This window comes from Hippocampus zosterae, chromosome 4 (assembly GCF_025434085.1).
Source record: "Hippocampus zosterae strain Florida chromosome 4, ASM2543408v3, whole genome shotgun sequence".
Lineage (NCBI taxonomy): Eukaryota > Metazoa > Chordata > Actinopteri > Syngnathiformes > Syngnathidae > Hippocampus > Hippocampus zosterae.
In genome coordinates, this window is record NC_067454.1 from 17,374,149 (window position 1) to 17,613,191 (window position 239,043).

The 239,043-nt window shown below is 41.4% G+C and overlaps 1 protein-coding gene across 6 annotated transcripts; it reads right to left on the reverse strand.

Annotated features, from left to right (window-relative positions):
• Window positions 1-81,410: 81,410 nt before the first annotated feature.
• Window positions 81,411-233,473, reverse strand: sox6 (SRY-box transcription factor 6). Of its 6 annotated transcripts, XM_052063629.1 has the most exons (18): window positions 231,868-232,302; window positions 219,026-219,150; window positions 209,165-209,236; window positions 199,965-200,015; window positions 184,110-184,350; window positions 181,314-181,524; window positions 163,342-163,431; window positions 152,065-152,237; window positions 150,553-150,621; window positions 136,112-136,235; window positions 132,243-132,322; window positions 122,171-122,320; window positions 120,350-120,530; window positions 119,312-119,499; window positions 105,213-105,318; window positions 90,013-90,186; window positions 88,037-88,253; window positions 81,411-86,752 (listed from the first exon to the last, which is right to left on the reverse strand). In XM_052063629.1, the coding sequence occupies exons 4-18, from the start codon at window positions 199,997-199,999 to the stop codon at window positions 86,446-86,448; spliced, it is 2,346 nt and encodes a 781-aa protein (XP_051919589.1). In that variant the 5' UTR covers window positions 200,000-200,015; window positions 209,165-209,236; window positions 219,026-219,150; window positions 231,868-232,302; the 3' UTR covers window positions 81,411-86,445. The 6 variants fall into 6 exon arrangements, with proteins under 6 accessions (XP_051919589.1, XP_051919590.1, XP_051919588.1 ...); XM_052063630.1 differs by lacking the exons at window positions 219,026-219,150; window positions 231,868-232,302 and adding an exon at window positions 233,371-233,473; XM_052063628.1 differs by lacking the exon at window positions 219,026-219,150.
• Window positions 233,474-239,043: the final 5,570 nt, after the last annotated feature.

Consider the following 239,043-nt stretch of genomic DNA (forward strand, 5'->3'; position numbering starts at 1 on the left):
GACCCTACTGACTTCAGAGTGAAGCCATATGTCCCTGGCGCATTGACATCTTTCAAAGGCTCCTAAAGATGTAATTAAGATGTCAGTACGCGGGGGTCAGCTTCAGTCAAGAAGATACACAGCGAATCTACAGAGAGCCCAGCTGGAAAAGTGAAGATGTACACGGAGAGGGATGTCCCGAGCCCTGATTTACACACACGTAAAAGATATGGCATTTTAAATACTAGTTAATTTCCACACAGTAAGCAGAACTCTAATTTGTGTTGGAATGAAGGAGCGGAGGGAAACCCTTGTCGCCACTTGTCACCTGGTGATTGGGGTCTGAATAGGCATAGTCTCTGAAAATTAAAAGGCAAAGTCAAATGGTTTGCCATTTTACTTGATTTGTGCTGTATGTCAGAATTAGAGGTCGGGCCAAACAAAATGAGGAACAGGAGAACGTCTCTGAGACAGAGTGTAGGTTTTTTTTGTGTTTTTTTTTTTTGGGAGTCAGGACAGAGAAGTAATTGGATAATTGTGTCCTGTTTTTTAAAAGCCATAAAATGACATATCTGCCTTGCCTCATATCTGGAGATTATGGAGACTTACTCTGACTCTTTAAATTAAATTTTAAAAACGACATTTGCTTCACAGAAGGGTGGATGACTGGACCAAATTATTTTATGTATACTGAGGCTCATTTTAATTATTTTCCAATTATAACTCTATTTAATTATATTCCAATTGTCAACCAGAATTAGGATACCCAATCAATTAATACCTGAATGTAAGGATATAAAACAGTTTCATACTACGGCCTTTCTTTCAGTATTGTATTTATTCTTATTATTCTTATTATTTTTTATTTTTTGAGAGATAGCCATTTTCAATCAATAACTAAATGCCACACATCTGCAGAGCGAGTTGTGGGCAGTGGAATGAGGTGGATGTAAGATGACTGACACATTTTATTGGTTCATTCTCCGGAGGGGTGGATGTAGATCTTATGTCTCGCTATCCTTTCTGTCGATCTGTATCCCCATTGAATGGAGAGAGATACAGAGCTGATTTTAGAATGCCCACCACCGTGTAAACTCCAAAGAGATGTCGAGAACATAGCTGTGTCAAACAAGTGGCTATGGGGTTAGAAACAGTGTCAAGGGCAAATCTCAGACTGTCACTGATGGAAGGCTGTTTTGTTGACGATTGACGAATGAAGGGAAAAAAAAAAAGACTGAACACTGACAGAAGTGGGTTTTCGTCCGTCGTCTCAGTCCGTCACTGATGGGCCCATTTTCCTGCTTACAGTGTGTGTGTGTGTGTGTGTGTGTGTGTGTGTGTTTCAAGGCACTGCTTGTTTGCACTGTGGTTGAGAGGAAAGACATTTCATGTGTGCTGTATGTTGCACATAGAGCATATTTGAAAATAAAGCTGACCTGACTTGGCTTGGCTTTCTTTGAGTCTTATACTGTATATCAGACATATCAACCTTTATGGTTGTGGTCTTGGGGAACTGATTTATATTCAAGACTGTCTTGAGTGTTTGTTCTCGGGGCTGAATAAGCTGGTTTGCTTCCATCAACTATATTTGGAAATGCTTGCCGCCTCCTGTACAGTGATTGGCGGAATGTACCAAAGAGGTGTCTTCCGCCAATGAACCAAGAAGAGAAAGGAAGAGGAAAAAATGAAGGAGAAGAAGAAGAGCACGACGAAGAGCATTTTAGATAGGAGTGCGCTACTTGGATTGGGGCGCAACTGCTGTTTCAAAAGATCACAAGAATGTTAGAACAGGCCAGAACGCCCACTGATATCAAAAATGCTATTAGCTTTCGCAAAGTACACACTTCATGTAGCACTTACAGTATAATGCTCTTATTCTGAAAAAACATATGCAGTACTTCCGGCGGCGGATTTCTACTGACTCAGTGTTCGGTAAAGGGTAACTTTCCCAAATTGACATCTCGTAAAACATTCAAATAGCGCGTTCTGTTGACACAAATAATGGCTATTTTGCCTAATGCTAATAAAGCACTTGCCGTATACTGGTGTGCCGCTAGTCATTTTGTCGTAGATGCGCACGGCCGTACGAAACATATAATCCGTTGTAAATGCTAACTGCGAAAATTGAGTCGGATCCAGATTGCTGCTACTGTCGCTTTGGCGACACTACCCCTTTGCAAGCTACGTGAACTAGTCTGCTTAAATAACAAATATACAAATGAAATCCCAAATCATAGAGATGAACATAATTTCCTTGATAATGAATGACTGGAGGACCTTTTCAAAAGGCTATCTGTTTGTCCTTGGCGTGGAGAAAAGTTCCCGTTATAACTCGTGCTGACTCAACCGAAGCACATAGTGGAGGACAGTTCAGGGGGCCACTTTGGAGATGTTGTGTCAAATTTAGGAAGATGTTGAGTTTCAAACTTTAAATATGTTCTCGATTCTGTTTTTAACCATAGCAGTCTTTGTCATGACTCACACCTCACTGTGCTCAAGACTCGAGCAATGGTTGAATAATGGAGCTTTAAGGAGGATTTCTGGGTCAGAAGGACCTCATGTCCTTAGCACTACTTCACATGAGGCCATCCGAGTGAAATACCAGTGGCTTTGTGAAATATTCATCCCGTCAATAATTAAATGCTCATTATTTGAACCTGAATAGTGCTGTTATTCCAAATTTAATGTTCTTCTAATGCATGGGGCGATTGGCATGCGCAATAACTAGCCAGCATGATGAAAGGTAGATAAGTACAGCCGTAGCCATTATTTTGAGGTAGAAAAATAATCCATGTTCCGAATGAAAAATTTACAACCGTTGTCCAGAGTTTTTTGAAGAACATCTGAGGTTTTGTATTCCGTGGCAGCGCAGCATTTGTAGCAAATGTCAGTGAAATGAAGCTTGTTATCTTGGCCCCCCCCCCTTTTTTTTTTAGATCGATCCTTTCATGAAAACCAGGAACTGCCAAAACATAATCAACCGCTCACGCGGGAGAACATGACGCACCAGCCAATTTAGGTGATCGGATACAAGCGGGGCATGAATGTACCATATACAATAAATATGCAAGCAACAAGATCTGATAGCCAAAGGCAGGGGCCTTTATGATAATATGAGCATTGTCCTGCAGCCATCCAGCAAACTCAACTAGCAGTGCTCTATCAATTAAATCTTGGAGGAAGTCAGTGCATCAAAAGTCTTTTGCTTCTTTTCTTAAAATGCATCATTTCTTTCTTTGATGTCAGGCACTTTTCATTGTTTGTTGTTATTATGATCTGCATACGAACAACTGAGAATTACCCCAGCTGTTTTCTCAACCGTCTCTCACTTGGTGTGTACGTGCGTGAGCGTGTGCGCTCGCATGGCTCAAGGACCTGTCTATGATGTAAACACAGAGAGGGTAAACACACGGGCGCTTGGCGGTCTCCATTGTTATTACCCTCTTTGTATAATTAGCCTTATAAATTGCTCACATCAAAGGCACTGTCCCCTGAAATACCTCCGTGTCTGTGTTCCACTGGAAAAGTGCACTGGGGGAGTTGGCGCATCTGTGGCTCTTGCCCCTGGGAGACATGTTGAACTTCTCTGGGTCGCTCACTCGCTATAGTGGGGATAGAGATCTAGCTATTGATAGATAGCTAGATATTTTAGTGATGTGAATTATATGTACAGTACATGTAATCCTGATTTCTGGAAAATCCAAGAATGATCCGGTCTGACAAAATATGTCCCATAACAGTCATGTCATGAAAGTAGAAACTCAAGTGGCACTCAGTATACTACATTTAGTACTTCGCGTAAATAATAAATAATGAGCAACATTTTTGCAGATTTTCTGATGAACGTTATAAATCAAATCCAGAACTCCATCATAATTAATTTGCATTTGTGTATATTCTGCACTAAAAAGAAAGTTCTGTTTTGGAATAAATAAATGGAAATGAAAACATGCTTTTTAAAAAAATTGATTCATCAAATAATAGACAAGCGAATCAACACCTTAAAAGGATGATTTCAACAATTGTTAGTCGTAGCCCGAGACCGAATGCTTACTTAAGACTTACAGGTAAGTACTCAGTGAAAAAAGTCCTGAAGTACCATGTAGCTGGTTACTTACCTCTGATGTTTCTTTTTAAGTGCATGGACAAAAAAAAAAGTAAAACGGGAATGTTCCATTTGAAATACTGACGAACAATATCACTTCAACGATACAGATAACAACCCAAATCAGTTTCAAATAACATACATGATGGTAAATTCAGCCACAATGAATTGTCTTAAATGGACTTTCGGCACAAGAGGCACACAAGGCAGAGATTGCTGGAGATCTGCAGGCTGAAATGTGGACGTTTTTAGGCAGACACGGATAACAAACTATGACGTAGCTGTTGGTCCTAAACATGAATGTGTGTTGTCTTTCTTTTCTTGTGACACTTTACGTAAAGCAGTGACTGCTTCGGTCGTGTGTCTATCTGCTCTATTTAGTCTGATTAGAGAAATGCGGGCAAACTTCGCCAGCTCTTACGTTAGGTTGGTGAAACAGATTCATGTTACAACGCCCGAGCCACAAGTCTGTCTGACAAACCACCCCCCAAAAAAAGAGCTGCCGCAAGCAATAATAGACACAAATAAAGAAGGTGCGCACATTTTCACTTAATGTTACAGAAAAAGTAAAAGAAGCGTTTCTTTTTAACAAAAAATGGACGTGAAAATAGAAATTCAACAATTCTCCATCCAAGCATTCACGCTCACACTCACACCTAGGGACAATTTAGTGTTCAATCAGCCTGCCACACACGTCTTTGGAATGCGGGAGGAAACCGGAGTACCCGGATAAAACCCACGCAGGCACGGGGAGAACATGCAAACTCCACACAGGAAGGTCAAACCCACGACCTCTGCACTGTGAGTTTGACACGATAACCACCGGACCACCGTGCCGCTCTTTAAACTATTCTTACAAGTACAATTCATTCAAAAGGTGACTCAAGTGAACATACATAATGTCTTACAACCCGCCTCTGATGATCAGAATTTGATTACCGTACAGTTAAGCACGTTTCACCATGCAGGATGACTTATTTGCTGCGATGTTTATCAAACCACTTTTCCTCTTTGCCTTATGGTATGAACTGCACTTTAGAGGCAATATTTACCACTGCCAAAAATGAGCTGAATTCCAAATTGTACCACTTTTGGGGCATTCGACTCTGGCACAGAAGCACAGATTATTTTTGGGCCCGACAGTGGCTTCAGATCAACTCATTTTTTGGCGCAGAAACATCTGCTGTGGAATTTAACGACCCTTCTGACCTTTAGTTAAGTGTAAAAATGGGAAAAGTGAAAGCGGGGAGAGCGGCGTACAGTATGTGCTGATTCGGCTTCACTCTGAGATGCAGGCGTGAACAATGATGGCCTGGCAGCTGGAAGTGATGAGAGACGGAAAGTGTCGGAGTGGGTTTGCGCGCCTTTGATTGACAGGACCAAAGCTGCTTCTGCCATCAATTTCATGCTCATTATTATTTAATGAATGTTACTTAAAAGCATATGCAAAATTAAGATTTAGTCACAAAAACACATTTTATATGGTATTTAAAGAATGATATGCATAATAGATTGCTTGTGCATATTTATGGCAAGGAATTTCAAGCATTTCTTGTCTTGGGATGGTCCTCGCCTCAAAGTGTTGACTCTCATGATCTCAATTAATAACTCAGAAAGTAAAAAAAGGAAGAAAACTGGAAGCTTTTTACACAGAGGAGAAAAAGCTGTCAAGGGGAATTTACCTCACAGTCAAACTCACTAATGTGTAAGGAAAAAGTGATGAGCCTACTTAGGAGCACAACTGGTTGAGGATGAAGTCTCAATTCTTTCTAAATTGAAAATAAACAAACTATTTTCTCTGTCAAACACATGTAACCATGCTAAGATTTCAAATTTGATTTGTATTTGATCGTATTTTTGTGTGTAACTGCTTCAATGTTCTTTTGCTTCTCTTTTTTTTTCCTACTGTGTAAGTTGAGTTATTCTATTTACACGACTCACTGTTACAATAAGCGTTAATGCTGTCATTTAAGTGTATCACGGTGATCGTTGAGGACAATTTAAATATTCTTTTAGTTGCAGATGTAGCTGTGTGTACAATTCTAGTTGTATAAATATGTCAGTCAAAAGTAAAATACCGGTAAATAGAATATTCGAAATAGCTTTCAATGGGGTACAGTTCATCATCAATGGAATAGTTATGCATAATATCAAGTAATACCTCTCTGAGAGATTCTATTTCATGGCAGAGTACTTAATAAACTACTTGCATGGGATATCGTTGTTTTTTGAGGTCACAATATTGTGGCTGGTCCAAGGATTCCAAACGCAGGGTCCATCATGCTGTGGGGATAATGTAAAAACAAAAATTTGACATCAGACTGCCAAATGCTTCTCAAAGCCTTTCCTGTCCAGTTGGCAAAATAAAACGGCCTGAAGGCGTATTCGTCACAAATACTGTATGTTGGCAAGACAATAAAAATATACGTTTTCTCGCACTTGAATCACTCTTTAGTGCTCCCTTTTATGGTCTATTACTGTACCGAGTGAACTGCGGGGGAGTTGATTGACATCTAGATAAGTATTTGATGGCCTGTCATCACTCACACTCGACACCCTGTGTTAATTTAATTCAATTATTAATGACTGCATGAATATTATATCAGCATGGGAGAGCTTATCAGGGAATTCAGTGTTGCTTTCTAGCAACAACAATTCCAACGTTTTAGCCACCACGGTCGATGCTGTTTCACTGGTTCAACACAATGCAGTAGAAGAGCAGGATTTTTTTTATTTTCTTTTCTTTTCTTGTGAATGAGTCAATTCTCAGTGCTCATGTACATTAATGGCATGCTTTACACGTTTAATTCGTTCCGTGAATATCCTTCTAGCTCAAAACACTTGTATTGCACACCATCTTCATATCGAGATGAATGCAGATGCCTTTTATCTGTTGCAGCCCTGCAAACCCCCACGCCCCACACCCTCTCCAAAAAAAGAAGAAACACCACCAAAATGTTTTAGTAGTCGGAGAAATAGCTTTTCACTGTACAGTATTGCACGAAAAACAGGCGGTAAAAACAGAATTAGATAGAAAAGGATTAAAATGGTTCTACATACATTGATATTGTGCTTCTGGTCTATGGGCCATCAAGTTGCAGTACAATATGTACATAGTGCACACACATAACATTGTTTCACAATTAAGTCACTCAGTGACCTAAAGTAATGCTAGTCATTTTTTGCAGAGGATTATGTTGCTGGAACTATTGTTATATTGTTTCTCTACATGTGCTGCTGCATCAGTTTTGTTAAAATAGGCATCAAAACGGTTATGCAAAGGTGGCCCTGATGCTATTCGTTAGCCCATCTGTGGCGGTTTTGCATTGTGTGTTTGCATTAAGCTAGCGAAGCGGTTGTTTGTTTATTTATTGATGTATTTATTTATTTCAATTACCAATTTCCCCATTGTGGAAATTATAAAGTGTTTTTCATCACAAAGGTTAACAATGTGTAAATCTGTTTCAACTTCAACTGGAAATGGCACTAAAAAGATTTGAATTGATATTTTTTAAATCAGCAGAACTAAACATTATATCTTCAAAATTTGTAAGTCGGGTCATTGATAAGTGGAGGTACCGCTGTACAGTATATCTTTCAGTGGTAGCCTCTGTAAGGTCCTTAAAGAGTACAGAAGGTTTTCAGATTCAATACAAGTCCCAAATGTATTTTCTGGCAAACACTCCAGGGAGTGAAATCATGAATTGACAGGCCCTGTGTAATTCTTGACAGAGGAAAACTTTGTGTACAGATACTCCCGCCGACGCGTTATTAAAAAGATGAGCGCGGTGGAAAATAAATAAAGAAAAAAAATACTGATTAAATTTTAAGCAGCCGGCGGGCCGATAGTTTGCCTGAGGCATATTTGTCAGTTTCAAAGGGTGTTTTTATTAATTTTGTATTTTGCATTTTGTTAGTGGAAAGAGCTTAATCCACCGGGAGCGCCACAAGCTATAGCCAGCAAAGCCTATAGCGGCGAGAAGCGAGACGTCGAGCATGCCAAGCAGATCCTGCACATTTAGAGAAATATCATCTAGATCACCAGCACAGCCCGGAGACCCCCCACCCTCCGCCAAACCACACAAGCGTGAGCACGTTGCTCACAGGAATTTTACACACAATGCACAAAAGACACATTTAGTCACATTATTGAAAACGTATAACAATGTTCTTCTTGCAGAATAAAGAACGTCTTTTCATTGTTTACATTAAATCTTTTTTTTTGCTCTCTGGCCCAGCGTTATGTTTTTTGCCACTCTCAATGAATTATTCAATTCACCTTGAAATTGTATGTGATCACCGGTGATTTTGTCTCGAAGCTGAAATAACAAAGAAAGGTATCGGGTGATGCTTTCTGATCATTCCGTGATGTTATGCTGCTTAATCACAGTATGTCGTAGCACTCCCACAATGACATCACAACAGTCGAGCTTGTTTGAGGTATGCGCCATGGCGTCATTGCCACGCGTTTTTCTGATGATGAGGTTGCGTTTAATTTTCTTGCCAAAAATCATCAAAATTTTCTGAACCAATTGTTGTGGTCTTTAAAAAATGTCCTACTCATCCAACAAAGACCATACGTTTTCTTTGACTGAATTAAAGCGAGAAAAGCTACTGTGGAAGACACACACACAGAATAGCATTAAGTCCCTTCTAATGTTGGAAATTGAGTTCTGTTGTTTTGAGGTGGTGATTATGCATAGGCCAGTTACCAGTATCCCCCCAAAAAATAAAATCAGTAATTAAAAATCGCAAAAATGTTCCATATGTGGTATCGTCTTTTTTTTTTTTAATCTCGTAAGTGGTCAGTTGCAGGCCAAGTGACACCATTCCTCCACTACCTGTTGTTGGTGTGAGCAGTCCGTGAGCCCTACGTTTTCCCCTGTCGAAGAACCCATCTCCAAAGTTGAGGGATATTATGGATTATAAAAAGGATATGGAAATGTGCTCATAACGAGTGGCTTTTGCGGGGGGCAATACTCAATACGATACACACATTTAAAATCTTGCTTGTGTTGAATATAAAAAATGTTATTTACCGATGGTGATGGTAAATAACTTTTTTTTCTTAATTCTATTGACCGTGTAATCCCTCAATTGCAGCAAATTTGACCGAAAAATAATTCAAATAAGACGACTGATGAGGACTTTGAACAGAATGGATTTTTTGAAACGACATGGAATTTGCAGTAATTTTCATTTGACCCTTTATTACAATTCTACCAACACCTGTCAAAGCCAAGTGTATCGGTAGAATAAAGAGAAAAAGAAAAATCAAACTTCAAGAGAAAGTTGGATTCTTTCATTTCCAATTCAAGACGGACCGTATCAAAGAGCATCGAACACTGGCTGACACAGACTGCCCTTAGGCTTTCATTTGCCCAAGTTTCAGCTCCTGGCGAAAACTGAACGCTGTTCAGTGAAAAGACAAAGCTGAGTGAGTGTGCGCGCATGTTTGTGTGAGGCAGTGAGCGCGTCACTGCGCGCTGCACTTTCATAGGAAATTACCAGCAGTTGAGCCAGGCAAGTTTTCCAAAGCTGCGCTTACTTTAATCATCTTAAAAAGAAGTAGCCGATGAGGCATTTGATGGCTATTAGCGACGCGTGCACATCTTCAAAATCACCTTTCATTTGAAAATACTCATAAAGTATTTGTGTCAAATCAGTCAGACAGAGCGGCTTGAAGTGTGCTACTTTGTTGTGTAAAGGTGAAGGAGTTAATTAGGTGATGGCAAGGTGACTGATGCTATGTATATACAGCACATACGACAGGCAGAGAAGCCAAGTGGGCTGCTAATCATGCCCTCCGCCCCCGTGCTCCGGCATTCATCTCCAAGTGAACGCTTTTGAAGTCAAGACTGTCAGCGGCTCTGTGTCATGCACTCGCTATTTATTGGATTTCATCATGAAATCATACTTTGTTTATCAAGATTGATTTGGAATCAATCTCGGACAGAGTACTGCTTTACGTTTAAGTGGGGTGTTTTCTTTTTTTGGGGGCAGGGCTTTTCTCCTCTTTTAATTGATGTAGCTGATACACTGTGCTAATATGAGCCATTATTTAGGGGAATACATTGGGTGAGGTGTTGGGACATAGACATAGTTAACCCCTGCTGCATCCCGGGTTCTGAGTTTCACAGATTTTTTTTTTTTTGTGCAGTTATATTCTTCTTTATTTTGGAGTATAATTTCACTTTTTGCTCTTTCTGAATTTATTGAATGTTTTGCCGTTTGTTTGAGTAATTTTAACGGTAAATAGTACTCAATAATGGCGGCCCGGTAGTCCAGTGGTTAGCACGTCGGCTTCACAGTGCAGAGGTACCGGGTTCGATTCCAGCTCCGGCCTCCCTGTGTGGAGTTTGCATATTCTCCCCGGGCCTGCGTGGGTTTTCTCTGGGTGCTCCGGTTTCCTCCCACATTCCAAAAACATGCGTGGCAGGCTGATTGAACACTCTAATTTGTCCCTAGGTGTGAGTGTGAGTGTGAATGGTTGTTTGTTTCTGTGTGCCCTGCGATTGGCTGGCAACCGATTCAGGGTGTCCCCCGCCTACTGCCCGAAGACAGCTGGGATAGGCTCCAGCACCCCCCGCGACCCTAGTGAGGATCAAGCGGCTCGGAAGATGAATGAATGAATGAATAGTACTCAATAATTTAACAAATATAAAACATGTAAGATGCGTGCATGGTTGTTCGTCTCTGTGTGCCATGCAATTGCCTGGCAACCAATTCAGGGTGTCCCCTGCTTACTGCCCGAAGACATCTGGGATAGGCTCCAGCACCCCTGCGACCCTAGTAAGGATGAAGTGGTTCGGAAGATGAATGAATGAATGAAAACATGTAAGATTTGCACTTTCACTAAATTGATATTGTGCTGCTCCATTTGGTGTGTGTGCTTTGACTACCTGGGAATAGCATAATACTGACATGCGCATATTTAGAGATGGTTACAGCTACACAGGAAGCCACAGTAATATTAGGCCGTTTTAGCAGAGGAAAAAGATTATATGCCTGTAAGTACTGTTATATAATCGATCTACATGAGTTGCGCCACTGCTTGTGTTCAAATATCAATTGCTTGATTAGTTATAAACAGAATGCTATTTATTAGCTAGCATTGCATTCCCCATTATGAGTTACCATTACACCAGCACACTTCAAAGCACGTGGTTGTTTTAAGTACACAATTCATTGGATTGGATACAACTTTATTGTCAAATGTGCTGTATGTGCAACATACAGAACAGATGAAATTTCTTTCCTCTCGACATAAAACAAGAAACAAGAGGAGCCGCTGTGTCCCCGCCGCCATCAAAAGTAAAGTATAATTCTTCCGTTTAATTTTACAGCAAACCAAAACAGGTAGTGGAAATAAACAACTTGAAATGCTCTATTTGAAAAATTCTTCACCATTTGCCAAACTGCTGCTTTTTGTGAAGTGAGTCGTGTTGAGTTCATTGCCACCATTCAATGCTTAAATGTCAAATTGCCGCTCGCAAGTCAAAGCAAAAATCACCCCAGTGGCGTTTTCTATGGGGCAAGAGTCATACTGTATGTTGGGCCAGTTGTACCTCAAAGCACCACCGAATTTGCTCATGCATAATAGCCTTGACAAAAATAAAAAAATGCAGTAAAACTGTTTGGTATTTCACGAGTACCTCATTGATGCTCAATGACTACAAAAATATGTGATGCTTCAGGTGCAACCGGAATGTGGTCAGATGTCCTCACATGACGTTCTTATAGCCTAAATTAAACCACTCCATGAATAAACACTCCACCGTGACTCTTGTACAACAGAATCATTTAAATCTTGACCTTTCATTCACCTTGACCCAAAGTCATCATCTAAATCATTCAATGAAAACCACTGAGAGCATATAATTTGTACGGATGCTCCGGGAAGAGGAGTGTGGCCCTTCCAAATGGGGTTGAGGATGAGACATGGTGGAGTTTGTCTCAAAGGCAGTTTTCTAAACTCTGTCATCAGCGTGCCTGCTCACCATAAATGCTCAGCACAATGACGCGCTATATTGACTTACGACCGTGCCTCAGTTGAATATTACAGCTGGCTCTGTGAAGTCTTTTGGAATCACAAATTTAATGTCACATCCCGCTAAAATTCGTCAAATTTTGAAGAGCGGATTGTGTCCGGCTCAAGCCCTTTTCAAAGGCCCCACATTTCTGTACGAGTTGATCTAAAATGCTATATTAAGGCGTTGTTGTCGGTTATATTATGTGTGATGACATTTCCTTTCAAGTTAGATCTATTATGTTCCTCTTCCTCATTCAGTCTGTCCTGAAGGAGGCAGGCATGCCTGTTGTGCTTGGAGCGACAATTATTTCCACTGGCTGCTTGTAAAAATCGATTAATTGATCACAGGCCTCTTTCCAAATCAAAAGCCAAGAGAGCTATTAAGAACACGCCTCAGATATGATTGTGAATTAATTAGTGTGGCATGAATGAATTCTTAATGACAAAAGAATGGCAGCGCTCCTTTGTGACTCCAATAGAATGCTGTGCACCCCAAAGATTTGAGGACGAGTCATTTTCATCATTGATGACGTTTTTTTTTCAGCACAGTTTTGCGGTCCCCTGCATTTTTGTTTTTTGTTTTTGCCATGGATTAGACAGAGAGTATTTGGACAGAAGGGGATAGAAACACATTTCTGCGCTTATTTCTCTTCAACACGTTGACTTCAAAGAGACTACACAATCGTACATGGGAAAAAAGAATCCTTTTTCAGTGACAACCTTTGTTACAATTGTAGTTTGAGTTTTATAATAAAATAATTCCTGGTTTAGTTATTCAGATCCGAATGTAACTCACCCACTTCACCAAGTTAGATGGCAAACTAAACTGCAATTTAAATTATATCCCAGCCAAACAAAATCATAGATGATTTAACATTTTTGTAGTCTTAATCAGAACGAGCCCTAAAAACAGAGCCATTTATATCCAGTAAAGACATCATGTTTAGTCATACAATCCTGCAAAAACCCCACGGCATACTTCCACTTACATTGCGAAAAGTTACACACCAGGCGCGGTGGAAATTAGAACATCGTGACTTCCATTTGGTAGTTGCTTTTGCTTGTATCATCTCCTGTTAAAACATTGTCCTATTTGGGCATGTTCCACAAAAGTTCAAAACCTTGTTTGTTCCTTGCGCTTGGTCCCTTTTGGTGGAACTCCCCTGCCTCCAGCAAAACAATCCACCCATGAAGGAGAGCACAACAACAAGAAGCCCAGTTGATAGCTCACTACAAAGTTGTTGAAAAGCATATCTTGCAAACTATAGATGATTCCAAAAATTACATACTGTACGTCTTCATCTCGCCACATTGTATATCTTAAATAACCTTTTTGTGTTGTATTAATTCATCTCATTTTATTACCTCCGTATTGCTGTTTGATCTTCGGGACTCTCAGCGTCTGTGTTGTGGTTGGTTTGTCTTTTACGGGTTCTGCTTCAGTGCTCTTGGATGGAACATGACACTTACATTAATGTCTTCCTGTAATTTGCTGTCCACATGTGGAAAACAAGCAAAATGGGGGGAAAAACATCGAACATTCACTGTGTGGCAGGAGTATATACTCTACCTTTATTGTGAGGAGCCCCAAATGGCCAAGTCCGATATATACAGGTACTGGCCATATTCGCTATAGAACTACATATTCAACAAATGGCAACATGCAACGTTGAACCACATGCACAGTATGCATACAAAGGCACCAGAGATACCGAAAGGTGTTCAGATGCGAGCGGTCCAGTCCATGCATGTACCTGAGCATTTATAGCTAAATCAAGAAAATACAAAATCACATTCCTAAACAACATGACTGACGGTATAAGAGAGATTGCTGGGCTCCACCAAGGCTTTGCCCATTTGACAACTAAATATGGGCACCTGTGAAATCAATTTGGGTGTATACTTACTCAAATTTTATTTATTTATTTATTTATTCATTCATTCATTCATTTATTCATTCATTCTTACCTAGCTGACAGTTTTGGCTGTCCCTTCGTCGGAGCTGTCTTCCTGCCTATCTTGTGACGTGTCTCAAAAACAGCTGACCGGATCGGGAAACCTCATTGAAGTGTTATTATCTTCTTGTTATTTAATAAGGCTGCAAATGTCCTCACTCACACTCGATTACAAATCCTAAAGGGCCACAGATAATTATTCGAATATGTCAAAACTGACAATTGTCTGATCACTGGTGATATTGTTTTCTTCAAAAACCAAAAATTACTTTTCATTCAAAACAACAACAGAAATCTAAATTTGAATGAAATGTCATTTCCACTTGGACAAAAATGAAAACAAAGTCTAATAATTCCCTTTTCAAATTGGAAATTCAAAGCAGAGATGTAGTCTCCTCTCCTGGCATGTAAATCACGTCAGACTAGTGCCGGTTCAAGAGAAAGAATGCAAAATGCAATGGGTTTTCCCTCTCCCTACCCAGCGTTTTTCTTTCTGAATTCTGACTGTAATTTCCCAATTGCGGGACAAATAAAGGGATATCTTATCTTGTGCTAAATGTTGTGCGAGAATAACTTTGCATTTCCATGGCCAGAAATAGGTGCCTGGTGGGCCTGTTCAAGGTCTAGATTTTACATGTGAACCGTCCTTGAGCATTATACACATTTTCATAGTGTGAGCGGTGTGAACCTAAAGAGAAATCCTTCGATCTAGGATTTATGTTGCACTTCACACTTATTTAGTTTTGAATTGAACAAATCAATTTGACCTGATGAGATTTGACATAGAGAGACTAACAAAGTCAAAGTCTACATGCTGTCTACTACACAAGACCAAAAGATCTTTGAACCGAATCCCAACAAGGACGGGTATTCATTTGATGAACAAGATGTAGAAGGACAAAGTACGAGAACACAGCGTGAGCTACTTGGCTACAAAGGCCGACGCTGGTGGAGACCATGGGCTTTTCTGAAATGAGGTACACTTGAAAGTACATCTAACAAAAAAGTTGGCTTGCACTCAAGATGATCACCGCCATGTCCCAAAGACATGTTGAAAGATGACTCAGGCAGTGTGCCTCTGTTGTACTAACAACTGTTCAGGCCTATCTGACTTCACAGTCAAGGACCCTCACTCAGTTTGTGTGCTGCTCACCTTCTGCACAATTAGGCCGAGAGAGAAACAAGACAAGGTTGAGCTTGGTCCCTTGCTCAAATTCACCTTGGCAGTGCTATACAGGAAAATGTTTTTTTTTATTTTTTAGGATACACGTTTGCTTTCTACTTGTCTCAAATCCACATTTTTAGGATCCTCAAGGCAAGTTTGTTCCACTGAGCTGTCGGAGCTCCTTACGGCTTACATTAGGACGGGGATATCAAACTTGTTTGCGTTCAGGGCCGCATCACAGTTCGTCTCTTGAAGTACATCCATTACAGTTGACCAACAATCTTAGTACTACATCTTTTTTAGTGAGCGCATTATTACCGTAGCACATATATTGTTTGAGTTGCCTGATTATGTTTTCACTGTGAGGCTGAGGGTAAGAGCTGACTAACACTGGAGCTATAGCATGTCAAAGCCAGGGAACTGGCTTTAATTCCACACCACGTTTCCATCCAGAGGCATTTAATTGTGTTAGTATGCACAATGAAATCTTATTGTAAGAGTTACACTGAGGCAACTCTGTAAACAAAGTTAAGCCACACTTTCATTGGGCGTGAGGCCACACATATGGAGTGCACGCGTGCCATCACATCATATTCGTTGGCTTGGCAGCTTCTTCCGGTCGGCATGCAGTCAGTGGACTAGACTTTCAAGAATGGTTTTTGTGCACTCAAAACACACTTTGCTCAAAATATCCTCTTAATTGCTTGTAATTGTGGCACAAATCGAATGCTATGCTGTAGTCTCTGCCTACAGCAAACAGAATTCTGGGGTCGTGGTTTGTGTGTGTGTTTGTGTGTTTGCACGCGCAGTTGTAAGTCCACCTCTTCTAAGCGTATTGGAGAAGAGCAAGTGTACTAAATTTGAGCATCCTTCAGAATGCTGGCCAAATGTACAGCATACTAGGGGCTATTAATACTCCAGTTTTGATGCTCAGCGTAGTCTAGCACAAAGTGCGTAACTGTGAGCATGGGTGAAGTTTCCTTTCTTTTGGTATTTTCATAGACAAGCGCAGTTAAAAAAAGCGCATTTGTGCCGTTGTGGGAGTGAACACAGCTCACTTGCTTCCAGGCCAGCGGAAGGCTACATCAACTGCGCCACAACTTAGACCGTCTGTGAGCTGCTTTAAAATCTAGTCTGTTTCAGTCACCAAATTTTCAGGACATAGAAAACTTCCTCCGGCCACTGGAACGCCCAGCATGGTACAGTGTGGTCTGCCAAATTCCAAAATACAATAAACGCGACTTGCCCAAAAATCAACAATCAACAGATATAGGGCTCAGTGTGTCAAGCACGGTAGTTTGCTTAATTTGATTGTGTCACAACCTTTGAACAAAGCAGGAATTTATAAAATTGTCTTCATGTTTGGTAAATTCATTTCGTGTCTTCCATTTCTCGTGCTGTCACACAGTTTTGGTCTTTAGTTGTTTTATTCTCCTGGTATGTTGCATAACACTTTCAATGTAGTATTTGGGATGAGTGACAAGACTAATAATTGTTACTGTAGCGCAACGGCAAAAGGGATCCTCACAATATTCTTTTCAGGTTGTGCTATTTATCAAGTTAACAAATGGCAGTAACTCATCCCCTGGCATAAATCTGGCAGACCCCATTGTGACACAGTGTTTAATTACAACGTGTGTTTAATTGAAACACCCCGGAACATAGTGGGATGTCATCCTGGTTGAAGCAGGGTTCAAAAAAAAAAAAAAAGAAAGAAAAACTTAATTAATTATGAGGCACCTCCTTCCCTCTTTATTCTCAGTCACTGGTGTTCCTGCCTCAGTGGGCTGATGACATTTTCAGCCTCCCTTTCATCCTTCAGAGAAATGAATGGCGTGGCCAGGAGCGTTATCAAATGAGCTGTAGAGCCAGCCAGTGAATATGTCATTGAGTGTGACTGCTCCCTGAGTGAATTGTGATTTATCTGCGTGGCTCCCTCGTCAGGTTAACTGACTTTGCCTCGTAGTACCCCCTCAACTCCCACCTTGTTGTTGACAGGCTCCGTACATCATTTGAGGGGGTTCCCTCCCATTGAACAAAGGGCATACCTGTGTTTGACCCTCACCACTCCAGGGCCCTTTTCTCACAATTTGACACAAACCGATTGTATGTTGCAGGTCGCCTGAGTTTGCCCGGTGTCTTTTTCTTAGTAACAGACTGCCATGTCCTTATTTATAGCCAATTCCTCACGTGTTAAACCTCGTTGCTGCACAGTGGACACAAGTGTTTTAGAGGGTTTTCAAGATATAATCTGTTGTCCAGACAATTTTTTTTCTTGTTTTGTTTTGACTTGCTAGCAAAAGTGTGAGATACAAGCGCTTGTACGGTTGGAGTGACCTCAACTTAACTCATCAGTTTGGCAGATAATGAACACTTGTACATAAAAAAAGAGGTTTTCAAGCTACTTATTGTCACTGCATTTATTTTACTGCCAAACTAAACAAACCAAAGAGAGTTACATGTTCTGCATTTAACCAAACCCCAAACAGTAACTTTGCCTAATGTTGCAAAATGCCAGAAATAGGCCAGCACTTTAAACTCATTTGAAGACAAACAGTCGAGTAAATCAAGTACACCGAGAGTATAACAATATACACAGGAATATTTTCGTTATCCTCTGTGAAAAATGACGAACATTACGACAACTTACGCAGGAGCTTTGGTACAAAATATCCATTTGCACTATACTGCATAAGTATTTATCAAAGTACAGTATCACCAATGTCAGATGCCAATCCGAGATTAAAATCTGACTTTAACATAAAACATAAATCTGCTAATTTGTGAACATAATGAGTACAATGGAAACAGCTGTAGTATCGATTGTTAAAGCCTGAGAGAAACATCTTTCATTTTTACCACAATAGCATATTTTTTGCTCCCAATATATCATTTTATTGTTGGCACAATATCTGAATATCATTTCGTGACTCACAATGTCAATTCAACCCCTCGCTTTTATCCCCCAAGTGTTCTTGATTATGAAAAGTGTGAGTTCATTCCACAGCTGACATGAGGCCCATGCCTGAGCAGCATCTCAAAAATTTATTTCAAAGTAAACTCTCCAGAAACTTCTGTGAAACTTGCGGCACGGACAGCTCGAAGTTGTTGACAAGGTACTTTCTGTAACCTCCTGCACAAAAAGAGCCTCTTGATAGGTAAGTTATGCATTCACCGACCTACAAGAACACTTGAGTGTCGATTTTTGACACTCAGGGATTCAAGACAAGGGTGTGTAAAGAGCCCATGAAATCTAGCTGACTGGAAAAAGGTGATGCACCTTCCCAAGTAATCTCACTGGTGCCCTGCCCTGTCTGAACGTGATTAGCGCACGGCTGAACCTGAAGTACAGTGTTGAAGCGCTGCCAGCAGACTCTCAGCACCAAATCAAAAGACTCACTGTAGAATCAAAAGACTTCAGTCTTTCGCTGCATAAACATGAGCGTAATGGAGGTGGTGGTGGTGGGTTTGCGGAATGTGCGCCATTTCTGACAGAACCTCAGCGGTTTATGAACACTACTGTCATATACAGTATACTGTATGTCCTTCCACCTTTGCTGCTCCCCCTTCCCCCCAAAATACAATTAATGACTTTACATAGATTGTTACACTATTCCTCTCAAGAGTATGCAAAAGTGTTTTCCGTCTACTCATCGGTACACTTCGTCATCATGAAAATGTAGCAGAATAATCACACAGGTCTTAATGTAAGCAGACAAACATTTGTACCCATTTTATATGCCTTTTTTTTATTGGATGCACTTGATTTTGTTTTGTCTCACACACTACTTTGCAAACTGCAATGTGTGTAATGAGTGGTTAAATGATGATTTTTACATGGTTTTATTGTACAAAGCAAGTTTTTTCATAAAACAAGCCATTTGGCCATGTATAGTCTATTTTGATAAGACAGATTGAACATTGCGCCTGTTTCCCTGAAATTACTGTCGACCCTGTCATTCCGGGGTAACTACTCTTTTAAGAACCCATCCATCCATTCATTTTCTGATCCGCTTTGTCTTCACAAGGGTTGCGGGGGCGGGGGGCTGGAGCCTATTCCAGCTGTTTTCGGGCAGTAGGCGAGGGGGAACACCCTGAGTCGATTGCCACCCAATCGCAGGGCACACTCTCACCTAGAAACGATTCAGAGTGTTCAATCCGCCTGCCATGCATGTTTTTGGAATGTGGGAGGACACCGGAGTACCCAGAGAAAACCCACTCACGCAGGCACGGGGAGAACATGCAAACTCCACACAGGAAGGCAGGAGCCGGAATCCAACCTCTGCGCTGTGAGGTTGACGCGCGAACCACTGGTCCTCCGCGGTGGCCCCCTTTAAAGAAACCTTCATTTTTTTTCATTGACATTACAAACAGTATTTTATCTTTCGACATTGGAGCCTGAAATGGTGGCCAGTTGAAGAATAAATATCTCAGCATTTGTTTTGTATTTTTTTTCATCATAGTAGTCGGATGTTGTTGAGCTTGCATGTCCTCTGTGATTGTGGCATAATTGATTATATTTAAAAAAAAAATCAAAAATGTGTTAAACAGTACACAGTCAGCTTGCAAATTGAATCATGTTTGTAAGTGAAAGTCTAACATGTTTTCATAAAATGCTGATATTATTGAATGTCCACCCTGCCAACAAGATCAGATATTTTGCTAAAAATATATTGATATAAAAAAGTAGTATTAGCACATATATTACTTTTTATTACAATGGATGTGGGGAATATCAAACATTTTGGGGTGAAATGGGCAAGTGTCATTTATCCATTTAATATTCAACCTGTAACCTGTTTCGGCAAACCTATATAAATAAAACAGTCTACTTCAAGCTTTCGTTGCCTTATCAATGATCAGATACTGAAGCCTGTAGCACTTGTCCAACAGTTCCCTTTGCTTGTCAAGCTTTTCTTTAAACACACTGGGTGTAGTAGATACACGAGGAAAGAGAACATGAGCATCTCCTGAGAATAATGGCCATCAAGAGAGCGCATTCCCCGGGTTTCTGTTCACACTCATGTACAGATTTTCCTATTTTCTTTGGCGCTGTCATTGGTAAATGTCATGCAAAGAGACAGGTCATTTACATTTGTGATAAAATGATCCTGCATTTTTTATTTGTCTCTGAAATTAAAGACTTCTTTAATCATTGTGGATGGAGGGGGACTTAGCCGACGTACTCATGTGTTTCTGATTGCATTAGAACTGATGTGGCGTGGCAAGATGGATATTTAATAGTTGTGCTGTCCCTCTGTATCATGTCAAGATTCTGACACACACACACACACACACACACACACACACACATGCTCTGGAGCTCTCCATCCCGCACCGAATAGCTTTAATGATTAGGCCCATCATCTTGGCTTGGAGATGGATGATAGATGAGAGAAGAGCTGGCAAAGAGTACGGCTGTGTAAAACAATGCACAATGTTGTCAACAGACCTAAAAAGAGACATTTTTGCAAAGAGTGATCTGACATGTTTCCTCCATCGTCTTTTTGCAGCGGCAAAGGCCCCGAAGCGCCCACGGCAGCCCTGTAGTGCCCCAGGCGCTGGGGTGATCAGACCTCTCCCTTGTCCCTCTCGCCTTGTTTAACTGTCGTCCTCTGCGGCTTCAGCATGTGATTTGTACTCTGTGGCATTAAACTGACTCGACTTGATTTAAACCATCAAATGTTGTCATGCCAATAGGAGCGACTCCAAAGACACGGCAACCACAGTTGCGTCACTGGTACCACGGAAACATTCATCAGTGCGCTGGCAAGTCTATTCTTGATAATCTCGAGCCATAATGAAGGAACATAAAACAGCCATAGAAATTTGCCGAGAATACTTTTTATAGGAATAAAGAGGATAGATGGGAGCAGAGGCCAGAGAGTGATTATGTGGGACAGAACAGCCACTCTTAAGCTGGCACCTCCAGCGTACGGGCCATCTGCATAGAGGGCCTGGAAATTGATGACAATGCTAATCACTGCCATGGAGGCCCGACTGGTGTGGATGAATGGCCATCGCATTCTCGAAACACACTGAGTAGTGCTCATCACACAAGCTTTTTGTCTGGGCATGCCAGGTCCGCAAGCCTTCACTGGCCCCGCCCCTTTCCTGTACACACGCCATCACTCAGTGGCAACATTTGTTTGGCTTCCTCTCAATTCAGGAAGTCTTGGTTCATGTCCCAGCCGCATTAACGGAATAGGCAGAGGATACTCAGCCATTTCCTATTTCCCTATTGAAGCGATTGTTGTTGGTTATTCTCATTCATCGTTCCATCCCACCCCCATATTTCATCATTATCGGTTTCTTGTTTCGCTTTTTTTTTTTTTTCTCTCCCAGTCCTTCGTCCAAGGATCTTTTATATTGTGTGACCTTTTGGTCAGTGATGTTCAGTCACGGAGGCTTAACAAAAAATGTGCAGGGGGTTGTACTGTGGCCTGAAGTTCTAGCAACAAAATCAATAAATACATAAGTCAAAGCAAGGGAAATTATCTGGAGCTTATAATCAATGGAGGTGTACAAGATATTTAGTTGCCGAAATTTTGTTTTAAAAATTGAGAATGCACTGTAAATGAACGACGTGACATTTCATCTCGGTGTTTGGTACTGATCGTTTCCAGCTGTCATGTGTTATATTCTAACCTTCTGGTGCGTGCTCCTCCCCGCGATGAATCTGAAGGGGACCAGCTGCCTGGCAGTCAAGTTCTGTTTGCCCCTCCCATTGCATTACATTTTCAAGCATGCGTTGTAAAATGAGGTGTAACTTTTTCAAATATTCATCAATAAAGTTTGCAAGAGTGCTTTTTGTATGTCAAAGTGCGAATGTGTTTCATTGGTTCCTTCTCGTACGGGGGTTTGTCGGGACAACAGTCCACTGGAATGCGCTGTGTCTTTTCAAAACCCGGTCCAATCCAAGTGAGAGATAAAAGCCCAGACAACTGCGTTACTGGCCATCTTGTCAGCTTTGTTACATTTAAACTCCATCTTGCCTGCCAGTCTAAGAGCTGGCAGAGCGCGGGACCTGATGCGACAAAAGCAAGAGAGCTGCAGCTGTGATTTGAGGAGCAGAGAATGGACTCTAAATGCATTTTTACACATTACCAAGACGTCCATTCTGTTCCCTATGAATCAATAATAGGCAACATGCGGCAGACCCCAGATACAATTATCCACTCTGAAGTTTCCTCCCTTGTTGCCACAATGAACATTAAAGTTAGCGTGCTGTCAGGTGCAATGGCATTCATGCTTCCTTTTAGCTCCCGTCTCTTGGGAGCGACACATTTCTCATAAATATTCCGTGTAAAACTGGAAAAGGACATCTTCATGCTGCCTTCAAAGCAAGCCGCCAAAACAAAACAAACGTCAACATTGTTTTATCCCTCCATTCCCTCAGATCAATTTATTAATAATTGTATTTACAAATTTATTTTATTTTCTAAATCCATGTAGATGCTGTCTAACAAAAGCAGCTGCTTCTTTTATTGGTTTTCACCATTGCCTGCATTCCACATTTGGAAGACTCCCCAGTCCCTCAGCGTTGCTTCAGATATTGAACCATTTCATGCAATTATGAAAACCTCATTGCTCACATAAAACAACCTGAAATTCAATTAGAGATTGCGTCGCACCACATCAATGCTGTGAGACTTTTTTGTTGTTGTTGTTTCCAACTCAATGAGTTTTGAATGAATAAACAGTCAACAACGACAGCTCAACAGAAACCTCCACAGGAGATGCATAAATAAATGCGTAAATTGGCGCCAACTGTATAATTTGGTTCCAATGATATTTCCGTAAACAACAAATCCTCTATTGAATTAAATAAAACAATATGAACTGAAAATTATATACACAGGCATTTAAATCAACGTGTGATTTTAACTGCATTTTTTCCCCCTTTGAAGAGCTTAACCTGCTTACCTTGAGCTACCTCAGATAGCTACATGTTCATCACAAAGAAATGCCACTTCACCGAGTGACTCGCCTTTCCTTGATTACAGAAGTCGATATTTACACCAACCATATGAATAAACACTCATTGAATGTATACTAAATGTGGCTGAAAAGATTAAGATTAAGATATCCTTAATCTAAAAGGCGTGAACCAATTTATTTATGTTTGAAATACTAATGAAATTATTTTTGCAAATGTGAGTAAAGGCCATCTATTGCACCATTCTAAAGACTCCTGCTAATTTCATCTCAGTCTACAACATTCTACTAAATTTTACATTTGGATCATGTAATATGCCTGCATTGAGACCGTATGAAACATTTCCAATATATTTGTTCATGTCTTGCAGTTTTTGTGCCGCATTGTTGTATCCTCTTAAAGATACAAATTCACTTTTATAAAAAAAAAACAAACAAACCAAAAAACAAAGAACATCCAGGATATGAATAATTGTGCTTGAAGTATTTTTAAGCAAAAGAAAATCAGCCTAGTTATTGTTTGATTTTAAACATAAATTTTGATCATAAGGAAGAATAAACCCAAGTTTGTTACAAGTGGTTTTGGTTGAGAATGGTTTATCTGAATTCTATCATTCAATATTGATAAATAAGAAATTGTTATATTTTGGAGTCTGAAAATAAATAAATACCTTCTTTTTTAATATTGTAATTTTTGTCTTGACATAAAAGTACGTCTGCTTTATAGTTGGCACGTATAACACTGAGTGTAAATGTAGTCAAATAGGCAAATGTTAATTTCTATTTATTTATTTATTTATTTATTTTTTTACTGTGGTAGTGTTAAAGTAATGCAGCGTGGTGGCACCAGGAGGAAAATGTAATGGCCCAGATACAATATGCTTGAGGGATGACAAACTCTCCTTCCCATCCATTTGCTGCAAACCTTCACGACAAAGTGCACCGGCAGGAATAAGGTGAGCATATTTGCTTTTACAGTGTCACGCATCCATTTGAACACTGACACTTAGAGCAGCCAGCAGAAATATTCATCTCAGCCTAAATTTTGTTGATGTATTATGAAACAACTACTGTACGACATACTGTTGTTTCACTGACTGCCGTCATCATGAGTGTGCTTTGTACATTCTGTAGATAAACATATTTATTCACGTCAATGCCAGAAGATTATGCTCTGACAAATGTATGAATACATTCTTACAGTATCTAGGGGGTATTACTACATATGAAAAAGAAAATAGCCTAGGCGTTAAAAAAAAAAGGCAGTAACAGACAGCGTTTGACAGACACCATTTGGTTAGAACAAATGTGAGACATGAAAAATAGTGTGACGCTCTTCCATAAAAGCAAGTAGCCACAACCCATCCTTTAGCATGTGGTAATGGCCTCTCGTTGTTAGATTCAATGGAAAAGGCAATTCATACTGTTATGTGATTGAAAAGAAAATTGAACCCTTTTGATATTATAAATGTGTCTATTACCGCATTTGCACACAAAATTTCTATGGAAATTACAGAGAAAGAAGTGATTCTCCGCAGGAAATGTTTGGGTATGACATATGCCTCTCTATTCCAGCCTGAATATCGATATAGGGTACACATACTAGAACAAGTCTAAAACATTGGTTTTTCACCATGTTGAAAGGCTACAATTACGAAACTATATGTATGAAAAAGGTTACCCACTGGATGGATATTTCTCCATGTACTGCTGTCATCATGAGAAACTTCCTCATTTTGACATGTGAGTGTGTTGGTGTTGAGACAAAATTGAGTTCATAAAAAGTTCACCGGTGGGGCGGTCAACTTCGTGTTATATTGTGTGACACTTGAAAAACTGTTTGTAAATAGATATTAAGGGTATCGCAAATTCATTTTTATCATGGATTTCCAAAGTCAAGCACGCTGTGTGGAATACGAATGTTCTTTTCAAATGTCGCGCGACTTTTCTCATCAAATTTCAGCTTACTGAGTATCTTATGCAAAGGTGTCAACCTCAAGGAGCCAGCCTGATACGTCATTTTGTGTGGCCCGTGGACACTTGGCGCACAATTGCTACAAGTCATAAAAATGACTTTCAAAAAAACCTAAAAAAAAAAGCAAAACAAAAAACAAATGTAGGTGTAATTATGGAATATGGATAATTATCTCTCAGAAGTGCCCTTGGCAATGAAACTCTGAGGTCTTGTTAAAAGTGGCCAATACTTTCAGTCAATAAATCAAACTTTATTTGTTGAGCGCTTTGCAGCATTAATACATGACTATGTGCTTCACATTTCACATTGTTGGTTAATATTGGTGCTAAGCGCATGCATCTCTGTGTTGGCCAGCAAGAGAAAGGGGCGGACGCTGGCTGTAATTCTTCAAGTGGTCAAACATTTTTGAAACATTTTTAATGCTAAAAGCATCTTTCTGTTCCTCGAGACCGATGACTAAAATTTTAGTTTTGTCCTGGTTAAGCTGGAGAAAGTTGTCTCAATGCAGTTAAAAAGAGCTTCCAATGGACTTGTGTCATCAGGAGAGACAGAGATGCTGCATATAGCTGCTTATCATTCAATCCGTGTCTCCTGAAAGCACAACCAGGAACATATATAAATGGAACAATTAGGGGCCTAAAATTGATCCTTGAGACACACCACATGTAACATGTAACGACTTGTGGGGAACAAGTTACCAAACACCAAATTTTTCATGACGTGATGGCAAGATTAGAATGATGAGATGGAAGTTATCTTCTCTTCCGGTTGACAATACAATCACCGCATATGAAAGCCAGTTTTAAGATTTGTGTTTGGCAAATATGAAATCCACCTTTTTGTGATTTTACAATTTAAGGGTGCAGCAAATGATTAGTTTGTGGTGCATTTTCCCCTGGCAGTACCTGGAAATTGGAGAAATATTTGGATTTAATCACTTTTTCATTCATTTTTTTAAATCACTTAACATTGACTGAATATTAAGTTTGAAGTTATATGAATGGGTAATTAATTTATTCAAAAGTAAATCAAAGGGATCATTTGTGAGCATTTTTCAGGAGAGAAGTGAAATGTGTTACAAAAAAACATTGACAAACACATAAAAGCAACAAAAAAAAAGTATTCAAGGTAGTTCACCTCCTAATTTAATCCATCATTGAACACAACCTGCTTTCTGATCACCACACCACAACATTATTCAAGTGCCTTAATGAGTGCATTTAAGCACTATTCAGCGATGCTCGCATTTGATATCTCGGTCCTGTTGTAAAACATTTTGAAATCTCAGCACATGGTTGTAAAAGCTTCCTTTCAAAGTGCTGGTAACGACATTGGCTGCATTCAAATGAAATTCAAACTCAAAGACTGTACTGCAAGTCATTGCGACTACCTCAAACGCATCAGTCATGCACAACACAATTCACACCGAGATACATTTGATGTCAGACACAAATGAATAATAATTACTTTCATTCCAAATTTACAGTTTCAATCAGATCTCTGTGGATGAGGCAAAAGGATGCTGGCATTATGCTCAGGACCAATTCAATGCCTGAGTTTTAGGCCTGATTTTCACAGAATGTTTGCTAAATTGAAAAGCAGATGTTAATGTTTTTTTTTTTTTAACCACTTGACACACGAAAAAGAAATTTTTACCTCAAGAGACTTAAAACCAACACGTGGTGATTAAAATGAGTGTTTCAGAGGCAGGGAATATCATTTGGAATAGTTCAGATCTAAGGGGGGAAAAAATGCTCTAATTTTGGTCATTTGCTGAAGTGTTTGGTGAAAAGTGAGACATTTCCAAGGCCGGCCTGGGAGAAAAAGTTGCTCCATTCGGTGTTTCCGTTGGGAAAATCTTCCTACTTCATCTCAGGAAGTTGGATTTATTTCCAACGTGATGAGGATGTAACCTGAGGACAACAGCAGAGGCATTTGCATGTGATTAACAAGGCTGTGATTGAGGAGATGCACAAGTGGCATGCTGTGGCGTGCTGCTGCCGTGTCATGAGGTTGTCATCCGGTGCGCACCAGCGTATGTGCGCGTGTGTGGGTGTGGTTGAGTGTAAAACATGCTCATTGGCTGCAGGTGTGAAAGTAGCCCAGGCTGTGAACTCCACACACTTCCCGTCGCCCTAATTTATTTCTATTTTTCTCTGATTTAGTTCTATGCTGCCACTCGTTACTGATTTGCATGTGCCCCCTGACTCCCTTGTAACAGTTGTTCGCGAACTCTTCAACGCACACTTTCTCTCTCCTCACAACATTGTCCACATCAAACATCAGCCTGTCTTTGGAAAGTGAAGAGAGAGTGACCCAACTCACGATTGTTTTTCTAGATTCGTAGGGTTTTTTTGGGGGCGTGGGGGGGTTATATTTTTGTCTTGATTACAAGCGCTAGATGGCAACAGTGGATTTCAAAAGCAGCAGCAGGCTCTCCTAGTTGGTAGTTTTTTTGCCAAGCGGAACATAAAACAAAGAAAACTCGTAGGGCCCGGTGAGCCAATATGAGCTATTTAAAAAAGACAATCCATAATTAAGGCCTGTGGTATATTTATTTAATAAGCCTTCATCAGGTCAGGTGTTTTGTTTTTTTAATTTAATTCTAAACACATTAACACGTTATAAGACTAAGAGAATGATGATTTTCCACCGAATACTCAGCAACAAAATCCAATTTTTGGTCAAGTTTTCTCTCTGTTGTAAAGTTCAACAAATACAAAACAGTCAAAATTTCCATGTGTAATTGATACCTTTGTTGTTATAAGCGTTAAAGGACCCAAAAATCATGAATTTTATGAATTATAATGTATTTAATTAATTAGATCATTATAAACAATGTGCCAATATTCACTGTCATATATTTTTGATATATATTTCATATTTTTATATTTATATACATATACTGTATATATTGGTGTTTTTTTGTGTGGGGCTGGATGGGGTTGAAAAGCATTTTTGTTCATTTCAATGGGCAAAATGACTTAAGAGTGTGTTTATGGAAAGTGTCAAAATCGTAAGTCAAGGCATCACTGTACATGGAGTGAATCAAATGAGATGCATTATCTCCGAATAGACGTTATGGAGGCCTCAGACTACTTCTTCTGTTCTTGTTATCTGTCATTGGGTTCGCTTTATGACGCGTGCGAGGGGGTTACAGGCCGTCAGCAACATATGTTTGTGCTCACATCGAGTGTGTTTACGACAGGGATTTCAGGCATGGCTGCAGAAAGGAACTGATAATCAAATCTTTAATCCAATTAATTCATCCAAGCGGCAGAATGAGCCAAATGCATCAAGCTGATCTGGTCATGGAGCCGTGGTGTGATGGAACTTAAATCAAGGCTCCAACATTAAGACGCAACATAATAATGACACTCTAACATTAAGACACCGGGCATGGTTAAATTCTCTATGCGTCATTATTCCATAAGCCTTTTTTAAATTGCTGTCGGATATATAGTATGTATATTCAACCACAATTCTACTCATTTTATATATATATATATACAGTGCACTCCGCTTAATAGAACACCGGTTAATAGAGTAATCCGCTCAATAGAGCAAAAGGCTCTGGAACGGATTTGCCTAATGCAATTTCCTATAAAGATACTCCGCTTAGTAGAACAGATCTCCGCTTAATAGAACAGGCCGTAAGCAATGAACATTGTAAACTAGTGGTTTTCGAAGTGTAGCTATCGCGATACTGTACCACTATCGCGAGAAAACGCGGTAGTTCTAGCCATATACAGTAACAGGTAGCACGCGTCACTCCACACATAGACACACGCACGTCACAATGGCTTCAACTTCATTCAAGAGACGAGGGCTATCACCTGCGGATAAGAAGGACATACTCAGACGATACGATGCATTGCCGGATTCTCAGAAGGTACGCCCGCGGTTTCCAGGACTTCCCTCTTATCCAGCGCATTGAGAGGGAAGTCAACCGCAAAATTACGGACTCCTGTTTCCAGACAAAAGTAACGAAATTTTTCTCGTGATTTGAGATGTTTGACTGAAGTTGATTAAAGTTGTTGTTTTGTTGTTTGATTAAAGATATGGACGTCCACAGTCGAAATATCTCTTCTAACTCGTCAGCAGGGGTTTTTCTGCGTGCATAACTTGGTCGTCGACGTGTCTGAAGGTGTACCTAATAAAGTGTCTCCGGTTAATAGAAACTCCGCTTAGTAGAACAGAAGCGCTTCGGCCCAATGGTGTTCTATTAAGCGGAGTGCACTATATATATATATATATATATATATATATATATATATATATATATATATATATATATATATATATATACAGAGAGAGAGAGAGAGAGAGAGAGAGAGAGAGAGAGAGAGAGAGAGAGAGAGAGTTGAAAGTTGAAAGATAGAGAGAAAATTTGCCATGAGTTTTGCCTTTTGTTCAGCTCCTTATTCACTGTCATAGACCGATCCAATCTGCAAGACTACAGACGTTGCACCAGTCTCCCGCTCCATCCTTTTTCACTTGGGAACAAATTGCTTCAATTCCACCGGCTGGGGAAGGATCTCAACCCCAACCTGCAGAGGGGACGCTACCCTTTTCCAACTGAAGACCGTGGCCTCACATTTAAGGGGATGATTCGGATCCCAATCGCTTCACTGCTGCCAACTGCTCGAGTGAGAGTTTAAGATCGTGGTTTGACCACGTACAATAACGACAAAGATCAGAGGGAGTTCAAAGTTGTGACACAAGTCCTCCGGGGTCGAAACAGCCCATATGAGGGGGTCCGCTATCTTACGCCTCTGAAAACTTCCCACAAGACTCACGAACGCGGTTGAATGCCTGACCCAAGTCTACAGAGCACATGCTAACTCCCATGTACCCCCGAGGACCCTGCCAATTGTGTAGATTTGGATTAAATGCAAGATCAGGCTATTTGTGTGTTTTTGCATGTGACCCCGGCCAATTCGTACAATCCGGCTTTGATTTTCTAAAGAGGCGGTGTTAAATACATTTGGCCAGTGGAGAAGCAGGACCAGGTGGTCAATCATTGTCTCTTTCTCAAAGCCCTTGATGAGCATTGAGAGAGATCACTGATGGAATAGAGCATTGTTCTAATTACAGCATGTCACAGACAAGAGTGTATTTGCATTTTAAACAAGTGCTTGAACTGATTGAGGAAGCATTGTTGTATATTTCATGACATGAACCACACGGAGTGCAGCAAATGCCATCCAAAAATGCGTCACAGGCTTTAGGAGATGCGCCCCGCGTACAGTATCCGGTCGCTCTCCAACATTTGCGAGATATTCTTTGATATATGTTTGTTTGTTTTCATTTCTTTTACACTTATGCATACTTCATGGATGTTTCCTCCAAGCAACCATTAATTTAATATTGCAGCCTTCTTCAATGTCTTTTTTTATTTTTTTTACTATCCCCCACTCCCAGTTCAAGCAGAATTGATAGAGGGTCTGAGGAGAAGGGGAGCGGAAGAAGAAGAAGTGGGTGGGGGTTGGGGGGTAGAGAAAAGATGCTAGAATCAAATACAATTTAAGGCTTTTTGACTGCCGTTGCACTATTTTCTTAGAGTGGATTGGAAGCGGGGCTGGGCTGCTTCCGGAATATTTTACAGCCGACTCAGTGTCTTTATCTACAATTTCACTTATTTACTGATCAATGAAGGAACATCTGCTCCAACACTTGCCCCAAATCTAAGAAGTGATGTTTTGCAATATACCATTTAATTTTTAATGCTCAAATTCGGTTCTCCTTCAAAACAGAAGAACTTTCACAGATCATCTTCGTTTGATGGCATCTAATAGCCTGGAAATATAGTGGAATTCAAGGGGTAAACAAAACTGTGGCAAACAAACCACCACAGTAATGGTAAACACTGCAAGTTGACAATAACATGGCAACTTATAAGTTGGAGGCTATTTAACTTTCTCAGCCGTAAACAAGTCTGGATGCAGCTCCTTGAGAACGCTGACTTACTTTGTCAGTGTACATATCGTCACTGTTTGGTACAAAGTCTGTACTGTATGTCCAAATTGAGTCATTTTCATTTCGTTCACAAATCAATACGATTGTTTTTTCACCACATTGTCTTATATTGAATGAATTGTTGAAAATAACTCTCAACTTTGATGGACACGTGAAGTGGTATAGCACCAATTTGAACAAAGCACTGTTTAGTAACTTATCAAGATTTGTGTGTAGTAGTGATTATGGAGATGCAAGGATTCTGCCCGACAGAGACCGTAGTACAGTGAACCTCGACATATTTAAGGTGTGTTTTTCGTAAATGTATCCTCTGTTATAGCTAATGTTTAAAAGATTGCTGCAGTGCCATCTGGTAGCATCTCTAGACTATTACACAAAGTGGGCGCTGATTACCATACAGATTTTAGTGATTCACAGCAAGTATAGTACTCTTTATCAAATCCAAAAACTCGCATGAGAAAGAAAAATTGGAAAAAGATCCAAAGTGAAGAGGCGAAACAATCTGCAAATGTTACTGTGAGAATATCTGCTTTTAAAAGGAGGCATCATTAATTGTCTCCAGTTGGGGCTCATTGCTACGGGTCGAAGTTGTGACGCACCTGCCTCTGTTTATCTGAACCGTAATTCAAGCTGGCCGAATGCCAGTTCTATGCGCTTCCGCCAAATACTGCACATTTTGATTTACAATAGACTATAATAGGCCATCAGCTTAATTATTGCAGCTCATTCATCATGCTCAATGCTTTCTGTGGATACTTTCAGGAGCCACAAAGAATGCTTCGTAATCCATTAGCTCTAGCATGAGATCATAACATTATATATATATATATATATATATATATATATATATATATATATATATATATATATATATATATATATATATATATATATATATATATATATATATATATATATATATATATATATATATATATATATCTCGGGTATCGGCCTTTTCATCACACCTCTCTGGGCCTCCGTGAATTGACTCACATCTTTCCGGGCTGCCTTGATCTTAGCCTCCAACCGTCTTTTCCATGGTGGGTAACGTATCTCATGGCTTCCATGGTTGCTCTTATAGCCCAGAGTCTCCAGGATCACTGATGCTGAAGCGTATATCGGTTCATTGGTTTCTGTGATCGTTACGGTAGGGATCGCCCTCAGTGCTTCATTCACACTTTCTATGAGACTTTCAGATGGTACTTCACATAGCCGTTGTAATCGGTTTCTAGGTTGCCCAGCTTTCATTCTCGCCATGATCTTAGCTTTCAGGTCAGTTGCTGCCTCGCTCAGCATTTCATTCATTGGGGCTGGTCACCCAATCTCATCATCTGCATTCATTGGGGCTTGCCTCCCAATCTCTTGTATGACCTCCTCCTCTGATCTGGCAGCCTGGGGCCCTTCACCATGGAACCTGCGTTGTACCTCATCAATCTCAAGTTGTGACAGCAGTTGTCGTTTGTGGATGTTGGAACACTGAGCTACTAGTTGTTTCGTGGTCAACCGTGACTGTGGGTTTCGAAGTAACCATTTAGCCCACATTCTCTGCATGTAACCCCTCTGACTAGGGTTGCTTGAGTAGTAGCATTCCAACAGAGCCATGTTATCGCATCTCGAGATCCTTCACGCTAATGCCTACCTCATACAATGATGAGAGACAATAAAATGAATGACATACCGGCTCAGACATCGCCCGGCCAAACAAGGTCTGCGTCAGGTGCTGGGGAACCAGAGCACCTTGATGAAAAACAAAAGCTACTTGAAATCCTACTTGATCTACACAACTAGGATCTACAGCAGCGACATCGGGATGTCATTCGGGCTTGAGAAATGTAGTTGGATGGTGACTAAGAGAGGAAAGGTAGTCCGCACTGAAGGGTTCTCACTCCCTGAAGGAACAATAGCAGACATTGAGGACAGCTACAAGTACCTCTGTATACCACAAGCCAATGGCAACCTCGAACTGGCAACAAGAAAAGCGGTAACGGCCAAATACCTCCAGTGAGTGAGGCAAGTCCTAAGAAGCCAGCTCAATGGCAAGAATAAGACCCGGGCAATAAACAGCTATGCCGTGCCAGTTACCGGCCAAAGGAAGAGATTCAGACCACGGACGTTAAGACCCGAAAGCTCCTAACCATGCATGGAGGGTTACATCCCAAATCCAGCACCCTGAGACTGTACGGAAGCCGAAAGGAAGGAGGCCGGGGACTAGTGAGTGTGAGAGCCACTGTCCAGGATGAAACATCCAAGCTCCATGAATACATCAAGGAGAAGGCTCCAACAGATAACGTACTCAGAGAATGTCTCAGACAATGGGGAACAGAGGATGAGGCGCTGGAAGAGAGACCATCATGGGAGGACAAGGCTCTACACGGGATGTACCACCTGACCATAACTGAAGTGGCCGATCTCAAGAAGTCCTATCAGTGGCTAGAGAGGGCTGGCCTGAAGGACAGCACAGAGGCACTCATCCTGGCTGCTCAGGAGCAGGCCCTGAGCACCAGAGCCATTGAGACCCAGATATACCACACCAGACAAGACCCAAGGTGTAGGTTGTGCAAAGAGGCACCTGAGACGATCCAACACATAACTGCAGGGTGTAAGATGCTGGCAGGGAAAGCCTACATGGAACGCCATAACCAGGTGGCTGGCATAGTCTACCGAAACATCTGTGCGGAGTATGGACTGGAAACCCCAAGGTCAAAATGGGAAACACCTCCGAAGCTTGTGGAGAATGCCAGAGCAAAGATACTGTGGGACCTCCAGATCCAGACTGTCAATATGGTAATGGCGAACCAACCAGATATCGTGATCATAGATAAAGGGCAGAGGAAAGCTGTTGTAGTGGATGTAGCGGTCCCAAGTGATGGAAACATCAGAAAGAAGGAACACAGGAAACTCGAGAAATAACAAGGGCTCAGAGAGGAGCTGGAGAGAGCCTGGAAGGTAAAGTTGACAGTCGTGCCTGTGGTGGTCTGAGCACTCGGGGCAGTGACCCCCAAACTCGATGAGTGGTTGCAACAGATCCCGGGAACAATATCGGACATCTCAGTCCAGAAATGTGCAGTGCTGGGAACAGCAAGGATACTGCGCAGAACCCTCAAGCTTCCTGCCCTCTGGTAGAGGACCCGAGCTGAGTGAGGGACGGACACCACCTGAGGTATATATATATTTTTTTCCGATCCACTATATTTTCACAAGGGTCGTGGGGGGGGGGGGGGGGGCTGGAGCCTATCCTAGCCATCCTCGGGCAGTAGGCGGGGGACACCCTGAACCGGTAGCCAGCCAATCGCAGGGCACACAGAGACGAACAACCACTCATGCTCACACTCACGCCTCAGGACAATTTAGAGCGTTTAGAGCCTGCCATGCATGTTTTTGGAATGTGGGAGGAAACCGGCATACCCGTAGAAAACCCACACAGGTACAGGGAGAACATGCAAACTCCACACAGGAAGGCCAGAGCTGGGATCGGACCCACAACCTCTGCACTGTGAAGTGGATGCGCTGACCGTCGGGCATATATATATTAAGGGTGTGGAAAATAATCGATATTAATCGATACATCGATACATCGATGCGCACATGCGCGATCCGAGTGCATCGGCTCATTCACTGGGTACGACGCGATTGATGGGTGAAATCGCGATTCATCACGATGCATTGAAGGGTATCGGTAAAATCCGATTCAAGCGCCGTTTTATTCATGTTAAACGTCACCTATCTGCCCTTTCCTAGGCGCAATGAATGCACCATCATTGCTTTGCGTTTTGTGTTGAATACGGACGGTAGCCGTGCGTCACATACAGTCCAGTACCAGTACACAACAAGCGAAACATTATGGAAGTTAGCACATGGGGAGGCGAGGAAACTACTATATTTAATGCAGCCGCAACATTCAAATCTTATGTTTGGAAATACTACGGCTTCGAAAAGAAAGACGGAAAGCTTGATAAAACCTCCGTAATTTCCAAGGAATGTCGCACTAAGAAGCCATACAACGGCAGAACCACAAATATGCAGACCCACTTAAAACGATGGCACCAGATCACCGACAAGTTTCCCTCCCGCTCCCCCGCTTCCACGCCCAGTTCCTCGTCGGACACCGGAGAAACTCTTGGTAAACCAGGTCAGGATCAGAAAAAAATTGCCTCTTATTTTGGGAGTCCCCTTGCAACTCACTGTGACCGCGCAATGGCTATAACTAAGGTCACTGCTTATTTCATATGCAAATACCTCCAGCCTTAGCGTGGTGGACAAGGAGGGTTTCAGACAGCTCGTGCACGTTTTGGAACCCACGTATAAAATACCAGACAGGTCTGTGTTCACTTACATATTCCCTATGTGTACAACAAAGTAAGAAGTGAGATTACTGTGTCGCTGAACAGTGCACAAAGAGTTGCATTTACAGTGGATGGGTGGACATCTTGCGCTATAGATTCATATATATATATATAATTATAAATAATTATATTTCATATAAGACACTCAGTGAGAATAGTCTGTTTGTGTTTACACTATAGCAACAGCAGTCAGTCTCAGGTGCCAAATTGTTTACATTTTCATTGCACAAAACCCAATTGTGAAAGGGCTTAAATAAATTGTTTTACAAGTTCTACTGTTTATAAGGAATAAAGTGGTATCCTTTTTGTAATACCATACTGAATTCCATCTTTTTAAAAGCTTTTTTTCTTTGCTTATTTGCATCATGTTTAATTGCACAATATCGCAACAAATTGCATTGTATCGTATCGGATCGCATTGATTTGAACTTAATGTGTATCGCATCGTATCGCATCGTGACGACGGTGAAACGTATCGCATCGTATCGCCAGAAAATTCCATGTATCGTTTAAGTATCGCATCGCTGGCAGTGCATCGCGATGTGTATCGAATCGTCCTCAGTGCTGAGATTCACATCCCTAATATATATATATATAATCACTTTGAGCAAATTAAAGGAGTCTTTCGCTCACACAGCCTCATAATCAGAGCAAAGCGTGCTTTCCCCCCAGCTGGTTACCAGAAATAAATGAACTTTGCTCCGTCACAGGAAAGAGCCTGGCTGCTCAAATAATGCAATTATTTCAATAACTACACACAGAAATTAATTTTACAGAGCACATGCAAACAGATATGCATTTATTCCCTGCCAAAATACCTGCCTTACAGTAACCCTCTGTTTCTGTACCTGTAAATAGTATGTCATATTACTTTATCTGTGTTCTCTATAGTTTTAATACACAGTGATGAACACTTTATACTTGTATTACAGTTAAGAATGTTGACATTTTTCTTCCAACATTGCCTCAAGGTTTTTTTATGATAGTATTAGTTGGAGCCTGGAACTAACGAATTCACTTCACATAATTTCCTTTGGGAATTTTATTTCTTGATTTATTTTTAAATCAGAACAACCTGGAAATGGGCCAGAATCACAGAAAGTATAATGCTGTATATTTATGTTTTCATTTTGGATATTACAACAAATTGAAACCTTTCGGACTAATTTTATTGTATGATGTGAGTTAGGAGTCATGCGCTAACTGAATTGAAATGTAAATAACATTCTTACGTTGACTGTTTATATTGGATCCAGGGCATGGAACAAATTTATGGCAGCATTCGCTATATATGCTGCACAGTGCACTGTTTCTTCTACTGCAAGCACAATATTCAAAATGTGCTTGTTAGGCAGTTTTTATTTGTCGTCCGCGATATGTGCAGTTAATGTTTGGACTCCAGAGTGGCAGTTGCCGCTGTGATGAAAAAAAGAAAACACAAGTGGACAACAGGTAAAAATTTGTGGATCAGCGTTGTAAAAAAGAGCAAAAGAGCATTTACTGTAAATTACATAAGATTGAATCCTTTGTGAGCTCCTTGGTGTGGTTAAAAACAAAGAAGCAACACAGAATTGTCAAGATGATAAAATATGTAATTAGATTTTATAAATGATAAGTAAAGAAATATTCAATTGTTGCTGTTATTAGAAAACGCTTTTGACTTAAAAAAATAATTTTGACATCTGGAGGTTTATATTCGTGAAAGAAAGCGAATTTAACTTTTATCTTTCTGCCGTTTCATCTTTTGTTTTGTTTTGTTCATGCACGATTGCATTTTTATGGAACATCTTAAATTTTAACCCCACAGTGCCTCATACCACAGTGAGCAGAAGCGATCATGAACCACACACCACGCACTGCAAGTTTCTTAAGAAGTTGTTGACAATTATAAGAAATAGGTACGTTGATCAGAAAAACAAGTATGCATTCTTCCAAATAGACGATAGAAATTTGCATGCCAGTCCCAATGCATAATTGCAGTAAATATTTATATGCCAAAAACTTGTAGGCCATAAATATAAAACAATCAAATGAAAACAGCGCTTTTTAAAAAAAAATTACATCACAGAAAAACAGCGCTTGATTGTAGAAAAAGACAATAAAACATAGTGTCCAATGAAAAGAAAGACATCGCTTACACACACAACAATGTGCTGAATGTGTGCCTTTTAAGAAGCGAGTGACGGCATGGCTGATTATTCTTTGTGTGAGTACCTGGCTGTAAATTGGGCCGACTTGCGAGCGTTTTAATGTTGTATTTGTGCGTCTGACTGCGTATCATCCGTGTTGATGTGGCGGAGTCAGTGACATCAGGAGCTCTGATTGGCTGTTTACCACGCCGTTAGTTCCATTTTAGTGTCTGCCCCATGTTCTTTCATTTGGTATTTGACTTTGTCTGGTTTTCCTTTCAAAAATCAGCCAAACCTTTTTTTTCTCTCACCTGACTTGAGCGGCGGCGTATCTGAATCTTGCCTCGCACCATCAAAATAATTCTCAGCGTGTTTACACAGAACACCAACAAGTACGCGCTTGTACTTTGCCTCTTGGTTTCACTTTGAATAGAGTCACAGGTTAGGCGGCTGTCTTGCCAAGAATGCTGTCATTGTCAGCGGCCCGGAGTGGCTTTGACACCTTGTAATCACACCTCTCGTGTCGCCATTCAACATGCCAACAACGCCGCTATTTTTCTGACTGTTAGTCACTGTCACTAGGTGATATTTTGTGCGGGCTATGTGTGACCATCTGGACACCGGGTCACCGTTTTCACATGTGTCACATCATTCTTTTTGGATTGATGATATTTAAATGTGACTGACCTATTTCCTCATGTCAGTCTAGCCGGCAAAGGCTGCTGACTCTCTTGACAATTCAAAAAACATGATTCACAATGAAAATACAAGGCTTCCTCCCTCTGCTTCTTCTTGCTCCCACGAAAGCAAGAATATGAAAACTTTTGTCTTACACCCTCTGTCTTTGGCAAAAGAAAAAAAAAACTTCAAGTGGAAGATACATCAAACAGAGAACCACAACGCTTTGATCTAACTTTGAATGCAATGAAGTTATGTCGCATTAAAATTTAAGAACTGGACTTGGAAATAGAATACCGGTGAGCAACCTGGAATGGAATCAGAGTTTCACACCGAAGGTAATATTTTCCTGTACTTTCATAGACGCTGTAATCAAACGCGTGGAATGTGAGCTGAAGATGGAAACCAACTTATCAAAACCTTTAGGAGTGCTGGTTAAAATCCTTCGTATCAGAACTTAACAGAGGTGGACTTTTGAATCGGTGTAGTACTCGGAGGCCAATAATTTCACAAATCAAAGGAAATGATCCACAAACATTCACGTAGCCTTTCAAAGCAACAATGTACTCTGCCGTTGTCAGCAGGCGTCAACATATACGCTGACAAATGACTACGGCGGGCCGGGCAGTATAATTTAGCACTGATTAAACAGCAGGCCTCTTAAACAGAGAGCCAAGGTTCATACGATTAACACAAGTCATTTTTATGCAAGCATATATCATGACAAGAGTGGCATGCTCCAGCTGCAAACACAAGCAAACACTGCATCATGATCTGTCAAAGGTGCACAGCTCCTCATCGCAATCGTCATTGAAAAGCCCAATAAGGAAAGGCGGCCAGTGGAAATATCTACAGTAACAGTAGGATCTTCCGTTGCTTTTTTTATTTTTTTGTTAGGTGCAATTTGCCGTTTTGCCCGAAAATGATTTGGATTGGAGCTCTTGACATTTGATCAAGTTGAACAGGAATGAGAAATTTCAAAATGAATTTTGAACTGAAATGTCTCTCTATAAACAATCTGGTTTTTCGAGAAGTTAGAAGTTAATATTACTTCATGTCACAACCAGCAGTAATTTGGCAAATAGAGAGACCTTTTTTTCAAAATTCTAGGCGTCCTATAGTTCACTGTCAACCTAAACGCGAAACAAAAAGAATGACACTTTGTGTATTTAAAAACAAGCACATAACTTATCCCTCAGAAGGTTTGCTAGCTTAATGCGTACACGTAATGTTCAAGCGAAGGCTGTAACAACCAAAACTGTCAGTAAAGTAGGATGTTTTCTGTTGAGTGCGGGCGGGAGGAATTCTGTCTCACCAAGGAGTAGACCAATGTCCAAAGCATGTGGAAAAAAATAACCTGTCCATTCTTATGATGTTGTGCAGATGAAGGAGATGGAGGGAAGTCATGTGTCTTACTCTCCACAACAAAATAATTGTTTACAGCACAAGCAGCAAGCCATACAATTATGACAAGTCTTAATAATAAATATACATGTGCTTGACTGTTTTTTCCCACCATTCACCTTTTAAAAATTGTATATTTGATAACTCATTGATAGAAATCACATTTTGTCATGCCATCAGCTGACCATGATAGAAAATGAAAAGTGATGTTGGTCGTAACAATGCTGTTAATTTTAGGGACGTGTGTGTCAAACGGTTGCGCTATCTACAAATAGGGTAACTGTAGCAGTGCTTGCGTTTGACATAGTTGAAAGGTAGAACATGCAGACCAACTGAAGTTTACAGCTGTTAACATATTTGAGAATGATTAAGTTGGGTGGTCTATATTTGGGGTGGGGATCTTTTCCATTAGGGGGTGATTAAATAATGATGAGGTAGTGAATATTTACTGTGATATTGCGGTGAATGTGGCGTGTGACCCACTTTTGCTTTCATATCTGAAAGGGATAAACCCTTTGATAGTTCTTTGATTGCACACTCTATTTGACAATCACTTTTTGGATATTAAAGCTTTCTTCTGCCCTCATCTTCCTTGTCTCAGCTCCTCCACTGGAGGTGGATTTCTATTGGCTCACTAGATGTGCAATCTGAGGGAAATGTGACTGAGTGATGTGTCGTATAATCTCGTGGACATTTCTTGCAGGGCCGTTATTCTAGGAGAGGATATGGGCTGCCGCCTTGTAAAACATTTATCTGTGAAGAGTAGCACAGCGACGGTGTGAGATGGAGTGACAGGATGCAGTGAGAAAAAAAACAAGTAGTGTAATGTGTTTGTCATATCGTCTCGAAAAATATCTTGTCCCCAATCTTAATTTTACAAACAGGTTTGAATAAACACAATCGAAGAGAGGCTGAATGTTCTTGAACCAGAGGCTTTTTGCATTTAGTTGCACGTCAGACGAAAAATCCACTGTTATTGTTTTTCTAACTTGGAAACAGAGCACAGTGTTTCTTGTCCACTCTTCACAAGCGTTGCACACATGCTACACTGACACGCTTGAAGTTACCAAGGAGTTGACCTCATCTTACAGTTAGTTAACCTTTTGAGTTTTCCAACTGATTTCCCAGTCAAAATCCATTTTATTGTATCTTCACCTCTTGAGATTTTTTGCCGTACAGTATATGACGGCGCAACACCAAACAAGCATTCCGAATAAATCAATTATGTATGTATTTATTTCATTGGGACAATGCACATTAATCCACGCAAGAATAAACAGTGTAAATTCGCCGGACTTAGCACAAATGCTAGTTTTCATCCGTCGTCCCAAGGCAGGTTTCTTAACATAAACGTAACATAAACAGTTACGGGTAAAATAAAATAAAAATATTATAACACAACACATAACATAAAACACAAACACATAACACATAACATAGACAGTCGTGCAGTCTTAGCCACTTTACCTGCATACGCTTTGTTGTTTGAAGCAATTCTAGATTAAATAAATATGAGTAGACTGAGAAAAAAGTAAATCATGTGCAACAGGCATCAAGGTGAGGCCCTCCTTTTCGGTTTTGATATGTTTTTTTTAAAGTGATATTTCTCCAGTAAAAAAATTAAAAACCCTCATTTATTAATTCAAGCTAGCAAAGTATGTGCATTCTCATCAAATACTGACTTTGAGATTTTGATCAATTCTTATGTAAAACATTCCGCAATAGTCAAAACACAGACCCCTGAAAGGACGTCATTTTGTACTTGGAACAATGTTGAATGATTTAACCTGATAAAGATTTCATACGCCCCAAAATTTTTATCTCGACTAGTTCATGCATTATTTATGCCTGTACAAAGCTGGGACTGAACAATTGTGATTGCTCGTGGACTGGCGTAGCCCAGGCATAAACGACCGCGGCAAACGGACCATGAGAAAGTTTGCTCATCCTGCGAGCGAGGCGCCATCCTCTCTGCTCCGAGCGACTCTTAGCCGTGCTTGGCTAGCCTGCTGTGGCGCTTCAGCAGCGCGGCCTCAGACGCTGATAGATACCAGAGACTAGTGGGAGCCTGCGAGAGTGGCCTTTCTCAGAAGGGGGGGCGTCTGCTCCCGGCCACACAAGGTCACGCTGGCCTCTCGTCACTGTTCTCTCAACAGACAGAGGAATAACATTCTCATCTAGGGACGATTAGTGCCAGGCAGAGACCAATTACCGCCAGCCAAAGGGCAAACAGTAAGCGCGCATGAATGAAGCCACACAGGTGAAAGTGGTCATGCGAAGCAAAAGGTCAGCGTTGTGCCAATTTGAGTCAAGTTTACGATGTAAATACTGTTGCTCCTCATATTTATGTGGACAGGACAGAAACCGTTAGATTAAGTGCATCTTTCCCCCGAGTCAAGTAAATGCTGTCCATTAGGGATCATTACTGAAGGGCATTCTTGTCATTACCTGAATTGTCTAGCTCTTATCTTTTAAGCAACGTCATTTGCATGAGTCATTTATCAGATGCTAATGAGCTGTCGATCAATAAGGGACCATATTGTTCACATGAGCTTGATAATGTCCTTGAAATCATAACGAAGCCTTCGGTCATTTCAAGAGAAAACCTGAGGCTACTTCTTATATCGGCCAACTTTTCATGGCTTAGTTTTCGTGCCATTCGTTTATTTATTTATTTTTGTCTGGCTACAGTTTTTTCCTGAATTTTGTACAGCCACCTGTGTTTCGTACAGGACACCAAATATTTGCCTGCTCATGTGCAACTTTTGAGCGTTTTCTTGTGACAATAGGTGAGTGACATGATCTTTTCGATCATCTTCGCGATATTTCATCATAATACGCAGCTTGATTTTAGCTGCATGTCTCCATGTCCTCAACCCATTTGACCTCTTTGTAAAGATAATAGATTACACGAGTAACATTGTCTTCAAGTATTTGTTTCAGGCATCCGAATCTGTATTTTTTTTCCACAAAAGTGCAAAAATGGCAAATTCATCTATCCATTTCCTTTCCGCGTCCTATTTTTAAATCCCTCTTCTTAACTATTATGAAGGGAAAGAAAAATCTCAAACACATCCACATTCACAGAGAATAGTGCTGCTAAGTTTTTTTTTTCCTTCACAACTCTGAAACTGTGAACATCTGCAGTGGTGTTATCGACAGGTTACCGGGACTGTGGAATATTCCTCAGGTCTTTGTTACAGCTTGTCATAGTAAGACGTGTTAGTTGTGTGTGTCACATGTGTTAGATGTCATGTCCACCTGCTGCGACTGAACAGGATTTACTGCCTATGTGCCATTACTTGGACAAAACACAAATGGCCAGAATTAAGGCTTTATGATTATACATACTAATCTTAACAGCAGTGGTAAATACAAGCACACATTATTTTTGTGTCCTCAGCTTTCTCTTTGTTAGTGAATTTTCCCCAGTGAAATGAATCGAAATGACAGTCTGTTGTGACCCAGGTTCATTTTTGGGGTATGTTCTCACAAAAGAAAAACATCATATTGTAAATTACAAAAATACATTTAAAGTGGAATTTAGCCAAAAGTCACACACAGTGCAATACATTCATCTGTTGGTGCGTCTCGAATGTAATGTGGCCTATTGAGTCAGAAGCTCTGACTGCAGCTCTGATTCAACTCCTTTCCATAAATGATCCCATGCTCCTTGCAAGTGTTATCATTTTTTTTGTGTTGTTTGGTTGGTTGCCATATTCAGTAAATGTCTGAAATTGTATCAGTGAATGTGACTTTACTTTTTGTTTCATTCCATGTTGCGTATTTGAAGCAACATATCTTACCTCAACGGAAAACACTGTTTATATGCTAACTGCATGCAACATGCAACTGCATGTTGAACATAAATGGAGGAGCAACACAACACATGGAATGACTATTAGGCCATCTTACAAAGTGAATTATAGCAGTAGGAGAAAAAGTTTTCTTCTTCAATTGTGTCTGCATTGCTGTAGTATATTCCCTCCTGGTAGCCAAGATGGGCACAGCGGTGAAAAACAGCATAATGGATTAATTGTTTATTTTATTTTATGACATTACACTCTGTTTTTACAGAGTACGATACTGTAGAGATTTTCAAAAATTCCATTTTTTTGTGGGCTAGAATGGATTAATGGTATCTCCATTCATTTCAATGATGAAAGATGATTCAAGGTTTATCTGAATGCACCACTACAATTGATTTTGACAGTGGAAGCATGTCAATAAGCAAGTGCACCTGTGATGAGTCGAGTAAATTCCGTGTGACTTTTTCTCCACACCACCTCACAAGTTTCACTTTATTGCCACACCGGGTGTTCTGCTACAGGAAATGGAGGTTCCTCCTAATTTCTCTCCTAACTGATTAAGACAAACTTCTTTTCAGGCAATAGACCCCCATGCTGACACACACGCGCACACAGCGGCTGAGCCTTTGGTCATTGAGGGTTGAATAAACTTAGGTTGCTGATAGTAATGATCAAGCTGAATCAAAACCACAGGATGTTGAAAACCTTCCTTGTTGGGATTTGTGTTTTCTCAACAGCAAGGTTTGAGTTATCTGTTTCATTTCATACCCAGCCCAGTGTGTTGTTTATGCTCCCTTGCCAGAGAGTCTGCCCTCGGATGTTAAATATTGAATAAAATCATCAGCCAGGACTCTCCAATTGGCTGTGGCGACTATTTGAAAAAAGTGCCAGTCGAATTCAAACACGGTACTGTGTTCCAGCATGTCCTCTCGTGGAAACAAGTCCTCATAGGGGTCTGAAAGACACTTTTTGGCCAACCCTGGCCTCTTCACTGGTTGGCTTTGGGTCCAAGAGGTGAGGAGGCTGCCTGTGCTTCAGGGATCTCGAAAAGCCACACAAGGCTCTCTCTCTGAATCCCACTCTTCTTTGCCATTCCTCCATGAAAAACACTTCAGTTATTTGGCGCTCCTCGTACACTAGAGATAAAATTCTCTTGGCCTCATAGAGTCATAAAAAAAGCAAAACAGTTTCTGCTGTTTACTAGACTTGAGTTTATACACCGTGCCTTACTTACAGGGGGTCTTTGTTTTGTTATTTTATTTTCATGTTAAGTGATTCTGAGTGTCATTTGTGATGTTCCTCTGCTGTCTGGCTTGGCGAGGCCCTCATTTGTGAAGAGAGAAAAGACATCAGAAGAATCTGCTCCTCTTTTAAGATTTGTTATGCCCTGTCGTTTTGAGTTGACCACTTACACTTGAGCTTACCCCTGCAATTCACCTATGATAACAGGATATGCCAAGTGTGTTATCTTTCACTTCATTGATTCACAGTCGATGCCGGACTTTTTATTTATGAGGAGTAATTGCATCAGCTCGCAATATTTCAATACGTTTTGTGGTTTATGAAATTAATACAAAATGGAGGTCAAACTTGAATATTTTACAATGGTGATTCGAAGAATCGTTTGTGTAGCTGAATAGACAACAGCTTGCTGGCTTGGGGAGAAGACATTCCGTTTTGTGTCTTTTTTTTGGTCCAATGGATTCTCCAATACAATAAATTCTGTACATTCATACATAGTCAATTTTGTATTCAGAAATCTAGGTGGCTGCTGGGGGAATTGTGATTGAAGAAGCGTGTGTGTAAGCACACACAAGAGCGTTCTATTGCCTGCCGCAGAGGAGACTTTGCGTTTTATGTGGATTTTCTTCAGGGTTTTTACAGCCAACAGTAATTTGAAGTCATTCTGAGGTTTAATTCAGAGAAAAAAACACCAACTTTGCCACGAGTTATGCACAAATTTTATATCTTGAAAAGGTTGTGAAAAGGGTCGATTGTAACTGCAGGGTTCCAATTTCAAAATGACTGCTGTGAAAAAGGGTCTTAAAAACAACAAAGCTCAGTAGTCTGAAAACACGATTGTATTGCAACATATCCATGCTGTACAGGTTGTTTTTAATATAGTAAAATTAAAAACATGTACAGCATTTTGATTTTCAACAAAAGCAACATGGCTGGTTGGTGTCGCTGCAAAAACACTGGAAACAGGGTGGACATGTTGAGGTAAAAATACTCATACACACTATTTGGCAATCAACGGAGATATGTGGTTTATTTTTGTATCCGATTGGGATGTACTTGATCAATAATTCTCAAAGTGTGTTACAGGTAGTGTGTATGTATGCGGGCTCTTTCCAGTTAAAATATAATAATAATAATAATTTACCATGTTTTCTGCACTAAAAGGCACACCTAAAGCCTTCCATTTTCTTAAAAGCTCACAGCGCGCCTTAAAATCCAATGCACCTTGTGTATGGTCATTATGGTAATTGTCAACCCCAAAATGGCTCCTTGCTCGAGACATGCTGACATTGAAGAATTCAAACTTAAGGCGATCGGTTCCGCAGTTGGACGCGGATATAGAGCAGCGGCAAGAGAGTTCAACATTAACGAGTCAATGTTATAACTTGCTGTAGGTTGATTGTGTTGCTGCTTTATTAAATAAGCTTTACTGACATCTGATCGTTCTGTTGTAGTTTCTTTGAGCATAGCTCCATCTAGAGGAGGCATTGTAGATTGTGTCTTATAATGTGGTGCACCCAAAGAATGAAAAAAATTACAAAATAGGCCATTCATTGAAGGTGCACCTCATAATCCAGTGCACCTTTTAGTAATAATAATAATAATAATAATAATAATAATAATAATAATACATTAGTGTGGAAAATGCGGTAATTAAACGTTTCAATTGCATAATGTTCCAGTGGCTTAAACGTTTTTTTTTTAATCCGAATAATACATTTATCAAGTACAAGGCACATAACTTTGAAGTACAATGAGCATACACATAATCTTTTAAAACTTGCTATGTGTTATTGGCTCGATTCTGGTCATATATGGAGATTAATTTTCTATTCATTATAAACATCTTGAATGCAATCTCTTTTGTACAAATCGTAGTGCTGTTATTGTTTGTCGGATAGTCCAGCAAGCCGTGAGAACAAGCAACAGCAGCGATACGATAGGCGCATGCACTGTAATCGGCGCACGTGCCTATGCCTGCTGCTGTTCATTATCTAACAGCCACATAACATAATTTAACATTTCCTTTGTGTTCAGGGACACTGCGGCAATTAGCTAACAAGTGGGTCATCCATTAGCCAGGCCCATGGCCCTGGGAGAGATATGAGCCTCCAGGGCAACACTCAACAATTCTCTGTAATAGAATGGCTAAGAGAGAGAGTCCATTAGTAAACATTTAGGAAAACACTGAGAAGGCAGGTCTCTGCGGGTAATTATATTACTGATTATTTACAACAACAGCACTCTGCACTTCATTGTGCTTTGTACTTTAGCCCTATTTATCTCATCCATGAGGCTGCTGTCACTTGTGTTTTCTTGACATTTTCCAATAGAGCCTTCACACTGTCCTCTGAAGTGCTTGAATTACAAATCCCTTACAGGGGCAATTCATATTAAGGCCGCAACGAACAATTATTTCAGTAATTGACCAATATGTTGATTATTTTATCCCCTCCCCCCAACCCCCCAAAAATGTTTCAATTTCCAATCCCTTTGTGAAAAAAAAACAACAGGACATTATTTAAAAAAATAGAAGTGCAGAAAATGAATCTGCATTGTTTATGAGTCAGTTACAGGTTTGGAAAGTCTGCAAAAACGTTGATAAAAAAATCACAAAGATGGAAGGATGACATAAGAGGGACAATATTTACTTTTAAAAGGCTGGAATTAGAGGATTTGGACACCTTTGAGTTAAACAAGATCAAGAAGTGATCAAACAAAAAATATTTTCCTCTTACTATCACAATCCTCTTTGTTGGATGTTTAGTTTGACAGTAAACTTCAACTGGGAGTGGTATTAAACAGCTTGAAGCTTTTTCTTCTGAAAAACTATTCACTACTTGCCAAACTGCTGCTTGTTGTGAATGGAACTGAGTTCACTGCCATATCCAGCGGAAAGCATGAAAAAATTGTCTGAAAAACATGTAAATCGTGTCACTCTTATTCCCATGCACCACTGTACTGCAGATAATACCTGATTATTTTTGCCACTTCCCACCTAGTGGGAGTTTCCCCGACATTAACGTCCTTCTTAACTGTAAGTAACACCATTCTCGTAATAGTTATAAGCAAAGAAGAGCGCACATTGTGGGATGCAGAGCTCAACAGGGATGACTTAGTATGGACACCCCTTTGAAATTGTTGACTTCAAAATAAATACTTAATGCAGCATGTGTGGCTCTGATGAAATGATGCATTGAACACACTAACATTTGTAATAGCAAACCAGCCCCTCACAACGGCGTTAGAGTAAGACTCAAGGTTGATCAATAGAGGCCTTGGAGGGTTTATTTTCTGTTCCTTGATCAAGGCTGTCAGATTAGTATAGGTACAGTGTAAATAGGACTGCTCCTTGAGTAGATAGCGGCTCGGCAGCAAAGGTTGGAGCGTGGCTGCCTCATTAATATGATTAGGAAAGCAGCCTTCGGGCAGTGAGGATGCAGAGCACCCCTCGCAGATTCTCCCTGGACAGCTACAACACTACAGCAGCACAATGGCACTTGTTAGGCCCCAAAAAGGCACAATATGGTGAATTACACTGTGATTGATGAGAATTTCTTCATTTCTCATTTGCTGACACTGAAAGATATTTGCTGTTTCTACTTCATCCACATGAATGAAACAAGTAATCAGTTACTGTAAACGGCAGCTCAAATGTTTGGGAGACCATGTTTCTTAAGGGATCATTTAAACATTTGCAATGTGTTTTGTTATTGTAGAACACATATAAATAAGACGAAATGAAATTGTCACGTTGGTAATAGTTCATATTATTTTACATGCTTTGAAAAAAAGCATTGATGAAATCAATACAAAAACAGACTGTGAGGCCTCCAAATGTTTAAGTCGTGTATTTATTTGAACAAACGGAAAAAAATAAATTGTGATCCTGTTTTTTGCCATTGTTCTGCATTTTACCCTCCTCATCAAGTGTCAGCCATGTGGTAAAGGCTCATATTTAAAACAGTATTGATCCTTGAACCATACCGAAATGAAATATAAATGCAAAGCTATTTACTTATTTTGAAATGGGAAAGGGTTAACAATAATTTGGAGCGTACACAAACCTTAACATCCATTCGTACGAATATATGTATGTGTTTATGTATATACGCACATAGTTAGTCTAAAAGCATAATTACCAAAGTCATTAACTGCACAGTATCACCTCCAATAAAAATACATTTTCAAAAATCTATGAGCTTGCTCGGAACTGCATCTTTTTTGTTTATGTCTGTGTAGATTGTTGATCAGCCAGGTGAAGGTAATGCCTAAAGGTTTAACTGAGGCTACTGGACTCTTCTTGTTTGTTGAATTTCTTGTGTAAGTAAAACTGAAACAAACAAACCAAAAAAAATGGTGATTGTTTTCCACTTTTATCTCTGGCCACTTGCATTGCAAAGGGAGGAGATCTGTGAGTTGCATATTCCAATACCACAGTCAGCCAGGAGGTGGTACTCTACTATGGCACCCAGCACTCTTTATGTGTGCACTCTGGGTGAATAAAAAGGAGGCAGATTTTGAATCCTTAAAAGCCATTGGAAAATTGTCATCCCAATGTTTATTTATTTATTGCTTTTAAGCAGTAACCCATGCAATTATTTTTATTTGTTGAGAATCTGTATTTATGTTTGAATATTGGAAATCAGTGAAAGAGCTTTGAATTTCAGATCAGTTCATACTTAGGCTTGTCAAGTCAGCAAAAACATGAAGTTGGGAATTCTTTGGATTGCTGATGGAAAAGTCTGATTTCGTCACGGCACACAACAGGCACCAATGCGTCCGTGTATTTTGTTTGGCGTCCCTCAAAGGCCATTTGTTCTTTGATAAGCTGCTGGAAACAGTAAGTAACAAGGTGGGGTTGGTGGCATCTATGGAAAAGAATACACTTTCTGTCAATTGTGCTTACCTTATCCCCTGGTGGCGTTTGGGCGTGGGAATAGGCAGCATTCTGGTCACTGCTGCACTGAGATAGCATTCAGACCACAGCTGAAGAGTGGACGGCATTCAGCACAGGCAACGGGGTAGGGGGGTGGGGGGGTCAGGTGGCAGAATTGGACACAGGAATGGACAATGTACACTATCTTTGCACTAAACACAAAGAGAAAATATCTTTTTTTGTTAGCTTTGGCAGGTTCTCGTTCGCAGGTGCACTCTTGTTCAACCTGTCTGCATTTATTCTGAATTACTTTTGCACAAAATAGGACCAAAAAAATCACAGAGGCAAATGCAGTGTCACAATTATTACTCTGATGCTCTGAAATACAGTTTAAGATTTGAAGACAGAAAACATATTTTTCATTGTTGATATAATTATGTGGTCATAGCTCATGAGATGATGTGAGGGCTAAACGTTTTTTTTTTTTAATAGAGGTCGCAGCCGATGCTGCCACCCACAGAGAAAGCACATCACATTGGGGAAATTAGCATTATGATTTTAAGGGATAAATAGCCGTTACTCCTAATTAATCCAGCAGATCACAGGGGGGAAGTGACAGCATGAGCCCAAGAGATCAAGGACCACACATCAAAGGCAGCACCGCTCTCAGAACCCTACATAGGCAAGGAGGACTTTTATTTCTTGTTTACTTCTAAGCGCGGATGGCCTGTGAATGAAAGAATACCGCAATAGGATCTAATTCGCTCATTGCCTATTGATGAATCCTCTTGCAATAGGGCATCACCAATAGACCCGACTGGTGACGTTAGTCCAAATTCCAGAATGCAAATTGAAGGAAAATGAAGCTCATTTTGAAAATATAATATATTGCACATCAAAGTTAAAGAACAATTTAACCTAAATAATTGTTTCAAAACATGTTGTTCTGAAAGATTGAATGTAAATGCACTGTATTGTCTTAAAAGGTAAACACATAAAACAGCTGAATTTTTACAAAAACGTGTACTAAATGATTGAGAGGCAAACAGTGTACCATCACTAGAAAAAAAAGTTGGAACATTAGCACTGCACCCAAATGTAGGAAGTTATGATCTTAATGACTCACTTAGAATGTATTGCACTAGTGAGACACATTTGAACAAAAAACGTCCAGCAACACACGTAGACAGACATAACAATACTCCCAGGCATATACTTTATATCCTCTGCAAAAACTGACAAATATTACTGCAATTTACAGTTACTTCGTCGCTAAACTAGATAATAATGCTTCTTTACATTCAACTTAATTATGTTATTACTCTGTATTTTAAATTACTTTATGATTACGCGCGGGCACCCGCAGCGGCTCCTCTTTTTGTCTGTTGCCTGTTTAAGAGGGAGGAAATTTCATCCGTATGCACATACAGCACATTTGACAATAAAGTTGTACTAGATACTTGATTTCAACAGATTTTTGGGGGGTTGGGGTGTTATTTGTTGAGCTGGAATGGATTAATGCTGTTTCCATTCATTTCAATGGGGAAAGATGATTTGACATAAGCATACTTTGAGTGACGAGCATGGTCATGGAACAAATTAAACTCAAATGTCTGAGTCTGTAAAGGAGCTAAACTGTTTTGTGAACTTGCTTTTATATTTTGTTAGCGGCCATATTAGTAGCAGCGGTAGCAGAGAGGAGTAGTAAACTCTTGCCTCTCTTTATTTAACACGCTGGACAGGCTCCAAAAAATGCCAGTGTTCTGCCAAGTCTACCACATATTCACTGTTTGCTGATGGCTGGTACACATGTGGTTTTTGCATATGCTCTCTTCTCCCACTTAAATCATCTGCGGTCCCTGGGCTTTCTTTTGACATCTGAATCGTTGGTGCTGCCACTGCAGTTTAAATTTTTCAACCAAAGAAAAGGCATTTGTATGAAATAATAATGACCATTTCATTTTTATTCCCCGTCTCTACACTGTCATCTTTCTTTCGCCCCATGTCCACAACAATATCCCCCCGTATCTTCATCAGGCTGTTGTCCCCAAAAGGTTTTGTAGTTGTCAGAGTTGTCGGCGTATTTTTAGTTTTCGGATTAGAATGTGACAACACGTTCAGAGTGATGTATATTTGAATACAATATAGAATACCTTTGTTTGCTACATCCTTTGATACATGATGGCTCGCTAACCCAAAACCTACAGCCTCAAACAAAGCTGGGCTCTGGACCACCTCTCGTGGGAGTCACCCCCCTGATGTCAGAAATCCAATGCGATTGGGCTTGGATGGATTTGGGAGCTCAGTTTTGCATTTAATAATTCATACAGCAGTATCAAGTGCTTCATTAATATACCATAACAGGCCCTGTTTTTAAAAACATGTGGCCTACTACACAAAAACAACATTGCTCCACTATACTTAATGATATTTTAATGCCACTAATTGAAACTATTTCCCTGAAGCTATGCATTGCATCACATGCTCTATTTTTAGAATGTGACATTGGTAAATGAATTGACTCTTCCGTTGTCACGCACCTTTGTCAGACTTTGTAGAGAAGATGACACATGTATTCGAGACACAACCTTTGCCTTGACTTGCAAGTGAAGACTTGTGACGCAAGCACTGGATGTTACCAATGAACCTTCCGGTAACTTAACACACTTGAAAGTAAGCAGCAAATAGTGAACAATTAATTGACAAAATAAGATTGGCGCTGTTGAATGTCCCTCCAAGTTGAACTTTACTGTCAAACTAAACCTAACGTGAACAGAAATACTCCCTGTGTCTTTAAAATAACCAATTACTAGCATAAGGCTGATTCTAATTGGCATTATAATAAAAGCATACATGTTGCAGTACCGTACTTTAAATCATAGGTGTAAAACTGCGGTCCTCAAGGGCAAATTTTTGGAATGTTTTCCATCTCTCCCTGCTGCAACACACATGATTCAAATGATCAGGATCGTTATCGTCTCCTGCAGACTTTATTGATTCGTTGATTATTTGAATCGGACGTGTTGCAGCAGGCAGAGATTGAGAACATGCGTGGGTAGCAGGTCTCAAGGAAAGACATTGAAGACCCCTGATGTAAACGGACAATATAACAGGAGTCGAAGTCATCTATTCTTCACCCTCTGCCTAGAATGACTAATTTTTGTCCAGTACAGGTCAGCTGAGAGAAGAGTGAGTCATGAGTGTGAATCCCACTCAAGTCTTATTCAGGACACGGGCCTACTACAATATGAGTGGCTGCCGCAATCCAGGCAGGACTACCAATAATTTAAGAGGGTTTAATAACTGTCAGTCTGTGGGCATACCAAGTATCTGTAGCGCAGCATTTATTTGATATAGTCTGATCAAAACTATTGTTTTTATTCTATTGAGTTGCATCAGTGCTGTATTTTGTTATAAAGTACAATATTATGGAATGCTGTATTTCCTCATTAAATTAAAAATGATTAGAGTTTTATTTATTCAGGGGCAAGGATGAAATGGATTAATGGCATTTCCATTCCTTTCCATGGAAACAAGTGTTTTAGTAGTGAGTGTGGTTGAGGCATGGTTTAAACTTGTATCTCAAGGCGAGACTGTATTTGTTTTGCCGCTGCTCCTTTGTGTAGCGACGCCTACAGTCTTGGGCAGAGTGCGGTTGTCACAAGTCATTAGGAAGTATGAGATTCCCAATGTTCCATTTAATCTCCTTGACTTCCCCCTGTTAGCAGAGGAGCCAAGCAGCAGCGCAGGGAGCCCCAGCATCCTGTAGAACAAAGCTGGCTGACATGTTTGCCTGAGGGGCCTGCACTCACTCTCGCGCTGGCATACTGCGGGAGCATGTAAAACAATAAGGGAGCAGTCAGCTGACACATACTCTAAACTGCAGTCACTTTGAATGACAACAGCGCGTGAGAGCAGTCAGTGGCAGCACTGGTCTGGGACTCAGTACAAACAGCTTTGCTACGAGACAGAAAGAGGGAATATTAGAGCTATCAAGTGCGCTTTGCTTATGCGTCATTCCATCTTTGTCAAAATCAGGTCTGTGGTCACAGCACATTGTGGTGGAAAAAAACGGTAGGTGAATGATCACTGTCATCCCTCCTTCCTAAAAGCACTGACAAAGTGTTAAGGTGGATGGTCGTTGCTGCGATTTTTTATTTTTAAAGTTATGATAAGAAAGTGTCCGAAAGAATGTGCCTAGTTAGGAGATTTCCACGTCATTTGCCTTACAAATAATCTAGGTACCAGGACTTGTACAAAAGCAGATTGAGTCAGCAGGAAAAAAAAAAGTTCACGTGCATCGCTGATTAAAAAAAATAAAATAAAATAGGAAAGACATTGTTGACCAGTGTTATCAATTTTCGAAATGTTACCTTGGTTTGAATTGCGCTGCTGGTTAGTGACGAGCTTGCTCACGAAACATAATACACAAGAAATCAGGAAGAGCTGTTCGATTTAGAAATTAAAACAATGAAGTAACACTATACCATCTGAATATGTTATGTAGCTACAACACAAACTAGAAGGTCAAAAATGTTGCGTTCCCCCAGCTGGCAAATTTCCTACCTCAATTTGACTGTGAGACTTCAGTTTTAATATGTATGTAATGTAACATTGGTCTCTGGACTGCTTCCACGTGCTGACATGTATGTATTTTTTGTACCAACTCATGTTCGTACTTACTGCAGGCCTCTGAAGGTGTAGTTTCAAACCCCCTCTGCCTTTCCAGTCAGTCATTCCATTTTTTTTTTAATAAGGCATCTTTTGAAAGAAAATTATTGGAATATTGTCTTTGTGACATTAAAAACACACACACACACACATTCACACTTTCAAATATTGTCTGCCCTCTAAAATTAATTGCACAAAAGTCATCAAGGACATTGCTTTGAATAGAATTAATTAATAAATGATTACCCTTTGAATCACTCGTAAATGCAAATGAACAAAATGGTGCTGACTATCGTTGGCCAAATGAATTGATCTGTCACTGGCATAGTGCTGACATATGATTTTGCCTTGCCCTGTTGTGCCCTGATGTGTCCTGAGGCTAAATGAGAGCAGATGCCTCTTTAAACACAAGGGTGACTCTTTTCAACAGTAATTCCTCCATCCTCCCGGATTGTGTAATATTAATCCGAGGCGAGAGGACACTTTTGACCCCCGTGAACCTGGCTGGCATAGGCCTTCTAATCAAAGACGTTGACCACGTTGACCTGATTTGGCACCCACTACTCTTTCCTACTCTTTCCTGTTTACCTTCAGCATCAGAATCACATTACTCTCAAAGGAAGAGGAAATGACATCCAGCATTGAACAATGTGAATGATGTTTTTTTTTGTTTTTGTTTTTTAAACATGTGCTGACTAAGCGGTAGAGGAAAATAAGTTGAATTTATTTCGCGCCAATTCACAAAACAAAGCATCTCGATGCACTTTAAACATTGAGTAAATCAAGAAGCAAATTCCTCGTTGTGTACAGGTCAGTGTTGTGTCCAAGGACCGGCAACCCGAGGCCAAGGCCAAGGCCAAGGACTTGGAAAATTTTCCGGGGCAAGGCCAAGGACTTGAGAAATTTTCCGGGGCCAAAGCCAAGGACCAAGGACTTGACTACGAGGCCAAGGCCAAGGACCAAGGACCGCCCCTCGGTCCTAGAGCCGGTCCTGGAGGCCAAGGACCGGCTCGAGGAACACATCTCTGGTACAGGGTGACGACACTTCATTTTTCTATTTTGTTTCAGGTATCATTCAACTAAACACGGGACCGTAATTTGACAGTTTAATCTTTGCAGTTTTGTAAGCCCACGGTTTACAAATTGACAATGGAGGAGGGTTGAGCAGATGTTCCATCCCCGACGGCAGCTCAGCTGCAGTTTGTGATATTTCATGTCCGTCAAATTGGATCAGGGTCCAATTTACACTATCCTAGACAAGTTTCTCAAAACGGGATCTGTTCTTGATAAACCTCGTTAGCGGACGCCCACCACTGATGAAAACACAAAAAAGCCAAGGATCATTTATCTTGAGTTAAGTACTGGATCTCAGTATCAACAAAAGCTCAATCTAGTGAAGGCTTTGGACAGTGATAACGCATTTCCTTTACCAACATCAGATTGTTCAAAGGGTACAAACGAAAGATTATCATGCTCAACAATATGACGTTTGGTGAGCCAGAGACAAAGGAACATAGGTAGCCAGATTATGCTGCCAAATGAAAAGGCTGAAAAGGCTTTTGACAGTTTTGGTTGTATTGTGTGTGGGCTGCGCCAATAATCTTCACATAGAGCTCTACACACATTAGGATTCTGTCCTACCATCGATCAGAAAAAGAACTCCTCTGAAACAGAAATCCCGTGTGATCACCTGTGATCTCGCCCCCCCAGCCCCGAAAAAAGGAAGGATTGTGTCAGCATACCTGTCAACTCATACGGTTTAGCCATAGTTCATACGGATTTTGTGGTGTATCTTACGTATATGGCCGTATCGCACAAATCATACGGATTCTAAAATATATATATATATATATATATATATTAGAGCTGTCAAACGATTAAAATATTTAATCTAATTAAAAATGCAACTGTCATAATTAAGTCAAATGAACTAAAAAAATTAATCGTGATTACTCACACATTTTTTTATCGTTTCTGAATTTCCTTTTACATTTTTTGTCCTATTGTTCCCCATTTTAATGCTCTCATTAACTTGGAATCATGAATCAGTTTTCTATGTGCCAAATGCAAATATATACTGAAATAACATTTTTAATTTTCAATTTTACATGAACATTTTCACTTGGAGCAGTTGTTCACACATATTACAATATTACTGTCCATCAACAGTGAAAACAGTGAAAAAAAAATATGTTGTCACACAACAGTCACTTTAGCAGCTTTTTTAATGAAATCAAAACAGAGCAATATAACACTATAAAGTGCACATCTAAGGTAAAGTAGTACTCAGCCTATAGTGGATTTAAATCATGGTTGCATACTTCGTTTTTCTCAAGTTTGCTTTGAACACAGCAGTCTGTTTCTGTATGTTTGTTGGAGAATAACGAGACCCCAGACACCAGTGTTATTTATGTGCCGCTGTATTCAAAATTGCCGGCCGTACAAACAAGCGCAAGCACTTTCTCCGTGCTGCTGGGGCAAACCATTCTGAAATAGGGGGGTTTCACTCACCCTAACACAGTCAGGCTATGTTGATTGATGTTGGTCCTTCTTGCGCGGAAGTCTCTCTACGGTTTTTGTGCCTACCTCATTTCGGATGACTACATTTGGTTCGATGACAACACTGGAGACGTTTAATTTTCGCTAGGTCGCTACAACAGCAGCATACTGTCACCGTCAGACGAACACAGAGAAGCTCCACCCGCTCTATTTATATGGACACGGAATGCTGTAAACTTGCACACAAAATAGTTCCAAACAAGTATCAAACATCGCGTCAGTGGCATACATCGTATACCTGTATGATACACAGAGAGAGAAGAACAGGTAACTTTGGTCTTGTCAGTGGAGCAATCTGGCAACTTTTTAAAAGTAAACTCTCCATTCATAAACTCTTTAAGTATCCGTTTTCTGTGTCTCGCGCTGCCATGGCTGGCAAAACAGACATGGGCGTGAACTTCTGCAGCGCGCCTGTTGTTTTGGTTCTGGTGTATTTATAGAGCAACGTAACATCCGCTTGTGACTGTGCCTCGTTAATCTCGCGAGAAAAAAAATTAATCCCGTTAAAATTCATTTAAATTAATGCCAATAAAAACGCGCTAAACTTACAGCTCTATTATATATATTAAAAAAAACATTCGGTTAGGCTATATCTGTTTTATACACTTTTGATTGGCTGCATTCCATTTACTGTACATCACAGGCTACAGAGTCAAATGCCTCGAGACGAATCGGCTTTCCCCTCCCACATGGACATTTTTGGTCGTAAATATTGAACATATTCGCAGTTATTGACCCCAACTCATTTTGGAACCTATTAAGGGGACAAATGCACTTTTGATATAACTTGCACATAAGGATAATCTTATAAAACAATATTATGCTTTAAGACATAAGATAGTCAGGCATTTGGCGTCCTTAGTTGGAAAGAAGGAAAATCGGCTCAAACACAGTCCAAATATCTATTTGTGTGTGCCCGGCCTAAGGAAAAAGCCTTGAACAGAACCCAAGCTGTGTTGGGCCGACTGTCTGCCTCTGTGGGTTGGCTTGAGATGGCGAGTTAGAGTAGAAAAACAGAGCGTAGATGGAGAGAGAAAACAGGATAGACAGGTTGAGCAACCAGGGAAGGAACGAGAGAACAATGGGTACAACAACAGCTGTATCAACAACAGTAGTAGCCCCATGATGACAGCAAATGGTCCGGTCCCAGCACTACATCCAAAAGCAAGCAGCACCAGCCACAGGGGGAAGAGAGAGAAAGACAAGACCATACAACAGCACACCTAACAATAGCTACATCCATAGTAATTGCCATGCCACTATCACAAAGAAAGTTGACTCGAGGAGGTGAAAAGGATGGAGACAAGAAAAGAGTAAGAGAAGCTGTAATGAACAGAAGAACAATAGTCGAGGCCACAACTATCACATAGCGCGATGCGTGCCGTGCACTCAAGTGGCACTCCAACGGGTTGTGTAGCTCGCCTGGACCCTTCCACACTTCCGGCATCTCTCTCATCAGCACATGGCAGGCTGCTGGTCGCTGTGGCAAGAACCACAGCATGTCAGGAGCCATGTCTTGGAGCCACTTGAACATGATAACATGAGAATGAGGGCCAGGGCCTGGCATATGTTGCTGATTAGTTGTCACTTTTTACGAGGGGGACGGGTCTCCATCCACAACATACGTAATCATAACACGATTGCTGTCGTTAGATTTTTGGACCCCATTTGAGAAAGCCCATTTTAGGGCCATTTTACTATTTGGAACGATAGTTTGTTTAAAAATGTAAAGCTTTTTTTTTCCTTTCCTTTCTTGGCTTAGGTGATCCAAATATGTTTGGATGATGTTCTTGTAAACAGGTCTTTTGGAATTAATGAAAATGGAAAGCAAGTTCTTTGGCTTTCACCCCTCAGGGTGTTGTCAAATGTTGATGGATTTCTGTGTGCACTGACAAGTAAAAACTAATATGTTGAAAAATAAGAAATCACAAAACTATTCTACATATTAATGGAGGAATGCAAGCAGTCCGCTCACGTCGGATTCACGTCCCTGCCCGCCGGGCTCAGAGCACAGCTCGCCTGAAACAAAACTTTCCAAATCACAGTCGAAACTGAAACATCTGGCTTGTCGTGTAGGCACTTATTAGAATCAAATTAAGTAGAAATGAATGGGATGATACATGACAGGGTGCAGATGTTCAAAGCCGCGGTGTGAAAATCTGAGGGCAGAGAACGGCTTAATGAATTCTGTGTCTTACAGCAGGGGCGAGGCTTTGGGTTCACAGGTTCGAAAAAAAGCCAGCTAATTAAATTCTGAAGCCCACACGCAAGAAAATAAATGTTGCTTGTCGCCTCTCTAATTGAACCGTGGCGTGCTTGGGGACAATGTTATGATTTGTAACTAATCAAGCTCTGCTGGGATATGTGTGCTGTTTTATCATTTGGAATCTGCGTGGCCAAACTGTATCATCTTGAACACTCACAAATGCCAGGGTGGCGTTGGCAAGATTTGGACGAGGACAAAGTCACTGCAGAATAATCTACCGGTTTGTCCTTCCTTAAAAAAAAATTAACAATGGTATCCTTTGATGCTTCCACTTACTAAGTAGTTGACAATTGCAACTGTTGATTTGATTTTGATTACTTTCAAACATTACTCACTCCTGGTAGGTCATTTTTTTCCCTCTGTGTTTATTTATTTTTGTTCATTGAAAATGGTCAGCTTCACTTTTTGACAACACACATTGTGCGTTCACTGTAACAATGTTGATATTATCTTCTTTTTTGGGGGGGGGAGTCATTAATGCTCCACACATGTTTCCTGAGTTTGTGTACCGTATTTAAAGCAGACGCTACAAATCTGTGAAGTTAATATTTTTACACCGTATAACGAGTCTTCATTAGCTGCTTGTGAAATTTGGTGCTCGTGCGCTGGATTCATTCAAATCCTGTAACATCTCCTGGGGGCTGTCAAAATCTTTCCGACAGGAATCTGACTGTATCCCTTGACACGACATATGGAGCAAGCATTTCTGACACCCAACAATACTACAACCTAATTATGCTGTTCAAACAAAGCTGCTAACACCCATTTAGTGCGATGGTATACAGTAGAAAGAATAACATGACTTATTTTTCATTTGGACAATGCTCGTTTCGAAGGGATAAGATAATACCAGTTGTAAAAGTCAGAGATTAAGATTCTTTCCTAAAGCTCCTCTTGCTTTGAGTCCCAGGATTCTCCATAAAGAGGTTTAGGTATACTAAGTATTTCTCTGTGCCAAGATGGGTGGCGTTTTAAGACTGTGCTTTCTGGTTGTGAACTTGGATTCATCAGACAAGTCCACAAATGTTTCTTTATTTGTTTCCTTACATATGACAGAGAAATGGGAAACCCAGAGATGGAAATTCTTGTAGACAGTTTTTAATGATTTTGTCAGACCAAAGCAACATACTGTAGTTACTTTTAATTTCTTTATTGCCATCACCACTGCTTTACAGTTTGACTTGCTTGCCCCAGATGTTTTGCTCATAGTTCCGTATATGAATACAGTTAACGTCCACTGTAGCTTCCATGGAGCTGTGTTGCTCTTGGTCCTGATTTGGGGGATTTGAGACTTGTCATGGCTTCTTTGGGGTTTCAACTACACAGCGGGAAGAAGATTTTAAAAAGGGAGGCTTTGCGGCAATGGGAGGGGGGAAAAATCGCAGCACATTAAAAAGCAAATCTACTGGGTGGGATCCACCAGCGGCTTAAGAGATCCAAGATGATTAAAGGGTCAGTGGTCAGAGTCTGCATTTTGAATGGATCTGATGATACTCACCTTGGTCCATAAGAGACATCGCCAACAACAAATTCGCAAAATCAAATATACACTACAGACACTTGACGAAGGATAAACCCAAGGTTGCAGTAGATAATGGCAAATAGCACGTACCAGAATGAGACTTTTTTTTGGGGTAGAGTTAATAAAAGACATTTATTGCCAACATTGAGGTATCTAACAATTAAAAAGTAAGTTAGCCACTTTGGTGCAGAAAGTAAGAAGTAGAAGGCAGACAAGCAACACGGGCGGCGTCAAATGTTATTTTAGTCTGTTCTCCGGGGTGCTGAAAAAATTAATTAACTTCGGTCAGATGCCACGAAAAGAGTCAAAATCAAGAATATGTTTGTTCATGGAATAGGAATCGGAATCGTTCAAATTCAAATGATTCCCATCCCGATGCAATGTTTTGTTCGCGGTCTTTTGTACCACTGGCAGTGTCAAATCCACTTCCTAATGTTACGAAATGACGCTTAATATGTCCATTAAATGTACTTTAGAAATAAAATCTTGACCTTTTTTTTATTAAATATGGACATGAAATTTTGGGTGTTCTAAAGTTCTACTGGAACAGCAAAGTAGTAAGGGTGTGGAAAATAATCGATATAAATCGATACATCGATGCGCACGTGCGCGATGCGAGTGCATCGGCTCATTCACTGGGTACGACGCGATTGACGGGTGAAATCGAGATTCATCACGATGCATTGGTGGGTATCGGTAAAATCCGATTCAAGCGCCGTTTTAGTCATGTTAAACGTCATCTATCTGCCCTTTCCTAGGTGCAATGAATGCACCATCATTGTTTTGCGTTGTGTGTTGAGTACGGACGGTAGCCGCGCGTCACATACAGTCCAGTACATAACTAGCGAAACACTATGGAAGTTCGCGCAAGCAGCAGCGAGGAAACTACTTGTTTAATGCTTCCGCAACATTCAGATCTTATGTTTGGAAATACTACGGCTTCGAAAAGAAAGATGGAAAGATTGATAAAAGCTCCGTAATTTGCAAAGAATGTCGCACGACGAAGCCATACAACGGCAGCACCAAAAATATGCAGACCACTTAAAACGATGGCACCACATCACCGACAAGTTTCCCGCCCCCTCCCCGCCCCTCCCCGTCCAGTTCCTCGTTGGACACCGGAGAAACTCTTGGCAAACCAGGTCAGGATCAGAAAAAAATCGCCTCTTATTTTGGGGGTCCCCTTGCAGCTCACTGTGACCGCGCAAGGAAAAACTATATATGGATGACTCTTTTGGACATTTCATTTTGACACTCAGTGAGAGTGGTCTGTCTGTGTACGCTACATTACACACAGCAGCTTTGAGGCTGTTGACTGCCACATTGTTTGAATTGTATTTTTTTCTGTCCTATGGAGATGGATATTTCATATAAGACACTCAGTGAGTAGTCTGTTTGTGTTTACACTACAGCAACAGCTGTGAGTCTCAGGTAACAAATTGTTTACATTTTATTTGCACAAAACCCAATTGTGAAAGGGCTTAAATAGGTTTTACACGTTCTACTGTTTATAAGGAATAAAGTGGTCTACTTTTTGCAATACCATACTGAATTCCATCTTTTTTAAAACTTTTTTTCTTTGCGTATTTGCATCATGTTTAATTGCACAATATCACAACAAATTGCACTGTATCGTATCGGATCGCATTGATTTGAACTAAATGTGTATCGCGTCGTATCACATCGTGAAGACGGTGAAACGTATCGCATCGTGTCGCCAGAAAATTCCATGTATCGTTTAAGTATCGCATCGCTGGTAGTGCATCGAGATGTGTATCGAATCGTCCTCAGTGCTGAGATTCACATCCCTACAAAGTAGCTAAAGTAGAGTGAAATTCAACCCCAATATTATTTACATGACAAATGTTACTGCGGCTTACTGAGTCTCTGAAAGGATTTGCAAAACGTTTTGCTTGTGTCTGCTGACTGGATTGAACTGTCACGCACACTTGAAGGAGCCACAATGAATTCATCATGATGCACAACCTGTTCAATTCTTTACATTACATTTATGCTGCGGAGGATATGTTTTTATAAAGTACAATGCTACCGAGTGCTGCTTTCAAAAAACACGACAATTTTTGTTGGGTGTTGGGAAGACTGGAACAGATGACAGTCATGGCGTTTCCGTTAATATCAATGGCGAAAGATGATTTCTCAAGGCACCACCGTAACATTATGAATTGCTAGCATTACCTATGCGGCATAACGTAGGGAGGATGAACTATGTACAGAAATAATCAAATTATATTTCACACATTAAAGAAAAATAAATAACAGCAATTTCTCTGTTGTCATCTGTACTTTTTATTTAAATGCATTTTTTTTTTCAGGGAAAAATATTTTGAACTACAATGATTTTGCTAGACTGACGATTATACATCCCTCTATTTATTTTTGTGACTTCTCCATACAGTGGGTTGTCGGCTGAGGGTGGACTCGAGTGACTCAACATTTTGTGTCATCAATAAAGGGCTCTCTCTTTGCCCTGTCTGGTGTCACGAGTGGAGACTTAGAGTGGCTCTCCAGGCAAAAACCTGCTTTATCAAGCAGCCAATATAACAAGACAGCTCCTTTCATGCTTGTTGCTTCCCCTACTGGTAATGGATTCCCTCAATGACTGTTTCTCTTTCTCCAGGTACTGCTGCGGCCCTTTTTGCGATCCACTTTCATTCGGTAAGTGAGCCGGAATTCTGGCCTCAACACACATTGCCTGAAAATCCAGCCTCGCGACGTTGGCTCACACCGCCAGGTATTGCGCGTTCTAATGCAAAGTGAAGGAGCACACCTTAATAGCTTGTCACTCTGTTATCACACGCACACACACACACACACACACACACACACACACACACACACACACACACACACACACACACACACACACACACACACACACACACACACACACACACACACACACACACACACACAAACAAACCTGCTATGTCCAGCCCACTTATTTGAGTTCCAAGTTCTCCTGCTGGGAATTGTGTCCGGTGTATCCGGGGGATATAATAATTGGTGTCATTTTGGTCACACAAATAAAGACAGACTTGTGGCTTGAGACTGGCGGAGGGTGAATGAACACATTGAACTGATAACTTCTACATTTGCGCTAAGTGGCAGTTTCTGAGATAGGCCAAAAGTATGTCAGAGGACGCATATGTATTGCGCATCCGGTATGTGAGTTTGTTTTCTATTGGCATCGTGAAATGTAAACAATTGCCATTTGTACGGGGAGTTTGTGCCAGCTTGTGGAGACGTACGGGGGTTTTGAGGAGTTTTCTGATAAACGTTGTTGACAGAATTATCGATGTCAAGGAAGTCTTGTTATTCAAAGATCTCTGTATTTGGGGGGAGGAAATAAAAGTAGGCGGCCCGGTAGTCCAGTGGTTAGCACGTCGACTTCACAGTGCAGAGGTACCGGGTTCAATTCCAGCTCCGGCCTCCCTGTGTGGAGTTTGCATGTTCTGCCCGGGCCTGCGTGGGTTTTCTCCGGGTACTCCGGTTTCCTCCCACGTTCCAAAAACATGCATGGCAGGCTGATGGAACATGCTAAATTGTCCCTAAGTGTGAGTGTGAGTGCGCATGGTTGTTCGCCTCTGTGTGCCCTGCGATTGGCTGGCAACCGGTTCAGGGTGTCCCCGCCTACTACCCGAAGACGGCTGGGATACGCTCCAGCACCCCCGCGACCCTAGTGAGGATTAAGCGGTTCGGAAAATGAATGAATGAATGAAATAAAAGTAGCTTGTTGTTGGTCGAAAGTGACTGAGCCTGGCATGGTGGCTGTGTATTGTGGCAACAATGAGTTGCAAAGGGAAAAGTTGGGAGTGCGTTCAGCTAGCGTAAGAGGAGCTGCTTTCATTCAGCAAGATCAGCAGATTCATATTCTTCATTTAAATGCTGCTTTCCCTGATTGTAAAAAGGGGCCATGTACAGTCTTCCAGCCAAACATATTTTTGATATGTATTTATTCATTTATAAAAGGTAGCATGGATTTTATTTTGGTAGTACCGACATGCCTTTGTCCTTTTGGTGCATATTGGCTCATACCCAAATTGGCAGCAGCCATACAAGAAGTTGGCTGAGATAAGGAAAGCTCCCACTGATCGCCCTCCTGATTTACTTCTTCTTTGACTTTGTTTTTCTAATGTTTGCATTTCCAGCTAAACCTTTATTTTCAACTGCTGTTGTACACTTGGCCAACTCAACTATGAACCTTATTTAGTCAACCTACACAATTAGTCATTAAATGTTTAGCGTTTTTTGCTCTCGTTTATGCTACTTAAACATGATTGGATTATGAGTCTACAATCAAAATGTTCATTTTTAGACAGTCATAAGTGGACACATAAGAATTCTTCATTTGTTCTCTCCGTCCGTACACAATCTCACTTGTCATTTATGAGTATGTTGTACCGTATTATTATTTCAGCAATAAAATGACTGAAGCAGGGGTTTCTGTTTGTTAATAGCAATTGTCACAGTATTTTCCAAAACTAAGTAAAAGATACACAAATTAACTGCTTGCTATTGTCTGTATAAACTTTTATTCAATATATTATACTGAGTCATTGTTTGTAAAATTTGCTCAATTTGTCTCAAATATTTGAATTATTTGAACATAGGGCTGCCTATTGGGTATTAATTTAACATTTGAAAAGCTTAATTGTGAGCACTCCTACAAGCAGATATTGAAAATGTTTCTCGTCGCCACAGTCCACAGCTGACAGTGTGTGAGGTCTGATCGTCGATTAAAAAAAATAAAAAATAAAATGAGTAATGGTAAAAAAAAGTATTGAGCAAATGAGGTTGATATAATCTTGTTTCTGTGCAGATTGGTTTGAAATGTGATGGCACGTAAGGCGGAGGGGCTGACGGCTCTGGACATTCTTGTGATCTCTTCCAGTGCTTAAGATTTGAGGCCAGTACGTTTGTAGGCAGTGGTACTTTAATGAGATCTATCAGAATTGCAGTAGATATTTATAAAGGAGGGCAAATCAAAAGGCTTTGGCCACCTCTGGGTGAAAGATCATTGAGCTGCTTGTCTTCTAGCTCTATGGGAATGGCAGACAAAGCCCCACTAATCACGTCGGCGTAATAATTGAGGCTGCCATGAATTCTTATTTCAGTGGCAATGCTATAGGCAGAGGTGAAACCCTTATAACAGTCTCTCATAAGTGAAACAATTACACCGGCTCAATCCATGCTTGAATATGCCAGCTAATTAAATGAGAATAATAAAGATCGTGAGTCTGAAAGCCCAGACTTAGAACTCTAATAATCTGTTTGAGGAGCTAATAGGTGTTCTCGGTTGACTTTATTGTGCAGCAATTACCGTATTTTCACAACCATACGGTCAGTTACGGGCACTGTTTCAGTATTTAGCACATATACAAGATGAATTGTATTATTGGACGCTGGCATGATAAAATGTACACTAGCTTAGACAATACGGTAGCATACGTGCACGCTAGCGTATGTTTTTAAAAAGGCACTGGGAGCCAAATTCAGTTTGGTTGTAGTTTATTGAAGTATTTAACAATAAACCACAGTATTTTTTTCATCAATCCTCATCCATCGAAGTCCGAATCTTCTTTTTCCAAAATGAACAGCTGGGCAAGTTCACAATCAAAAACCCCAGGTGCGTTTGCGTCATTGTCAGAGTCAGTCTCGTTGCCATGCGGCTCTTCAGAAATGATGCCGGCTTTCGAGAAAGCTCAAACAACAGTGCGAGCGGACACTTAGGCCAAGTATCCAAAATCCTTTCACAAATTGTGGCTTAAATCACCCGGCGCTGCCTCCCAGTCTTAATAAAGTGGTGCCGCTCGCAACTTCACTTTGACTGTTTCTGTCCAGCCAAGCACAACAGTAAAAGCCGACCTCAAGCGTCCCGTTGAGCATATTGTTACCGTGCTGATCCCCTTCTTCTCTACAGTGTGGCTCACTGGCATGTTGAAAGCAGCGCTGTTGTGAAAGCGCTATATAAATCAGCATGTATTGTATTGTATTGTATGAAAGTGAGCAGCACCTTGTCCATGTTTATAATGTGGCATAATGTGGGCTATGACTTGCAAAAAGATAGACATTGAAGATAAAAATCTTGTTGACCGGACAGATAAAAATAAACAACTGAGGAAATGTGGTTGGACAAGTGTGCACACCCTCTTATAAGTGGGCATTTGGCTGTGTTCAGAAATAACAAAGGAGTCAGCATACACCTGCAACTGTGTGTGTGTGTGTGTGTGTGTGTGTGTGTGTGTGTGTGTGTGTGTGTGTGTGTGCGCGTGTGTGTTATGAATGAATGAATGAATGAATTTGTTTTACTAGATTTCTATTGGAAGACTGAAGGCTTTTGGTAACACCGACTGCTTATTGGAGCTGTTCATGATTCCTTCCACATTCTCCCGAAATCCCTAAATCTCCTAAACGTGAGAAAATGTGCTATGGTCATTTTTTTCCCATTAACACGTCACTGCTCATCTGGAAAAGGACACCACACTTAGAGTGAAGCATCGCGGGTCCAGCTTTTTGGCTGTTTTTCATCATCTGGAACAGTTCCAAATAGCAGTCAGAGGTGGCACGAAACCTTTTGAAAAATACCAGGAAAAGACTACTAGAACATCTGAACTTTACTCTGGGTTAAACAGCTGTACTTCAAATAGGAGTAGGTATGTGCTCACGCTCGTTTAACCTCTTTTGGACTGTGAATGATAAATTCTGAACACCACATTCCAGTAATAAGATGGTGTACACACTTGTGCAATCCCATTATGGAATTTAGTTTTACTTCCCCTCTCGTATAGGATATAGGCCACTTTGAAATGAGTTTTCTTGGTCTAATCTTTTCTCTCACAAAAACCTGATCTTTGAGCAGCGGTGTGTAGACTTTTTATATCCTCTGTAGCTGAAGCAGCTATCGTCCTTCCCACTTGACGATCAGTTTACCAATTCAAACCATGTGGCTCTAAAGTGAACAGTAGCACTTGGTGGGGAAAAAAAAACAACCCCCCCGCCCCCAATCATGTCAAGTTGAATGTGCTGTGTGGACATGTGCCAATGCTGCAGTCATCAGGATGAACATCTCCTTTGATGCCTCATCGCGCAGAAAACTCTTGCAAAATGTTTGAAGTGTCTGCCTGTATAATGAAGCCTAATTCTCTTGAACTAATGCAACATTTGATGAGAATATATCTTTTTAAATAAAAATAAATTGTGCCCGCAGGGTCAAGCCAAGATTCAAAAGAAGATCACCCAAGAACAGCAAATGATTTAATAAGCCACCAGCACGGATGGGGCAGGGAGAGGAGCAGAATGGGGAATTTCAAAGTATGTCCAATTATCATCACTTCATCACGGCGTCAATCTTTTTTTTTGTGATGGCATGAATGACTGAAGGTTGAGGAGAACACACCATTTTTCATCTTACATCATTACAAAGGTCGAAATCAAGCACATTTCTTCATAGCCAAAACAGGACCCTCTCCCGGGCTCTATTTCTTTCTATTTAATTTTTTTTACCATCATTAAAATTTGAAAACATGATTTTCCTATCACCATCTTTCCTCAAGGATTTTGTAAATGAATATTTAATAGTCCCGACAGTACATCTATATGTTTGCGTACTGATTATTGCGGGCCATGGGCTTGACAGGCTTGATGTAATATGAGTTGTACTATGCAAAATACGCAGGACAACACAGACAATGTGGAGTCCCTTGGAAACTAGGTTTTAATCTTGTGTTGGTTTTTCATCACCATGTCGGCGGAGCCAACAGACGTCCCAGCAGAGGGCTGAAATCTGAAGGACTACAAGTGAAGGCAACATTTTCATTCAGTTCCCAGAATCATGCACATTGTAGGTATCAACCTCTTTAACAGGTTTGGATTGGAATTATTCCAGGTTCATTAGAAACCAATTTTGTCCTAATTTGTATTCATTTTTGGAATGATCAAATTTGGAGAGAAGAGCCAAATTAGATCTGAATGACTGATCCATTTTTATCATCATTCACACAATCATTCTTATCTGTATGATTGAAATGCCTATTTACTCATGACCAAAATTAAGTTGTGTGATTTATCAAACCTGAGATGAATTTCAATGACTGATTTTGCACATTTGAAAAGGACATCCGAAAAGCAAGTTTGAACCATCACGCAAAGCAGGGGTGCCCATTACGTCGATCGTGATCGAGCAGTAGATCAGGGACTGGTCCCAAATCGATCCGAGGGGTGTAGAGGGAACCCCCCCACCCGACACACACACAAAAAAAAACATTTGTGTCTCTGTGCATGTGAGTAATATATTTTTTTGCGTCAATGCACACTGCACCCAAATCATCAGTCTCACTTTCACAAAAAAGTATTTAAAAAAGGGTCATCTTTAACCTATGGTGGCATGTGACTGCGTCACCAGAAGTTGTTAGCGCTCAGCAGTCTGCAGTTGCAGCTTGTGAACAGAGTTGTTGCGCTATATCTTTTATCGTGATCATTATTCTCATTCAGAGTTTGTTTTGTGCAATTCACCGAGGAGACGGGCAAAGAACGGGAATCTGGAGGGCCGAGAGAAGCGTTTTAAAACCGTGCGCGTGAGCTACGATCGTTAACAAGCCTGCAAAAGTGCGCCGCTTGCCTGAGCGTCAGGCTATTGCTTATCATGGCATGCGTGTGTACGTGCGTGCGTGCGTATGCGTATGTGCACATGCGGGGTAACGGGTCGATCCCGGGAGATCGGTTGATTGAAAAGTAGATCTTCGGTCAAAAAAGTTTGGGCACCCCTGACGTAAAGCAATGACAAATTAGCGCAGGCAAAAATGAGAGATGACAGGGAGAGCTTCTCGGCTTGTCTACAAATTTTTGAAACGCCAGAAACCAAAATGGTAGCAACATATCCTCTATGCAGCATATGGGAGTTTCTAAATGATCAAAATGCTGACTTTGAGCCAGTCATAAGAAGGAGTCATGCCATATCATCAACCGATTTCCAAAAGGGAAATACGATTTGAGCAAATAGAGGTCGCCAGCAGAATGACTGAGTTCATCCTTATGGGCTCCACTGCACGATGTCGGTGTAATATTCTATTCTCCATACGGATATTTCGTTGTTCTGACTAATTCATTTATCAGTTAATTGTTGAAGAAATACCTCATTAGTTCCATAACTCTACCCATTACAGTTTTAATAATGAAAACACATTTCAAACACTGGTACATGTAGACATTTGTCCCATTTCAAGATAGAAAAAGTCGAGACTTAAGATGAAAGGTTTTTACTGATTACACAAATAATAAAACCTAAAAGCAACAAAGTAGTGAAAATATATCAGCAAAAGTGTTGAGTGACTACCCAACCAATGAGTAATGCTATTTACTGGTATAAATAAAATGATTCCTTAATAATTTTGTTTGCTTCGGTGTTATATGTAGCATTAAGGCACTAATTTGACTTAACGTCTCAGACTACGAACTAAACAAGAAACTTCCAAATACAAATATTGCATTTGAATATGAAAATCTACATATTAAAGGCTGCCTTAACATTAGCACTCTTGCTTATTCAGTGTGGAAATTCATAGATCTGGTTATTAGACAGCTGCGGCAATACAGACATAAAAAGCCACACAAATCATATTCACTCAACTATACAAAATGATCAAAAACCTTTCAAAACATGGTGATGAATATTTTTTTTTCACATGATAATTCATCAGACTATACTGTTTAAGTATTGGGCGTGTGAAAAATGCATGAATTACGATTTAATGAGGCATTCTCAACATTTACATATTCATAAAGGTGTGTAATTCACACATGCATGAGAGAGCCGAGTGATAGCTTGGGGAGAGTAACACATATCCTAAGAAGCCTTTCTTTCTTTCTTTCTTTCTTTCTTTTTTCTCCAATTGCTCTAAAAAAAAATAGGAGCAGAGACACACGTTGAACATTTATTCTTCCCCACAGAAATGTAGTCAAATGCTTTGGGGGACAAGTGTGCTGACGAGGTGCAATGATGTGAGACAGTTTGCAAAATTACATTTTCTGAAATATTGTCCCGGGTGGATTTTCAAAAGTTCATTTAGCGAGCCAGTGTTCCTAACAACTGTGCACAGAAGATCGCTTTGATAGATTTCCTCTATTATCACCATTGCACATTTGCATTGCGTCAAATACCAACAATATTTATTTATTTTGATGCAAATTTCAGAATCATTTTGATACTTCTAGATGCCGTGCACGATAGCCCCGTGTTTAAGGCCTTTGCTGTGGTTTCCTGCATTGACTGAATGACATGTCGGAATGATCATCAAAAGAACAATGATCGTTTGTATTCATGATTTGACACTCTTCTTTGACTTGTTAAAAGGATGAGCCGTGATGTCAGCATGTCGGAGCCCTCATAGTCAAAAGACAGCCTATCCAAGACCGTTTGGCTGGTTCAGAGGCCTGTCCCTCCTTTGCATTGTTTTAGCACTTTGTGAGAGCTGTCCCAAATATGGGTCAAAATGGCACAAATAACATGCAGATGGTCGCTAGGGTATGGTCACAGTGATGCCCCATGAATGACAAGTTAAACAAAAGCATGGGGAGTATTTCCCCGCTGGGCCTTTGTCTTCACACATGAAATCCAAGTTGGGCCTTTTCAGCCTCGCCAGGATTGTGTCAGGTCTTTTCGGACCGAGTCCAGTTCTAGCAGCAGGCTTGCCCTTTTCAAAATAGCACGCAGAGTCTGATTCACTCCTTTATTCGGTGACTTGAAATGTATTGTGTCCAGTGTCTATTGGCGAAAAACATAAAACAACATGTTATTGTGGCTCCGGAGCCAAGTGAAAGTCTTTGTGCTGCAGTGCATTGTCTTGGGGTAGTACAGGAAGCGGTCAAGTGATATTTCCCAGGGCCACACATTTTAGGGGGAAAAAAACAAACAAACGAATCATGAACTAGAATAACACCCAATCGAACCAAACAAATCAATTTGGATCAAGACCAAATGGTCCATTTCTCTCGATACCACGTCTTACAGATGTCAGAATGTGGCTGGAACATGAACATAGTTTCCAGTGATTGTGATTTCTATGTTTAATAAATAGTGGTGTTTTCATTCAGAGAAAGTTTAATAAGAAAGGATATACTTAAATGTAGTCGAAGTTCCTCAAAAGTTCCATAAATGTTTGAAAGTCTTCAACTTTAATAACCTTAGACAAATCGAATCGGACACTAAACGGAAATGGAGTATTTACACCTCCAGTTTAAATCCAGCCTTAATAGTCTAAACAGTCACAATCAGACCGTCCTAAAACAAGTCCAATTCTGTCGGGGGTCAATCTTCCAATCAGCGTGGTGTTTGAGGACGCTTAAGTTTGAGTTTAACCTTGTCGGACTTTTGGAAGGCAGTTGTGAGCATCAGGCGCAGGCTTTTGGCAGCTGCGCAGGGAGCCTGGTGGGTCAGCTCTTCTCAGGGAGCTGCTGCTGCTGCTCCTGCTCCGCACTAATCTATTTGAAACCATCTGTGAAATGAGCAAGATTCCTTAAGTCCTTCACCTCCAAGGATTAAAACATTACGAAGGGGGTGTGCTGGCCTTACACCCTCATTTTCTGTACATGTGGAGGACACTTGAGATGACTTGTGCCCTTTTACATGCACACAGTCACTTGTAGGCGCACGCGGACACGTCTATGAAGTAAGAAAGCAAAACTTGTCTTGTGCCTCGGAAGAAGTTCAGCCCTGCTTAGACAGGTGGAAGGCATCCCCACGTCTCAAGTCAGCTGTTTACGGAGGTGCTGTATGGCCACTGCCAAAGTCTGTACAATAAGGTAATGAGTCAAGCCTAATGAGGAAATCTGATAAATAGGAGCTGTTCTTGGGGAAATCGGGCTGCCTGACAAATTTGCAAGGTGCAAGCACTGTAGCAATCGGCACGTAAAATATGCCTCCTCTCATTCCGCGCCTCAGTGTTTGCTTCGCAAACTTGTGAAATTGTAATCCCGCGGTTTTACAACAACATAGCCGTATTCATAATAAGCGGACAGCCGTGCGTGACACGGTCATCCACGCGGGGCCTCATTTTGCCAATGTTGAGTTCGCAGGTCTACAGCGGTATCAATTTTTGTTTTATTTTTCCATCATGGTTTGTGTATTTACTTGTGATCTATAAAATATCAATTTGGATGACATTTTCTCCTCACAGCTTGTCATTCAAAGTACTGTATGCTGGATGATGAATTAATTGAGTCTTTTGGTGGTTCAGGTTAGTTTAAAAATGATAAATGCATTTGTTTTTGCAGCCATGCTGACGGGACCGTCGCCGCCGCAGTCAACATTCTGTCCAAGCGGATTCACATCTCACGGGGAGCACGACAGTGATGAGTCCTTGCGATTATACAAAGGCTTGCTTGGAAGGTTACAAAGTTAAGCTTTCGGGCCGCGTGTAGTTAGAATTACAGTACATGGCTTTGGTCTTTGAGACAAACGTACTAGCAGGATGAACCAGGTTGCCCCGGAACCTGGACTGGGCTAGATGGCGGGCTGGGAGCGGACGGGGCGGGCGGCCCGCCAACAGGCCATCCGGCCCGCGGCCCTGACTATTGGGGCTGCTACCGGAGCGGGGCAGAGGCCTGCTGGGGCAAGCCGCCCCCGCCCTCAGTCATTAGCCTCCTTACCAATCATCACAGTTACCAAGTGAATGCCTTACCCCTAGTTGAGGCAAGGTTTACTCTGTGATTGAGTGAATGAATGCCCTCCGGCACTCTATTAAGAGATTAGGATTTTTATTTTTATTTATTTTTTTGTAACATAAATCAGGACTACTAGAAAGTTCTTTCATGAACAGAATTAAAATAGAGTGGGGAAATACATGAATTGCAAGCCCTGATCCAAGAGTAATTTTTGATTATCCTAATACAGTGGTTTTTAACCTTGTTAGAGGTACCGAATCCCACCAGTTCATATGCACATTCACCGAACCCTTCATTAGTGACAAATAACAATAAGGTTGTTTTTTTTAACCAATTCAAGACAAAAAAACACATTTATTAAAAACAGAAAAAAGTAAACACAATTAGTGTATATATTCATTCATTCATCTTCCGAACCGCTTCATCCTCATTAGGGTCGCGGGGGTGCTGGAGCATATCCCAGCTGTCTTCGGGCAGTAGGCAGGGGACACCCTGAATTGGTTGCCAGCCAATCGCAGGGCATACAGAGACAAACAACCACGCACACCCACACCCACACCTAGGGACAATTTAGAGTGTTCAATCAGCCTGCCATGCATGTTTTTCAAATATGGGAGGAAACCGGAGCAGCCGGAGAAAACCCACGCAGGCCCGGGAGAACATGCAATATATATATATATATATATATATATAAACCAAAAGGCATTACTATACATGGTCGGTTTTTTTTACTAAAATGTCCAAAAATGCTTTACTAGACATGGTTGTTTTTTTTTTCGTCAAAAAAAGGCCTTACTATACATGGTCATTTTTTTCAGCTAAAAATGTCATCCTAAAATGCCTTACTATACATGGTCATTTTTCTTTCGGCTAAAAACGCCTTACTATACATGGTGGGGGTTTTTTCGCTAAAAAGGCCTTACTATATACATGGTCGTTTCTTTCGGCTCAAAATTTCGTCCAAAAATGCCTTACTATACATGGTCATGTTTTTCGGCCAAAAACGCCTTACTATACATGGTCTTTTTTTGGGGGGGGGGGGGCTCAAAACGCCTTAGTATACATGGTAATTTTTTTTCAGCTAAAAATTTCGTCCAAAAATGCCTTACTATACATGGTCATGTTTTTCGGCCAAAAACGCCTTACTATACATGGTCTTTTTTTTGGGGGGGGGGGGCTCAAAACGCCTTAGTATACATGGTAATTTTTTTTCAGCTAAAAATTTTGTCCAAAAATGCTTTACTATACATGGTCGTTTTTTTCGTCCAAAAACACCTTACTATACATGGTCGTTTTTTTTTTTCGGCTAAAAATGCCTGACTATATATACATGGTGGGTTTTTTGTTCGTCCAAAAAGTCCTTACTATACATGGTCGTTTTTTTCGGCCAAGATTTTCGTCCTAAAATGCCTTACTACACATAGTAGTTTTTTTTTCGGCTAAAAACATCTAACTATACATGGTCGTTTTTTTCGGCTAAAATTTTGTCCAAAAATGCCTCACTATTTATACATGGTCGTTTTTTTCGTCCAAAAAGGCCTTACTATACATGGCTGTTTTTTTCGGCTAAAAGTTTCGTCCTAAAATGGCTTACTATACATGGTCGTTTTTTTCGGCTAAAATTTTGTCCAAAAATGCTTTACTATTCATGGTAGGTTTTTTTGGGGGCTAAAAATGCCTCACTATATATACATGGTCGTTTTTTTTTTTTTTTCGTCCAAAAAGGCCTTACTATACATGGTCGGTTTTTTCGGCTAAAAAATGTGTCCAAAAACGCCTTACTATACATGGTCGTTTTTTGGGGGGCTAAAAATGCCTTAATATACATGGTCGTTTTTTTCCGGCTAAAAATTTCATCCAAAAACGCCTTACTATATACATGGTCGTTTTTTTCGGCTAGAAATTTCATCCAAAAAGGCCTTACTATACATGGTCGTTTTTTTCCGGCTAAAAATTTCCTCCAAAAACGCCTTACTATACATGGTCGTTTTTTTCCGGCTAAAAATTTCGTCCAAAAATGCCTTACTATACATGGTCGGGTTTTTTTGTCCAAAAAGGCCTTACTATACATGGTCATTTTTTTCAGCTAAAAACACCTTACTATACATGGTCGATTTTTTCGTCCAAAAACGCCTATACATGGTCGTTTTTTTCGGCTAAAATTTTGTCCAAAAATGCTTTTCTATACATGGTCGTTTTTTTTTTTTGCCGGCTAAAAACGCCTCACTGTACATGTTCGTTTTTTCGGCTAAAAATGCCTTACTATACATGTTCGTTTTTTTCGTCCAAAAACACCTTAGTGTACATGGTCGTGTTTTTCGGCTGAAAATTTCGTCCAAAAACGCCTTACTATATATGGTCGTTTTTTTTGGGCTAAAAATGCCTTACTATATATACATGGTCGTTTTTTCGTCCAAAAAGGCCTTACTATACATGGTCGTTTTTTTCGGCTAAAAATTTTGTTCAAAAATGCCTTACTATACGTGGTTGTTTTTTTTCATTCAAAAAGTCCTTACTATATTGTACATGGTCGTTTTTTTCCGTTTAAAAATGTAGTCAAAAAACGCCTTACATGGTCGGTTTTTTTCGGCTAAAAATGCCTTACTATACATTTTCGTTTTTTTTCGTCCAAAAACACCTTAGTGTACATGGTCGTGTTTTTCGGCTGAAAATTTCGTCCAAAAACGCCTTACTATATATGGTCGTTTTTTTTGGCTAAAAATGCATTACTATATATACATGGTCGTTTTTTCGTCCAAAAAGGCCTTACTATACATGGTCGTTTTTTTCGGCTAAAAATTTTGTTCAAAAATGCCTTACTATACATGGTCGTTTTTTTTTCGTTCAAAAAGTCCTTACTATATTGTACATGGTCGTTTTTTTCCGTTTAAAAATTTCGTCAAAAAACGCCTTACATGGTCAGTTTTTTTCGGCTAAAAACGCCTTACTATAAATGGTTGTTTTTTTCCGCTAAAAACGCCTTACTATATACGTGGTCGTTTTTTTCGGCTCAAAATTTCGTCCAAAAATGCCTTACTATACATGGTCATTTCTTCCAAAAACGCCTTACTATACATGGTCGGGTTTTTGGGGGGCTAAAAACACCTTACCTCACATGGTCGTTTTTTTTCGGCTAAAAATGCCTTACTATATATATACATGGTCGTTTTTTCGTCCAAAAAGGCCGTACTTTACATGGTCGTTTTTTTCGACGAAAACACCTTCCGATACAGAAAACGACATCAATAAGTCTTACGTATCATGTTGGTCAAAGAAAGAAGGGATATGGTTGCAACCTCTGGGGATTGAACACCCAACCGCTAGTTCAGGACATGGTTTCTCTAACCCTGAGCCACACCACCACATAACTTCTTGTTTGTTTTGTGTTGTCTTCAATAAAGCTGCAAATGGTGGTTAAATATGTAACCTTGTTGCAAACACAGGGAATTGAACACCCAACTGCTGGATTTGGGACTTCAGCTTTCTACCACTGAGCTAACCCACCACAATAAACCTATGCCTTTCTATTCATGGTCGTTTTTTTTCGGCGGAAAATGCCTTACTACACGTGGTCGTTTTTTTTTCGTCCAAAAACGCCTTCCTAAACATGGTTATTTTTTTTTTCGGCTAAAAACACCTTACTACACACAGTTGTTTTTGTTCGGCTAAAAACGCCTTATTGTACATGGTCGTTGTTTTCATCTAAAAACACCTTGCTATACATGGTCGTTTTTTGGGCCAAAAACGGCTTATCGTTCACTTCAAAGAGACGGCTCTTTGTACCGGCTCGTTCGTGACCGACACATCACTTGTGAAAATGTAGGCTACATCTGGGATCCTGATCAGGATGGTGACAGGAAGGAGAGCATGAGAAGAAAAGAGGACATGGAGAGCACAACAATTTGATGGACAGAAAAATACCGTTCAAGAGTAAGCTACATCCCAATAGGACATGGAGAGCACAACAATTTGATGGACAGAAAAATACCGTTCAAGAGTAAGCTACATCCCAATTTGGACTTTGTGTTCACTGTTAAATAAAGAAAAGTGCATTTTTCCAATTTATGTGGAGTTATATGTGAGGTTCACAAATTATGACAATAAACATTCATTCATTCATTCATCTTCCGAGCCGCTTGATCCTCACTAGGGTCGCGGGGGGTGCTGGAGCCTATCCCAGCTGTCTTCGGGCAGCAGGCGGGGGACACCCTGAATCGGTTGCCAGCCAATCGCAGGGCACACAGAGACAATAAACATTTTTATAATATATATTTTTTAATGTGGGTCAAATATGGCTCATGAAAATTGTGGCTTTGTTGGGTTTTAATTCAGGCTGATATCAGGAACGTGTTCTGGCCCGGCGTCGGGCCGAAGTAGGGCCAGATATGGTTTTACAATGCGGCTCAGATGTGGGCCGAATGCGGCCCACATCATGGATGCCAGACGTGGGCCACTGCAGGACTGTCATTCATTGAGGTATGTGGGCTGAGTGTACGTCCCGTGTCTGCCCCAGAGCTGGGCCAGACCAATTTTGCTGGCTGGGAAATTTCCCGTGTGGGACAAATAAAGCTTTTCTTATCTTATAAGTATAAAGTATACGTTTTTTTAGTTGTGCATAAAATGAACCAGCCAGTGATGGCCAAGCAGGCTTGTCATAACTAATTGACATGTGTGTCTTAACCTCCATGGCAGAGGCTCCGTCGAACCCGAGACTGATTCACCGAACCCCTAGGGTTCGATCGAACCCAGGTTAAGAACCACTGTCCTAATACTGTAGCAGAATTGCCCAAGTCATTTTGGAAAATTTTCACAAAACAAAACCAGTCCAATTACCTTGATTTTTTAAAAATATGTAACATTAGCATAATTACCTACTTTGAATCTTCGTTTGTTTTTGGCGACCATGAGCGGCTTACTTACACGAGGGAAAAGTTGCTGCGCATTGGGGAGTCTACGCTCGGTCTTTTTTCACCAGCACACGAAAATCCACAAGGTTTTTCGGAGCTAATCGCGAGCGGAGCGGCTGCGCTGTACGGAGCATGGAAACGCCGCCGGAGGAGGGGGAAGCGAGCCGGCGTGCTCGTCAAGCTCCGGCAGCGCGGATTTCAAACCCCGCTCCCATCGATCCATCTTGCTAATCTATGATCTCTGCCAAACAAGATGGATGAACTTCTTCTCCTCACAAAGACCAACAAAACATTTGCACGTTCTGCTGCGCTCTGCTTCACTGAAACCTGGCTCAGTGACCGCCATCCAGATCCCGCGCTACATCTACCCGGCTTCCGCCTTCTCCGAGCCGACCGCGACACGGAGCTATCAGGGAAATCGAAAGGTGGTGGGAAAGGTTTGCTTCTATATCAACGAAGAATGGTGCACTGATGTCACGAAGCTCGACGCACACTGCAGCCCGGACCTGGAGTCGCTGTCTTTAAACTGCAAGCCATTCTACTCGCCACGTGAGTTCACCTCCTTTTTACTAGTCGGTGTTTACATTGCGCCACAAGCTAACGCTAACACGGCGATACAAACGCTAGCCGAACAAGTAAACAAACTCGAACTAAAATACCCAGAGTCACCCCTGATCATTTTGGGCGATTTTAATAGAGCACATCTTAACCGTGAACTTCCCAGATAGAAGCAGCACATCGACTGTTTCACCAGAGAAGGCAACATTCTAGACCACTGCTATACAACAATCAAAAATGCATACCGATCGGTCGCCCGTGCAGCATTGGGTCTTTCTGACCACAATTTAATCCACTTAATACCTACATACAGACAGAAACTCAAATGTGTTAAACCGGTTGTTAAGACTGTGAAAAAATGGACAGATGAGGCAAAGCTAGCTCTACAAGAATGCTTAGACTGCACTGATTGGGGCGTCTTTGAAACTTCAACGGGCACACTGGATGAATACACAGACACTGTAACATCATACATCAGTTTCTGTGAGGACATGTGTGTACCAACGAAGTCGTTCCGCTCCTTCAACAATAACAAGCCATGGTTTACTCCCAAACTCAGGCAACTCAGGAAAGAGAAAGAGGCCGCATTTAGAAGTGGAGATCGGGCACTGTACAAACATGCCCGAAACCAATTGACAAAGGAAATTAACATCGCAAAGAGAAGCTATGCAGAGAGGCTGAAAAACCAGTTCTCTGCTAACGACTCTGCATCTGTATGGAATGGCCTGAAAGCAATCACTAACTATAGAATGCCACCCCCCCAAACCGTGAACAATAAGGGTCTTGCTAATGAACTAAACATGTTTTTCTGCCGATTTGAAAAGGACACCCCCATTTCCCACACAGACACACCTCTACCAGAAACCACTCTACCTACCCCCCCACCCTCTTTTTCTCCACTACAGATCCACGAACAGGACGTGAGACGGCTCTTCAAGCAGCAAAAGATCAAGAAAGCTGTGGGGCCCGACAAAGTGTCCCCCTCCTGCCTGAAAGTCTGCGCTGACCAGCTGGCTCCGGTCTTCACACAAATCTTCAACAGATCCCTGGAGCTGTGTGAGGTCCCATCCTGCTTCAAACAGTCTACCATCATCCCAGTTCCCAAGAAATCGGCAACATTGGAATTGAACGACTATAGGCCTGTCACCCTGACGTCTGTGGTCATGAAGTCCTTTGAACGCCTTGTGCAGAACCACCTAAAGAACGTCACTGGACCCCTGCTGGACCCTCTCCAGTTTGCCTACCGGGCAAACAGGTCTGTGGAAGACGCAATCAACATAGGTCTGCACTACATCCTCAAGCACCTTGACAGCACAGGGACCTACGCAAGGATTCTGTTTGTGGATTTCAGCTCTGCGTTCAACACCATCATCCCGGAACTCCTCACCCCCAAACTACTCCACCTCGGTGTGTCCCCTACGATCTGCCAGTGGATCCTCAGCTTCCTGACGGGACGGACACAACAGGTGAGACTTGGAGCAACAACATCATCAATGCGCACCACCAGCACTGGAGCCCCACAGGGATGTGTCCTCTCGCCACTGCTCTTCTCTCTCTACACAAACGATTGCACCTCAACAGATCCAGCTGTCAAAATCATAAAGTTTGCAGACGACACCACGGTCATCGGTCTCATCAAAGACGGCAACGAGTCTGCGTACCGCCAACAAGTGGAGCAGCTGGAGCTCTGGTGCGGCCGACACAACCTCAGGCTGAACACGCTCAAGACTGTAGAGATGATCGTGGACTTCAGGAAACATTCTTCTCCTCAGTTGCCCCTCACACTATCCAACTGCCCTGTGTCAACCGTCGAGACCTTCAAGTTCCTGGGAATCACAGTCTCCCAGGACATGAAGTGGGAAGTCAACACCATTTCCATCCTGAAAAGGGCCCGGCAGCGCATGTACTTCCTGAGGCTGCTGAGGAAGCATGGCCTGCCACAGGAGGTGCTACGACAGTTCTACACTGCAGTCATCGAATCAATCCTGTGTTCTTCCATCACGGTTTGGTTTGGGGCCGCCACAAAAAAGGACAAAATCCGACTTCAACGGACAGTTAGGACGGCAGAAAAAATCGTTGGCACCGCCCTACCCACTCTTGAGGACTTGCACACTGCAAGAATCAAGACAAGGGCACGGAAAATCCTCCTGGATCCCCCGCACCCTGCCCACCACCTTTTTCAGCCACTCCCCTCAGGCAGACGCTACAGATCCATGCGCACCAAATCCAGTAGACACTTAAACAGCTTCTTCCCTCTAGCCATTAACTCCTTAAACAGTCACTGACATAGTCACTCTTCTTGCACCACAAAATGGTACTACAAAACTACTGGTTACTCTAAAATGGTTCATTTAAGGTTCAATGTTTTTATTGTTTACGATGATACTAGTGCAGCGTGTTATACCGGAGACAAATTCCTTGTGTGTTCTACATACTTGGCCAATAAAGATGATTCTGATTCTTATTCTGATTCTGATTCATGGAAAACAAAAAACAAACAAGAAAAACATTCTGCAAATTCAACAAAGAAGATTCCAATTGCCTTACTTCAACCTTTGCACGCTGCCATGACCTGGATGGCTCAGAAACAAGTGAAAACAATATTAGAAAAGAAGACAGTGACATAGTCCAGTGTTTAAACAAATTGCTTCTTTAATGTGTAAGTGTCAACAGCAGTACAAAAGATGGAGTGATGTGAGAAGCTCTCTGCAACACAATTTTCTTCTCGTTTACACAAAGGGAGGAACTTCTTGAGGTAAATGAGCAGAGGAAACAGGCGCACTAGCCAGCCTCCTGTCATAATATTACAATGGACTGACACGTACAGAAATGCTTTTACACCATAAAATGCCGCAACTGAATCTTGCCGGGGATCATTTAGTTCTTTATTTGTTTTTTTTTTTTAGACAGTATGCACATTTCCATGGCGCCTAAATGCACCCAAATATATCATTGATTTATTGATATCTTGGTTTGTTTTAACTTGATATAGTCGGACTACAAAAGCAAGGGAGATTGCACTACACACACACACACGCACACTCGCACGCACACACACTCTCACGTTAACTGTCAAAGGATTCACCTTAAGTTTAGCACGTCAATACTGCACATGGAAACCAAAGAGCTGCTTGTGGACACTAGGAAGCCAAACAAACGAAACAAACATTTTTGTTCTTTTGAGCAATATCACCGAGCAAATAATCTTTTGTCATGTATAAAGAATGTGAACACAATGATGGCAACATTATTAAGTTGAATTAAAAACTTTACATTGGACTGTACAAGATATGATATACTATTTACATATTCAGACATAAAGTTCTTTTTTTGTTTTTGTTTGTTTTTAAAGCAGCAACAGACACTATGTAATTCCTTTTCCTCTCTAATAACACCCAAACGATACTTTCCATTTGCCTACTGTAGGTACCAGTACCTGCCAGGAAAAACAAAAAACAAAAAAACAACAACGTATATTTATATATTTACGCAGACTGCCAGCCATTTAGAAAATCAAGGCTCGGGTGATGGAAGAGCCTGACACAGTGTTGCTTGAGAAACCACTAGAAAGCAAAAAGTACCTCTAGAACAACACCAAAACATGATGTTGCCCTTCTGAACAGCAGCTAGTAAGTCAGTCCAGCATGTCAGTGAATTGTGTTGATTAAATTAACACACACAACGTTCCCACCATATTCTTTGCTCCAACAGATGAAGAAATGAAAAAGAAAAAAAGAAATCAAATGACAGTAAAAGGATAGAACCAGCATATGCGCGTTTTGTCCTTTGTTGTTCAATCCAACTTTCTGCATGGAGGATTAAGAGAAAACATGACATGGATAAGAAACAAATCATTTGAAAGCATGAGAAGAAAAAAATCAATTAGCAAGAAGAGAACAGCATTTTGCCACTATTAAATATATGCACATTCCCACTTCTCAAATGATAGAAAACGCGTTGACAAACGATCACACTTGTTCATGATGTCAATGCACGACTATTTTTGTCTTCTGTCACCATTTAGTGCTGTTAGGTTGTACCATGATGATGATCAAATTTTTCTATATCAAGTGCTTCTTGTTGAAGTCAATGCCCTACTTTTACTTTGCTAGAAAAGCATGACAAAAAGCTATACAGTGGTGACTTTAGATACAAGTTTTCCTTCAGTTTTTATTTATTTTTTTGCTTTGACATGTGAGCAACGATTCCAGCTGCGAGTGCACCCCAAGCAACACTTTGCCGGGTATAATAAGCCATTTTCCATATGTTGAAGTTTACTGTCAAACTAAAAATAAAACAAAGGGCATTACACCGTGTTTAAAAACAACACGACTTTGCCTTCCGCAAGCTAATACACAAAAATACAAAATGGCATTAACGGGCTTACAAATAGCGGAGGTAGTCGATGTGTTTTCACCCTTTCGACGACGGCTATATAGGTTATATATATGATCACAAATATTCTATTTAAGTATGTCATGACTACCTGTATATATTTTATACATTACCGTAATACAGAGTATGATTTTCCGCATTAAAAAACAAACTTTTGTGTTTTAGAATGGATTAATGGTTTTCACATTCATTTTAGTAGGAAAACATGATTTGGGATATGACTGTTTTTAATGATGGAAGGAATTAAAATTGTATCTAAAGCCACCACTGTAACTCGTTTTGATTGATTGCTTTGAATTAGTCCAGGGATGATTATCAGAAATAAGCCTGATAAGCATTCAGTATCTTTTCAAGGTACAGTGACATTTTTCAAAGGTGAACTCACATAGAAAGATAAAAGAAATCAAATAGATTAGCCACATACATAACTTATTGACCAAATAATCACATAAAAATAGATTTATTATATATGTACAATAAAACCTAAATAAGGTGGTACATTTTGTTACTCCCAATTCATCAATCATTTGTTTTCCTCATACTGACTCTCTGATTCTCCTTTTGTTGTTTTACTGACATTTCTGGTAGCTAGTAATAAATACAACAATATATTCATACACAACAGCCTGGTGTTTCTTGGCTAAAGGAAGCCTGCGGTCAAATTTGGAAGTTTCTCTCCAAGGCAGCCTCAGCAAAGCGTTCACCCATCACGTCTTTGCATAAATAAACTAAATAGACAAAAAAACACACACACACATTAGTCTGGCAACTGTGAGAGCAAACCCATTTGAGTCCATCTGGGGATTTTAGTTACGTAATTCATGGTGTTTTTTTTTAATCCTCAAACAGATTCACATTAATCAGAATTGATCAAAAATACAATTTATATCCAGTGCTTCAAACACTTCTGATACAGCGTCTCCTATACGAGATCGTCTTATTGTTTTTTTTTCTTCCTGTGAGGGTTTTTTTTCCCCTCCTCTGTCCTTTCCACGTGAGCAGAGTCAAGTTTCCGTCCTTTGTAGATAGCCCCCACTGAATATGTGAGGCATGGTCATATTGATGATATTTACAATCACATAGAAATCAGTCCAGCCACCAGCAGACAGGAGGAACAGAAATTGTCTGGATATCCACTCTGTAAAGTGTGTGTTGTAGCTTAAGTTCAGAAAATAGACAATAAATACAAATAATTCATGAGACACAAGATGGATGCACCCTCAAATAGGATGAAGTGATACAAATTTGTAGCATTTGGGAGGCAATGCAGCGGAGATCCAGTGATCGGCCGGTGGGATCTAAAATGGAGGGATTCAAGGGCAAGCGGGGGAATAACCCAAGTCATGCATTAATAATGCCGCATTTCACACGATTTCCAGTCGTCACTCATTTTAATAATCCCCCACAGCTTGATGTACTTGTTCCATCTGCTCGCCAGCGACTGGCGAACGGGCCGCGGCACGAGCCCTGCCGAGGCCTCACTTCCAGCACTTTGATGGAGGGACGCGCACCTTCGCTTCTATTGTTGGCCTTGTGTGTTCTCTCAGAGCCAGATGGCGCCCCCTGTGGACTCAGGCTACACCGGGCAGGGGTCAAGGTAGGGCTTCGGGGGCGGGGTGCGGGGAGCCACTTAAACCTTGCGCCCCATAAAGAGGATCTCTGCCTCAAAATATGGAGGCTTTGACTGTTCAAGGAGCTTTAATGAGGCGAGGAGGTCACTTGTCAGCTTTTAGGCTAAAGGTGTCCAAACTATGGCCCGAGGGCCATTTTAAAGGGAAAAAGTATAAATTGGCTTCAAAATCGTGAAAAGTGAGTGACGCTGTGGGTTTGTCTGCTGAACGTGAGTGGGCCAAAACTCCGCCCCTGTTCAAATGTGAACTGTTGATCAAATATCACAATCATGACCTGAAAAGATGAATGTCCCCCTGCCCACCTCCCCACACACTTTTCCGAAAACTGAAACGGTGGACGACTAAGCGTTGAACGCTCTATCTTCAAAATGTAGTCTTACGTAGCTCTCAGTGTTTGCACATCATCAGAAGTTATCTTCAAACATGCGCAAGACATTGAGAAGCATATTTCTGAATTCAATTTAGAGCCTGTTTAAAGGTGAAGCACGTCAAACTGAGCACGGCATCCTTCAAGAATTTTTCTGTATGCAGCCCTTGAAAGTAACATTTTGGACACCCCCAGCCTAGACAATACGAGGCCCTTTTTGAGACGTGGTTTAAAAGGGGACACGATGAGAATAAGTGCACTTGACCAATGTTTTAGGTTGTCTATTGTACAAATGCCCTCACGTCTTAAGACTGCGCCAGTAATCAAGTCATTGCATCGACCCAATGACTGTGCTCCGCTTTAAGACTTCTTAGCGTCTGTTTTAAGATTTACAATGTGGAAAAAGAATTAAAAAAAAGTTTAGGAGCTAAGACTTTAAATGTGCCCTCCAAATGGGGCTAAAGCGTTTAGGAGAATGTTGTGTCGCTTCACAATTTGAGATTGTAATGCCTCTAAAGCTGCCTTTTCGCTGCTCTTCCAATCCGGCGGATTGGCGGCCTGTTGGCCCTGAAGCATTCTGGCCTGATTACAATCACTCAGATTAACAAATTGCTGACTGGGAATGGCTAGTAAAACTGGGAAAGAGCGAGTGGAGATGCGGTACTGCTTTGTTCTGAGTTGATTGGGCTATGGTTTGGCTTATGATTAGAGGGAGCTGCTCCCTTCTTCCTGACTCATATTTGTATCCATAACAAATTGAGATTAAGTGTCGCTTCCTTAACCTTACAAATGATTTGTTTTGGCACCGATGCACTACCTCAGGAGTTTGATAGCATACAAAGTACATTGTACCGATACTGACGCATGTTGGAATCACGTGACCTTTGAAACTGGTGATGTCGCCATGGTGATCAAACACATTCGCAAGCTGTTGGCTGGCACACAATACCTGAGTGAGACACGAATGTCACGTCCCGAAATGGTTGAGAAACACGATCGATAACCGTAATAATGAGCAAATGTTTGATTTCAAGTTCTGTACGTTCTCCGTCACAGCCATTTTGTTTTCGTTGTCCATTACCGCAATGACATGAGAAAAAAAAAAAAATAGCTACACGCACACACATAAAGAAACACTTAAGACCGAATAGCTTTTTTTTTTTTTTTGATTTACCGAAGCCACATGTGCATGCTGGCTTGCATCATGTTTTCATCCTCCTTGTGAACACTTTCAAACCTCGGTGGTGCTGTCTTAACACTTCCCGCTGGGCGTCCATTAGTTGGCTCTGACCGGCTCATGTGTGTCATTTTCACTACTGTAGTCTGATTTGGGCTCGTCCTCGAAGTCTTCGAACATGTCCATGTCATCCTCGCCATTGACCGGCTCGCTGTTGTTGGCTATGTTGTTGGCCTCCAGCTTCATGTTGAAGGTGCTCTGAATGACGGGAATGGTCGGTTCAGGACTCACCGACGCGCTCGAGCACTCTGATGTCATTTGGGGCGAGGGCGTCGTCGTTGCCATGGCGATGGCGCCGGGATAGACCATACTGGCGCTTGTGGTAATGGGAATTTGTGGCGGTTGCCTAGATGTTGAGAGGATAAATAAGATTGGAATTCAATTAGATTCTATGGAGCTCTGCGTAAACTCTTTGGGCAACTGATTTCTTTCCATCATCAATTTACGTTACTTGAATGATTGGAAACCTACAACCAACACCAAGCCCTCTTCTGGTCTGGGTCAAAATCCCTAAAAAAGTGATTGTGTTGTCCTCATGGAAATGTAGTCGAAGAATGACGCTCTGAGTTCTTATTATGAATATATAAAAATTTGAACACGTTGTCTGCTTGTAGGTCATTTAGATACAGTATATAAAAAAATAAAAGCTTGATCAAGATCCATTTCTAACAGCACGTCTGATTATATACAATAAGGATGAAGTTCTATGGAAAATCACAATTTTATTTTGGTGAAATGGAGAAGTCTCAAAGGCACCCTATATTGACTCATCTCCTATTTCACCAGATGACTGACAGCCAGGGTGCTCAAGAGTATGACTGACATGGGAACACCTGGAGAAGAGTGCTAGGGAGCACGTCACACACAGACCATTCAAGTGCTGCTTGCCTGCAGGCTTCTCTAAGCCAGAAAGTCCATACTTACAGCTTCAATCCTGTAATAAGCACTGCACTTCATGCCCCATTTGCAGGCCGCTATTGTCGAAAATGATTAAACCACTGCTATTGATTTAAACACACAGGTGCAGTAAGGTTAAGTCAACACGTGCGTGTGGGAAATAGTGTTACATCATAAACAGCACTTATTGTTATATGAGCCATTTTCTGTCCCCTCCATGAAAGAACACATTTGTTTTATCTGACATATTTTAACAGCTTAATTCTGCTCTCAAGTTGCATCTCTCACCATACACGAAACCCAGTTACTAAAACCTTTTCAGCCATCGAGAAAGAGGGAAAAAAATTGAGTTACATGACAGAAATGATATCAAGGTCATTTAAGCATGGTGCCTTAGTGAGAAATAAGGTTAAGTCCTTGCTTCTATTTTTCATATTCGTTTTCAACGTTTTTAGCCATAATGGAGTGTGTCGCTCAAACCAACACTACCTGTTACTTGTATGATCAGAATAAGACCATATTTTATATTTTAGCTAAATCAGGGTTGGGTTGGGTGGATGCAAACAATTATATGGTGCTAAAAATGATATATCGCATTGTTCATTACCTGTTTTTCATGAAATCATACTCACAAATAATGAAATATTTGTTTTTTTCAAAAACATTAGCACATCTGGAAAGACGCAGATAGCCGATATATTCTGTATGTACAGGGTGAGAGTAAGCACCTTACCCCACAGTGAAAAACTGCCTCATCTCTTGTCGCCGTGAGCGCATCATCTGCTTGTATTCTCCAATGCGCAGCTTCTTGCCGTCGATGATGCAAGTCCTCTTAGGCCGGGGCTTGTATTTGTAGTTGGGGTACTTCTCCAAGTGGAGCTTACTCAGGCGGGCCTGTTCTTCATAGTACGGCTGTTTGTCCTGGTTGGACATGGACTTCCACCGGGAGCCTGCGTAGAAACAAAATGACATTAAATTATACAATAGACACAATGACATTTTCATGTGGTTATGTCTGTGTTATAATTAAGATGATTTTTTTTTTTTTAGTAAGAATGTAAAACAATAAAAATGTATCCGGTCAGTTTCGATTCACATTTATTTTCAAAAATGTTAAGTTTGAATCAATTGTGTCATGAAATTTGACACCCTTACCCTAAAGTAAGCCGACTCCCAGTCAAAGCACAAAGTAAATCAAAGTCCAGATTCACCAAGTGGAGTCAAGTCACTGGAGGGCTTTCTGTTTGTTAGTTTTTTTAAAACTGAGGCACATCTGCAATATGAATCATCATCGCATTACGACTCATCATTTGTCTTTGGACCGCCACGCACCAAGTGCCATGACCAAAATGACTCAAGTGGATTGTCATGGAAAAATTACAGTTGGTGACTGTTCCAGCACGCCAAGCGATTGAGCACGGCACATCGACTTGTGTGCTGCAATGGAAAAACTAAGACCCTGCTTTGGGTTTTGATACTCCAGTAATTGCAGTGAATTTCACAAATGAAGATTTTTTTTTGTGTGTGAAAATGCATGGGTATTTTTGATTGGCTGTTACATCTGTGATGCTGCGTTTCCGTTCACTGGCGGTTACGTAGGAAACCAGCGGCCAACGGTTGGCCACTCATTAAAAATTTGTGGCCAAACCCTGCACACTGCGCTACAGTTCTCTTAAAAGTTGAAGCTGAGTGTTTTTACATTTTAATATTAACAGTGGTTAACTTCTTTTTAAACAGTTAAAAATGTTCTTCTAAAACATTGCCTTTACAAGGATTTTCTATTCTACAGACATTTTGACCCCTATTTGGCTCATGGGAACATTATTTCCAAATATCAGGTTGACCATTGGAATGTATTGTTTCACCTCAGACATTACAGGGTACTGTATTCCAACCGACTTTATTTGCTGTTTGAAAGCGCAAAAAGTGTTTTCCATTCCACACTGTCTGAGTGGCTTTAACACTCGAGTGTGACAAGAGACATTCTCTGGTGTCAGGCCGTAGGGAACAACAATCCAGTGTACAGTGGGTACTTGATCTGTGTGAGGGCCTCCGTCATAGCACTTTTCACAACTAGGATGGATGGACTACACTGTTGAAGGGACAACACAGATTAAGCCTTTGCCTTTTTTTACTATGAGAAGTGCTTTTGCTACATCTTTTTTTTCATATTGATACCAGTATGAGTACTGAACATTTGAGTAGTCACCAAAACTGATATTAAATACTGATACTTTTGATACATAAAATGCCCCCCCCCAAAAAAAAAGAAATGACAGAAATGTTTTTTAAAAAAGATCAACCTCTCCCAATATAGCATTTCTTTCTTAAAATCACACACAAATAATGGCAATTTTCGGTTACCTTTTTCTATTTTAATCCATATATCAACAGAAATTGCATCTGACTTTGTATAGAAGGCATCTCTCAGCATTGTCTTTAGTTCCCGATCGTAAAATAGCCACAAGAGAGCCACCAGTATCGGTCGCCGTTGCGAGTCATCCTACCTTGAAATATGGCCAGATATCGGCCCGATAACAATACCCGGTATCGGGTATCCATACTCGCCCATCCCTACCTAATACAGTATATACATACTCCGTTTTAAATACAGGGGAAGGTGTTTGGACTTCTGAACTTCTATAGTTGTAACGTAACAACAGCATTCGGTATCTTGTGATTTTGGGTCTGTAACCTGCCGGAACCTACCCAGAATCTTGCTTATATTGGAGTTGTGCATGTCCGGAAAGGCCTGGAGGATCTTACGACGTTCATCTTTGGCCCACACCATAAACGCATTCATCGGCCTCTTAATGTGCGGCTCGTTGCTGTTCCTCCCTCTCGACTCCCTGAAGACTCTGGCCTCGGTTGACCCAGCGCCTCCTGTTGGCCAAAGATAGTGGTTTATTGGCAGTGCCATTGACTTGATGGGAACATAGAGTGGCCGGAACAGTGGGAAGAAGAGCGTGCGAGGCGAGACATTAGATTAATGACAAGACTTCTTACAACTGGCCTTCAGTTACTCTGATGAACTTACACACCGTAAACATTGACTGTGTGTATCCAGCAACTCAACCCAAGGCCCACCCATTTTTATAAACAGCTCCCAATAGAGAGGCTTTCTTTTGCCTTCCAGAGGGCCTTCTGTATTTTCAGACTGTGATATTGGGCAGACTTTCAGACTCTGTGACAGTAAAAACTTGTTTTTTATTGCTGAAAGAAGCCTACATCGTAGAAACGACATGAAACCTCCTATCTGGAATTGTTACGACATACCGATGAGTGTACCTTTCTGTTACTTACTTTGGCTTATTATTTTTGGACTCACAGATCTGAAATTTGTTTTATTTGCAATGATATACTATACATTTAAACCTCATGTTGTACAGTATGACATTTATAATCTTCTTACTTATTTATTTTCTATTTTTAAACCTTTATTAAACCAAGGTTTTCTGCCTGATAAAAACACAAATATGGAGGGGACGAGGGGGGGGGGGGGGGTTTAGCCGCAATTGCCTTATACTGTATATGAAGGAGTGCCAGTGAGTGAGCCTGCGAGTTGCCAAAGCAGGCCACCCAACCTGAGAGTACAACTCACAATGGTGAGTCAGAGCTTTACAATTTGTAATGAACGTCAGGGATGCGTGGTGAACAGTATCAATTTGATGGAGACACTGTGGAGAGGCATGCATGTATAAAATATCACCGTAGACTAAAACAGGTCAAAAGTAGCATTGCTAGTACGCTTCTTTTGGACGTTTGGACACAAACACATCTTCCTTCTAAAATAAAATCCCAGCTTTATCCTTAGCTTCTTTACTATGTCCAAGTATTTGTACCAGTGTACAACCTCACTCTCCTCTCCATCAAGAGGTGTGAAAACAGAAATATGTGGCCGGGTTCGAGATCTATGTTTGGTCTTACCTGCATTTAAAACAAGTTTTAGCTGATACAGTCTATTTTGAATGAACAAAAGGTATTTTACAGATTTAACCGCCTGTGTAAGAGATGTAGAACACAACGGAGAATACAATGTTGTCATCCTCATAAAGTTGGAGTCCCGCATTTGCCGCATTTTGATCACAATTGTTCATATAAATGGTAAATAAAGTGAGCCTAAAACACGACCTTAGATGTGAATTAGGAGCGCAGTGACAGACAAACAAGGGACATGGCTGGAAGCCATGTTGGATTATGAAATTATTTTGGCTAAAGGTGTAAAAAAATCAAATCAATCAGTCAATCAATTAGTTGCTAATATGCAATCATTTGCACAGTTGGTTTTGAAGAAGCTGAAATATATGCTTTAAAGCAACATTTTCCAAATTTAAGGTCAGGACCCAAAATGTTTTGCAGATTTACTTTGTGTTTTGATTGTTTCGTACAAGTGCTCTCTGATTGTTTTTATTTCTGTATTTATCGATTTATTTATTATTTTTAATTTAAGGGGCACTCAGGCTTCTTGTGTATCAAATTAGAGACAAAAGATAGGAACAGAGATGATACTCTTTTTTTTTTTTTACTCTTATATCCTACCGTCCAGTGTTAATGACTGTTTTGACAAATACGACAGAGTATTTTGTTTTCAATTGCATAGCATTTCTATGCAGATTTTATGGCAATATATGTTTTACTGTATTTTGGGAGGCTTATGAAAACATGCCAAGTAACTATAATCAAGAACTTACACCTGGAAATGACATATAATAACTGCGGGCGATATTCACATGTTTAGCACACAGGCGCTCACAGATCTCCAATCAGTTGCTTACATTTTAGCTTGGCATCCATAAAAGTGCATGTGCGCCAAAACAAATACAAAAATGCAGCAGAGGCTTTGGGGCAGCTTCAGAAAAGGAGAGAAAAGCAGAGAAGTTGACACTTTGGGAAAATAAAGTGTTCTTCACACATTGGTGATGAGATGATCGCTTTCTCAGTCACGGCATTGACTCTCAGCAGGGCAGTGTTGCTCTCCGTATTAAACTGTACATCAAACTGATAATGATTTCTGTTTGCATGCACATTTGCTTCCTTTTATAAGTAAGATGTGAAAGAATTAAATAAAAGTACGATGAATATTTCAACAAACAAAAACATGTTGATAAACAAGGCTGGAAAAAATAAGACAAAAAAAGCCTTCCATATGCTACGATACATCTTTAATGATGTCAAGTCTGCAAAAGAAAGCTTGGGATGACTCATGCATATTTCATCATCCACATGTGAAGCCTTCTCATTAGACCATTGCACACCAGCAGCCTGGCACATATTACCTGGCCTTTGGTTTGTATTATGATTTCAAATGATAAACAAAATCACATTCTTAATGAGTAATGGTGCAGCACGGAGACATACGCTCATTCTAGCTCTTTCATTCAAGATGCTGCGCTGTTCTAGTTCAACCCCCGACCAGTTCGATGGTCTGAAACGCCAGAAGAGTCCATGTGAGAATGTTTTGGCGACCGGCTTCTGTTTCCACCACGTTCACACTTTAACAGTCAAGAGCCACATATCTCCAGAGGCGTTAGGCAAAGAAAACAAAAACAAATATTGTGACACTGCACAGAAGCTCACACGTAACTTGTACAGTCATGATCTTGTTCTTAGAAGCACAAACACGTGCTACTGAAAATTACACATTCACAAAACAAAAACATTAATATCAACGCATGATTAAATTAACTGTAAAAAAAATCTAATGATCGAGCAAGGTGTTCTGTGTGTGTGTGTGTATATATATATATATATATATAGGCCCGGTAGTCCAGTGGTTAGCACGTCGGCTTCACAGTGCAGAGGTACCGGGTTCGATTCCAGCTCCGGCCTCCCTGTGTGGAGTTTGCATGTTCTCCCCGGGCCTGCGTGGGTTTTCTCCGGGTGCTCCGGTTTCCTCCCACATTCCAAAAACATGCGTGGCAGGCTGATTGAACACTCTAAAATTGTCCCTAGGTGTGAGTGTGAGCGTGGATGGTTGTTCGTCTCTGTGTGCCCTGTGATTGGCTGGCAACCGATTCAGGGTGTCCCCCGCCTACTGCCCGGAGACAGCTGGGATAGGCTCCAGCACCCCCCGCGACCCTAGTGAGGATCAAGCGGCTCGGAAGATGAATGAAATGAATGAATGAATATATATATATATATATATATATATATATATATATATATATAATATACAATTTAAAAGATTTATTTAAACTAACTGGAAAAATTGTGATTGTTGCATGTCTTTCCTAAAATTTGATTTAAAATCAAATAAATTGAATCGATTAGACGTAAGTGTGTTAATCCATACTTGAACAATACTTCAGTTTATTTTGCGTGTATATATGTGTGTGTGTATAAACATATTCAGTCAGTCCTTTTAAATTGGAATATTCCACAAGTCATATGGTGCACAGGAAGTTACGTCATCCTCTGCAAGTCATGGGGGCGGTGGGGTCCAAAGTAACTTATTTGTTGTATATATGAGAATATTTTAACAATTTTTAGGGGTGTTTAGGGGTGTTATTTGTTTGTTTTTAATAAATAATTTTCCTGCTGGATCACTGTAATGTGCTCAGTGTTATTAGCCTACATGTCATGTGGCTGTAAGTATTTCATGTATTTTCTAATTGCTTGCCCAAAAACTCAGTCCTTTTGCTTGCATTCGTACAACTACCAATAAGGAGTTTCGGGACAATTAAATAATGACGCACACACAAAAAAGTTGCCCCGGATGGGCCACCACACTTATTGAGTAATTCAACATGCATAGTATGATATTCAAGAGTCGGAAAAAGACAGATGTACAAATGTAGTTTGAGAGTTAAAACAAGCAAAGGGCACCAACTAAGTGAAATGGTGCATTGACTGTATTCATTTATTATTAACTGTGCTGAATATTTTCCTACCTGAATCGTCTAAGTTCCATATTTTGTTTTAACGAGCCCGGATGCTTCTTTGGTGCCCTATATCAGTGTGCTCAAAGATACGCGCTTACACACATAGCAGCCCATACAAAAATAGCAAAGCACCAAATCTAAGTGTCGCCTTTCATCCGTCTTCGGTCTCCAGAAGACTGCGGGCGGAAATAACACACTAGCGCTGCTGTCACCAGAGCCCACAGTTGGTTAATTTCATTTAGCATGCACTCACTGTACAGGATGAATTGATTTCACTTTGTTTGCTTTTGACAAGCATGTTTATTGTGCAATGAAATGTGGAGTGGCGGAGGGCTGACAGTATCCATCAACACGGGGCAATCTGCTGACTGCCGGGGCCAGATGAAGGTATTCATTAGCTCAGGAGCGCAGCGCTCACTCAGACAAGACAGCCAGTGTCTGCACCCAGGGAGCGCTCGCCGTAATTTACGATGCCTCCCGGCCCATTACTCTATCACTGACACTGATTCAGCAATTTATATACTGGTGCGCATGCATATGGGCAGAGGTTGAGCCGCTTACGGGGAGGGACAAAACAACTGCCTTCCATCAGCTTGTGCCACATCCGAAGTTAACCGGCAAACCAGCCAACGTGACTTGCTCCACTGGAGGGGAGCCAGATTAGACGTTTTTCGTCATTGTTTATCCTCACCCTTTACACGGATACTCTCGACACCACTATGCAAATGCCGTGGGGTTTTACATTCAAATGAAGTCATACCCTTACAGCGATGAGTTGATCACGGCCTGGAATCTGATTTGTTACTGAAATTGGCTGAGTTGTCAATTGTCTGAATTGATTGAATTATGCCGTGTTCCAGGTTCCATAGTAGTCACTCAATAATATACTTATAATTAAGGAAACTTGTGCAATTTCAAAAAAAAATGTATAAAATGTGAGGTAAGATAATGAGGTTGCACAAGTGTGCATACCCGCTCACAGGTGCCATGTTCAGAATCAAACAGACTTTCCTACTCTTGTTAAATGGAAGTCAGCGCACCCGCCATTTAAATGGCCTCTGACAATCACCAATTAAAGTTCAGATGTTCACGTAGGACTTTCCTGTCGGGTTTTGCTTCGTAGCAGAGTCCAGTGGATGGATAGATTAATTCGTTTCCACATTGAAAAATTACAAATTACAAACCATATTCAAGACATGAAACATATTTAAACATTAAACGTTTTTACAGTGCCACTGATTAATCCAAGTAAAGTTCAGCTGTTCGAGTTGGCTTTTCCTGATTTGTGGCTTTATCTCAGAAGCATGAAGGTTTTGTGCTCGCAGTGATTGCTGTTTCGAACTGTTCATAATTCCCTCCACCTTGTCTAAGGTCCAAACTCCAGTTGAACAAAACAACCCCAAAGTATGATGATACCACCACCATGCTTTACGTAGGAACGGTTTTCATATAGCTGATGAGTAGGGTTTTGTTTGCACCACAAAGTTCAACCATGGCCTCATATGACCATACCAAAATCTTCCATGCGCATGTAGGGAAGTGTGTATATAACAGAGAGCAACGCTTTGCTTCTAGCACGTACACAATCGTGACCCAATGTCTCCATAAATTCCTGTACTCGTACTTCAATTTGTGGGAGCGGGAAAATTCACATCCCAAAAACATGAACTTCCAACCTTTTGAAGATATTGACTATAAGCCATTCGATCCCGAGAACAATTTGGACCCAGACAATAACTTCTTCAACAACAAACAAAGGGTAACAAACTCTGACTATTACCTGGATGAACAATTCAACACTAATATAAAATTGGAAAATGCACTTTCGGTAATACACTTAAACAGTAGAAGTCTCTATAAAAACTTCACAAAAATTAAAGAATACCTGACTAAATTCAATAAATTTAAAATAATTGCCATATCAGAAACTTGGCTTGATGAAGATAAAACAACTGAAATGGAAATAGAAGGTTATGAAATGTTTGCAACTAATAGAGAAAACAAAAAAGGAGGGGGGGTTGCAATATATGTAGACAAAGCACTTAAATGCAGTAAAATCGAGAGATTGACAAACACAATAGAAAACCTAATGGAATGTCTAACCATTGAAATACACAATAAAAAGGCATCAAATATCATCATAAGTTGCATCTATAGGACACCAGGAACATGTATTGACACATTCAATAAAAAACTAACAGATATGCTCAGTTACTGCAACGATAAGAAAACACGAATAATATGTGGTGACTTTAACATTGACTTATTAAACCCAAATAGACACAAAAAAACAACTGACTTCATAAATATTATGTACAGCAACAGCTTTTTCCCAGTAATCCTGAAACCTAGCAGAATAACAGTTGACACGGCCACATTAATAGATAACATATTTATAAATAAGATTGATCATAAAATGGAAAGTGGACTTCTCATTAATGACATAAGTGACCACCTGCCTGTTTTTGCAGTTTTTCATAATTATTTCGATAGAAAAGCTAAATCAACAACTTGTATAACAGAAATAAGACTAAGAACCCAACGTTCCATCGATGCCTTTAAGCAAGACCTAGAAAACCAAAACTGGACCGAGGTCTACTCAAACGAAGACCCAAATACAGCGTTTGAAGTATTTCAGTCTACCATAATCTTCTTGTATGATAAACATTTTCCATTAACTAAAGTTTCCAAAAAGTATAAAGACCCAAGTAAGCCATGGATAACGAAAGGCATAGAAAACGCATGTAAAAAGAAAAACAATTTATATAAATTGTTTTTAAAATTCAGAACTGAAGAAGCAGAAAAACATATAAGACCTATAAAAATAAATTAGTAAATATTATAAGAACCAGTAAAAGAGATCATTATCATGCACTATTAGAGCAGAATAAAGGTAACACACAAGAAATATGGAAAATACTTAACCAAGTAATCAGAAATAGTCCTAAAAAAATGGATTATCCAGAGTATTTTATCAAAGGCAAAAATACTATTTTGGAAAAAACTGCAGAAATAGCAACTGAATTTAATGAGTATTTTGTCAACATCGGCAGTAACCTAGCAAAACAAATTCCTGATCCAACAGACCTATTTGAAGTGGATAGATACGTAGAAAAAAACTCCTCCACGATGTTCCTTACTGCAGTAAAACAAGAAGAAGTATCAAATATTATAAAAACTTTTAAAAATAAAAAGTCAACTGATTGCTTTAATATTGATATGACAATAATCAAGCAGATTATAGAATATGTAGTGCGACCTTTCACACACATATGCAACCTGTCATTCAAAGCTGGTATCTTTCCATCAAAAATGAAAATTGCTAAAGTTATTCCAATCTATAAAAGTGGAGAAAAACATCTGTTTACAAATTATAGACCAATATCACTACTACCACAATTTTCAAAAATATTAGAAAAACTATTTTCTCGCAGACTTGATAGTTTTATACAAAAGCATGCGCTGTTAAGTGAGAATCAATATGGCTTCAGGGAAAAACGGACCACCTCAATGGCAGTTATGGAGTTTGTGGAAGCAATAGCCACTAATATAGACAACAAAGAATTTACTGTTGGGGTTTTCCTAGATCTAAAAAAAGCTTTTGACACAATAGATCACAGTATATTATTGAAAAAACTAGAAAGATATGGCATTAGAGGTGTAGCTTATAAATGGATAAAAAGTTATTTAGAAAACAGATATCAGTACGTGCAACTCAACAATAAAAAAACGAATCAACTGAAAATCACTCACGGAGTACCTCAGGGGTCAGTGCTTGGTCCAAAACTATTCATCTTATATATAAATGATATCTGCAAGGTCTCAAAACTATTTAAATGTGTCCTATTTGCTGATGATACAACTTTCTACTGTTCTGGAATAAATCTGAAACAGCTCCTGGCAACCGTAGAAAACGAATTAAACAAATTAAAAAACTGGTTCGACAGAAATAAATTGTCACTTAACCTGAAAAAATCGAAGTCAATTGTTTTTGGCACAAGACCAATCAAACACCAAGCTAAAATTATGGTAAACTCAATTGAAATAGAAAGAGCGTATGAAACCAAGTTTCTCGGATTAGTAATAGACTCAAAACTATGTTGGAAACCACATATCGATAACGTAAAAAGAAAAATAGCCAAGACCGTAGGGATCCTCTACAAAACCAAGGAAGTGCTAAATAAGAGATCCTTGTACACGTTATACACTTCATTATTATTACCATACATGACCTACTGTGTGGAAATATGGGGAAATGCCTGCAAAACAAACACACTCCCTATTCTCAAACTACAAAAAAAAGCAATTCGAATTATTAATAGATCAAAATATACGGAACCCACAAATCCACTATTTATTAAATTAAATACGATGAAATTTTATGACCTAGTTGACTTTAAAATCGCCCAATTAATGTACAAAGCACACAATAACCTGCTCTGCCAAAACATTCAGAAGTTTTTTGAAATTCGAGAAAGCAACTATGAATTAAGAGGTACCAACTTATTCAAAAAACTCAAAACAAGAACAAACATCAAGCAAAGAAGTGTATCTAGCAAAGGTGTTAATCTGTGGAATAATCTCGAAACGGACCTAAAAATGAGTAAATCGCTTGCTGAGTTCAAAAACAAATTCAAAAAAATAGTACAAACAACCTACACCAATCAGAGTTAAAATGATAAATTCTAAACATTAAATATAATGATAAATCAGAACTAAGTTGATAAATAGAGAAAGGTATTGCAATATCCATTATGAATACAAGAGAAAATTGACACAAGAGTGCCAGTGTGAGGATGTATATAATCCCGATACAAACCAAAAGTTGTGAAAATATCACGGTTAAGGGTAAAGTATGAGCCTTAATGGAGACTTCTTATTACTTTTTCTTTTCTGATTGATATAAAAATGATTTAGTAGATATAAACACATAACGGGGTAGGACTAGATAAGTTTTTTTACTTCATCCTACTCCCTTGAACATAATAACTGTGTTGAATGAAGACTGATTTCTTTCTTTTACTTTTTTATCTACCTTATTTTCTGTCAAATTATTACTGTATATGTTTTATGTTCAATAAACAAAACCAAACCAAACCAAACCAAACCAATTTAACAAAAAGAAAGCCACCTTCACATGGGGCTCATCAATAGTATGACCGAATGTAGCTACAAATTGACATCACACGCCAGTGAGCAGATATACACACTCAACTTTGGGATTTACACACAGTAACAAATGCGAGGGAACGTTCATGTTTATAAATGCAGCGACAAGAATACTTACAGCAGCAGATCGGGGAACGGCTATTCAAACATGAGAGCGTGCATTGCATTGTCAGGTAACATATGACCGTATCAGGCACAACCTGCACATTAGCGTCCCGTCTCATTAAATCTCTTCAATTCCCAACAAGCGATTGACTGCAATAATGTTTCAATCTTTCCACTTGGAGGTCGCGACACAGCTCTGACATTTTGCCCATTAGCATTAAAGCACAGTTTGTCTTGGAGGGGCAGGACATTTGGGAATCAGTTAGGCGGATGTGCGATTGTGTAAATAAACACGGATCTTTAGCAGTGACAGAGGCTGGGTAATACTTTAGTGCTGTTGTGTTGGGGATAACAAAGAGGTAGTGCTGCTTAATAGAATTTATTGTGATTCATGAGGCCCGTGGCTCACGTGCGACAGAGGAATATTACAGTCCCTTTTTAATTTGTCTCTCCTGTAAACCTTGCAGATGAACAGCATGAATTACAGTGAGGGAAAATGGCTTTATGTTTACAAGGGGGAGGAGGTGGGGAATAAAAATGTTGAGAGGAGAAAAGTGAAAGAAATATAGCCCATGGACTGCAGGTTCAGACTTGACCACGCACCCAGCCAGAGGGTAGCATTGCTCTAGTCGTCTCCACCTCTTTGCATGTCTGCTCCTCGGGCTGCCTTCGGGCACGCACGCTCCGTGTGTGGAAAAAGGCAGCCTTCGCCTTCATTTGCTGCGCACGGAGGAGTCAAAAGCCAACTTCTTCTCAAATGCGCGTGACGTGGAAAGATGCGGTATTTGACCACATTTCAACATGTTACGCCAACCTTGGGCATTGTAGCTGACATGTAACACTGCCAAGATGATAAACGGGCGTAGGCCTCTCGAGTAGAATTGGCTCGGGAGAGTGAGCCCGCTATTGGGCAAACCTGTTGGGATCGTTGGTCACACCTCTGACTGCAGGCGTTTAGCGGCGACAATGAAGCCTCTCCCTTGGAGCGGGATCATGTTGGATTAATGTGTATGGGCAAACAGGACATGACATTCGGGGTGCAGGCTGCTGGAGCCGGAGCTCAAAGCATGCTAATTAAAGTGACACAAATTACGAGAGAGCAAAACCCCATTTAACATGTCAATCCCCCCCTTTTTCTTCTTCATTAAGAATGTGTGTGTGTGTGTGTGTGTGTGTGTGCACCCTCACAAACACGTGCAAACGCACACAGACAACATGCTTCAACATGTCGCTTGTGCTTTTGTCATGTCTATTGTATTCGAGTCTTACCTTTCATAACATCATACTTTGCACAAACATGCTGACGGACATGCTCACAATTTTTCAGTCATGAACATTTGACGAAATGTCTTGATGGGCTACAGAAGTGCTTTGACTTCCACGTGCCCCAACTTATTTATTTTTGCATTTGTTTGGTCAAACTTTTTTGCTTTGTGTTGCAAAAACATCATTTTGCATTGTGTCTGACACATTTGACTTGATTGCAATTTATAAAGCCATTGTTTCACTTTCTTTTAGTACGTTTTATCATGATTTTATATTTCACAATACATTTCTTTTATTGCTTTATTCAGAACATTAAACCAACGTGTGTGGGGAGTTTTTATGGAGTTATGGCTTTTCAATCATTGCAGTGGAATATATACAGCATATATATATATATATATATATATATATATATATATATATATATATATATATATATATATATATATATATAGAGAGAGAGAGAGAGAGAGAGAGAGAGAGAGAGAGAGAGAGAGAGAGAGAGAGAGAGAGAGAGAGAGAGAGAGAGAGAGAGAGAGAGAGATTTGCACTTATAAAACAGGTAAATTAAATCAACAGATTTTTCGAAATCTTTTTATCCACATTTCAACATGAGACAAAGACAATGACGTTCAAACACCCTAAAAGATAATAAAAAAAAACAATTGGCTGACTGTTTTTTGGCACATTTTTGTCTTTGTTGTAAAGGACATTTTTTTTGTAAAAGAGCCAAATGTTCCCACTGCTATTCACACTGTTAAAATCAGACAATTAATCAGGTATTGAAATTTTACCCTGCAAAATATTGTGATTGGCATCGGCCTAAAAAAAAATCAGTCTCAGTAGAGCCCTAATTTTATTTATATGTTCTTGCCTTAAATGCTTTCAGCCACAATTCATCAACGCTCAATCCCGCCTATTAGTTTCTATGGATCAGCTGGGCTGTTTCTGCTGTGATAAATTATTAGTATGACAATCCCGACGAAGCCTTTCTGTCCAATCACAACGCAAGCTCCAATCCCACGGCCTCAGCGAGTAAAAGAACAACAACAGACCGCCTTCAAACAATCACATTTGGAAACGCTCCGAGCTCCACCGTACAGAAAGACAAGACCAATCATCTGCAACAAGAAGAGCTTTGGTCTTCTTTTCTTCCTATTCCACAAGGACTTTTGCGAGGCGTATTCATATCATTGCACCCGACGTTTACATTCATTCAGTTTTCACCTTTCAACACCATCTTGGTTCTCCTCTCTGGAGCTTCGGTGATGAGACGCACGGCCACAACTTCAGCAAGTCATCAATGACACAAAAGGTCTGCGGTCTAATATTTTTATCAGGGCCCCGAAAAGAGTGGTGAGATCACGCGTGCGGCTCGTGGCTTTGTAAAATGGAGGCAATCCTATCCCTTTTCCATACCTTGGCCACAACTTTCCAGTCTGTGCTGTTGCTGCGCGCTTTGCAAATATTAGCTTAAGCAACTTAAAGCCTTCTGTGAGCCGTTGTGATGACAGAGTCGCCTTTGCACACAGAGCCTGCTCAGTGCGGCCGCTCGCTTCGGGAGGGAGCCCTGCATCACACTAAGGGGCTTTCACACCCTATGCAACGACTGGGAGGTACGACGTGCAATTTTCCTCCTCGTGAAACTCCACTACTGAGGAACAAGTGTGCTCTCGATAAATCCCCTCTTCTGTCCACGTTCTGTTGAAACAACGGCTAAAAAACTGTCACCCTCCTTTCCCCTCACATCTGGATGACTTTTGACCAGAAAATAACTTAATCATAGCTTTGTCAATAATTAAAGAGCACATGCAACTGCATTTAGCTAGATGCCTGTATATATCAAGAATATCATGCCAGGGAACGACTGGTTCAAAATCTTTCCAAGAGGGTTTTAGGAGTAAAAACGTTGTGAGTAGAGTTAACACTTTGTGGTTCACATCATAAAATCCTGATCCCCATCAATCAGCAATGTGTGTTTTGCTCTTCTACCGTATTCACAGTGTTGACGGTGTATTTTGAGTTGTGCCTACTCGCCTGACGACCAGCCTTCTCCCTCTGGGAACAGGACCTCTCCTCTCCTTTGACCCCGGTCTGCTCCTATAATCCGTAGCCCAGTGGGAACGCGTCTGGCGTAAGCCTTTTCCTTGGCCCCGTCAAGGAATTAAAAGGGCACAACTGTCTTGGTGTGTGCTCCTTTTCAGCCCTGCCTGACTCCAGCATCGCTCAAGAGGGAAGACTCCCTCTGCGAAAAGGAGCACGAGAAGCGCATCCGTCCGCAGAGGAGCCGCACAATTTCTTTGGATGACTTCACTCTGTGTCTCACACGGGAAACACAAATTGATCGGCACCTCTAAAATTTAGGGCAAGAACCATTATTCACATTATGTGAATAATTCAATAGCCAAAAAACAGCTAAAGCAAATCCTTGTCCTCAAAGCTCGCAATGAATTATTTTTTCCAGACTAATGTTACTGCTGACTAACTCATGAAATAACGCAAAAGCGTAAATATGTAAAAGACATCATGGCCAATGTTTGGGATTATTTCACACATAAAATAGATGAAGTGCAATGTGTCTACAATCAAGCAGAATTGGCTTACACAACATCACATCTACGATTGCCCACACCAAATAATGTAAACATGTTGAGATAATTTAATATAGCCTATCCTCACTTCTTCGACGGTATCTGGATGCACCATAGGTGGTCAATGAATGACACAACCGCCGGTGCATTTTCTGTTGCTTTACCGAACAAACCGTAACAGAATCAACACATTCATACACCCCAGTCGCTGCACCGCCATAATGTATGCACGAGCAGTCAACACACAGACCGGCTAATGTTTAGCCAGTTAACAACCAGATTTCCACTCATATTTGCTGACTCCCATGACACTTACCAGGCACATCCCCGTTTAATTTTTTTTTAAGTCAAACACATTCAAAGTCACAGGTACTACTGTATTGAACATGAGAATGGCGCAAAATAATACCCACATCTCGTATGATTTTTTTATTTTTTTTTAGAACGCTTTTTCAAACTACAACATATGTATTTTTAAATCAATCAAATTCATTCTAAAGACTTGGTATACTAGCCTCAGCCCTACTCAATTTCATTTTCATGAACCGGGACACTTGAATTTTTGCCACAGATGTAATTAGTCAATGCGGTGTCGAGGGGGTGTGATGCCGCTGCAAGATGTTGGGTTACATTGTCCTGAGAAATATCTATCCTCCTTCCCTAAGACACTCTGAAGTATCAAAGATGAGTCACAACCACTTTCTTCTTTGCTCTTGCTCTCAAATGCCATGGAAACAGCCACAAATATTTATGCCGTACAAACACTGGTGCTGTGTGCGGACTGCTTGCTTCTGTGAAAAAGCCCGGGCCACAAAGAGAGGTGACGCTTTGTCACTATGGTGCAAGCAAAATTTACTCGCCTGTGCCCAAGACCTCAAACAAGCACAACGGCAGCGAGGGTCCAAGTTTGGAGAAAAGCCAGCTTTGTCCTAAGGTGCCCTTGTCCTCCAGCTCACCTACCTGTGAAAACCTGAATGCCTTTGGAGCAGCATTCATCCCAGCCCCCACTTGTCTACCGTGCACTCATTTCTACACCAGTCCAGTGTCAGTCACGTGGAGGTGTACAAAATATACTGGACAAGTTCGGTTGGGTTAAAAAAACGCTTTGTCAAATCTGAACTTGAGTCAATTAAATTTTTTTCCCGATAATCGATTCTATTGGTCTGTCCCCAACTTGTCAGTTATTTTTACCGATGATGAACCAATGAAAGCGTTGAAAATTCCAGTCACTCTCTTAAATGCTCAACTGGCTGAGAATTGTTGTCAAACTATGCCTCTCCCTAAATCGGTAAGAGCCATTCAGCATTATGCCGCCTTGAGACTAAAAGTTGGGAAAGTCAGGAATGACTGAAAATGAAAAAGGTTTCAAACATTTGAGTTAGCTTGTCTTGATAAAAATGGATCGCTCTAATGCTTTGGTGAGGAAGGAACTGGTTAGCCGCAAGCATGAGTGTGTTCAGATTAATTACCACCTGTGAAACTGCTTAATCAGTTCATCTTTTTAGCTATTACCTGACTCTTGGCTCTTTAAAAAAAGGTTTGGGAAGAACTTGTAAGCACATCCGTTTGCGTTTATGAAGTATTAAAAGGCTCTTGTCAGGTTAGAGGGTTAGCTTTATAAATCAGTGAAGATTGGCATGGTCATCTGGTTGCAGCATATCCCCGTTTGTGTGTTCAACGGAGAGACACTTCAATTTAGATGCTCCTGGCATTATCACAGATGGTATAACATACGAGCAGAAAACATCAAGGCTGGCAAAATTACACAGCTCATTTTTACGAGACAACTTTTGTTAAAGATATCCATATCAAGGTAGAACTGTCTTTGGGTCGAAGCGGACAGGTACAATAAAAATATATATATATATACCTCAAATAAAAATACATATGTCCTTACCGTCAAGCTCCTCGGGCCTGGTGAGGTCAATGACTCTGTGGCCAATCTTCCCGTCCTCACCCAGTTTGCCAAGGTGGTGCCCGATTCCTTCAAAATGTGCCCTTTCCTGCAAATAAAGAACACATATTCAGGAACCACACAATATATTACTGTGATCGATGGTATTATCATATGCTGCAATATTATGAAAAGTCAAGGGAAGACTGTTTCACCAGAGCTTGTGGTGTGTCATCAGTATGATGGAGGGCAGGGGGGGACAGTAAGAGCCAGGGGTTGTTGTCAATAGATTTATTTTGTGATCCTGAGCACACAACGGGCTCGCGGCTGGCTTTGCGAGGCTGTGATTTCGTCTTCTCACAAGCCGCCCTTCTGGCCGACAGCGCCCAGAGCGCTGCCACCATCATTTATTCAGCATTTTCCCGTTTGCCATGTCGGCTCTTGAGCTCCGATTAAACTTGGCACGGTGTTGTACTTGACGCACAATGAAACCCTGTCATTCAGCGCCCCGTGACAATATTAAATGTCATGTCCATGTGCATTTACAGAATAAAATAACAGCCTTTGAATAGTTGATGCACATTACACTTAATGTATTATGCAAGGGGGAGAGTGCCGACTGCCGCCGGCTTCATTGTTGAATGACCTACTTCCTCAGTGAATAGACAGGGTTTTAGCAAGAGACTGTCTCTTGCTCTCCAAAGATCCAACTAGACGGACACTTTGACTCTGCACGATACAAAGAATCTCCCCTTCTTCCCTTCCATCCATCTTTCGCTTGGATCACACTGAAAGGAAGGCATGTCACCGCCAGTCCAAATGACAGTCTTTGTTGTGCGCCCTCTGCCAACAACGTGTTGTCACGCTGACCTCTGCCACTTGTATCTAAACTGATACTCAGGTAGAGCCCCGGCACAATGTTAAGAGCTCCCCTGCTGTGCACGCACAAAACACTCACATTAATCTTTAAGCCCCTTCTTTGTAATGCATCACACCGTTTTGTTTGCGCATACAGTACATAGTCCTGTGCCGCTGTGGTGACAGTGAACAACAAGCTACACATTTGCAGAAAGAAATCTTCAAAAAAGAGGCCTGTTTCATGCTACTCCCTAATAAAGTTTACTGTCAATGTAAACATAAAAAATGAGAATTATGTGAATTCCAAACTGCCATCAGTATTGCCTTCCTCTCATTTAATGCTGACCAATAGGGATTCTTATATTTGGCAGAATAAAATTCTGATCATCGATTAATCAGCTGTTTGATTTTAAAATATCATGACTAAAATTATTTCTTTTTAGCGCTTTAATGCTTACAAAAATAAAGCTGTGAATTACAGGAAGAATATTACTTTACAATATTTTGTTCAATAAGATTTGAGAGAGCAAAATCAGATTTTTTTTAAATGATTATCTTAGGGGGGCTAAATATTTGAATGTTGTTATCTTTGTCTTATGTTGTCATGCACTATGTTTAAGATAAATAAAGAAATAAATTTAAAAAACACAAAAATTGCCATTTTATAAGCTAATATCATCCCATTAATCGGTCAGGCTCTAATAACAATACTCAAATATTCTTTATCCTCTCTGAAAACAACTCTCGATAATATTACTGCAGCTTACGGAGAAGCATTTCCATCTAATTATGTAAGTGTGTATGTAATATACTGCCCTCAGGTGGCCAAGGTGCATGCACAAGTAGGAACAGCACAAAGTCCATTGTAATTCAGCAAATAATGCGACAAAACCAAACATTTTTTACATTATTTTACATTGATGTATGTTTTTATTGTTACTTTACTATCATATAGAGTGCTGTTTTTTTAGGGGCGGGGGGTGGGGGGGGGTAGGATGGATTAAAGGCATGTACATTCATTTCAGTGGGGAAAGATGATTTGAGGTGAGTGTGCAATGTTACGAAATTTCAATTTATACTAAATTTGTATTTCAAGTCACCACTGTGGTAGATTGTAACATTTATTATTTGTTTTTTCATCTCTTTTTACTGACATTTGTGGCAACCTGAGTAATTGTGCACTTGTGGCTCTGCTCTCAAAAGTGTTTTTAAATGATGACATATGAACACTTTGTAATGAAAAGATTAAATGTGGCGCCCTGTTTATAGCAGCACATACATGCAGAAGCGTATTCATCAGCCAGCTATATTATTACTCTTAATGAAAGAAGCGAGCAGCCTGCTGACAAAGTGACTGATGTTTGATTAGCGGGGCGGGCAATGGGCTGCTTCAAATGCGACTTGGACAGTTGGTGTTCATGGGTGCTGTCTCTCTGTAATAAAGTCGTCATGTCGTTCCTCCTGTGTGCTTGGTTGGTCTCTTGCTATCAATCAAGTCCTTTTATAAAGTCATGATCATTAAGCATCACGTTGAGCCGAGAAGCTCAGTGAGAACAGGGGCCGTCCATCAATAAGTTTCACGAAAGACCTCGTAAAGTGAATTCAGAGATTTATTTCTAAATTCATGATACATGTTTGAAGATAATTGCTGAAAGTCGAGCAGAGATAGAAAATTAGTAGTCCTTAGTTGTGTGGAGATGTAGTGTTAAATTGTTTTTCACCATTTCAGTTTTGCAGATTTTTTTTTTTTTTTTGGGGTGGAGGGCATGGCTAAAACGGTGCCGCATGACACACTTTGTAGTCTAGCATGAGTCGCACATCCCCTACGAAACAAAAACGTGAGTGCCTCCGCTCACATCAGCAATGATCCGATGCAACTGTTCAGCGCAGTTCCTTAGCTAGCTGGCTATGCCTACGTCCAACAAATGCCCTCAGACAGTCCGCTGTTCATGCTTTAAAGTGTCTCATTGTTCAGTGTGCACGTCAGGGTGAGAAAGACGGATGTTTTAGGAGTGGAATGGGGCTTCGGGCTGGCAAGAAAGCCCCGTTGTTGCTGCATGGAACAGCTCCGCAACAGCCCAGTCGGATATATTCCGGCCCCCAGAATTTTTAAGCCGATACATTTTTGCAGCTCAAACCTAGTTACTGTATGTTTAGGCAGAAGAAAGATCCCAGAAGAAATAGTGGGTATTAATTGATAGTTGACAGTTGAGCAGGGCATGCTTTCATAGCATCTGAGAGTCGAGAGAACAGATTTTCAACCCTCTTTTTTAACCAATCAATTTTGGCAAGTTTGTAAACAACACTGTGGTTTTCACTTTACAGGGACTTTAATAACCACTTGGTCTGATGATCAGATTGTACATCGGTGCTGTTTTGTCCCGCACATCCGACAGAAATCATGTTTGACGGGAGTCAACGTTTTTATACTTGATGTGAAGGTCCCTTGCTGTGCTTGATATGCTAATTGCCATCATGCTGCAAGTGCAATATGGAAGCACAAATTTCCATAAAATTTTATATACTGTGCGTAATATACTTATTGGTTATACGTGCGGTAATTTATGTCTGCGCAGCATCAGGGTTTTGTTTTAAACCTTGAAAATATTCACTGAACTAATGCTTCTTTATTGCCCACGCATCAAGTGCAGTGATAAATTAATGGCACTTTTATTATTTTATAGTGTCATTAAATTTTTACTGATCACTCTGATACAGAAGAGGAGCAAAGGACACGCGGTATCGAGGGAAGCAGTCAGGGAGAGGGTAGAAGAAGAGCCCAGCAGTACACTGTGGACATAAAAGACATTTTGGAAAGTGAGCGCCGCGCGATTTTCGAGCTAAAAATAACAACAACATAACGGCAGATAAACCAAACCAGAAGAATAAATGATGAGAGGAATTCAAGTTAAAAAGAGGGGAAACAAAAGCTAAAAGCGAAGGCTTTCATTGGTCTTTCACATTGACCACGACCGCTGGCAAGCCACCAGTTTCTCCCTGAAATGACTTCAGCGTGTCGCACTCCACCCCGGCACAGCTCCATTTCCAGCGACGCAACCCGTGCTGCACAATAACACATTATCATCTGCTTGTTTTTAAAATATTTGTTGGTTGCGGACCAGGCCGTCGAGAGAAGACGTGCGTCACAGAGGAAGAGGGATGTGGACGAATAGAACTTGTCGGGCATAAGGAAGCCAAAAGGAGCTCTTGTCAGTGCTGTAAAGAGAGCTTTAATCTGGTAGACCGCAGGACATGTGCTGCTCTGCCCACAGGGTGTATTCTAGGCAAAGGCGGGTGGCGTATGGCCCTGTGCATTGTGCGTACTTCTGCCCTGTATTTAAGCAACACGCTGCCAATACTGACACTCCTTCAGCCCCTTTGTAAATAGCTCCAGGCTATAGGCAAAGCCATATGACCAGCGATAGTTCAAATGCAGATGAAAGTCAAACGCGGACGCGCGGGGTAGATTATGGTGCAGATCAGCGCAACGCTAATATATATGGCTGGACTGGAGCGGCGGTTCTCAAACTTCTTACGTCAAGTACCAGCTCAAAATATTTGGCTCTCAAAGTATCATCGTAATGACCTATGATGAAATATAGTAGTTCAGTAGGCACAAGTCTCTTTGGAATGACCTCCCACTGAACATTCGGCAAGCCTCCTCGCTGCCCATCGTTAAAACCCTCCTCAAAACTCACTTGTATTTTTTGGCATTCGACTCAGCATGACTTAGATTTGTTCTTGGTTTTACTGTTTGGTGCTTTATACCGCCTTTATGACCGATTTGTCTTACTGTTTATTGTGCATGTTAAATCGCTCCATGTACAGCACTTTGTATGCAGCGATGGCTGTTTGAAAGTGCTCCAAAAATACTGTTGACTTGACTTGACATGACAAGAATTCATCAAAAATTAGGCATTGATTCATAAAGGTGTATATTTACTCATTTACTGTCAACTACTGTAACACTGCGCCCAGTTTGAACGGTAACACTGTGCTAAAATATAGGGAAGAGGGATTGTACTTCGATGCCATATGTAGAGTCAGGTAGTACATTTTCTGTTACATTCATCCAAGTAATTTCGGGGGAAAACATCCCTCAGATTAACTCAATGTTTAGTGTCCAAAAAAAAAAAAGAAATCTGTTTCATCATGAGCTGTCGCCTGTGCCCAAATGTGGAAATTTCAGCTGACTAAGGCTCGATGTTTAACTTGCCAAAAGCATGTTGCAGTAACTTTTCTATTGTTGTTTACATGCTGACAGTTTTATGGTCACATGTAGCCAAACTGTCAAATGTGCCTCTTTTGGAGTAGATGTTGTCGGCTCCCTCCTGGCGCTCACGTACACATACACACAGACACACAATCACATGCTGGCCTTGTATCATACTACTCAAGTAGTATAGCTGTCCAGTCGTCCTCTCCATCCAGTGGTATAAGCGTGACCCTCATCCTCGTTTCACGAATAAATAAATAAATAAATAAATAACAAAGTGAGGCCTTAAACTGCATAAGAGAAGCGGAGCTAATCCATATGTAGGTTTTTTTTTTTTTTTTAAACATCAAAACACACCTATCTGGCGGTTGGCCCAGAGGCAGTATGTTACCAAATTTGGACTTTGCATCTAGTGGCCAACTCACTGTAAGATTGGTCACTTTAAATGTGTACTGTGAGTGTTGGACAAAATAAAATTAAGTTAATTTATAAGTAGCAATTTGCTTGGGCAGAATGTTTTGAAAACATGTATTCTGTTTCTTTTACTTCTGGCCATAGATGAAGGTATAGTTAATAAAGTGAGTTTTGTGGTTACAAATCTCTGTGACGTCAGACAGTTGGATTATCGACAATTTGGATACTATGGGTAATATTTCTGTAGTTTTCTTTCATGGAAAAAATAACACAACATACTGTATATGTGACTTTTAACAGCTGCAGAAGCCTAAACAGCCACTTAGGTTTGATAATGTGCTGAAGTGGCTCTAGTAATAGCGTGCACCTGGTGTGAGGCAAGTTGAAGGCTTGGTGACCACAAGATGGAGTTAAGCAGATCACGTTTCAGTCATCAGTGTGGTCTGCGGCCCTCAAAAGACATCTCAAAGCAAACGACTCAGCAGTCCAATGGAGACAAAGGCTGCTCGGCACTCATCTGGTTTGTATTTTTATTGTAACCAGTTGCCATGTTATTTATAATCCTGCAGCCTTCCAGGGGTTTTTGTGACTTTTGAGCCATTTCAACATTAAGCATACGCAGCCATGCGGTAAACCCACAGTTCCTTTCATGCCGACTGTTGCTCTCTTTTTTTAAGCCGCAGCCCTGCCTTTGTTAGGGCTAATGCAGGCAGCAGCAGAATCAACAGTAGCAGCCACAAAAGCTCGGCATCTGTTTCCATGACAGTTGTCTTCAACATTGCATAGAAGAGAGATGGCAGAATATCCCCTTTACATTGACACTGCCTGGGCATCACTTCATTTGTTTAAAACCAGAAAGGGGTAAGGCTCTCCATTAAATTGAATTGACTCAATGGCCTAAGAGAGGGGACATAAACATTTTCTGGGCTTGCTGCCAATTTGGCATTTATTGTTTGTTTTTAATAAAAGAATATAGTAGCATTATCCAGGATGACTTATTTTGTAATTTTTTTTTGTATCCCACCCACTGCCCCAAGATGGCTGGGATAGGTTGTAGCACGCCCGCAACCCTGGTGAGAATAAGCGGCTCGGATAATAAATGGGTGGATTTTAGAAGGAAAAGTAAAGCTTTGACTCTTAAGTGATCATTTTAAACTTGCATTTACCCTGACAAAGTCGAATGCCACTAAAAGGTCCTTAATGCAAATGTAATTATTTTTATGTTGTCTATTTATCATTAGGGGCGGCCCGGTAGTCCAGTGGTTAGCACGTCAGCTTCAAAGTGCAGAGGTACCGGGTTCGATTCCAGCTCCTGCCTCCCTGTGTGGAGTTTGCATGTTCTCCCCGGTCCTGCGTGGGTTTTCTCCGGGTGCTCCGGTTTCCTCCCACATTCCAAAAACATGCGTGGCAGGCTGATTGAACACTCTAAATTTGTCCCTAGGTGTGAGTGTGAGTGCGAATGGTTGTTTGTTTCTGTGTGCTGGCAACCGATTCAGGGTGTCCCCCGCCTACTGCCCGAAGACAGCTGGGATAGGCTCCAGCACCCCCCGCGACCCTAGTGAGGATCAAGCGGCTCGAAAGATGAATGAATGAATGAATGAATATTTATCATTACTATTGCATTCTGAAAATGACAACATGATATTTTTCAGGATCGAAAAAATACAGAAAAACTGTGATTTGCTCTGATACTACTTTCCCACACACATTTGAGTACTCATCGATACTGAGTACCGATACTTGCTAATTCCGTTATCTTTTGCAACCGTAATGAACACAATTTTAAATACTATTACAAACACGTTCCTGCCACACGTTTCTCCTACATGAAGCCTGATAATCAAAGCACAGTTATGTTTTGTCTCACTCTGGACACTCGTTGGCCTTCTGTAAAAGAAGCACATAGAGTAAAATGATGCAGACTAAGAACAAAAAAGAGACAAAAAAGAATGTAAGCTCCGGCCGGTGTATGAGGGAGAGATACGGATGCCATGTGTGCTAACAACAAAATTAAGTCAATAGAAGAAAGTCAAGTCTTCTGTTTGTGAATACCACAAGTAGTTGGCTAAAAAAGTTCTATTGTCCGTGTTCACCTTAAAGTATCGTTGTCATGGTATTGGGGTATTTTGTTGACATCCTCAAAAACCCTTTCACAACTGGGAGAAACATCATCGGACAGTTAAGACATTGTGTTCAAAATGCAACAATACCATAAACTGTCAGCAATACTTTGTGGCCACAGCTTTTGTCATGGGTCCTCTGTGGGGAGCACAACTTAGGCTGACATTCTTTTTCTTGGTCGAACAGCGTCCCAGAAATTCACCATGTAAAATAACTGTTGAAAAAAAATGGTGGTGCAGATGCCACCAAATTACCCAGCCAAGGCGTGGCCGCCGTGACTTGTTGGTACCAGAAGAGAACATGCTAAATATCCTCGGCCTGCTGGCGCAAAAATTGTGTTTGTATTCTTTTGGGAAACAATTGGACAAAGCGTTAATGTAAGCAATTGTCACAATGGCACTTGGCTGGCCATAGTCATAGTCTGGGAGCTCTGGATAATCTAATTTGGACGGGCAAAGCCTTGTATGCCAAGGATTTACACTACAGCTAAAATGCTTTGCTTTGCAATTTCCAAGACAGCGGTCGAAAAGGAGCAGAAAATTGCTTCCAGGGCGGCCGACCAGACAAAATTATATTCAAAGTCTTTGTGAGGGCTTTGCCTCAATAGAGCCCTGGCATCACAAGCACACGCGCACGTACACACATGGGGGCAGGCGGGACCCGTGTAACCATTACAAGCAGTCGGTGAGAAGAAGTGTAAGCTCCATTTGAATATTTACAGGCTGAGATTTAGATAGGGGAAATGGACAATTGTAGTCATCAATACTGAGAAGAGGAGGTGCCCCGGGGCAAAAAGGCCACTTCAATAGGTTAATACTGCCCTTTCACCTTTTGATTCCGGCAAAGAACATGTCAGCAAAGGAATACATTTTATCTCAGAAGAACTCCTGGGTCATCACAAAGGCAAATGCTCACAAATGATAACATTTATACTGTTCTACTGAACACTTTTAATGTTGTCAAAATGACTTCGCATCAATTCTACTTGCCATGCAGCTGTTTAGAATTAACTTGCTTTAAAGTCACTGTAAAGTGAAAATAAATCTTCTAAATTTGACACACCGCAGATAAAAAGAATTCTGACAAAAACAGTAAGTTTATAAACCTGGGCTTCAGAAACGGTGAAAACGGTTGTCTTCACTCTCTATTGATGCAGGCGTGTCTGCTTAATGTGTAAAACCACACACACTGCTAAAAAAAATGGAGGCCAGATTGTCAAGCAACTTTCTTACGCACACACATCACCAAGTACTGTTTCAGCTAACCCACCAAAATCAGTAAAAGAAGTTCAGCTGTTATCTTGACAATACAGTACAACTTAGTGCTCACTCTCTTCATCCATAGATTTAGAAACAAATCACTGAATTCACTTGAACAGAAATTAAACAAATAACACAATCAATCATGTTTTGGAAGGCAGACACAAAAATCTGTATTCATTGCTTCAATTTTGGTTGAATCGAAAGTGTATTGAAGTGGCTTGTCCTGTTCTGTTTGCTCTCTTGACATTATGATGGTAAAACTGAGCCTTGTATGTCACTGGAAGAGTAAAAATAATACGTGCTTGTTTTGTCATTCACCCGTGACGCGCAAAAAAACAGCGCGTCTGTTTATAGCTGCAGTGCATAATAGAGAGAAACAATTCAAATGGTTACAAATGGCTTCACATCCAGCGTATTAGACTGTAGGCATAGTGGAGCGCCTTCTAGGTAAAAGCCTCCTCTGGGTGAGGAAGAGGGAGTAAATAATGGAACAAAGTAATTGCCCTCAGCAGACAATAATACCTTTGGATTAATATTTCAAAAAGATAAATTGTGGGAGGGTTGTAAAAGGTTTTATTGTACTGAGGGGATATAGTAAAAACAGACAAATAAAAAGACTTGCCTCCCGTCGAGTATGAATATTTTACACGGCTTCGGGTTCAGGACATGCATACAGTCAGATCGACAGTGTTCTTCTAGGTCGGTGGCCAGCAACGATGGAGTTGCAGAGATAAAGGTTAGGGAGGAAGGCATTGTTCCGATCGGACACACTGTATGAAAAGACGAATTGATCCATCTGGAAGCAGCACTTAGCCCACCCCTCAGCTCGGTCATTACAGTGGCATAAATCAATATTTAATATCCCACTTTAACAGCTGAACTAGATGATCCGAACCTCTCCTTAATCCCATTTACGTTACCGTTCTGCAATCTTCTGCTAAATTCTCTGTCCCGATCTGTGTTTTTATTGTTTAGACTATACAGCTGACCCCCACTATTCGCGGGGGGGTAGCAACTGGTTAGCATGTCCGCCTCAAAGTGCGGCGGTGCAGGTTTCGATTCCGGCTAAGGCCTGCCTGTGTGGAGTTTGCATGTTCTCCCAGTGCCTACGTGGGTTTTCTCCCACATTCCAAAAACATGCATGGCAGGCTCTAAACACTCTAAATTGTCCGTCGGTGTGAGTGTGAACGCGAAAGGTTGTTTGTCTATGTGTGCCTTGCAATTGGCTGGCAACCGGTTCAGGGTCTACCCCGCCTCCTGCCCCAAGACATCTGGGATAGGCTCCAGCACGCCCGCAACTCTTATGAGGATAAACGGATTAGAAATGTTCCTTTGATCACATTATGATTTTTGTAATGTGAAGAATTTTGTTTCCTGTTTTTTTTTCTAAATGTTGATTATTTTGTGGCTTTGTTGATTTCGTATTCCACATGCTTGACGCCACCTTTTTCCTCCATCACCAAAATCTGACAAAATGAACTGACCTAGAATGACAGAAAACAAGGAACTAAGTACAATTAAACAGATGAGACAACAAGGACGAGGCACTGCGCTGATGAGACAAAAAAGCCTCAGAAGTAAGACAAGACTTGAACTCAAGAAAACAAGACAGTACATGAAACAAACCCAAATAAAATACAGATCATGACACTCTCAACATGACAAACACGCAAAAAAAGACTGGCACAGAGCACATCATATTTACAGTCAGTCAGGTAAGACACTTCCCTGAAATACACAAATTGTCTAACTTCCTGAAGTTACACCCTTTCCAGTTTGTTGGCTTGAGTCAGCAAAAAGCTGAATCACTGTTCTTTGTAGTAGCAAAAAGGTTGGCAGTGATGCAGTTTATCACCCCAACCTGTGAGCAGACTTGATAAGTGTCCCTGTAATGTCAAAGCCATCTAATTGGGCCGGCGTCACTAAAAATAAGAGGTGACATTATTTCCACCACAATTTGGTCCACCAACACAAAGCAGTCGAGTGTTAGGTGTCATTGAAGAGACACAAGAGTGATGTAATGAACAGAAATAAATGACTCACTTGTAATGTGTTTTTGTTTTTCTTTGAAAGAGCAGTGGTGTTCTGTCTGAAGGAAAATACACTTTAACCAAACTTTTAATACACCGTACAGTGTTGCCCGAACATATGAATTTACTTTGTTTCGAGACCATGCTTATAGCATAAAACATCCATATCTAAAGGCAATCTTCATTGACCAACACAAACGTAATTTCAAAAATCCTAAATGACAAAACTACATTGTGTACTTTTGTTGTTTGTTTGTTTTTAAGGAGTTGAATCTGTACCTCTACACATGTATCTGTACTCCGACAGTTTGAATACTTTGTCTGCTCTGCTGTCCCTTATCAGTGGTGTCGCACACCTTTTGGTAAAATCATTCTTGACCGGCAACACACAGTGCCCCACTCCAAACACCCAATGAGAGGAAAATCAAAATAGATATTCATTGCCTTTTTTTTTTATTAACATACATTGACCTAGTTGAGGCTGTTGGTTAAAAGTGTTAGTTGGTGAAATATTAATGAGCATCGCTCCCAGTTCCTGCCTGCTCCTCACAGCCAACTGGCACCATGGCATCAAGCTAAACAGAGCAGGACGCCCCCCCCCCTCGGCCCCGACCCCCCCCCCCCCCCCTCTCTCTCCTTGATTGACTCATCGACTGAAGATATTTTTAAAGGGAATCCCAGGGAGTGTACGCTCCCGCTACAAAGCAGCCCCTGCCTCCGTCGAGGGACGCAGAGGGCTGCGTGTATGCTTAAAGTGGGCAAAGACTTCAGAGTGGTGTTAGGCCACACCGGGCACTGGTATGGCCTGTCACGGCCTTCACACCAACATCGGCAAAGACTCTTAACGCATGCATGTGGACACCGCCAAACATCATCAAGTCCTTCACCCTGGACATGGTTGAAAGTCCCATTCATTCTGAAGATTACTCTTTTATTAAAGGCACTAGCTTAGTTTATTTCCGTCACATGTATTTTAGAAAAAGAAGCATTAAGGTACGAGTGGCCTAAATAAAACACTACGGCGGTGCCTTGCGATATGAGTTGGATTTGTTCAGTGACCATGCTCGCAACTCGAAACGCTCTTATCCCAAATCTCAAATCCACTGTAATCCATTCCAGTCCCTGCCCTCAGAGAAAAACCACAGAAAATGTGGAAAAATAGCACTTGATAAACTGTACTTTATAAAAACAGCGACATAACAGATAATATAATAATACAATATAATTATATATATAACCATTTTTAGCTCTCTGTGAATCAGAAGTGAATGCTGCAATGAGTTCATTTTGCTGCACTTCTAGTGTGCCCTCGTTGGCAGTTGTGCAGACACAAAGAAAATTCATACTTCTTCTACTGAAAATGGATGCGTAAGATGGTGTTAATATTAGTAATTTTTCATAAAAGGTGAAGAATATGTGACTTTGTGTACATTAGATTATCATATTATTGTGTTGCTTCACATTTTGTGTTGAGATGTTCATTGATAAAAAGGTTTTTAAACCGTGATTATTAATGCTGAATTTTAGCAAGGTCGTGGGATTTTCTTTTGGCAAATTTGTTTGGGATCTTGAAATAAACAATTTGTAATTCTCTATGGTTCATTTTTTAGTTTGACGGAAAACTTCAACTGGGAGTGGGATGCAACAGCTTGAGGACTTCTTTTGTGGAATTGTTCACTATTTGCTATTTCACACTATGGCCGCTGCTTATTCAGAGGTGATTTGAATTGTTGTCACTGCCACCATGCAACTCTCACATCTCAAAGTCACGCTTGCCAATTCAAAGCAAAACAATTACCCAAATGACGGTTTGTCTTTTGTATTTTTAATTAAAAAAAAACTCATCACTCATATCTCAAAGCCACACTTTAAATAATTTGTCAATATGAAGCTGCTGAATTTAGTCTGGTGTCCCCAAGCCTGTAAACAGCCCGATAGCAGCGCTCAGACACAATAACCCGCAACAGGTGTGTCGTTCTCGTGCACTCTGTACATATCTATCATACCCTTGTCTGCCGTGCCTACATAAACAGATTGTGTGGCAACAGGGCATAAATAAATAATTGTTTTATGACGTGTCAAATCTATGTTAAATGTCGGCTGGGTTTGTACTTGGCACAAACACATTGTGCTGAGGGCCACGTCAGAGTTTGCGCTATGTAAGTTGTGAGGGTGACAGACACAGCAAAAATAGTACATTAAGTGCAGACGGTGACAGAATTGTCGATTTAATTAAAAAAGGACTGGTTGGCACGCCACTTGGGTCTTAATTGGAGATACAGTAGTACCTTGACTTATAAGTTTAATTCGTACCATGACCGAGTTTGTATCAAATCAGTGTGCCCCAATGTAATACAATGAAAATCTGTTCATCAATTTCAACCCTCAAAAGCAACCTCCTTTTTCGTCCCACATTTTTTTTTAAATTAAAAACCATTTGGGCCCGACTGATAAAGATTATTTTGAGGCAGATTACAATTCAGATAAATCATTTATTTTAACAAATAAATAATGAATGAAATATCTTGAAATAATGTTTTAGTCCCTTAACGTTTACAACTACTGAGACATGAATTACTGCTACAATTTGTGTGTAAAAAATAATAATCCAATATTTGCCTTGTGGTTTAATGTGTTGATATGTAAGAAAAATCTAAAATCTAGATAATAATAATAATAATGATTAAAATAAACAACAACAAAGAGAACATTTTAAAATCTGCAATAAATTGGCAGATTTTCACAGATTTCCGAAGAGCAAATAAACATTGGCTGATTAATCGATCAGGCCCTTTGACTGTAATAAAACTTAATCCCAGAATGTAAAGAAATGAACAGGTTTATGAGGCATAAATACTCTATGTCGGGACAAACCATCACTGACATTTCACAACTCTATATGAGGGGTTGAAGTACTGCAGTGGACTTTCATTAATCGACGATGTCATTGATCATTTTTTCAGATGTCAACTCGCACTTAGCTTCTTCCCATATTTGTCAAGTGGCAGCGCATCACTTTATAACTAAAATGTGGGCTCGCGACACAAAGCTCAAATTCAGCCAAGCGACAGTCCGGAACGGCAAAAAACTCAAAGGTTTGGGCACTTGTAAGTAATGGGACCACTTTACTAAAATAAAAATGGAAATCATGATTCATGATGATGCATTTTACAATTAGCTGTGTTAAATGGAAAGTCTTACCTTGTCAACCCTGCAGTTATTGAGGCCGACTGCGGTGAGGGCAGACAGCTTTGCCTCCATGCCCTGCTGGTGGTGTTGCAACTGTTCCCTCTGGATCTGCTCCCTCATTTTACGAGCCTCCTGGATAGCCTTCATCACCGTGTCCTGGTCCCCGAACAGCGCCGTAGAGTTGAGGCTTGACAGGATGTCTGTGCATGCAAACAAACGGAGTAATGTCAGTGGTGTTGTCCTTTTTTTAGAGGCCCCTGGCATACAGTCTACTGAAATTCACAACTGGGATGGCCTGTTTCCTGTGCCTGAATTTTGATAATCCCTTTCTACACCGAGTGGCAAGGCAGGAGATGAGAAGACATTTGAAATCATCCCTCACTTCCCTGTTCCCCACGAATCACAAATGACTAAAATAGTGTAACATTTCATTTCATAATCCCCTGATGACCAAAGATAATTCAGTTTCTCCTTTGTATCAAGGTCACCTTCGAGCAAATCTTTCCTCTTTTGGTTCTGAATGTGGAGATGTGCATGTCATTTTTTTTCATTTCAGGAATCATTCAGACAAACACAAGCATATGCGCATTTAATATATTAGAATTTACTCATTTCGTAAGGATCTGTTGAATCTTGCTTTTTTTGATGTTGAGTTCCATTGTAAGCTTCCGCATCAAGTTTGCCTGGTTTTGCGCAAACGCCTGCCCTATAAGTTCAGTGTTTTTATCAGTACTGGTAGTACCAGACCCTCCACGGCGTATTTTGTCAAAAACATTTCCACTTTCGACGAATTTGCCATGGCATTAATGGAACTTTGCATTGGAGTAGTTCGACCATGATAAAGCTTCTCAAACTGGCGCTGAACGAGAGTGACATAATTTGTAAAACTGCTCCAATGTCAATTGACGAGCTCTGGGCAAGAGAACTCAAAGCATGTCAAATGCTGATGGCCTCACGTCTGCCCAAAAGACACCTGAACACCACACTCAGAGTAGTAGTTCAGAACCTCCCAAAAGAGAAGTTCCTTTTTCTTTTTTTTTTAGGTCTTACCTAATGAGGAGCCACGGCCCAGGCCTCCTCCAAGCGGGCTGGGGATACCGCCCTTGTTAGCGAAACTGTTTGGGTTGCTTTTGCAGCCTGGGAACAAGTTCTGCGTCGGGGAAGTTGGCGACTTGACCATGTCCGTTGTCTTGGGCCGCGCTGAAAGGTTGAGCGGCTGTGTTCCTTCCTCCTACAGTAGCAGAGATAGGAATGAGCACAAGAGAGGACACGTGAACACCCCCCTCACCCCCTGCCTCCCTTCCCCGTCCTCTAATTTGGACGTTTTTCCTTGTTCTCAAGCGAGCACAGCATTGTATTGTAAAGCGATTCCTTCTTTTCCCTGTCCTTCTCATTCTCCCTTTTGCCGAGCGGTACCACTGTGATCTTCCTCACAGTTGCTCAGAGCCTTTGTTCACACTAATTAAAGCAGATTCTGTCTGTCTGTTCATCTTCATCTGTTCTCCCTCCTCTCTGGCTGTGCACTGTGGTTGCAAGAATAAATAATGACCGCAGCATGCCGCTGCCAGTGATCAAAAACAGCTGTTCCATTCATTACGTTGACTCGCATTAGCTACTTAATTAGCTTGTTCTCTCATTAGTGCTTCTCGACTTTGATATGTTCAACCCTATAGAATTTGATCCGGGAAATGTCTAAAATCGCGTCGTTCTGAAGTCGGACGAAGAGTTTTGGTGAAGTACATGCTTGAACTGAGTGTGCCAGGAAATCATCAGCAACGCGTCCATCTTACACAATCCTGTATGTTCGCTGTCATTTTGCAGCTCACTGACGACAAAAAGTCAAAAGAGTATTTTGTATCATACTGTGTTAGAGTGAAAAGTAGAGCCTTCAAAGGATACAAAATTAAGAAAATGATTTCTAGAATGCACAGTGAAAAAATAAAATAAATACAAATTACTGGTCGTCAAGTGCAGTCGAGTTGCAATAAATACCGTATGATGCTGAACATGTGCAGGTCATGATCGACAGTAAACGCCAGCGTGCATCACCGAGCAATATTTGAGCGGATATGAAGATGTGCTGCTGTTGGCAGCCTTATTTAAAGCTCAAGTGCCTTTTTGCCCAAACATATGGCTCAAACATAGGCTGCCCCAAGGCCTTCTTATTTCAGTGCCAATAACAGTTTGTCATGCAGTGAAGCTGAAAGCGCACAAACAAAACTAAAGGCAATCTTTTTCCACTGTGGCTTCAGATGGAGGGTTGCCACTATATATCCAATTTCCACTGATACTATTATCCATAATTGTTCGGCCTGCAGTTCTTTGTTTTATTTCATTGTACGATAAGTGGAGCGTGTATGATGTTACGTTTACGATACGTCACACGTGAACAAAAGTCAGTTGCTATGTGTACTTGAGCCAAACATCGAGCGCTGTCCTGCTTTTGCGAGACATGATTTATGGTCTTTCTCCATTGTGATATTCAGTTGAGCCACTCCAAGTGACTGTGCGTTTCTGATTAGTGTGGTGAGTGGGTATGATGTACTGAGTATGGCCTTTCCTATCCACGGAGGTCTCCACGGTGGAACCATGCCATACAGCAGCAGAAAATACGGCCGGACAGCCATTAGTTGTTCGCTCTTTTTTCCAGAAGGTTGTAAACGTAGTGTGGCATCTTAGGTACCGCAAAGTGTTTAGTGGGTGGAGTTAAACAGAAACGCAGAGCTTATTAAAGCCTCGCAGATTGATGAGCTGTTGGAGGCCACTGCAACACTGCAGCATTGTAATAACAGCTGAGTTACTAATTTATTAGTACAACAAGTTGGGTCAAGTACTACTCAAGGCCTGGGCTGCAAGCGTTGGGGGTTCTACCTTGACTTGAGTGATTGGACTGGAGGAACTCTTATCATTCTTCAGAGAGGAGGGAGAAATGGGTCCACTGGCATTGAGGGGCTGCGGGAGTGGAGGCATCTTGGCTCCAGGAGAGACCTGCATGCTGGCAAGTTGGGCGGCGTACAGTTGCTGCAGGGGAGGCGGAGAAAGCCACAAGATGTTAACATCCAGATACAGCCAACATTGAAAGTTTTATATTCTGTCTTTTCCTCTCCGAGCTTCTGTGTCTGCCTTCATCTCTCTCTCTCTCTCTCTCTCTCTCTCTCTCTCTCTCTCTCTCTCTCTCTCTCTTCAACGTCTTTCCTCTCTTTCCATGAGGTTGGCAGCGAACCTCCATCAAAGGTCTTAACTGTGTTTCAAAGGCGGAACCCAGAGAGAGACAGCAGTCTTGAAAACCACACAGAGATGGCTCGCGTTCAGAATACTTGGAGCCCCTATTTTCCACTTATCACACAGAAAAGTTTGCAGTGTGATGCAAGTGTGCTAGTAAAGAGGCTCTCCTTGCTCTAAATCAGTTTATACATATATACACACACACACACACACACACACACACACACACACACACACACACACACACACACACACACACACACACACACACACACACACAGACACACAGCCTCCAATTTATGTTTATGTTCCTGGCTCATATTTAACTCCTTGCAACCATGTGAGACAGTCCCATGAAACAATACTAGAAACCCAAAGGCTCCGTGGAATTGCCATCGTAGATTAAGTTAAACACGAGCATTTTGACGGCTTAGAAACCTGCATGAAAAACACTGATGTTGTTTTCCTTGGCGTTCACTCAGTTATACATCCTGGTTTTAGTGACATTACCACACAAGAGGGTGATTCAAGTGACCGGCCAAAGACTTAACAACTCTTCAGCCTATTTGGGAGTCTCAAGTATCATTTTATATTCCCACCACCAGCTGAGACTGTTGGGTGATTAAATATTTTGAGGGATAATTAGTTTAATATCTTAATATTAGGTTGCGTCATTATGTATTTTTTGATACAATATTTTGTTAGTACTTGCGTTTCGAACCAGAGATAAATAGCTGAGAAGTCCGTCCAAGTTTGATCCATTAAGTGTTGAAGTTAGCCTTTCTATGCTGCGATAAATTGTGAAAGGTCTGGAAAATCGAACTCATAAGAAACAGTGTCTCTTGATGTAGCCTTCCACTTTACTCCTTTAGACATAATGCACCCTTTAACTCCTATCCTGTCCGCCATCCTGAGACAAGGTAAGTCTTATGTTTTGTTAGTCCAATGGCGCAATCTGGGGAGAATCCAATTTCTCTTCCTCTGCCCAATCAGCGTGTCATTTCCTGATCCCCCTGGCCATGTACAGACTGCATTTGTGTGAATGCAAAAAAAAAATAAAATAAAATAAAAAAAAACCCGCAACAAACAAGGTAATCGGATCTCACGAGCCAAAGAGATAGAGACCAAAGCTGGACTAAGTGATGTATGTCCATGTATGTATTGTATCCACAGATACTGTATTAAAGCACGTCTGCTCCTGTAAGAACTGTTATCTGTGGTACATGGCCGTCAGTACAAATGGTCAATTCTTGCAGGGCACGTAGGGACAACAAAAACACTTGGCAGTTGGAAATTACAAAGTGAATATGTTCCCTAAATGATAGCAGTGACCCACTCTCTCCCTTTACAATCAGCGTTATGGCTGACTTTATTCTGCTTCTTGTCTGTGGGCTAGTTTTAGTTAAGGTCGGTGGTAACGGTGTTCCATTAATATATCGCTGCTCTCAACGAAGGGGTGACCGTTCAGTCTCTTGAGGGTAAATAAGACACAAGAGTGAAGTCTGTTGGACAGATGTTTGCGATCAGATCTGTGCACAGGCCTGCCCCTGACCTTGAGTGGGAAGCACGTTATTGTCCCGGAAAAAGAGCATAATTAGACGTTGCCATAAATTAGATGCTGTAGGGATGAACGTCATCAGTTCTGATTAGCAGGTCAGTGCCACGGAGTGATAAGCAGTTCTTACCCTCTTAACCAGGAACAGTCCACCACCCAACAACTAGAGAACAATAAATAGAGCACGGTGTGATGACCAAGCATTCACTGCTAAAACACATCAATGTTACATTGTGGAGGTTTTGTTCGCATTAGCGTTTGATGCATGACTGTTATTATTGAGGGCCAGTAAGGACATAGTGGATTTTACCAATGATAGGGCCAACGTGATACTCACGGCTGGGAAGTGGTGCCTTCTTGCCAAGGCTATTCTCCCGAAGCAAAAGACATCTGCCGAATGTACACCCCCCACCCCTTAGCCCTATTTGCAATTAATAGCTATTTTTTCATATGGCCATGTCAGTTGTAGCTAAAAATAAATAAATAAAATCAATCATGTTAGTGAGGGTCATGCTGCATCAGATGAGCAGCTCACTCGGGCTATCTGAGGACAAGATGAAAATTGGAGTCTATCTCTGAACCTTGCAGTTGTATTTTCTTTATTCCATTCGAAAATATATAATGAACATTTGGTAAATTGCCATTATGTTTCATAACCACCTTTGTATTTTATGGAGGGCAAAGTTGAAGACTATGCAGCTCATTTATTACAAGAGGGGTGATTGTGAGGGTTTGTTTACAGTCTTTTTCAGTGCTCAGTCTTGTCAGCTGTTTTAGAAATTTCCAGAGTTCCTCACAAGTAAAGTCAAGAATTAAATCCAAGGTCCTCCTTCCGATCGTCCTACTCCCTGTCCGCATCGAGCGGAACCAATGCCGAGCGAGTCTGGATTTAAAGTGAGTGTGGCATGCACAAGGTCAGCCTGTTAGCCTCTGCTAATTAAAAACAAGCCCTCGGGTTGCAGCAGAGGTTAAATAGGATGTGCACTTTTCTTTGCTACCTCCGACATGAAACTAAAATTACACTCTTTGCTGAGGATGTCGGACAAAAGTAATGCTCCATTGATGTGGGTGATTAAAATATGAAATCTGATCTATTTGGTCAAATATCAAAATGATGAACGGCTCAATTCATACAAAGTTATATTTCCCCGTGTAGACAGACAGCAATGCCATGAAAAAGAGAAAGAACAACTTTCTGTGGAAAAACAGATGAGCCAGTTGTTTTGCTTGAAGAAAGGCAATGGCTCAGTATGGCAATAACGTGTGTTGGAAAACACAGTGGCAGATATTTGTCAGACTTGCTGCTGCCAGCGATGAGGCGACGTTTCACATTGACTTTGTACGACTGCGTTTCGTTACACCGTGAAAGTAAAACACAAACGCAGTGCCTGGAAGCCATAACAGTTGCTCATACCGATTAACTTCCATGACATTTGATAGACCGTGAGCATTATCCAGCGGTCGTAATTATACACTCCCTCCTTGTGTGTGTTTGTGTGTGTGTGAATGTCTCATTCACCTCTGCCTGGCCTGGACGTTGAGCACTGGGCTGGATATGAGGGCATTAACTGTGCTTCAGTGCACCTCACCATTTAAAAGGCAGAACAGCGCCAGCCCAGTTTGCCACAAGGCTTGTACAGGCTCATTGCCCAGGGCAAGCAGGCAGGCTGACCCAGGGCTAGGCCCAGATGTCAAGAGAGGAAGAAGCGTCCTGGTGCACTGTGCCGATGCTTTCCAGTATGGCTCAACATCTGTCTCATCTGCTGGCGCCCAACCTGCTCGTCTCCAAGCCCCTTATATTGCTTGCGTTTGCCATTTCGAGCTCTTCTTCCATCTACACCAGCGACCCCCAACCTTTTTTGGCCCGCGGACCGGTTTTATTTCACACAATATTTTCAGGGCTCGGCCTTGAAGGTGTGGCAGATAAATACAACAAAATAATATAATATTTTCCAAACATAATAATAAACATGAATCATGACAAAAGGAACTTCGTATCTGGCCGCAACACTCTCTGGTCGCGATGGTACCGTTTAAACCTGCCTTCAAAATAAGAGACAAAGTGCATGAAAAATGCTGTCTAGTTTGACAGTAAACTTCAACTGGTAGTGGCAATAAACAGCAAGTTTGTGCTTGCAAGCCAAACCAAAGCACAGTATCAGCCAAACTACGTCTCGTATCTCAAGAAAGCCGTATGTTGGGTCACTCATATTGCAAAGCACCACTGTCAGTCTTTCTAATTCCGTTTCTCTTCCAGTAGGAGCGCAACCGCAACTCCTCTCTTGAAGTGGGGCCTATGCCTGGCTCTCTGGCGGTCGCGGCCCCAGAGCCACCCTTCCCATTCTGTGCTGCTCACAGCATTATCCGCTCTATCTGTCCATCTGTCCCTCTGTTCACCACAGCCTCCATCCAGCTGCTTACCTAGCCACCTTATTAGCCAGCCTTCCATACGCGGATAGCATTGCTGCACCGCTCAGGGTTACCTTCAAAGACTGGCCTCCTCTGCTCATAAACAGGGAAACAGCTGCTTGCTACAGTATGTCGCTTCTCAGTGCCCTGCCCTCTTCTCTCCCCATTTCTCTTTCAAAGTCAAAAGTGCCTCACTTGTTAATGATGGAATCTGTTTCTTCACATCTGCACTACACAGGCATTTACATCCAAACAAAAGATCATGTGCATTTTTTTCTTCACTCCCACTTTCTTCCTGTTTGTCCCCAGACCGTGGTACACTGTTGGTTATCACACGAGTCATCGAAAGCAATGAGACCTCCTTCAGATGTACTGTATCTGTCTGTCGGGGATCAGGTCTGCTTGTGGCCGAACATGTGGGCCGCTTTTCATCTCTTACATTTGGAGTTCATGTGTAAGGCCGATGCTAGTTTCCCAGCAGCCTGTTTGCAACACAAAAGCAACATTGCTGTGCAGAACAGAGACACGAAAAGGCAATTTGTGTCTGGAAGCAGCTGACTGATAAATAGATACGTTTTTATTGTGTGACATATGAATTTTTTGAGAGTTGTTCCGATCTGATCACATATTAATTGGTTTGAGCTAGGGCTGAATGATGTAATTGTGAATTTTTTTTTCGACAATGTTAGGATTGAGATTTAATAAGCGATGAGTTTCTCTTCCCATGTATTTTCAAACAAACATAATCAATAAATCAATATCCATTAAAATGAATATCAGATTCATTATACATAAATGATTATTTTTTAGGTTAGGCTTATGTGACAATAAAGGCTAATGAAGGCTAATGAACCATGAATTAATATAAAATAAATGTGTGTGTTTGTGTGTGGGGGGGGGGGTCTACTTCAATTAGAGTTGTTAACACTTTGACTTGCAATCTTTTACGCATTCACTACGACAATTTCACAAAATTCAACCAAACGGGCGTAGCAAAAACATAAGACAGTCAGTCACAAAACAGGTTACAATGATGCAAACAATTCTGTGGCTTTATAGATTCAACTTTTCATGTTTCATGAAACAATGATAGGAAAACGGGGTATCTAGACACAATATTGATAAATAATATATGCATAAAGTGAAAATAAGCCTACTAACAGACCAAGCTTTTCCCCCCAAATTGACATCTTTGAGATTTGAAAATTGTCTTCGATTACAGTGTGATATTGATTAAAATTTGATTAATCATTCAACCCCAGAACCATTTGCACCACTGCTGCACTAAGCGTAAAGCCTATGAAAAAAAAACATATTGTTGGGCTACTGTACTTTTATTCAAATGTAAAAACGGACAATTGTTGAGATCTAGGATCGCTGCTTGGTGTGAGTAGGTACTCAAACTAAAAAAAAAATAATGCAATTGTGAAGTCCCTATTCTCTACTAATTAGGGAGATTATTTCATAGTTCAAACTAGAAGAGAACTGCATTGAGTTATTATAGCCTTTGTATTCCCATGCCTTGTGTAAGACACATATTAATTAGTATCCCAAATAGATATGTCTTGTGTAGAATTAGGAAAATTCTCTTCTTGTTTCTTTACTCAGCTGAATATAGTGGATGTCGGGACACATTGCAGCGCAATGGAAGCACAATTTCCTGTGTTAGGTGAAAGGTGTCACTTGCAATCAGGCAAGGACAGGCGGAGATGCAGCCATTGTTTGCTGCTGATCCCGGCCTCATCGCCGCACTGTGTGGGCACTAATGAAGAGGGGCACGTCGCGCTGGGATAGTTTACCCGCCCTCTCTCCTGTGAGTTGAGGACGCGAGCCAATCTGTCAGGAACACATTGAGTGAAATTGCCCTGTGGTACAGCCGTGTGTGCTGACAAGCCACTTGCAGACTGCCAGCCAGCCCCAGTGACGCTACCTCCCTGTATTGACAAGCAAATTACAGTCCGCGGCAGTCAAACACATCCGGCGACATTCATTTACATCCATCAGCTCCGAGGCTTTGTTACCTCGTTGAGTTTTCTTCTTCGCGAGGGCTGGATTCCACAATGTTGTGACAGAGGAGAATGGGAAGGACTTGCATGTGCAACATTATGAGTGACAGAGCACCCTGCCTCCCTAACTGGATCACATTTCCTCTGCAGCATTGTGGGAATTAATTCTTCCAATAAGATTGTTGCTGTTGTTGTTGTTTTTTTAAATGGTTCATATATTGAATTTTCTAACCGGAGTAAATTGGTGGCATGACATGAATGTTTGATGAGGGGTTATGGAATTGTCAGCAACAAATTGTAAATGAGGAAGATTTTTACTTTGGGATGTTATAATTTACAGCCCAGTGCAATTTTTTTCACTCGCAATTAGACAAGTATTGCTGTAAGCAAAGAGACTTTCAAAACACAACCAAACTGAGTCACCACATAGGGAATCATTTCACTTTCCTATCCAGTGGTGCCTTGAGATGTGACTTTAATTTGTGCCGCGACCATCTAGTAAATTGTACTTTATAAAGACGTATATGTGACAGTAAGCCGTAATGTTAGTCATTTTTCACAGAAGATAAAGAATATGTATCGGTCATTATTATTATTATTATTAACATTATTGTAATATTGTTAATCTAAATATGTTTCTGCAAAAATGTCTTCAAACATCTGATTGTTAGGATTCCATAAGTTTGTCTCTGATTAGACGTTAGTTTTAAGTTAGCAGGCCTGAAGGCTAACTTATGGGGTTATTTGAAGACGTGTGTAATTTTTTTGTTCTGTGTTTTTATTTTTTATTTTTTAACATAAACTTTGATTGGAAGAGATAATAAACAGCGAGAAGCCTGTCACCAAACAGCACTCATATCTGAAACTTTAGATCTTGAGTCAAAACAGAAATTGCCCCAACGATGGCTTGTGAGTCAGGTCACTTGTATCTCAAGGCACCTCTGTACGCATTACAATATTGTATTCATTTTTTTTCCCACACAGAAGGGCTGTTCACACGGCAAGATTTGGTCCGGTGCTGCGCCGGGGCTGCCCCAGTAGAGCGTTCACACGTGCAAATTAGCTCCGGCGTAGCCCTGGAAAAGAGCTTATGTCGGGGCTTCCCCGCTCAGCGGCTTTGTACGTGTGAATGCTCCACACAATTTGCTGCGGTGCAAAATGTATCGCAACAAAATATATCGGTGCAGCGCCGGAGCAAATGTGTGCCGTGTGAACGGCCCTAGAGCGTACTTCTGTGCTTTTCTTTTTGAAATGATTGTGGCTGTTAAGGCAAGACACAAGTGCAAGTTTCAATCGTAGTTATCCTCAAAAAGCCGCAACACTCACATGGTCTGTTGGTCTCAGCCACTTTGAAAAGGGCATGTTTAATTTGCCTTGCTGTTTTAAGGGGAGTCTCAGTGCAGGGTAAATAGCAGAAAGCATGTGGGATACATGACAGGCTGACAGACTTCAATTAATGGGTAATGCGCGTCTTTTTGTTTACTATGTTCAGTAAAGGTCAGCCGAGTCATGGTCTTGGAGGCACTGCTTTAGTCCATTCCCAAGGTTAGATACATAGTCACAATTAATGACTTGAGACCTGCCTCCCCTCTTCACCCTAACCTTCAAATATATGACTGTATCGTTTGACCTCAGACGACACTTTAAATAGACGAGAGCATGTCTGTTTGAACCACCCATCCTTTCCAACAGGCCCATGATACGCATGTTTATTAAAACCGAACCATTGCCATACAGCCAAGACGCATATCCATTCGGGCCCTTCAAACATAAGCAAAGCCCAGTGAACAACTTTGATATTTCTGATAGCGCTTCTGCTGGGTACATAATGACACAGGGCTTTTCAGAGCCAGCTGCAAACACTGTTAGAACTTGCCAAGGCTCGTTAACACTGACTGTGGTTGCCTTAGAAGGACAAATGACACATATATCACTGTGGAAAGAGACCTCCCCTCACTGTCTTCAACTCTCTTGTTTAATCCTTACATGCTTCTCTCACACTGTTGAGCATTATGCAGAGCAACTTTACACATTTTTTTACGATTGAAGCTGGATGCGCCCGTGTCTATGCGCAAATGACTCAATGCTAGCACTGTATTGACAATAGAATGGATATTGTTTGCAATCTACCGATATACTGTATATGTCCATCCATCCATCCATTTTCTAATCCACTTATCCTCACAGGGACTGCGGCCGTCCTGGAGCCTATCCCAGCGGGCAATACCCTGAGCCGGTTGCCAGCCAATCGCAGGGCATACAGAGACGAACAACCATCCGCGCTCACGGTCACACCAAGGGACAATTTAGAGTCGTTCATTCATCTGCCATGCATGTTTTTGGAATATGAGAGTAAACCGGAGTATGCGGAGATAACCCGGCACGGGGCGAACATGCACACTCCACACACAATCTCAAATCGTCTTTGATGCGTGAATGGTGGAAGATTCCCTTAATCCATTCCAGCCCGCCCCCAAATTGTCGTGTCTTTCTAATGAGAAAATTGACACTCCAAAATATTATACATTATACAAATATTATACATTATGAAAACCGACAAATGACATATGTAAACACAATTAAAAATAATTACCAGTTTGTCACATGTTTTCGTTCAGTACAATGCACATTATTCTGCTCATTGTGGTGCGTGTGCCTTTGCCTACTGAGGGCAGTTTAAAATAGATATACGGATATCCACAGAGAAAGAGGAGTCGTCACAAATCTTCAGTGGTCATATTAGTGATTCTTAGCAGATGATAAGGAATATATGACTGAGCAGTGCTATATTGTCTGTCTACATTTGTTGCTGAACTGTCACATTCTATTGCGCCTGTTGTGTTTCCCATTCGCATTAAGCTATTGGACACAAGACAAAGCGAACACAAGATGCATTCTCTTTGGTGTATGTTTAGCTTGATAGTACATTTCAATTGAGGGTAACAATAAAGCTCAAATACTTTTTTTGCTCGCTCACTCGGCCGCTCAGATCTTGAAAACCCATAAGTCGGGTCGTACCTCAAGGTCCCCTTTTTATGATTATGCAGTCTCTTCTGTTTGAAAATGTCAAATTACAGCGTCATAGGAATCCCAATCACTTGTGCACAAAGCTCATGCGGTGAGCAGTTCTTTTTGTTGATGGTTGTGTTTAGCATTGAATTTGAAGGAAAGAACCGAGATAATCATCTATATTAAACATTATGGCCTCAGGTTAGGCCCTGACCTGGGTTCAGGTTTTTTTCCCACTCTCTGTGTGAGAAACATCCTGGAGCAGTCTATAGGGTATGGAGCCTTTCCCTACATTTTTTTTGCACACACAACATGATATGACTGCTCGCATTTTTGTTCATATCTTCTTTTGTTTCCCCCACACAGATAAGACAAGCTGATAAAATAACTATGTCAGTGGGTTTACAAGATAAAAAGCAAGAAGAAGGATTCTTTGCTCAAACTGTCACTTGCCCTCTGATACATTTACTGGTGGGCCATTAAAGCAACCAAAGTGATTCTCATTCCCTCTGATAACTATTATCTTCATACCTCTTCTGTGTGGGAAGGCCAAAGAGGATAACGTCTCTATAAAACGCAATGAATTACATATGTAATATGATGAGCATGTGTGTGCTGGGGCGGGCTCCAGGATTATTTAGTGCGCAGCTCATTACTTAGCGTACAGCTGCTTAGCCATCCTTTCTGCCCAAGGCTTGGCGGGTGTCTCGAGCATTCGTTGTCATAGAAGTGTACATACCTGCAGCTGGAGGGGGCTGAGTCCTGACGCCGCCGCAGCTGCCATTGTGGAAGGAATGAACTGCACGGGGTAGTTATCACCTGTCAGGGAGAGACAACAATGTGTACAGGTTGAGACAATGAGCCGGCCCACAGCGTACAGGCAAGTGCCAACACGGATCCCGGGTCCTGCAGTGAATTGACGCGACAATGTGGCAATTCCTCAGCTTCAAGCCCAAACATCTGCATTCACAAAAGGTTCAACTGGCTTGACTGGAGCAGGATTATTTAGGAACGTCACACAACATTCGTGCTTTTCTGAGGAACTGTTCGAGGCTTGTGTGTGCTTGCAAGGTTCAGAAGAACAATTAAGGAGCTCTTGGATATTCAATTAGCAGTTATGCAATAGGCCCAGTGCACCCTCTCAGGTGCTCTGTACAGTTTAAGGCTTAGCAGGCTATTGTTCAGCACAATATCGTTTCTGACAGGGAGCAGAGTGAAAAAGTGTGCGTGTTTGTGTGTATATATGTATATATATACACACACACACACACACACACACACACACATATATATGTATGTGTGTGGCTAGTCAAAATGACAGGGTTATCTTTCATCAGAATTGAGCTTACACCCTTAGAATTGCTGGTTTTAACATATTTTGCGTTAATTTAACTCATACAGGGTTATTTTTAAACCAGCACTTTTAGTCAAAACTGAATTGGAAATGTCTGCAACATTATTTCATTTGGCGCAAATCACTTTGGCTGTTAATGTGAATGGGGTTTCTCATTGACACACATCTACAACTCAGTTACCGATCCACAATTGTGGTTATCTGCAACCGAATTGTAGCTGTCTGTAACTCCAGTTTCTACGTCTTTTTGACTTGTCCGAATGCCATCTTCAGATATCAATGTAATTTTTGCCTCATTGAAACTTCATTTATGGGTTCTGTCAACGGCTCTTGAATTGAGGTGAATTAAAGACATCTTGAAGTGACATCATATCGCTCCTTCAATGACGATTTTGGCTGGGAAGAACGCACTGTTGGAAATGGTGTTTATGACTAAGCCAAATGAATTGGAGATAGTTGCAACACAAATCCCAGCTATTAGATGTCGAAAGGGCCGCCGCACAAGCCAGTACGTTGACTTGGCCAAAACAACCTTACGAGATGGAGCAGCACATTTGTGAAGCGTGCATCTGTGCGAGCGAGGTGGGGGAGTCGGGGGAGTTGGCCTTCGCTCAGACCCCACTTCTTCTTGTCACTTCCCCTCACAAACATATGGCGCCATTACGCCACAGACAAGGTAAATGTATGTACCTTCTCTTTCACTTTGCGCTCGCCCGCTTGCCTCACTTTGCAATCTCGTACAGCACAGCACAATGTGATACGGGACACGGAAATTCAATCCCCATTTAGAAGCAAATAAAATCACACGGCAGTCGTGGTTGCAAATAGTGCCGGCTTGGATGTGCGGGCTTGCGCCGTGGTTATTTCTACACATTCATTTGGATATCGCTTTCCCTCTTTTCTCTCTGTGCTGCCTGTGACGTAGATATTTGGGGAATAATAAATGGCTGGGTGTCTTTCGATGTCATGTGAAACCGAGCAAGAGTCGTGTCCTAAATGAGGGTTGGGGGGAGGGGTGATGTGAGTCTTGGCCGTATCCAGCATATAGGCACTTGGCTTCAGCAAAATGGGCATCGTGCCAGGTCAGTGTCATTGATGAAAGCAGTATTATGTTATAAACCGGTTTTAACCATGATTTGTCTCCTGTTGACCTGGTCACTGCAACATATAATTCTTAGGAATGGAAATGTCACTGAGTGGCGCGGTGGCCTATTGGTGAGCATGTGTCTGATGTTGAGTGTTTGAATCTGGGCTCTGGTCTGATGGCAATCGGATTCAACATTTAAAAGCTAAGTTTAACTATTTAGAATGAACATTGCTGAAATCAACAAGTCTTTCTCACAAATCGTAATTACATTTTCAAGAGGTTACATTTTCATTTGCGGTGCCTTTCATCTAATTGTGACTATTCTATTCAAAATAACAGAATTGAATCTATCTGCAACTTTTGCCAAGGACAAATGACATCACTTTTGCAATTCATGTGTATTGGATTTATTCTTACATGTATCTACAAATCACTCTATATTAGTTCCACTAATTAATTTAGGATTTCTGTAACTGAATTGTTGCTGTCTGTAACTCAAATCTGAGCTCTCAACAACAACATTTCATGATTCCAGTCATAGATATCTACAACATACTTTCGCCTAATTAGAACATTATTTGAAAAGGGACGTAGATATCTCAAACGTCTATATGAACAGGAAGAGGGAACCAACTTAACTCACTTTTTAATCTTTATACGAAAACTAATGCTGTGACCTCTTTTCAATGTTGTTTCAATGTTCCTTTTGTTTTATTTCTTCGCTCATGTATTGTGGGGGGGGGGGGGGAACTGTGGTGCCATCATCCAGTAACATGAGCGCCGTACGTAGGCCTGAATGCTTTGATATCTTGGTAAGCAGTGTAGATGGGGTGGAAAGTCCGACGGTATTTGTTTCAAAGATGAGCTGCAGCTTGAAAGGCTGAGCTTGTCTACCGTACAATAGCAGGCCATTGAGCACAGCCGGCGGATGGGGGTGATGACTTCCCACCATGGTGCCTGAGTGACTTTGTTGCCATGTGAGCACAACAGGGTTGGGGTCATAATCAGTGGTCCCCGGGAGCCGTCCCGTAATGATAACATCAGATTAGTGTGCTTTAGTCTTGGACGTAAATGCTCGGCCACTTCCGTCGAAGAAAAAGAACGTGGCAGCATCCTGCGTGCGCTGCAGGTGGGGGTGATAACATTGTCCTCCCTGGCTACATTGTGTATATTGTATTGTAGCGAGAGCGTGAAGAAATCAGAGATGTTTTGAAATAGCTCTCCTAAAGCAGTCATTTGCAGACTCCCCCAGCTATTTCTTCACCGACTCATGCATTATGCAGCAAGCATATACACGGCGACCTCTGACCATGATTCCCTAATAGCTTCTGTTATTTGAACTAAAACATTTTCGCAGTCAAACCTATTGCAAAAAGCGCAGTGGTAAAAGACTCGCCCCCTCAGGCACTTTGTTTAGGCTGTCATGGCTCCATAGTTCCAAAATAGCTGACATTTCATCCTGTGGTTTTATAGTTAATTCATTAACTGCACAACCACACCTTTTTAATGTGCTGCTGCTGCTGCTGCTGCTGATGCAAACGTGAACCTGCTGACTTACTTGGGTTTCCCTTTGCTGATTTCGGTCATCTTTCATGTTCGGCTTCACTTTTACAATTCGCAAGGGCTAGCTTTGTTCTGGCTATCACATTTTTATCAAGACGCCGCCAACTTGTATTGGGAGCAACGTATTTATGATTTACGTCACATTCAGTCTCATTTGTAATTAAAAGCATTGAGGGTGTAAGCAAAAAAAAAAAAAGGCATTTATAATGAAGAACAGGCATATTTGATTTCCAAGTTAGGAGATTTTAGTGGTCATTTTCCCCTTTTGAGTTCTGAAGGAAATTAACCTTTTCAATCATTATATTTCTCAAACCTTTCTCTTGGTGTATAAATGTCACACAACAATACAATACAATACATGCTGACTTACAACAGTAACGCGGTTATTATTTTGCTCTCATCGGAAAACCCATCAGGCACAACTGCCTGACTCTGTCTCAGTGACAATTCTGTTATTCTACATAGACGACGTATCTAAATCCCAAGCAAATTTGTTTGTTACATATTCAAAGGTAGTGTTAAGATGTCAGAAGAAAGGATGTGAGACTGTACATGTGTGGAGAGATCACAGGAGGGGATGAAAGACTTAAGTTGCAAAGCATACCTGGCTTATAAGACATTCCCGGAGGGAAGAGAAAACCTTGCTGGGCGGCGGCGGCTGCTGCCAGAGTGCGTTGGTCGTGTGGAAAAATGGGGATCATGAGCGGAGGCATGTGACCCTGGACCTGCTGAACAGATAGAGAGCGAAGATCAGAGAGAGGCCTAAGCGAAGGCATGGTACACAGAAACACAGATTACGCTCAGTGTGGGGAGGGGGGTGCAGATCACAGGTCTCCCTAACGCGTGCTGACAAGGGGCTCTATGGCAATGGCGGACCCTCGTGTCCTCACACAAAACCTGGCAGATCTACGCCCGCTCAATCCCCAGACCACTGTTTCACTTCAAGACATCAAAGACCGCACTTATTGTTCCAGCGCCAGCGAGCGGAAGTCACAGCAGGACTGACTTTATGATTTCTGCAGAGAAGTACTGCGAATGTTGTGCAAAGCCTCCGCGAACTCTGTGACTGTTACAACAGAGATTCGTCAGGAGAAGGATTGTACACACCTCACATATAAAGTCATCCCTGTTGATGGAAAGAAAAAAGACAGACATTGGACAGTACAGCGGCGCTTTGAGACATGAAATTAATTTGTTCTGTGACCAAGCTCATAACTTAAAACACGCATAGCTTTTCCAACTGAAATGAATGGAAATGCCATGATGCTCTTCCAGCCTTCACCACCTCCCCTCCCCCCAAAACCCAAACAATCTAATAACTGAATTTTAATGAGGAAAACTCACACTCAAAAAACTGAGCAATAATAGAATTCAATAGAACTTTGAAAGAAAATGAAACCGTTTTTGTCACACAACATCATTTGAATGGCCATTGTGCTTCTCTGCCTGGGAGATTTCCTGTTCATTGAGATATTCCTTTCAGCTCAACACTCCAGCACAAATGTTGCTAAGTCATTCTTCGTAGAAAATACAGAATGTAAACTGTTTGTACTTGGGGTGTAACAACAAACAATCTGAACCGGAAAATCGGTTTTGATTTTACATATGTGAGTGCATCGTATCGAGCCAAATCAATTTGTTCCACTTTATAATGCACTATCCTTAAATAATACCACACTCCACTCCATGTATTATTTCTCCATATCCATCCATTCAATACATATTTTGGCGTGTGTAAACCATTGCAAACCTTTTCTAATTGAATTATAATGTGTGCAGTAAAGAGTTTGTGACTGACGGGCCTGAAATAGTGGTGATGAATTGTAGTTTAGCAACGAAGGAAACGTGTTAAAAATAATTGAGGCGCACTGACGGACTGAGGCACTGTGCGAGCCTGAAATCATGATGGCTGACGATGACGGACTTTGTGTTTGTGTTTAAATACATGCAGTATCTTAAAGTGTTATAGCACCACAAAAGAGGTGTTATTTTACATTTGCATTAATAGAGTACGGAAGACTGAAAGTTTAAGCCACATATTCTTTTAGGTAGAAGGTGTAATTCTCTTCTTCAACTGAGAGTGGCAATAAACAGCCTTCCAATCTGCCGCTTGTTGGGTCAGTGCACCATACAGCACAAATATCCCAACTCTGCGTTCATAAGTCAAATGAATGAAGGCTCATATCTTGAAAAATCTGAATTTGACTCCCTCATAGCTCAAGGTATACAGTAGTCTCTTTTTTTCTGCAACAACATGAGACTGTCACTTTTGCGTATTTTTTGCAGTCTCACATTAAACGTTCATCAGCCAGTCATTTGCTGACTTCCCTATCCTAAAGGGAATATCAACACAACCTCCCCACTTGTGTCAAGGGTGGGTGAGCAGCTTATGTCTCCAAAGTGCTGCGTGTGTGGGGGGTTGGACACACGCAGCAAGGTCCAATCTTACTGTCAACTCCCCGCTTCATGAGGATCTTTGATGGCGAGCAGGCCAGCTACCATGGGCCTGAGACGGTTTATCTAACAGCGGGCCCGGCCACCTCAGGGGAACCTGCCTGGGAAATGGGTTAATAAAGGTCATCCCCTAAAATAAACGCTTTACAGAGTGGTTCACCATTCAACCCTCTTTAAAATCAAGCTGCAACAAAATGAGGACTGGGTGCAATTACTACGCCTGCACTGAGGCATGAAATCAACCTGGTAAGAGCCCCACTTTTTCAGCTTGTGGACACCTAACAGAGTAATGTGCCTACTTTCTGTCACACTCAGAGCCCCCCTCCAAAAAAAAAATCTCATTGATAAAACCAGAGTTGTCGAGGTACTACGAAAACAAACAAAAAAAAAAGGAAAAACAGAAAGTCGTGGCAGTCCATAAGTGAATTACTGTATAGAAATGTACTGTACCTAAAATCAATTCTGTAAAACCGTGTTTTACCGAGTAAAAACAAATGGTCAGGGAGACGGTGACAAATAATAACTTTATAGGGATTTTCTGTTCTGTGTTTCCAAGCTGAAAGTTTGAGCAATGGATCTTGGCTTCACTTGCATGGAACATATGGAAAAACACAATAATTAATGTCATAGCAGAACATGAGTCAGGCAAGGGTACACAGCTTTTCTGTGTCAGAATGTTTGGACAGTAAAACCAGATGGGCTCTGCTACTGAAAATGTGTATTCGGATGCGTGTGCCGACATAGTACTGCATATGATTATAGAAATTAATGTTGGTTTCAATTTGCTGTCAGATACAGTATTTTACTCACGATTAAATTCAGATCTTTGTATTTATATGAAATAAAATATGATCAGACAGTTCAGACACTATCACACCTGTGATTTATCCTATTCCAAATGTAATCACATGGACAAATGAAACTTACTCAGATTTTTAAATTTCTGTAATGCTTTGATTTAACCCATACAACTTAAGTTCAAATAGAAACTTTAATCGGGATAACCAGACATCAGCCACCGTCCGCCCCCCCCCGCCCCCCACCTCCACCCTGACTCCCACACCCCAGGCGACATGAACTCTAACAGATATCATTTTTATCAGCTTTTATTACCTTTACCATTTAAAAATTATGGCACAAATATATACTGGATTTATCCAGCCAAAACTGCGAGTATAAATATACAATGGCTGAGAAATAAATGCGTTGAGTTTGAGTGGACGTGATTTGCAGTAATGAGCTGCGAGCATTAAAGTTTAATAAGCAGCAGCTAATGTCAGAGCAAGGCGAATTGTGAGGCGCTTCAAGGTGGGAACAAATAGCGGAGCTTAGTTTTGGGCTGTCAATTAAGTGCTCGCAAGCTGGCGGGATGCATAATTCCGAGTGCATTCAAAGTAAGCAACAAGCAAGAAGAAGTGCATTTTGACAAACAAAAAGTCTCGAATGTGTCTATGGAGAGTAAGGCTAAGTGATTTGGAAAAAGACTCCAACTGCATTTTTTCCCCCCTCAGCATTGCGATTTCGGTTATGATATGTCTTTTTTTTCCAAGATCCTCTTCTCATGTATTTTTTCACAAACGCTAGAAATAAATTAATCTGTATTACAATAAACAATGTCATGTATACTAGACATAAATGTTTTGTTCCTATAGTTTGGGCTTACACAAAATACAAATGAGCCATGAAGAATTGATATGAAAGACTGTTTATCGAATGCAATTACTTTTGGGAGGTCACTACGACAACTTCAGAAACTGTTACCAAACAAGTGTAACATAAACATTAATCAGTGGGTCATAAATCAGATGATAGCAAAAAAACGCAAATATGTGTGTTGCTTTACTACTTTTCTTGTTTCATGAAACGGCTGCACTGAACCTACATTGACACTAAATAAAAACTTAAAAATAATTCAATTCATTGTTCAGCCCTCATGTAGAGCGATACAATACATGTGCCAAATAAGTGTTGCAAAGATCCCTTGGATGGCACCGTTCACTTTTCCGTATACGTAGAGACAACACGTCATTGTGCTGCCATCGCTACTTTGTCACATCACCGCTAACAACTGGATAATGTAATTTCACACCATCTGCCCTCAAGCTTCATTAAAGAACCATGAGTGGGCAATCTTATGAGGAACAGGTGCTATTGTTTGTCCCTCAAGACCCGGCACTAAGTATCTGACTCGGAATACTTGAAGAGGAGCATCTGTAGTGATCAGTCAGACAGATTTGGCTCAGGCCCCGCTCTCTGCCACGACATGCTCCAGCAGAGGCTTTCGTCTCCTTGCAACATAGATCGTCAATTCAGATGACCCGATGAAGTTTATAGCGGACCAGTGCACAACCTGGTTTGAGAGGAGAGTGTTTGATAAATAGAGCCCCCTTGCAGTTGTAAGGCAAGGAAAACCATATTGAAACATTCTGCAGTTGTTAGTCAGGTTGTTCGCAATGCCAGATGATGGATCATCTTTTTGATCGCTCCATTCACAGTTTTTCACTGTTTTTTTTGTTTCATGTTATTATGCCAGCTGCTAATTAAGTTGAAAGTCACACACACACACAGCACATGGCGGCATTTGTATGTTGACGTGTGCCATTAAGGGGGCAAGGCCTCATGAGTGACGCCAGGAGCTCTGACTCCAGTGTCACCATGCTCCTTGCGAGTGTTTTCATTTTGTGTTTGACTGTTTGTCCCATTCAATAAAGGGCTGAAAGAGCATCTGTAACTACATTTTATTCTCACCTCACTCGAGTTGCAGTCTATGTGAAGCTCTCCCAAACACAGAATACAAATGGAGATGTACTGGCCATTACAAAACTGGCCTGGGCTTCCTGTCAGCAGTCATGTTCTGATGTGGAAACCTTTTCAAAACAACTACAGGGCCTAGGACTCCCCATACCTTCACCCTTGAACATACATGCACTGATCCACGTTTGGGTGTGATTCTATACGCATTGCAAAGTGATGAGAACACGGAGAAGCTGTTGCTTTTACCGTTACAACCATTGAGCGTTGACAAGAGAAAAGAAGCGGAAAGAAAAACTCTTGCCTCTTTAACCGCCATGTTTCATGGTTATTGGCTTGGAAGGACTTTCTGCGTCTAATTTCCTGATTCACTGCTACTTGATACCCAGTGAAGCACACCTCTCACACAGATGCTCAGACTTAATTTGCCTCAAGACGACATTTAGAAAGTACGTCACAAGTATTTTATAAAAATGCTGTCTTAAAAATAAAGACAAGAAGGTGAGTTATTGGAGGCTTGCAGTTGAAATGTATATATATTTATATGTATTTTTTTCAAGAAATCCTTCAGAGGAGTTTCTCTGACATCTTATGTTAATACATACATCCGCAATTTATTAGTTGTCATATTGCCAGCTCGCACTTTGATTTTTACATACTCGACAGGAAGGACTTTCGTTAATTTTACCCAGCTGCTGCTAATAGAACTGAGAGATCACACTTCTTCCCCCCCCTGCTTGCCAGTCAGCTGCACACGGAAAACTGTGAGTGAGAGGAAATCACCTTTGTGATACACTTAAATGCAATGCAATCACGGGGGTAGCTGTCTGGCTTTCACCCCAGCAACAGCAGATAGTGGACAGTTGCACGATCACCACAGGCTGTATATAGTCCTCTGGTGGACGCTGTGCAGAGAGTAAAATGAGTTGAAAATGTCGAGTTTTTTTTTTCTTTTTTAAGGAAACTACCATTCTATCATTGTGTAATTCATTTAAACACACTGTAACATCATTGTATTGAAATTACATAATTTAAGTGCGCATCATGATGAATTATTCCCGGCATGCAGGAAATGGCCACTGGTCGGTATAATACAGTCATGCATACAAACGAATAGTTTCATTCAACAACTGTAAGTGACTCCTCAGTAAGCTACAGTAATATTTGTCATAGAGGATAAAGAACATATGCCTTCAGGTATTGTTATATTGTCTGTCTAGAGATGTTGATGCACCGTTCGTTTTCAATTATCCATTGCTTAATTCGCTCTTACAATGTCCAACGGACATATGGGAAAACATATCAATTGAGCTACTAATACCTCAGGCACCGCTGTAACTATGGTCGGAAAGCCCTCTAATATTTTCACCGAACAGTCTTTGCCCAGGTTTTAGAGTGACATTGCACATCTGTAATTCCTGTGTTCATTATGTGTATGTGCTGCTCAGGGTAAAGAGCAGCGAATTGGAGTGTCATGTGCTGAGGCCATCAAGAGGGAACAACCAAGAGATGACTTCTTGTTCCACTAATTCCTTACACAGTAAAACAAGCCTTCTTGGAAAACAGCCATTTCAATAAGTCTGCATTACGTCGACAGGAGCTTGAAAGCAGGCATCCGCTCCTCCCCATCACACCACCACACTTCATCACAATTCTCACTTCTCATTATAACTGCCGGCATATCGGCACTCTCCAAAAATATTCCACCCGCCCCCCCTAAAAAATTGCATTTTGTCTTAATTGATTTTTTTTCATTTAATTAAGGGAACACATTTCATCATCCAAACACAATCGCCATTTCCTCACTAACACACAAACTTCCATCAATTCATCCTTTAAATACTGCCTCTCAATATTAACAGTAGACGTGTTTGCAAAGGATATGCGATCTTCTGAATTAATACCTCTTCAAGGTCTCGCCACGAAATAAAGATTTGCACGGAACACGCAAATCCACAGGGACCCCCTCAAACGGCATTTCTAATGACAAGAAAGAGCGAGCAGACAAACAAACCCACGAGTGGGTCTGAGGCTTGCATCATTATACCACACATACATCATCCGCACCGTGTGGAAATGGGAATAAGTGAAATGGCGCGGACCATCATTGCTCGTCTGCAGGAAGGTCTTGAACACATTTGCCATGGAGTATTAAGTTGCTCGCTAAATTGTGTCAACGTGAGGACAATTGCTAACTCAACAAAAGCTGTGGCCGTAACTTCAGATTTCCGAGACCCATTCCAATAGCAAGGTGAAAATGGGGCTTTACTGAAACATTCCCGAACCATACTGCCTTGTGGAAACAACGTGTACAAGTGTGAACAGTGAACCCTCACATATCCACTGTTATGAATTTGCATATTCATTTTTGTGTATGAATGAAAATGTTCATGACCTGTACTCTATTCATAAAGTGGTAGTACACACGTGTGTTTGCAGAACAACTTGTGCAAGCATGTTAGTTAGGCTACTATGTTAGCTAATATTATTGTGAAGCCACGGGTGAAGGCGGTTTGTTTGTGTTAAATAATTTAACAAATTAAACACAGTTGTTTATGTAAACTGGATTCACGAGTGTATACATTCCCGAAGTATGGTGTTGATGCTTTATGATAACCTCCATTATTCACACAATTTCACTATTCATGACAAGGCTTTGTCCCAATCCCACCCGAACGGTGAGGGTTCACATCGATCCTTGTGATTGAGTATAAGGTCTGAAAGTTAACTGTAGTGTCATTGAAAAAAATATATCATTTATTCATTTAGAACTGATTTATTTACCAACAAACTTAACCCATACCATTCTTTTCCTATGGAAGACTTTGCAAGGCAACATAGCCCATTCACTGTGCTCCGTCGGGGAATACTTGGATTCGCCTCCACCCCTAAAAACAAGAAGCTCCTTTCTTACATTGGCGATGTGCTGAATGCTTTGCTGTGCCACCCCCAGCCCTAAGAAAACACACACACCCTTCAAGCTGCCGGCGCCCCCCCACCCCAGCACATAGTGGATCCTATTAATGCAACGCTTTCTCCGTGTGAGTGTGGCCACCTCTAAAGACGATGGGCATGTAAAGCCAAGGCAAAGACAAAACAGTTTGCACAACATTAGTAGAAAAAACACTACTTATGCATATCGGTAGGAGAAGCCAGATCAGCATCACAGTGCGAGATGTGTTCTCCCTCAACGGAAGCCACTCCACTCCTGCCTCAATGTAGGCAAGGTCTCAGAAAACAGGTGCCTCATTGTAATACTTAGAGGGAACACGGGAACACACAACACTCTGAAAAGTAAAGATTTTGTCTGTAAATACATGTTTGAAGATAACTGATGAAAACGTGGATGTAGTACCGAATTGTGGAGATAGAGCAGGAAACCATTCTTCACCACTTCAGTTCTTCAGAAATTTTTTTGGGGGGGGTTCATGAATTGCTAACTGGCGCAGTTGCAAATATCATTACTTGGCCAAACTGCAGCAATGCAAAAGCAGAACAGCTCTGTCTCAATATTTATATTCCCAAGCAAGGAGATAAACCCATGGATGAGCCAGCCTGAGAGCTAGCTGGTGGCTAAGCGCTTCTCGCCACCTTGTCTCAGGAGAGTATATTCCAGCCACTGGAGACTTTCAACGAATACAATTTTCAGTCCATCCATCGGCGCCGCTGACGGATGGATGGACTGGGCCGGCCTGAAATACTGACAGAATAATGACTGACGGAATAAGATGACCACCACTGTTGGGGTGTGTAGGCATGAGACAGGTCCAAGACAAAGCGGCGGGATGCGCTTTCATACCTTAATACAACGCAGCATTCAAGAATGGAGACGAGATGTTGATATGATTTTGTAGCCTCATTTGATATATTTGGTGATTTGTTTAATCACTCAAGCTTGTCATTTAGAAGACGCATTAATTTTGACGAAACAAGGATTTTATTTTGGTATTCAAGACTGATACATTAAAAGATAGAGGAGGGCATGTCGCTTTGGCAAATGAGAATCCAGAATGGGCTTTTGAACCCCCATGGGTGACTAACAGTACTTTAAGTAGACTCTCAAGTGTGATATCGCACATTAACCACATTCATGTGGCACTTCTTGGATGCAGTCTCTAATTGATCACTGCTAAAAGGGCTGAGGTTTCTGAACGCACAACAAAGCAGAGCTTTTATTGTCGAATTACCAACAATAACGAGCGCTTGTTTGATTACCGTCACGGGCTAAGTCACTGAGACTTGCAGTATGTTGAGAGTTCAATGGCTTATGTTCATTGCCACACCTTATTATGCATATTTATTAGCTTTTGAATCTGCTACTGGCAATTGTGAAGCATAGCCTCTTTTTGTTTCCCAGAAGACGCAGAGCGTTCAAGCAGCACCATCTGTTTAAGTTTGCGCAACAGGAATTTGTGTTAAATATGCCGCATATTTGCCATTGCTCACTTGGCAAACACTGCTGGGATTGTATCCGCTCCACCTTTTAGTTCATCTATTTATTTGTTTTTGGGCACATGATGAAGTTTTAACATTGCAAGGATGGCTTCATTGTTCAATTTGCACATGACTATATACCATCAGCAATTCTTCTGCTTCCCAGACAAGAAGTCACATTTCATAACTAATTAAATGGAGCCCTCCTCTGCCAGTAGAGTCCACTAAAGGGAATTGTTTGTATCCAAGTGTCAATATATTAAATCACAGGGGCTAATGAGTCAGGTCATGGTTTTCTTTTATCTTCACTCTTGCATGTACACATCTTCATCAGCTAACAGTCTCCTTAAATGGGGGCTGAACAGGCTGGATTGAGCCTCCATGGGTGCAGGCCAAGTGTGTCTGACTGGGCTGTTCACGCCCCCTCCCCCCGATTCCCCTCCACACATAATCCTACTCGTAGGCGAACACACATCATCAGCACAAGTGTGTTATCATTTCTCTGTTCTGCTATTCTCTTACTATGATGCTTACAGTTCAAATCTAGCTTCACTAATTGGGGGACTTGTTTATTTATTTACTTACAATTTCCATTTTTTAACCCCCACCCTAGAGTTTCACACTGAGACAATCATTGACAACAAAGCGTGTGAGAACACGCGCGCACGCACGCACACACACACACACACACACACACACACACACACGCACACACACACACACACACACACACACTACTTGATTACGCAATTGCCATGTAGTCCTGTGATTATTTAAACTAATCTGACTGATTTAAAATATTTACCATCATTTAGTTTCTGAAGCCTTTGTTTTTTTAAATTGGCACCCAGAGAGAATCTGTGCATGGGATTACCCCCGAGCACTGGATAATAAGCATATTCCATTTGAATTACGAGGATTAATAATTCTCTTGTATACATTTCACGAGTGGAAATAAACCGTTTTGGGTCATTTTTAGCCAAGGCCCTTTGTTATTATAGAGTACCACTGCAGTGTCTCTTGAACATGTGTATTTGAAATCGTCTATCCTCATGAAATGAATGGAAATGTTATTCATCTTTTCCAGCCTTTCACAAACAAATAAATAATGATTAAAGAATACATGTAATGTGTGTAAAGTTTCATATAAAATAGCACTTCAAAATGTACTTTCTGAAAACATAAAATAAAACCATAAAGTGAATGCAAATAATGAATTCTCCGTGCGTGAGTTTGCGTGTGCGAGCGTGAGTGTGTGTATGTTTTGTCATCTCTACTATCTAACCTTTTTTCCGAACATGGAAATAAATGTCCCCTGCTGTTTACTTCCTCCATGACAATCCCTTATGAGAACATCTTTAAAAAGGTTTGTGTGCTCTGGACATCATTGCAAAATCCTTTTGTTTGCTTCACTAGTTGCTGCTTTTTTTTTCCTGAGCATGAAAAACAAACTGTGTGTGTCTTTGAGGGAAATAAAGCTCAAAATGTGACGCTGAAAGTTGGGATATAGCATTTTAGGTGTGGGGGGGGGGGGGGGGGGGTGTAACCGAACATATTGTAACATGAGCTGACTTTGCTTTTCTTCGGAAGTCGTTATCTGTCCAATTGTGAAACTTCTCACAGTTGGCACAAGAATGCCTCATGTCATTTCAAACCCACGGTGTCATGTTATTATTTTCACTTGAAAAGAGCCGTTGTATTTGTATTTTTTATTTTTTGGTTGTTGTGATTAAAAGAGTTCCACTGTTTCATGTGCTTTCTCCCGCCTGTTTGTGAAGATAAAGTTCAGCTTGACCTTTGAGCTACTATTTATTCTCTTGATGTTTGTATCAGTGTGTGATGTCCTGTGTTGTCATCTCTGTGAATGTTGTTGTGCGTATGCAACAGTGGGTTATTGTGAAATAAAAAGCCTGGCTGATGGAAACACAGTTAAATAGCGATGCGAGCCGAAACAAAATAGGGTAAATACAGTTTGGTAATTATTGTTACATTTGCAGAACGACACAGTTAACTTGGTGGCAAATCCCTCTTCTGCTAATGTGTATGTTTATTTGTCACATGCGTGGCATAAAATCCTGTGTACAACTTTAGACTAAATCAACTCAGAGCTAATCTCAATGTAGGATTGAGTTAATGCCAAAAACAAGGATCGACTGACCGAAGGGGGAAAAAAAACCCACACAAAGCTGTGAGCTGACATTTTCAATCAGCCCTTAACATCGCAATCGAAACATCTGTTATCTTTAAAACAAGTGACATTGTAATCCCGAAGGACAAAGACTAAATCCCCCCTCACTCTTGTAAGAACAGTAAGTAAGGATGAAGAGAGCAGCCACTTGATTAAACTGCACAGAGCCTTGTTCTCGACCTGTTTAACTAAACCTAAAAGCGACTCACTTCTGTCAGACTCCCTTCGATCCGCATGTGAGGGGGGAGGGTGTGGGGGCTGAAAACCTTGAAAGAGCAAATGTACCTTGTCAACAACAGTCTCAGGTTGCAGCGCCCGTGGTTGGACTGTCTGGACAGTTTACGATTCCCACTGATGTGATGGCTTCCCTCATCAATATGTTGCCTGCAGCATGATACCTTATTTTTAAGTTTCCTCCCTTAAACCAAAACAGAAGGACTTTGATGGCCAGTGTCGTCTTCAATAAAGTTTAATGCTCTCCAAGCAGGCGGCAGAAGAGCTTTATCACTCAACACCACTCATCACTTGGCAAAAGGTCTGTGCCATAAAGGCTGGAAGTTTGTGTACATGATTAATTAAATCAAAGATGTCATAGATTAACATTAGGGCCCGACCGGTATGGATTTTTAACTTTTTTTTTTTTTATAGGCTGATTCCAATATTTGGCAGAATAACACCCGCTAATGTGTTTTTTGTTGTTGGGTTTTTTGTTTGTTTTTTGAGGGGAAGGGGGCATCATTGTTAACAATAAAGACATAAATTATAAGCAGAACATTTGACTGTTTTACAATTCAGTGGAACCCCACTTTAAGACTGTGGTGAGCATATAATGAATGTCCATGATAAATGTGTTGGAATAAATGAAGAAATATGTTTGGAAATTCAAAATATATTCCATATCAAACCAAATAACAAAAAATGTATAGAAGGTATTATTTGAAACATTGGAAAAAAAAGTTTGCAGCTCCACTGTCCTTTGTCCGTTAATATTTGTTTGACTTTACAACAGAGAGAAAAACTACCGGTATGCCTTTTTAATTATTTTTATTTTATATTTTTTGGTGGTTGGGTGTGTTTGAATGTCATAACCATTTTCTTATGTTGTAATTCATACGCCTAAAAGAACTAATATTGGCCATAATTAAAATGTCTTTTTTTCTGTGCATTTTTAATGAAAGCAGAACAGCATGCTTCTGTTGTCTCTTCTTTTTGCTGCTCCGTTACTACATTGGAGGATGTGTAGATGTCTTAAAATAACCCACTCTTATTTAATAAAGAAAAGATATAACGAATGAATGAGAATGTAGTGTTTTGGTATCATGAAGTAAATGCGCATTTTCAGAGATGGACAGTCCAAGAATCTGTAGCTCAAAATTGCTCTCTTTGTTGAAGTGCTTGCAAATGGATATTTGGGATAAAATCCTTGCTCTTCAACCAGCATCAAGTTGAATTTTCAGGTGTCATTTGCCTTTAACCACATCACTCAACCACCAAGTAGAGGCCACTAAAAGTGCGATGAAATGAGGGCGTGCACTCTCAAGTGGAGGGCCCTTCATGACAGCACTAGTACCAATACTCGGTAGTGTATATGGTACTTCAACTGAGAGTGTGTCCGTGATTGTTTAGTGTGTGTTTGACTCCGCTCAGTGGGATGCAATGTACAAACATTTCAGCCTGTAAAAATATTTGGTTTGCAAGTCTGTCTCTTAGTTTAATCTGAGTTTGGGCCTTCCTGTGTGTACGTCGCTTGTTCACCCCCGTGCGTGCGTACGTTTCTCCCATATTTCAGATACATACATGAATTAAAGGCTCTCTACATCAGTGATTCCCAAAGTGTGGTACAAGTAGTATGTGGGCTCCTTCTTGTGATACGTAAAAGAATCACTGCCCACGTGCAGTTCAGTTGTATTTAACTTGGAAGTTCAATTCATTTGTATTTCATCTTGAAGTGTTTGTGTAGTGTGCAATGCATTTCAGTTTAATCGTGTAAGTACTCCCCACACCCCAGTAGTTCCAGTAGTGGTATGTTGCTCCAAGAATGACAAAGGCGGTTTTGCTTTCTTCGCCTTTGGAAAAGTACTACACTGACATAACTGAAAATACTTTAATATGAAGGGCAGGTGAGGAGGATGCATGTTTACCAATTGCTTGTTGAAAATGAGTTTTTAGCATGTTCTCATGAGTTCATCCATTTCCACAGGAACAATAAAACATTTTTGTCGGACTTGGATTGTTTTCACCACAAAAACCGACATACACTTTTTAGTTTAATTTGAAAACAGCCCCTTTGGGAGCATTTACTGTGAATCCAACATTTTTTGGGGGGGTTGGGGGGGGTGCTTGAACGCTTCCATCATAACTGCCGTAAGGCTGATAGACATTCAAGAGCCCACAAATATTAAGAGTATTTAGACGTCTCCCTTCAGCAATGTCAAAGCAACTGAAGTGACGATTGAAAGGAGACACAAATGTGGAGAATTATGCGCACATATCTGGCATGCTCTGAATTAGACTCCTTTAACCAGGGAGGCTTGCAACCTTGACCACATCAAGCGATCGTCCCTGAAGTACCCAGTATGCTCTGCCTTCAACAGCAATGCCCTGCCTGGGTGGTCTTTCAGTGCAACATTTCATACTGTATCACATCAGGCACTCACAAAAGCAAACTGATAACTGTGAAGATGTAGGAAGAGAAAGAAAGAAACCATGTGGCTGAATGGCTATAAATCCTGGGTTCTGCCAAAGTCTACCACGTCAGTCTTGTGAGACTTACTGACTTTCAGAGGCATTTACCAGCCACTTTCATGTCGCCCACCTCCAGGCTCTGCTCCATCTACTCATTAGATCTTTCTTTCTGTTAATTAAGATGTGCTAATTATTCTCCCCTGTATTTCATAGCGACCCCAAACCCACCAGCCCTCCCATTGATTACTGTGAACAAGCATTAAATTTGGATTATAACGAGGGCCCAAAAGATATAGATTTTTGGAGGCTGATGCTAATTTCAATCTTTGGCAAGATTCAAATTCTGATAACAGACGTAAAGATAATCTTATCATGACGGGTTTTTTTCGATTCAAATGTTTTTTGTGTGGTGTCAAGCAATGGGTGGAGGTGTTTTTTTGTTGTTTTTTTTTGACTGGCCCGCCAACGCAGGTGAATAACCTGCCTTTGTAGATATTGTCTCTCGGTGGCTTAGAGAAACACATGTAACTGACCTGGATCTGCTGCTGTAGGAGGTTGATCTTGTGCTGCTGCTGCAGAAGCTGCTGCTGTTGTCTGGCAATCTGTTTGGACAGTGGAAATGAGATGAGAAATGAACAACACTGCATAAAGAAGCCTGCGGAAGACATCCGCTAGTTCGAAATCAATATATATTTGTGGTGAGCTACAATAAGAGTAGAATAAGAATGCAGGAATAAGGAAAACAAATAATTTCTTCTTTGACCAAATAGTTTATTTGAAGATAGATGCTGTTTTTATGTAGCTGTGAAATGAGAAACATGTACTGAATTGCCCGTGTTGTCAAAGCGGTTGCAAAGGCTCCTAAGTGATTTAAAGGACAGACAAACCAATGCCCCGCAATGTCTGAGTGACAATCAGTCACACGGTAATCCTTCTCATTCCGACAGACTCCTTCCCTGCATGGCCGCTTGATTGAGCATGACAACCTAGTTTTAAGTGTCATTTAATTTTCATTTTTAAATATAATTACAAAGTGTTCACTGTAAGCTATGGTCCGTCTGCAAATGTGTCAAGATTAATTTGTGCTTGCTCCCTCACGAGTGTCAACAGCTAATTACTGCGTTGTATGCTGATGGCTTGATGACATTCTCGCTCTCAGCGGGCTCCCTTGGCCTCTCTCTCTTTGTCTCTCTCTATCTCTACCCCTTTGCCCCCATACTATTAATATTCCTCCGATTTCAAATAAGACGAAATAATAAAACATCTTCTGCGACCGTTCCTTCATAGGACAATGTCCACAAAACCCGCAGAGTTGAATTCAGTTGCAAATGAACATCATGGATTGAAAAAGAAATCAATACAGTTAATGTATTATTAGTGTACTTTAAGCAAATGCATCACTTCAAGGTATATGGTCGATCCGTTCATTTAGCCCGGCAAGGTCTGAGAGTGTGCGGAGAAAACTCTGAGTGAACTCCTTGCTGATAATTGACTCATAGCCATTAGGCTGGCTGCTGATAATAAAAGTGTCGCCCGTGTGGATAGTTTGTGTCCTTATTTCTTCCTAGACATTAACACACTTCATGGCCTCTGCTAATTTGCTGATTTGTACAATATGGCTCATTGGCCTGATTTGTGCCGCAAAGCTTCGTTCTCATAGGAGCACATTTATAAGATCTGGAGGATGTCCATGTTTATATAACATTTAATTCTCACATCCCATTGCATTTCCTAGTGCAAGTCATAATAATGTTTTTCCTGCTGTACGACATAAACGTGTGCGGGAGTGCATGACTGAAATATCCCAAGCAATGTAGAGAGTAGCATCTACTGAATCTTATCTTATCCCAATTTGCTTGTATGGTGTGAGGTTTTATTTATACACCACTCATGAACTTTAGTATGAAAGAGCATGTTAAATGGCCCTTTAAGTTCTCCTGTATTTAGTGTGCGTTGTCACCAAAACGATATAGAAGAATGAAGCTTCAAGAGTGAATGCAGAAATCCAAGTTGCGGACAGGTGGCGGGGCGTCTTGAGCGCTTACCTGCTCCTGCTGCTGACGAGCCAACTCCATTTGCTGCCTTTGTTTCTCCATTTGTGAAGCGGCCAGCTTCTTCTGTTCGTCGTGGGCAGCCAGGAGCTGCTCTCGTAGGCTGATCAACTGGCTGATCATTGTGGAGAGCTGGTGTTCCTTCTCTGCCAGGCTCTCAGGAGTACCTAGGAGAAGAGAGATCCAGAGAGGCACATGTCAGGGCTGAAATGGGTGGAGAAGCTGCCAGGCGCGTTAAGCGACGGAAGAGTCTCGGCTAGGAAACAGGCAAATGTTTATAAGACAGCGGTGAGGACAGGCATGATGTGTGGCTTCGAGGCAGTGGCACTAAGGCACAACAGGAGGAAGAAATGAAGCCGATGCATATAGAGATGTTCATGGTTCTCTTTAGAAGTGACCAGTTTGAACAGGATGAGAAAAGAGGTTATCAAATGGACAGCCACACTCAGATCTTTAGGAGACAAGATTTGAGAGACCAGACTTAAAATGGTTCGGACACTCAGAGGAGAGATCGATGCCGCTGACAGGCAGAAGGGCAGGAGGAAGCCCTAAGAGAAGGTTGATATATATAGCGAAGGAACTTGGTGTTGAAGTATGAAGGATGAGAGGAGGATGCAGAAGAATGGCTAAGATGGACATGATTCAGATCCGAAAGTGAAAGAAAAATGTGTACAAGAATGCTTGTAGCTGTGACAAAACGAGCCAGCAAGCCAGCTGAATGCTCTTTAAGAAAGTCTGCAAAGTGCCCTTGCTAAGTGTCTACTGCAGACCCGCCGATCATTATGTTGGCCTATTGTATCATACACAATATATAGTACAAAGAAAACTGCACGCAGAGAACCTGATGGGTGGCAGTGTTAAGGTCACACACTCTGTAATGGTCTGGTAGTCATAGCTTTTAGAAGAATAAAGGGAAGCAATTGTTCCTTGCACAGACAAAAAGCTGCAGGGAGCTGTCTACCTCAGATGGCAGGTCCTGTCAGGAAAAGTCAGGTTGTGAAAAACATGAAGAGCCTGAATTACTAAAATCTCAAATAGCAAGCACTAAGTTCCTCATTCACACGAACAGATTGTGTGCGGTGTTCATGTTGCACGTGATCTTCGAAAATTGTGATCTTTTTCTTAGATGCCAAATAAATTGCGTGTTCATTCACTCGCACGGCTGGTGGAAACAAGCGTGAAAGTGGTGGAGGCTGACGTATTTAAAAGAGGGTTTCACACTTGAGGTAGCTCCTGTGATTTTCATCATGAAGCACACCGTTACCGCAAAATAAAGTTTGAGCTATTGAAATTCAAGGATTCGTGGGGCGACCTGGCACAATACCAGAGTGGATGTCTTTTTGTCAGTGATGATATATCATGACTCCTTCTTGCGACTGGCTCCAAGTAAGCCCTTTGGTAATTCCAAAGCCCTAGTTGCTCAAACAGCACACAAAGTGAACATTGGTCATGTTTGGAAATAACAATTCTTGGGCTTCCCGGTCGTTTATAAGTGGGAAAATGTGCAGCCAAGCCACCAACAGGCAAAGGTTTGCATGCGTACGTTCAGTTCTTGCCCAAGCTGCTCGGCTGCACCGCTCTCCCCATCCGCCTAATCAATGCTAAGTGATCCCACCATTGACTTACACAGCCAACATAATTGCCAGTGAGAGGCTGGACAGTAACTCACTCTCCTCCGACTGCACTCCTGCGTGACAAGCTGTTTGTGGAGAACACAGGGAGGGAAAAGTGACAGAGGAGGAAGCGCGCTATGAAGCCATGGTGACATAACAAAACAGTGTCGAGAAAGCTGGCTGGCGGCCAGCAGAAGCTGATTCTTTCCTGGGTGTCTTCCTCTCGTCTCTGGCCACATCTGTCTTGTGTTTCTGCGAGAGCTCCCAGGGGCCCTCTCCACTCAAACTATTTTAATTTGACTAAACACCTGATTTATTTTATCTCTCCGATGAGGAAAGCCGTTTGTCTTAATAGGGCCTGTCAACCTCCAGAAGCCATTCGGAGCAATTTACTGGCTGGCTCGTATGAACTTCACTTCATCTCGCTCTTCCTTCGCTGCCCGCTGCAAAGGAAGAGCGGTGCAATTCTCCATTTATACTTATGAAAAAAAAGCACCTAAAAGCGGCTATTCATTCGGCCCGCGTGCAGCTTGAATTGACTTCTTATTCACCCGACTCGACTTGTTGTGAATGACTTATCTGTAAAATTGATGCAATCGCCACCAATTTTGTTAACCTTTGCTAGTGTGTGCGCTATCGCAGGTCACCAGCAACATGCATCAGTCACCATCACAATAAATAACAGCTGCAGGCGGAAGGGACTAGCAAACTATGACGCGCAATCCACAAAGGAAGGGAGAAAGAAAATCATTATGGAGGCGAATAGATGACTTTAAGCAGGAAACCGTTTCCAAACAACACGTCAGTGATGAACAGTCGGTAGTTCAGGAATGTCCACAATGATGATCAAAAAGATGAAAGTGCCAAAAATAATGACAAATGTACAGTGTATCTTCTTTTGTGGCTGTGTTGATGTGGTGCTAATGAGCCACAAAAGAAGTTTCCACCCAACATTCTGTCCAAACTCTTAAGAGAATACGAACAGAAGGCCCATTGTTAACATGGGTGAGCTGAATTGTGGGAAGCCAAGACGGTCCGCTATAATGCTATTTACTCATTTTGCTCTTTCCTTTTTAACGGTACTTACACACACGTGATAGCGATGCAGCTTTACAATAACATTTACGATGAAAACATAAGCGCTATACCTGAAGAGCTTAACAGTAAATCAGGCTCATGTTTTTTTGTTCACTGGTTAGTCCAAAAATCTCTTTCATCCCGCTCTAAATTATGGATAAGCTTTAAAATGCAGATAAAAGTTTTATTGGGTGGCGCAGAAGAGGAAAATTGTGGTCTGTGTCTGAGGAGCCTGCCGACAAAAGAGGCCGTTTCCTGCATATTGTATGGCTTTTAACCGTGCTCGGGCTGGGGTCTGCCCCTTAACATGTCTCCTCACATTGCGCCCAAGATTGCAGACAGACAGCACAAGAGATCGGCACAACGTGAAGTGGTGTGGGCATGAAGCTCAACCTAACATGCTGTGACAACTTCCTCCTTGATGAGTGAACCCTAGCAGGACAATACAGAGGGCACGTCCCTGGATAGAGTGGCCGAGGTGTACGTAGACGTCTCCTGTCCGCGGTCCAGACTAGATTCCATTCAATCGAAAGTGACACACAAAGGAGAAGAAGCCTGTGTATTCAACTTCAGTCCCAGTCGGCTCAACGTCAACTTTTCACGCTCCTGCTACTTGTGAACGTCACAATGTAGGGCAGAAAACAGCAACGGGTGACTAAATAAATGATAAGAGGAAAACAAGCAGAGCCATGGTTGCTCTGGGAGGAATGGGGGTATTTGAGCCTTGGGGTCTTTGGATAAAAGGCACTTTGTAGGGGTGCGATTTGTTCTGTCCAATACTCACATCTCCCTCTCTCTTTGGCTCCCTCCTCTCTGTCTAATCAAGCAGTCTCTAATTTGGGTTCCAAGTCCAGTACGGGGGAAAAGAAGGAGGCTTGTTACTTTGAAGAGTCCCGAGTGAATAACACAGATAAAAGATTCAGGCACAAAAAAAAAAAAAAAGAAGAAGAAAAGCGCAGGAGGCCGAGGGTGAAAAGGGGGAAAATCACAAGGCGTCCTATTCTCTTCCTCTCCCTCGGTCAGGACAGCTGAGCCATTATGACCTGATCTGAACTGTTTTTTTTTTGTTTTTTTGTGCAGCAAGACTGGAATGCCTTTGTCTCTTAATTGGCTAGCTTTGTGGACATGTGCATATGCTCCAACCTTGTCCCAAGAAAAAGGTGTCCAAATGATAGGACAGTAAACTACCGGTACTCCAACGACACTTCGACCATTCCACGGCAGCTGCAGATTCATCTCAGCACTCCCCCTAACAGTGGCCTGACATGTTCAATCAAAGTAAGGTAAATCAGGTATGCGCCTATTTTGAGTAAATGCACACAAGTGGACTGAAAAATAAAAATCCTTTGGTTCCATCGGACTTACTTCATTCAGACATGTCCATTGGTGGTGAATGATTAAATTGTGTCATGTGCCATTGAAAATTAAGGACTGTTTTTTTCCAACGATGTGAAGTCACCGGTCATCTGACCGGAAAAAAAGAAAAACAAAAGAATGATTGAGAAATTGCTAAAAGGACTTTGAATAGAATAATGATGTAAAATGTACCCGCATTACTCAGCACCGACAGTCAGACTTTCCTGTATCAACTGATCAACTGATCTGATCCCAGATTTTCAAGCTCAAAACTGTTGGAAAGGGACACATTCCTGCAACATCTTTTTCCACACAAGAGCTCTTTTTTATCACATGAACATCGTGAGATCCAGTTCAAGAAAGTTTGACCCTCTCTGTTTCTGACACTCAAGTGCATGCACTTGATAGAGATCATAGCTATATGCTTCAAACGTCAAGGGCGTATGACCACAAGTACATCACCATTTTGGGGTTATTTTATTGAATTAAAACAATTTAAGGGTCCCCCCCAGCAGACACTTTCAGATCTTTAGATTCGGACTTGAAGTGTTTATTAATAACAGCCCACTTCATTCTGCACGGCTCGGCTATGTGCTGATGGAGACTAATATTTTGATGATAGAGGAAGCCACACTCTTCATTTTAATTATGTTAATATGAAAGCTCCAGCACTTCAGTGTCTGTCTGTGACACTGGACAAGGTAGCACACTTCATTCAGTCAAGATAGATACTCGACCTAAACATATCACTCCACATGAATGCCAATGGCCCTGAAATTCAAACACAGGAGGAACGTGTCTGCTGTTGTTAAGCTAGTTATTATTTAGGATGATCGGGGAATGCGCCAAAGATGAGACTGTGAGTGGTTCAGAACTGAACAAAGAACAAAGAACTACATAACGATTACTTCCTGTTCATTTCATTGTGATTATTTTTCTGCACTGGTTATCCTCACTAGATTTTGACACTTGTGCCCTTTAAAGTAGGAAAGACATAAATGGTTTTCAAGGTCTATCGTGAGTGAAGCGCAAATCACAATGAGACACTGATCAAGGTAGGATTTGAATGTTACCGTATTCTTTTCACGGTTGACATTCATTCATTGGTTACGGTCATTAGGACTGAATGCACACTGCTTGTTTCGTTGGACTGCACAAAAGAGACTTTTCCCATAACTTTCAGTTTATTGCTCTCGAAGAGTGCCGACTGTGTCAGTGTTGTGTGGGGGTTTAAACCAATAGTGATGATACTGATGGTGTTGTGTTGATAATACGCTCAGGCATCATCCTGTCCATCAGTCAAGGATCAAGGATGTGATTGTGGCAACTATAGTGACGATAAAATTATTTCATATTTCAATAAGACAGTGTTTTAATGTTGAAGATTTCACTCTGATGGTAAAATCTTCATTCCATGTGTGATACCGAGAATTGAATACAGTGGTGCCTTGAGATACAAGTGTATTAGTTTCACTGAAATGACTGGAAATGCCATTTATTCAATTCAAGCCTTCTCCAAAAACACAACAAAAAGTTGTTGTCATGTTTATTTTCATGAGGAGCACTAGCACTCCATAATATTATGCTTTATGGAGTCGTGCAGTAATGACATAATTAAATTAATTTAAAAAAGAATTAAACAGATTTTTTGTCACACAGCTGTATGGCCCTTGTGCCTACCTTTGCGATCTGGGAGCAGTATAAGACAGAAGGACGTCCATACTGTTAATAGCGACGTCGCAACTATTCACAACTCATCAGTTCAGCTCTAATTCAGCATGACTCAGACTTGATTTTTAGTTTTATTGTTTTTGTGCTTTCTAATGTCTTTGTTATTCTGTTATTGTTGTAGATATGATATTTGCTGCATGTACAGCACTTTGTATACAGCGGTGGTTGTTTTAAAGTCCTCTATAAATACAGTTGAGTTAATAGGTGTCATTCTATGCAGAGGATAAAGAATTCATGACTTTTATTACTGTTTTATTGTTTACAGGTTTGGCTGCAGTATTATTGTTCAATCCGTTGCTTAAAGGACATTGCAACATAGATGCTTTGTACTATTAGCATTAAGCTCGTGGATTTAAGTTACAGTATGTGGTTGTTTTTAAAAAATGTAAGGTGTAATTCTCTTTGCTTTATGTTTGGTTAGCCAGTAAGCTTCATCTATTACAGTGTCACCTCACTTTTCGTGGGTGATACGTTCCGTTGAATGTCTGCAAAGTAGAGGTTGACTTTTTAGAAATTGTATTTTTAGTTTTGTGTTATCTTTATTATGGGGGGGGGGGGGGGTTTAATAAAGCCCTATGCCTCAACTAGTGACAGTATGGTCACAATTGAAATATGTGTGGATCTGCAATAACTGAACTACAAGTAGCGAAGAAACACTGAAAACAAAACCCATTGTTAAATGTTTTTGAAACTCCAAAGCGTGTCAAAGAACTCACGCTGTTTTCTAAAGGGCAAAATGTGGCAGACAAAATGTCACTCGTAATCGTAGAGTCAGTTGTTACAAGCACCCCGAGGAAGCCCCCAAAACGTAAATCTCAAAACGCACGCCAGTGAACATAAATACTTACTCTCTTACTTGCATTGCCGCAAGTTGAATTCCACAATTCATTAGAGGAGACGAACACACACTTCAACACTCTAGTACATTCATCTGAGGACTGTGGCCTGAGGAATAATGATTTAGTGTGGCTCATATTTCACCTGAGTGCACAGGGCAAACACTTGACTGAGGTGTTTTGCACAAAATGCGAACTGAGGCATTTTCGACACGAGAGAGTGGACAGATCCTGTTTTGTGCTGTTTGTTTGTTTGTTTGGGCAAATGTAATATGGGAGGTGTTAATTTATTGTAGTTGTTTTGAAGGTTTGCTTTGCTGTGGGCCCCACATAGCGCACAGAGTTAGACTAAGAGCTTTTCATCACATCTCCCTAATGGATTTGCAGACAAAATATGAGAAGATATTGTGTTTTCTGTTCAGATTTAAAGTATTTTATTGAGGTGATTTCAGGTATGTGAACAAATCTCGATCTGTGAACGGTCAGTGCAGCACAGGTCCTGCCGGGCTTGCATCAAATCAGTCTCGACTGTCTCCTCGCCCTGCCCTGTGTTCTCCTCCTAAAGCGCTTGCACTTATCTGCTTGCCACAGGGCCGCCTGTGTGCGCCCGACTACTGTCATGTAGACACCATTCCCAAATTGATTGCGGCAGTGCGAAAGCCCCAATTTCTGTGCTTTAGATTTCGAGCTGCACATTTGAACGCCAGTGTACAATGGTGAGCTCCCTCCCCCCCCCCCTCGCTCTTTTGCAAATTCCGATAGACTGAATACAGCTTGTGTTCCAATTTAGTAACTAGATATTTTCCTTCACTTTGAGTACATTCATGAGCATTTTGCTTTTTTCTCTTTCTGCTTCGCCAGCCACCCCCCTGGAAACTGGCACTCAGCAGGGAAACGTAAACAGCCCTGTTGAGTCAAAGGCTCAAAGCCCTTGCACATAGCAAAGCATGTGACACAGAGCAACCTTATCTGCTATAACACTATGTATTACTGTTTTTGTGTGCATGTTGTTTGTTGGGGCGCGTGTGTGTGTGTGCGTGTGTGTATACACTACTGCCCGCTGTGTTAGATACAATGTGACATCCATGATAATGATATTATAAATAATAATAATAATAATAAAACCATGTTTGGATTGATTCTAATAGTACACATGAAATTGTTATTGTGGGGGGGGGGGGGGCAAAAAAACAGTTTGATGGAGTCCGCAAGACCGACTCTGAGTGGTCATATTTAAAAATGAGAGGTCTTAAAAGAGTAACTGTAATGTCATTTTTCAGTTGACAGCAAGTGGCAATATGGCCGCTCCAAAAGCTCCTAAAATATCTTAGAATTGGTTTCTGCAGATCCGTATTTTAATATTCTGGCTAGTTTAGTAATGGTACATGAATATATGTAAGGAAGAGACTTTGCAGTTCAACTCTCAGAAGGATTTAGTAGTCTCTTTGTAAACCCTTGCAGTGAAGCACCAAATAGAGCAGGGAAGAAAATTCATCTGGAGAAGTAATCCTGTCGAAGAAATACACTGCTTTTAATTTTGTTCGACTTCTTGTGAGAACAGGTTGTTGAAGTAAATGCCACCCACAGTGATCTGATCGTCCTCAGTAAAGTGCATTACATTGTCCTCGTGCAGGTATGAAGGCTGAGCAATGTATTATGATAAGCAGATGAGCTACAGTAAACAAGTGCGCAGAATATTTGAGCTTTGCTATTCTCCTTTCTTATCTTGTACTTTCTGCGGTTTGGAGTCCTTCCAGCCGACCTTCGCTTTTGCTCTGTGGTTTTGTTCAGGAGATTTTCATCTCCCTCTTCATCGTGCTTGTAGACTGACAGCTAAGCTCAGGTATGAAAACAAACAAGTGGGCGAGGAATTGACTGGTGAAAAGAAATCCCTCACGAATACGCCATACTCTGCTTTTTGCCTGTTGCTGCTGTCGATGCCGAGAGCCAACAACATTCGTGAGGAGACAGTGGAAGATCTCAACGCATGACCCCTGAAAAGACCGTTTGGCATGTTAGGCTCAAGTGTACTGGCTTTTAAAATATACTGTGCTTGAATTAGCATTGCTCAATCGCCTTTCAGGTTTGCTGTCACTTTTGTCATGCTATTTGTTTGCTGGACGTGCACGATCACCCCAAGGGGAAAATGTATTTGAGGCAGGTTCCAACATAAACAGAGAGAGGGGATGTTTTTTCATGGGTTTAAAAAAAAAAAAAGGGAAAAAATGGGCCAAGGGTCAGCTGTGTTACACCGATTGTGAAAAGGAATGATTTTCTCTCTGCTGTAGAACAATCACAAGACAGAGCAATGACAAAAGGTTGTCAGCTCATTATAATTGAAGGAGCAAATGGTGAGCGATGAATACGGAAGATACAAGGCCACACATCCAGTACGGACTTTCATTCTCTTTTATTCATCTCCGACCTACAGGCATGTTTGCAAAGCACAAAGCAGCCCTTTGAAATGTCTACAGTCGTATAAAATGGTACACTAATTAAAAATCTAAGTCTGCCACTATGATAGCAGAAACATTTCAATGAGGTACCAAGGTGCACAGACGGTCTCTATAACTCATCAACAGACACAATGTTTACTTTAAGGCTGTTTCCAGACCATCAACTGATCTTCTCTAGGCTCTCAATTCAATCAAACGGGTTTGTAAAAGCCTAAATCACATAAACTGTTTTCACTTTCTGGAATGACATACAAAGTGTGTCAGAAAGGCTCCTGGACTGCATGGTGTCACAAAAGATAGATTCCCAACCTGTGACAAAGTGACGCCTTGAGCATCTGTCACTTCTTGGCCGAGAACAACATTGCTGCGCTTTAGCAACCGACCTGGCTCCGTTTGATTTTTTTTTCTCCTCTTGTCGCAGCGGTCCCCAGCCCCCAGGCCGCATACCGGCACCGCTCCGTGGGTCATTTGGCCGCCCAGAAAGAATAACTTACCTTACTTTCGTTTTATTTATTTCAGAATGTGAAAGATATTTTATTTTGAAAAATGATCAGATCCTCTGTTCCATTCTTCTACAGTACGTCACTTTGACGCAGGTCAAGGCGTACTTCTCAGTCACGTAATAGGTTACCGCTAATATGAAACCCAGGAGCTAGCAAAATAAGTAAAAAAAAACAACCGTCTTTGGGAAGGGGAAAAGGCCCAGCCAGGAGACAGAAGAGGAGCCTCCGACTTTCAAGAAAAAGAAGGCTACATTTAATAGACAGTATCATGAGTCCTACTTAAAATAACGGGTGATTCCCATGCACCAAGCCCACTTTGCATAATATGTGGCGATGGTGAGTCGTATTTTTCATGCACTTTGTATTTGCTGTGTATCTTATTTTGAAGGCACATTTGAACATTACCATAGCAACCAGAGAGTGTTGCAGCCTTATAGGTCGTTCCTTGTGTCATGATTCGGGTTTATTATTATGTTTCGAAAAGACCACAGTTTTCATGCAGGTCATATCGTATTGTTTTGTTGTATTTATTCATCACACCTTCAAGGCCGGTCCCTGAAAATATTGTCTGACATTAAACCGGTCCGTGGGGCAAAAACGTTTGGACACCGCTAATCATGAGGACCTGTTTTGAAGATGTGAAAGACATTATGATGGTGAAGCTGCGGACACTTCCCGAAGAATCCTTCCGGGAGTGCATGAAAGCATGGCAAAATAGACTGAGATAGTGTGTTAAACTCCAGGAAGATGACTTCTCAGAGTAAAAGATGCAGTTCGTAGTTTGGACCAAAGATATATCTGTTGTGATATGAGTCCTAGTACTTTTCTGGCACACCTCGTACAGCACAGTATGGACAAGGAGTCCATTGCCTACTTGTTTTGGTTGACGTTTTACAGAACTCCTATTTGTCATTGTTTAATTCGAGTATAGATTTTAGAAAAATCAATATTTAAAAAGTGATTTGAAAAAAAAATGAAATACTACGAGCGTGAAGATGATTTAGTTTTTGTTTTACTGGAAGGAATCACGAAGGAGGAGATGAAGAGCCGGTGACAGCCCGGTGTTATCAGCCAGCTGCTATTGTGCTTTTGTGTGCTGTATAAACACCCCAAAGTACTCAGTAACAGTCGGTGCTAAGAACTAAGGAGCAGCCCTGCCCATGCGCGGCCCACCTTCACCATGTCATAAACAACCTTTTTCGGGGAGTACTGATTTGTGCTTTGCCGTACTGTGCGCAGGACGGGGCGTTTACTGTCAGAGTGGAGATAATTCCACCCCGATGCCGACTCGGTGAGGAGACGATTGTGCTCCTCTCCCCTCTGAGCGGCATCTCTCCTGTTCTGTTTACATCAAGCACACGGCAGATTCAACAATTACCGGGGTGGCAATAATGCTACGCGAGTGCTACAGATGAGGAGCTCAGTTCAGGAAGGGGACGACTACACTATGTTGTTCAGACTGAGAATGGGTGTAAATTGTCCGGAATTAAAGAGGGAGCACTTGGAGAGAGTTGGACATTCCAACAAAAGATAAATGGGGGGGATCTCAGTGAAGAGTGCAGCCAAAGGCCTTTGTCTTCTGTAAAAGTAAAAGCTTGTTTCTGAGATTACGCAGAAACGGACAGGAATGACGGATCTGTTGGGTTATTTGTGCTGCACGTTTGATGTGCTTGATGCATCCCACCATACTGTGTGTTACCTTTGACATCAGCTAGGAGGTCGCTTGTGTTGAGCCTCTCCATCTTTTCTTTCCAGTCTTTAGAAAGTAGTTTCTCCATGCAGGATGAATCTGTAATATAAAAAGAAAAAGACAAGAAAAATGACACACTTGCTTTGATGTAAGGAGCAAGTGAGAGAAGAGCTGAGGAAGAATGAGAGGCGGCAGTCGGACATTGCAGGGATAGTGTAAGGGCACCCATTAATTGGAAGGCAAGGACTGAGACTCGGCACGTCTCTGCATGCGCGTGGCTGCCAATGATGAAAACAATTAACATTTGTCCAGCAGACAATGAATCAGAGGAGGAATGGCAGCAATCTGCCACGCTGTCGCTGGGGCAGTTGATAAAGAACACACCGGGCCAGCTGACCCAAAAGCGGGCCATCCCAGCACTGCTTTGAGGTCAACTTGTTTCCATCAAACACCGGCAGCGGACGCGATCCTCCACCTTGAGGCTCCGTGTCTTTAATTGCATCAACCCGCCTGAAGAATTTATTCAAATGATTCTTTCTGAATTTCAGTCTGCTCCATTCCGGTCGTCCAGTCGGGAGCCAAACCAAAAGCATCACTCTGAGGCAAGCCCCAGAGTGATGACCTCAAAAGAAATGGCAAGTCAAAGCACATCCTCAAAAGGCTTCCTCAAACATTGAAACCACTCAAAGACACTTTCTTGGGAGCAATACGGCATATTTTTCGAATGGTTGTCTGTCGCTATAAGTGCTCTGAAATTGATTGATGACCAGTCCAGGGTGCTGTCTGCTTTTTGCCCAAAGTAAGCCGGCATAGGCTCTCGCTTCCTGCGACCCTGAGCAGGATAAGCGTGATAGAAAATGGACCCATTCGTCGTGCCTTTGAATATGCTCCTTCGTCCGAGTCATTTTATTATCAGAGCATTGATTTGATTGTAACTGGACTGGTCTTGGTTGTCTTAGACGTTTCGCCTCTCGTCCAAGCAGTCTTCAGCATATGTTTGAGTCAACCAGAACAGTCCAGTTGCAGTCAATTCAATGCCCTCAGCATCCCAAATGACTCTTTGTCGATGACTTACAATTTGGTATAAAATTCTAGTTTGAACGGGCTTTTTCATTTGAAAGTTGGGTATGACTTCTTTTCTCACTTTCATCACATTCGAAAGCAGAGTTGGGCGCACTGCACCAAATGATTGTTCGCTTTGATCCCAAATGTTCTAAGTTTTATTTGTCAGTCTCATTCTCTTGGCTCCGCTCTGACCAAAAAACACAGTATTTGCTTGGCTCTTGGCTTCGCTCTGACCAAAAAACACAGTATTTGCTACCCCTGGCAACAAACTAACTTCAGAGGGACTGGGGAGTAACAGGGGGTCACTGGTTGTTGTTGCCTTGTTTAAGGAGGACTTTCTCAGAGATCAAGCAGAGGGGCCATTTTGTTTGATTGGCCACTTCCTCCAATGCGATGGGTCGACGGGACGTCTTCAGATCAGGGTCATTATAACATTATTTCTGCTTTATTGACTTTCCAATTCCCAGCTCACAGGGTGTCCCCTTGACCTAATGCGGAAAGAGAGAAAAGGCTACATGTCTTTGTGCGTGTTGCAGCTTCCTGTGTGGCACAAAGATCACAGCATTTAAAAGGGCCTGGGCCTCACCCCAAGTTCGGGAAGGAAAAACAAAAGCCTCTCAAATGATTGTCCTCTGAAAAACATCAGCGCCTGACATTGCACCCCGAAGCACGGCGAAGGGCTTCTCTTAAAGGTGGATGAAATAAACGCCGTCAGCGTATGTCAGGAGGCACGCATATGCTCTTGTTTTTCCCCTTTGCATACATCCAATCTCATGACAGATGCCGGTCCAGCGCTTGATCATTAAGGAATGCGCCAACTGGTGAAGATAATGTGGTGCCAGCTTCCATTCTACTCCAGCCCTCGCCCTCCCTTCCACCTCCCTCCCAGGAGAACAGCCACTCCCTCACTTCTCCAGATCCGACCTGCCAAGTGTTCCGACAGGAGAGGCTACAGCTGGAATGCACCGCTGTCCTCCCTGCCTTCCACCTGGAAGAACTGAATAATGGGCCTGGATTAGTCAATAAAATAACTCCCAGACACTTTTCAGTGTTTAGACGCTGTCAACAAAACACTGAGCCGAGTGAATGCAGACACACAATTTTAAACCAGGTGTGCGTAAAGCAAACAGACAAAAATTTCAATTAATGAAAAGAATGCGGTTTCACTTTGTGAAATGCCTGTCTGTTTTCTCTGGAGCAATTACAAATGCCGGCGCTTGGTATTGACAAAATAATGATTACCTTGACACTGAATCCTAACATCGTCATGATGAATTATTCCCAACAGTCCAAACACTATTTGATTGCCACAAGCGACTACTCACAAAATGTTAGTGTACATTTTTGGCGTGGAAAGGTTTGCTTCTTTTTCCCTTCCAATACAAGGACATCATATTGTGGCAAATTAATTCAGACGAGAAAAGAGTCTGACTGTATGTGTTTATTTTTATTTTCTTATGGGGGCTCCTAACTCTCTCACACCCCCACCCCTCGCGTTGCTTTTCCTCCCCTCTACCGATAAAATGCTCTGTAGCTCGGGAGCAGGCCATTCAGCTGGGATGAGAATGGAATGAAAACAATAGCCCTTATCAGGCGTTTATTTACATTTTCCCAGCATCGCTGCACTAGATGGCTTGGCTTGTCACCAAGCCCACATCACCCCACTGGACCCGGACCAACTTTCTCCAGCCCCAGCGATTCCAGCGCTCCCTGCGGACCCTCGCCTGGCACAGACCTCCTCCACTCTGCAGCGAGCACAGATAGCAACATACAAAACTACAGGACTGTGTGTCCAAGACGTGCTCCCATTGAGAGGGGGAATGCTTTTTGGACTGCTAAGCCTGTCTGGGCCGCATTGTCCCCTCCGGGGCTGGTGCTGTGCTGCTGGAAATATGCCCTTAACCTTTTTTTTTTTAAGTCTCTGAGACTTTTTCAGTTTCCAAGTGGCACTCTGAAAGTTGAAGAGTCATCTGCCAAATGTAATGTTCATCTTCCGTCACAGCTATCGTTTTCCTGTAGACATACATGATCTTATTGATGAGGGTGACACTTAACACCGAAAAGATGAGACGATAGAAAGTAGAGTTCCTCCCCCATCTCCGGTCATAATCACAAAGTGACATACAGCAAAAAAAACTGTTTCTGGGTTGACCGCTTGACAAAAAAACAGCTCGGCAGTTGTCAATCTGCAGCACATGTGTCAACAATGTTCCTCCGATATTTAATAAATTGCCTTTGGTCAATCTTCATGAGGTCTTGTTATATCCACCATCCATTTTCTGAACCGCTTAATCCTCACTAGGGTCGCGGGGTCTTGTTATAAGGTTCCAAAATTTTACACAAAAAAAGTGCAATGATATGTTTCTAAAAATGTGTTTCCTTTATTATTTTTGATTGTGGCATGTCTGACACATCACTTTGCTAACTAAATGTTGAAAAACCAAATCAAATCAGTTGGCTCCAAAAATATATCTAAATGATTTTGCACATATATTGAGTTACAATCTATTTTCAAGAAATCATTGAAAGTCTTGCCACTCCATTTTTTTGACGCCGACACAACACCATGTTTGAAAACGGCCCGACCAAAATGTTTTGTTACAACACGCCGCCAATGGGTGTTTGATTACAGTGCGTTGTCAGCGATGAAATTGTTTCAACTGTCTGCCGCCACATTCCCAGCTTCTCCGTGCGCACCGTCCCCCTGGGAGAAAGATGATACTCGCCTTTGAGTGTTTGCTGAGCTAAAAAGCCACTGGCAGAGAGGAGAGGACTATCTAGAAAGAAATTAGCCACAAGTCAAGGATAACAGTCTGTGGGGGATATTCCGAAGGATTTGCAGCCTCGCGTTCCATGTTCAGTGGCAACTCTTCTCATTCACTGTAGTAGGCGGCCAGCTTCAGCTAAATGAAAGAAAAACCAAAGCATGGACTCTGTGTCTTTGGGCTGCCACACTACGTACTGTATGTATTCTGTGGTGCCAAATTTGGGAGGAGATGGAAATTCATACAAATAGCCACTGGAACCAAATTTGTCACCGTAGACTGACCATGAGCAAAAAAATGTGAAAGTCTGGGGAGGAAAATTAGTGTTCCCATATTGAGAATAAACACAGGGGGGGGGGGGACTTTTTTTTCATCTCTGGACCCTCCGCTCAACATGTTATTACTTTTGCTACTTAAGAAAAAGGAAGATGAAAGTCAGTCCCTCCAACATGTTTTCATTATTTGCACAGAGCATTGCAGTTCCAGAAGTTCCAAAAAGTCTCGCTCTCTCGGAACAACAAGAACGTTTGATAATCTTTTGTACTTTAATGATCCTACGATTGTATTGTCATATTCCCATGCCCCCATTGTCGACTATATATAATGTATGTAATATATATATATATATATATATATATATATATATATATATATATATATATATATATATATATGCCACTCTATAATATATATATATATACTTGAAAAAAAACAGTTGCATTTGAACAGGGGTGTGTCGTCTTTTTATATCCGCTTTCAATTGCAACAATACGATAATGATTGACGTGCTTGTTGATTGCTGACTTCTGCTCCTCACCACCCTGCTGCATAGTTTTACAAAAGCACAGATGAAATTGGTTTGCTTCTCTCTATCAGAATGCATTTTTCTTTTATCTTTTCTGACATAAAACACTATGAAAAGCTTGTTCAGTCAGAATGTGAAGAGAGAGAAAAGGATTTAGGAAGACAGAGCAGGATGAATGGCAGAGATTACGTCTCGCACATGTTCACAGTAAATCAGCTGTTAAAAGGCGAGAAAGGATTAATGGGGATGTTCGGGAGGAAGTACTGTATCTAGGCGTATCCATCGAAACTATTTTACGAATCTTCTTTAAAATACACACCGTGTATTTTATTGACAATTGCATGTATACGTAAATGCTCTGAATTCCATAATGTGTCCATGCAAAATAAGTGGTGCTGTTGGTTCCCTTAAAAGCGCTTCTCTTTGTGTGTGCGTTGAACATTACTGACAGACTGAATCCTGGCTCACATTTCTGTGAATGGCAGTCAGACAATGATAGACTGACTTTTACAGTAATTTGCCATCCTCTCTCCACTGCATGGGAAACAAATCAAAAGTCGAGATTGATGGGAGGGGGAAAAAAGAGAAAGAAAATGACTGACATGCTCTGAGGAGTCCTTTGAATATCTTAATCACAGACACCCTAAAAACAAGACCCCCATCATCACCGCAAATAAAACATAATAATCACAAGAGGCAGGCAGGAAAGTGAAATGCAGAGCGAAAACATGTTTTTGTCATTCAGCCGGTAGTCCCCGAGACAACAGCTGTTAGCGCCACAAATACTCCTGAACTCTCCATAATCATGGCGTTATTGAGGCGAAGACAAAAAGGGCGCTAATTGCAAGGGAGCAATCGGAACGCGATAGGTTACACACCCGGGTGATGCCGCACAATGCAAATGCTAAAGAGGGAAGGGGGAAAAAAAAACATTCGGAGCACAACAGTGTGTTGTCGCTCATTTTCAGGCAATCACCTTTACTCGTTTTCAAGCGTTTTAATAACCTCTACCATTTCAAGAAGACTTTTTTTTTTGGTGCAGTTAAATAATTTGAGCTTTCAAAGGTGTAATTACTTGTTCTGGCATGCATAAGTAAAAAGGTCCACCTCCTTGAGACATGGCAGACTATTGTGGAGCACCTGCACCTTAACTGAGACCTAATCATTATTCCGCTCATTGAACATCGCATGTTCGCCCCCTTCCGAATATCTCGCTGGCTCACGTAAACACTTGCTATGAATAGGACGGCCTCATCTAACGGGATGTACCTCATCTCAGGTTCTCGTACGTCCCGGTGCGTTGCGCTTTCTTCCTGGCTTTATTTGATCTGTGGCTGTTTATCAACAACTAGCTCACTTTTTTTTTCATTGCATTTTCTAAATTGTAAATCATAGCTCTTTCCTTGGTAACGTGTTTGCTTCACTTTTACCGTTCTTGCACTTAAAGACATTGGCACACATGGGTGCATATCGTCATTTTTGCTCAAGCCAAACCCGGCCGGTCATGGGCTACATTTGTGTATTATAATGGTTTTGAATCTTAATATTGAGCGGCTAGTAAAACTGAGCTCAAGTCCTTTAAAAATCCTTTAAAAATTAAAATTCTATCACAAGTGAATCATCGCAAAACTTTTTCTGGAATTGATTAAGAGTATTAATGAACAGTTACAGTCACCATTTCAACTGCTTTAATATTGCTTTGTAAAAAAACACTCGTGCCACTCTATACTGCAGCCTCATTGGCCGACACAGGCAACGGTGCTACTACGAGCAAGATCATGTGGCTTTTGTTGGTGGTTACGTGCATTCTATGTCACAGCGGAAAAAAAAAAAAAGCAAAACCCATTGGTAATGTTCGTTTTTCCCACAATGCGCTAGCAAGATTGTTTTGATGCCCTCTTCGCGAATCAAGTCGAAACATGAGTAGAAAGAGATGGAATGGTCCATTGCATGAGAAGGTTTGGGGAGCGCTCAAAATGATTGTGGTAGATTGAGCATTTTGATGTGGTTTTTAAGCATGTGAACTGTGACTCAAACAAGAACAAAAAAAACATATGAATCCGTTTTGATGAGGCGTTTGAAAATCTCAGCGGCCCAGGCAATTGACTGTGTATCCCAACTCCTCAATTGGTAGGCCTTGAATCTGCTAATTGCCATACCATAGTAAGAATGGACTTCCCTTAGCAAAGGTGCATAAATGTGCCATCCAACAAACATTTTTTTTTGCTCGCTTAGCTCATTTTTTTTTCCTCCGACGGGATGTACAATGCTCAATGGAACCTCCCTCATCTCCCGTGCCTTCATGTGCGCAGGGTTTTAATCCTGTCGTGGTGACCTGGCCATTTGGAGAGGCCATATACACAGACGCAGCACCCCGACCCCTCTAAATACACGTGTCTTTCAAGCACATATGAATTAAGCATCCCCAGGAGGCTTCACCTCCTGAGCCGAGCTGCATGTGACTTCTCCCGATCCATTTTACTGCGGCACTCGCTGGCAATCAGCCTTGAATTATTAAAGTGAGCAGTGAGCAATGATCAATTCATCGCGGGCCTTTCTCACAGCCTGCTCACTCGTACCTCAGCAGAAATGACATTGAGAACACTTGAGTATGCTTCTAGACAATGCACATAAATGTGACTTACGTCCGACCCAATAGGTCAATAATCAGAAGTGTACAGGCAGAGCCCATGGCCAGAAATGCATTCTGAGCAGTGCTGAGCACTGGCACATTGTCTTATTTTTTGCTCAAAGTCCCTGTTAAGTAAAAATGAAGATGCCTTATAAATTTGGCAGAAATGTGTGTTGTTAACAGCCCTGCCAAATTTTGAAGATTAAATTAACCATCAAAATTATGTAAAATATATTCGTTTTCTCCACTCTCAAATGCTATTGCCGTATAAGTTCAATGCAATGACACCACACCCCACTCAAATGTCAATCAAATACGACGACTATGACCTGAATGCTACTTTGTCTGGCATCGCCAAGCCGCCGTGGAGACACCGTATACCATTTCGGGCTTAAACATAAACAAATAATGATCTCGCTCTCCCGCCTTCTCTCTGAGAAGTGCATCTACTCACAGTGACAACAAGGCACTCTAAAGTAGCCACACCGCCTCAGGTCTGTGGACCAGACTTTGTTAGAAGTACCAAGAACTAAACTGAGGCTCAGAGGGGATCGAGCCTTTTCTGTTGCTGGTCCCTCTCTCTGGAATGACGTCCCACTGAACATTCGGCAAACCTCCTCGCTGCCCATCTTCAAAGCCCTCCTCAAAACTCACTTGTATTCTTTGGCATTCGACTCAGCGTGACATAGATTTGTTCTTGATTTTACTGTTTGGTGCTTTCTACCGCCTTTATTACCGATTTGTCTTACTGTTTATTGTGCATGTTACATTGCTCCATGTACAACACTTTGTATGCAGCGATGGCTGTTTGAAAGTGCTCTATAAATACTGTTGATTTGACTTGACTTGACACCAGCCGCAAGGCTCAGTCCACATGCTGGCAGTTGAGTTCAGCTATGTTAACGTTAATAATAATAATAATTTGCTTTTATACTTTTTAATTTGCCTTTCAAGACTGGCAAGGTGACTTGCAATTTCCTTGGATAAATGCTGATGTGAGCAATGGCACTGAAGTGTTTATATAGTAGTAGTCTTTGCAAATGTTTTCAGCAATTATCTTCAAACATGTATAATATATTTTGAAACAAGTCTACAAATCCACTTTACAGTGTCTTGAAGTAATGTAAAAATATTGTAGGAACATATGAAATTAATCGGGCAAGGCGTGGGCACTGATTTAAATGTACATCAGCATTAAGGCTTCTGAACATGGAAACAAATCCATTTAAATAAAAAAAAAAAGATTGAAGGGAAGTTTTCAACGTGAGGAACAAAAAAGTTGCGAGAGGGCATGGAAAAGAAAAAAGATGCAATCAAAACTTTGCGAGGAGGCTACGAGGAGCCAAGATAAACCAGTACTCATAGCCCCCAAAACTGCAATCTTCCCTTAAGCCGGAGAGTGGCAGCTGGCAGAACAGCTGGTGAATAGGATTAATGTCAGAAGAATGAAATAAAATTCAACATATGTCCGAGCCTGAGGTGTTGGGACTGTGCGTGATTGTGCCCCCGATGGATGCCATGTGTGCAGCTGGAAGGAGCTGCTGTGCTGCTGCGCACTCCACCCCACAAGGTCACTTTTAAGAACTAGGCCCATTAAATGCTGCGAGAGCCAAATCAACTTTTCTTCCACTCGCTTCTCTATTCCGATGCGGTGAGCATGAGCAGTCAACACTACAGCCCGACTAATTAATTGGCCTGATTCATCGTCTGGCCGATTTAATCCGCCGATATTAGTTCACTGAAAAAGGCAAATATTTTCAGATTTCTATTTTTTTTTAAATCACTCACTCACACGTGACAATACAGGACAAAGATAATGATACTCAATCATTTTCCCCGTTCCCCGCAAATATCTGCAAAAAAAAAACATGACTGATGTTTCTCTCTGTTAAATTAAATAAATACTAAAGGGACAGAGTATTCTGAAATAGCCAAATGCTCTGCTCATAATTTATACATTATTGTTGTAAGTGTTAAGTGAACAAAAAAAGTTATTTTCTTCTTCTTTTTCTTACGATTATTATTATTATTATTATTGTTATTATTTTAATTAATCTTCCAATTAATCAGTGATCAGAATTGTCATCATCGTCAATGCAATAATCAAGGAAATAAAATAAAACATTTGTTTTCTATGTCCAATGATAAAAGTCAAGTGAAATGAAACAATTAAATCAAGCGTAATGCTAAAATAAAAGCAATAATCATCTCTTAAAGGAATTAATTGGATTTTGTGTGTGTGTGTGTGTGTGTGTGTGTGTGTGTGTGTGTGTGTGTGTGTGTGCGTGTGCGTGTGTGTGTGTGTGTGTATGGTTACTCAATGGTGTACATTACTAACAGTGCTGATCATCATCATCACTTTCCAAGATGAACATAACATGTACTTGATTAAAATTTATAATTTCTATTTGATGTCGGTAATCATTTGGGTCCACACACTGTCATAAATGAATGTAATTTGGGACAAAAATTTCATTACCGGGAGAGATTTCTTTTTTTGGGGTGGGGTTGGGGGGGGGTTGCTGCCCTGCAATTTAACTGTCAAATATACACTTGCCAACTAATCAATGCTGGAAAAACATTCCCATTTATTCATCTATGTTAATAGATGTGTGAGGGAAAGCGTCAGGCGGTGTGATCATGGCCGTTCAGTGTGATTTAGCAAATTAATGGCTGCCTAACGCTACAAGGACAAAAAGAGACTATTAGGATCCACACGAATGCATTATAATTTGCAGTGACGCCAAGTATCTTGTATGGACACCAAAATGTGTTTGATCATCAACGCTGGATGCTGGCGAAACTAAACCATCACATCAGGTATGAAAGAAACTCACAAATTACATTACAACATGGAGCCATGTGGGTACTAGAAAAGTCTGCATGGGTGGGAACATATTACCAGTACATTAAATTTCACTTTAGAAAATGAACTAAAGTCAAGGCGAGAGTGTATTTAATTTCTCCCGCAATTCATTCCCACCTTTAAAAAGTAGTTAAAAGATAATTATTAAATCTCAAACTCGGTTTGTTTACTGAGATGCCAGAATTCAGGATACACAGTTTCTGTTTACTTTAGCTTAAGACCAAAGGTCAACATCTTTTTTATAATGAATGTTCAATAAGAGGTGCATGCACCAAATTCTGTATGTGTATTATTAGACCGCAAGCCACTTTTTAAACACAATGTGTGAGAGTCTTCTGCAGAGTAAAAAGTATATGTTTTCCACACAGGCTTGGCTTTCCATTTAGGCGGGAGATACTACAGTATGAAGTCAGATTAACAATTAAACACCCCCCCACCACCACTGTTGCTGTCTCAATGTGCCGTTGTTCAACTGGCTTCATCCACAATAAAAGCTGTATGTATTTTACTCTTGAATTAGCCCGTTTCCTTTCTGCAGGAGACTGAGCCACGTCGACTGTCTTCGACAGACAGGCCACTTTGTTTCTAGCGCTTGACTGAGCTCACTCGGGAAAACTGACCACACAAATATTGGCAATGTCTATAAATAAAGCATAACAAATGTCTCTACTTTAAGCAAGAGGCCCGACCATTACACCCCAGGAACTAAGATGTATAAACGCACAATAAAATGAATTGTATTGTACTTATTTTCTTTTTTTTTTGTCCTGCACGTTGATCTTAATACATATTCAATAAAAACATTTTTCAAAGATTTGCCCACTGCCCAAAGACAGCTGGGATAGGCTCTAGGACGCCCGCGACCCTCGTGAGGTTAAGCGGATTAGAAAATGGATGAATGGATAATTTCAAGTAGACTTTGAACACTAGAAAAACAGCATTTGGTGCCTTTCGCTGCCGAAACTGAGACTTTACAGTGAAGTAGGATAATTGGAATCGTATTTTATTATATTGTATTTTTCACATATTTGTGTTACCCTGCACCTTTATTTTCTTTTAAGGAAAAGAAACCCTTATATGTTACCCTTATATGTTAGGCCCTCTGGAAAAAAGGCAATATTCCACAAGTCATATGGGCCACAAGAAGCTGGACTATTGATATTTCAACTGTGGCTGGGAGGTGTTAAAATCTCAGTTCAGTCCACTTTCTTAAATTATTTTTATGATTCATTTTTTTAAACGTACAATGGTTTGAATCACTGTCAAGTGCTTCGTGTCAACATGCTATGACCATAAATGCCATGTGGCTATTTTTCATGTGAATCCTAATTCAATGCTAAAAACTCCCTCCTGTGACTTTCAGTTCTGCACTCAACTTGTTTCGGTGCAAGAAAAAAAAAAAAAAAACGTAATCGCACGGAAAAAGAAATTTGCATGACATAAGCCAATATGCATTTTGAGTCATTTGGTATATGTATGATCACATTTGGGTTGAAACAAATAGACAGAACTGTATTTTGAAAGTGTTACAACATGCAAAAGGCACCAAAGACATTTTCTTCCACACAAAACAAAAAGAAATAAAATAATTTCCCATACTTTTCATTGTGCCATTTAGAGTGATTTTTTTGTTTTTGTTCTGTCAGCAAAGTTTTGATGGCTTTTTCCATGGTTTCAAATATACTGCTCATCATTTGAACTTGATAGTATGTACTTGATAATGTGACACGAAAGCCGCCTAAGCTGTGGACTGGAGCAGACAAAAATGATCCGTGTACATTCAAAGGGAGATGACATTTGTCAGATAATTATACTCATTGCCACTTAGGCTTTGCTGTGCAATAAAACACATTTGTATTCATTTGGACTGACACGCTCATCCCATCTCCTGGCACTTGTAACATTATCGAACACGGGGAGAGTGAAAAGAAAAGCAGCGAGTGGGAGGAAACACTCGTTTCTTCCCGAGGGATTAAAGAGTCTCTTTGTTTGTCGTGTTTGACGCGTGATTGCGGAGAGGAGGAAAACAATGCAAATATGTTAATAGGCCGCAAATACACTCGTTGTCATGTTTGCTCGCGTCAAGGCGGATCTGTGAGCCGCATGGCTGACGTACCTGAGACTTACAGAACAAGCCGGCGATGTGCTCTGAAATCATTAGCGAGTCACAGAGGCCGTGTGTGTGCGGGGTGTGGGTTACATGTCAACTATTTTGATCCCTGGTCAGATGACACCGGCTCCTTTGTGGCGCTGGTTGTATGCGCACAATGTCGGGGAGCCGAATGCCACAGCTAGGGCGGCGATACTGAGCTGACACTGTGTACACATCGGCACTGCTCTCCCTCATTTTCCCCCTCGCTCCAACTATTTGAAGTTTGATTGTTTCTCATGCCCCGTTTCACTGGTTAAAGCGGCTATTCTTTGTACAATGGAGACAGAGGTTTCATGCCCCCTGACAAATATAGCAGCATTAATGGCCTCTGCCTTCTTATGTGTCAGCATTTCATCATCATTGCACCTCTCCAAATGCTGCCGTTCAAATAAAATAGTCAAATTGATACTGCGGCTATTTTTCTTTGCGAAACAAAACACAAGGCCCCACCCGCCCAGCAGAGGTGTAATTAACTAGAGTTGATCAACACTTGACGAGGTATACCGAGGACTCGTACGTGCATTCGCCTGTGTGTGTGTGTGTGTGTGTGTTGTGCGAGCGAGGACAAACAGGCCTCTGTGTAACTCTGGCTGTGATTTGTCTCGAAGAAACACCCGTTTCCTCCTATCAAGGGGTTCCTGTGCAGCCAGAATGGCCAGGATCACAATGGGAGTTTTGTGCTGCGGCGCGGGGGCAAGGGGGATACACTGAACAGCTGAAACCCAGGAAGATGGCCCCTGGAATGCTCCCCAGCAGTTGCTACTGTTGACTAATCGGAATATGAGAACTGGGGAAGGTGATCTTGAATGCAAAGAATGGCACATTGAAGAAGCAGCTGCTTGTTTTGTCATGTGAATGACGAAGACAGCGGCAGAAAGGGGCAACAAAATCTATATCTTCGCTTGTGTAAAGCGAAACCTGCAGGGACTGCGTCTGTGTGTGTTGTGTGAGGGATCTGCTTTGGAACAGATAGTAAATACATAATTCAAAAGGGGACCAGGCACTCTGTTTAGCCCAAACACCCTCCATTTAGCCCTGGGCTCTGATCTCTGCCTGGCACAGGAGCAACTTTGTCACCAGAGAGTGAGGCTGGGAGACAGATGAAAAACTGGACAAAGGTTCGATGAAGTGAGGTTGACATAAACATAATTAACAAAACAACTGTGGTGGAGCTGTGAGGTACGATTGACCCGCCCGTATGTTATTACGTTTTTATAAAATATCATAACATGGAGTGCTTTATTTTCATTATTAAAAAAACACAAACACAACATATTTCAAGTTCCAAGGCATCCCTTTAGAGGGGTAAAACTTTGGAAGAAGGTTGATTAGATGGGACAAGTGGAGAGTAAGGGGCTGGCTACTGGGCATTTTTTTTTTCCAAGTTCAAATGTCAGATTGGCAGACTGCCCGCGCCGTACAGCCGAAAAATCTATTTAACGTCTGCTTCCCAGGGTGACAAGAGGGTTGATTGGCAGAGAGCAGAGAGCAGCTTTTGATCATATGTCCTAACAAGCGATTCCAGCTCATGTCTCTTCAGCCTGAACAGATCTGCATTACCTATTCAAACAAAAGTGACAGACCAGAGCCTTGCTCCGCTGGGCTGGTGCACCGTGTTGCAGGCCAAGACAGAGCACACACACACACACACACACACACACACACACACACACACACACACACACACACACACACACACACACATATGTGTGCACCAAAAAAAAAAATATGCCTTAAGACCCCCCTTCTGTAGCTGACATAAACCTGTAGCAAATATTTAATCACACATATTCCTTGCATCAAGATCCATGGCTGAAAGATCTGGATGAAACAAAAAATGGAGCAGCGTATTATAAAAGGGGATGGGAAAATGCTTGACTGGTATTTGGCCAGCGTGCGCACGAGGCCTGCCAGGAAGGTCCCGGCCTAAGCGGTAGGATGCTGCACCCGGAGGAAACACAAACAGCTACGTGGCTGAAGAAGGCCTCAAAATCGGCAACCAAGGCAACTGGATTCTCGAAGCCTCATTGCATATGCATGGAGTCAGAGGCTCATGCTCAGATCATTATAACAAAGATTCCTATTAATTAGGTGGGATAAAGCAGAAGCAGATGACACGGCAGCTGGGATGAGATGAGAGGGGAGAAGGGAGGAGAGGCGGGGAGAATATGCATCAGTCTGTCTGGGGCAAGAAAATGAGCATTTTATCATATCAAATATAACACTGTATTTTGTGGAACATCATATTTATTTTTTGTAATATCAAGCCTTCTTTTAAAAATAAAAATTAATTCATGATCATTCAAAACGAATGAAATTACCTAGAAATAAACCTGCTGGTGTTATGTCGCACCTGCAGCCAATTTCCTCCGAGGCTGCGTGTGGACTCAGCGGGGCGTCGGGACACTGATGGAGAAAGTGTTACAACAGAGTCGAGAGTTGATCAGCGCTAATCAGGGCCCAAACTATTCTCTTCCCAAGCTTTCCCACAACCCTGAACCTCATTAAACGCCTGTCGTAATAGAGCATAATGATCGCACAATGATGATCGCTCAGCCTAGTGCACAATCATTATACAGTGATAATACACAACCTCACCGGGGGATTACAATTACAAATAGCAGAGTTAGCGATAAATGGTGGGTCCAACGTGGACGCGTTCAGTACACATATTTCTGCGTCTTATGGAGCTGTAAATCAATCAGTATTTGGTCAGTAGTGGCGTTAAAGGTTTATAGTAACTACATTTTTTTCTGTAGCGTCTTTTTTTTCCCAACATCAAATAGCTTTACAGTCATGGAGCTACGTTTGTGATCACGTAGCACCGCAGTGTCCATAGAAGCTCCATTTCCCCAGGCAACCTTAAATGTATCTCTAGAGGCGCAGGCAGAGGTGTGTCAATCACCAGAGACACACATTGAGAAATGTGTTCTATTTACTGTATCCCGACTTCATAGAAATGTTTATGTTTCTCAGTTTACTGTCTGAATCAATTGGGAAGCTCCTGTCAACATCCAAGACGTCTAACACAAATTTAAGGACAAACAATTCAGGTATATCCCTGATAAAAAAATAATAATCACTTAGCTAAGTTGGTAATCACACTCTCCCAGGGGGTGCGAGGGTGCTTGCCCGATATGTGGAGGGGCTGAGAAAAAACAAATCAATTTTCATGACCTCACTTACTTGAGAGGTTCTCTCGTTTTTGTTTTTTTTAATAAAAGCATAATGCGCACGAGATGTGAATTCTAAGGTATGGGTTTCCCTGAAGGTAGAGATTTGGACCCTACTGTCCAATCGCAGTAATTAAGACTTCAAGCTAGTAAATCGTTATTAAGTACTCTGGATTCGGTGGTCGACAGGTTAGCACGTCTGCCTCACAGAGCAGACGTCCAGGGTGTGTTCAATATCAGATATGAAATGTTCGTCTCTGTGTGCCCTGCTATTGGCTAGCGACCAGTTCAGAGTGTACCCTGCCTACTGCCCGAAAAACCAATGATCGTTTTGGATAATGGGTGGATGGATAGGTGTCTTAGTGGTGACCAAGATTCCCCCACACAAAATATTTTGGTGTTGACTTGCAAAGTAATGATTCAGACTTACATTAGTGCCTTATATAAAAGTGCTCTACTTGCATGTGAATCAAATTATGGTCACCTTGACTTTTTTTGATAATGTTAGCTATTTTTCTTCACCCCGACTTCCCCAAGCCCCAATAGTTCCTAACTAGTTCCTTTTAACTCTTGACAACTGCTGCCTAGAGACTTATTCATAAATAATGCATTTACAATAGCTAGTAAGTAAACATGGGGCACAATCGTTAGCCCCGCTGTCAACTGTGCCTATTATGGCTTTTACAGCAAAGGTGACTATTCAGCTAAATGCAGTGCAAGCTGCTTGGAGGACATTTTCATTCATTAGCACAGTCACAAGCACTTAAAGCACTTTAAGGACCCACAATGGAAGAGAAGGGTAGAAGGGTACCAGGAGTAAAAGGCTACAACGATAGAGATCGAAGAATGTCCAAGTGATAGTATGTCCAATCCTGAGCACCTTGTCTATTGTTTTTTATTTATCCAGCTTGGTGATTAAAACTCATTGTGGGACTCCGAAGTATGAAATATTAAAAAAAATTAAAATAAAAATGATACTGAAAAGACATTGAAGTGTCCTGTTTCCTGAGGTCATCACTTAATCCCAAATCCATAAAGACAATGAACTGTTCGGACCAGGCAAGGGAACCCCAAGAAGAATGGTAGCAAATGGCAAAGAGTCTCCGAGGACCTCGGTGATCCCGATCACACAGACACCAAAGCGGCCGAATTGGACACAACAGTTGTCATGCTTAGATGAGCGGTATATTTAGCTCATCTGTTGCTTGCAGCACATTAGCGGTGTCATTAAGACAACAAATGGCTTCTCTAACCTTCTTGTGTTCTCTCCATCCTGCCCTTTTCAGTCCTCAGCCATATCTCTTTCCATAAACAAAGAAGTACCAATTTGATTGCACTAGTTATCGGCAAGGTTCTCTTTTCGTTTGCCTCGAGAGTCCTTCCCCTTCCTTTTTTACAGTAATCACTGATCATCACCACTGAAGCTACCTCAAGTGCTCTCCAAAACTGAGTGTCTCTCTCTCTCTCAGTTCCGGCAGCATAGGAACAGTATTCTGAACTTTGTGGCCTCTCTTATCGTCTGCCATTTCTCCTTCTTCGAAACTAATTTCCTCTGACAGGGGACTTTATTTTGGTGGCAGTGATACGCAGTGCATGAGGCAGACCATGTCTCTATTATTAACAAGAGATTAAAACAGCTGTATGGCACTCCAGCAAACCCTCTCTCCCTGCAATGACATACGGCCCCGGATTACAAGATGCACTTGACCATTTAAATTTACTGCACTAACCAGGCTTCACCAGCTGGGGTTCATTACCATGACGCCTGGCATTGCTCAGAGTGAAAATCAGCTTGATGAGACACGTACGGTATGAAACTTAGTCTGAAGTGCAAGCGTTCTGGAAAGTTGTTTTGTTTCTTTCTCAGCGAAATGGGACAGCTCGAAGATTTTATCCGTAGGCAGTCATATACAGAAAATATCTGTACGCCGATTCCTCCTGCAACAATAAGTACCGTATGCCCCGTCCGGTGTACTAAAAAGACCACCAACCGACATCTTAAAAGACGAAGAGAAAATTATTTTTAGGCTAACAGAGGTCTAATTTATTCATCTGATGAAGTGCTTAAGCTAAGAGCTCCCCAGACACTAAATGAGACATGCATTCCCCAAGGGGTTCAACATTTGATTGGATGTAGTTACATTACTACAGCCCTAATTAAGAAGGGGGATGTGTTCCTGCAGCTTGTTCAAATATTTGTTTCTTTCACCGCTGTACTCTTTATAGACTGTAGGCTGTAGGAGGGAGACGCTAACATGAGATGTCTTTCAGAAAGGACATGCGGTAGACCTCATCGGGTGATCTCGCAATGAGACTGCATTGGCAATGAGACGAAGGTTTGTTTCGAGCAAATTTGACAGGCAAAAAGCAATACCGCGGTAAAGGAGCCGAAGTATGCCTTTGACAAGGGAGAGTTTGAGAGGAAAAGTCAGGTATCGCAGAAAGACACATTGGAAGCCGCATCCCCTCGCGGGACGCATTTTTCTTCCTCCAACAGTACGCGAGCGGAGAGCGGAGCCCTACCATCTTGCTCTGTCTTTGTCATCTCCTCCAGCTTCTTCTGCTTGAGTGTGTCCACCACGTCTGCCAGGCTTCCTTTGCGGCGCTCCGGAGTTCCAAACGCTGATGCGCTCAGCAGGTCGCCTCGCTCCCGGGCCCCCTCCTCTGGCTTGTGCGGGGAAGTGGAATTGTTGCGGAAGGAGTACTGGGAACATACTTTATTGCTGTCAGATTCCTGTATGACAAACAAAGGGGTCACAATGACAAGAGATGAGTGGATTCTGGGCTCTTCCTTTGAGTTTTCTCACACAACTTGAGTGTTGCAACATAGTCATCCGGACATATGAAGCGGCTGCGGTTGTGCTTACATATAGCTGCGACTTTGTGTTCAATAGAACTGGCTGCACCGCTAAATAGGATTTGATGCGGAAAAATGAGATGAAACGATTAGGCACGCTTGCATAGGGTACACGCATAGTACGTTTTGACTTCAGCTGCCGACACTTGACGGAGAAACCGCCCAACAGTAATTCTTCAAATTGCTCTTGAGTGTGCATTTGTGTTCAGGTGACTGCTATGTAATTTGTTCATTTTCTAGTGCAGACCTATTCTCAGCTGAGTGCCTGGAGACGTCGTAAATCTGTGTCCTGTCTCAAGCTGTTGTTGTTTTTTCTGTCCCACCTGTGCATGGTTTAGTAGTTAACTTGGGGTCTTGTCTCTAGCTGGCTTGCTGAGTGCTCCCTGTGCACGAGCACACATGAAGGGAAATGGGGAGATGCAGCTTGAACGGGTGGAGAGGAAGCGAGAGAGAAACAGAGAGCAATACTCCGCAGATGTAAGGTTATCGTCGGCACACGAGCCACGGCTGAGCGCTGCATCTGACAGAAGGTGGTGTTAATTACGGTTTGTGGAGCAGAAGGTCGCTAAGCAGCAAGGAGCCTCTGCCTTTAACAGGGGAACACTTAGGTGTGATTTAAACATTTTCCCTCATAGTAAGGAGAGGAAACGTTTCGAGATCCAACAATCAATGTGAGATTTCATCAACAGCGGCGCAGTGTCAATTCCTGGACTTGATGAATAAATTCCAATTCCTCATCCCTGTGCGGCATGTCAAGCCCTAGGCAGAGTTGCAGCGGTGCGGCCGGGTGGTCTGGTACCAAGCGCCAGGGTGGCACGACTGACCGACCCGCTGTGCACCTCCCAACCTTGTGTTGAATGATTATGCGGCGTGGCAGAGACAGTGGAGAGTGCTTGAGGCTAGTGGAGGAGTGTTGGCTTAATCAGCTGGCACGGGTTCAGGGCACAGCCTACACAGACGCATGGCACAGCAGTGGAGTCAGGTAATCAGCACACTCTCATTCCTCTCGCCTTATGCCTTTCTATTTTCTCCTCTGTATCATGCCACGCCGTCGTTTGATACGTTTCCTCTTGCATAACCTTGTTTTGAGTCGCTCTTCTCACCTTTGGCTTTCAGCAATTCATCTTCAGTTGTTTTCATGAAGCTGTCAACGTTTGATAACATGACAGAACTATTTTTCAGAGCTTTTAAACCACGTCATATTTTTTCTCCTTGCCTTAGGAAGAAACAGTTTAACGCGATGTTGTCTCACACCTCATGAAGCATATTCCGCTTCAGTTACCGACGTACCACCGATGATGATTACGAGGTCGTTCTTCAATGCCTTACACTCGCGTCACTCTGAGATTTTCATATTGAAGATTTTCACGTGATGCCTACTGAGTGTCGTTGTGCTGCAATCCTGTGGTGTTGACTGTTGAGTGTCTCCGCGGCCAACTGCGGAGCTGCTTCAGAAGCCCTCTGGGTGTCTTTACTGTTCTGCCATCTGTCAAAGACAACCACCTGCCTCTTGTGTGCGTCTCGCTCACAAGTGCTCACGCTGCCCTTCACTCCGCTAACATCAAAGTAGCTATGCACTTAGAACGTACAGCATCTGGAGAGCGACAGCCAATTTAGCTTTGACACAACAAGCCAGCGAACAACACGCGGCTACCAAGGACAAGACATGCTTCTTTTATAGAAACAAGAATGCAAGCTCAAGGGAAGGAGAAAAGGCCAAGTCTTTTGACCATGATGCAGTTGGGATTTGTGTCATTGCTAACGTTGAGGGAAACGTTCCTCTGTTTACTCTGAGAATAGATGATGCATTCGTATTTGGCAAAGCCACTTATACGAAGACCTCAGAGGTTTCGTTACTCCAAGGAGCTCGAGCTATGGATAGAATATCGGCTTCTTTGTACAAGCCGGGGACAATGAGTGCCTACTGAGACCGGATCTGCAACACCACGGGGAGCACAGTAATAGAGAGAGTGCACTTGAGTCTAAAACTGAAATCCCAAGAATTGAAAGTTATGTGTTTGACAGAGTTCAGCAAACATCACTCTTCTCTTGGTCCCACCATGAGGTAAAAACATTGAAGTAGACTGTGTATAAAATGAAAACCTTACTTTAAGAGCCCTGCAGATCCATCTGTGGTCTGAACGTGCACAATACGATAGTGAATGTGCAGAAAACAGACAAAGTCTGTGCACACTAAGGAACGTGCATCAGGGGCTTTACCGCTCAGCAGATATCTACAATTTAACCAATCAGATGAGGGCAGGGAAAATGATGATTAAAGACTTCTGGTGCTAAATGGTCGTGTTGCATGGAGGAAAAAATGTTTTATTTTTTTTCCATGAATTACTATTTACAGAGGTGGGGGAGGGAACCATCAACTTCTTTCCCTTTCAAGTCTTGTTCTCTTTTTTCGTTAACCTCGGTGCAGGTGCAATTGTATGTATGTATGTATTGTGTCTCACCATGCGCTGTTGGGCAGACACCAAGCTGTCCCAGTCACTCTCTGGAGGTACACTACTTAGCGGCTGAATTTCATCAGGATGGGTTTTTCCATGGAGCAGATTGTGCAGCGGCAGCTGCGGTGTGCAGTGGGCGTCAGTCATCTCCTCTTTTTCCCAAGACAAGTGATCCTGGCTCATGGCCTCATCTCCATCAACCACAGAGGCAAAAGGAGACGTGGTTTGCTTGGAAGACATGACTCTGCTGTAAAGCGACAAAAGGACACTTTATTAATATGAAGTGAATAACCATGAGCGACGCACAGAAATAGGGGTGTTTCCTCAAGGCTTTAAGAGAGTAGCAGAAGTGGCTTTTGGGCGTTAAAAACTACAGTACAAAACTTGCACCTGTGCTACAACAACGCTCAACGTGACTGCCTGAGGGGTCTGGGGCAGGCTGTGGGGTCTCTAATCTTTTGTTTAATGCAGATGGATGGCTTGATCTGGATGGCTTGATCTGGAACAGTGCCCGCTTGGGGCCTGGGCCAAACCCCAAGATACTCATGCAGCAGGTCAGCCAGACAGCGGGGCTATCAGCCAGGAAAGGAAAAATAAATAATCACAAATAATTTCACTATTTTTGCATGTAGAAAAATATATATTTTTTACAATTCTTTTTCTTTACCCTATTAATGTTGCACTTGAAAAAATACAATTTATTTGTTAACAGAATTGGGTACGTTTGATCCCTCCGCTAAGCTTCATGATATAATTAAATATATGATTTTAATTGAGTTAACCTGGGTGTAGTTTTGAACGACTTCAAATGGCCAGTCTAGGTGGCTGACAAACATTCACTTGTCTTTTCAAGTGTTGCACATACACATGCACACATTGCTGCACTGTGACAGATCAGCCTGAGCAGGGAGTGGGCCCAAACAAAGGTGGCCTAAGTTCATGTCATGTGTCTCACCAGCTGAACAAACAAGTCCACTAAGTCAGGTAGCTGGCTGCAACTTGTCTGTCTGTCAATGCTTCGGTCCTTTAGTGTGCCCGCATTTGTTGCCTCCTTTGTGCAGTGAGACTCGGCCTTCAATTGTAATCAGCCAATAAATATTTTCCTGGCTTGTGTATTATTGAAAATTCCCAAATCTGAGAAGAAAAAAAAACCTCAGAATGCGCATTACAATCGTAATCGAGGGCTGAGAAATGGGAGTTCGATGGAGAAGGCGTGCGCACGTGTGCGCACTGGGGGACGTTCAAGTACTCGTCTTCTGACGTATTTTTTATTAATGCGCCCAAAAAGCCCGAGCCTGGAGTGCAACAAACGCCTTGTCCTCAATGGAGTGTGAGAGCGAAACAAAGCACTGCTTTTGTATTACACAGTAAATCAAGTGGCATTATTTTACCGCTAAAATATTCAGTCTCCCAGGCACTTTTACTTGAGTCTCCAGCCATCAGTCAAACCGCTGAGGCGTGAGCAAGACAAGGGGATGGAGGGAGAGCGATGGAGACTCCATCCTCCTGTAACATGTGTCTACAGCAATCTTGTTAAAGAATGCAACAGATCTGCGGCAGGCTCCATAACAGTATTTGTCAGCAGAAGTTAATAATTTATTAGAAGAGCAAGGAGGTTCGGTGCTCAGGCAGCTAAAGAGTGGGGAGAACTGCCTCGGCCCCACCCCCTCCGCTGACAAGCCCCATACAATACCACCTCATATCATTGAAAGGGGAAATATTTCTTTGAAGATATCTCGTGGCAAGTACTGTATGGCATTTTATTTCTCATACTGGAGCGGGGATCACACGGCAACGTGATCTAAAGGCTTTTCTCAGCAGCGGATCGACGTTGACACAATAAAAGCAATTTATGAGGATAAAATAAGTTCTACTCATTTCAGTGTGGGTGTACATATTAATGAATCATCTTCTCCAAAAGAAATCACACTCTTTTCAAGCTTGGCCTCCAATGCAAACAAAACAGCCGTGTCTACATTCTAGAACTTTTGGCATGACTTAAACTCAGTCAAGTTCTTCCAAAAAAACAAGCTCCAACTCTGCCTTTATATGGTAAACAGAAAAAAAAAACATGGTGAGCTTCAAGTTCATAAATCCTTGACAGGCTTGCCATCATTCATGCTTGATTATGCCATAACAATGGACAGCTAACAAGCCAAACTAATCAATAAGTGCATGAAGTGCTATCTTTCGTGCCCACTTTGCCCAAGACAAAGCCCCAGTGATTTTGAAGACGACAAGCAGACACAAGAGGAAGGATCAGCTCACACACACACACACACACACACACACACACACACACACACACACACACACACACACACACACACACAGTATAGAGCACGTTAGCTGACAATACTGAAGGGGAGAAGCCTTAACCCGAACCCTACAAGCTCATATCGCCTGGAATGCTTTGACTCATGAATTGCTCCTTGTGATAATGTTTCAGCAAAACAGCCTCTGCTTAATTGCAAAGTATTACAGGGGGTGTCACACAGCACTCATCTATGCGCCCTTTTGACTTGTGGGGCAAAACTGTCCATAGCGAGCCGTTCTTTTTCTTTCATGGTGAAAGAGGCCGACTGAATTTCATCAGCTGTGATTGCCTGGTCATGCCATTAACCTTTTGTTGACACTGGTGACAAGTAACTCATCAACAGATTCCAAGAACCACGTCCATCCCATGAGCATTGTGAGTGTCCTGAACGGCTTGGTTTTGATCACAAGACCCCACAAGGGAAAGAATGCAAGGGTTAAAACTGATCAAATTAGACTGAATTATAGATGTCTGAAAAAGGAATAACCTTCAGATGGATATAGCGGTCAACTTTGGGCTTCCTGTGTAGGTGCGTGCATGAGAATGCGGATGGGTTAAATGCAGTGAACACATTTCACTTAAGGGTTGAACCGACGAGTTATATTTTCGAATCATTTGTTTTTATTTGTTCCAATGCCGGTCCATCAAAATAGATCTTTGTGAGAAACTGGTCTGTGTTCCAAAAAAGAATAAAGACTACTACACCGGGCCGAAAAGAAAAACATCAATGACATCATTAATTGATCACCTATGACTCCACTTTCATCACATTACAGTCGACGATGGGAAAAAAATTGCACGTTGTTGAAGCCCTGGTCCGTAATAACTGACTAACAAGATGTGCCATGTAAAGATGCATCGCAAAGTCACAAGTTACACGCCAACTTGTAAACACATATTGTCACACAGTGAATAAATCAACGGAACTTTCTGGCTTCATGCAGGCTTCTAATTAACCAAGGTGATCTATAAATCAGTCAGTGTTAGTGTACAATGTCGTCGTCAAGCCATTAATCACCCACAAGGGCTGCCATTTTAATGTTTAATTACTTGAAGTACCATGTAAAGAAAATACAATGCCTAATTGTATAAACATTTGGAATACGGTTTGATGATGATGAATCTGGGAATTTACAGAGGCGCGCGCGTGCGTGCGTATGTGTTGGTGTGCATGAGTTGAGCAAAATCATCTGCTCATTTGCCTCCATGGGTTCCTCCTGTTCTAACAGGTGTCGTGGTAGGGTTCCTCGGGATTCTTCACCTGCCATAATGAGATATTACTACCTGACAGCTCCCAGCTGGAGGAGCATTGACACGGAAGCCACCGTTTAGCACAATTAAATTATCACACTGAGCGGCCCGGTAGTCCAGTGGTTAGCACGTCGACTTCACAGTGAAGAGGTACCGGGTTCAATTCCAGCTCCGGCCTCCCTGTGTGGAGTTTGCATGTTCCCCCCGGGTCTGTGTGGGTTTCCTCCGGGTACTCGGTTTCCTCCCACGTTCCAAAAACATGCATGGTAGGCTGATTGGTCACTCTAAATTGTCCCTAGGTGTAGGTGTGGGCGTGCGTGGTTGTTCGTCTCTGTGTGCCCTGCGATTGGCTGGCAACCAATTCGGGGTGTCCCCTGCCTACTGCCCGAAGCCAGATGGGATAGGCTCCAGTTCCTTCCATGACCCTCGTGATGATAATGCAGTTCGGAAGATGAATGAATGAATTAATTATCACCCTCTATTGTGATTGTGCCATGCTGTGCAGCCGCCAGCTTTCTGGGTACATAATCAACTCGTAATACAAGGCTGTAAACCGCACACGCTCATTCGCCGATTGGCAAATGTACACACGGTGAGGAATTCCAACATGGGAGCTTTGAGGAAAAAAAAAAATTGTCATTTTCTCCGCAGTGTGTTCGAATGTGTTATACCTCAGCTGACAATGTAATTACAGATAAAGGTATTCAAATAAAGTAAATGGTTGGGAAGATCCGGATTTTTCCAACTACAGTACTGCGATGGATTGGCTGCAGAGTTGTCCAAATTAATTTGGTAAAATTGTTCCTCCATTATTCTTGACCTTCGCCTGCAAAAAGTCAACTCAATTACATGTGTACTTCATCCCCACTTCACACTCTCTCCTGATAGCCTCTCTATTAGACATGGCCACTGTTACCACATTGCTGAAACCCAAACGACAGCCAGCCTGAGCAAATTATGCAAGCCACCTGAAGTGCCCACTTTACATATCGAGCCGCGTATTGATAATCATTTTGCAGGATAAATTATTTGCAATAATATGCCGCAAGAGGAAGCGCCTCGTCGCTCACTTTAAACACTTGTGCAGCTGCCATGACTGCGTGGTTGGTGTCCTTGCGCCGTACGAGGCAAAGCCACACGCAGGTGTGAGAGTGCTTAAGTGTTCCTGTCTGACTCCTCAGGAAGGATCGATGAGCACTCACACACTAAATCCCCCCACGCCCTCCCCTCCACTACCTCCTCCTGTGTGCCCGTGGCCCCTTTTCTGATCCCAGGAAACTCTCCGAGTTGGGTGGCACAACTCTCAGTTCCTCGGGATACATACAAGTTCACCTTGTGCACCGACTGTACAATGTTCAACTATAAAAACTAGACAGAGAAAAGAAAAGCTAGTGAAGCTTTGCCCTCTTTCTTCCTTCATTTTTTTTCCACAAAACCTGCTGGGCGCTGACGTTCCCAAAGGCTCTTGTGTTGCTGCCGCACTTAAGCAAACTTCACAGCAAGTCAGGCCTTCCACCAACACAAGCCCATTTGCCGAGCAACAGTGGAGCTTTGTGGCTTTCCACGGTTGACAGTAAGTTATGAGCCCTTTGTGAACAGGAGAAGGAAAACAGAGATCGGAATTTGGCAGCAGCATAATAATACAGAAATCTCCTGTTTGCGAAACGTGAAATTTTCATGGCAACAATCAGGCATTGTTGGGGGAAAGAAAGGCAACGGTGACAGATGAAATATAGAGCGGGGCCCCCTTTTTGTACAACCGTAAACAAAGCGCCATTCAAGCCATGTCCACTCTGTCATTTATAAAGATAACTTCTTCTGTGCTCTGCAAAGTTTGCTTCAAATGGCTGCCCTTCAACAAATCCAGCGTAACATCTCATACAGTTGCCAGAGAAGTGAGTTGAGGAGTGAGGCGGGGGTAGCCAACGGTTGGCAGAATCATCCCATGTATCCAAAAAGAAGCCCAATTGTTGTAAAGGAGGCATCAAAACACCAATGGGATTGGGAAGTTAGGAAACAGAAAAAATGGGCCCTTTGGGTGAATAACACTGACAAATGCTCAATGACAGTAAGTTATTTTGAATGAAGAAGAGTATGTGAGGGGAACTGTGGGACCCAATTTTTAGTCTTACCACCATGAGGTCATCATTGGCACAGTGAGTGAGGTTCGTAGAAATGCCATTGGAGCGGACATCTGCGGCGTGAACGCACAGTGCCCCAGTCCCTACCAGTCTTGGTTAAGTAACAGGAACATTTGCATGGAGTAGTGAAGAGAAAAGCAAGTGTGCTTGCTTTCATTGTCATCCCATAATCACAGTAAAGGCCGGATATGACGAGGGATTGGAGCACTGGATTTTAAATCTATGGGTCAAAGTTCCTTTGAGCAAAGCAACAAACCCGGTCTCTTTTGACATAAAAATAGTTTATTTTGGTTCGGAGTGACTCATAAAAGTGCAGTGCTTCCTTGAGATACAAATTTGTTCCACGACCACACTCGCAACTCAAAATACTCGTGTCTCAAATTGTCATTTTCCATTGAAATGAATGGAAATGCAACTAATCCGTTCCAACCTTCACCCTAAAAATCAAAGTAATGACATAATTAAAGAGAATGCCAAAGAATTAAACTTTTTTTGTCACACCACATCAGTCAAATAGCCAACAAGCTGCTTTTTCTGATGTGCCCGCCTTGGCCACCCTGAGACAGTGTAAAATACTGTTCATTGAGACGCCTCAGCTCCTCCAAGCTCAACGGTAGTGCTATAAAAATATGCTGAGGGAGTATCGCAAATTCCATTTATTGCAGGTGAAATTCGGGTGGTCTGGAATATAACCCCTTGCAATGGAAGGGGATAACTGTATTTGTATCAATGGGTCAGGAGGAAAACTGGTCTCTAAGAGTAGGACAACTCATTGTAATTCTTAGAAAAACTACTTGAGCGCAAAGTGTCTGTTCTCTATTTTTTCCATTTTGGAGCCTGTGTCTGAGATGGAATAGTGGTTGGGGGTGAAGTAGCCAAGTCTTATGTGACACGTCAATTGGAAAATCAAAACGGGGTAATTCATTTGCTCCACCAGAAAGCCATGAGAAAGAAAGATCAGGCGAGCCACTCCTCAAAGATTTATGATTAAGTCTTATTATTTTTGGGAAACTGACACTGATTGCTGATTTAAGCCACAGAAACCAATTCATTTGCCCACATTGAATAGAAAGCATGGTCAACAGTGTGTGGCGTTTTGACAGCTTGGACAGGAAAGAAGTAGAGCAAATGTTAAGGACTAGATGAAGCTCTGTTTGGAGGTGGTTAAAAGTTACCTCAAGTGATTGACAACTGATAAAAAAAATAAAATTAAATTAAATTTAAAAAAAACCTTGGTCGACCCACTGATCCTAGTAATTGCCCCAAAATTTGGTTGACAGAAGACATGAATGAAGTGCTTTTTAACCAGTCCTGGGATTCACGGGTCAGCACAGAGAAAAGTTGAGTAAATGAATGTGAAACATACTGCTCGTAAAAATCAACGGGCTGACAGTCATGGTTGAATAGAAAAATGTTCTCGGCACTCCAGGGAAGTGGGCGCTGTAGCGGCTCAGACGCTGACCGAAACACAAAATGTCTCATCAGTCTACTTTTGTTTCCCAACCTTTCTTGAGCGAAGGCACCCATTTTACTTTCGAAAAATCTCACGGCACACCAACAAACGAGAATGTGATAGAAAGTATGAATAACATATGAATTACGCAGTGTGGAACGGGAGCCTATTTAATTGAGCACAAGCTGATATAACTTGCAGGATGCCATGAATTATTCGGTTGGATGCATAATTATCAACTGGTAGATACAAAGATTTATTGCACCTTCTGCGACCTAATGGAAGAGCATTTGTTTGTTCTGCTTGTCAGTTTTCGTCACTGTAACAGTCAGGTAGATGAACATAGATTCTGTAGTAATAAATTAACACCATTTTTGGGACGTAATAAGTAGAAGTGGATAATTTCCACACTACAGCACCTTAGGTTGGGAGCCCGCTCCATGTTTCCTGCAATATAGAACACATCCCTGTACAGTAAGGGACTTATTCTTCGAAATGGGACCCAGAGAGACAACTGAGATTGGCCATTATTGATGACAAAACACTGGCACTGCTTCAGAAACTGCAATGGCAATCCCTCACATAGGCTTCACTGACAAACTGTTCCCAGCCGGCTGATTTGGTCCATATCAATGACACAACTGTAGACACCACAATGACGTCTGGATTTCGGAATCTCCCAAATGGGGCTTCCCCCTGGCGCGTCAGACACCAACTCCAAAATTAAACAAACCCAACATTTAGGGCATGCAAAAAGAATATAAACAAGAAGAAAGAAGTTGCAAATGAATCTCTTACATGAGAAAATTTGTGATGCCGGTTTGTCAGCAATTCTTAAATGCTTGCATTTTGTTCATCGTTTTGTGTGTTAATTGTTTAATAAAGAAGCAGTATTGTTGCTGATCCATCATACTGGTGTTAATATTTGGGGGTGGGGGGGGGGCTGACAGACATAGAACAGAATTAATTAAGTCAATTACTTTCTTAAAAAGCCACAACTGTGCTGCAGCACCAGTTGTGTGTGGTTGGGCAGGATGCATGGAGCCTGTGATTCCTGGGCAGCCTCTCCCCCCGGCCACTTCTGTTGTGGTTCCATGCCACCGCAATCATTATGCTCAGCCTCAGCAAAGCACAGCACGAGTGCAGAGCTGTAGCTCCCTTCACTCCACTCGCCGGGCCCGCGAGCGAGGAAATAATCTGGTCATGTCAAAGTGTTTTCCTTAATTTCAGCAGGGGGCCTTTCATTTAGACAAAGAGGACTATTGTCAAGCATTCACTTGAAGCAGCAGATCAAAATACGGCTTGGATTGTGTTACAGTCACTGGAAAATAATTCGTTTAAAAGTGATTTCAACAATGAATGTCTAATATCCAAAGTTAGTCCAAAATAACCAATGCCGTGGTCAAAATACCATAGTGGCCATAATCAATCTTTTTGAAGAAACACACACCAAACAGAAGGCAAATAGAGAGTGAAGGCCAGACAAATATTTGATAAGGGGATAGGGATTCAACTTGTTTGACAGTGTTTTTTGCTCTGCACCATCACACACAAGCCTGAACCATGCGTCTGTCTATTTGCTTTCTACTCAAGTGTGGGGTAACAGCTGCATCTTTCACACATTCTTGAGCATGTAACAAATCCACAAACAATGTCTTGGTCTTAAAAAAATTAAGAGGTTGCAAAATGTGATCTACCTTAATAAAAGGGGACCACTTTTTGTCATATTTGTTAAAATTGTCTTGATGACAGGAAGTGATCATGAGACTCAGAATTTCCCATCCCCCTATCCCGTGGGTGTGCCTGCCTGCAAAGTGCTGCTCTAGCTGCTCCTGAGAATTGCATCGCAGCAAAGGCTGTAAGACCATGGCAGCAACACCCTGTAACATGGAAGGAATACCTCATGTTGGACAGATTCAGAAACACCTTGAACACGGGCTGGCCGGCCACTCCGACTGCTTGTAATGGCAAACCTGGCTCCATGGTGCCAAGTATCTGCTTCGATCTGACTCTTGTCCAACAGCACACAGAAAACGCAGTCACACCAATGAGATTAAACATTCTAATGATCTCATATTTGAGCTGACAAAGGGTCCTTCTCGTTATTAGTGTGACTTCACCACCACCCCAAAAATAAGCCTTGTTTGCTATAGTCAGAGTTGATGCAATATGAACCACACAAGAAGCAGTGATCTGCATATTCAATAACCTCCGTAATTATATGCACAATTCATCAAGGGGATGTGATTGCAGGGGAAGTGGAATAGAGTGGAGCTGAGAGGTCTGATTCCTGGAGGACTAAAGTCTAATCACTAAACTAACATGATAATTGAAATCTAAATTGAATGCTAAGGCTCTCACAAAGAAAATCTGATATTTCACCAAGTATGAAAAGTAAGCTTGCAACTACATGTTTATTATGATCCATGAGCAATTCCTGATGGAAAAAAAATATATATAGAGAAGCACTAATCCACCAAAAAAAGAGATGCCATGTGGAATATAACATCCTCATTAACTTCTAGGTATCAAAAACATCGGTCCTTGTGATTAAGTTAGTGTCAGCCAAAATGTGAAATGAATTTGTGCAGAAAACATTCTACATGTGGTTTATGTACAGCCTTTTTTTCTTTTTTTTCCTTTTTTTTACAGTATTTTCCTCAATGCAATGACAGGAGAGTTTGCGTCGGAATTCAATAATTGCTCAATATACCACACTGTTACTCTCAAAATTCTTGTTTTCAGTCAAAGAATATGTCTTGCCTATAGGTGCAGTACTTCAAATCCTGTATCGCATGTCCATACAAAGAAAATAAAAACGATCGTTATAGCATTTAATAAGGAGAGCATTTGAGGGCACTGCGTCTGTCCTCCACTTCACCTCCACTTCTAGGCTGTCTTCCCATTCGCATCTCAGGTTTTGCTCATTGTCTGACAGGCGCAAAGTGAAAGTGCAAAAAAAAAGTCCTCAGTCCCATTCTGCTCATCAACCCATTCCCCTGCTATTGCCGCCCGACCGCAGGACTTGTATTCATCCTTCAGTAACATTTAATTAGTAATATCAAATTCATTAACCTATACTGCTGTTGCGCTGGCCTCAGCCATAAATTAGCTTAATGTGAGCAGACGTATTGCAGCTGTAATAAGGGGCATAAAACTCAAAGAGAAACAGATTCTGTTCCTCGGTAGCTCATTATAGCTGGGGAGCGTTCACGTTCAGAGAAGCAACTCCCCTTCATTTTTAGTATGGCTTGAGAAAGCTGTTCCAAAGCAAAGGCCATTTGAAAATGATATCATGAGCAGGCATTGCAACACTACTGCCCCAACAGATTTTTTTTTAAGTTAAAACGGCGGCGGTTGAAAAATGTCGCTGTGGCACTGTTGGCGAGTTAAAGTACTTGAGTCAATAACTCAGCAACAACAACAAATAGCGATTTATCGGAGGTCCTTTTCCAATACCGTTGAAGTCTGATTTATAGTGGCTCAACATAGAGCCTCCGATGTAGCCTGAGCCCAATACAAACTGCAGTGACACACATGCTATCTGTTGCGGTTTTGTGGTCAGCTTCTCTGAGCACTCCTGAAAATGGTGACTCAAAGTCAGAGGACCATTTAGGAGTTGGAAACAACAATGCTGCACAACACTTACATGTACTGAGATTACTGTGAGCCAGTCAAAGGAAAGGTGCTGGGAATGAGTGTGCGGAACTGAAAAGGAACCATAGCAGTTGCCCGTTGTTGTGCCTTGCATTAAAAGAAGGTGGAGTTACATTTTAAGACTATGGGGGCAACAGTGGAAGAGGTTAGTTAGCTAGAAGGTTATTCCTGTATTTCTTGTATATTTGTATAAATGGGCTGAATTTGCAGTTTTATCCCTCAAAAGAGTGAACGAGCACCCCATGAGAGATTGTCAGGCTTGCCAAGGGAAATTGTGAAATCTGACTTCGGTCTGACAATAATTCATTTATTGTTCAGCTAGCTATGCCATCAACATATAGCGACAGGCATAACATTCAAATGCTCTTCCACTACATGGCGAATAACCTATCATGTAAAATAGCTGCCAGAAAAAAAAAATGGAACAGCCAAATCATTTTTTTTTTGGTTTAATCTCTATCATCCTATGGGGACATAATGACCTGTGCGCTCTTCTGTCCAGCAGTGATCTTGATGAACACCTTGCACTTTAGAGCCAAATTGGCCGAAATCCCACGCTGTTAAAAATGTGATACCTTTTAAGTCACAAACAAGAACACTTACACTCACATTTAATCAGCCATGATTCTTTTGGCTTGAAATCTTTGTGACGAGCTAATCGACCTTTCAGTAAACCGCGATGCGCCGTTGGTTTCTCCTGAGGCTGGCCACAAGAATAACAATAATGAGGCCCATTATCAACTATTGCACTTGGAAGCGACGGTCTGCCAGCAAAACAGAAGATAAAGTTATCCTGATGCTTTCCATACAATCAACAAGCCATTGTTAAGGACTTGAGAACAACGGCAGTGAGGAATGGGAGTGATACTGATTGGCCTGTGCTGTCATGAAGATCCTGCACAATGAGTCCGTTCAGAAAGAAAGGCCCCCGATAGACTCTGCAGATAATCTCATGCATGTCAACGGTCCAGCTTCGTAGAGAAAAACCTTTAATTTTGGCGCTCAAATCTGTGGAGGGCCACATTTTCTGACAGAATGCCCATTTACCTCACCAATTTGGGGGGTAAATGCATACTGCTGTAAAAGGGTTGTCTATATGAGTGGATGTGCCTGACTGAATCTCATATTTTTACATTTGACAAGCGGTTCTGTACATACACTGAAGAAGTCAAATGACTAATTCACTAATCGGGCATGTCAGTTGAGTTTTATTGAACATGTCAACATGAGTGCATTAGATAATTGCTAATCTATGCCTCATTGCAAATCTGGCCAAACCCCTTTTGGGAATGAAGACAAAGATAAATGTCTATATATTTATACACACACACACACAAGTCTACACGCCCCTGTTTAAACGCCAGGTTCGTGATATATAAAAACTGAGACCAAGATAAATCATTACAAAATGGCCCAATCTAAGTGCCCTTGATTAGCCCCAAATAAAGTTCAGCTGTTCAAGTGGCCTTTGCTGACATTTTTGTAGTCATGCTTTACAACACAAACCATGGTCTGCAGAGAGCTTCCACAGCTTTAGATGGATCTTATTGTTTAAAGGAATCAGTCAGTCAAATGAATTTTCAAAGCATTAAATGTACCGCGGAACAAGTGGAGAAAATATAGTGAGATGACCAAGAACTATACGTTCCCCAAAATTGACGAAAAGACAAGAAGAATACTGCGTTGGGGAGGCTGCCAAGAGGGTGACAGCAAAATTGAACTTTAGAAACTTCTGGCAAGGTCTGCCTATTTAGAACACATGACAACAATCTGCCATCTTTCTAACATGTTTGGGCCATGGGGTAAGGTGGCAAGCCTTCTCTACAAATAAATACAGAAACAAGATCTCCCAAATTCATATGGGAAAATGTGCTTTTGGCCAGATGCAAGTTAACTTGGATCTAAAGGCCATAATTTCAAAAGATACATTTAGCAATCACGCAAAACTGCTCATGACCAAATAATTGCCAGCACCAAAGTGAAAAGTCTACTAGAACATCTGAACTTTATTTACATTTAACATGAGAGCATTTAAATGGTGGCCAGTGCTGAATCTCATCCAACATGAGTTCAAATGTGATTAGTCCATTTTGAATGCAGCCACTTAGGATAAGTTATTAGAGATTGTGCACATTTGTACAACAAGATTGTCTTTTTATATATCTTTTTAATGAACTATACACATTATTGGTCACTCTTATGGTGGAAATTATCTTAAATTGGTTTCGTTCTTTTCACGGCACAAAACCTGGCATTTGAACAGGGGTGTGTAGACTTTCTAGATCCAGTGCCTGTCGGGTGAGAGTAGTAACAAGCACAGCGCTTCACTATTAGCGCTGCACAATTGTGAGCCACTGAGAGAGAGAGTGCTGGAGAGCAGGAGGAATGCTAAGTGGGTCCCTTAGCCTAGTCAACCTTCAGTGGGTTTCATTTATCTTCATCTTGTTAGACTAAATTAATTAACAATCTCAGTGTTACACACTTTCTCCTTTCATTACATCAAATAATGGCAGAAATGCGGCAGGGGGTGGGGGGTGGATTTGAGGGTTCAGCCCACAGGGAGTAGACAGACTCAGACACTGAAGACATCTCTTTCCTTGCTCGCTCTCTTTGCTTACCTTCCCTTCTCTCTCTCTCTTTCTCTCGCTCTGTCTGTTCATATCTGTTAGTCTTCCGTCAGTCTTTCTTTCACAGTTTTGTTTTCATTAAATGACTGCACTCACAACTACAGTACAGAAAATGGTTGTAAAAAGAAAAACAGAACAGTGAATCATAGTCTTGTGAGTTGTCAATAGAATCTGACTGACATTGGTTTCATCAGACTTTGCCTCAACAGGATGTTGGGGGGTGGGGGGGGGGGTCTTTTCGACCACCTAGGACCTCTGTATCGCTCTACTTCTACTGGTCTGATCACAACCCATCTGCAGCAATGCACAGGCTAAAATAGGTCATCAACAACACTGTTGTCATTTTAAAAAAATATATTAATACAGTACTTTCATGCTTTTGTTCTGTTGATGTTTGATATGGACTGTCAACAAATGCAGTTTTTTTTATGTACCATAGCTCGTGCTGACCTGGCCCTTCTGTCAAATTTTAAAAGTCAATGCGGCCCACGAGCCAAAAAGTTTGCCCAACCCTGCTCCATGGGATCTCTTGACTTTGATATGTTTTTTCACAATGGGCTCAGATTCAGTTTGTCACAAAATGATTCACTTGGAGTCAAAATGATGACTTTCTACGTGTAAGAAACAAACTTGACCCAATCACCAAATGAAGTACGCCACAGAGATGAGCACCCACAAAGCTTCCTTTGACCTAATTCGTTTGCTTCAGAAAAGATGCTGGGATTTTTCACTTGAGAAATGTCTTAAATGCCACATCCCTCCCCTCTATCCTTTTTTTTCCCCTCCCTGATCGCACCCACACCAAAGCACGGTGCTCAGCCCAGGACACACTGTAGTGCCCTGAAGTGCAATCCAAGCAAATAGGTTAACCCTGTAGCAAAACCTGCCTTGAATTGTGGCCTGATTGTTGGCTAATCCCCCGCCAGAGTGTGTGCAATATCCTTCTACTGACGCTTCTCCTTCAACAGAGAAGGATGTAGATCAGGGCAGGAATAATGTGTTTACTTTGAGTAATCGCTGTGTCTTCTTGTAGCTATGAGATAAAAGGAAAAAAGTCAGAGGTCCTTTCTCCCCATATTACGTTTCACAATTGTCTCTTCAAGAGCACTACACCCTCAGCCCCAACTGTACAATTAGTTACAGAAGTTATAAACACTGTTATCCACTTTGCAGCATTAGTCAAAAGAAAGAGAAGTGGGTGTAGTCATGCCGGTTCTCAAAAACACCGCCTCATGTCTGCATGAATAACTCCTGTCAAGTCAGAACAGATTCACCTCGCAGATTAAATTGGTGCAGTGCCTGGAAAATAAAAGATGCTCTGTACTTTAAAGAGGAGCCATAATACATTTAAAAAACAACAGATGAGTCCTCAAAGAGTACAGACAGTTTTTGATCCCAATTTGGGTTCTGTTTTAGGTACATTTCATTTGGTGTCATCAAAATAATTGTCTTGGTTTGATGAAAAATATACATTTCTGTGCATGAAAGTCAATCGGGCTGTATGCCTTAATGATGTTTTATCCAGCGAGGGTAATAGTATCAAATTGTTCTTTCTTTTTAAATGGCCCCAACTGTTCAGAGCGGGGGGGGGGGGGGGGGGATGCTGTTAATTTAATCAAATAAGTGACCTTTTGAAAAAGAAATCAAAGAGGATTCATTAGCTTCAGTAAAGTTTGGCTGACAGAGGCTTTGAAAAGCAGATGCTGCTGCTGTGGCTTCTAATGAGCCAACCCTAATTAGGGAGCAACACTGGAGCCTGGAGAAGGTGGTTGACTCGGAAAAGAAGCCAATGGTAAATACTCTTATTTACTTCCACTGTGTCTAATGACAGCACACTCTTTTAATTAGAATCACAGGCCAAACAAAAAAAATGTAAAGCTTTATGGTGGTTCGAATACAAACAGAGAACACCACAGGAAAGTACAGTGCATGGCAAAGATGAGAGACCTCAGCGCAGCGGCCCTGATGAGGTGGGTTAGAGAAGGGAGGGCAGACGGGGAGAACGGTCGGCCCAAAGCATGCGGTGTAAAGACCTGAAAGCCTGATCTGCTGATCCCTTAAGATGTGAAGGGGAAAGAAAGGGGACACCCCATCAACATTGAACTCCTATGGTGGTGTGTGCTTTCAGTCTGACTCAGGGCTAACAGGGTGAGCATGCCTGTCTGCAACCACACGGACACACTCATCACACACGACTTGGATAAATATGTTACAATCCACATTTAACATAGTTCAAATATACACACAAACACGGGCGCGCGCACACACACGCACACACACACACACACACACACACACACACACACAGGACAAAGTCTGAAGCGAGCAATGTGTGGAGAAATTTAACCCCTGTAGCCCACATCCACTCTCGCCCAACCTGTGATTCTCAATGGCAACAACAGAAATGAAACTAACCTCAGTAAAAAGCTGCTACGAAGAAAGCCTTCCATGTCAGCGTGTGGGGTTCTGGCAGGAGAAATCACAGAGAACCATTTTCACTCAGAAACTATGGTCATCACCAAGGAACAGAAAATTGACAAAAGAAAATGGAAGAAGGAAAACACAGCGCATTCATGTTCCTCTTTATAATACGGCATGTCTTTCATTAAATCAGAACTACGGCTACGCATCCGCACACTCGTTTTTACGGACTGACATCATTAATTATACCTTGTGCATCGGGGGACTAGATTTGCATACAACGTCCGTTTGTGCCGTGCGCCTGATGATATGTTTGCATCACATAACCTACTGATCACCATACAGCCCTTTCCCACAACTGTGTACGGATATATACATGAACATCCAGCAACCGAACCGCAAATCCCAGCGCGACTCTAGTTTGTTCAGAGTAGCGAACGGTGGTCCAGCTGCAGCCCATGTGTGGCGAGGGTGCTGCGGCTTCTGGGAGCCCGCCACAAGGGACCCGAGATGAGGCGTGCAGCGTCAATGAGGCAGGAGGATGCGGTCATGATGTCACCGCTTGCAGGGGTCGTTCAGAAGCCTTCTCCACAAAATACGTAAGATACGTCGCTAAAAATGACTTTCAACAGAGTTTGGTATTGGTGCACGCAATCTACGCTTTTATTGTGTTACGCGTGGTTACAAAAGGATTACGACTTCCAAGTGCTTCGAGTGGAGAGGCGGAACACAATCGCAGTTAGGAGATTTTGGATCTCACAGCTAATTTATCGCACCGCTCAACCAGTAGAATACAGAATAAGACTTGGGAAATGTGTCCCAATGCATTTCTTCAAGTCCCTGTAAAGTGAAAATAAGTCTATCTTCTAATTCGTACACACTACAAAGAGAGTACTGCTAACAACCACTTAGTTTTTATTTGTGTCTGCGTGTGTAATTTTCTTTGATTTGAAATGTCTTATTTTGTTCGTAAATGCATTTCAATGTTGCAAGGTTCGCAATAACTTTCTATGAAGAGTAATTTTGCAAATCAATGACTTCTTTTGAGAAGCAATTTTGTAATTTTATGGAGCAATTCCAGACCAGAATCATTCTGTGAGCGGTGTGTTGTGTCGAGATGATCAAAGCACAGCGCACACAAGGATTTTTTTTAACCTTCTTTTCTGGGGTCGCTAACAGATGAACAGTCTCTTAAATCTTAAAAAATTGTATGTACCAGTCCTTAGTAATTCACAATTGCACTGGATAACCACATCTGAGAGCAAAGTTACATGTCTTACATGGTGAGAAAAGGCGAACTCATGCCCATTGGCCAAAAAATTAGGAAAACTGAAATGGTTAAAAAAACAAAAACAGTTCAACAATATCCATCCATCCATTTTCCAAACCGCTTAATCCTCACTAGAGTCATGGGGGGTGCTGGAGCCTATCCCAGCCGTCTTCAGGCAGTAGGTGGGGGACACCCTGAACCGGTTGCCAGCCAATCGCAGGGCAGAGACGAACAACCATGCGGGCTCACACTCACACTGAGGGACAATTTAGTGTGTTCAAATAGCCTGACATGCATGTTTTTGGAAAGTGGGAAGAAACCGGAGCACCCGGAGAAAACCCACGCAGGCCCGGGGAGAACATGTAAACTCCACACTCCGGACCCGGTACCTCTGCACTGTGAAGTCGACGTGCTAACCACTGGACCAAGTTCAACACCACGTCTCCAAAATTGAGCACAACATAGTTCTCAATCGTTTTAGCAATTACCTTCAAACATGTTTGCTATATTTACAGGCAAATCTCCAGATTCCCTTTGCAGGGTATTTAAACTCAAGAGCCACAGATTAAAATCCGATCTAGTATGTTGAAGGTAATTCATTTTAGTCCCAATAACTCAGTCAGCCGCCTCATCGCAAATACGACAAGAACTAATGGCACTGGGTGCAAGACTTGCATCGATATGTGTGTAAATTGGCATTTTTGGCTCGCTGTCTTGGCTCATGAGACAATGGAAAGAATGAAGCGGGCCCAAGGACATCGTGCCTTTCAGACTGGCCGGCACTTAGTGAGCCAGTGGCTCTGCAAGGCCCACAGGGCTCGGCCGAGACTTTTCTCACAATAAGGTGTCTAGGGAGGCGGGAGAGCGATAGCCAGGGGCACTGCTGCTCTGCTCTTTTTTTCCACTCAGCTGGGCCCAGCGCACATAATACCATCACCACACCAAGCCAGTGACAACGTGAGAAAACACCCGTCAAACAGTGCAGAACAGATCGAGCGTGTCTCCTCACTTCTCCCGAGTGCAAAAAGCAAAAGCTACAAACGGCGACAAAAACAATGACCGCATCCAATGTGAAGTGAATACAAACTATATTCTAAAAATGACATTTTAAACCGGGTTGTTTGAGAACAAACAGTGTGTGTGGGGCCTGGATCCTTCAACGAAAAGAAACGGATTAGCCATGCTGGGGGTCCAATCTATATATTGGGTTTCATTCCATTACCCCTTGTTCTTTCGCTCTCGCTCACGCCGCCCGTGTTTCCTCAGCTGTGTCGGCTGTCTGCAGTGGTGTTGTGGTCAGGAACAACTGAACTTAGCGTATGGAAGCAAAGGTGCGGTTTGGAAGCGAAATGAGCAAATTCAGGAAAATGTGAGCGAGTCCCAATAGATCTGCTCCTCTTCGGGAGACAGAGACAGAGAAAGAAAAGAATGGCTTTAAATTCAGGCGCAACCACAATTCAAGGGCAGGGAGGATCGACATCACTAAGTTGGCCTGCACGGGTTTGAGCCAGCCCGGCAGCCCTTTCGAAGAATGAGCCCCTGCCAAAAGCTCCCTCGGCCTCTCCAAGTCTCCCACCATCTGCAACAAATGTGCTCTATTAAAGCAGTACCATATGGACAACAAGCTCGCTATTAACACGGCCTCAGCACATCCCCTTAACCTAGGCCAGATTTCAAACTTCCAGTAAAATTGACTGCTGATTTAATGCATCACCAGCAGCCATGTGGGTCTTGGCATGAGGCGGCGCTCGCAGTCATTAACAGGCACACGCCGTGCGCAGTGCACGATGAGCTGCAGAAATGAGCTGCGCACATCCTGCCGCGGTGTCGCTCCTCAGCGAGATACCGCCGTCCAGACTGAAGGCTGCCGAGAAGAAGAAGTCTCGGAAAAAGTTCTCCAAACCAGGCAACTAGGACTCCACTCAATGGGGCGGAGAGGAAAGGACTCACAGGGTGGCAGGAGGCGCTCTCTAACTGCTGCCCTCTGTCTCGCTCCTTCCACGCTGATGGAGACACAGTTTGCTCCCTCTGCGTGGATCCAAAGCGACAGTGATTAACCCTACAGGATGTAAGTGGAGTGAGGGGCTGAGGCGGGGGGACTGAAGTCCCACTGGGATGTGGCGGCCATGTTGACGCCTCTCCCGTCTCTGACTAATGGGGACCCGCCCACCGCTCACAAAGCCGCGCTCTCTTCTCCTCGACCATGACGCCATGACCATGAGTCCTCTGTTCTGCGGCCCAGAGACAACACACACACACACACACACACACACGTGCAGGCACATGCACACTAAATCAATTGCAGCTCTGTGGTTTCAAGGCGACTCCAAATGCTCACTAAGTTTTGTTTGTTTATTTTTTCTCCTCTTGTCTCAGCTGCTTAGATACTATAAAACGTTAGAGTGGAAACACATTTTTTCATACAGAGACAAGCATGTATACAATACTCTGGACTAATTCTTCAAAGCATCTATTTTTTTTTTACCGTTGGTCCGTATTCCGTTTCAAGGGTGAACGGCAGTCAATCCCACCTGACTTTGGGTGAGCCAATGCAGGGCACATACAGACAAAAAGGAAAAATTCACATTAGCTAGCCTTAGAAGCATGTTTTTGGAATGTGGGAGGAGTACGAAGTACTGATACAGGAGGAATGGAGCCCAGATTCAAACCCCCAACCTCTGAACTGCGAGGCAGATATGTTAACCACCCGCTTACTTCTTCAAGGCCATTTTTATTTGAACCTCAAATCGACCAAAATTGATGATGCCTTTCGGTCAAAAGTGAAAAAACAAACTGAAATCACATTCAAATTCAATATTGCCTATTATACAGTATACCGAATACTGTATATCATCGAAACCTGCGAGGCCCAAGTCATATGACATATAACAAAACAAGACAAATACATAGTCTGTTCTTTTAATTCCAGATTATTAATCAGTTTAACGTGTAGGAAATACCTTGAAGCAAATCATTTAACTTATTTGAACACATGAACTGGAAATAACACGGGTTTTAACTTTTGTTAAGTAAATCCATGTCTCTTGTCGGGGGGGCTGGAATACAAATGGCACAGTCAAATAAGAGCAAGACTTTGGGTGACGCGTCTAACATCCCAACCAATGAGAGCATAATAGATTAGCATTTTCTTAACTCATGAAATGAATCAGGCTAATAAATACCAATTGAATATGAATATGGAAAAGTGTTTTGCAGATGGTGGTGCTCAACCGTAAACGATCACAATAACTTTAACAATGTGTTGTTTGGTAACTCGAGCAAAAAGGTGCCAGAAAAATTGTCATTTTGAGAAATGCAAAAACGAGACAACACAGGTGCTACTTTATTCCTTTCCTAATTGGGAGCATCAATGTTTAGTGTTGTTGTTATTTGACAGTATTTCTGCCACAACTGTCCCTATATTGAAATGAAATGACTGCTTGATGACAGTTTAATTAAATAAAGGCTCTGCGCGCTCTCAACGGAGCGCCGGCATGTGTGAAAAAGTACTGTGAGTTTGGAAGAAGGTGTCCAAACAGTCTTCAACACTACATGACATGAGACGAGTGATACTTGGTCAAGCACATACTCACAAGCACAGAATGCACATATACATACAAACATGAAACGTATGCACACCTCGCTCTGTGTCACTCGACTTCAAATGACTTGGCTTACTGGCCTGCACGCGCGCACACACGCGCGCGCGCGCATACACACATACACACACACACACACACAAATTCTTGATACAGACACACACGCACCTCAGTCAGCGCTGCCAGATGAGTAGTGAATTAATTTGTGTGAGCCACTCCAACATTAGCAAGGTGTGTTGAAAGGTGTCTGCCCATGTTTCAAATTAAACGCGCTGCTGGTCAGCATTAGCACCTCGCCACCCGTCAGCAACTGACACTTAGGAGGGTCTGTGGGGGGAGGGAGGGAGGGAAAAGAGGAGCCCATCCGCCATTCACACTGGAATAATTAGAACATGTCAGGAGGAATTAATTTCCTCATTTTTCAAAAGGATACACAGAAATTACCATGTTATTATATGACAGGGTCCCTGGGAGGATTGGATTAAATTTGATTTCTTGCGCAGCCCACACAACAAATTAAAGTCATAAATAAGATGGAAAGAAGCGGGGCACAGAGCATATGTTTATGGCAATGAGTGAAGCCCAGAGACCGGAAACAACTATCTTCATTTCATTTTATTTAAATCAGGCCGACATCGTGTGTCTGAATGACAGCACTTGCTAATGGCTCCAGATTAGAGGCGTATTGATATTAGCGCAGATTTCTTCACAGCGGCATTTGAATGAACCATTGAAGCCGTTGCATTAACCTGTTCAACAATGATCTAATTACTCAATCAAATCTTGTGACAACGACGCTATGCAATTCGTGATACTGTCATGAAGATGTACGGGATGGCACCTCGATGTACGCATGAAGTGTTGAAAATATTCGATTTTGATTTGAAATCCCTCAAAATTGACAATAGATATCTTGTAAATCTCATACGCCACAGAGAACAGATAAAAAAGAAAATGTTTTTTAATTTTCTCCACTCTCAAAAGCTGCGGTCGTGTCCGCGAAATGCACAGAAATCATGAAAAGCTCATATATCACCTGTCTACATATACCAGCGATATGACTTGGGAAAATGGAGGCTCCAATCACACCTACACATAATTACCTGTACACGTTTGTGTGTGTATATATACTGTATATGTATATGTATATGTATGTATATGTATATGTATGTATATGTATATGTATGTATATGTATATGTATATGTATATGTATATGTATATGTATATGTATGTATAGATGTATATGTATGTATAGATGTATATGTATGTATAGATGTATAGATAGATAGATAGATAGATAGATAGATAGATAGATAGATAGATAGATAGATAGATAGATAGATAGATAGATAGATAGATAGATAGATAGATAGATAGATAGATAGATAGATAGATAGATAGATAGATAGATAGATAGATAGATAGATAGATAGATAGATAGATAGATAGATAGATAGATAGATAGATAGATAGATAGATAGATAGATAGATAGATAGATAGATAGATAGATAGATAGATAGATAGATAGATAGATAGATAGATAGATAGATAGATAGATAGATAGATAGATAGATAGATAGATAGACCTCCTGTGGCTGGAATATATCCCACCGGCGCTTTTTCATGCCATGACGAGGCGCTCACTGTAAAGCTGCCACACCAACTTGAAGGCCCTAGTCACCGACTGTCACGTTGTCCTTTATTTTTTTATTTTATTTTATTTATTTTGGGGGAGGAGGAACCTCATTTTCCCGTCTTCTCCCTGCAACATGCGTGCACTTGTGGCTGACAGTGAGGCGCTCTAAAATCAACACACCAGCAGCCTATCCGAAGGAAAGATGTTTTTTGGGGGGATTGAACGCATAACTAGCGAGCTAAATGGGCGTCGCAATTGCGCCTGATAATTGCTGATTTAAACCAAGCCGCTCAAGTTCTTGTAGGTAGGGGGAGGGACTACACTGATCCCTCTTTTAGCCAATCCACCCAAAAAATTCTGGAAAGTTAAATTATGAAAAACAATTTATACCGTATCTCCACAACTGAAAAAGTACACAGTTCTCTGTCTTTGCACTTTTTCCACAAGCTAGAATGTATTTAACAAGCAAATCTCTGAAATTAATCTTCCGGAGTCTTTCAGACAATTCACTCGCCTGTTTATCCAGCCATCATCTCCATTCTCATGTCGGTTGTGTTATTGCCACGATTCCCTAACAGCTCTCTGAATGGGCCCGCATTAGAGAGGAGTACTCCCCAGGGCAACACAAACTTTAAATAATTTGCAAATCAATTAAGTGGCTACTCTAAAGGCAGCAGGGACTTCACACTACAGGGTCGTGGCGCATTATCAGTCAGAGACGATTCATGGCGTTTTGGGAGAAAAGTTCATGGTTGAAGTCATTAATTCATTTCAGCGGACTTTTAGTTATGCATTACTTTCCACAGCTGGGGTAGCAAGAAGATTAATGGCGTGTTCTTTGCTCCTGTTTTTCACCGTATAGTGCTGCTAAGTGAACTCTGTCTAACACTCGGAGGGATCATACCTTGAGATACAGGACAGCAGCCAAATCTATATTGGATTTTTATTCGCCAAATAAATCATGTTTATCATTCATTTAAATAATAACAATAAACCTAGAGGTTAGATCCTTTTGCCGCGACTCAATATCCTCCATGTTTAATCACCACTGCAAAGAGAAGCCAGACAACACAGCACCTAATCCACTGAGAGCATATTTTACTTTAATGACTTCATCATAATACCGTGCATCATGCAAAACAGAGGTCTATTTATCGCAGGCGCGTTGAGGACGATTTATTCAGCACAAGTGTGGCTTTCGCATGCTTGTCTGACAATGATGAGCCCAGCAATTAGTCTCGTTGTATCATTTGCCGCAATACAGGTTGTCAAAGTTAAAAACAATGTACCGGTAAGTTCGTATTTGCCAAGTGGTTGGTGTTGAGCTTTTGATCACGAATCACAACAGCCAACGTGAGGTGTTAAAAGAGAAATAAATGACAATTCGCTTTACAGTGCTGTGATTTCATTTGTAACAAAATACCTCCCCGTGGTCGATGCCAGGTTCTCTGGAATACGAGCTGCAAATCCTCAGCCTTGTTGCGTATTACGTGAAGGGAGTTGGTGGTCTATTTTTATGCAGTTGACCCCCAAATACTCAGCAACTGCAGATTGTTTTCAGGACAGTATTTTAAAATATGTTTTAATATTCTGGAGGGGAATGGGGTTTCCTCATTTTCCTCACACTTTTTTGTGGAAAACGCATGTTGAATGTTAATCACTTTTGTTTGAATTGTTTTGGAGGGTCTCTGTTGTTTTTTGGGGGGTTTTTTTCTGCGCCGTATTTCAGTGGACGTCAATTCTATGCAGATTTTGGCGGTGATCCACTACAGTTCAATTTGCAAACAACAGTGACATGACACATGATTGGGCTGTGAGAGATTCTCAGGTGTGCCACCGGGTATTGTCTAATTTCACATTAAACTAAACAGGCAAGGACAAGATTATCATTATTTCATCATTTATACTACATAGTAATGTGAAATATGTGAATTGGGAGACACCGGTTGAACATATCCTCAAGTATCTGCAAATATGAAATTCTCCCCACCACTTGAAACTTTCAGGAAGTACTGAGAATTTGGACTATTAACATTTAAAGGGGAAGTGAAGTAAAAAATGTTCCTCCCAATAACATGTTCCATGCGCCCCCACGGATCAAAACACAACATTCTGATGAATATTGCTTTAAGCAGTAAAATCCAGCCGTTTATATCCATCTCAGGGGGCGGCCATTTTGTACTTGCTGTCAGCTAAAGCTGACATCATAGTGCCGAAAGTCTCAGCTGGGGAACGTAACATGACCCAATTCAGCGAACAGTTCATATATACTATTGATCAGTCCACAGGTGTGGTTGTTTTTTTTACAGTTTATTGACCAATCTAAAGGTTTGAAAACGGGTTGCTCTCTCTGACGACAAAACATTAATGGTTTTGAAACATGCTGTTTTTGGGTGTCCTGAAAAGTGATGATTTTGTTGGCAGGACGATTCCGCCGTCGATATGCATATTAAATCATTTGCATTGTATTTATTAGCTTTATTTAAAACGGGAAGAACAAACATTGAAAAGATGTCAAGTGTAGGATCAAGTGGTGAACTTTGCTTCGACCAAGTATAAAAGTGTGTAATCGTGCGTGCATTGTGACGATTCGATCGTCCGGCTCATTTGCTGCAGGTGTTCAGTGTGGGTGACAAACAGCAGGAGACGGTGAACAGAAACAGCTCGAGAGGCAAATTGATACTTACAAAAACTGAAAGACTCGCTCCCCAGCTTCCAGCGACTCACTGGCACGTTGATTTCGGATTCATGTAAAAGACCTGAATGAAAGCACAGAGAAGACAGAGAGAGAAAGAGAAAGAAAAATAGATGTCTTCTTTGTAATATTAAGTCGCAACACAAAAAGTGACAGACAGTACACCCAATATTACATTTAGCGCGTTGGATTGAAAAGTATGCGATTGAAGAATGCAACAGGAACATGGTGCATGGTTTTGAAACAACATGGCCCTTTGATAACAGTGTTTGCCGACATCAGAACAAACAGAGACAGAACAAGTGAAAGCGAATCAGGGCCATGGTGACTGTTGGCTTGAAGGTCACTTTGTAATAGCGTGCTCGTTGTTCTCTTGGTAAAACCGACTTTGAATCTCCTGACAATTGTTTTAGGGCCCATGCTCGATTTAGTTGTGTAGTGAAGAGAGTTGCTAAAGGTCACCAATTATGACACCGAATTGAAAAGGTGTGAATTACTCAAAAAGAGGTTTAATATAAGATGACGAAAACAGTATGCAAATCTATGATACGTGGCAGGCGTAGCTTATTGCGAAATTTATCTGCACACATCTATAAAGAGACATGTCCTTGTTTGTTTTCCTTCTTTGTTTTTCTTAGATGTGTGTTTTTGAAAAGGGTCTACAAGACACTCATAATAATAATAATAATAATACATTTTATTTATAAGCGCCTTTCAAGACACCCAAGGACACTTTACACTCATACAAAAAATATATATATTTACACATGTGTAAAGAGGAGAGAGGGTTTTTTTCTTGTGTTTTTATTTTGGGATACCTCAAGATATACATTATCTACAAGTCTATGAACATGAGCAATAATTTAGAGAAACAACGGGGAGAACGAGATATAATAATAAAAATTGTAATATAAAAAATGTTTTCCGCTTCACATGAACATGTAAACTGCGCTGAATTAAGAGATTTTTTCCTTTCTGTCGATTTTTATTTCTATCTTTGTATTGTGCCAATATGTTCATACAATCAAGAGATGTAAACATGATCCAACGAACAGATATTTTTTTTCAATACGACAATAACAAAAAAAGATTCTACATTTAAGAGTCTATTTTATTTTCATCTGATGCCTGAAAGAGCAACGGGACCCACATTAGTGAGCATTCTGAGGCTTCTATTCCTCAATAGAATGAGATGTTGAATGTGCAATTAGATTTACACGTCTACAGATGCTCCTCCCCTCCTTGATTACAACAACAATATTGGACACATTTAACCGTTGAATATGTTTCTTATGTACTGTAGGTGAAATGAGACAAGATCCTTATGTCTAACCTTTACTGGTCTTCTCTCCCACACTTCATTCACTCATGGCAGGATTCATCTAGAATCTCCGCAGCTCCTTCAACTTGTCTATAAAATGAATCAACGTGATGACATGCACGAAACTACGCTAAGCCAGATAGGTTGAGTAGTGAGGTTGCTCCAGCACCTAATTCTTCACAGCCGGGAACTGTCAGATGCTCCATGCATTGTGAGCAAACGCGTCGTCATGGTGAAAGCAGCCACAACTCTCTTCACGAAACAAAACACTTATTGCTTGCAGCTTGGGATTGAAATATATCTTTTGTGACAACCAGTCTTGGAACTCTTTTGGCACACCCCATATAGCACGCAGCCTGCATCTCTCTTCATGACGGAGGGCAATGAGAACGAATCATCCCAACCGTCTAACCAGAGAAAAAAAATTCCATAACCATTTCCTGTAAATTTTCTCACATTATCTTGTTTTTCCACAATAAACCACCACATCATTGCCAGCGGATTTTTGCAATTAGGCTGCATCAGTGCTGCCAATTAAGCAAGGCCAAGGTTTTTTTTTTTTTAAGGTCACACTTAACTGATCTGTCACTAATTTGCACCACGTCATCCATGAGAGGAGCCGATAAATGTGGCCAGCTCGTTGCTATCAGTGTGTGTGTGGGCAGCTGGAGGATAAACACGAGCAAATAGATAAAGGCAAAGAGTTACAGACAGGTCTGAATGTGGGTAGCCTTGAGCCTCAAGGTGACAATGGAGTAGAGGAGAGCCAGGAGTGACCCTGGCTCAATAGGAAGCAGTTGCATGAATAGCACATTGGCCTTTCAAACGCACACAACTTCAGGGTTCGGAACTGTGATGGAGCTGCAACCACCTACCTCTGCCTTCACACACAATTAACTTGTGTTCCAACTATTCATTCTGGCTTGAGAAAGCACACACACACACACACACACACACAACATGGATGGTAAATCCTTGTCAGACTTCTGACTGAAGGCCTAATTCCTGTTTTGCCTCAGTAAACGTTAGCATTCATAATTACACAGAATTTACCAACCCTTGAACTCGCCGTCTGACGTTAATGGAAAACAATAGGGGAAATAATACATGGGTAAATGTGTTCCTTATTCATGACTTATTATGTCAATTATTTGACCGAGGGATAACAATAAAGGAATTTATAATTGCAAATAATGAGCCCAACCGAATTCTATTAGAATGAAATGCCACACTCCCTGCAGACTAATAAGAGTCAGTGTCAACTGGCCTATTGTAGCAGCATGCAGCCGCTCTTTGCCTGCTGTGAATTAGACCCACAGGCAGGAAACATTAAAGCACTCCTAATTAAAGGACTGGGGACTTGTTAAAAACAATTGCAGTGAAGGGCAAATTATTAGTTTCACTACATTTTTCCAAACCAATTGTCAAAACACTTTCCCTAATTAAATAATACATCAATTTTTTCCCCCATTAGTTAGTTGGCGGTTCCACGGGGTGGCATATTCCACATAAACCAACAGCGGCTAAACGGATTAAGTTTCGCTTGTGATGTGAAAAAGAATATCACTGATTCCCAAACAGTATGTTGTCGGCAAGGGCGAAGCAACAAAATCTGGGCCCATATGATTAGTTGTCATGAAAGGCGGCCCGACGTTCCCTGCCTGTGGGAGGGGGCTCTTGACAGATGTTTTTCCCAATGACAAACACAAAACTACTGTGCATTACATTATGTAATCTACCAGCCAGAGAGTGACCCTCGACCATTTTTTAGCAATTTAAACATTTCTACTTTCATAAATTATGTGTCACCAGATGGTTCACATGGGGCCCCCAACATGCTTGAGGCCCCAACAAAGCCTTCCCATTTTTGTCCCCAGATCGACGCTCACGGCTGTGGGAAATGTTCCAATTTCACTTAGGCTAATTGGGCAATTCACTAATGTAGCTTTGTTCATCTATCTATGCCAGTGACGTGTCGTCCTCGGCAGAACAATGAAATGCTTTTCCACCAGACGGTAATTAAACTGTGTCCACTTTTTGGTGACATTTTTGTTTATTGGTGTGCAATGACATTTTTTTTTCAATACAAAACATTTGCCATGTCTCGATGAAGGCTGGGAAACATTGCTTCACATTCAGTTGAAAACCTCTCATGGTCATAAAATCAATCACAAAATAGTAGTGTGCTTGTTGTTGAATATAAACAGGAGTTATTATCATTTGCCTGTTGAGATCAGTGCTTCTTAACCTGGGTTCGATCGAACCCCAGGGATTCGGTGGATCAGTCTCAGAGGTTTGACAGAGACTCTGCCATGTATGTTAAGACACACCCGACTCAACAGTTCAATTAGTTATGACGTGCCCGCTTGGCCATCACTGGCTGGTTTATTTTGTGTACAATTAAAAAATGTATACTTTATACTTATACTAATTGTCTTTCCTTTTTTTCTGGTTTTAATAAATGTGTTTTTTATGTCTTGAATTTGTAAAAAAAGAAATTGTATTTTTCACGAATGAAGAGTTCAGTGAATGTGCATATGAAGTGGTTCGGTTCTGTACCTCTAACAAGGTTAAGAACCACTGCTATAGATTCTTACCACAGTCAAAGGTTAAAATGAGGCATCTGGAACGTTCTCATTTTTTAAATTTTGTTTTTCCAAAAAGTGAAATAATGACAGGCAATTATGCTGTTACGCTAATGACTTATATTTCTGACAGGCTGATGGCTGTGTCATTAAAGCAGCGGGGACAAGGGACTCACAGTCACCTGTGGCATTTGTGACAACCTTTTCTCAAGTGTTCATGGTTCAGATCTTTATCAAACACACACACACACGAATAACCCAACCCAAAATGACCCCAAAATGTAGACATACCGAGTCTAAATTCCAGCACTGCTCTTGCCGCGAATTAGCTCAATATTTGGATACTGTGTGGAACTTTTAACATTTGAACTTGCACGTTTCTGCAGCCATCCCAGCTTCCTGCCGCAATTAAAAACATGTTACCGAGGTAAAGGCACTAAATTGTCCTGAGCTATAATCGAGGTTGTGTTACCAGCGACTGGTCCAGGGAGTTCTAAGCCTCTCAGTCAAAAATCAGCCAGGATAAAGGTTCCAGCTCACCCACGACTGTAATGAGGACAAGTACTATGGAAAATGGATGAATGAATATCAACTTTACTTTAATACATTCGAGCTGGCTTGGATTTTTCCAGCGTGCACGTCGCCTCTCACCCAGGTCTTCACAGACGCCTGTGATAAGTGCTTTAGATAATAGATGGCTATCTTGAATGAGTTTCGAAAACATAGGCAAAGGCCATTCCTTTGTACTGGCACCTCCCATGTTGAAGACGTTCATGTATCTTTAAAGTAGACATCAAGCAAACGCTGAGCCTCCGGGGATTGCTTTTTGAACTGGAGCCTCTTGTAGGGCTTTGTGAAAGATAGAGGTTTAGTGCGTGTTTGGTGTGGGCTGCACTTGATTTCCCAGTGTGTTATTCAACAAATTGTCTGCGTTTAAAAGAAAAAAAATCACCACAGTACAGCGGTGCCTGTACGTCAAATCATCTTTCCCAGTTAAAATGGATTGGAAATGCTTTTATTAAATCGCAAACCCACCAAAACCAGGATTTTCCAGGTTTGTGCAGTCATAACCTGATGAAATGGAAAAAGTTTTTACTCAATGATTTCATGCTCAAATTCAATGAGCCTCCCTTCTGGTGTCTGCACCGTAGGCTCCAAGGGACAGTTTAGACAGACACAGATGTCCTACACTTACAATGGATTTGATGGTGTAAACTAAGTAGTGATATAATTTGTTTTTGGCTGAGCGTCATGAATATACGCCCGTGAGATGTTGTTGTTGGTTGTCTGTGTTGCTGCACCGTTTGTGATTGAACATCCATTGATGAAAGCCCTCACTGAGTGACAAAGACTTCCTTGTGAACGTAGGCAATGTTGTTTTTTTCAGAAAGTTTCGTTACCTTTTGCAGAGGTTGCAAAGACGTTCACTAGATGTTTGCAAACAGTTTGAATGGTCGCAAACAGGTTTTCCTGTCACCCCCTCCCCCAATGACATGTTTGTCATACAAAAATGATCGATTACTATTGATGCATATCATTGTTGATAGTTATTGTATGCCCAGCTGACTTTACACATGTTTTGCATGCAATTCCTCCCAATTTAGCACTCCATCTTGTGTATGAAAAATAGCAGCAATCTATGCAATTAGGGTGCTACTCCCTACATAGATCCGTGGCTATAACCAGCCACACAGGAAATCAGAGGGTATGTTAAAAATGTTGACTAATACATATTTATTAAACGTCCACTTCTATTTTTTTTCTCAGTATTTTTGTTGGAGTTATTCAGTGTAGGGAGGGTGGTCAGTGTCATGCAAACAGCTGCTTCATTCACCGGCACAGCAGTAACTGTCACTGCCTTGTCTTACTAACCTCTCCTTTATCGCCGTTTCATCTTTGTCTCAGTGAATGAACTCATCTTAACACTGAGCCACCACAGACAAGACACTCACAAAAACGTCTTGCACCAGTGTGTCAGGAATGTCTATCGGAGTGACACTCTGGTGAAACTATCTTTGACGAGGGGACAATTGGGATTTGCATTTCTGGCTAAAGTGCAAAAGGAGACAAAAGGGAAAGAAAATCCACAGAGGAGAACTTCATGAAGATACGACACTTTTTGACTGGTAAAGCTTTCATGGGCTGCTCCGCAAATATACTTTTATTTTCTCGATAAGTCAAACAAGAATATTTCGGTTCCAGTGCTCTGAACACTCAATCTACTAGTTCTCCTTGATTCTTCCACATACTATTTGCTCCAGAGCTTTTAAAGACAGACAAAATAGCACACGGCTTTTCGTCTTGCACACCAATGAGGCCTCTTCTCTTGATTTCCAAGTTATATACGGCTATTTTATTTTGTCTCTTTTATCCGGGGGGGGGGGGGGGGGGGGGGATTTGGGCGGGGGGGCAGTATAACACGTCTCTCCCTCTCACCCAGGTAATGTGTTTATTTTTCTGAGCCCATCTTCTAGTTGACTGTGTGCTGGTGTTTCTCCCCTCTTATCGCCTGGCCCTCGCGGGGCACTTTAGCCCCTCAAATCCTGTTCACCACATACTGGTTTTAGAATCTGTGAAATGAATGCTGGAGAAGCGTGGCCACAATGTCTGCCTGTGTTGCTACCGGACTAAAATGGGCTTGGCTTTTTTTCTTCTTTTTTTTGTCCAGGGAGATGCATAATGGAAGTTTTTAACACCTCAAAAGAGGCTGAGTCTTTGTGGAGGCACACTGCAGAAAGCTGCCAGTCTCCAGAGGAGACAGACACACTGAGTGGTGCTGGACAAAGAGCTCAACGAGCAGAATCAGCGGGGGCATCACTCTGAACGCAGCCGCACACATGCACCGACATATACGGTATACTGTAAATGCGCCTAAATATGAAGGGATGAAATGAACATGCATAGCGGTGAAGCTGCAGCTCCATGCAATTGTAATAATACAACAAAAGCAAACACAGTGTTCAGCGCTTTGCCGCAACTGTATTTACCCAAATTGATTCAAGTTATGGTACAATCTGTAAATGGGAGGTAAATTAAATTTATTACATTACAACATAATATTAGTTATTGTAAATGCCATTGTTAGTAAGAATTTTAGCCTCATCTCTAAAAGGAGATCTTATCATTTAAAAACAAAATGTTTCGTGATACTTTTTTAAACTGTCAGTGTGACCTAACCTATGTTAAATTAGTAAAATGATCTGTGCAAAAAAAATAAAAAAAATTTAAAAAATCTGCCCGCCCTCAGCCTTACACTGACCTTTTACCTTGGGCTTCAAAATCCAAGTTGATTAACTAACTAATGAAGGAATATCTACCTCTGGAAAAAAAAAGAATGACACTGTCACTTGCCAGAAACTGTGCACGAGACAAGCTAACAAGCAGAGCGAAGGGAACTGAAAATGCAGAATTAACACTGTTTCACAGGTACATTTCTGACCTACCGGTAATTTAGATATCAATTCATTGTAGATTCCACAAGGTAAACAAATAAAACTTCAAATTGATAACATTAAATGTTCTAGGAACAGTTGACTAAATCATGCTTCCAGTGTGGCCATTTTTCGGCTTGTTTACAGTGCTAATGGTAGTATTGCTAGTACTGCTATTTTGTCAAAGCTGGACGTGTGTTCTGTGTGACTATTTATCACGACTATGCATTTTCCCACTTACAAGCCATTATCAAGGGCCATGTGTGAGAATCACGCTAGTCAGTGAGTAGTCCGGATCTGGTCGGAGACTCGAGAGGGATTTGGGGGACGATTAGTGAAGTGAGGTTACATTCAAGTCTAGCAAATTCCCCCTTGAAGGGACCAAATACCAAAATGCACCCAATTACTATTTCAAGAAATACATAACATTGTTATATTTGGGCAAACACACATCATTTCCTGCAAAACTTTTTTTGAAAATTCTTTACTGCATTCCATATCAATAGCTGGCCATTACAATTGTTGCTTACGATAAACATATCGCTTCCTTGTACAAATGAGTTGCGACTTTCATAAGAGGAAAAAAGAAAATCAATCTGTAATTGTCTCGCCGCTCAAAACGGGTGCCAATGGCAAGGCTGAAGCCGCAAGCATCTGTATTCAAATGTTCTCCGAGTTCAGGCACAGGCACAGCTCAGTGTGGATATTTTCCAACGGCACTGCACTGAAAATCAATCACATGGTGAATTAAACCAGAAAGGAAACAAGTGATCCATGAATGATCAGGTTACAACAAGGCAGTGGTGTTTGAACATTATGCTTGTTTTTTTTTTCTTTTGTTTTTTTCTTTTTTTAGGAAGGGAGGGAGGCGATGGAGTCACCAGAAAAAGCTTTTGGCAGAATTTGGGAAGGGCATAGTTTTTCCACCAAATGACTTTTATTGCTGTGCAAAAGTAGTCCTACGTTGACCAATAATCATTTTCCAACTGAGGGCTGAGGTGGAAAACATTCGTGGCTTAGTAGGTGACATCATTCCATCGCTGTGTTAATAATGTGCAGCATCTTTAATAAGAAATTGGTTGTCATGATTGAATGGAATGAATGACACACAAAAGAAAGTAAGAGTCAAGGAACTAAAGGAAGTGCGTAACAATCGCACACATGTAGCCATGCCGAAAATGGGACTTTGACTGAAGTATTTCACCGTGGCTCCACTTGGCCTACGTCAGCCATTTTCACAATTGACACGAGAACCTCTTTCTTCTTATTTACAATTGCACAGGTCGTTTCTCTTTTTAAATACCAACAAATCGCAGCATTTGATAATGCAAATGAGTGAGTAGGGGGAGTTTGAGAATATTTCTGCCTTTGTAATCTTCTAAAGAGGGAAATGATTTAGAAGGAGGACACAAATCTCCAGCGACATGGCAGCAACTATAGGGCACTTTGGTCTCCCCATTCTCCCTTTCTCGTCTCACTGGTGTCTCCCCCTCCCCTTCTCCCCACCTCACCCCCTTGTTGCCCCCGGGGGTGGCAGGGCCAGGAGTGAGGGACAAGGGGGCTGAGAGCACAACTCGGGTCAGCTGTTCCCTTCAGAGAAAACAAATGTAGTGTTTGAGCCACTGATCACTTGCTTAATTGAGTTGAACACTCCTTTTCTGGATTAAAAAAAGAGCCTTTGAAATAAAAGGTCAAATTACCTCTCGAGTCAGGCAATAAATAAGTCAAACAAGGTAAGAGGCTCCTGCCAGCAAATGTTAAAGGGAAATTTAATTACATGAAAAAAACAGGTGGCTCTCTATTGGATCCTCAACCCTTGGCCCCTCCAAATCAGAAGCTTTGCAATCACGCGGCCAAGTAAGGAAATACATCCGGGATCCTTCTTCCGAATGGAACACGGTCGTTGAACAAAACAATTTCACCCAGAAAATGAAAACCAAAATACAATCTGTCTGGATATCATTCTTCGCTATTAGTCTGGACCCTCCCATTTAATGAGTTGGGCCATGGGCCCATTGTCCATTGATTCCAGCACAAGGAAAGGAAATGGGCCCAAAACAAGTCTTGAGTCTGGACTGAAACAGAACAAGGGAAGGTGGCAGAAAACAGCGCTCTACGCCCAAAGAGCTACAATGTGGCCTTTGTGACATAATGTGCTCCGTACAGCAGATTGTGGAAAATAATCCCAAATTTACTGCTTCACGTTGTCCAGCAATAACAAGTGACATCACAGCGTGTGCCATGTATGCCTTATTTCAGCGTACATGTTGGATTTAGAGGAGAATGGGGGTAGGGGAGGAGGGGTGGTGGTTCTAAAAGCATTGCCAAGCAGTTATTACAGCCCCATCATGTCCTGTGAGCCTATTACAGCATGGGACAAGAAACTGTAAAACTGCAGACTGACAGCAGGAGGGAATCTGTACAACCGCACAGCGCACTTTTAATTAAGATGGAGACGAAGATGGAGCTTGCGTTACGCTGTCAAACACCGAGCACTGAAATTCTGGCATACGCACTTGGATTTGTTTGTTCCTGTGTTTGTGCTGTGAGCAGAGTGCAGCGTTGGAACAGCAGCAGGACAACAGAGGGTCTTCTAAGTGGCTTGCCCAACAGCAGTAACATGAGGTTGGCGTGAACAGTGCTGAAAGCATGACAGGTGGGTCACATGGAAAATCAAGTCCAGTTCATTTCACTTGTTCAACACATGCAACTCATTATTCGACATGACAAATTGACATCGCTCCCATCAAGAGTGACGCACTCGTCGTTACATATGTACACTTTGAGAAGTATGCCGGCAGTGTAAACACAGCAAATTGTACAATGTCCTACAAAGTACTAATGACCCAAAATACAAAGGAAAAACATTTCAACAAATTGTCATTGAATCATTTCGTATTTCTACCTAGCTACAGAAACAAAAGACTTTCCACAGCTGCTTCTTTTCAATTCCTAAATGGTATAATAAGATTTTTCCAGCTGTGGGCAGCATGTCAACGTGTGTCAGTCTATGTGAACATTTACAATACCAAGTGTGTGTGTGTGTGTGTGTGTGTGTGTGTGTGTGTGTGTGTGTGTGTGTGTGTGCACGCACGCCTTCCCTACATCACACTGAATGTTTTTTGAAGGGTGGTAACTGTGGCCAAATGGTAAAATGTTGAAATTGGAAAAAATATTAACTCCCACCCCCATTTTTTTCAATACCCAAGAGATAAGCACCTTTTAGCAAAGCAGCCAGTGGAGTTTAAGCTTATTATGAATACCTCTCAGAGCGCAGAGGCATGTACTGTTGAAATCAAAAGGAGTAATGGGCAGGTAAGCCAGTGTCATTTTAAGGAGGAAGTCAGTTGTGAAATTGTCAAATCTCACAATAATCTGCCCTTCGCATACTCCTATAAAAGATTTGTAACGGCACATCTGTGGTTAAAAAAAAAAAAAAGAAAAAGTTTCCAGTGTATTGTGTTGGAAAGAAAAATCTGTTAGATGAGCTCTCCATGTGTTGGAGCCTAATAATGGTTTGATCACATATATATTTTTATGAAGTGGCAGACATATCACAAGAAGGGATATTTCCATCTCTTTCGTGTGGCTTTAGAACAAAAATCCAAGATGTGCCCTGTAAAGGGATTCATTTCTAAATATATTATACAGTATATATTTGGAGATCATTGTTGAAAATGTGAATACATGGAGTACTATGAGGTAGTGAACTGCAGACACTGTATGCAGTGGTCCATCACTATACAGTATTGCGGTTCACCTTTCGTGGACTCACTATAGTGTAGTTGTTACTTTCAAATGTAATTGTGTAAGCTCTTTTTTTTACAGTGCAGAAACACGCATTCGATTCTGTGTCTTGATTGGTTAAGGTACAGTAGACCAATTCGGATCTATCTCCTCCATGTGATGTGTCCTATACAATACATAATAATAATAATAATAATAATAATAATACAATAATACTGGTCACAATTTTTTCTTGTAAAGTTTTGAACTTTCAGAGTGTTATTGCTAAGGTTTACAGCCTTAAGATACAGTATATCGCCTTATGACTGTTAAAAAAAAATCCTACTTTGCGGATTTCACTTATCGCAGGTTAATTTTGGAACGTAACAACAGCATTGACGAGGGACCGCTGTATTTAATTTAAATGTATTTATTTATTTATTTGGGCGCACTTCGGCATCTGGCTGGAGTCGCTGGTGCCCTGCTACAAAGGCGTTAAAGTAGCTCCAGTGGTCCTCTGCCGCAACTGTATTGAGCAGTTAGCTCGCTAGCTAGCTAGTTTACACCCTGAATATACAACTTTCCATTCGGTGAATCGATCTCTTTGCCTCCATGGCAAAGGTTTCGACGGAGCCTTTGCCATGGAGGTTAAGACATACCTGACTCCAGATGTCAATTAGTTATGATACGCCTGCTTGGCCATCACTGGCTGCAGGTGATCACATTACATTGCTCGTCCAATCAGTGCTGCAGGGAATTTAGTTCGCTCAGTCGCCAACATGTTACTTTCGTGATAATATGTTACGCACGGTTCATTTTGTGCACAAATAACAACTCATACTTAAGTCTTGAAATTGTATTTACTTATTTTCTGTCTTTAATAAATGCGTTCTTTATGTCTTGAATTTGTTAAAAGTCATATTTTTGTTTTTCACTAATGAAGGGTTCGGTGAATGTGCATATGAACTGGTTGGGTTCGGTACCTCTAATAAGGTTAAGAAGCACTGTGCTAGACGAAGTAGAATCGGATTTTCCAGCGCGGCATGGTTTCATGCATTCGGCGGACACACCCACAGCTTACCTCACCATTTTGGAGCCTCTTTTTTTATTTTAACATTCAAATTTGCCAGGGGTCAACAATACTCTTTTGTGTCATGTTTGACACATTTAAAATACTTTTTTCTTCTTTACAGGCACCTAAATTAATGTTTCCATGATCAAACGCTGAAGATATACGTCACATGTAAACATTAGCTCTGCGGAGACTGAGAAGGAGGGCAGACACTCTCGGGCAAGGGTTACCCCACGTGTTGCCAGCAGGCACCCTATTGGTGGCCCCCAAGGACCGCATGAGTAGCTGCAGGCCTGTTCTAAGAATAGCATTATAATGCAATATGATATAATAACATTAATAATAACATTAGTTGTGCTATTTCAGAAGTGTGTACCCTACTGGTAGCTCATTAATCAAGACCCAAGAAATAGCTCTCAATTTTAAAAAGGTTGGTAACCACCCCTCCAATGTCTCTCAGTCGACAAAACCCAGCTCGACGAATAAATCCAGTCGTCTGAATATTCATGGTTGTTGCCACGTGATCCGCGGGTCACCTAATCACAGTCACTTTGCCCCTAATCACAGGGTTCTAATTAGGTCCTAATAAGCTTTTTTTCCACCCCCACCACCCATTCTCTCTGAGCGCCTCTACGTCCCCCACACATCAGACCATGAAATAGTATATTAAGGGGCTGTCAAACTCAAAAGGAGAGCTCCTCATACTGAAGACAGACCTTACGCTAATTGAAATTATGGAAAGCTTAGCCCAGGCTTTGGGGTGAAGTACAGCAGGCAAAAGCCGGTGCCAGCAGTGAGGCTTTACTGGTTTCTCTGATGTCGGGTAATTGTTTAAACCTGATTTGGTACAAGGCCTCGTGTAGCCTATCCTGCCAAGATTGGAAAAAAAAAAACCCAAACATTCTTGCTCTCACTTTTCTCCGCTGTTTCTTCTATTCTAATTCAAGCCTTCATCGGCTTCAAGCGAAGCCTCAAGCATCCCGTGTTCATCTTGGACAACCAGTGTTGGAGATGATGATCACTGGCCACAAGTTGATAATGATGACTGTTTAATTAGAAGCCTTTCTTTGGCCTGACCATAACCCAAACTCCTCCACCCTGCAGATGGCAACCAATAAATTTAGCTTTTTTTTTGAGGATGAGGAGGCACATTGTACCTCCCCGGTCTATCCTCAGCTCCACCCCTAACCAACAACATAAAGCTTTGCTCGCTGTTGACACACAACCACAGCCAGCTACATCCATGTGCGTCGGAAGAGTCCAACCATGCTTCTTATACGCTGCGTTCATATACATTCTGTTCGAATTGGTTCCACATTTCCGAGGCCAACTTTGGCTGCCGCACAACATTGGATATTCTCTCATTATCTTCACCTCAACCGAAGATGGTAACCTTCCCCATGCTTCAAACGGTAGTAAGAATTGCACACAAACGAGCTTATTTCACTGACATTTGCGGAAAAATGTGCAACGGACCAATGACAGAGAAACAGACGTACCCGGTACTTTGTGTTAAACATATACATTTAAAGGGCAGAACGTGGAGAAGTGTTTGTGCTCTCTCTCACGCAGCTTCACTTTTAAACCGATGCTTTACATCGATACATTGCTTGCTAATGTCTAGTTATGGATCTGTGTACGGTGCAGTTTAGACAATGCATAGCGTTAAGTCAAGCGCACCACTGCGGTCGCAGCAAGTACACAGTGGCTACGGTTTCTACGTGGAAAACGGTCGGTTCCCTAAAAGTTAAATAATTGCAACATTTTGTAATGGGTGTATTTAATCTTTTTTTTCTCTCTTAAAAACATCTCATGCTGTTGTTCCGCTGATTTGAGTAAAGGTTTGTAAGATTTTGGAGAAAATCCGGTTTAGCATTGCTGCTCATGTCGAACAGCCCCCTCTCAGCTAAGACCCTTGCCGTTTGTCTGCCAATCATCCTCCCTCTCCAACAAACTTACTCTCTGATTGTGTGTGTGTGTGTGTGTGTGTGTGTGTGTGTGTGTGTGTCTGTCTGTGTGTGTGTGTGTGTGTGTGTGTGTGTGTGTGTCTGTCTGTGTGTGTGTGCGTGCGTGTGTGTGTGCGTGTTCTCTCTGTGGGCTGGTGTCGTGTGCCAGAGTGGCTATCCCCTTAGATTGTCAAAGAGGCTCATGGGAAATTGACAGCTTGGGCCAAACCACAAGCTTTCTCTATCATTTCAGCAGATTTCTCTTTTTTTAGTCCCATTCAAGAAAGTGATTATAGCAGAACTTAGTTTCTTGGCTTTATTCTTCAGGCTCGCTGGGTTTTCCTCACCACAGCTGCACTTTGCTTATAAACGTGCAACCATCCAATATTTTCTTCAGTTCATTATTAAGCAGGCCATTTTTTCCCACTGCTTTTTGAAAAAAATAATCAGTTTGGTTAGATTTTTACGCTTATTTAAACTGAAATTGGCATGCGGATTCCTAAATTGCATTTGTTTTTTTCTAGCTTTTCATGTTTTTTCTTTACAGTTTACCAGATTAGCAAATTTCCACTGATCAACTGCAGTAAGACTGTAGTAAGAGTACGACTGGACTCATCTACAGCTACGTGGCGATGTTTGTTTTTATGAAACGCAAGACAGCGGAACAGCACTTAGTGTCACGTTTCTTTTTTTTTAAATATGGCGGAAATCAAACAATTAGTATTAGTTATGTAGATATGGAGTATCTAATACGATTTAGGATTCACATCAGCCTGACGGCTCTAATTTAACCACTAATAAAAGAACGACAAAGTCATATGTTATTGTAGTGGAACGACTAACCGATGAGTTGATAAATGTGGTCACAAGGGTCTGAGGTCACTTTAGTCCTGGGGCCATCATTTCATCATCGGTGCCATCAATCATGTAATCGAAGCAAGAGAAGATACATTTTCTCAGATCGAGGGCATATCCTTAGAACGCATCCAAGTCAGTGTTAAAATCAATTATTCCGAAACAAAAGGCACTATGGCGAACTTTGTCAGAAGTTGAGCCCCAAAATCCTTTCCACATCCTCCCTCTTTGTCACATTGATTTATATTTGGCATTAACGTGTTCCGTTGGAATAACAATCACAAATTCGATTTTGAGGCCAATATGTCCTGTCTTTTCCATAACTTCCCTCCCGCCTGTTTGAGAGGTCACAATAGCTCCTTCACAATGAAAACTTTTGTTTCCATGCAGTAAATATGCAGCAACCCCATAACGCTGTAAGCTAATAGTTCAAGGCTGCAGCTATCAAATATTTTGGTATTTGGATAGCCTACTGAGAATTCTATCGAATAACTGGGTATTTGGATGAAAAAAAAATCTACCTTTGTTACATATACAAATAAAATATGTCCACTTTATAATGATCGCCCAACTGGTTTTCATTTTTAAATGTTCAACATTTTCGACTAAAAATTTAAACTGTGCATAGCAGCACACTATTTTCCTCTGTAGAAACATTAGTGAGATTGGAGACAGATCTCTCGACACAGTTTTTAGTCTATGACACGATGTAACAAAAGGACAGGAGCCATTTTGCCAGCTAAAATAATACACTTGAGTATGCCTGATTTGTTAAAAAGTGATCAGTTGGAACGGCAACTGCGACAGGCTGTCAGCATCAAAGTGTGCCAAGTCATTTCTGTCTACTGCCTTTGAGAAGTAATCCGACATCTCTTGCCATTTTATTTAGAGCACTTGAGCGCTGTTAGCGCTCACTCACATTAGTGTGTGCTAGTGCTGGAGTTGCCACTAAAAGCTAGCAACAGGCCCCATACAATACAGTGTCAGCGTAATTACCAGTAATTTTTATTAGTTTTTTTAAACACCCTTAATTGGCGATTGACCTTTACTTCATTGTGTTCTTGAAGTTGGTAGTAACATCTTTTTAATGGCAAATAGCCCCAAGCAGAATTTGAAAAACAAGTCAAGTCAGCTGTTGGTCCGTGACACGCTGCCGGGAACAACTTTGAAATAAAAGCATACCTAGGCATTGATGTCCATATATTTGCTCAGCCGAGGTTTATTTTGTCTGACCGCATTCGTGTCGTGCTACTGTCATGCATATCAATAAACAATTGTCGCTGTGGTTAGCTTGACTTCTTCTTGGCAGAATACACATAAATAAGTGGGTATCCGAGGCAGAAAAATGCGTACCAGAATGAGTTGATTATTCGTTTCAGCCCTTGTGTGTGTGTGTGTGTGTGTGTGTGTATATATATATATATATATATATATTCATCAAAGCTCAATCTCATTCTGTATGCACATGCACAAGTGAACACAATTTACGGTACCACCACTCAACATTGTGCTTATTGCGACGTCGAGCCGAATGTGAAAACATTCACGTGCCAATAAAAATGGCTTCCAGCATCTTTATGGTTGGGAGGGAAGAGGCCAGATTGGCAGGCCAAGTCACAACCGTGGAGCATATTTTATGTCTCGTGTCAGATCAAGCTGACAGATACGCGGCCGTCTGTCAGCTTTCACCAACTACATCATTTGTGATCATACAGACATGGGAGACTTGTGTTACGATATGTACAATGATCCTCTCTTGCATTTCAGCGGAATGAAAACATTGGAAATGTAAATATTTCATTTTGAGCAATAAAGGCACACAGGAAACACATCCTGTATTACCAACACAAAACTGTGATGTTTAAACAGAAAAACATTCACATATGAAGCACTCTGTCTTCCAAATGTCAGATACGAAACAACGTGCTGTACTGTTACACTTTTATCAGCATACATTGTGCTGCCGCCCGAATTGATGCACACCCAATGAAAATGGCCGCTTCTGCTGTAACAAACTCCACCGTCATGGTATTTTGTTTTCTTTTCTTTTCTTTTCTTTTGAAAATACCTTGCAGTGAAATCTCCCAAGTAAAACGTTCCAGATATCACCTGAGATGTCAGCAAATCTCAGCTCAGTGAGCATCACGATTAAGTCAACGCTTTCTTTTGTGCTGATGACCCTAGAACAGTAAATGACCGTTATTTATCAATAAATCAACAGCAACATCAAAAGAGGAAATGAAATGTACACGGCAAAGTCAGCTATGTTGAGTCACCTCCGAGTAATCCTCCCACTGAATGAGCACCAACTTTGGGAGACGGCGAGTAACTTATTTGTACACTTGTATGATGACAACTAACAACACTTATTTCCTGAAATTCAAATGGAAATCTTAAAAGGATATTTACTCTTGCATTAATATACAAGTTACATATGTTAAATTGTTCATTAACATTATGCGTGTAGAGTTAATAACGGTAATAATGGTGACGGTTTGACGGTAGAACAAACCCTTATATAATTTTATCCCATTTTATTGGTTTTCCAAATATGAACGAGTCATCCCAGAATGTGTGGTGTTGTTCCACCTTTGGGGCGTACAACATTTGGAAATCAAATACGATTGAATTTCAAACTCTTTGGCTTCAAGGAGGTGTAAGTAGAAGATGTCAGCGGCACTTTTGATAACAGATGTGACATTTTGGGGTGAGCGGGCATCCCCGTGCAACATGCGGGTCCCGTCCATCTCACAAGGTGAAGGCTTTCAAGGGATGCATCTCGTGTAACAGCTGCCTGTGCCGGTTCAAGTGAAGGACTCGAGCGGCGAGTCCTTGAACACTTTCTCCGAAGCACGGGCGAAAGAAGGCCTGATCCAAGAATAATGGGTGGGATCGCAAGGGTTGCCGTGACGCCTTTTGTGCGAGCCGCGGCACAACAGCCGACATTACACTAATCTCTTTTGCCTTGTTCCCTCACGAGACACAAGCGCGAGTCTGCAGAGCTTCTGCGATTCAGGCCGGATATGGAAAAGGATTGATCACCCCTTCTTTGTGGCGTAATCCTGCCGTTCTACTACGGGACCATGGATACACTGTAAGAGAGCTGAATGATTTGGAAAAAGAATCTCATTGCTATTTTTTTTCCATTTGTATTGTGATTGCGATTTAACATGTGATTATTTTTTTCAACATCCTTTTCCCATGAAAAACAAAAAGAAAAAAAGAAACACTGTGAATAAAATAATCTGTATTACAATGGACAATACCTGACTCATGATACATAAATACTTTATTGTCAGTCTAGGCTCGGGTTACGCTAAAATAAAGGCAAATAAACCATGAATTTGTTCACTTACGAAACACTTTGACTGGCAGTCTTTCAAGTGTTGACGTTAACTTGACAAAATTCGACAAGTGTGGCGGAAACAAAAATCAGTAAATCATGAATCAGATTACAATAATGCAAACAAATCACTTCAACTGGTTTATCACTTCAACTTTCCGTATGAATAAAATAAAACCTACCGATCAACTGACATGTTTTTTCTTTTCCAAATTGAAGATTTGCGATTGGAAAAATGCATTTCCACTCCATTACAATGTTGATTTGAATGTTATGAATTGTTCAGCCCTCTCCTGTAAGAACACTCACGTACACTGTTTTGCAAAGGTTAGCGTCACGGAGAAGTGAAAACATGAGTGCGTCTGTGGTACAAATAATTATACAAAAGCTTTCCAACGGTTGCCAGAGGGGGAGAAGAGTAACTTGTTTTCTTTGGATTTCATAAGCGCAAGTCTGCACAATGAGCACCGACTGACATGAGTGTTTGTTTAAAATTCGCTTTCAACCACCTGCACTCTTTTCACACAACCTGACAGTTCTCAGCCTTGGTGTGTGCGTGAATGTGTGTGTGTGCGCGTGTGTGTATTGTTCACGTTGTCGGGACATAAGTGTTTACAGAGCCATTGCGGCGACTCACCTCCCTTCTGGGGACAAAATTACATCCTCAGTATGTCAATATTTAGCTCCATTTTAAGGCCGAGGAAGTAGTTTAAGGATAACACTAGCTTAGGGTAAGTGTCCGAGGAATTATTCGGAATCGTGGGTGTGTGTGGCTGTGCGTGGCTGTGCGTGGGTGTGCGTGTACATACGGGTTGGTAAAGGCACTCCAAAATCCAACACATTTTAATTACTGCCCGGCTGCTCCGTGTTTCTCTTTGATGTGGCAATCAAGGCGAGCGTCCTCACAGTGCCACTGTACAAATGCTCATCTGATTGAGGAGAAAAAAAAAACAATCACCCCAAATAATTCCTGCACCGGATTACTGGCCAAGACTCACGTCAAAAATACACACCCACTAAAGCCTGTCCAATTAACTGCAGATTAATGTGTGATGTAAAATGAAAAGAAAACATCACAAAAATCAGCACAGGCTGCACTGTTGCATTTTGAACTCCCCATTAACCCATTAATTATGCGCAACTATGATTAAGACAAAAGGAAAACGGCCATTTTTGGGGGGAGTTGGGAGAATGAATGATCCAGGCCAAAATGGATCATTAAGTTACTTGCACTATTAGATGATTCCTGTGAAGATGCACATATGTAAAGGTCTTTTTTCATCTTTAGTCCTTTAATGTCGTCTTTTTTGTTTTTTCCACATACAGATTCCTAAAGTGTGGTACATGTTACACTAGTGGTACGCGGGCTCCCTCTAGTGATATGCCGAAACACTGATTAAGTACAGTTCGGTTGGTTTTAACTTTTAAGTATACTACAAATATATTTCATCTTTAAGCACTGTTTAAGCACTTTTAAGCTCTGTATTTTAACATTGGAGATGATGGTGGTACTTGGAGAGCTAAGTATTTATTTAGGTGGTACTTGTAAAAGGTTTAATAACCACTGACGGAGAAGACCCGCAACCTCATTGTTATCCATTTGCACACATGGCGTTAGTGCTGTGTTAACCTGTGGCATGCTACCTCTGTAAAGCACACAAGCACAGCGTAGTGACCAAACAAGCAGCCGATCATATTCCCGCACAGGAGCATCTCAACTGTACTAACTTGTCAGAAACTTCTCTTCGGAAGGGACCGCTTACAGATTCGACAACCGCATATTCCTGTCACTTTGGATCCATGCGGAAATATTGTGCCAGCAAATTGGTTAACACTGAAGACAGATGTCACAACATGTGTCACCACATTTATTATCTGCTAGCCTTCTGCTCGAACTTTACCAAGCCTGCTGTTGTTTACTTCTCGCCGTCTTGTTTACCCTGCACTCTCGCACCACAAAGAACAAGAGAACCCCCTCCGGCCCCCATCCGAAGACACGCACACACTCCAATGTGCTGTGGCCACACTTCACCACACATTTCCTGTCACTTGGATGCTGCTTTGAATGATTGCGAAATCTCACATTCAAATCAAAAGCTTGGTGTGTACGCACACGCACACTAATCCTTTATTATAATAATAGCCAGATTGCATCATTGAAGCCAAAATATTGACGAGAATGCGCAAATATTTTTCATAGTCATAACTCACACTGTGCTGGAATGTCATTTACAAATGATTTGTGCATTGCGACCGTTTAAAGTTGGCGATATGCAACGTTTTAATCTCGCGGCATGCAAAAATGTAACAGCTGTGAAATGCAACACACAAAACCTCCACGGTTTTAGCGTACAAATAATTTTGTGCATCACAGACAGAGGAGCAGGAACCAAAAGCAGGGTGTACTTATTCGGAGAGATGTGTACAAGCAATATGATAAAATGCACTTTTCCTCCTCCTCGCAGCTATACATTTTCTTCAAAAAGCTCCAGCTAAGTGAATCAAACCTGTAGATCATCAGGTAAATGTAGTTTGTGTCACTTAGACTAAACAACTTCATACTGAGATCAGTCCCTAAAACAATAATGGTTCTAATTGCAATACATGATGGTGCATGGGGCGAAGGTTCCTGTTACAAATGCGATACACTGGACTTGGACAGTGGGGTATATGTTTAGATAGTCCTAAAAAATCGTAAATATATACATCTCTATTTTATATGCTGATTTCAAGAGCTGTCAGAAGTCTGAACACACAGACACACACACACACACACACACACACGACAATCTATTCGAAATGACAAACACGTGACGTAAAGTCAAGATAATTTGGTCTGACGTCCAACTTTAAATCGAGCGAATTTACCGCAAATTAAACGCACGTTTGCACACACACAAAAAGAACAATACCTATCAATGCAGAACGCGAGAAGCGTCAGCGTTGAAGGAAATGTGCGTAAAGTTGGTGCACTCTGCGTGCACTCTTCATGAGCCTGCTCACTGCCATCACAACAATGTGCTGAATGGGCAGTCTAATTATACATGTGCCATTTAGACGTGTGCATTTGGTGTCCAGGACCACATTACCTTATGTGGACACTTCACGGCTGTGCACGACCAAGTGTTGTCAAAGAAATAGCGGAAGTTTGTGCGCAAATTAAATTGACCGTGTTGTGTCTGTTTCGAACCGGGGGGAAAAATGCTTTTGAGAGTCGGAGGAAATTTAGATTTCCGCTGAATTGCTCAGAGGAAGCGTGTCGTAAAACGTACATAAGTTTTAATGTAAAACAATGGAAGTGGTTAATGCAAGGTTATTTGCAATAGATGATTCTAAATGTTTTAAACCAGCTAATAAAAAGTAGTGGGCCTCTGAATGAGGCATTATAAAATTGCATTTCCAATATTTAATTCATTACTAATCATATACAATTATAATTCATCCTAAGAAACAATATCTGCCGTTTTACAGCTCTAAAAGGGAATTTAGTGGGCACTGCATTCTAAGACATTTATTTAAAATATATTTAATAAAATTAATTTGGGGGAGGAGTCGTTCAAAGTGCAAGAACACATTTAGATTTTTTAAGCTTGCAGTATTTGCACTTTCCGCGAAGTTCAGCATACAGTCGCCAGATCGCCGAGTATGCCTCTAAGTGCATCTTCTGTAAATGGGCAAGTCCTGTGATTGTTCAATTTAATTTATGACTTGCGCATTCTTAACAGGTCAATTCCCCCGACCTCTGGAAAAGTGAAGGGAGAGCGCATTCATTCCCAGGCTAAACGCGGACGCTGTCTGTCATTTTGGAAGAAAAAAAAGATGATGAAATTTGTAGTTTTGGGGGGGAAAGACTCGCGTGTGCAAAAGACACCACGAGACACGAGTCGAGCGGCGTGCGTCGGGGCGAACGCACGTGTCTATCCTCAATGAATGACAAATTAAGTTGGAGCGGAAAAGTTGGGCGATGGACGCGAAGGTGTCAAAAAGCAACTTAAATGTGTATGACACGTTCAGGGACAAGTGGGAAAAGCCGCTCTTGTTGACGACGCGCGCGGCGAACAAGTTATCAGGGTGTGAGTTTCGAGCCGGTGTCCGCGTGTAATGTATACGCTCGGCGACTCAAAGACAGCCCGTGAAATGGAGTTCAAGTGAATTAAGTGAGGATATAATCGAGTTTGGGGTGAGTTTACGGAGATTCTAGTGAAGATAAACGCATCTGAGTCAGCACTAATTGTCGCGTGCGCACCTGGTTTGTTATGGCTATAGCGAGTTTTTTTTTTTTCAAATAAATACGTGCCACCACGGACAGTTTATTGAAATTATTTCTTTTCAACCCACGCTTCCTTTTAATTTAAAACTGGAATGGAAGAACAACGGACAACATGTGGAGGTAAGCAAGTAAAAGTCGTTGTTTACCTTGACGACGTAAGTCGAGGAGAACGCGGCGCGTGTGTCCTCTCCGTGTCGTAAAAAAAGAGACAAGCGGATGAAAGGTTCAAGTGGGGGGGAAAAGTCTTCTTTTGTTGTGTGTGCGTGTGTCAACGCGGCGCCAGCATCAGAATCAGAGAAGGTCCCGCATGCGTTCGCCGAAGTTGAGCTGTCCAAAAGTACAAGTATAGCTTTTGTTGCTCTCTTCTTTATCACCCGCCCTCTTTTTCGAACTCTCTATCCAACTCTCTCTCTCTCTCTCTCTCCAACTCTTTCTCCCTCTCTGTCTGTCTCTCTCTCTTTCTCTCTCTCGCTCGCTCGCTCGCTCTGGTGCTGTCAATCTCTACAATCAATGCTCGCTGCCATGTCGCAGGTATTCAAAGCATTTCCCCCCACGCGAGACATCACAAAGTGAGTGGCCAGGGCATTGATCTGGCGGGAGGGAGGGAGGACTTCTTCTTCCCCTTCACACCCCACCCACTCGTACCCCCCCCCCCCCCAATCATCCTCCTCCTCCATCCTCCTCCTCCTCCTGCTCCCGAGAGCGAGCGGGTCGCTTTTAGAAGATGACTAAAATGAAGCTTGCAGCGGACAGAAGAAATGGAAGAAGGGATGCAAAGTGTGTGTGTGTGTGTGTGTGTGTTGGGGGCGGGGGGGGGGGGGGGGTCCGGACTAATATTTAATGTGCGAAAATCATAAAACACGGAGTTGGAGTGTCACCCCAACTTCCTTGCGTGTGCACAATTATACGTTGACGACAAAGGTTTTTAATTCTCTTCTTTACTTCATCACGAGACCACGCTTTTTTTTCTTGAAAATATTTCCACCATGAATGAAATGAATTGATGTGAAGTTACCCGAGGCTCTGAATGCGGCTCAACTTTTATGACAACCCAGTCGACATAGATTCATTTATTTTACAAACGTCAGTAAATAGCATATTTTCAAATATTTCTTAATTACGTTGTTTTCCATTGTCGCAACTGGAAATATCACCAAGAGCAACGTCTTGATGCACATAAATGGAAATATTCACGGCATAAAAATATTCCCGAATGAGGGAATATTTGACCACAAAATGTGAATGATTTCGACTACTCCACGAGGATTCTTATTATTATTATTATTATTATTATTATTATTATTAGCGGTATTGGTAATAGTAGTAGTAGTGTACAGCAACGCATTTATTTGTGTCATGAAATCGTAAAACTTCCAATAAACTATTTTCACTTTTAAAGTTTAATTAATGACCATTATCAATTGTCACTCGACCGGTCCAAATAAATGGCAGACATTGACAAGCATAAAATACAATTAGAAGTCTTATTTTGTTGTTTTCAAAAATGACCTCTTATTTTTCTGAAAGCAGAAATTACAAATGGGTTCAGTTCTATAAATCACCAGAATCTTTTTGGGGTGCGCACAAATTTTCGGACCCACATCTAAATGTGACAACTCAAAATGAAGCCATGTCAAATAATTACTTACAAATTGATGAGCCATCAGGAGGGGGAAAACGATGTTGATTCTTGTTTCTCGAGTCATACAGCTGTGAAAGAGTGAGGAGAGATGAGAGTGAGAGAGAGAAAGAGACAGTTGAATGTACAACTCAAGGACACCACATCAGACCACAATTCCGCGCGTGCCTAATTTTCCCCTTAACGCACTAAAGCTCAGATGTCCCATAGCTGGGAACGCGGCACACATCGCCTCGGACCCCCCCCCCCCCCCCCCCATCCAAACCAACTGACCTAAAAAAAAGATCGTAGTATGGAAAGAAATACAACTAGATAAAAGTCAGGAAATTAACTTTTTGAGCAATTGCGAAATTGAAGATGTTCTCTATGAAATAGTGTGATTTGAAATAAACGTGTCAATTTTAGTACCAACATAACCCACATGCATGGATAGAATGGAGTCCATGCTGTAATTATTCCCGCACATTTATTTATCTGTGACGTTACTGGATCTCTGACTCGCAGCCTTCGGATCCATGTTTAACGTGCCTCATACGCCACCTTTTGGTCATTGTTGGTAAGCCATGTAGGCGTCCTTCATCCTTGGTGAGTAAAGGATTTTTATTTTATTTTTTATAAAGCGCTTTTTACAGAGAGGACACGCAAAAATGCTTCACATACTTATAGAATACAGTAATATGCGTGCAGCTCTTTGGGAGTGTGGGAGACTACTGAATAATGATTACTTTATGAAAGGACACATTTTCTGTTTGAGAAGTGCTAATATACCCAGAATCGAACAAAGTGTTGGTGCCAAAAGAATCACTAGCTGCTGTGCATAATGGTGGAGATATGCAGCTAGTGATTCTTTTTGGCACCAACACTTTGAGAAGTGCTAATATACCCAGAATCGAACAAACATGTGTGTGTGTGTGTGTGTGTGTGTGTGTGTGTATGTATATATATATATATATATATATATATATATATATATAGATCAGTACGGTACACTTGTCTTTGCCTATTTTCCAGGAAGTGAATCATACTTAATTTATGTTTGTGCATTTTTCTGCACAGTTGATTTGAAATATTGTCCCGTTTTTGAATAAGGTGATGTGGAAATTAAAAAATAACTTGGCAACTAATTGACACATTCACACACACACATCACATACATCGTACGTACGTACATACATACATACATACATACATACATACATACATACATACATACATACATACATACATACATACATACATACATACATACATACATACATACATACATGATTGTGACACATGCACAGCAAGCAGTATTAGCCCTAAAGGAAAAAAAAAACAGGTAGCCAGTGAAAGTACAACAGAAAATAGTTTGGGTAAAAAAACAAAAAAAACCCTAAAAAGTAGCTTAATGATCAGTTCGACTTTATTTGTACGACGCTTTCACAACAGCTGTAACAAAGCACCATGCAAAAGACATGAGATAAAACAGTAACAAGAATACAAACATAACAAATTGACACAATCTTTTTCTCCACTCCAACATATGCTTCATTGTTTGAAGCAGTTATGGATGAAAGAGGATCGATTCAAAGTCACCACGTCATGATCCCAGCATGTAAACAAGACACTGTCGCATCCACGTCCAATTTAAAATTTGATGTCAAAATAGTTTTTCAATTTCGGTTGCGACAAATTTTTATTCTAAGGACTGACATGATTTGACTATGCAGTCATTGGCTTACACATGGTGCACGTGAAGAGCAAAAGAGAGTCCGGCATGCCGGGTTGGGGGCAGCCATATAGACACATTTGCATCTTTACAAGCCTTTGATGCATCTTGAAAAGCAAGTCTAGCCCATAAATATTTGAGGAGGAGAGTTCATGAAAATCAACATTTTTGTTACAATAAATTAACATGTGTTCGTCTCCTGTTCTGCATGCTCAATGAGAGTGAGGATGAGCAGCAGCCTTCTTCTTTTTTTTTTTAATCCTACTTCATACTGCTCGTACTAAAAAAAAAAATCACAATTTGTTACAATGAAGTTAAGTAAGCATCTACCTCAAAAATGAAGCAGGTCAGTATGTGGAAGACAGGAGTTGACGCGGCCGTTGTTGTGCCTATTTTGTTCTGTCATTTGTCTTTCTACCTCAAAGGAGGCAGGGTTCCGTTCGAGGTGTCTTCCTTGGAGGGAAGTTTTCCTCACGTTCATTGCCTAGTGCTGGCTCATGTGGTGTTAAGGCGTTTTTCTTGAATGAATGAGGAGTGTGGTTCTTAACCCGCTCCATCTGTCAAAGGCCTTGAGGTAAGTTCTGTCTTGAATTGGAGCAATATAAAATCGAACTGACTAGACAAAGCCTCAGTAAAGTGTTTTCATTTCTTTGGACATTTTCTTTGGCTTTGTGTGTTCGTGTGTTTTTTGTGTGGCGGAAAAGAACACTGTAAAATACACCACTTGAATTTTCAGGGGCTAAAACAGCAATTTAAATTGGAAAAACTTCCAATTTTAAATTACTGACACATTCAGAGCCACACAGTAAACGCAATAAGGGAAACATTTTTTCTCCTTGTATGTTTAATTTGGGATTTGATTTTAAAAAAACTGTTCTATAAACTCTTGTTTCTTTGATGTCAAATGTAGAAAAGGCCAATTTTCCCGACACCAAAAGTTAAAACCTTTCATTGAATTGCCCAACTAAAAATATTATCAAACATAGCCTTGAAATTTCGAGGTGACCCAACATGTTTTTTTTTTCCTTGACATTGAAGAGGAAAACTTTGATGATAACAACAGAAGCAGAATTGGACCTACTATGACATTAGTAGTAGTTTGAACACAGAATTCACTTGATAGGATTGTTTCGAAATGAAAACAGTCAACCGGCGTCATGCATTGGACTGAGCTTTGCCGTTTCCAATCGCCACTGCAATGTGGTGTAAGCCAGCTTTCATTGCAAATGCAGCCGAGAAGCAGCAGCGCCTCTTTTAGATGAACGCTGATTTTGATGATGGTGGCTATTCAGCCATTGCTCCCCTTCAGGATTGCTTTCTACGGACATTTTTAATGTATATTGCTGTATTTAATCAGCAGAGCACTCATTTGACTGCTGTAGTAGTGCGTGGCCGACAAGGAGGATTAAAGAGGCAGGAGGGAAAGGACATTTTTGTTGCTCTGCTCCACATTTACCACCAAGCCACCAAGCGGGATAAGTGATGTGAAAATGAAGGGATGCGTCCTCATTTGAGATTTGTAGTTTCTGAATATAAATGCAGGCTGCGGCTTGGTTGTTCTGCAGTTCACAGAGCTGTCCTTGATATTTTTTTTATGGGGTGAAAAGTGTAAATGTTTGTTTACCGAGACCTTCATCGTGCACCGTCAAGCACGCGCGCGCACATTGACCCGCCAACAGGGGTCACGTGAACCGACACGATGCAAAGGGCCATCCGCGGCTGGCACACCCCGTCGAATTTGTCACGAGCGAATGCAAAGTTATGCAATTAACCGAAACGGCATCTGCATACATGCTAATCATCCGCCTTGCAAAGTGGGACGCTCTGTTCTTATTAGTTGACCCAAATCCCCTCACTTGTAACTCTGAAGTCCATCAAAGTTTAGTCGGAATCTAATATTTCCTTTCAAGTGAACAGAGAAGCACTGATTAGTCATGTTGAAATAAGAAGTGCGACATGCCAATTCTAATTACCGTATATAGTTTTTAGGGACGTCCTTACACGGCCCCGAGCAAGCGGATATCACCATCGACGGCACTCACAGGACTGCATGTGGACCATTTTTTTCCTCGTCATGTTAGGTAACGCGATACCTCGACTAGCTCGCCGTCACTAGGCCGATTTCTTTTTTTGTTTTGTTTTATCATGTTTTGCGAGCACCAGTTGGGAACGGTGGACTTAAGAACCAGCAGCACTGCAGATATTGACGAATTCTTCAACAACAAAAGGCCACATTCAGTTACCTCCAGAAGTATTGGAACAGCGAGGTCACTTGCTTTGTTTTTGTTGTGTGCTGAAGATTTTGGGTTTCAGATCAAAGGATGGCCTAACAGCTACCAATTTTTTTTGCCTGATGAAATTGTTTGGCGGTGTGTTCTGGGTCTTTGTCTTTCTGCACGATGAAGCTTCTCCCGATTAGGTAGGTAATATTTTTTGGTAATTTGCCAGACAAAATAGTTACGTAAAATTCTGAATTAATTTATCATCAAGTTCATTTAACAATGTGCATTCCAATACTTTTCACCAATTGAAAAGTGGGTGGCTTCAAACAAAAGGTGTTCTGTCCTGAGTTGTTGAACACATCTAGATGTGAATACCATGAAAGAAAAGCTGGAAAGGTTTCGTCTCACATTCATCTTTTGATTTGAAACCCAAATGTCTTCGCTGTACAACAAAAACAAAGAAATTGACCGTTCCAATACTTTTGAAGGGCTATGGACTTGCTTCGTGGCTAAAGTTCACTGTAAAACTTAAGATAAAGATCATTTCACCTTGTACCAAACCATATGTTGTTGCAGAAAGCCTGCTGACTTAATGCCAACACATGAATGGGGAAAACCACAGACAGGTTTGTGAAACTAGCATTGATATATAATTATAGTTGAACACGGTTTCGATTCTGGTTCCGGCCTTCCTGTGTGGAGTTTGCATGTTCTCCCCGTGCCTGCGTGGGTTTTCTATGGATACTCTGGTTTCCTCCCACATTCCAAAAACATGCATGGCAGGCTGATTGAACATTCTAAATTGTCCCTAAGTGTGATTGTGAGCGCTAATGGTTGTTCTTCTGTGAGTGCCCGTGATTGGGTGGCAACCGGTTCAGGGTGTACCCGCCTACCACCTGAAGACAGCCGAGATAGGCTCCAGCACCCCTTGTGACCCATGTGAGGATAAGCGGATTAGAAAATGGATGCATGGATATTTGAACAGAAACGGCAGCAACACATGCAGACAGACAATTTTCACAGGCATACAAACTATATCCTTTGCAAAAGAAAAAAAATAATAACTAAGATTACATGAGCTCACCTGTGAGGGTCCTCTGTTTAAAATTTCCAATTTTAAAGTTTAGTATGTCTTTGCATTCTTCTGCCCCAGAGGAGCCAAGGTGGATCGACTGGAAGGAGCAGCGCAATACTCATTGAATTATCATGGTGCACCAACTGCCTTTTCTCCTCACATTCTTTTTAATGATGTTATTATTATATGTATTTACGAAGTACAAAACCGAAGGGTGGGGGTGCCGGAATGGATTAATGGTATCTTCATTCATTGCAATGGGGAAGTGTTTTGAGTCAAGAGCCACTCGTGTTACAGAGCACAAGACGGAGAAAAAAAAAAATCCATCATATACGCCACGTGTCAAAATCAAGACCCGGGGGCCAGATCCGGCACCGCACGTAATTTTATGTGGCCCGCGAGAACAAATCATGTGTGTCAACTATCGCGATTCTTGCTGAAATCTGTACTGAAATGTCAAATTGTCATGAGTAATAAATAACGTTGAGATTTGGCACCGGCTTTCTGAGGGGAAGCCGTAACTCCAAAGTGGCCCGCGACAAAAAATGAGTTTGACACCCCTGAGATACGCCAGCCACACAAACATTTGACGTCTACATAAATGTCTATTCGACCGGACTTCAACCGCTCATGTACAAATCCACGCGTTTACTTGATTATTCGACGTAAAGTCGC

Coding starts and splice junctions, on each gene's coding strand:
- sox6 (XM_052063630.1), bottom strand. CDS start 199,999: ATGGAAGGCTTTCTTCGTAGCAGCTTTTTACTGAG. Junction 152,238..163,341: donor CCTCCTAGCTGATGTCAAAG/GTAACACACAGT, acceptor CTCTTCTCCTAG/GTACTCCTGAGAGCCTGGCA. Junction 105,319..119,311: donor ATAACTGCAGGGTTGACAAG/GTAAGACTTTCC, acceptor CTTTATTTGCAG/GAAAGGGCACATTTTGAAGG.